This window comes from Acipenser ruthenus, chromosome 7, assembly GCF_902713425.1.
Source record: "Acipenser ruthenus chromosome 7, fAciRut3.2 maternal haplotype, whole genome shotgun sequence".
In the NCBI taxonomy this organism is placed as follows: Eukaryota; Metazoa; Chordata; class Actinopteri; order Acipenseriformes; family Acipenseridae; genus Acipenser; species Acipenser ruthenus.
The window spans coordinates 20,071,655-20,360,012 of record NC_081195.1 but is presented as its reverse complement, the minus strand read 5'-3'; the positions used below and the strand labels follow the sequence as shown (position 1 = coordinate 20,360,012).

Sequence of the window (288,358 nt, the reverse complement as noted above, 5' to 3'; positions counted from 1 at the left end):
CACTCTTATACTCAGGGAAGACGTTCAAGGAGGACAGAGATGCTTTAAAATCCTGTAGTGGTTTTGTTCGTGCACTGGGCTTGCAACGTATTCAGATGACTTTTTAATAATAAAGAAAATCACACACACTCATTTAATTTGAAGTTTTAACAAATCAGAGCAGTAGTAGTGCCCCTTCGGTTTATTAAATGCTTATGTTAAAAATTGGATTGGTTGGTTGCGCAGACCACCGTAAATCCCAAGTAATAATCAGTCCAGGCGATCTGGTGCCTTTACAGGTTTAACAGCATTAATACTTTAATACAGTAATACAAATATGGTTAATTATATGCTTAGCCCTTAGGCTGTGCATGCATAAAGCTAAAAACTCCCACCGCTAAATTCTAGAACATTCAATATATATCACTCTCTTAAGACTAAAACATAATTTCTATACAATGCATCAATATAAAAGAGATATTACATTCAAATATATGCTTATCTTCCAGTATATGGAAGTGTAGTGTAGGATATATTGAAAAATAAGAACTGTCTTCAAAAGGCAGAGACTTGTGAATACGACCAAACAGCAATCAGTTTTTCAGAGATCCTCAGAGCATGGATCACATCAGCTTGTAGTTAGCAAGTTGAGTGATACTTGACTGGGGTTTTACCTTGGTTTTTATAGGATTTTCCCTCCATTGAATACATCAGGTCCCAAGTAAATCTAATCATCACACGGCCTTAACATTTCTTATCTTTAAGTTAATTATACATTCTAGAAGGATTGTTCAACTCCTTTTTCAAAACTGATTGAATATAACTTGCCAAAAAACATTGTAACATGATTTCATCGCTCTCTTTTTTCAACTCCTCCTTTTTCTAAAAAGTCAGGTGGACCAAAGTTCACAGAATCCTTGCTATAATATAATACAAGTATATGTGTATATATGAGAGATGTTTTTAATATGTAACACCAGCTCTATTTGATTATGTTAAGCTGAGTCAAAAATATATGTCCCTCTTAGCCGCATATTATGTTACCTTCTCAGTGTGTTGTCAATGGGCCAGTTTAACTTCATATACAAATGTGTTAACAAAGTATTTGACAAAGACTGCCTTTGAATAAGCATACAGTGGTCAGTTCAATTAGTTTCAATTAAATTTAAGCTATAATAAACATGTTAAGTATAATAGCCTTATTTAACTGTTCCATTCTCGGACTATGCCTGACCTCTCTCTCTGTTTCTAAAAGTTGCCTGCTCAAGCAGGATTCAGACACCCTGTTTTCTTGCCAAGACTATTGTTTTGATTAATATGAAACACCATTGTAAGCACTTCTCCAAATTCACCGCATGAAATCAATTTTCTCCCAAAGAGAGTTGCTACTTATTTGATAAGAACTGTGACTGGACACAACTCCCCTAATTCGTGGAATGCTCCATTCTACTACAAGGTTTTCTTATCATAGAAAGACCTTGGATTCAAAACTGCGGACTACAAGTAAATCTCACTTTGACTGCCAAAAAGAACCTTCCATATCTAGCACCGCTCTGCTTGCAAGCAGATAAGGGCAAGGCTATTTTTCAGTAGGTTTTTTGTGTACTAAAATTATTGAATACAGTTTACACTTTATTTGTCTAATATTCCAACCGTTCCTGTTTTTTATTGCAGTGAAACCTTTATATAAACTTAACATTTATATTCTTTAATGGATATTGTAATGTCTAAAAGATTTTTTGTTTAGTTGGAGAAAGAAAATGAACTAATTCTTAAATTGATTAAATTAAATGCTCGCTCCTGCTTTTACAGTCTATTTGTATTACAGTAGAGCCTTAAACAAGCAAAAACACTTGTTAGTTTAAATATTATGTTTCTTATTAGATCAAAATACTTAAAACATATTATTTCTCTTCAGGGAGTTTTGTCACTCTATTATTCGATCAGAATACTTTTTTAAAACCTCTATGCTTAGTAACAACACAATCAAATAAAATCATGGCTTTAACGGTTCTATTCATCCTCTCTGTGAGGTTGGCCTGAGGATGATAACTCGTTGTCAATTTTTATACCACCCCCCATGTTTTGCACACATCTTTCATTACTTGGCTGGTAAATTGAGGATGCCTATCAGATACAAGAAACTTGGGGGTACCCGAACAAGTAAAATTTTCTTCAGTTAACATTTTTGCTATTTTGGGAGTCTTACTGTTGCAAAGAGGAAACATTTCTACCCATTTGGTGAAATAATTTATCACTACCATTAGATATACATTAGATTTTTTGCTCCTAGGAAATGACCCCATTAAAATCGACCCCCAGCATTTCTCCAGGTTCAGTCACCTCAATGGATTGGTGGATTTTTGATTACTGGGTTTATATTGCTGACAAGTGGTACAGTTCTTTACATGAGACCAGACATCTTTCCGAACAGAAAACCACCAAGCACTGTTCAAAATCCGCAGCAATGTCTTTATGCGTCCCAAATGTCCCCCTAAAGGGTTGTCATGGTAATAAAGAAAAAAAGCGTCAATCAAGCTAGCTGGCACCACTACTTGGTAATTGACACCCTGTCTTTTGATGGGAACTCTCCTGTATATCACCCTGTGACGGAAATATAATGAGATCTGGTTGTAAATCTCCCTCTCGACCTGTGAGGGCGCTAAGCAGCGAGGACAGAGTTCTTTTGACGGGCTGGACTGACAGTTCTTTCCTGGGTCGGGGAGTTGGCCAGTCTGGAAGAAGGCGAGTCTCTGTTGCAAGAACGTATTGACCCGGAAGGTAAACAATGCAGCAGCCACTGATTGTAAGGCAGCTGCATTCGTTTACCAAGGGGTCATGTGTGACAGCATAAAAAGGGGACGGAGACTCGTAATCGGTTCCTTCGCTTGGGTTTTATTTAGAGACTGGAAGAACCATGTGAGACGCAGAGAAAGCGAATGAGAAAATATTCGTGAGTGTTTTGTTTGTTTGTTCGTGTCTGTTTAGTAACTGTCTGTGTTTTTGTTTTATAGCACTAGACGGCTAAACACGAATCCGGAGCTGTCGCCAAACGGCCAGCACAAAACCAGATCAACACTGCACTAGTCACGATTAACATTGTTATCAGCACTTGTTGACAAGTATAGCACGTATTATATTGTACTTCACCACAAGCACTGAGAGCACTCTGGACTTGTGATCGTGTGTGTGTCTAATTGTGTGTGTTAGTACTGTGCTTATTATTTACGGGGACTGCAACCCTTTTGATTACTGTGCAATACACATTGTTGTGTATTGCCAGTTTCATTATTATTTGCTGGCTGGTCATCAGACCATTGGATTAATAATCATTAAATTACCCATTTCACCCGTATTTTGTTGTCTGTTTGTTCTTGGGATTACTGCATCCACACCACACCTGCTACTAATTACCACTTTGCAACACACCCCTTGTTGGTTTTCATAGCCAATGCAATCCATGTTGATCGGGGAAGAAAACAGAAGATCTTTTTTAATTCCCTCTATCACTGGATCCTTGGCCTGGGCATCCATGATCTCCATCAATGATGCTGGCAACTCAGCACTAGTAGTTTTGTTTGATATGACCAAGCATTGACTTGGAGCTTGATCTGATGAGAGAGGTGCCCTAGAGAGAGCATCTGGTACTACATGTAGACTGCCCTTTCTATATAGCACTTTGAACTGAAATTGCTGAAGACGTAAAGTCCATTGAGTGAGCCGGGAGGAGGTTTTCGGCGAATTGAAAACCCAGGATAAGGCAGCATGGTCAGTGACTACTTCAAACTCAGTGCCTTCCAAATAGTGTTTCCATTTTTCCACAGCCCATACTACTGAGAGGCATTCTTTCTCAGAAGTAGATTAATTGTGTTCAGCCCCTTACAGTATTCGAGAAGCAAAAGCAATCACCTTTTCACCATCTTCAGTTTTTTGCGCCAGAACAGCCCCGAGCCTGACCTCACTGGCATCAGTGTACACAAGGAAAGGTAAGTTTACATCCGGTTGGGAGAGTACAGGAGGTGCAATCAAGGCTGCTTTCAGCTTGTCCAGGCTCTCCTGACATTCTGTCGTCCAGTTCCACTGGACGCCCTTCTTCTTCAGATGGTTCAAGGGAACAGCGATTTCTGACAGTCTTGGAACAAACTTATGGTACCAGCCAATGAGCCCTAAAAACCGTTGAACCTCCTTGATGTTCCAAGGAATAGGATACTCCTTAATGGCTTCCATCTTGTCGTGATCGACTTCCACTCCTTTGCCATAGATGACATGCCCCAGAAACTTTAACTTGGACTTAGAAAAATGGCATTTTGAAAATTGTATGTGTCATGTTTTTATTGTCAATAAAAAAAATTTGATCAAAAAAAAAAGAAAAATGGCATTTCTTTACGTTAAGAGATAAGTTAGCCTCATGGAATTTTTGGAAGATGGCTTGGAGATCTTGAAGGTGAATTTTCTTGTCTAGAGAGTACACAATGATGTCATCTATGTATACAAAACAGCTCTTTCCTCGTAGTTTCCTCAAAACCTTCTCCATCAACCTCTGGAATGTGGTGGCTGCATTTTTCAGACCGAAAGGCATGACATTAAACTGGAATAATCCAAGCGGGGTTATAAAAGCAGTTTTCTCCATGCTGCTTTCTTCCATGGCCACCTGCCAATAGCCAGACTTCAATTCCAATGTGCTGAACACTGTTGCCCCATGGAGGGATTCTAAAATGCCATGTACGTTAGACATTGGATATGTGTCCAGTTGAGTCTTTAAGTTCCTCGGTAATCAATACAAAAGCGATAGGTGCCATCGGTTTTCTTGGTGAGTACCACCGGAGCCGACCAGGATGAATAGGACGGTTCAATGACTCCATCCTCGATCATTTGTTTCACATGTTGTTCAATCAAGGATTTTCGAAGTGGAGACACTCTGTAAGCCTTGCACCGAACTGGAATAATATCAGTAGTGTGGATACAATGCTTAGTTACCTTAGTTTTCCCCAAAAGGGAACCTGAGACTGTGGGCCAAGAATTCAGAAGACTGATCAGTTCTGGATTTTCTTTAACACCCTCCATATTGGTCATCTCTGTATTTGCTTGATTAACCTTGGTCCAGTACTCCTTCTGCACAGCCCAATCTCTTTCAACCATGGTGCCAAGTCTTACAATTTCCTCAACAGCCTTTACAGATCCTCTCACACAGCTAGCCAGTTTAGGATTACAATTATTCTCAATGAGGATAAATCGGGAAGCTAGTGCTGAGGAAGATCCTCCGGTTTCCAGAGATCTTGAATCCTTAAAAGACTTAATTTCTCAGATAAATACTCGCATAGATGAGATGGAAAGTGAAGGTCAAATGGTTCAGGAAAGTGGTATAAACAGAGAGGAGTTATTTAGATGCTATATTGATCAGCGTTTGGAAAGGATGCAAAATAAAAAGCAGCAAAGTTAACACACCAACAAAGGTATTATTTTCACAGAGTTTCATTATGATTTATTTTTATTATTATTAGAACAGAATCGAATATAATAAGAACGTATGAATATAGCCTTAAAAAAAGTGACCAAGATTTGAACACTGGTGCAAAACATGAAGCTTAACTAGAAGAACATGTCAAGATGACTGCTCTTTAATTGGGGGTGTTTGCAAATCTCAAGGTTCTAAGGGTCTTGCATTGCCACCAGTTCTAACTGTCCAGGGTCAGAAACCACTTGCCAACAAAAAGGTCTTAAGTTTCACTTTCTATAAACAGTGAGAAATTGCACAGGATACAGTACTGATGTCCAGTGTGATAAATTGGCCATATAAAACATAATTCCTCACTACTGTTCATTCTGGTAGGCTGTACTTTTTCATACTGTGTCGTAAATCTAGGTGACCACTTGTGTTTCAAGGCATCCTTTCACAATGTTAAGCACAGTGCTGTAAACCAATGGACAATTTGTCCCCTTAAATTTTCCTTGTGTCTTTCATTCGCTAACCTTAAATCGTGTACCGTTGAACATTTTAAACAATACCTCAAAAGCACTTTTAAAAATAATAAACTTCTATGACTTTCACCTTACATTTATATTAACATCTTTGGAAATGTGGATTATCCTCTCAAAACCCCAGCCCCTCACAGACAATTTCCGCCTGGGGGGCTGTGCCCTTAAATAAATCACAATATCTTCCAAAGTATAGACAGCACAGGCATGGTTCAGGGCTTGAATTCAAGGTAACCCTTTGGGCATCAAGAAGACTAAAACCTCAGGTGTGATAAAAGTCTTACTCAGTACCACACTGGAAGGAGATATCCAGAAAAAATACATAAAAAAACAACAAACGCTTTTCATTTTTTTATGTTCTATAGTCATTTTTTCAACTTGTAGCATATGAAAAGAGCCAGATTTTTTTCCAGTGCTTCACCAACATGTCTAATATACTGGGTAAAAATTTGGAACTGTTTGAACAAAGGGATCAAATTCTACAGGAGTTTTTACAAAGCTAAGCCCAAGGGTCCCCAAACCTCTCCAAAAATAAACATTGTGTACATCTTTATGTCAATTGATATACTAAGTTCTAAAAGGGATGTTATCTTCTGGCAACTCACACATGCATTTGCCTTTGAAAAGCTGTTTTTTTTTTTTTTCTTATCTCATTCAAGAGGTGGGCGTGTTTGTTTGCACATCAATTACTCTGTGATGTATTCGGTTACAAACACAGTAAAGGCATGAATGGAAAGCTTGTGACCTCCCCTACAACGTGATCAGGGAGATTTTACCGTCATCAAGGTTGTAAGACCAGAGCAGCAAAACGCAAGCTGGTCGATTGCTTTTGTTTTGAATGCATGGGGGTACTAGACACATTGCGAATGGGATATCTCAGCGGTGAAATGACGGATTCGAAAAATTCCTTTTGATATCGAGTCAGCTTTTTTTCTCTTTTGCTTTTGTAATAATATTAAAAATGAGTTATGAAATATAATATTTACGTGCAGTTCCGTGTTCCGCCCGCGGGACAAGAGGGGCGTAAGAGGATAAATTATAATACTCCACTTTATATACCCTCTCTTGGCACTTTATTAGGACCTAGATCTAATATGGGGTTGGGCCACCGTTTGTCCTGATCACAGCGTGGTACAGACTCCACAAGGTGCTGGAAGATGTCTCGAGGGATGTTAATCTATTCAGTCATGATGACTCAGTGATATGATTGGTGCAAGGAGGATGGCATGTGGTGAAGAACATGGATGGGGTTAAACTTCCCCATCCATGCTAACCCTGTGCAGAATGTAACCATCTCCAGATTGACTGATTAATTTATTACTTGGCTGATCGAGTGTTCAGGAGTGGAGAATAGTATTGGAGAAGGTACAAGAATAAATACAAAGAAACAATTGCTACGCATGCTGGTTCAGCATCAACACAATACTTGTTTTAGTTATTACTTGTCTGTCTATTTGTTTTTGGCCAACGTGCTATTTGTTTTTGTATAAGTGTTTTTGTTTTCAACCTTTTTATTTTGTTCATTTATTAAAATGCACCGCAGCGCTTTTCATACCCCAGTCTGCTGTTGTGGTTTTGCATTCATTTCCTGGCCTGACTTCACCACCCAAGCTATCCGTGCCACTCCCCCCTAGCTCTAGTCTGGGACTGATAAGAAGTAAACCAGATACAGCTCTCACTTGTGATCATGATGTAGAATAGGGGCAGGGAGGCAGAGCTATTCACCTCTATACAGTCGGTCAAATTAGTAAAGCTCAATGGCAGCGAGTGCTGACATCTATACAAGGGAACAACAAATACCCCAGAGTCATTACATGCCATTGTTGGGCACTGCTGCTGGTATAAAAGGCTATCAAAGATGATTATAATAATAATAATAATAATAATAATATATTTACTTTTATATAGTGCCTTTCATAGTGGACCACCATCACAACCCGCTTTACAGAGGTAGGCTGTGAAATGTGCATTACATGCAGAGTCACTTACAATAGGACATTGATTTAACATCTCATCTGCAGGATGGAGCACAAGGAGGTTAAATGACTTGCTCAGGGTCACACAGTGAGTTGGTCAGTGGCAGAGGTGGGTGACCTTCTGGTTTCAAGCCCTGGACTTTAACCACTGGACCACACATGTGGCATTCAATATATTAATACTTAAGCTTTAGCTATATTTGGCCTTCCAATAAAAGAATGAATATACTGTACAAGAGAGTCGTCACTATGGATCATATTTATCAGTCTTTACTCCCCCCGGGAGATTTATTCGAAGACCCTAAAGTATTGGTGGTTGTTTTTCTTGTAATGTACTTTCCAGCGTAGCTCAATCCATCACATGAATAATATCCAAATCAAACAGTTTGTGCAAAGATCAAATATTCTGTTTATTAAACTGTTATACTGGAAAGAGGTATACATTCCAAAACAGGCTATAAAACACACATTTGTTTAGGAAAGTGGAAGTTACCAATACCGAAAGACATCTAATCTAGAAAGTTATCGAGATAGATGTATACAGTCCAAGGTTTCACCATCACAGTAACATTAACAACTGCACAAATTGCATTTTGGTGTAAAGCTTGATAAATCTGGCGTGTGGTGAAAACTTCTGTTTCTACTGTATTAACGTTTTTGTTTTCACTGAATTTTAAGTGTGTATTTTCTTTAAAAAAAAACATGAAGTTACTGTACATATTTCAAAATACATTTATAGATTTATTAAAAGAACAATATGTTGCAGTACTATACAATGAAGGGATTATTACATTGAAAACCTTACTATTTTCAGCATATATGTACACTTCATTATTAATGTCTTAAAATATGTTTCTACAAATAGAAATTGCATTTGTTTCTAATATAGCTTTGTATCTTAAATGCAGATTTGAAATTCTAATGGGACTTCATAATAAAGTGGTAAAGCCTAACCTGGTTGCTGGCCAAACTGTGGATTTTTAATTCACAAAGTATTTGCATCTAAAGCCATGTATCTTAGACCAAACAAGATGCTGCTTCAGATGCCACATGATGACACAAACAAGGTATGTTTTGATATCGCATTCATTAAAGTAATTAGAGTCTGTCAAAGTAATTCACTAATTTTCTAAATATGTTTCAGATCAGAAATGCATATGCCAGTGACCTTCAAAATGAATCACAGAAGCCTTTAAATGACGAGTCACATTGTGAAGTGCACCAGTAAGTTTCCTTACAAAATATGAAATGTATTTTTAATAAAGGCTTGTTAAAACATATTTTGAAAATATACATTTATGTAGAATGTAATATTTACATTCTAGTGATTTCCTTTTTTTCCTTTTTTATTAATTACTTTTTGCTTTACATTTCGACTCAGAATCAATGTAAAAATCACATTAAACTTATATTAAGCTACATTTTGTTTTTTCTTGTGAGCAGAACGTGTGAAGAGAGACCAGCCTTTCAGCTGACAAACACTGATGTTATATGCAGCATACCGTTCTCTAAAATGGCATCTAGTACTGTGAACACAACTGCAACACTACAGCTCCACCAATTGCTTTCTGGTGCTGCACTTCAATTTATTAAGCAGTGTGGTCCAGTGGTTAAAGAAAAGGGCTTGTAACCAAGAGGTCCCTGGTTCAAATCCCACCTCAGCCACTGACTCATTGTGTGACCCTGAGCAAGTCACTTCACCTCCTTGTGCTCCATCTTTCGGGTTAGACGTAGTTGTAAGTGACTCTGCAGCTGATGCATAGTTCACACACCCTAGTCTCTGTAAGTTGCCTTGGATAAAGGCGTCTGCTAAATAAACAAATAATAAATAATAGTATGTGCCCCTCTAGGAGAGTACATGAAAAGCACCGAGGGTGGTTACTCCAATGGGTCCAGCTCTCTTTAAACCAGCCAAATGTTCAACATCTATTAGCAGCGTACTAAAAAATGGTTTCAATACTGGAAACAATAGCGAAAAAAAAGAAGAAAGGCTTTTTACCAACTGTACATATCCGCAGCATTCTGAAAAAGGAAACATGCTAAAGATTGTCCTTACCAAGCAAATGGTTTTTAGGTATATGTAAATATTTAAGTGTGACATACGTACAGCAAAAATAAATCTAAAAGAAAATGCACACAGCAGGAGACGCATGGTAAAACATGAATAAAAAACACTGGAGCTTGGTTCTATATACGACAAAAATAAATTGCATTTCCAGAGTCATATTTATTGGGTAATTTTAAAGACAGTTGGGTCTAAATGATTCTAAATGGTTGAAGATATAACTATCTAAATACAGTACTGTTTAAACAATTACAATCCCAAGGTTATAAAAACATCCAACAGGTCATAATAGTCTCTATTTTTTTATACCTGTAAAAAATATGAAAAAAATTAAATGTTCATATTGCTTTTAATGATGATGGTACTTAGGTCCGCTGTTCAGATCAATTGAATAGACCTTAGTATGTTGTTTTGCAATGTTACCGTTGAGAAAAAAAAAAGATTATTTTGAATCTGGTTAAGAGCAGTTGTGTGCATCTCTGTACAAATGCTGCTTTCTAGCATTTGTACAGGTTATTCCAATACCTTCTTTAAGACAAATGGTTACCATATTAAATCAGTAAGTCAAGTCACTGCCTCAACTGATTTCTTAGATATGAGAAAAAGGGCTTCACAGAATACATTTGTTTACAGAGTATAAGCCAACAACTTAAAGTTAAGTCTTTATCATCTGGAAACCAAACAAACAAACAAAAAACACACACACACACACACACAACTCCATATTGCCAGACAGTTTACAGGTCAAAGAAAAAGGTGCCATTCGATTTTGCCCGAGGAGTTTCCATAATACTGAAAATATGAAGTATGCATGGCTGTTACAGTAAATAGTAATCAGATTACTTTCTTAAGCAAATTATAGTAAGTAATGCCTTTAAAAAAATGATATTGACATGTAATCGGATTACTTTTCAGTAATAGGAGAGTAACTTGAGTTGGAAATGTTTCTGCAGTAGGCAGACTAACTGATTTATTTTCTACCTTCTAGGATTAAAACTACTTTGATACTGGCTAGTAAAACTGAAGTTACAAAAAGTTTCATGCTGCTCGTATTATCTATTGTGTGTGGTTTAGTAATATTACTATTATTGGAAAAGTAATACAACAGTAATTATTAATTATTACTGTTGTAAGTAATATATTACTCAGCAATTTGTAACAGATTCTTTATGGAACCAGTAAATCAGTAGTAGTGTACATTACTTTCAGAGTAATATGAACATCCCTGGAAGTCTGCAGCTGAAATAGCTTGAGATATTTTCAGATGGTGTAGCGTTTTTTTTTTTTACAAAAACCATGAGCTCTCACTGGAATGTTTAATTAGTTTCAGTTCTAGAAACATCAGACATGCTCCTGATATATTGGAGGTTCTACTGTACCGATAAGAATTATGTGAAAACCCCAGTACTTTACCATCAAGCTAGTATTCTTTCACAGTGATTTAAGTTTTCTCGTTTCTCCCAAACTTTGTTAGAAAAGTGTAATTCACAGATTTTGTCCCTCCGACTGCAAGCAAGCCCAAATACAGCAATGCAGAAAAATACTATATAGATGCCCTAGACTAGGCTAGCTAGACTAATAACTTGTTAGATAGATAACCAAATGATGTGCTTCCAAAATATACCTAGTTATTTTTCCATCAGCACATTCAATGCTGAAGTTAGTATAAACCTAGTTGATTAGGGGTCATTAATAACAATTAAATGCTACGCAACAGTATTTATAAAAATCCTTTACATCTTGAAGGTCACAAGAAATCAGCCTGGTCTTTCATCTTAGAAATAAATCCACATCTGAGGGGATCCAGCTGGGAGGTAATTGAACCACACTTCCTAAGCTTAGCGGACTTATTTAAAAGGACATTGTGTCAAACAGCAACACTGTTAGCACAGCTTTTACACTGAAGCTTTAATACACTACAGCTAGATGTGTTTGAGAGGGTATACGTAGGGCAGCAGTGTGGAGTAGTGGTTAGGGCTCTGGACTTTTAACCGGAAGGTCGTGGGTTCAATCCCTGGTAGGGGACACTGCTGCTGTACCCTTGAGCAAGGTACTTTACCTAGATTGCTCCAGTAAAAACCCAACTGTATAAATGGGTAATTATATGTAAAAAATAATGTGCTATCTTGCAACAACTGCAAGTCGCCCTGGATAAGGGCGTCTGCTAAGAAATAAATAAGGTATATTCAGGTAATATTAATAAAAGAATTAACAACAAAAAAAAGTACTGCTAAGGTTTTTACTTAGTTTATAGATCCAGTAATGGTTTATTTTGTTTTTTAATCATTTATACCAGCTCCATCAAATAAAACAACAGACAGACACAGAAAAGAAAACAAATATTAATTACTCATACTCGTGAAACTAATAACATGATTCTGAACAAGGGAAGGGGAATGTGCACGAGCGCTATAGCAACCCCAACCTCAGGCTCTTGTTCGTATGGGTGGAGTCAGTATGTTGGCCAGTTTTTTCGCTAGAAATGGATTTTAATGGAAACCCAGATTATGCTCACCACCTTTGCCGAACTTCAACATTTGAATGAAAACATAGTCACAGAATGACTGGGAATGGGACATTTATTTCCCCTTTTTATCTCACTCAGATCCCTTCCTTACTAAATATCCTGGTATCCCTTTGTCACAAAGACGGCCGGAGTGGGTGGCGTCAGACCAGAAGCAGGAAGTAAATAAACAGAGAGATGTGGTTTGTTTAAGCTGAGCGCGTGATCGCGCTCAGCATTTAATAATTAACAGCACAAAAACAGGACACGGCACTTGCGCCAAAATAAACAGACATACAAAACAACTAAACACTAAACAGACGGTGCAGGACAGACGAACAAACACGGTGAGTACAAACAAAACACTTATAATATTTCACTTTTACGATTTTACTCCTTCTCTCTCACCCGTTCTCCACTCTCTGAACACCTAACCACAAGTGACTAAAACGTGCATCTATATATACTGTTGTGCTGGGAGTCAATTACTAATTAATTACTCACTTGAATCCCAGCACGTGAATTCATTACGTGCAACCCCGTGCCACACATTATACACATTTTATCTGCACGTGAAGTGATGTGCCATCCTCGTGCCTAAATATAAATATACACTTTTTAAATACACGTGAAACACAGACCCGTTTATATCCCGTGTACCAATCTATACACCAACATTTACACACGCAACATACAACACATAACACACAATTGCACACAGGGGCGGGGCACATTGCCACACCCTTACTAGCTGGGTCATTCTTCCAATAGGGTGCCTTTTGTGTCCCTGTGCCATATTTTGGTTAAAATAACTGATTATATTCAAAATAATTAATACATCATAAAGTATTAAGTAATTCCTATACAAAACCACTTATAAAAACACACTACATAGCATTTAAAGTAAAAAAGGCAACAATATTTAAAGGAAAAATCAGCATTCTCCAATGTCCCTATTCATCTTTTTACAAACTTTTTAAAGAATATAATTAATTAAATCCTAATGTATTTTTAAAATCTCACCAGTATTACAAAACACAACTTAGTACATTGTTTTTCGACTATAAATCTGTACAATCAATGTATATTTATTAATATAAATTGAACTATTTAGTGCTGTCCCTGAATCCACTGTCAACCCTGTTACCGGAGATAAACCCCCCTGCAGAACAATGAATTATTCCACAAGTCACATGATCTTCAGCATATGACATCATAATAAAGGAGGAAGACATAGGAAGCAACTTCAGGTATGTGTCTAAGCAGTTTTTCATATATTTTTTTTAAAGCTACTTTGTCTGGGTTCATAAGGTACTTTATAAATGTCAACTATGTTATGCGAAGTTAAGTAGAAAAAAAATATATATTCAAAAATGTATAATTAGTTTAATAAACTCCAATAAAGCCTTCACCAGAAGCACACCATGTGCAGCCATGTGCTTTACCACATTGGAAATAAAGGGCAAACTTTGTTATGTAAGTCAACCCTGTTACTGGTCAACTCTGTTACATGTTTAGAGTAACAGAGTTGACTTAAGGTAACAGTGTTGATTTAAGAAATTACTTATGACGTGGTTGTTGCTCATAATTTAATTATATTTAATTACATTTAAAGGTTAAAATTGATTAAAAACATAAATATGTTTATTTACAGGTAGATTTAGTTAAATGGCACTTACTGCTGCAGAAAAACAACGGCGCTATCGTGCACGCCGTGATGCAGATCCATCAAAAAGACATGAGTATTTGAAAAAAGAACGGCAGACATGGAAAGCAAGGAAAGAAGCAGGGAAGGTGAAGTCAGTGTCAGAACTTGGCGAAAGAGAGAAGCGTAGTAAAAGGAAATACTGGAGAAAAGCTCAGCAGAAGTGTAGGGAAAAGAAAGCAGCAATAGACTCCTTGGCAACACCTCCAGAAAGCCCAGATGAGGTCCATCAGCCAGGACCTTCAAGGTTAGAGTTAGGCTACAGATTGAGAAACTGCATGCTTCCTACATGTATTCGATTTTAAAATACTATTTTTGAATTTAATTGAAATTATTATTCATACTGGCTTTACATATGTATTTAATATATTGTTGGCATAATGTATGCTTAAAAATACATTAATCTATGAACAAAATATGTATTTATTTTTATCATACTTTTTTTTTATAGGTAACGCAATCGAAGAAGAACAACATCTCAAAAGAGAAAAAAGATACTTCAAGAATTGGAAGATCTAAAGGTTTCTTTTAAACAGCAAAAGAAAGTTTTGGAAAAATATAAAAAGCGGTACCAACGCTTGCTGTAGAAAAGTGAATCGCCTAGAGCTAAAACAAACAGGTTGCTGAAGAGCTTTCCTGCAGAAGATGCAGTTCGGAAAACCCTTCTTTTCCATCATTCTTTGATTGAAGACATAAAATTAAAATATCACACTTCCAGGAAAGAGAGAGAGAAGCAGATTCTATCAAAAATTGTTACTGGCAAAATAGTGAAAAAATATCGACTGCAGAAATTTGCTCAGGATTCATTTGAGTTTTCAAAGAAGCGATGGTAGAGTAACAAACAGACAAGTGAAAATGAATCCTTCACATTTGTAAGAAGAAAAGTAAGCAGAGTCACAGATGAGATTAAAATGTGGCCTCCTTTTATGTCAGAGATGACGTGAGCCGAATTACTACGGGAAAGAAGCAAACTATTACTCAGAACAAAAGAAAAATGCAGAAGAGATTTCTGACTGACACCATGAAGAATCTTCATCGAAAGTATCTATTGGAGAATCCAAATACATCGATGTCCTATGTCCTATCAAAATGTTATGTTTTCAAATTGAATTCTTACAGCGCTGTTGTGTACTGTTATTATAAAGTTTGTATTTTTACATCAACAATGATAATATGTACATTTAAAAACATTATAGTTCCATAGTAAAAACAACCTCCCCAAAAAACTTACCTTGTTGTGTTGCAGTTGCATAGTTTCCAAAAATCAGCGGTTACTAATGTAAGACAACAGTCTGTTTATTGCAAATTATAAATGCAAATATTTTTAGGACTGTATTACAATGACATTTGTGACTTCTATATCTGTGAAAGCCTGTTGAAAATAAACAAAATAACCACTGCACATACTGTCCTGTCAATTCTGTTACTTTTGTCAATACTGTTACTATGTTGTCAACTATGTTACTTGCAAATATATTACTCCAAAATATTTAATTTTGTCCTTTGTAGTAAACTAACTTGATTTATCCAATAGCAAAAGGCAAGAAAAAGATCCATCCTAAATATTTTGTGAAAATTAAGCTGGTATCCGACACTTTTATGTAAAAATGTCAGTGCTTAAAAGTTCTATTTGTAGATTCCGTAATATTATTGAGACTAAAAATGGAATTCTTTGATAATTATTTTTTTATGCTTCAAGAATTGCATTTAGGGACATAGTATTTGTCTAAAAATGTTTGAATTGAAATGTATACAGCTTAAACACTTTTTCAGAGAGTTACTTATGTGTCCGTAACAGAGTTGACGCAAAATATAGTTTAAACAGGAATTTATGGCTTTTAATTTACAGATTTTCTGTTGTTAAGCGTGGCAAAAGTTTTTTTTGGTTCATTTTAAATGTTCTGTTTATGATAAAAAATGTTTATTTCCCCAAATACACAATGATTTTCATTTTTTTCACAAGGTCCAAAAGGCACCCTATTGGAAGAATGACCCAGCTAATCTTTCAAAATATGCAAAGCATTAAAATGATCAAGCCATCTCACAACTACAGTGGTATCCCAAATTGTTATCTGTTTTTAGGAATGTGGAATGACTAGGGATGGGGCTTTCATTGCCCAGCTTTTACTAGTCAGGCCCTTTGTTTGCTAAATATTTTGGTATCCCTGAATAGAGAATCACCTCCTTATTAAATATATGCAAAAGACTTTAATTGCAGAATAACCGTAAGGAACCTTTATTTTTTCATTTTACCCCAAAACATGTTTCTGCAATGGTGACTGCCAGTGAGATACTGTAGTGATATTTGCAAAGTGTGACATACATACATAAATACATACTGTATATAAAGCACATACAGGGTGTATTGCATTTGTCTATGCAGTGGAGGACTGCTGTTTAGATATTATAGGGTCCCGATTTGTGTGACAGTTAATAAAATAGTAAAGAATGACCAGTGGTAGCTTAACAGCCTTTGTTTTTGTTTTTTTGTTTTTTTTAAACTTGCTTTTGATGATATTTGCAATTATTCTGAGTAGTTCTGGTTGATGTTACTGAAAGATTGATGCTCAATTTATGTGTTTCATATGACCTTGGGAAGTGCTTTGAAAAGCCCAGCAATGTGCTGAAACCTGACAAATCCAAAGAAAATCCAAGGGAGATTGTTGTTAAGAGCTTTCATCATAATCTCTTACTGTTGCCATGGTACTTCTTAGAAGTCAGCAGATATCATCTCGGAAGGGCAACTGTTTGTTGAGGAGAGGTGTGATCGGCATCGCCATTTTGAAAAAACCTGTTCACAGGAAGTGGCCACTAAGAGCCCGGCAAGCAGATGTAAAGCACGTTGACCTTTACGTTTGCGTGTTTGAAGCAGGTGTTTTCTACATGAGGTAGGTCACAAATGATTTTGGCCCTTTACCATTTGGCTAAAAATAAAGCTGCTGCTACAGTGAAAGGTCAAATTAAAGGCAGACTACTGGTAGCCATAGATATTTACTAGCTGGAAAGAAGAAGTGCAAGCGTAATTAGAACTTCATTAAAGAGCTTTCAAAACGTTCAAAGCACGGTCCACAGTCATACAAAAGAAATGCCATAAAAAGGTAAGGGAAAGTAAAAAATATATATAATTTAATAATTTTGTGCTCCTTAGCAGTACAATGCCAGAGATGCCAGAGATGCCAGAGATGGTCCCATTTTAATGATTTAGATTTGTTGCTTTTTAGTTCAATTAAAACATCAAAATGTTTATTTATACAGTAGTTGTGTTCAATATTTATACGCATACTAGGTTGTCCAACACAGTAGCACTAGCACAACAAAGTAAACCATTTGAGAATAAATACATCAGCAGCAAAATCTAAAATCTTTTTTTTTTTTTTTTTACAACAAAACATATTCTAACGTTATTTTAAGATGACCGTGATCAAGACAATAATCAATCAAATAACAGTAAATCCAAACATTAATAAATCAATTATGTAACAAGATTAATCAATTTGACTAATAACTCGATTTAGTTAATACTGAAACATATTAATAGCTTGAAATTAGTCAAAAACATATTTATCAATTTGATTTTTAAATTAATGTTATCAAGTATAAAAGTTAGTATGAAAACGTTTCCATATATAAATAAATAAATAAATAAATAAACACACACACATGCATCTCAAAACCTAGCCCACAGTACAAATGCATTCAATACAAGCGAAATCATTCTATGAACACACTTAAACAGTGGTGTGGTTGAGGGTAATTTGGCCAATATAGCATTTACCCACTTCTCATATAAGGAATACAGAGTTTACTCATTTTTACTTTCCTCTGATATGCAAATCCTGGGTTAAGACAAGATATTGTAGCGATTTGTGTTATGTTTTATATGGTTTTGTGTTGCTGTTCCGTGTTCTGTCAATGTTCTGAGTGCCTATCCATGTGAACCAGTGCACCTGTGGGGTGGGGGGAGGGGTGTGATAGAGTCGTGGTCCAAGTGTGCTTGTGAATGTTGTCCAATAACATGCCTTGCTATGTCTAAATGTTACATGTTTTCGTGGGCTGTGTTGTGGTGTGCTGACCTTCTCAATAAAACCCGAGTGAGATCTTGCTGTGGTCGTCTGCCTCCCTTTTGTTTACCCCGGAACGCTACAATATTTTAACGGTGACAGCTGACAGCTCAGTCAAAACTGCGGCGTGAGAAGGGGGCGTGGCCACTGAACTGCATGTTCTGTGTGCGAGTGTTCTGTGATTGGTTGTTTATGTTCTGTTAAATGTTCTGTTTTTGGGCCGTCAATTAAATCGCAGTTAACTTCTGCGATTAATGCGTTAATTTTTTTTAATTTTTTTTAGATTAATTTTTTTAACGCACGTTAATCGCCCTCTATCTTGACACACTGTAATTAATTCCCTGTGGCACCATTTTAATATACTCGTACATGCAACACAATAAGTGCAGTGTTTGAATAGAGTGCCAGAAATGCATGGTGATGGCTTTCATTTTTGCCCCTGATGTCCTCCAAACCCTATTAAAAAAACCAGAAACAACAGTCAAGTTAAGTTGCCACTGCCTGGCCTCAAGCACCCAACGGGAGTTTACCCATTTTTTTATTTATGGACATCCCAAAAGCATGTATTTTTAAATACTGAATATTGACCATCTGAATACAGTGAATTAGCAGTACAGCTATCGTCAAAAGTTTTGCATCTCCCTATTGTCACTGACGGTTCTGGCACGTTCCTTTTGTGCTATTAGTCATTAGATCCTTTTGCATTGAAGGCCTCGGTTGCAAGGGTGTGCGGTTCTTTGATGGACCCAGATTCAGTTAAAATGTGTTTGCCCACTGATGATGAGAATGAAAGTGCAGAGATGGGAGCCCAGCTAACAAGATTTAAGTTTTTGCAGGTATTAGGCTTTTAAAGACTGTCACCCACACCTGTGAGGCAGGGGAGCTAGGAGAAGGAGGAGGCTCTGGAGGTAAAGCCAGTCTTCTAGTGCAGGATGAGCGGAGAGGTCGAGTGGGGGTGTAGGGAGAGATGAGGGTCTGGAGGTAGCTGGGTGCAGTCTGGTCAAGGCATCTGCAGACTAGTACAAGAGTCTTGAACTGGATGCGAGCGGTGACAGTGGAGTGAGCGGAGCAGTGGAGTTGCGTGGGAGAAGCGAGGCAGAGAGAACACCAGGCGAGCAGCGGAGTTCTGGATGAGCTGGAGTGGACGGGTGGTGGACACAGGAAGGCCAGCCAGGAGGGAGTTGCAGTAGTCTAGGCGGGAGAGTACCAGGACCTGGACCAGGAGCTGGGAGGCGTAGTTGGTGAGGAAGGGTTGAATTCTTCATATGTTGCTCAGGAAGAATCGGCAAGTGTGTGTCAGAGTGGAGATGTGCTGGGAATAAGAGAGGCAGGGGTCCAGGGTGACTCCGAGGTTCTTAGCTGAGGAGGGAGAGAGTGTGGTAGATTCCAGAGGAACAGAGATAGAGAGATCAGAGGAGGGAAAGAAAAGGTGGTCAGGCTTGGTCCAACCATGGTACAAGTTAATATAAGGCTATTATACTTAACATGTTCATTATAGCTTGAATGTAAATGAAAATAACTGACTTGCCACTGTGTGCTTAGTGGTCTTATTCAAAGGCTTATGATAAACCCCTACACTCTTTGTCAAATATATGTGTTAACATACATTTGTATATGAAGTTAAATATAATCAAATATAGCTGGTTTTACATATTAAAAACATCTCTCATATATACACATATACTTGTATTATAGCAAGGATTCTGTAAACTTTGGTCCATCTGACTTTTTAAGAAAAAGGAGGAGTTGGAAAAAGAGAGCAATGAAATCATGTTCCAATATTTTTTGGCAAGAAGTTATATCCAGTCAGTTTTGAAAAAGGAGTTGACCAGATCCTTCTCGAATGTATAATTAACTTAAAGATAAGAAATGTCAAGGCCGAGTGATGATTAGATTTACTTGGGATTTCTGATGTATTCAATGGAGGGAAAATCCTATAAAAACCAAGGTAAAACCCCAGTCAAGTATCGCTCAACTTGCTAACTACAACCACATTTTTCATTGAACATTTTTCCCTCCACTGCTTTACATGGGGGAAAAAATGACATCCTCATATGAGGCTTTCATGCATTTGTGTCTTCCATATGTCCCCAAATGAGAAAATTGTTTATCCGTCCCTATAGAAAGTCACCTGAAAAGTTTAAAGTGGCTGTAGCTAACAAAATACCTTCAGAAATAGTACCTGTCATGCAATTCTGCCACAGCCCCAAATGTGCAGCTTTGGAAGAAACGTGATAATGGCAATGGTATTTCAATTTTAAAATGTTAATCTGGTAGTAATACAATTGGCAAAAATAAATAAATAAATAACATTAAGTTTACATTTTGCTCGATTTCCCTTCCAGGAAATCTGTTACACTTGCATATCCTTCAGGGTCATGCATCTTACTATGTCAATCTTTAGGGGAAGCAGCTGGTTGGTAACTAACTAAACAGGCGGCCCAGAGGGGTGGACACAGTTTCCCTCTCCATGTGAAATGATCATGAAAGTGCAAGTTTATCTGAAAGCAAGGCCTGCTAACAGGTATTTCTTTAATCCACTGTAATCCTGATGGAGTATTGATGGAGTATGCTGATGGAGTATTTCAAACACTTGGTTTACTCAAGACTACTGACCAGATGTTTTAATAGCTGTAGAAAACAAGTAAAACAATCAGAAATCTAATCAGAGTGGTTAAAGTTAGCCAAAAATGTCTCGGCGTGTTAAATGTAAATCAATAGCAACTCATGTCCATGCGGTCAGAAATCGAAAGGAGCTGAGAAAATAAACAGTCTGCAAGAGGAAATACATAGCTTGTGTAAGCGAAGCTCTTGATAACATGTTTAGCTGTGAATTCTATTATTTATTGCCACTAAAATATTTATTATGCAATAAAAGGACACAAGAACATATTGCACAGCAGCACTCTAATCTTGTTCAAAGATAGCCGCTGGGCTTTAATGGGCCCTGAATACCTGCATCTGCTTCACAGTCAAAACTGCTTTAAAAGAAAGCTTTTAATAAGCACTGTACGGTTGTAGCTTTATATTCCCAGGTGAAAAGTATGATCTCTATAGGTGTTTACTGTAATATGTTATCAACTTCAATGTATATAGTGTCTTTCATGCCATGACACTTCAAAGCACTTAAAGATAAATCACCCCACAATAGCAGTGGCTCCTAAAATATTTTCCCTTAACCAATGCACGTTAATCGCACTCCTGTTTTGTCCCTCTTAGCATACCACAATTCATTTCCTGCGGCACCATTTTAGTGCATGACAGGATTGAATGAGTGTAGTCATCGTTTGAATATAAAACTAGTCACAGAACCGCATTATGTAGCAAAGCACTCAAACTGAAGGAATTGTGAATGGGAAGTTTACTTAAAAAAAACTTTGACGGTTCATTGGATGGAAAGAGGGTTACTTGTATCTACTGTCAAAGTGAGTTCCAGTATCAAAGTCAAAGTCCTGCATAAAAGATTAATTCTCAAACTGAACGCAGTAGTGATTCAAGGAAATGCATGCACGTGGATTAGGGAGTGGTTAACATGTAAAAACAGAAAGTACTGATTAGAGAAGAAACCCAAAATGGAGCGAGGTAACCAGCGGTGTACAACAGGGATCAGTATTAGGTCCTCTGCTATTCCTAATCTACATTAATGATTTAGATTCTGGTATAGTAAGCAAACTTTGCAGACGACACAAAAATAGGAGGAGTGGCATACACTGTTGCAGCAGCATTCAAAATGATCTAGACAGCATTCAGAACTGGGCAGACACATGGCAAATGACATTTAATAGAGAAAAGTGTAAAGTATTGCATGCAGGCAATAAAAATGTGCATTATAAATATCATATGGGAGATATTGACATTGAAGAAGGGAACTATGAAAAAGACCTAGGAGTTTATGTTGACTCAGAAATGTCTTCATCTAGACAATGTGGGGAAGATATAAAAAAGGCCAACAAGATGCTCGGATACATTGTGAGAAGTGTTGAATTTAAATCAAGGGAAGTAATGTTAAAACTTTACAATGCATTAGTAAGACCTCACCTAGAATATTGTGTTCAGTTCTGGTCACCTCATTACAAAAAGGATATTACTGCTCTAGAAAGAGTGCAAAGAAGAGCAACCAGAATTATCCCAGGTTTAAAAGGCATGCCATATGCAGACAGGCTAAAAGAATTGAATCTATTCAGTCTTGAACAAAGAAGACTACGCAGCGATCTGATTCAAACATTCAAAATCCTAAAAGGTATAGACAATATCAACTCAGGGGATTTTTTTGACCTGAAAAAAGAAACAAGGACCAGGGGTCACAAATGGAGATTAGATAAAGGGGCATTCAGAACAGAAAATAGGAGGCACTTTTTTACACAGAGAATTGTGAGGGTCTGGAACCAACTCCCCAGTAATGTTGTTGAAGCTGACACCCTGGGATCCTTCAAGAAGCTGCTTGATGAGATTCTGGGATCAATAAGCTACTAACAACCAAATGCGCAAGATGGACTGAATGGCCTCCTCTCGTTTGTAAACTTTCTTATGTTCTTATCCCTTGTACCACCCTGTCACAAATACAAAAATTTGTTTTACAAAAGTCAGGTTCCTCTAGTTACTTCAAAGCTGGTATTTTTATACATCAGTGGAACTAACTTCCCCACATATTCTATACCGGTTCCAAGTGGGTATACCTTGATATACTGTCTGAATACAGAACCTGTTTATCCTGCAATCACTTTTTAAACCTAAGCACAGCTCAGCCAGGCTCCACTGAACGAAACTGACACAGACCTGCACTTTCAAACAACTGTCCAACAAAAACGACTCGTAGGCCTACTATCCCTTGCCACATCTGGATTCTGTTCCTGTACTTTGATTTGACATTCATGTTTGCATGTTTGAAAAAATAACCATCAAAAATGTGTGTGTATATATATATATATATATATATATATATATATATATATATATATATATATATATATATATATATATATATATATATATATTGGTTTTATTTTAATGTCACTGGTCTCCCATTTTCTAAAACTCAAAAGCTAATTCCATCTCAGTCATAAATTCCACTTTAACAGATTCTTAACCTGTACCAAAGCATATTAAATTCTCAGTCAAAAAAACTGACTTAAATTGTCACGTATTTTCTGTAACTGTAGAGCTGGTTTTGTGCAACTCGAAAAAAATTATAGTATTTGAGCAATTATCTTTATTTAAATCAACCAGTTACCTCTTGAATGTAACCATGGCCAACAATAGTATGTTCTTTGTTCAAGGCTAAATGGATTGAAATCTGCCTACTTTATATTCATAACTCATTCCCTGAAGTCCTGAGAGTGTGGTAAAACTTTCATTACGCTCACAATGATCTAAACTCAGACATCAGCCGCTGCTGTACATTTATCAAGTTACGAACATTACACCTCTTTCCTAAAATGTACTGTATCTTTAAAATAGACTTTTACTGTACTAGCAGAGTTTAAAATAACACAATCATAGGCGCCGGGTTTGTATAATTTTTGGTGGTTCCCAGCAGGGGTCAGAGTCCCGCCCCTATACTTGCAGTCCGATAAAAAAAAAAAATTGGATGGACTGGAAACAGTAAAACGTTTAACAGTTTCTCTATATTGCATAAAACCAATGCTGTAAGAAAAAATTACTGTGGTTGTATTTAACTGTCTATTTTATTATATATTTTTGCTTTCGTATGACATATTGAGTTGGAGTACATTGTCCTATAAAATGGTATATAAGAGGATAAATGACAAAGCTCTGCTGAATACAGTAACAACCAAGTGCTGATGTATCCTAACCCACAAAAGCAAATACTTCCTACTTTTGTGATGTTTTAATTGTTTCCAGGTAAACTGACAACGTTTTCTGTGTTGCTCTGGCCGCCCAAACACTGCGTTTAACTTGAAATGATTAAACCAGCATTTCATTTCAAAAGAGCAAGCAGTGAAAACAATACTTCACAGTCGTTTAAAGCAACAACACAGACAGAAACAAAATCAATGATGGTACACAATAGGGCTGTCAGTTAAGCCTCAAAATAGCAATTGATTAATTGGGCACACAAGTAAATATCGATGATTGTACCGAGTTTATAAAAAAAGTTTTTTTTTATTCAGTGGCAGCTGCAGCATCACACTTTGCATCTTGTTAATACTGTACCACCTTCACTATCTGTGAAACACACAATGCGGAAATCCCTGCCTAAAAATTCATCATCATAATAATAACACTAATAATAATAATTACAAATAAATTGATTTACTTACCACAACGTGCACACCCGATAATAGGTCAAGCTGATCGTTACTCCAAAATTGACATCACTGATAGTTTATTTATTTGTTTATTTTTTAACGTTATTGAATGTTGTTAAATATTCATTATATACCAGTTAATTATGAAACTCCAAAGAAGCATAAACTGTATACAGTCAGTTTTTTTTTTCAATGTGTACAATTTATTTACAGGCTGTTTGCAATGAATACAAGCCTGTCACCCTGCTCTGGGTTCAAGGCGGTGTTCTGACAATCTGAGCTACCTGTTCAGAATGAGCTACCCGGTAGCTCAGATTGTCAGATAGTCTAAAAAACTGCGCTACCCCTCAGAATGAGCTACCCTGATTGAAAAATATTAGGTAGCTCATTCTGTCAGACAGAAATGACCTATAATAATGAGCTACCCTCTGGTTTCTAGGAATCTAACAATGTGTATTTTCTCTAAAAGTGTATAGGGTCCCTTTCAATAAACTTAAAAAAAGAGATCCCAGGACTACTTAACCAATGATTTGTGTGCCCAGAAATGCCTTCTGCTTAGTCTAAATGGGTACTTATCTATTGTTCAGCAGCCAAGATATCTGCTTCCTACAAGACCAGCAACAGTGGCAATTTAAGGATTAGCACAAGGAAGCACTAAACCGTAAAAAAAATAACTGCCTGGAAGAAATGTGTTGGAGTTTGGCAGGGATAGGGTTAATTTCTGTCCCTGCCAGAGAAATGTGTGTGTGGCTGTGTTTGCACAGCCACAGGTGTAATTATTGATTTAATTAGTGTCACCTGCCTGGGATTAGCAGGTAGGTATATAACCACAAATAAATGTTTGTTCAGGGCATTCTCCAGTCTGTGTGAATAGATAGCCTATTGTTGTGAAGAGACCTGATGGCTGTCATTGTGAAGCAAGATCTTTCACAGTATGAACAAGAACATTACTGACCAGTACTTATGTGACTGTGGCTTACACGTGGGTGTAAATGCCTGCTACAGTAGTCACTGAGTGTGGAGATGCAGTTTTATCATAATTAACTCTTTCAACACTGTAGACCTCTAAAGAGTGGTTTAGACAACAACATCTGCACTATCTTGTTCAATTCTATTCTGTTGGGTTACCTGCAACTATTCTCCAATAGTGTTAGTCAATGGCCTTTTAAAAATGTTATTGAAAAGTATATGATCATTATATGCTAGGGTTTGGACACTTGTTATTTACTCTTTTCAAACGCCTTGCATACTAAATATATTGATTTATAGAACAAGGGTACAGAGATTTTGCATCAAATAACCTTTTCATATTGAATGCTGTTTAGTGAGTATTTTCTTTCTTACAGTATCTCATTTTGTAATCTATCTTGCATTCATTCAAATAAAACAGCTGGCTGGTATTGCAAAGTTAAACCCAGTATTGGGCATGGCCATTTAAATGCATATAAATGAGGGGCGGAAGCCTGTTAAAACATACTTAAAAGTTCACTTCACTCTATTCCCCCCTTTAAAATGTATTTCTAGTCTTTACCTGTGTGTTCAAGTGCCCAGTTACCACAAGAGCATTTCCTGGTAGGTGAGGGGAGTACATGTGAAAATGTGACAGCAATCAGATGATTGATGTGGTGGGGGCACAGTAGGAAGCACTTGTCTCTCTGGGCTAGTTCTGATTGAAGTGCTAAAGAAAGCACCGACAAAACACAAAGAAAGACAAACTCCAAGCTTTGGAAGTTATTAATATTCCACACAATTGGTGCAGTGAAGTAGGCACAGGATGGTGATGACAGATGTTTTATTGAAATTCATCCCAAATATGCTCAACTGGATCAAGATCTGGTGATTGTGGTGACTCTGGAATGGAAGATGCCTAAAGTCTCTGTCATGCTCCTCATATCATTTGCAGACAACTCTGGCATGGTGGGTAGTTGCATTGTCTTGAAAGTAGTCATCAGCATCAGAATACAAGTGCAGCATTGTTGGGTGGACTTGATCCAAAACAATGCGCTTAAACTATAACATTAATTTAGCCAATTCAAGGAAACCACAACCAGGCAGGTCAAAATAAAGTAGCCAGTTTATTTGGCCCATGAATTAATCAAAAAGACAATTTACCCTTATAAATGCACATCAAAGTGTAATAAAGCTTTGTAAAAGCATGGTAAAGCATGGGTAAGCATTGGAAATAATAACAAGGTATGGTAAAGCATATTAATAAACATGGCAAACTTGGGTAAATACATAGTATAACCATGGGAGAAGCATGGTAAAACTGCAGAAATACCATGGTAAACTTTTATAACGGCTTGTGACAGAGCAAATTAATCCGAGTCAACAATCTCCCTCTCAACCTGTGAGGGCACGGTATAACAGGAACAGTGTGCTCCGGACTGAATGGTTTCATTCCAGGGTCAGTTGGAAGTCAGCCATCCAAAAAGGGGGCAAAGCAACAATACTAGAAGTCAGCGTCTTAGTGCGGTAGGCGATGTGTCAGTCATGGATTGGAGGAGACACAATTGCACTCGCTACCAAAGGGAAAGTGACTGAAGGTATATCAGGGTGTGTGGCCGAGTGATCAGTTCCTCTGTTATGGTTATGTAATGACCGTGAGGAGTGAAACGAAACCGTGAGTGTTAAGTGTTGTATTGTCTGTCTCATTAACTGTTATTTGTCATTGTAGATGGCTAAATATCCGGGAGCTGTCGCTATTCAGCCAGCATCAAACCCGGACTGCACTGCACCACAGTTAGCACTATTTCACGTATTCACAACACCACTTGCACCCGGAGCACTCGCTGTTGGACTGGTGATCATGCAGGTGTTTTAAAGTGTGTGTTTGTTATTATTATTATTTCGGGACTGAACCCTGTGGTTTTGCTGACTATACACATTGTTTATTTTTAATAAACGAACAATAAATTAAATTAAATTTGGGATTATATTACACTGCGATATAAACACAATAAAAGTTTTTTGTTTTGTCTTAATTTAAAATGTTTTTTGTTTGTTTATTTTTCATTACCCAAATGACAGTTAGCCGTGTTATAAGCGGTATATACCACTCCAGGCCGTGCGGTTATAATGATATATACCACTTTTGGGGTGGTTAAAGACCCTTGGCTTACGCCTCGGGCCTTATCACCACCCCAGGCGTAGTATGTATCATGGGAACCTCATGGCCTGTCGTGGTTTATACCTTAAATATATATATATATATAGGCAGGATTTGAGCTCTAACTAGTCATACTTTCACTCCAACTACATAACCGCTACGGTACATACATTCACATCTTAACCCTTTCAACAGACTAGGCTACTATTTACATTTACCCTATTCAAACGGCAAGACATTTCCTCAATATAGGTTGAACAATTTTGCTATTCCCGTAATATGTGTGTGTGTGTGTGTATGTCTTATAAAGTGGAAAAAGAAGTGATATCTGAAACACAAAGTTATCAAAAGTGCCCAGCCATTTAAAGTAGAGATATCAAAAACACAAGCCAAGTTAGAAGAAACAATTGGAGCAACCTTGTCCAGCACAAAGCAAATAGGCACAACTGTAAAAGCGGTGGGGGGTTGCCCCAATTGTTTCTACTAACTTGACTTGTGTTTTTCATGCATTTTATCCGCTTTTATTGTGCCTGAAAAACACAAGCCAAGTTAGTAGAAACAATTGGGGGAAATGTACAGGTTCCATGCTGATAGATACTGTCAGATACTTCTAGTTAGTGATACATGTGGGATTACTTTTACAAGCATGCTACCACCTAACAAATCAAAAATAAATTAAAATTGGCTGTGCTCGAAAATTAACTACTTCAAATAGTTCCACACACTCAAATTACAGATAGTTGAGCCGGGAAATCTAGCAAAAAATAGAAAACAATAGGTCAGTTAATGAGTGAGAATTCTGCACTGGAAAATGCCTGAAGTGGAGTTTTGAAAAAAACATTGGCAACCCTAGTTTTGATATAAATGTTAAAGGGAGTATAAAAACAAGTCTATGAATTAGTTCCTTTTAATTTTGCCTCAAAATGTATTACTGGGTGTTTGAAGTAACAAAGAACTCTTTAATAAATAGATATTGATGTAGGTAAGGTCACTGGAGCCAGGGGGTATTCTAGGATTCTATTAGCATGGTGTTAAGGAACATTCTGGGATGGAAAAGGGAAAAATAAGCCATCTGCAATGATGAAGTACCATTCATTTTCAAAATGTCATACCTTTCAGAACTAGCCATTAGCAAAAATGTGGCAGCTGGATATAACACTATTATACAATCATAGTTAACCTATCAAGCAGTCATCGTAATGGATTTGTCAAAATGTCCAGTACATCTACCTTTGTGTATATGTTACGGTAAAAGTCATAATCTGGGCAATCTTAAGTTTTACCAGGAAATGACAATATTTACCAAATAAGGTGGTAAATGTCGGAACTTCTGAAGAAATAGATTGCTTTTCAGACATTTAGCGGTTAACCCTTTAGGGTCCAAGCTATTTTCATCTGTTTTTACTGTTAGATTTGTGGCTATAACTCTTTAACTGTAAAGGTTACAGGTACATGTCATACATGAAATGAATGTGCACACGCTAGGCTTCCATCAGAAAGTAGTAGTAAATAGTCTGAGACTCACTCTGTTAAATACAGATAACAAAAACCACAGAAAAAGATGCTTTTTAGAAAGAAAACAAAACATTTATTGTTTGTAAAAACTATTTTAGTATGGCTCAAATCTGACAGTGTACAATTAAACTTCAACATTTAGGGAACATGGAAAAAATTGAACAAATTGGATAATAAATAAAGGAATTATGGCCATATATACAAAAAGAAACAAAGAAATGCATTCAAATTATTCGTCCCAGGGACCCTAATTATGTGGCACAAGATGGGGCTGTTCACTGTGGCTTGAAAGGTCAGCACGGTGGTGACCATGGCAACATAACAGCTCTTCATGCATCTGAGCCACAAACACAAAAAACAAATACATATTTATCAGAAAATAGATCATTGTGCCTTCGTTATTTTGTAAAGATTTTGTGTGAAAATGTGTGTTTACTGCACTGAGGTAGGTCTGTCTTACAGCGCAGCAGTAACATTGCTGTCTCTCACAGTGCCTGAGTAAAAAGAGTTAAAGGGCCTGGTCGCCGGCGGGATATTTAACATTAGGCAGAATCTTATGATTTACTGAAGCTTATTGGTAAATGCAGGTATATTAAAAATCGACTAATGTATTTATTCCTTCATATAAATTGCCAATTAACAAATCATTAATGTCAAATAATATATTTATTTCTGCATACACATTTTCCATGAACAAAAAACATTGATGTCGAATAGATATTCCTGCATATAATCAACAAAAAACAATATGTCGACATTTACTAGTAGATCATAAGATCTGCCAATGACTTTTACCATACCGTGCATAGAACATAGTTCTAATGTTCTTAAAACAGCAACACTGTCTAACAGTACTTCCATATTTTTTTTGGTGTGATTTAAAATCATTTTAAAAGTCGTGGTCAGGAGTCTCCTATTAAAATCCTTTTGTGGTCCTCAAGTTCAAACTGCACGAGCTGTCAGCTCTTTAAATAAAAAGTAAACACCCTACACACGATGTATAAACAGAGAGTTGTGTGAAAAACTTTTCCGTCAAAATTGCAGTTCTCTCTCCCCCTCAGGAAGCAACAACTATGATTTTTTCAATTAAAAGTAGAAGCTCAGAGCTGCTGTGTCTCACAACCCGGTTTAATTTTACATTGGGACACCATTCCTTTGTGTCTTTTCACTACACTCCAGAAAGCAGTCCACAGTAAGTCCAGTTCACCCAAAGGTAGTTTTAGTTGTAGGGGAGTTTGCTCCTCCATTGAAACCTGCTTGACACCAGTAAGCCAATTTGGTATGCCTCCTGCTACAAGCAGCAGCAGATTATAAAGGACAACCTGAAAATTCAGGCAGCAAAACAGATCTAATCTGTATGACACACACGATCGAGCTTAACCTTAGGAATCGCGTACCGAGTACGAAACCATTATCTCAAGAGCTAGGTCATCAGGAAACCAAAGCCACATGACCCTGATACGGCGACTTTCTTAGGTTGCAGGTCAAAGTGAAGGGTTATGTTAGATTGACACCTCAGATTCTAAAGCAACCACAATTTCCAAATTCAGAACTGGGAAACGCCTGTAGGGGTGTTTTATTACCTATGCCAGTGGTTCTTAATCTGTGGTCCATGGATTACTGGTGGTCTGCCGGCTCCTTTCAGGTGGTCCGTAGAAAGGTTACATAATTACGGAAAGGATGCGGCAGCATAGTTTATAGATCCCATTGCAAACCCAAAATTTGAGACCTTAAAAACTCAGCTACATATGCAGGAAGACAATGCATACATGGAAAATATCTCCAAATAAAGAAAATGTCTAAACTCTCCATTATATATAGTTTTGGAGCGTCTGAAATGTAATCGTTATTAGGGAGTTTTCGTGTATTGCGCTCATGTGCACACGACAGGGTGTGCGTTGTGTTGCATTAACATACGGCTGTATGTTAATACAACAAAAACGCACAAGCCCTGGAGTGTTATCCCACTTATAAAACAGATACAAAATAAAAAAACGATTATGTATCCTTCTGTTTTGCAGAAAAAATACTTTTCTCAAACAAGGTTCTATTATTTGCTGTAAACATTAAACTGGAGGTTTTCAATGTTTCGATTGGGTCACTGGAGTTGACGGAAGCGACTAGCCAGTGGATAGCCAGGAAACATGGAAGCGCATCTGGGGGAGAAGGGAAGTGAGGACCGTGCCAAGCCCTCCTGTGCAGACTTACGGGAAGTATACTTGTTTAAATGATTTGAGATGTGAATACTGCAACTATTGCAGCTCAAAGTGATGGAAGCTTATTAACTGTTGAGAAGAGAATCGAAATTGAGTTGAGCAGTGTGATGAAGTAGTATAGTTGTCTGGGGAACTGTACTATCCTTAGGTTGAAGGAAAGTGGTTTGTGTGTTGTGGGATGTGCGTGATCCCCAACCATTATTGCCGTGCTTGTATGGCTTCTGTTCTACCTTCCAGCTCCTCCTTGATGTCGCTGCCCAGAGGTTAGATGGGAGACGCGGGTCTAAGCGACAAATGGAGCCAGGAAGGAGGACTACTAGCGCTGCACCTCCTAAGTACTCATAGCCAAGGACTTTGGCTACTTGTACAAATGGTCTCTGACTCATGCAAGGGGTGTATAAAGCAGTAGTCTTAATTGTCATGCCATTGCGGGTAGCTGAGCAGTAAGGCCTGTGTCTCCCTTTGTTTGTTCAACAGCACCAGCGGTGCAGTCAAGGGGGAGCCCAGACAGTGAAGGACCAGCCTGGCTGCTAAGCGGTGGATTTACAGCAAGATTCCGAGACTTTGCTGTAGTTAAAGTGGATGATCGTAGTTTGCAGCCACACACCCTGCCCCCCCCCCCGCTGGCTCTGCTACTGCCCCACACTATTGGGTTACTGAGCACGACAGTTGTATGGGACTGGGCCAGTGCATAGGCTTCCCGCCCCGGGGATTGCTGTATAATAAATTAAACATTGTAAAGTTCTAATTGCAGCAGGCAGTTGTTATTATAAAGTCAAGTAATTAGTAGCAAACATTTTTTGAGGAATTTGAGAAATAAAGTGTTCTCAAATCACTATTGATTTTACTGTTTCCTGGTACATCGCGGGTCGGAACTGGGTTGCATCGAGATCCTTTGAACAGTGGCTCCCGTTAGTAGGATGCCCAGAACCACTGGTCTCAGAAGGTAGTGAACCCCCCTTTCACATTTCTAAATGCTTGGTCACTAACAGGCACTCATTGCGGTTTAGTACTCTTGACCAACCGAATTACGCACTGAAGCATCCCTTATGGAACAAACATATATTTGTAATATATGGTAGAAAAGTATGATCCTTATATTTTTTATATATAGAAATTGGCCCCTTTTTATATATTTTAAAATATATGAACAAAAGTCATTGTATTTATCTTGCTCTTATTGTATTACTTGTATTGTAACACTTGAAATGTATTTGCTTACGATTGTAAGTCGCCCTGGGTAAGGGCGTCTGCTGAGAAATAAATAATATGGGTGTCACAGAATATGGAAGTGAGGGGTGCGCTACCGAATAAAACCACTTGAGGCAGTATTGAGTTTCTAGAAAGTTCTATTATTATCTTTCACAAAATCATCATAATTCCACAGGATTTTTGTTAACACATTTCTCTATAAATTCCTTTTTATTTTAATAACTCAAAGTTCCTTTAAAGATCATACTTTTACATAAAATCACCAAAATTTTATGAAAAATCCTCCCCTCCTACCAACACTGGTATTCAGTGTGGTTAAATTAAAGAGTCTTAAACTTAAAAGAACCGCTAACCAAGGATCTAAAAATAAACAAAATGAGACTGTTTACAGTTTTTAAAGCTTCCTGATGCAATAGAATGTTCCTACCAACAAAAAAAAACAAATCTAATGCCATTGAATGTTTCTACAGCTACAATGCTGACAACTTCACTAAGTGATTGCTTCAGCATAGCAAAACTGGCATTTCTGTACAGTACGCCAAAATAGGCAGATTAATGTTCTGTATTAGCCGTGGGTAAATCGTGAAGCCTTTTTCTTCAATTACCGCTTAGCTGTTTGCCATCAAATTAAAGCTTGATGAAAATTGTTCCAGATACATTAACTTCTTCACTCTACTTAAGACTAATGAAGCAGCCCATTACACAAAAATAAATAATGGCTTTATCCTAACAGAAGACCATTGTACACAATCAAAGTAATGATGAGAAGTTCCCAGATATAACATGATTGTGGCTAATGAGGCATGTGATCATGAACTACATTTCAAGCAGATGACGTCAATCATACCTCTAGCAAGAATAAAGTATGGTAGATTGCTTGTGACACATCATCCCATACATTATACAAAACCCTTGTGATACATCATCCCATACATCATACAAAACCCTTGTGATACATCATCCCATACATCATACAAAACCCTTGTGATACATCATCCCATACATCATACAAAACCCTTGTGATACATCATCCCATACAGCATACAAAACCCTTGTGATACATCATCCCATACAGCATACAAAACCCTTGTGATACATCATCCCATACAGCATACAAAACCCTTGTGATACATCATCCCATACAGCATACAAAACCCTTGTGATACATCATCCCATACAGCATACAAAACCCTCACTCTGATTGACTGAAAGTGTTAGTGTAGTACATCAATGGCTTTCTTATGGGGCTTAAGTCTCGTGGCTTTCAATCCTGACCTGAAAACCCTCCAGTCACTCCTGTGCCTCTCTCAAGGAAAGACCTTGATTGTGAATTGTCGGGGTTAGAAACACATTTCAGTGAAAACATAATTAAAATATGGATTCCAGAGATGTTGCCATCAGGGTTAGGGTCAATTCCTGTTTTTCAATTCCAATTCTCTTGTAATCAATTCCAACACATCATTGATCAAAACTGCAATTAGCAGTACACTTTTCTGTTAAAATTATTTAAATTGAAGTCAATTAACTGAATTGTTTGCAAGATGAATCCCCTCACATTGTTAGATTTATTCATTATGCTGGGTACAGTCAACAATAGTAAAAAAAAAGATACTGTAAATCACTTTATACATTTGAGAGATTTTCAAGGAACATTTGAATTATGACACTGCAAATAAAGCTAATCTGCTTATCAGTCATAATTTTGTTATTTTTTAACAGCTATGAAGCTTACAGTACGATGAACAGTTTTAAGCCCTTGCGTTTGGGAAATAATCTTTTGTGAACAAAAATAAATTCCCAGGTGCATAAACATGCAAGTATGAAGTAAAATGGATTTAAGTTTAAGTAAACAAATATATAAAATACAATAAAAGAAGTGTGATATACAGATGGGTAAGTCTGATATTCTCAATAAATTAATACCAATTTGCATAACATTTGATAAGTGGTTATCCATATATAGTATATGAAAAAAATGGGAAGTGTGGCATATGTGCTGTATGGACTGCCTCCACTATATTGCCGGGGCGAGCCAAAGAAAGGATATTAAAGCCTGAAGAAGCAATCATTTAAGAAACATCCTGTGTTTGGGTTCACCCCGTCCCTATGTTGATTTGTATTATTATTATTATTATTATTATTATTATTATTATTATTATTTAAATGTATTTTGTATTATGAGTGTAGGTGTGTGGCAGCACGACAGGGTGAAAGCTCTGTCAGAGAATTTGTGGTTATTGTGTGGGGAGTATTGAGTGGCAGGGAAGGAGTAAAAATCTTCCATGCAAACACACGTGAGAATGTGGCTGGAACCATCAATTGAATATTTGCCACAGGTGTATAAAATAGGTGTTCACAGGTGGTAATGGATAAATAGTGTTGGTGAGAATTCATTTTTTTGAAGGCGAGTGTTTTGTGTGTGGTTCATATATATATTTGCATGCAGCAAAAATTCACAGCACAAACACAGGCAAAGCATTTAATATCGTATTCGAGAACCGGACTCGAGACCACGTCAGGAGGTAGTCTCGAGTCCGGTTCTAATTAGATCGCATCAGGTAGTGCGGTTTATCAGAAGTGCGGACGCTGTAATACCAAAATATCTCCAATATTCCAAAATGCTTTGTGGTATGTTTGGCGAAATACTCAGAGCAGGCGCCTGAAGGACTTGCTATCAGTGTAACTCCGCACTAGGTATTCATTTTTTTGCTTCAAAAATCTGTCAGGACATCTCTGTTAAACTAGTGGGGAAAATAACAAAAACACAACATTAAATTAGGCGACTGCAAAAATGAAATGCGAGTAAAAAGTAGGATCGGGATGAACAATTCATGTAATTTGTCAGCTCTGTTTGAAATAAAATTAAGAGGACCAGAATTTGGCGCAGGCAAGATAAGGTAAAAACAAAGATTTGTTTTGTAATTAACAGCTTTTTCTGAGTTTAATTATAAAACAGAATCAGCTCAATTTGTTTAAAGGGACTTCACCTGATTAAAAATAAAACCTGAAAACTTCAAGCCCTACTTGTGTGTGTGTGTGTGTGTGTGTGTGTGTGTGTGTGTGTGTGTGTGTGTGTGTGTGTGTGTGTGTGTGTGTTCGGATTTACTTTTTCCACAATACTTGTTATATTTCTTTTTAGCAATGTGCACCTCTGTTAATATGGGGCATAACACATTATTTTAAAATAAAATACAGTGCATGGTGGGATACTATCGTATTCATTTCCACGGTTTGTTGCGCTGATGGGAATTGTAACTGAACTATTTTAATGGTGTGTGGATGCATTAAGCCTGACTAAACACGAAACGGCACTTCAGTGTGGACGCTTTGAGCTGGATTAATTACAGCGGTTTCGAGTACGGTTCTCGAGATCGGTTATGTAGTGTGGACTAGAGTGGCCTAAGAAGACTAAAGATCCGGGGGGCTCGTCTCAGACTGCCGCCTCAGCCGCCATTGAAGCAGCACCCGTAGCTATTCCGGCCCCCAACGTGGTAGAACTACTTCCAGAAATTTTAGCTGAGCTGAAATCTCTTAGCTCCAGGTTTGACACTAAATTTGATGTGTTTGATGGCCGCCTAAATGCTATCGTGTCCTCAGTTACTACTCAAGAAAACTCGCTAACTGAGATCGTTCAGAGAATTAATGTGCTGGGAACACCCATTGAAACTGCGGAGGAAAGGATTGCTGGTTTAGAATCTGCAATACAAGCAAACGATCTGCTATTAAATTCTCTCAAGGACAGGGTGGCACATTTAGAGGAGAAAGTGGACAATATTGAAAACCGGGGCAGAAGCAAAAATATTCGAATCGTGAACCTGGCTGAAGGGGAGGAAGGTTCGCGCCCCTTGTTTAAATACAGTATCTGCAAAAAATGCTCACTGCCTGGCTTGATCTGCCCTCGGATCAGCTGTTTGAAATAGAAAGAGCGCACAGATCCGTAGGGCAAAAACCCGGAGCTAACCAGAGGCCGAAGAGCATCGTAGTACGCTTTCTACAAGTATCTCGATAAGGAGGCCAGTCTGAGTGCTCTCAGAATTAAACGAGAGGTTTTACACAAGAGCTCAAGGCTGATGGTTTTTCAAGATCTGTCCATGGAGGTGCTACGCAAGAGGAGAGATTTAGCTGCGGAGAGAAAAAAGTTCACTGATCTTGGAATATTTAGGGGCTTTGTCTATCCACCTAAACGTTGGATTCTACACAAGGGGAATACTAAAGTTTTTGAGACATCAACCATGGCCACCAAATTCCTGAAGAGGGAGCTCGAAAGCCACTCTGTGAATCCTCCAGAGTGAAACTGGTCTTCGCAAAATAAGACTAGCTTTTCTTTTATAAACGGTGGATGTAAGGTAATGAGTACAGAACTATATGTTTTTTGCTTTACTTAACATATTTTGTTAAATCCACCTGACATTTTCAACTGCAGCAAGCATAAGAACCCTTTTTGTTTTTGTTGTGATATATATTTTCTTTGTGTGTTGCGCTGCTCTGTTGTTTATGTATGCACACACTACTGTTATAGTTTAGGTAAAGAATTAATTTAATGTACTATTGATTACTTCGGTCTATTTTTCACTCCATCCATCCAACCCTGAACATTCCCCTTGTGGCATTTTTATTCCCCAACTTAATCAGTCACAGCTGATTACTCATTAGTCTAAATTGACCAATTAATTAAACAATATAGAAGACCATTACCAAGATGGCCTCCTGGTAACTTCAGCTTTACAAAGATGGCGTATCTTATAATCCCCAGGGTCCTAAAGCCTCCAAATTAACATTTGGTATATATACATCATCACAGTATATATATATATATATATATATATATATATATATATATATATATTGTAAGGCAGCGGGTTGAGTGAGACAGCAGGGAGGGGGTTAAAACCTCCCTGAAGAGTAAAATGGGGAAAAAAATACACCTTTTGTTTAATTATCCCCTGCACCTGGGCGGCAACTGGAAATTAGAACCAGTTAAGAGGAGCAGTCAGACTGTTCAGGGCTGCTGAGTAGAAGGAATCAGAAGAGAGGTGCTCTGCTTCCGAGCAGTCATATAAAAGTAAGTGTTGGAGACCTGCGTGGTTTGTTTTGTTTGTGGTGTCAGGTAAACGGCTTAGCCGTCCTGAAAGTTAGTCAGGGAATAACCTGTGTAGTAAGTGCTCCAAAACGGAGTTAGGTTTTGTTTTGTGTTTTGTTTATTTGTGTGTTGATTAAAAAAATAGTGCAACCGCGATTAAAACGCCATTTCTCTGTCCTGGGTCATAATTTTAAAGTGGTGCAATCGTTTCACTATATATATATATATATATATATATATATATATATATATATATATATATATATATATATATATATATATATAAGCACATAAGAACATAAGAAAGTTTACAAACGAGAGGAGGCCATTCACCCCATCTTGCTCATTTGGTTGTTAGTAGCTTATTGATCCCAGAATCTCATCAAGCAGCTTCTTGAAGGATCCCAGGGTGTCAGCTTCAACAACATTACTGGGGAGTTGGTTCCAGACCCTCACAATTCTCTGTGTAAAAAAGTGCCTCCTATTTTCTGTTCTGAATGCCCCTTTATCTAATCTACATTTGTGACCCCTGGTCCTTGTTTCTTTTTTCAGGTCAAAAAAGTCCCCTGGGTTGACATTGTCTATACCTTTTAGGATTTTGAATGTTTGAATCAGATCGTCGCGTAGTCTTCTTTGTTCAAGACTGAATAGATTCAATTCTTTTAGCCTGTCTGCATACGACATGCCTTTTAAACCTGAGATAATTCTGGTTGCTCTTCTTTGCACTCTTTCTAGAGCAGCAATATCCTTTTTGTAACGAGGTGACCAGAACTGAACACAATATTCTAGGTGAGGTCTTACTAATGCATTGTAAAGTTTTAACATTACTTCCCTTGATTTAAATTCAACACTTTTCACAATATATCCAAGCATCTTGTTGGCCTTTTTTTATATCTTCCTCACATTGTCTAGATGAAGATATTTCTGAGTCAACATAAACTCCTAGGTCTTTTTCATAGTTCTGTTCTTCAATGTCAGTATCTCCCATATGGTATTTATAATGCACATTTTTATTGCCTGCATGCAATACTTTACACTTTTCTCTATTAAATGTCATTTGCCATGTCTGCCCAGTTCTGAATGCTGTCTAGATCATTTTGAATGACCTTTGCTGCTGCAACAGTGTTTGCCACTCCTCCTATTTTTGTGTCGTCTGCAAATTTAACAAGTTTGCTTACTATACCAGAATCTAAATCATTAATGTAGATTAGGAATAGCAGAGGACCTAATACTGATCCCTGTGGTACACCACTGGTTACCTCGCTCCATTTTGAGGTTTCTCCTCTAATCAGTACTTTCTGTTTTCTACATGTTAACCACTCCCTCATCCATGTGCATGCATTTCCTTGAATCCCTACTGCGTTCAGTTTGAGAATTAATCTTTTATGCGGGACTTTGTCAAAAGCTTTCTGGAAATCTAAATAAACCATGTCGTATGCTTTGCAATTATCCATTTTCAATGTTGGATGCTCAAAAAAGTCAAGCAGGTTAGTTAGACACGATCTCCCTTTCCTAAAACCATGCTGACTCTCTCCCAGGATATTGTTACCATCTAGGTAATTTTCTATTTTGGATCTTATTATAGTTTCCATAAGTTTACATATAACAGAAGTCAGGCTTATTGGTCTGTAGTTACCTGGTTCGGTTTTGTCTCCCTTTTTGTGGATCGGTATTACATTTGCTATTTTCCAGTCTGTCGGTACAACCCCTGCCCAGGAGATTTGTTTATTTTAAGAGCCCCTAATCCCTTTAACACTTCTGCCTCTGTTATCTGGAATCATTTCTTCAAGATACATGTAAAAATGTAAGTGTAACATTGTGGCAATGTGCCCCGCCCCTGTGTGCATATTATGTGTTGTATGTTGCGTGCGTGTGTTAATGTTGGTGTATAGATTGGTACACGGGATATAAACGGGTCTGTGTTTCACGTGTATTTAAAAAGTGTAGATTTGTATTTAGGCACGAGGAGGGCACAAATCACTTCACGTGCTGGTTAAATGTAATATGTGAGCACGGGGTTGCACAGAATTAATTCACGTGCTGGGATTCAAGTGAATAATTAATTAGTAATTGAATCCCAGCACAACAGTATATATAGATGCACGTTTCTTTCACTCAGGGTTGGGTGTTCGGTGAGTGGAGAACGGGATTGGAGACGGAGGTAATTGTGAATCGTAAAAGTAAATAGTTAGAGTATCTGCTCACTGTGTGTGTTTGTCTGTCTAGTCCGTTTTGTTCGTCTATTTATTTTGGCCTCAAGTGCCGTGCCCTGTGTTTTGTCTGTTCCAACCTTTTATTTTTCTGTGCTGTTCATTAAATGCTGAGCGAAAGCATTCGCTCAGCTTCACCAAACCACACCTCTCTGTCTGTTTATTTCCTGCTTCTGGTCTGACGCCACCCACTCCGGCCGTCTTTGTGACAAACATGCAGACAGACAGATGTACAGACAGACCACTGCCCCCCCGCACACACGTAACCCCATAATCTAATACAGTGAATACCAAGTGTAATGTTAATACCAAGTTTCAGTGCAACTGGTTAAGTAGTTTTCCATGCGTGCAACATATATACAGTATGTACGACCGCATCAACTATACCCCTCGCTGCCTGCCCCTGCATGGGATAAAAACATTAAAAGTGCTGGTAAAGGGTGCTAATCCACTGTCTGAACAAAAGCAAAATAATGACAATAATAATAATAATAATAATAATAATAATAATAATAATAATAATAATAATAATATATTTCTCAGCAGAAAAGTCCTTTAAAAATGTAATTACTGTAAATATACAGTAGCATAGTGGTTGCAGTAAAGCCAATCTTCTGTTTCTTACAAATGAATTAGATTAGGAGAAAATGCAGCGATTCAGTTTCACAGCACTACTGTACAGCAGAGTATCATTTATCCACATGGCTGGGGTAAATTAAAACTGGGTGCATTCTATCAGGGAGTCGTTGCTGTTTTTTAACCTGTGGACAATGGGATGGGTTTTTTTTGTTGAATAGATATTTTATTTTTTTCAGCAACTTGATGCTTCTACTGTAGTACAGTGGTTGGCAATTAAATTTGATGGTGGGCCAAATTACCACCCCCCCCCCCCCCCCTCCCAAAAAAAAAATGTGTTGCAGCATGGCACAAGGCATACCTGCTCATCAATAAAAAATCTGTTCAAGCCGGTTGAAAACAGAAGTAACAATTGTGATAGTATGTCTTTGTAACCTCCAAATAAATATTAGTAAAATAATATAGCATCTGTGTTGTAGCTTAACTCAAAATGACTCCTAACGATGACAGACTTTATTGTACAGCTGAAAGACAATTTCAGGGCTCACTTTGACAACTTCAGCATTCCCAGGTAAGTAATCATTTTTGTCCGTGATCTGTTTTCAATCAACCTTAATGGTGATTTCTCGTCCCATGCAAAGCAAGTGCTTCCCGCAGTCAACGAAGCAGCAAGTAGAACTAGTAGTATATTTGCAGGCATTGTCGCTGAAAACTGAATTCATTAACAAAGCAAATCTGGAATCATTCTGGTCCGCCTATATATGTCCAGACAATTACCGCTGGCTCTGTAATTCTAAAATGAAGTGCCGTTCTCGTTCAGCCCTTGATACAGCCCTGCCAGGAGGCATCTGCCATACGACACTTGTCCGCGGGCTAGATTTGGCCTGCAGGCCGCCATTTGCCGACCAGTGTAGTGGATCGTATTGTACAGTGTTTCAAATGGTTTAGTTATTATTATTTTTCAGTTTTTGATTTCACTGCATCTACTGTAAAAACCACACATTGGTTTCATATGGGTATTTGGTCAGCTTGAAATTCAGTAAACGGTTCTCTGCTACACATTAGAAACCTCAAAACTTGTATGCACCAATTAGAAAGTTGCACTTGAGGGTACTACCACAGAACATTTAACCTAGCTTTAAACAATTTAAATATATTAACGGAAACGCTACAAAAATAAGGAGCATACGAGAACTAACTTTTATAAAGATCCATTCAAATTTGTAAAGAAGTTATTCACCAGTGAGAAAAATGGCACAATAAAATCATCTAAGTTTGAGCTGGAGAGCTATTTGGAGGAAACACATACAGATTCAAAAAGGCAGGAGCCTATGTCAATTCTTTCAGACATCCCACCTATCAATCCACCAGAATACCAAATGGAGGACTGTGTACCTAAATGGAAAGAAGTAGAGCAAGTTGTGATGCAAGGGCATCATCATCTCCAGGGCCTAATGGAGTCCCATATAGAATATACAAGAGTGCTTCTGGAGTTCCACGAATCCTGTGGAAATTGATGAAAGAGTCATGGGAAAAACAGGTTGTACCTAGAGTATGGACCCAAGCAGATGGAGTCTTTATACCAAAAGAAAGATTCTACCAGCATCAGTCAGTTTTGCCATATTTCCCTATAAAACGTAGAAGGCAAGATTTTCTTCATCATTATTGCTCAGAGATTGTCAACTTACCTATTAAAGAACTGCTTCATTAATACTTCAGTACAAAAAGCGGGCATTCCAAGTTTCCCAGGATGCTTAGAACACATCAGCGTGGCCTAGCAACACGCTCAATCTGCTAAAAAGGAGAGGAAGGAGCTCCATGTGACATTCCTGGATTTGGCTAATGCATATGGTTCAGTGCCACATTAACTTCTTTGGGCAGCATTTGATTTTTTCAGTGTACCGATGACAGTAACAAATTTAGTGAAAGCCTACTTTGGAGATTTGAAATTTTGTTTTTCAACTTCAGAATTCAGCACTACATGGCAATGCCTAGAAGTTGGAATAATGGCAGGATGCACCATTTCTCCACTGGCTTTTACCATGGCAATGGAAGCATTATTAGGTAGTGGGAGGAGAGCACTTGGCTTCTAGAATGCGACTACCACCAATTCAAGCATACATGGATGACATGATAACCATGACTACAACAGTAGCCTGCACTAATCGGTTATTGGGCAAATTAACCAATAACATCGAAAAGGCACGAATGCAATTCAAGCCCACTAAATCAAGGAGCATCTCTATAATTAAAGGTAAAGTTGTAGATAAAAGGTTCTACATTAAGGGGGAGGCAATACCAACAGTGTCTGAGAAGCCAGTGAAGAGTCTTGGGAGATGGTACAACGGAGAGCTAAAGGACACAGTTTGTGTGGGAGAAGTTAGAAAACAAGCAGTGTAAGGATTGAAGAGCATAGACAGCTGCGCTTTACCGTGCAAACTGAAACTCTGGTGCTTTCAGTTTGGTCTACAGCCAAGGCTGCTGTGGCCACTGACTGTGTACAAGGTTTCTTTGACAACAGTTGATAAGCTGGAATCTTTAATCAGTTCATACGTCAGGAAATGGTTAGGAGTTCCACGCTGCCTCAGCAGAGTGGGATTTTATGGTAAAGGAATACTGCAGCTACCAGTCTTTGCTCTAAACGAGGAGTTTAATCCCCAAGGTCCGAATGGAAATGACATTAGTAGATTCACGCGACAAATGTGTTGAAAACTGGAAGAAAGTGGATGGCAAAGAAAGCCATGGAAGATGCAAAGGCTGACCTTCAAATCAGTGATATTATGGGGCAAGTTCAGCATGGAAGAGCTCCTCCTACATGGCACAAGGCAGCCCCAGCTCAGCGGAGGAAGCTAGTAGTCAACGAGGTGCAAAAGCAGGAGGAGAGGATGAGGTGTGTAAAGGCCGTTTCCCAGGCCAAGCAGGGAGAATGGATAAGATGGGAGAGTGTGGAAAAACGCAAGATCTGCTGACAAGACCTATGAAAAATGGAACAGAGCAGGATCAGTTTCCTCATCACCACAGAACCTAAACCTCTGGGTTGGTGAAGATTCTTCGTGTCCTTTAGGTTCATCACCTGCAACATTGAGGCACATTTTGACAGGATGTAAGGTGGGTCTTAGCCAAGGATGGTTTACTTGGCACCATAACCAGGTGCTGTGATGTTTGGTCTTAGCATTGAAAGACAAGCGTAAAAAGACGCTACCAGTTCCATCAAAGCATTACATACAAAAGACAATATTCCTCCGTCCAGGAGGGCAGATGTTGGTCAATGGCTTATTTTTCCACCTGAAATTGCCACCACTAACCTTCGACCAGACATTGTCTTGTGGTCTGGTTCAGCACGCCTTGTTCACCTGGTAGAGTTAACAGTGCCATGGGAGGATGCTGTAGATGAGGCTTATGAGAGGAAAAAACTGTGGTATGCTCAGCTAGTCGCTGAAGCGGAACAGCAAGGATGGAGAGTCCAAGTTTACCCAGTGGAGGGGTTGTCGAGGATTTGTGGCACACTCTACAACCCGGTTTATCAGAGATGTCGGATTCAGTGGCCAAGAGTTGCGTCGCACAGTGAAGAACTTATCTGAAGTTTTAACATCTACTCTCATGTAATGGAAATCATAAAAAGCCACTGTTTACTAGTATCCAATCACAAAAACAACATGATTATATGGCATTCCCTTGGTAATTGACCGTGTCTACTGTATGTCCTTTATGACAGTCAACTACTCAGAGTTCCATAGCTTAAGTAGATGACCGTGGAACATTCCGTTAGAATGTCTAGCTTTAAAAAAATGAAACATAAGAAAAGTAATACGTTGAAAAGGTAAATAAATCTGTAAACTAAAGAAATAAAAAAAACAATAAAAGGCACTATTTACTACATTCTAATGGCAATAAAACACTAATTACCAGGGATTATCTTAACTGTTGATGGCAATGCCCTCAATGGGGGTTCCATGTCTTAATGAACTGCAGCATTGCTGTCATCCACCTGTGACTCTGAGTTTGGAAGAAGTAAATGTATATTAAATAATGTATAGGACTTCATTTACTAGACTCCTCCGGTAAAGGAGTGGTATTAAAACAAATCCATGTGTTGTCAATTTTATTAAATAATTCATGGGTTTTAATATAAGCATAATAAAATATCAACCCGTAGATGCTATAGTGCAGGTTTAAACAATAGACAGGAACTGCAATGGTTTATCGTTTAAAAATGAGAGAAACTAAATGCTAAGGTTGATGAAAATGTTGTGATAAAAATAACTGGAGTCTTTCAGCTATAAATGGTTCCAACTCTGAGGGAAAAAATGAATGTAATCTTAATAGGAAGGTTAAGACTAAACAGCTTACTGTGTTATTCATTTGTGAAAGATTATGCTGACATTTGCCAGCCAAGTCTCAAGTCATTCATATAAACACCACTGCAAATGTCTACTCAGGGAATGCTAGTACCCAGTGATGAGTCAAGCCGTCACACACACAACAGAAAGCAAAGTCTATTGATTAGCACATCAAATCTATTACAGCTGGATTTACTTGTTGCACAACACAATACACCTCCATAATCTACAATCCCTTTATTTTGTGCACACAGTCACTAAATCTAAATGTATTTAGCATATGAATACACACAGTACTGGTCATGAGTGCAACAAGAAAAAAAGACAAATGTTACTATTAAATCTTGCAACAATGTGGTTCAAGTTTTAGAACAATATAGCGTTTTGTAAAAACAGTATGGCAGGAAAAACAATTGTATCCTACTGAAAACATGTATCAATGGTTACAAGCGCACATCATTTAACCCAATAGTTTCTGTACAATGACTTTCTGATGATATTTATGAAGCAGTCTTGGATTCAAGGCCGGGACTCACAAGGCCAAGACCAAGGTCGAGGCCGGGAGCCACAAGGCCAAGCCGAGGCCAAGGCCGGGAGCCTTTTAGGGCAAGGCCAGTCGAGGCCAGGAGCCTTTTAGGGCAAGGCCAGACGAGGCCGGGAGCCTTTTAAGGCAAGCCAAGTCGAGACCGGGAGCCTTTTAGGGCAAGGCCAGTCGAGGCCGGGAGCCTTTTAGGGCAAGCCCAGTCAAGGTCAATGACAAGCATTTTAAAATACAAGGCCACAGTCAAACATGAAGTTTTATTAATGGGATGAGCTGGGTTAGATGTAGACAGTTTTCATCAAATTTGTACAATTGTAAACTGTAAAAGAGCTCTTTTCCAAAACGTACAGTACAGTAAATGTAAACACTTTACTCCATCAGAGTAGAAAACACAGCAAATTAAATGGAAACATTTTCAGAAATAACTAACTCAGTTACAACTTTTCACTTTTTTATGCTGTACAGGTAATTTTGTAAAGCATATTTTCATTGAAGACAAAGACATTGACAAAAACAAAGAGAAGCAATTTCAGTATGATTTTCAAAAGGGGCAAAATAAGAATGAGGTTGCAGAGTGAATACATGGCTTTCAAGTGGTTTATATAAAATGCGTTGTGTACCCACTCCTCGAACTTTTGAAAACCATCAATAATGTAATTTAGTTGCATAAATCAGACTTTAAAAAACTAATTTTGCGACCTAGTTCTTCCCCTTTTGAAAATCATGCTGTTTGTGTCAAATTATGATAGCATTTTTTCACAAATACCCTGTGCTCATATTTCACTATTAAATGTCTGTTGACCAGATAGACATTCATTCAGAACCACACTGCTCACAAGAAAAACTTGCATTTTACTTATTTGATGAGTTGCGCTTTAAAAACACCAACTGTGAGAGAAACTTGCCTCCCATTCTTGCTCTGTGTGGTCGCATTAGCAGTCCACTCTGACTGAATACCCTCTCAACAGGTGCTGATGTGGCTGGAATGCAGAATATCTTTTCCAACAAAGGCAACATCCTTTTGTAAACATTTGCTTCCTGTACTGAACCCCAGCAGTCAGTCCCTGAAGATGTGCCTTGAGTTTGGGAACTGATGTCATCCAAGTAACGTTGCACAATGTTTCTTGTTAATAAAGGTGAAGCAGTCGCCACGGTCTGGCGTCTTTGCTCGTACGTGGAAAACAGTGTTCCCTTGGGTACTTTACTTGCTGACGCCTGTTGTTCTGATTTAGTGTTTATTTAGCTGACTCCTTTATCCAAGGGGACTTACAGAGACTAGGGTGTGTGAACTATGCATCAGCTGCAGAGTCATTTACATTTACATCTCACCCAAAAGACGGAGCACAAGGAGGTGAAGTGACTTGCTCACGGTCACACAATGAGTCAGTGGCTGAGGTGGGATTTGAACCGGGGACTTCCTGGTTGCAAGCCCTTTTTTAAACCATTGGACCACGCAGCCTCATCTTTTGGGATTGAAAGCCTGCTGTGTACCCCCCAATACCATCTTTGGTAAAGGGGTGGACTACTTTTGTTGTTATTATTTGTTAAATACACGTGTTTTTGGGAGAAAACGCTGTTTGGACAGGGTCACACATTGAGTCAGTGGCTGAGGTGGGATTTGAACCAGGGACCTCCTGGTTACAAGCCCATTTCTTTAATCACTGGACCACACAGCCTCCTTGTATTTTACAATACATTTAATAAACTTATCAATACTGAAACACTTACCAATGATTTCTCGTATCTTGCTTTTCGTTTGGTCATTGCCGTGATGGTCTGCTTCCAACCACAGAAACCCAAATGTGGGATCAAGAACACTGGCCATTGAGTAGAGCATCTCCTTAAAAGGTTTTGGATCCTGTCTGTCACTGTGGTCTTGGGTAATTTGTAGCAAATTAAAAAGTCCACTGAACCTTATGTGAAGGGATTGTAGAAGTGCATCTACAAGAGATCCCTGATAGCGAATTTGACCATGCAAGTCCTTTAAGTGCCTATGTAGTGCTATGACAGAAGGCACCACAGATCCAATTGTGGTGTACTGGTCACCCTGTACCAGGTCTATTGCTTCAGCAAAAGCCTGCAGAATATTAACAAATTCTGTCAAGGCTGCATGATCTCTGGGTGTTGGTAGAAGATGCTCCAGCTGCTGTTCTCTCACTAACTGACCTAATTTGTACTGATCCAAGGACACAATGATTTTGATTTGTCTATGCAAACTATTCCAGCGGGTTGCATTTGTACTTGGAATTGATCTTACTGCTCCAAATGTATTTTCAAATGCTTCACGGAATATGGTGCTTTCATGAGAAAGATTTGCTAATTTGCAGCATTTTCCCATTGCTGATCTGGTGTACACTGAACGCTTCTTTATTCCATCTCTTACAACAAGTTGCAGCGTGTGTGCAAAGCATGACAAGCGAGTGCATGGTGTCCTATCTAACATACACGGAACATGCTCTGCATCTGCTATATCCAGGTCTTGCCATATTGTGTCATCGTCAAAACTTAATAGTTCAAGGGACTCTGTATTTTCAGTGGAAGACAGTTCATTAATGACTTGGAATGCCTTCTTCATGTTATTGGCATTGTCAGTAACAATGTGTGCCACTTTTTCTTTTATGTTAAATTCCCCCAGAATGTGCTCAATTTCTTCTGCAATTCTTACACCTTTATGACTTCCCTTAAATGCTGCAAATGTAAGAAGGTGTGTTTGAAGTGTATTTTTGACAGTATGTCCGGTGACTGGGATAAAATGAATGGCAACGTCCAGAGTCAGTGCAACAAAATTTGCTATACTTAGTTCTGTTTTAATTTCTTCTTAGCTTCACACATTTTTGGGATCATGGACTGGGAAATGTGGTGCCTGGAAGGCATCATAAACTGTGGGTCCATAGTTGTCATGAACTTTCTAAAATTAGGATTCTCAACAATTGATACTGGTAGCCCACAGGAAACAATAAGACCCTCTACCAAAGCAGTAACCTTTTTTTGTTGTTGAGGATGATTGCTTCCATATTGTGAGTCTGAAGACCTGAAGAAATCTGTCACAGAGGGCTGCAAGGGTCTGTTTTATTTTCCCTCTTTGTAGGAATCAAGAATATCTGGGTGCTTTCTCTTTAGATGTCTGAAACAAATAGTAATAAAAAAAATCAACATTTAAGCAATAGTTAGAATGTTTGCATATGTTGTAGGAAAATAAAAAAAAATGAAAATAGCTAATCATTGCAAAATATTGCCTAATTTCCTAACAATACTTTAGATTACTGTACAACATAATTCCAGTTATAATAATCAATAAGAGTAATATTTGTCTCCTTATAAAAATAAATCATTGAATTTAATAATTATTTACATAATACATGACTATATCCAAATTCAACAATATTGAATGTGATCAATTTTATATTTGTCCAATATGTTAATATTTATAACACACCTATTTAAAAAATAATATTACATTGGCTTATTATTATTATTATTATTATTATTATTATTATTATTATTATTATTATTATTAGATTAACAATATTTTTGTATAAAGGAAACATAAAAAGCTCTATTGCAGCTATCTGATTAGAAATATAAATTATAATCAGGAAGACAAAATAATCAGACTTACATAATTCTGAACAGAAGACTTCAAATACACTATAGACTGCTCATTTTTTGTTTGTTTCAATTTGCTTCAACTATATGTATCTATAAACATTTTAGTATATATTCTATTTACTAAAACAAGAAAAAATTAAAAACAGCTAGAAATTCAAAACGACTTTTCCAAAGCATTTATTTTTAAAATATCTGATATTTAAATTATGTGATCGGGTTTTAATGTGCATACAAATCTTTAAATAGGCTGTAAAACGGTGTGTTAGCAGTCATGTAAAGGCTAAGGCCTGTGAAGAGACCTGAGAGGGTGAAACTGTGTGAACTGTGTATAACTTGTAGACTGTGTGTAATTAGCTAAGGAATTGTAAAAGTTTAGTTTGCACTCCTTGGTGGAGTTAGGCTTTTGTTTGGTTTATATTGTTTGTTTTGTTCTCTGTGAATAAAAGTGTGCAGAAAAGTGCTAAGACTGCAGTTCTTGTGTCTGGGTCAAATAGTTTAAAAACGCAGATCATCCTTGGCTGGGACACTATATACAGGGTGATTAGAAAGTAAGTTTACCATATATATATATATATATATATATATATATATATATATATATATATATATATATATATATATATATATATATATATATATATATATATATATATAATTGTATATTTGAAATAGCAAAACAAAATAGACAACATGGTTACTATCCATGTATAGGGTCTATTCACATGAATAAGTATTGTAGCGTTTATGAAGCAGGACTCACGCAGACAGTGTGGAATTCTCGTTTTCGAATTTTTATTTGAATAAACAGGAAATTCCTGTCAGGGGCCGGAATTCACGCCACTAAAACAACAAACCCTTATTTATCCTCTATTGCTATCTCTCTCGCTTTCTCTCAAGTCGCTGTCACTCTCTCTCCCTCTCAGTCTCCCCCCCTCTGTCACTCATATAACCTCTCCTCATCTCCCGCCGCTGTCCGGCTCAACCAATCGACCCATGGTCTGCAGTCCACCTTTTCCCGCTGCTAACTAACGGCGTGACCCATTCCCCTTACAATACACATAACATAAAAGATAGACAAGACAAACAGGACAGACAACAAGTCCTGCAACAATACAATTGTCCGGGTCGTTACAGTATATTTAATTTTACAGAAAACATTGCCCCCCAAATATTGTGCATACTGTATATGTTTGTAAAGGTTTATTGAGGTAAAACATTGTAAAAGCACAGTGAGGCTCTTATATATCAATTTAAAGTTATTCAAATGACTTGTTTACTTATGTTTCAACTAATGGGGATCCTTATGCTCTGAATGTGTCTGTCCCACTCTACATGGTGAACACGGTAACAGCATTTATTATGCACCAAAGCTTTTATCATACACTCCTAGGCTCCTACACACGTTCTGGATTGCATGTGGCTAGAACTCCAGATTTTATACAAATTTGATTATAATGACCCACTGGTTTTAAATTTTAGACTGGGCCTGGGGATTTTAACACGATTCTGAATATAGAAAGTCCTACTTAGACCATAAATATGCTTGTTTTTTTGTCTATGCCTATTTTTGGGCAGTCAAATACACACACACACACACACACACACACACACACACACACACACACACACACAGACACATATTTAAATCAGTGGGAACTAATTCAAGTAAATTATGGTAAAAAATAAATAAATAAAAAAACACACACACAATTAGCTAAACCTCTCATAGCCTTAAACTTATGTAAACTTACTGTAGAAACCTATAATAACCTATAATAAATTATTAGGAAACTATGGTGTTTTTGAATAGTATTGTTTTTTTTTGTTTGTTTGTTTTTTTTTTTTTAATAGACAATGAATAAACCAAACGGTCAGTAATTAAAGATAAATCTTTTGATTTTAAACACATATTTATTTTCTTGTTCTTTTTTTTTTACTGTTGTGTTTGTTTTGGTAATTTGTGTCTACTATATATTACAGAACAGGATGACGCTATTAGCATTTCTGACAGAAGGGCTGTGGCAGCTTGTTTGACAGCAATTTTATTGTTTTGTCTGCTTCATTACACCTCTGCTCCTCCCCGGCAGGACAGGATCCATCAGATAGGAAAACCAAGGGAATCTGGAAACGAGCTGCTCCTCCCCGGCAGGACTGGCTTAAAATCCATCAGATAGGAAGACCAAGGAATCTGGAAACGAGCTGCCCAGTAAAGCGGTGCCGCTGCAGTGAGCGGCTGTGCTCTGTGTAGCCAACTCCGTGCTCTGCGTCCTTCAATTCAAAGCTTTGCGAGAACTACTTGCATGGTGCTTGAAAGTTGGCTCATTTGCTATGAGAACTAAAAACCGCAGTACTTCTCACTGGTAATGAATGTCTCTCTCTTTGAATTTGTGGGCTTTATGTTGTCTTTGATGTTTGGCAAATTGGATATTATTAAAAATGTACTTTTAAACTCAGGTAGCCCTGGTTTGGTAGATTAAATTGTGCAAAAGACTCACAGCGATTTGGATTTGATGATTTTTCTTCAAACGGAAATGGATCCAACGTTATCCACCTTACTGCAGTCAGAACAGAATTCCTCTCTTTTAGAAGAGGAGGCGAGAATCGAGACGACTACTAATCAGTTTGTTCAGCCGACATGGCAGGTGACACTTTGGGCCATCGCTTATGCCCTAATTGTGATAATCTCAGTGATCGGCAATGTTACGGTCATTTGGATCATCCTTGCTCATAAGAGGATGCGGACGATCACCAATTATTTCATTGTCAACCTGGCGTTCTCTGATGCTTCGATGGCAGTCTTCAACACTGTTTTCAATTTCGTCTATGCTATCCACAACGACTGGTACTTCGGGCTTGGGTTTTGCAGATTCATTAATTTCTTTCCCATCACAGCAATCTTTTCAAGCATATACTCCATGACGGCTATCGCTATTGACAGGTAAGCGGCAACTTCAATGCGTGTCTCCCGGTCAGACACTACTGCGCCAATCTCTTTAACATCGCGTTACAAGCAATGTGAAAATATTTAAGAAAAGTTGACATCTTTTCTGCGAATTTTTTATTTATTTTGTATCTTACTGCCAAGTAAGTTAGGTACTCTTCTTAAATATTGTTAACAGTGAAGTGAATCCAAAAGTCTTTGCATTAAGAATTTTAGCTTCAATGGATTTCATACTGCAAAAAGGCAAATGTTTACTTCTATAATGTGTATGCGGGGCTTTTTTACAGTGTCCCGTCAGAACTGAATTCTGTTTGATTTACTGTAGTTATTGTAATTGCATCTCTTTCACACCTGAAGTCTGCAGTCACTCTGAGACAAACCGCAACTTATCAGCTACACACAGAAGTGATACATTTGACAGGGGTTAATTGGGTAACTTAAGTATCTTAAGTAAAAAAAAAAAACATAAAACACCTGGTTGATCAAAAACAGCAGCCTGATGAATTGGGGAGATGCGCAGTCTGCAACTGTATAGACATCAAGGTGAAGGATAAGGAAAATACACAAGTTTTGCCTTAAAGTACACACGTGTAATATTCTGTAAAATAGCCAGACACGAATTTTTATAGCTCAGTATTTCTGCAGCTGCAAAATTACAAAATTAATTTACCACTAGTGCTATTAGCGCTATGCTGGTTAGCGTAGTTATTCAACAAAAGGTGGAGAGTACAAAAACGAAAAAAAAAGAAAAGCTACACTTTCTACTGCCCGCGTTTATGTTGCAATGGTTCTTTTATATGGGACCACATTTTGTTCATATGATGTAGGGTTCTATACAATGTCACAGACCTGTCAACTCTCCCATTTTTTGGACCCTTCTCCCGGACAACTCCCGGTATAGATTGTTGCTCAAAATTGTACTGTTAACCCCCTTTATGTCAGCTTTATGTCTATTTAATTTCTGCAAATGTCATGTACGGTCTGTGCAGGTTAAGGGGTTAGGACCCTGTGGCAGGCATGCATTCAGTGCGCGAGGCAAGCTCACTATCTATATCTATATCTATATCTATCTCTCTATCTCTCTCTCTCTCTCTCGCTCTCTCTCTCTCTCTCTCTCTCTCTCTCTCTCTCTCTCTCTCTCTCTCTCTCTCTCTCTCTCTCTCTCTCTCTATATATATATATATATATATGGCTTCAGTGAGTTACAGGAAAATCTATTAGGCCGATCTATTATATTTTATAATACATGGATACCCTTGTGATGCTAATATTAAAGAAGACGAGGTTCAGCAGTGTAGTTCGACTTTTTTAAACGTAGTGTTTCAGTGCTGTACACAGACGTTCTATGTCATTATCCGTTTCTTCAGTTTCTCTGAGATACGAATGTACCAGCTTTACAATTTTTTTTAACGTATTCTCATTTGTTGAGTATTAATGAACATTTGTGTACGGTGGGTATTGTCGAGTGATTGAAAACGAGACATTTTGTATTTGAATTGAAAGTGATGGTCTCGAGGAGTCGAAAAGAAAAGCTAGCCAAAGAGAAATAGATGATTTTAAAACGACCAGAATACTGTTGCTGTTATGAAATAATAATAATAATAATAATAATAATAATAATAATAATAATAATAATAATAATAATAATAATAATAATATTCTGGTCAGATAACAGTATTAATTGCTTCAAAATAAACAGCATGCGAAAAATACTCTTAATTTGACTTTTTTGTTGTTTTTTTTGACAAATTAAAAAACAACGTGTTGAAGGGGCTATAGTATTATTAAGGAGTTAATGATAAATTAGAAATAATAAACCTCAACCACTGAGTCGTTTCCTTGTCTTGAGGGGTGAAGAGGTAACTGATTTGCGCTAATAACTAAATTAAGTTGTTTTTTTGGGGTTTTTTTTAATCACGAGATTGACTCTAGTTTTTTTCAGGTACTTTGGACTTTTCTGTATATACAACTCCAAAATTATTCCACACAATAGAACTCTAACAAAACAGCTAGTTGGTTTTTCAAATTTCTACTCTCACACAGCACACAAGCAGGCAGCGCCGCAGAAGAGAAAGACCAACAGCACAACGCCAACTGAAACACCCACACAACCACATGCTTTCTCGTTATCCAATGGCCAAATAAAGATACAAAAACGTAACATACAAGTGTTAAAACTGGGCTTCTGGGTGGTGTAGTTTTGAAAGCAATCCATTATTTTTAATAGGAGAATAACAGCTGTAAAGACAGTGTGCGCAGTTGGGCCGATGCCCCACATCATCCCCCCCGCACCCCCCTCTCCTTATATAGGTATTCACTTCAATTCAAGCCACTAAGATTTTAGTGACAGCTATGCAATGTGTATAACCCAAACAATCGGTTTCTAAATAGAGCCATTACGGTGCCACCAATATCGGATACTCCTGCTTGGGACTAACTAACTTGCCTTGTGTCGACTTTGTTATGTTAGCTGCAATTACGACTTCTATGAGCTATTGGCGGCTACTACTACGATTAATTTAAATGAATAATTGGTGTAACCATGGCCTGAACTCCTGACATCCTATTAATAATCAACAGCTATCCTACTCATGGGAATCAGATTGTCCCTACGGATTATTAATGAATCTTAATTAATTCATTAATTATTATTTTGTACCCTAAAATGCTGTGTTTTTCAAGCATTCTCTGCAGTGGGTTTATTGCAGTGAATCACTTTTATAGTAAACAAGACCTGTCGTTCATCGTCTAAATTTATGAACTGTAAAATGCAGGGTCACTATAGCTATTTTGTGGTATTTCCAATATCCATTGAATGTCAAATTCGCGTCAAACGCTGGCCCCTGTTGGTAGTAAAAGGCATGGCATCTGCAGTGTTTAATTAAAACTTCCATTGACTCGCCCCCGTTTAATATATATATATATATATATATATATATATATATATATATATATATATATATATATATATATATATATATACAGTATATATATACAGTATATATATACAGTATATATATATATATATATATATATATATATATATATATATATATAGTAATGGCAGCGTGTAGTGGGTTCTCAGCGGAGAAATGAAGACACTACAAGGTAGTTCCTTTGGCGCTGAAAAGTGCTGTTTATTATTCAAGCTCTTATGAATGGATTTCTTTCTCTTTTATTTTCAATGGATCTCTCACTCTCTCTGCAGCGAGTCGGCTGCACTTGTATAGACCCCCCCCCTCTCACTGTCATTGGGCGCATTCCTGGTACCTTATTTGCATACCTATTCCACCATTCACACAGTGTCGTCAGCATGTAGGGGGGAATGACACACAGACACGTGACAATAGACAGAGACACATACAGCGAAAATTACAGTGTACAACAATAATCATATTCCCCCCGTAAGTCTAACATTGAGCACACAATGTCCCACTCCTGGGTCGCATTTGACCCAGCGCTACACCTGTTCTCCCGGCTCAAAGGCTCTCCCCCACTCGTGCACATCATAGTTACGCTTCTGGCGCATTCCAGCTACCTGCAGTTGTTCTCGGGCTGCCTTCCCAGCATCAGGAGGGCAAGCATGCAGCCAGTGGAATCCTGCACTGCGCTGCGGTATGCCAATGCCATCAGAATGAGCTGCAGCTGTAGATCACAGTCTTTCTGTTGCGTGCTGATGACCATGGCGAGCTGTGCTTCCAGTGTACGGTTGAAACGTTCCACCAGCCTGTCGCTTTGAGGTCGAAGGGGGGTGGTTCTGGTCTTCCGTATCCCCAGGCGCTGGCAGACATCCACAAACACCCAGCTCTCAAAGTTTCGTCCTTGGTCCGAATGCAACTCTTGGGGTATACCGAAGCGGGTGAAGAATCCGTCAAGCAGGGCATTGGCTACAGTGGTGGTCCCCCACTCCGTCCCCCACTCAACTCAGCCCAGCTTACTTACCTGTACATCAGCGTTTCTTTCTTTCTATTGTGCTTGAGGTCCCCAGCCAGAATCTTTCCGCCTCAACCACAGCCAGTTGCTGCTCCTCTCTGCTGCTTCAGATAAGTTCTTCACTGTGCGACGCAACTCTTGGCCACTGAATCCGACATCTCTGATAAACCGGCTTGTAGAGTGTGCCACAAATCCTCGACAACCCACCTCCACTGGGTAAACCCGGACTCTCCATCCTTGCTGTTCCACTTCAGTGGCTAGTTGAGCATACCGCAGTTTCTTCCTCTCATACGCCTCATCTACAGCATCCTCCCATGGCACTGTTAACTCTATCAGGTGAACAAGGCGTGCTGATCAAGACCACAAGACAATATCTGGTCGAAGGTTAGACATATTTTATATTTTGTCAAGGTCTTTTTCAGTTGATGATGATTTCACAAATGCACTTGATTCAATGTACACTACCTATACAACATTTCGAGGCCTGGAAAGAAGAGTTACATTAGATCAATTAATCAAATTAGACCAAGGAAGTAACTGAGAGCTCGAAAGCCAGAAGACACTGCAGCCCTCCAAGACACCCCTGCTGTAGACTCTTGAAATAGCTGGAGGGCCTTAGAGGAAGTTCCATCTTATCTCTAGAATTGATTTACTTTTTCTTCTTCAAACTATCTGCTTAGATCTGATGCGTTTATAAAGTTGTCAGTTCCAAGGGTTGGATCTACTTTCGGTTGGCACTCGTCTGAATTCGCAGAAGCAGATAGTTGGAATGTTTTACTGAGGGATTTGAAATGGACTAATTTGGATTCTGTTAACTTTTCTGGTCATAATCTGCATCTGCTACTGACTGTTACTTGTGATTGTTAAATCTGCATTGAACAGGCTGGATTGTATTGTTTTATTTTTGGTGATGTGCTGTAATGTATTGTATATATTACATTATGCTGTTACATCAATATTATTTTTTATGAGAGATACTAATATTGTCTTTGCTGTAGTTTGGTCATTTTTGGCCAGGTCATCATTGTAAATGAGAACTTGTTCTCAGCTGGTTTCTAACCTGGTTAAATAAAGGAATTGATTGATTGATTGATTGATGATTGATTGATTGATTGAGGGGTTGTGATGCCTTAGTCCAGGGGTAGGCAACCTCGGCTCTTCCAATCCATCCCACTGCAGGACTTTGTTCCAACCAGACCCTTAATTAATTTTTAACCTCCAACAGGGTCAATTATATAATTAAGGGTCTGGTTGAAACAAAGCCCTGCAGTGGAATGGATTGGAAGAGCCAAGGTTACCTACCCCTGCCTTAGTCTAAACCCTAGTCCTGGAGAGCTCCAATCCTGCAAGTTTTATAGGTATCTGTCATCAATGGCTAAAGATCTGGAACACCTGTTAATCTTGACTAATTAAGCCAATAATTGGTGCAATTAAGTAACTGAGAGCTTAGTTGAAACGAAAATCAGGATACCCTGTAGCTCTCCAGAACCAGGGTTGGAGACCACTGGCCTAAAGCCTTAGAGTTGGTTGGTATGATACATTTTATCCACATTGGTGAGAGAGGTCTCCACGTCGACCACCCTTTTTACCAATGACTCAATGGTGGTTGCATCCTCCAGCAGCTTTCCTATCGCGTCCAAGATCATCAACAGCTCAGACCCATGAGGAGAGGCCGCGCCCACGGGCCCAGCAGAAAGAACAGGGACGTCATTCCCGGAACACGATGCAGCAGCTGGGTTACGGCTTCGGTTTCGACATTGTCTCGATGTTAAGCACAGATTAATAAAAATGTGTGGCAAAAGATATACTATATTTGTGATAAATTCAGAGGAGCCGTGTCTCAGTTCATCTTCACTGCATGGCCACCAACCGGAAGTCTCTCAGTGCTTTAACATACTAAGAATTGGTTCTCATGCACCATTAGTTATAAGAAAGTCTTACAGGCAAGTATTACTAATGCTCCCAAAACCACCCAGGGGCCCACACCCACCCACCCAGTCTCATAAAGGACACACGTCTGTGGAATATAAATCCCCTCCATTAATAACCAATGGGAACGACCTCAAGCTATTAAACAAGGTTGTGTTTTTGTCTTACGCCTTCTTCTATAACCACTTTTACCTGTCAATACTGCACATGAAAATACTGTACAGGAATGCATTTAATACAGCTATGTGCCTCAAGAGGTCTGACACCATTGTATTCATTATGCTACTGTGGGATTATGGGTTTATTTCAATTTCAAGAGAACGGATAAGGCTTTTAGTCACTCTCTTGAAAAAGGTTTACTACTGCATAACAAAAATACAACTGAGTGTCATAAAGCTTATCTTTACCAAAAACAATGCACTCAATGGCAGCATAATGGCATCTAAAACAGTATCACTGTGGTTACATTTTCATATTTGGACATGACACTTGTGGTGTTTTTTAAATTTGATAAACCAGTACACACTAATCCATTGCAGGTTCATGTAATGCTGGTCTGATAAGGATTATGTTAGGTTTTCTTGAGGGTAGTACACTTCTGATGTATTCGAACAGGGGTTTCCAACCAAGCATCATGTCAGCACGTTAAAAGATGAAATAAATTGTGCATGTTTTTTTTTTTTTTTTAAATATACTATATACAGTATATATAGGTAAATATACTATATATATATATATATATATATATATATATATATATATATATATATATATATATATATAGATAGATAGATATGCATTGAACAGAAACTCAACATTACCCAAACAATTATCCGGCTCATATGAGGGTATCGTGCATTTGTGACTTCCATATGTCCCCATATAAAGATTAGAAGAGAGTTTCTTTGTCCATCCCAATATGAGGTTGCCATGCATGAAAGGGTTAAATAACTTCCAGGATCTCTAAAAGGTTCACTCCCTTCCTGGGCTTCATCTAAACTCCAGCAGCCTTATAATGCTCTCTTTTGTCTATTAAATTATTGATCACAAAAAAATATTGCCTAAATGTAGGGGCAGTCTGCGATGTCTTGTCAGATTTTAAGTTGTTTTTGGTTAATCTGTTTCAGGTACATGGCTATTATCCACCCTCTAAAGCCCAGGCTGTCGTCCACCATCACAAAGGTGGTGATTGCAGTGATTTGGCTCTTAGCGTTCTTGCTCACCTTCCCACAGTGCTTCTACTCCATAACGATTTTCTACGACCCACGGACGATCTGCCTGGTGGACTGGCCTGATGACTATGGTGGTAAACATCAGCTAATGTGAGTACTTCCACCTGTGCCTTCAGACTCACTGGAAGCCGTGACAAAGGGTAATGACTCATTAGCAGCTTCTTCTGAGCTTTTTGTTTGTGTTTTCTCTTGTTGTAGAAGAGATGACATATTGTGCAGTTTGGGTATTTAATCATTTGTTTCAGATATACTGTACCATAATTTATTGAAGGTGATGTAATGATCCTTTACTACCTGGTTACTGTACCTTTTACATAACGTATGTAGTTATTTTGTGCCACCTATTGGGTAGTTGAGAGGAGGGCAGAGAGCTGTGTAGATGTGCCTCGGATGTATGTGGAGTAACGCGGGTTAACTAGTGGGCTAAATAAGAGAAGAACTTAAGTCTGACCTGGATGTTACAGAATGAAACTTGTGGAACTAGGCTACGTATGATCTGAAGCATTGGACTATGAAAATAAATGTGCTCTGTAGTTCTATCTACAAGCCATGTCTGGAATTTCTGTACTGCCTTCTGGCCTGGATTAACATAGAACCAGCCTGCCCATTATTACAGCGAGAATATCCACTTCAGCCACAGTTTGCATAATTGTACCATGTTAGGTTTCCTATCTATTTTATAATATTCTACTATTTCTACTGCCAGAGTTAAGGTGGGGTCATTCACCTGCTCCCATCTAAATTCTGAGCTAGATGTAAACTCTGGATCCACCAAAGAGGGAGTACTAGGCAGCTCACCCATCGGGTCCTCACCCCATTCTTCACTGCTAGTGCTTATATCACATTGTACACATATCCCTTTCTGAGTTTGTTTTTCTCCTATTGAAACACATTTAGCTGGAGGACCCAGTTCCTTGTCTCGACGTCTTTCTTGATGTGATATATTTCTAATGTATCCAAATTTCGTTTTTTAAATGGGAACAATTCACACAGGTCAATATCAGACTCGCCCCCTTCTGGTAGACTGGAGCTGTCTCTCAGAGGAAGCAGGGTGGAGTCTTCCAGTGGCAGTGAGTCATTGGGTAGCGGAAGGGTGTTACCTTGAGGAATCAATGGTTGTTCTTAGGGGCTAGCAGGCAGGTTTCCAGGGTCAGTTGGTTAGACTGGCCCAGGTTCTCCACAAGATTACCTCTAGCTTCTCCGGGCAGGTACAGGGAACTGTCATGACCCCAAAAGGAACTCCCAAGACACCTACCTGACTCATCAAGACACTGGCAACCCCCACCCAAGTCTTCCCTGGTTTCAGCTCCTTGCGGCCCAGGCGGAATGGGCGAAGTCTGCAATAACCTTGGGTAGCCTGGGATAGTTGGATAATATTTAACATTCCCATGTATGCAGGTGACCCCGGTTTCAAAGTTATGGTCCCATAGCTTCTCTGGATCTAGTTTCATATCAACAAGTGTTAAGGCACTTACGTATAGTAACCCCAGACACACTTATGACACCACAGTGGTAATTTCCCATATAGTAACCCCAGACACACTTATGACACCACAGTGGTAATTTCCCATATTACATTACATTTGCTCATCAGCTTGTGTACAATCCCGGGCCATATGACCGATTTTGTGGCATCGGTAACAAATACTTATGTATTTGGGGTTTGTATGGTAAACAAATGGTTCTCCTCTGGATTTTTGAGTTTCTTCAATTCTTGAGGGGGTGGAATCACCACATGGTTTCCGTGTGGCTCTCTGCCACCAAGTTTTCTGAGTTTGCAGCTGTGGTTCCTTAGCCAGCTCTTCAGTGGCCAATTGTCTCTCTACCAGTCTTATGACCTGTTCTAAGCACCGTGGGTCTCCTTGTCCCACCTATTTCCTGAGTTGGGCCGGTAGAGCACGTAGGAACTTATCCATTACCAGGATTTCCAACATCTTGGCGGTGTTGTTGACCTCTGGTTTGAGCCACCTTTTAGCCAAATGCAGCAAATCAAACTTTTCTTTTCGGTAAGACCAGGCATGACATTTTTGAGCTTGTACAGCTGCTGCGACTCCAGCTCTGGCAAGGATCTTTGGTCTTTAGCTGTTGGAAATTATTTGCAACTGTAATATCCAGATCAAAATATGCTTTATGCGCATCTCCATGTAAAAATGGAGCAAGTAAGCATGCCCACTGCTTTTGAGGCCAGGCTTCACGAAGGGCAATCCTCTCAAAGGACACAAGGAAGGCCTCTACGTCATCCTCAGGGGTCTGCTTATGTAGCAGATGCGTGGGTCTATTGACCTGGGATGGTGGAGTTCGTCATTCTTCTCTCTGCGCTTTTAACTCCAACAATATTTGTGTGTTAATCTCTTGCTGCCACCAATTATCCTGTTATTGTTGCAGGCTTTCCTCTCTTATGGTCTCTTGCTGGACTGCCATGGTGTGCATGAGGGCTTTAATAACGTCCTCCATAGCAGAAGTGGCTTCATTTTACAGTTTGTAAATTTTTGGGGGGAATTGACTAATCTTCAATTTCACAATCCCACTCTGACACCATCTGTGACAAGGTCACTGCTGTACCTTGTAATAACCAGACTGCACAGTTTTATTTTATAAGCCACCTGGCGTGTTTATTATTTACAGAGTGCAAAAACCCCGCTTCCCCAATATGTACAACAGCAGCTGTCAGGATATTGAGCTGCTATCTCTTTAACCCTTTGCGGTCCTATGTCGGACCAGGTCCAACATTACAATTTCCCCTTTCCGGTCCGATGTCATCAAAAAGACATAAAACACAGGTCTCTAGTCGTTTTTTCTCCGGAAAAAGCAGAGAAAAACAATCAATGGCCGAGTGAGATATAAGAGTGATATTCTTCCGCATCCAGCACAGAACTTTTTGAGATGTTATAGTAATAAAATAATGACTTGGATCGCATTATTGAGGAGTTTAGTGATAAAACGAGTGATCAGGAGATGATTTATCAGTATGCACGACTATAAAGAGGTATATGAAAAATACAGCGAACAAGAGGTGATGCGGGGCTGGAGATGCAGTACTGAGTGTCCTGTTGATATGCAGTTCCTTTTAAACCTGTTTTACTGTGAAAAAATACTTTAAAACAGTGTGTCTAAAACCAGTATTAACGTGAGGTTCAGAGTGGTACTCACACTGTTTGCATTGATAATCCAAGTGGTTCTGTGTCTCTTCTGTGTCGCAGCAGCTTCTGGTGTCGTCAGTGCAGATTCTTTGCTTATCCAGCCTCCTGGCTGAACACGACCCACTCGCTTTCTTTTTGGGCTTGTTTGAAACCGCACCCGCGGTTGGAATTCTCCTTTTTATTTATTGGCACTTCTATTATTTATTATTATTATTATTATTATTATTATTATTATTATTATTATTATTATTATTCTTTATTTCTTAGCAGACGCCCTTACCCAGGGTGACTTACAGTTATATACAAAAAATACATATCAAGAATTACAGTAGAATTAAGAGCAAGATACAAAATACAATGACTTCAGTCTTAATAAAAGCAAATACAAAACACAGTACGGTTTGATATCGGGGCAGTTCAAGAGCAGATAACATTGTTGATAGTTACGTCAGGGTTAGATACGAGTGCAAGTGAAATACAAAATACTACAGATTGGGTTAAGTGCAGGATTAAATACAGTAAAATAGAGAGCAGATAAGTGCAAGTTAAAGTGCATTAAAGGCAGAGTGCTATATTGTCCAGAAGGGAAAAGTTGAGTTTTACAGGTGTTGTCTGAAGAGTTGTGTCTTGAGGAGGTGTTGGAAGGTGGTCAGGGACTGGGCAGTCCTGACATCCATAGAAAGGTCGTTCCACCACTGCAGGGCAAGGGTGGAGAAGGAGCGGGCTATGGAGGCAGGGGAGCGTAGAGGAGGTACAGCCAGTCTTCTAGTGCAGGCGGAGCGGAGAGGTCGGGTGGGGGTGCAAGGAGAGATGAGGATCTGGAGGTAGCTGGGTGTAGTCTGGTCAAGGCATCGGTAGGCGAGCACAAGAGTCTTGAACTGGATGCGAGCGGTGATCGGGAGCCAGTGGAGTGAGCGGAACAGTGGAGTTGCATGGGAGAAGCGAGGCAGAGAGAACACCAGGCGAGCAGCGGAGTTCTGGATGAGCTGGAACGGACGGGTGGTGGACCGGGGAGGCCGGCCAGGAGGGAATTGCAGTAGTCTAGGCGGGAGAGTGCCAGGGCCTGGACCAGGAGTTGCGTGAGGTAGTTAGTGAGGAAGGGTTGGATTCTTCGTATGTTGCTCAGGAAGAAACAGCAGGGGCGTGCTAGAGTGGAGAGGTGCTGGGAGTAGGAGAGGCAGGGGTCCAGGGTTACTCAGAGGTTCTTGGCTGAGGAGGAGAGAGACAGCATGGAAGATTCCAGAGGAATAGAGATAGAGAGGGGGAAGAAAAGGAGGTCAGATTTAGAGAGGTTGAGTTTGAGGTGATGCGAGTGCATCCAGGAGGAGATAGCAGACAGACAGATACAAGAGGGGATGGTGGGGTCAAAGGGGGGGTGAGGAGAGGAAGATCTTGGTATCATCAGCATAGAAATGGTATGAGAGGTGTTAAAGAGTTTGCGGATATCAGAGATTTTAGAGGAGAAGAAAGAGGCAAAGTCATCAGAAGAGACAGAGGAGGGGGGATGAGGGAGGAGGGTTAAGGAGGGAAGAGAAGGTAGAGAATAGTTTCCGGGGGTCGTTAGTGGTGAATTGGATAATAGATTGGAAATAGGAGCGTTTAGCAGAAGTGAGAGTAGAGGAGAAGGAGGAGAGGAGGGAGCGGTAGAGGTCTAAGGCAGCAGGGAGTTTGGTTCTCTTCCATTTCTTTTCAGCAGAGCGCAGTTTGGTTCTTGCTGAGCGGAACAAAGAGGAGAGCCAGGGTTGGGGAGGGGAGGGACGGGCAAGTCGGGAGGTGAGGGGACAGAGGGAGTCGACGGAGGAGGTGAGGGAGGAGAAGAGGGTGGAGGTAGCAAAGTCTACAGAGAGTTGGAAAAAGGAGTCGATAGAAGGGATGTGAGAGAGTGATGGAGGCAAGGACAGAGGGGGAGAGACAGCAGAGGTTACGGCGGGAGGTGGGGGTAGGTGGAGTAGGGAGAGACAGAGAAAAATAGATGAAATAGTGATCAGAGAGGTCCATAGGGGTGACAGAGAGGGTGGAGGAGCAGCAGGCCCTGGAGAAGATGAGGTCCAGTAGATGGCCAGCTTTGTTGGTAGGAGGGCATAGAGAGAGAAAAGTTGAAGGAGTGAAGGAAGGAATCCGGCAGAGTGTGTGGGGTTGGAGAGATGGATATTGAAATCACCCAACATTACAGATGGGGGAGACACAGAGGGGAGGGAGGAGAGGAGATAGTCGAGTTCATCGAGAAAGTGAGTGAGAGGTCCAGGGGGACAGTACAGTACAATTAGCAGGAGTTGACAGGGAGAGATTAGTTGGACAGCGTGAAATTGTTCAGAGCTGTGGTTGATTGAAGTGAATTTAGATAGCATGGAAACTGGACCAGCTCTAGACCTGCAGGACAGTATAAATTGGCAAACAGTGCCAGCCATTCTAAGCGCCAGCTGAAGGACCACACTTCCAAGGGCAGTCTGAGCTGTAGCAGTCTAAGGACCACATGTCCAAGGGCAGTCTGAGATGTGGCAGTCTAAGGGCCACATATCCAAGAGCAGACTGAGTTGTGGCAGTCAGGGAGAGAAAAGGTAGAGCGAGGACCTTAGTACAATTGAATGCTTGTTGCTGATGTAACTACATTAGCTGGTTGAAGGAATTCATTTTATTATTATTATTATTACATTTCTTCAACCAGCTAATGTAGTTACATCAGCAACAAGCATTCAATTGTACAAAGTGTCAGCAGTTACAAGAACGTGTTGTTTCTCAATCGGCTAAAGTACCAAACCTTTCTATTCAATTCTTTAATCTGCACACATGCAATCTCTCCAGCACTTCCTGGTTCACCCCCCATGTGGCTTTTCAAGCTTCCTTATATTCCAATAGCAGGCTGGACTTCTTGTCCCCTAATCCAATCTCTGTCTGGCTGTCACAAGAGCTCAATCACTCACGACTGCCTTTTCCCACACAGTGACAAGTAGTGGTGAGAACAAATATTGCCAGACATATGTAGTGTCCTCCGACGATTTTGCCACAATATATGTTTATTTTTTTGGCAGGGCAACTTCTCGGACTCATAGAGTTCACACATACTGTTTTAAAATTTCAATTAAAAATTGTGACCGAAGGGGGTGTCTAACAGTGTTGTGAACATCATGCCTCTGTTGGTTTCACTGTATTTGTTTTGTTCTGTTCCAGGTATCAGATTGCTGTGATAATCCTGATCTATCTGCTGCCCCTGCTGGTGATGTTGGTCACATACAGCATCGTGGGAGTGACGCTCTGGGGAGGTGAAATCCCGGGTGCCTCGTCCGAGCACTATCAGAATCAGATCCAAGCAAAGCGCAAGGTTGGGGCTTTGGAAACCAAATATCCAAATCTGAAAGTTCAGCTGTTAACTACAGCTGTGAAAAGCAGTTTTGAATTCCTTTGAGACAAAAAAAAATATAGAATTGAAGTAACTTTGAAAACGCAATACATGCAAAGGACAAGAGTCTATCCCATATGTATAAGGTTTATACATTTAAAATACATAGCTTTATAATACATGCATTTTACATATATGAAATGAATATTTTCATATAAATTTAATATATTTAAAATTTGTGTTCTATCCATATAGGATAAGATTGGAATTTTGTCTACAAGTAGGGTTGTCTCCAGGCCAAGTGCAAATTAATTGATTGATGCAGTGATGCAATAGACTGTGCACATCTGCAAATATAACCTGTGGTAGTTCCATTAAAGGTGAAACAACTTCATTGATAAATATTTCATTTTTGTCCGTCACTTGTAGGCAAAATTCCGAACCATAAAGGCACTTGTCCTTTATGTTGTCAAATAACACGTTGGGATCCACTAAACCGATGTAAACTGTGTGAGTGTTGTGTCCAACTATACAGCAACAATAATGGGAAAGCAGAATGAGCTGTGTGTCTTCTAAGACCTCTCTTTTTCTTCTGCCATTTCACAGGTTGTCAAAATGATGATTGTTGTCGTGGTGACGTTTGCCTTGTGCTGGCTGCCTTTCCATGCCTACTTTATCCTGGGAAGCTTCAACAAAGACATCTACAAGCAGAAATACATCCAGCAGGTGTACCTGGCCATCTTCTGGCTCGCCATGAGCTCCACAATGTACAACCCCATCATCTACTACTGCCTCAATCAAAGGTATGCCAATCAGGTGGTATTGTGTGAATCATGGCATGAATATTATTATGATTGCATCATTGGTTTCCAAGAATATTACATGTAAAGAATGGTACAGAATTTCAGGTTACTATATTGTTTAAAACTTTCCTGTGTGGTGTTCAGAAACATATTACTTACCATAGCCGTGTCCAGTTCTGTATTATTGAAAATGCTTAAAATAAGTAATATGACACAACTGGGTGTGTGTCATTGTGGGATATCACCACACCTTAGATGCGCTAAATCACAACCACACACACCCCGGAGAGCCATATTGTGACTATGACAATGGCTATGAGGTTGTTTATAAAAACTAGCAAAAATAGGTTTCAAGAGAACCCTGGCAGTGTCGTGGTTCATCGCCATGGCTACTATGTCCCATAGCCCATTGGAACAAATCAGAGGATGATCGTTACCATTGTATAATATTTGTTATAACATGGTGTCAGGATGTGAGGGGTGTGGGGTGGATGGTGACTTCAGAACCAGGAAGCAGTACACAAACACACTGAAATACGGCGCCAAAACTGCAGTGGCAATGCAGCATCTTTATTAATTATAAACAAAACAAAATAAAACAAAACACTTTCAAAATACAAAAAGGGCACACAGGCCAAAACAACACAAAGCGAAAATAAACTATAACAAATGAGTACCTACAAGTTGGTAGCAACTGTAGATTTAGATTCTTCTCTTACTTTCTCTCCCGAGCTCTTCCAAACTCTTCCTACGCTCTCTCCCCATGCTCTGAGAGCGAGACCTTATATAGCAGGTGGTCAGGTGCTAATGAGACAATTGGCAATCACTTATCTCCTGACCACCTACATTCCACATGTGTAAGCAGGGAGAGGAAGTTAACCCTCTCCCTGCCGAAACAAACAATAACATGTTTACCCATCTGCACCCACAAATACAAATCATTAGTAACAATAGTACATATTTAAATAATAATAATTGCAAACCAAACAATAATAAATCATAATAATAATAATTAAAAATTGCAATAATAAAGTCAAAACAAACAGCCATAATTATAATGAAAATAATACTAATAATAATACAGATAATATAGTGCACGTTTATACAAAGGGGTGGGGCTCCCCGTCACACATGGCAAGCAACATTACATTACATGGAGCGTGTATGATTTTCAATTGCTGTGTGTATGTTTTTGTGATTATAAGCTAAAACATACACTCGGCAAACAAGAAGCTGTTTATAATTTCAAAACACTATTGAACGTTACTTCTGGTGAGCTGTGAGCTCAGAAGCGTGGCTAAGCCCCCCGAAACTCGCCCTGTCTCAGACCCAGAGGCAATCCCCAAAGCCCCAGTGTTACTCTGTGCTTTTCTTATCATTGATTTATTTGACTTAATAAATAATCAATTCAAAATATAAAAGAAACATGACTTTTTTTTTTTTTTTGTTAATGTCTGGTTAGTAATTTTAGTAAATTGTAAATGGATTAGTGAAATATGTATACAAGTTGAATCCAAGACTATGCTATGCGTATAACTTTATCATGTTATGTGAATATAGTTCTTAGAATGGCCTCTTTTGCACGCTTTCCATCTCTGTAGCTCCCTGTGAATAGGATGGCTGCAGGGCTGACGTCAGACCAGGGAAATTAACCCAAAACAAGTAATGGCGGGGCGAAACTGAGACGCTATGGTGCTCAGTGTTTATTAAATAATAGAAAATAAATAGGTTTACAAAACAAAAGACACTTTCAAACAAAAAAGCACGTTGGCCAAACAAACAAACAATAAACAGTAACAAGTAGTATGCTGGTTGCAAAACCAGCATAGGTAGCAATTGTTAACTTTTTAAATTATCTTTTGCCTCCTGTCTCCACTCTCATTCTCCACTTACAAACACTCTCTCTACCCGTGCAGTCAAATTGCACCTCTTTTTATATTATGGACAAGGGGTTAACTAGCGAGTAATTATCTTATTACCATAGTCTGCACGAGTTTAATAAGGATGCGTGACTAAGAGAAGAAAGTATGCTTGTTGATAATAAAATAAATGCCTCTTCCTTTCGATTTGTGTTCTTCCCCGACAGATTCCGGTCGGGATTCAGACAGGCATTCCGTTGGTGCCCGTTTGTGACAGTGACAGAGGAAGACAAGCAGGAACTCCAGCACACAAAGACTTTCAGGATGAAGCGCAGTTACCACTCCAAAACGACCACTGTGGTCAATCAGAACTCAGCTGACCAAAACTCAGATGACATCAAAGCTCATCAAAGCTTAAAACCAACACTGGATGTCATTTCCGGGATTAGGGATACCTTATTTATGTAAAGGATTTTGATCTCTCTGTCTTAAGTACCTGTACTGGGAAAGAAAATAGTGAAGAGGTAGGCACGGCTTGTGCTGTAAGGTCGACATATACTTGCATGTGGAACATACATGTGTCTCTCTGTTATTAATTCAGCCTTTGTGTTTGCCTTCAAGATGTCTAGAGCATAAACAGGCAAAATTGATTTTTACTATGAGACCGGGAATATGCTTATAGAAGCTTAATATTCACTGTGCTATAAAAGGGTGTGTTTTATTGTACTAGTCCAAAACCCTAAATAGCACTAATTTTGGACTACCATGTTGTGATAGGATGATGTCACTGGCAATGGTGTTTAGACCAGAGAAGGGAGATTCAGACACAGAAGACACAGTAAAGTGCTAATGTGCATGTTTAATTATACACAAACAAAAATAACACTGGACAGAAACTCTAAACAAAACACATTTAACAAAATAACAGGCGCAATTGGGTCAAAATAAAAGGCTATAAAATGATTATTATTATTATTTATTTATTAGCAGATGCCCTTACCCAGGGCGACTTACAGTCGTAAACAAAAAATACATTTCAAGAATCACAGTACAAGTATTAATACAATTAAGAGCAAGATAAAATACCAAATCTACAAAAACTGTCAAGAAAAACTGAAGGAAACTGTTGAATGAAAAACAGACTGGCAGCTACTAACAAGGAACGCGCACATCTATTGTTTTGAGCCTTTTAGTTCATAGTATTTTTATTACCGAATGGAAATATATCCCTGAATAAGATTTCAGTTTGAAACTTACACAATTTACCGCTAGCCCTCCCTCCACCCACCCACCCACCATAGAAATGTCAAAATACAGAACCGTTTACCTTTACAAGAAAGGAGAGCTGCACCTTTGCCATAACCCACTATTTTCTTTAATGCCATCTCAACCTGTGTCACCTGATCTGACAGTAGGGTTGCCAACAGGCTCCAGAATCTCAGGACACTTCAAGGAAAGTTAGGTTTTGTAACTCACCTCTCTAAACTGCAGTGTATTCCGTAAAGTGACTGTGAATTGTGCGAACTGTCGCTAAATTAATTGAATTGTTTTACTTAGTTGTTACCAAAAGCACACACATGCCTGTGAGGATCGTTTCCATCAATCAGACCTATACAGCAGCTGATTGGCTTTCTGAGTCTCTGACTGGGCGGGACTGTGTGAAGCAAGAAATATTAAACAAATAGAAACTTTGCCTGCTGCCACAAGGTTAAATGAAAGAGTGCTGGTGAGTGCAAAGCTATCTATAATAATGGTGTTGCGTTATTTTGATAGATATTGTTTACTGTATAAAGAAAATCAAGCAATACAGTTAATCGTTGTTACAAGGCTGTCCAGATAGAATCGCCACCACAATTAAACAATTAAATACATTTACTGAAACTGCTCAAGCAATTCACACTCATTGTTGACAACCCTATCTGAGAGCTATGAGGAAATAATGACCGTGATGAGTGACTTGAATCTCCCTGCGAAATAAAACCCACGTTGATTTAAAATCACCGTGTGTGTAACACATATGAAATAGGCTACGAAATAGTTTAAAATATATTTTAATAAAACACAGCAGTTGCCAAATGGTTCAACTTGAATTGCTACATTATAATAACGTAATTTATTTTACTAAAGCATATTGTTAAACAACGTCTTGCACATCTGACAGTTGTAGTTAAAATATATATATATATTTCTGTGCACCGTTTTTTTTTTATTATTTATTTATTTACCTCTAGAACACGTTTGACATACAAAGCAACAAAGCACAAAAGTCTACAGCAGTTTGTCGTTACTATGTATTGCAGGTTTACTGCATTACTCCATGAAAGGTGTGATGTGAATGTGCTTTTCCATACGGGGGTATGCTTGCATTCAGCAGCTGCGTGACATGTTTAATGCGTGCGCCACTAGTAATTTAGGGAGTCGAGAGCTGCGACAGTATATCAAACGTGTTCTTGTGATTAAATACAACAATTACGTTCAATACCGGATTCGTGTCATTTATTTAAAGAAGAAACGCACACATTGGAGGGATATATTAAAATGGATGTACGTCTGGGCGGATGTAGGATTCGGATTCGCTTCACCGAATCCTAACTATTTGGTCGAATCCGAACCCTGCTCAAAAAGTAGGTATATTCGGTCCGAATCCGAATCCGAATCCGAATCCTGGATTTGGTGCATCCCTACTTGCTACATGTCCGCCCACTGACATTTCAGTTTTTTCGCCTTATAATAACACTGAATACTTTTGATTGTGTTTTTATTCATTCCTTCTTTTCCTGTCTCTTCTTGTTATTCCCAGCATGCATCTTGTGCAGTGGCAGATGCTGCATGATCTGAGCACTGTTTTTAATTGGAGGAGCGGCCCACATCCTACCGCTCCTTCTAAAGCGCTGCTGTAATCAGTTGTATCATGTGCAGTTAATTTATGTGTTAGTGAGGATGAAATTGCTTTGTTTTGTTTTGTATTGCATCAGTGGTAAGAAACACACTGTATGTTGTTATTGTTTTATTTTGGTGTTGTCTTGTGAATGGGTCAAATGTGAAATGTAGGATAACGAGAAAAATGTCTCGTGTAAAATGCTTTTTTTGGGTATCCATTCGCTCAGTTTATTTTACTGGAGTAAACCGGGCTTTTCACCTGACGTCCTGCAAATGAATGGTAAAGGTGGGGGTTGATATGTAAATTAGCTATGCGTGAAGTTCTTGTGCTGTTTTTGAAGATTATTGGTGAAATTTTGTGAAAATGTGGTTTCCATGCACAGAAAACTGGTACACGAGTGAATCTAAGCTGCTGTAATAAATCAAAATACCTGGTGCCAGGTTGTTTAATAAAGTGTTTTACTGCTCTTGCCCGCATTGTTTTTTAAATGTCATTGGCAGGGTGGCATGTTGCTAGTATTGAATCCGGTTTCAACTAATTTATCTTACGACCCATTCCTTAAAAATTAAACGAAACTGACCAAGGTGTTGCAGATCACCATTATTATTTGTTTATTTAGCAGACGCCTTTATCCAAGGCGACTTACAGAGACTAGGGTGTGTGAACTATGCATCAGCTGCAGAGTCACTTACAACTACGTCCCACCCGAAAAACAGAGCACAAGGAGGTTAAGTGACTTGCTCAGCGTCACACAATGAGTCAGTGGTTGAGGTGGGATTTGAACCAGGGACCTCCTGGTTACAAGCCCTTTTCTTTAACCACTGGACCACCATGGCTGAAAACCAGCAGAAACGTAGGATTCTAAAGCTCTGTGCTACACATCTTCCACGTATGCTCCCAAGCAGGGACACGGGAAGTGGGGGTGCTGGGGGTGCGGCTGCACCCCCACATGCCGAGGGAGGGGTGCGGTGGTGGTACGGCTGCACCGGCAACTTTTCTTATTAAATTTAGTTTATGAATGAGCATTTGCACTGCCTGCAAGAAAGTCACGAATCAACGTTTCAACCAATTAGCATTGCCGTGTGCGTGCTGTCATTTAGTGTTTCAACCAATTAGCACTAAGCATTGCTATGCGAGGGCAATGTTCATGCAAGAGCGTTTACTTATAAATGTGTCCTGACCTAGCAGCTGGTTTTGCTATGATAACTGTGTGTTTAACAATGTGGGATGGCAAAACATTAAAAATGAATCTCTGTAACTTCCAGAACCATATTTAACAGTCGAGAATAAGGGATATTTAACTGTTAACATGTGTCAATATAGATCTCAATAAACAAATCATAACCTTCCTGCATTTCTTTTGCATTTCGCTTTGTATGCCACTTATTTTTATTTATTTAAACCAAAGAAATCGTACTCTAAACTGTATTTTTAGTTGTGCTGTCTTCTCTGTCATGCTCCTTTTTTAAAATTCACTTTGCCCTTTTATAACTGTTACTGCTACAGCCCAGGCCAATGAGGCACGATAATTTCCATCAGTAGGCTCAGACTAGTACTGTATTTGGAATTTGAGATTTTTTTAGTATGGATTCAAGTAGAAAATGACATTTTATGTTTTCGGTAAGAACTCAGAAGAGACGTTCAATCATAAAGGAAGGTAGATTAACAAGGTAAGCTTACGTCTGTTTTAATGGATGTATAACTGTGTTTCTTGCCACGGCATGACAAACTGCCATTTTCATTTTTAGCTTCCAGTAGAAAACAGTTTTTCCATTAACCATTGTTGATTGCTACATTTTGAGTTGAATATTTTGTAATTGACTGCAATGTAATGGGGGAGTTCCCAAATGTAAAAAATAAATGCAAGACATATATAAAAGGAAGACAGGGAGGGATGCAAGATGTTTATAACGACGGGAGTGGGTGAAACTACTAAGAGATAAAACAATTCAAATAAAAACAAAATCTAAACAAATCAATTTACAACGATATTGACTTCTTTCTTTTTTCACTCTAAAGAATTACTCACAGATAAACGCAACTCAACTAACTCGATTTCTAACAGGTTTATGCTCTGTATCCCCGGATTGCAATTTAAATACAAACACATAAGATAATTAATACTTCAAGTCGTTTCTTTGTTAATTCTACATTTTGCTGTTTGTTAAGTTTAACAAGCCATGTGTATCCAGACAGGATGTCTGTATTTTACGAGATCAGCGGTGTGTAGTGTAGTGACTACATCCTCCTCACAGTGAGAGGAAAAGCCACCAGTTTTCATTAAGAAATGTAGAGCTACAAAATATTTGAACTCGATTTAATCCAGCCCATGGTTAAACGATGCTAATTACAGCTTTAAAGACAGGTAGGGAGAACATAAATAAATGTAAAAATTTACCAACCCTATATTAATAAGTAACAGTTGCTACCAAATGCCAAGCAAGTGTACCCGCTGCTCTGCCGCAGTAAACCACGTTGGACCGGGCTAAATACAGGTGTAGCTTGCAGAGGGGTTGCCCCTCGCTGGGTACCTGCAGAGAAATCAGCGGCCCGACATGATTTAACCTGTTAAATGCAAGGCTACTTATTCAACGTAGATACATAAAGAGCGAATAAGAAGCTGAGCAATTGGCATATGTGGCATGTTCGCCCTCTGTTCTGCCCCAGTAAACCACGTTGGGCCGGGCTAAATACAAGTGGGACTTGCAGGAGGGTTGCCCCTTTTCAGGTACCTTTAGAGAAATCAATGGCCCAACATGATTTAACCAATTAAATTCAAGGCTACTTCTTCAACGTAGACAAATACATTTATGCACTTAAAATCTTGCAAAGAAGCTGGGCGAATAAGAAGCTGGCGAATAAGACGCCAACTTCAGCACCTTTTTTACAGTGTAAATGTATGAAAAGAAGACAGAGATGCCATAATACAGTCAAATTTAATGTCACTTCTGTTAATGTCACACTCTGCTTATTCTCATCAAATAAAAATGTCCCGGCCCGAATATAATGCATGCTGTGACTTTGATGTTTTGTTTTTAAAATGTATTAATGTTCAATGCATTGAGTTTGTTGCGCTCACATATCAGGTGGTGTCTGGAATGATCCAAATGGAGGCGTGAAATAAATATATTCATAACTTCTCTTATGCAATTATTTCAATAGCAATTAATACCCTTTGCGGTCCATTAATTCAGCGCATCATGTCCAATTTATTTTCACACGCAGTTTATTTTAGACACGCTGTTTAAAAGTATATTTTTTTCACAGTAAAACAGGTTTAAAGGGAACTGCATATCACCAAACCATGAGTGCTGAAACTGCAACAAGATGCACGATTATTATTTATTTATTTTACTACAGTCCCCCACCTGGGATTGAACCCACGACCCTCCGGTCAAGAATCCAGAGCCCTAACCACTACTCCACACTGCTGCCCATGCTAGCCATTAACAAATAAGTAGTTTTCTGCTCACGGGCCAGATAATTGTGTGTGTGTGCACAACACAGAGATGGATAAAAAGTCGGAAACTTCTTATTTTTCCTGTTCTTCAGATTATTTTGTATAGGTTGATTCACTCAAGTAGCACGATGTGATGTGGTTTAAAACGTCTGTAACAGGGCGAGGTGCCCTGTACATTGATTTGTTTATTTTATTTTAGAACGGGGTGCCGCTCCGCCCCTGTATTATTTTGTATTTGTTTTGTATTATTATTATTATTATTATTATTATCGTTATGATTTATTTATTATGTATAGAAGACGGCGAAGCGCCGTGGGTTTTGTTATTGTTTATTATTGTATTTATAGATGACGGCGTAGACGTACGGTTTTGTTTATTTTAAAACGTGTTCAGGCAGAGGCGAGATTGGTGCTCGTCCTCTGCCAGGAATAATTAATAAACTCATGCAGAAGGTGGCCATCTCCCGAATTAATTAAGTGATTAATTTTGTTGCTATTCGGGAGATGGTCACCTGACGTCACCGCCCAGCCATCCTGTCACAACGTCATATAATTTAGTGTGTGTTCAGAAAAACACAACATTTCGGTTTTGTCACTTGCACTTAACCCAGTTTTTAACATTATGTTTTTCAAAGTCCGCATAACACTATACAACGCAGTCCGTTTAATTACTATATGAACATAGCCAAAGTTTTAAATGTTTACAAAACTCGACAATGTTGCCGAATTTGTCATTCAAACTTGTTGAGTTTTAATCAGTTTTGTCTGCTTGTTACTTTTTTCAGCCAACACATTTAAATGACCCTTGTTTTTTACATTTTAAAAGATTGTTTTAAACGTTATAATGTAAATGTTGACTCAGTAGCTACCATTAACATAAGAACATAAGAAAGTTTACAAACGAGAGGAGGCCATTCAGCCCATCTTGCTCGTTTGGTTGTTAGTAGCTTATTGATCCCAGAATCTCATCAAGCAGCTTCTTGAAGGATCCCAGGGTGTCAGCTTCAACAACATTACTGGGGAGTTGGTTCCAGACCCTCACAATTCTCTGTGTAAAAAGTGCCTCCTATTTTCTGTTCTGAATGCCCCTTTATCTAATCTCCATTTGTGACCCCTGGTCCTTGTTTCTTTTTTCAGGTCAAAAAAGTCCCCTGGGTCGACATTGTCTATACCTTTTAGGATTTTGAATGTTTGAATCAGATCGCCGCTTAGTCTTCTTTGTTCAAGACTGAAAAGATTCAATTCTTTTAGCCTGTCTGCATACGACATGCCTTTTAAACCCAGGATAATTCTGGTTGCTCTTCTTTGCACTCTTTCTAGAGCAGCAATATCCTTTTTGTAACAAGGTGACCAGAAATGAACACAATATTCTAGGTGAGGTCTTAATAATGCATTGTAGAGTTTTAACATTACACTTCTCACAATATATCAGAGCATTTTGTTAGCCTTTTTTATAGCTTCCCCACATTGTCTAGATGAAGACATTTCTGAGTCAACATAAACTCCTAGGTCTTTTTCATAGTTCCCTTCTTCAATTTCACTATCTCCCATATGATATTTATAATGCACATTTTTATTACCCGCATGCAATACTTTACACTTTTCTCTATTAAATTTCATTTTTCATGTGTCTGCCCAATTCTGAATGCTGTCTAGATCATGGTGGTCAAGCATGGTTGTGGTAGTGTCATGGCTTGGGGATGCTTTGCTGCATCAGGACTTGGACGCCTTGCCATCATTGAAGGAACCATGAATTCTGCTCTGTATCAGAGAATTCTACAGGAGAATGCCAGGTCATTCGTCCGTGAGCTGAAGCTGAAGCGCAGCTGGGTCTGCAGCAGGACAATGACCCGAAACACACAAGCAAGTCTACATCAGTATGGTTGAAGAACAAGAAATTTAAAGTTTTGAAATGGCCTAATGAAAGTCCAGACCTAAACCCCATTGAGATGTTGTGGCAGGACCTGAAACGAGCAGTTCATGCTCGAAAACCCACAAATGTCACTGAGTTGAAGCAGTTCTGCATGGAGGAGTGGGCCAAAATTCCTCCACGGCGCTGTAAGAGACTAATCAATAACTACAGGAAGCGTTTGGTTACATTTATTGCTGCTAAAGGTGGCGTAACCAGTTATTGAGTCTAAGGGCGCAATTACTTTTTCACATGGGGGCATTGGGTGTTGCATAACTTTCTTTAATAAATAAATGAAATATGTATCAATTTTTTGTATTATTTGTTCACTCAGGGTCCCTTTTATCTAATATTATGTTTTGGTTGAAGATCTGATAACATTCACTGTCAAAAATATGCAAAAATGCAGAAAATCAGACTGGGCAAACCATACTTTTTCACGGCACTATATATATATATATATATATATATATATATATATATATATATATATATACATATACACACTACCGGTCAAAAGTTTTAGAACACCTCCATTTTTCCAGTTTTTATTTAAATTTACGCAGTTTAATGTCTCAATGTACTCTGAAATTAAAGCATAGAACAAATAAACAATTGGAGATAAAAAAGAAATCATGGAATCGTTTTGTTTAACAAAATTTAATCTAAATTTTTGACTCAAAGTAGCCACCTTTTACAGATATAACAGCCGAACACACTCGTGGCATTCTTTCTACAATGGAAATCAAATATTGTTCGGAAAGTTCTTCCCAACAATGTTGCAGAAGTTCCCACAAATGTGTTGCACTTGTAGGTTGCTTTGCTTTCACCCTTCTGTCCAGTTCATCCCAAACCAGCTCGATGGGGTTTAAGTCTGGAGACTGTGCTGGCCATTCCATGATTTGAAGCCTACCGTCTTGTTCTTTTCTTCTAAGGTAGTTCTGACATAGCCTGGAGGTATGTTTTGGGTCATTATCTTGCTGTAGGATGAACCCCTGACCAACTAGGCGTATACCAGAGGGTATTGCATGGCGCTGCAAAATGCTGTGGTAGCAGTTTTGGTTCAGGGTGCCACTCACTCTGTGCAAGTCGCCGACTCTGGATCCAGCAAAAGAGCCCCAGACCATCACGCTTCCTCCTCCATGTTTGACAATTGGTGTCACACACCGAGGAACCATCCTTTCGCCTACTCGACGGCGTACAAAAACTCTGCGTGATGAACTGAAGATTTCAAATTTTGATTCATCGGTCCATAAGACCTTCCAGTCTTCAGTAGTCCACTGGCTGTGCTTCATAGCCCAGGCAAGCCTCTTTTTCTTATTTTGCCATCTTAACAATGGCTTTCTTACTGCCACTCGACCTGTCAAACCTGCAGCTCGAAGTCTTCTCTTCACAGTTGGAACTGAGACTTGCTTACTTCGACCAGTGTTAAGCTGTGCTTGAAGCTGTTGTCCTGTGAGCCGCCTATCACGCAAGCTGTTGACTCTCAGAAACTTGTCTTCTGATTCTGTTGTGGCTTTGGGTCTGCCAGACCTCTTCCTGTCAGAGTTTCCTCCAGTTTCCAAGTGCCTTTTGATGGTGTAGGAAACTGTACTCACTGACACCTTGGCTTTCTTTGCAATTTCTCTAAAGGAAAGACCTACACTTTTAAGGTTTATAATGGTCTGTCTGTCTTCCTTTGTTAATTGCCTTTTTCTCGCCATTATGAGAGCAATATACTACTTCCTGCAGTACAATACTGCCCAAATAATGCTTTAGAGGGTGTAGTAACACAGTCTGTTCCAACACTGCTTTTATACAGACAGAGGGTTTGTAAGTAATCATCAAAAGTTGGGACACCTGTAGGAATTGTTAGCATCAACTTTCAAGGCTTAATTTACTTAATTTACTTAGTGCTGTTATTATTAGTTGGTAAAACATGTATGTCTTCAAACCACCAGAAATAAAAGGTGACATTCTGTACTTTTGCCTCATATTAATCTTTTAGTCATATTTTCATATTGCTTGAGTGTATAGCAAAAATAGCAATTTTAATTTCACTGTCCCAATACTTATGGAGGGCACTGTGTGTGTGTGTGTGTGTGTGTGTGTGTGTATATATATATATATATATATATATATATATATATATATATATATATATATATATATATAATATTATACAAATCCACATATAAAGATGCCATTTTAAAAATCACGTCAAAATCCACTAAAAGAAGGTGTGTTGCACATCCAAATAAAATTTAATGTATTCACAGATATCACTTTTATAACACTAGTGCATCTATATCAATGTACAAAATAAAGTTTATATCTTTGTGTCACAAAATAAGGCATGCATTCATCTTATAGGTTCTGACATGTAAAGCTACAGGTAGCCACACAAAACTACTCGCAACATACAACCCCAGTACACTGTCGCATACTGAACTCGATCAACCACCTGGCCTTTTCTGATAAGCCTGTCTGCCATTTATACAAAACATACAGCAGCATTTAACACAACACCTAATTCACAAAAACAACAAGATATGCTGGGTTATTTCAGGTATCTGGGGACTGTACGTTTTTGATAACAATAATTGGAGTGACTATAAAGGCATAAGTCTTATGCTATGGTAGATACCGTAATATTTTAATTATCACCTCCTTTTCCTTTTTTTAGGGTAGTTGATTGTAAATATGATGTTAAACAATATACACAGAGACGTACAGAAGTGGCTCCGCTATTTGAAACTGTGTGCAACACATAGGAGAGACAAAAATAAACACCCTCTGCTGAAGAAATTTAGGTACTGCATGCACTGATATCAAAATTCCTGCAAGTGGCTCTAGATCAGGGGTGGGCAATTCCGGTCCTGGAGGGCCGGTGTCCCTCCTGGCTTTTGTTCCAAATGTGCCCTAAATTACTTAATTAGACCAATAATTGGTAATAATTAGTCCAATTAAGTAATTTAGGGCAAAGTTGGAACAAAAGCCAGGAGGGACACCGGCCCTTCAGGACCGGAATTGCCCACCCCTGCTCTAGATTGCCGTTTTGTGTTTAAAAGGGTATATTTTGGTACAGTTTAAATCACAAGTTGTCTTTCTAATCTGCTAACTTGGGAATGTCTGCGCATGCACAAGAATATTTGAGAAAACTTACTCGATACAATAAAATAAATGCTGTTTAATCTAAATGCAGGCTTGTTCATGACTTTTAAAGCACAGAGGGCAGGTGCTGCACACAGTCAGATAACCAAGTCACTTCTGTGGAAGAAGAAAGTGCTCAGGAAATACAGGATCATTCTTAAGAGCCCCGGGGGGAGCCTGTGCAGGGTTACGCTACAGTAGCTTCTTCCTATTTGTTTTGCTGTTCTTGTTCCCTCAGTCGGCATCCGACAGCAGTGATCAGAGCTGCTCCTTTTCCACTGCCGTCTTCAGACAGGAGGAAGTTGACGTTGCACTTGGGAGCCAGCTCCTTCACTGTCTGGTGCATGATCCGTGAGAAGCTACAAGAAGAAAGAGAGAGACACCAGGTTAGAGATTTACTTGTTGGGTCATTTCACCGCAGCAGTGTCTTCAGGGTGAAAGCATCTTACTGGCTGTCATTAGGTGAACAGCTGGTTGGTTACTGACAGGAAAGAAGGCCCTGAAATAATTTCACCAGGAAAGTGTAAAATTATGTGAAAGCAAGGCCTGCAAACACGTTTCTTTACCCTAATGTAGAACCAGATATCATGTTTTAAAATGAAAATGCATGTTAACAAAGTCTAATTAGTTCTTAAAGGATCACAGAGACTTAGCTGAAAAAAATGCTTAGTTACCCATTCCATGTAAAAACACGTGCTATAGCCCTTCCACTTTTTAGATTATAAATGTATTCAAGGAGAAACACAACAGGCTGAGTCTAAAAGATTATTACAGGCATAAGTAGTTATTTTGCTACTTATACTGAGCTTGTATATAGCCCAGAGGAAACATTTCCAATGAAAGGCTGTTCAAACTGGAAAAAAGGCAACCGCAACGTAATACTCCACTAAATTTCCAGTTGCTTCCTCTAGTCCTTCTTTATCCTATGGTTAACTACGTCAACCCCTTGTAATATAACTACCAGTGTCTTGGCATTTGTGAAGTGTAGTGCCAGTGCACCAGTTGTTCCAGGCTGTCTGCTCTGACTCACTGTGGGTGCAGCTTGTAGAGCGTCCCGTCCACCCCGACGGTGATGTCCAGCTGCTCCAGTCCTCGGTTCTCCCGGATTTTGTCGGTAACGGCAGCCATGCCGGCCCCGCAGATCTGAGCGGCTCTCCGTGAGACCACGCCGCACACCTCCTTCACGATGATACTGTCGTCACACGTGCTGTCCAGACCCAGCTGCTGCAGGATGCCTCGCACCTGGAGCAGGGCTAGACGGTCACTAGAGGGTGCAAACAGTAACACAGGGAGAAATGTATTTAAAACCATTTACTAATGATGCTCTCAGTACATGTTTGTCTTTTGAGGTGTACACAAAGGGCTAGAGCTTTTTACTGTTATTGGTTGGTATCTTTCTGGAAAACACCAACTGCAACTGGTGAATTACCGAAAAGCCCCAAAATTAAATATTTATTTTTGTTTTTGGTCATTGGCCTAAAATCTTAATTTGATCTTTATTTATATATTGAGAATTAGCAGTAAATGTGGGCATCTAAGGAGATTACAGTCTTACTATTTATAGCTGTCACGCAACCCCTGTAAGTTAAGAAGACTGCGTGTACCACTTGTAAATATTAAACAAATGTCTTCACCAGCCTCAGAACTGCTCACTAACCTGCCGGCAGTATCAGCAGATCAAAATGACGTCCAAATTATTTTGATTTATGTAAAAACAATCTCTGTATTTTGGGGACTGCAAGCTATAGCTCTCATGATGTATGCGTCCCCTACAAACCCTCAAAGGAATTCCAGCTGGGTGTACAATATTGTACCATGCTAGATGATGTAAAAATCTTATGGTAACATTTTTATGCAATTTCTCAATTGTGATACCATATCCGATGTCAATGGTCTCAATACTATAAAATATTTTCTATTTGAACATTGAGATCTTATTGTTGTAGAGGGTGTCACAAAGACGGCCAGAGTGGGTGGCGTCAGACCAGAGAGGAATACACAGACAGAGACGGTGGTGATGAGCTGAGTGCAATGGCTGCACTCAGCGTTTATTAACAAATAAAAAGGTTTTAAACGGTACACAAAACAGGACACGGCACTACACGCCAAAATAAAAAGACAAACAAAACGGACAGACACTAACAAACAGGTACGAACAAACACGGTGAGTGAAAACACTTATCTTTACGCTCTTTTCGCTTATTTTACTTTCTCCTTCTCTCTCTCCCGTTCTCCACTCACCGAACACCAACCCTGACTGAATGAAACGTGCATCTATATATACTGTTGTGCTGGGATTCAATTACTAATTAATTATTCACTTGAATCCCAGCACGTGAATTAATTCTGTGCAACCCCGTGCTCGCATAATATATTTTAAATGCACGTGCGTGATGTGCAATCCCGTGCCTAAATACAAATATACAATTTAAACACACGTGAAACACAGACCTGTTTATATCCCGTGTACCAATCTATACACCAACATTTAACATACGCACGCATACATACACAAAACACACAAATGCACACAGGGGCGGGGCACTTTGCCACAAGGGCTATGAAAGTACCTCTTAATGTCCTCTGAAGAGGGAGTGTACCAATCTGAATGAAATGAACGCTTATTTTTAATTTTATTACTACATGCCCCAGCTACAGAAACTCTCCCCTCCACTTCTGAAACCATTACAGCACTGACCTGAGTTCTACATGTTACTTTATCAGGACACCATTTAAGGTGATAATGTGGCCGCACTGATAATCCTCTGCTCTTATCCTGTCCACAGGCTGCTTACCTTTCCATCTGGGACAGAAATTTGGTTTTGAAGATCCCCCTGGTCTTCAGAGCCTCAGAAATCTGACCCCTGAACAGGAACCCCCGCTTAGTCAAATCAATCAGAATATTCCGAACGATTTCTCCCAGGTACATCCCACTGCACATTTTCTCATATCTGCAAAACAGAATTACGTGGATTGTGTGAATTCCAGTGAAAGAACTGTAACAGCACTGGTCTACAGTACATATGATGAATATATGAGTGACAATAGTGGCATGTACAGCTATGGCCAAAAGTTTTGCATCACCCTATAGAATGAATTAATTTTGCTTCGAATGAAACCTGCTGAATAATGTTACGTTAACATATTGAATTACATACCACTTTGTAGCTTTCCATAAACTGACAGAACTAAAAAAAATATTGACATTTCGAAATCTAATATGACATACTCTACTATTATTATGGCTTCCGGGAGACTTTTGCAATGTCATTTTGTAGTTTCTTTGATTACATGATGTTAAATAAAAGATGAACATTATTTTCATATAGTTTTTTTAATTATGTCTCAATCTTAAAATATTTTGGTAATTGCTGTACAGTGGGGCTAGGAGTCAATGACAGCAGATCTTTACAAATAACATAGTTTAAAATATAATTGTGACTTAGGTTTCATAGTGATAAAACAAGACTGTGTGAAAGTCTAAAATGCTGTATGTGAGGTATTTGTCATTAAACTTTTCATGTATGAAATATTGAAAATACCTGAACATTTTTTTAAAAGTAGTTTTGGACACATAATAAAAACAAATCCATTGCTTTATATAGGGGGGAAATGGCATCCTCATATGAGGTCATCAAGCATTTGCATCTTCCATATGTCCCCATATAAAGACTATAAGAGAGTTTTGAGAGTTTCTTTTATGAGGTCGCCATGCATGAAAGAGTTAAAGTAAGTAGAAGTGCAAGTTTGAAACATTCGTAATATTGAATCAATGATAGTGTTTGGATGCCACACTGTTTCGATCAATTGTGCACTATATATGAAAAATGGTCAGTTATTTACCCCCCATAGTACTGTTGGTTACCTTTGTTTCCCAGCGTTTAGTGACAGGTCATCGACAGCCCTGTCGTACTGTGTCCTGATGTCATCCAGGCAGCCATTGTCCCCGAAGGCTCCCCACTCCATGTTGACACACATCCTACCCAAGTCTCCTTCAACTGTCTCAATATTCCTCATCTCTTCCATGTAACATGCATTGCTGCCAGTTCCTGAAACAACACCACAAACACTTTCAAAGGAAACATTTACCTGATGGCAGTTACAACAAAAGCTTCTCTCAGAAAAGACTGTATGAGGGACATTTTGTAGAGTTTTTTTTTAGAGGTTTGCCTTTCAGTACCATAGCTAAGAGCTCCTGGGTCTACAAGCAAAGGCCAAACATGAAATATTTACTATGGAAGTTGTTTCACCTTTGATGGTACTACCATAGGGTATAGCTGCAGAAATTAACTTCTCTATTGCCATTCTTGTTATTCCACATGTATCAAATTTTATAAATCCTATATAGGTTTACTTGTACAATTTTGCTCATTTTAAAGTCTTTTGTTGCCTCCATTTGTAAATGCCATTTTTAACCAATGTCACTGTTCAGTGTTTAGTATGATGAGATGTGATAAATATTCAAAGGTGTTTAAAGGTGGCGCTCACGTTAAAAAAAAGAGTTAAAGGAAGCAAACCTGTGTGCAAGTTATATTCTGAGGTAAACCTCTTTTTGTCCGAACAGATGTGAGGTTTTCGCGAGTGTGGGTGATTACTGTAATGTATTAGCTGTGGTTATTTTTCTGTGGTTCATCGTGAAATAGACAGGTGTTCAGGTTTGGGATTCCTTCAAAGACTAGCTGTATCCAACTGGACTTCTAAAACAAAACCGAGCTCTGCATATGTATGGCAGTGTAGTGTGATGCACTGCCATTATGGATTCTGTCCTGTCGGTGAGATGAGATGAGGTTAAAAGCTCTAGAACCACGGATGCACAGGAGCCTGGCTCTTTTACATTGAGGTTAAGATGCTTGCTTGCTGTGTGTGATGTTGCCAGTTCATGTCCAGCTTTCGTCCTGTTACACCTACCTGCAATCAGACCGATTTCACAGGTGGGCTCCTCATACGCACAAGTCATCATTGTCCCCACTGTGTCATTCACCACCGCCACAACATCCAGGTCAAACTCCTTTAGACACGAAAACAGAGAAAAACAGTTAATAACAGGCCATGTCAGGCCAAGAGTGAGCAGCTTCAAATGTCATTTTAATAGCTTTTTTACATTACTGTTTTATGGTGTTTGCAGTCATGGTGGGTTCTGAGTTTTGTTGATTCCATATTGAGTTACATAAAGCATTTGTTGTCAAATCCTGGTGCCACCTGTCTTTAAAACTGCAACTACCAAATGTGTCCACTAGGTGTCAGACAAACACAACTAAACGAGCACAAGCGCAAAGATGTTCAAAGCCTGGTAAAGGTAGAGAAAAAAATGTAATAACTCAGTATTGGCAGGACAGGCACTTACCTCTCGCCGTTTAATGCCTTCCCTAAGCAGACCAACCACGTCTTCCCCCTCACAATCAGTGGTTTTGAAACCTTTGGTCCAGTTGATCAGGATCCCCTAAAAGAAACACAGAGGAAATGCGATGAATCTGACCTGTATGGAATACCAGTAAATACACTCTATGAAGGATATAAATAAGATTAGCTGCCGAGTCAGTGACAGGATGTGGGGAAATTTTGACCTTCTTTTAAAGCTGCAATTACCAAATGTGTCCACCATGTGTCAGACAAGAACAACAGGAGGGAAAAGCCTTCCGCAAATGTTCTTTTGGATTAAACCAGTTCCCTTGTTATTTTACCATTAATCTTTGTTTTTATTTTCACTTAGTCCCAAGATGTGCTTTATAGATAACATGTATGTATTTCACTACCTGAGCCTTATTCTGCCCATAGAAAGAAAATATATCGTGTCAGGTGGTGTCCTATTAAGTGTAACACAGGAAGTGAATGGAGAAAAACCAAGCACAGTAAGTAAAAATAATGTCTAGAAAACCAAAGTGGACTTCCGAGAAGGATATTCCACCTAAGAGAGGTAAGGTAGGGTGATATATCTTTATAGGTGGCTATGGATACCTCTTATGGTTTTGAGTGCAGACTCTTGCCATCTTTTGATGTAAGGCCTTAAACGCGAAACAGAAAATGTCTGGAACTATTTTGTAGTTTAAAGAAAACACTGCCTTACCGCATCCAAACTGGTCTGTTTGCAAGGGAAGGAGAAGGTGAATCCGAGGGGCAGGCGGGTGTTCTTCATCCCCATGTAATCCAGGAAGTCAGAGATACAGTGAACGATGTGATCAAAAAGCTGGAGAGAAAAAAGAAGTGCTTTTAAAACCAACCTTTTTTTCTGTATCAGCACTGAAAACATCACCTCTGGTCCCTTTTCATTGTGATAAAGATGTTTTTGTTCTTCACTTTTTTTAAGCGCCACACTGTCTGGAAAGTTTAATCCGCTGCTTCCTGGTACCTTATAACTTCCTGTCTGGGTCTGGCCTGACTCCAATGGGAGCACGACTGACACAGGAAGTGATACATTTTGTGAATCTACAGGAGATGCTTCAGCAATCTGTATATATCTAATTAAAGAAATAAAAGAAGCAAAGACACATTTCTTCAGCACAAGGGGACTAGTGATAATGCTGATGAATTTTAATGATTGAGTTTTCCCTTGTAATTCGCTGCAGATGGGCTGCAGCTAACTACAAGTTTATAATTCCATCACAGGGTTCAGGAGCCATCATAAACTACAGTAGCAAAGCACAAATGGTTCATGAATAATTCGACAGAACCCATAGATGCAATTATTTAAGAATTTATGATAAAGAAAATAATTCCATCTCAAGATTGTGTGACATTTCATAAGCGACTTTGAACCCTTGATGGAATTGTATTCTTACGTAACACTTTTTTCTAAACAAAAATATGTTGTAATTGCGAAATCTGATGACGGCATTCTGAATCAAGAGCCATGTGTATGAATCTTAACTGATGAACGATATAAGATGCAAGTAATATGTATGTATGTGGCACCATATTCATCTACATGTGGCATATCCAAGTCATTCTTTGACATAGGAGCTGAGTTTAAGGCATGCTATTAACAGTTACCTCGTCCCCTGTCCCCTGCATGACCTCTTCAGGAATAGCGTAGATCTTGTTGTGCATCTCCACTGTACGTCTCTTACCACTGCGGATCTTCACAAGCAGCACCCTGAAGTTGGTGCCACCCAGATCAAGAGCTAAAAAGTCTCCATTCTCTGAAACCAAACAAAATAAAGTAATAAACCTTCCTTTTCATTTCACCCCAGCAGTGTCTTCTGGGTCAAAGCATGTCACTGGATGAAAGCATATCAGCCAATAGGGGAAGCAGCTGATTGGTTATTGACAGGAAAGAAGCCAGTGAAGGGGTAGGGCAGGTGAAATGACCCAGGAAGTGCAAGACAGTCTTAAAGCACGGCTTGCAAATAAAGATTTCCTTGACATAAAGATTTTCCTTGAGCAGTACTAGATACGTGTACTAAAACATGGTATTCTTTCAAAGCTGCACATTTGAGACCTATATAATGAATGGATGTGCAAGACAGAGAAGGTTTACATAACTATTTTGTTCGCTACAATATGATATTTTCATATTCCAAGTCTTCATCTACCTGATCCATCTGGCGTGCTGCGGACGAACGTGGGCAGCATCTTAACTGTGGCCGACTCGTGGGTTTTTTTCCCCAGGCCGTTCTCGATCTCAGTCCGCATCCTCTTCTTGACCTCCAGCAGCTGGGCGTGGCTCAGTTTGAACTCGGCCAGGGTCTCATTGATTTGCCGGGTCTGGTCAGCCAGACGGTACGCCACCGCCGTTACCATGGCAGCACCCTTCGCACTGCCGCTCTCCGAGAGCAGGAAGCGCACGTCACAATCCGAAACCAGCCTCCTCACCATCTTCTGCAAGCGCCGGGCATACCTGCGGCACACAGGATTTTGTTGTTATTGGTATTTATAAATAGAACACAGTGCAATTCCCTGAAGAGTTGGTTAGACATGAAGGGAACTTGCTGGCTGTAAAACTGAACAATTAGAGGGGTTAGGGCGTGGCATTACTGGTTTTGTAGTAACCACTGAAAATGTTATTGTAAAAACATAATAAAAAATTATAAAAATAAAATATGAACGAATGAGGTAAACAAGCAGCAAGATACTGTAAAACACTGTGGGATAGTGTTAAACATGCAGTTGAGTTTATAACAAAGCTCATATGTGCTCGCTATTGGGGGGTCAACGGGTATATGAATATGCATGACAATTCCTATAGACCTGCTTTCTCAATAACATCAACTACAAACAGATTGTACAGATAAAAAATCAATGTGTATATCTATATATAGTCAAACCTGCTCATGTGACCACCTTTATTTTGCAACCACCTGGTCTAAGCAACCACTTTAAATTCCTCCCAATGATATTTGTGCTTTTATTTAACTGTATTAAGCGACCGCCTGTCTAACGTGACCAGCGACCACAATTCTCTTACCCACCAACGGACTCAAACCTGTATTAAGTACCTTTACACAGAGCTATTGTTATAAGAAAAATATGGTTTTAAATAGTACGTCCTAAATTCAAAGGAATACGGTAACCATTATAGCGGTCTTTTATCCGTAATCAATAAAATGACAGCGCTCTCTTGTAAAGGAAGAGAGAAAACATGGAGAAACAAAAGATCCTCCCTAGATGACAGAATTAAAGTTATTAAACTTGTAAAGACAGTGAGTGCCAGAAAAACTGTTGAAAAATTCGGCACTAGAAAGACACAGATACAGCATTTTGAAACGGAAAGAACTAGGGCTTGAAGTTTAGGTTTTTATTTTTGTTCACGTGACTGTGTTTTGAGCCGATTCAATATCTTAATTACGCTGTTAATTACTAAACAAAAAGTCGCTTCTTTTTACCTTGATGTCCAGATTGACTTGCTGATTCTGTTTCACCTTCTTCATTATTCAAACACAAGAGCAAACAATGACATTAATCACTTCCCCCAGATGCTACTTTAACTTGCATTTCATTCTCACACTTGCCTGGGAACTAGATAGCTTCCAATGTGTCCGTTTCGTGTTGTGTTGTTCTTTCCCACTAATTTAACAGAATGTTCTCGTAATTAGCATGTAGCGGCTTAAGACTTAAAGGTAAACCGTTAAAAGGAAAATAAACACAAAAACATTCAAGCCATACTTATGAGTATGAAAACAATGTGCGCGGTAATCAAAAAAGATCTTATGGTTATGCTGGCATTGGTTTCAAGATGCAATATATTAACACGTACCTGAAAGGCAGACACAAGCATTGAAATTTGGATTTAAAATATTTTGTGTGACCTGAAACAGGCAAGCATGCATTACTTTCACAAAATAATGTGTTTTGTAAATGCATTATTATTATTATTATTATTATTATTATTATTATTATTATTATTATTATTATTATTATTATTATTATTTATTTCTTAGCAGACGCCCTTATCCAGGGCGACTTACAATCGCAAGCAAATACAAATACATTCAAGTGTTACAATATAAATCATACAATAATTTTTTTTCAAGTGTGACAAACCACAATTCAATAATACAGCAGATAATAGTGAAAGTTACATCAGGATATGATTAAATAGTGATAGTTACATCAGGATATGATTAAGTACAAAATACTACAGGTTAAACACTTGGCAGATTACAATATTCTGAAGTACAGGATTAAATGTAGTAAAATAGGGGGCAGATAAGAGCAAAATAAAGCATATTTAAATGAAGGGTGATAGTGTCCCAGGATACAACAGAGGAGTTCTACAGGTGCTGTTTGAAGAGGTGAGTCTTAAGGAGGCGCCGGAATGTGGTCAGGGACTGGGCAGTCCTGACATCTGTAGGAAGGTCGTTCCACCACTGCGGAGCAAGGGTGGAGAAGGAGCGGGCTCGGGAGGCAGGGGAGCGTAGCGGAGGTAGAGCCAGTCTTCTAGTGCAGGCGGAGCGGAGAGGTCGAGTGGGGGTGTAGGGAGAGATGAGGGTCTGGAGGTAGCTGGGTGCAGTCTGGTCAAGGCATCTGTAGGCTAGTACAAGAGTCTTGAACTGGATGCGAGCGGTGATCGGGAGCCAGTGGAGCGAGCGGAGTAGTGGAGTAGCGTGGGCGAAGCGAGGCAGAGAGAACACCAGGCGGGCAGCAGAGTTCTGGATGAGCTGGAGCGGACGGGTGGCGGACGCAGGGAGGCCAGCCAGGAGGGAGTTGCAGTAGTCTAGGCGGGAGAGTACCAGGGCCTGGACCAGGAGCTGGGTAGCATAGTTGGTGAGGAAGGGTCGGATTCTTCGGATGTTGCTCAGGAAGAATCGGCAAGTGCGTGCCAGAGTGGAGATTATCCAAATGAATGTTATTAAATTATATACTTCATTTTGTTCATGTTACATTTTCTGGCTTTTACAGTGTATGTAAGACATACATAATTATACGAAGGCATGTCAGAGACCACCTGTGTTAAGAGACCACTATTAGTCCCTTGAGTGGTCTCTTAATACAGGTTTGACTGTGTGTATATATATATATATATATATATATATATATATATATATATATATATATATAATTATAAAGTATTATTGTGTGGGTTACTAGCAAATATTATTAATCTGGGTCAAACTGTTAATTACTTTGATTTAGAATACCATAGGCAAGAACTGCCACACAGGTAAATTGTGATTGTGCATTTTCATAAACCTGTTCAAGATTAATCCTGTTTCTGATTAAAGTTTGCATGACCCATCAGACAGAGTCAGTGACATTTAGACGGACAGGGTCGTTCATGCACCCCATATCTTATCGAAATATGGTCCACACTGATCTACTGCCAAGGTTTTATATTATAGAAAATAAAAGCGTCAGAACAATCAAAGATTTTAGTGATACGTACAACACAGCAGGTATTAATGTGTTATCAACTCCGCAGCATGGTCAATAACACTTTAAGAATTATTTTGAATCATTTCTGAATACAGTCATTAGTACAAAAGCATTATTTGTTGAGGAAAAAAACAGGGTCGCATTTTTGATTTTTCAAAAGAATTCACAGATTACCGTAACCAGATATCCAGGTCCAGTATTTAGTCTTTACTAACTGTGTTCTCAAAAGGAGCAGCTCGCCATTTATATGACAGACAGCCTTTCACCAAACACAAGTTTCAGGTTGCAGGGGTAACCTTTTATTAAGATTATGTTGGCTTATGTTGGCTGTTTAAGCTGGGGGCTATGTGGTACAGCCAGCTGATCCACTAGCCCTTCCCCTCTGGAGCCTGGGTTCCAGAATTACTGAAGCTGCATTTTTAATGGTCTCAAATAAGCATTATTCCATAATACATTGGAACATTACAATTCAGCATGATTGTTAGCTTGATAGCCCAGGACTGAGGATTAAGGTGTGCTTGCATCCAATTAATAATAACTATGTACTGTACAGTGCGTAGCCCCTTGATGTCCTGAAATCCACACCCCTCAAGCATGTATATTCAAACTTATGGATCCTATTTTGAAGAAAGTTCTAAAGTGGAAATTCACTAACCGGAATGAGAAAGTGTAGTTAAGACGTTCTGGGAACTTTGTTAAGAAGCTGGGCTTTTCAAAAGAGTTCAAAGCACTTTCCCAGGTCAGTAACTCAATATTCAAATTGGGCCTGAAAAACCCCAAAAAAGAATGCCTACTGTGGGTGCATCTTGTAGAGAGACCCGTCGATCCCGACGGTGGTACGCAGCCTGGGCACCCCCTTGTTGTCACGGAGACGACCGAGGATGCCCCCCAGTGTGGCAGCGATGAGGTTGGCGGAGCGGAAGGACACGATTGTGCACACGTGCTGCACAGCGATGCAGTCCTCGTGCGAAGGCTCCACACCCAGCCGGGCCAGGATATCTTTAGCTTTGGTCAGACCCTCTTTGTTTCTGAGAAGAAAAAAGAAAGGGAATGAATGCATTTGGAATGCGCTGGATTATACACATTTTAGAGTTGTAGCAACTAATAACAGTAAAGCTGGCTTGGAACTTTGTTTCTGGAAACTAGGGTTTCAAGCCACTGCATGGCACACCTGGGGAGACATGGAGTTTGATACAGCAAAGTTGCCTCAAAGTAGTTCTCCAGGTCTCCTGGTACCAGGTTTCAAGCCAATGTTCCTGAAAAAGCAGCTTTGTGTTCCCTCAGCTTAACAGCCAGCTGAAAGGTTGAGGGGGGGGGGGCGACATAAACTGGAATAAAATACAGTTAAAGTACATACAGCTTAAAAAATCTTTCCTAATATGTACAAACATCACTTTTAAAAAACGTGTATTTTTTCAATAGTACTTTTGTTCATCGCTATTAGTGAATCATTTTTTGTTGCCCTCTGAGGGTATATGAAACGCTTGAACACACAGAAGAAAGATTTCAGCTTACTTCTCTATAGCTGATATGTGTTTCGTTTCAAATGTCCCTTTGGTGAGAAGCTCGGGTGTGATCCTGCCCTCAAACAGCAGACCCTCTTTGGCCATCTTTACCAGGATGAGTCTCACGAGTTCCCCCATGTACATTCCACTGACCATCTTCTCGAACCTGGGCAAGACAAAGAAGAGCTAGTTAATGCTGTGCATTTATTTCAGCCATTACCAAAAGGTACTGCCAAGTGACTGCTCTGTGATGACAGCTGTATGAGCATTGCTGCCATTCATTCGTACATTCACACCATTGAGTTCCTTCTGTTCCAATCCTTCTGTTTTGTTACCTATACAGTAATGCTGTTCTGTTTCTAATTTTTCTTCTCTTTGTTGTAGAACCCTTTTATGGGTATGTTTGTAAACTCAATCTTACTCTCTTCAGAGTGCTCCAGAGTCTGGATTTCTGTTGGAGCACAGTTGCAGTTTCTAGATTAAACATGGCGGCATCAAACGAGGGCTGCAATATGGGTGCTAATAATTATAATATAATGACAGTAGGGGGAAAGAACGTTTTGCTGAATTAATCTTTTATTTATTTATTAATTTATTTTAAAAATATTATTAGTATTCATTTACAAATACCAACTGTGTTTTAAAATACCTAGTCATGTTGTTGATGCTGAATCACTAGGATTCTTTAAGAACCAACTTGACAAAGTTTTGAGATCAAACAGCTTCTAGAACCGGCCGAGCATAGATTGGCCCAATGTCCTTCCCTCATATGCAAATTTGTTCATAATAATAATTTCTTAATCACTGTTTGCTACATTCTACCATAGAGACAGAGCACAGGGTTAATTGTATTCTCTTTTATAACAAAAAATACATTCTAAATATAATATTTTAACCTGTTAAGCCACTAGGATGAGTCGAATCTAAACATTCGGGTGCCCGAACTAACCCCCACCCCCCCACACAGCACCCATCCCTACCCAGAATGACAGCTGCCATATTGTAACGCCATACTGGAAATCTACCAGTGCTCTAGGTGGTTACGAATGGCTAGAGTGCACTCTGACCCTCTGAGAGCGAGGTTATGAATGGCTAGAGTGCACTCTGACCCTCTGAGAGCGAGGTTACGAATTGCTAGTGTGCACTCTGACCCTCTGAGAGCGAGGTTACGAATGGCTAGTGTGCACTCTGACCCTCTGAGAGCGACGTTACGAATGCACCCTGTATGCACTTCTCCTGAAGAAACTCATGTACGCCTGGGAAGCCTCTTTCTTTTCTTCTACTTTGACGCTGTTGGTGTTACAATAACAAACCGTGATGTGTTTACCCTGGTGTGGCAGAGAGCGAAGGTATCTGAACTGTAAATCTCCCTCCCTCCCAGAAAAGGCACTGTGTACTGCTGGTTGTATGTGTTCCCCTCGACTGACGGACCTGATGGTCGGTGGAAACCAGAAGTCAGCCGTCTTGGGTAAAATGTGTAGCTGCAAGTACTCTCTAAACAAGTCCATTACAATCAGATATGGGTCAGGCAGCGATTGGATAAACCATGGCAACGGGCTGATTGCAGGGAGGAGTTTGGTGGTAAAAAGGGGATGCAGTTTCGTGAGTACAGCCTCTTACGGTGATGATACTGATGCGCTGGAGCGCTGTGTTTTTTGTTGTTTTGTTTGTATTCCAGAGGAGGAGTGAGCGACCCAGGTGCTGCAACCACAGAGCCAGCACAAAACCCTGAGCACCTTCCTTCACGGCACACGCACAGCACGGACACGAGCACCACTTTCCGCAGGACCTACAGAGCACAGTTTCGTGCACGGATTGTAGTTTTGGAGTGTCTTTTTGTTTTTGGGACTGCAACCCGCCGTATTGGCTTCCCCTATACCATCATTGGTATAGGGGTGACTGATTTATAATTTGTACTATTTAATAAATACGGATGTTCTTTCAACAACAGTTTTGGTCTCGACATTAACTTTGTACACCGCACCACTCACATCCTGTCACACCTGGTTACCATCATAAATGTAATGAGTCATATGAGTGGTACCCAGTACAGCAGTATCAGAAGACTATGCACTTCTCACAGACACTAAAACAGGCCTTACAATGATTTATTAAACCACTTTTCTATATTTTGCACAAAAACTTGCTGGAAGAACTTGGTAAATAAAAACCTGGCATTCAATATTCATTTTTTTCATACTTTACAAACTTCCTAATATTTGTATACATGTTTCCAAACAGCTTTTCATCAAAAAGAGCTAGCTGCCCAAAGTTGGATATGCCTAAATACCTTTCTCAAAGGAGCACGTGTATACAAAAGGTACTTTTGATAACATGCTAATTATTTAGATTTCAATCTTTGTTTATCATGATGTTAATTAGAGTATAGTTTCAGAGCACTGATACTTTCAAGTACAGTTATTTTCAATCTCATAATAAAACTGGCAGCAGTACAATGGTATGCAGGTTGCCCATACTGTATTGACCCTAAAGGTTACCAGTTACTCACAGCTGTTTCCCTGGGTTAAGGGATCCGCGGTCGATCTCTCTGTCGAACTCGGTGCGGATGTCTTCCAGTGAGCCGTCATCCCCAAATGATCCCCACTCAGTGTTGATGCACATCCTCCCCTCATCCCCTTCCACCAGGTCAATGTGCCTCATCTCCTCCATGTAACACGCATTGGTACCCGTACCTGAAGGGATTGATAAGCACTGGGTTAAGACAAATCCTCTTTCATACAGTAACCACAACTTGGGTATGAAATGCCTTATAACTGAAACCCCCACAATGACTGTCTGACTCTCTGTTGATCAGTAGGCTTGCTTGTAGCACCAACACTATCCTTCACTGTATTACAAACCTGTTCTGTAGCTCACTGCAGCTCTTCACTTTCCTCCCCCTGGTCGCTATCCTACTCCAGATTCCTCTACTCTCCTCCTGCATGCTGCTAAACTGCTCTACACTATTCCCCCTTTTCCGTTTCAATCTAACCACTGCCCATTCCCTGTCTGGTTCACCCATCCCTCTATGTATCTAGTGGGGTCACATGCAACTCCACCTGGGAGTCTACAAACTGCTCAAACTCCTTGATTGCCCACTGCTGGTCTAGCTGCTCTGTCAGACTAGCTATCAGAGCTTTGTATTTGTATTCTGCTCTGCAGCTATTGCATAACCTACCAAGCTGTTCCCTCTGTACAAAGACCTGCTAACTGCACCAAATTAGCTCCTAATTCTTTAGCAGGATCACTACCTTTATTATGCTCAATGTTGGTCCGGAAGTCCAAAGAGAGTAAACTTGTACTGCAAATTACAATAGGCTTATACAGGACGAGCCACGGTGTCATTAAACCAATAACAGTATCACTAAATGACCAGACTAAATAATTAATAAAATAAACGTAGTGGCTACCATATGTCAGATTTATGAATAAAAACATGAAAATAATTGATACTGTGTTGGAAGGTTTATTGCCGCAATATGTTAAACAAATATTCTCTGTTGTGATTCTGACCCTTGTGGATGAGGTTATATGTATTATATATATCCAAGTGGAATTTGCTGAAAATCTCATTGGAATAATGTTTGAAATACAAGCTCTTTATTCCCAGAATAACAGTAATAGCAAATATAAACACACACACAGTACACACAGTTATGGAACACTAACAGATATTCACCTATAATGACGCCTACTTCACAGCGCTGGTCATCGAATCCACAAGTCATCATTGTTCCAACTGTATCATTCACGACAGCCATTATATCAGCTTCATAATCCTTTAAAATAAAATGAGATGACAATTAACCCTCCTCTTCTCTTTCTCTATGGTATAATGTAGCAAACGGTGATTAAGGAATTATAATTAGGAACATAAGAACATTTACGAATGAAAGAAGGCCATTCGGCCAATCTGTGCCCGCCTGGTCCCAGCAGCTGATTGATCTCAAAACTTTGTCAAGTTGGGTCTTAAAGAATCCCACTGACTCAACATCAACAACATGACTAGGTAAGCTCTTCCATACCCTCACCACTGTGTGTGTGAAGAAGTGTCTCCTACCTTCTGTTCTTAGTCTATCTCCACTTAATTTCCAAATGTGTCCTCTGATCCTAGTTTCTGTGTTTTGCCTAAAATATTGGTTAGGGTTAACTTTTAAGATTTTAAAGTTTCAAATCAAGTCCCCCCTAATTATTTGTTGTCCCAGGCTAAATAGAGTCAGCTCTCAGCCTGTCTTCATAGCTCATTCTTAAACCCTGGGATTAGTCAGATTGCTCTTCATTGGCCTCCCTTCTGTGCCAAAATGTCCTTTTTGTACTGTGGTGACCAGAATTGGACTAGTGTATTATACAACATCATTATACCCTCCTTTGATTTGATTGCTTCCTAATTAAGCAATAATAAAAGGAATTACAGATAAGACAACAGACCAGTGAGCAGGCCTAAAAACAAAAGAAAGAGAACATACCCCTCGCTTCTTAATGGCCTTGTTCAGCAGCTTCACCACATCCATTCCCTCAACACCACTTGCTTTAAACCGTTTTGTCCACGTTAACAAAACACCCTGCAACACACAAACAAGGAGAACATAGGTAGAACACCTTTTTTATACAAGAAAATGCATAAATAAACTCGTACTTTACAGCTACATCCTTGTGTGTTCTAGCAAATATACAGTATGCGGTTTCAATTAAACTGTGTTTGATAGAAATACACTGCCTGGCCACTTTATTAGGATCTGTACTTAATATCGTGTTGGGCCACGGCTTGCCCCGATCACAGCCTTGACATGATGTGGCACAGACTCCACAAGGGGCTGGAAGGTGTTAAGCCATTCCGCAATTGGTGCAGAGAGCCGAGGATCACGATGATGAATGCCTCATTCAAGTTCATCCCAAGCATACTCAATTGAATTGAGATCTGGGAATTGAGGTGGCCATGGTGTCATGCTCCTCAAAGCGTTTGTGCACAATCCTGGCACGGTGGATGGTTGCATTATAGTCCTGAAAGCAGCCATTGCCATCAGGGTACAACATTATTGGGTGGACTTGATCCGCTACAATGCTTAAGTAAACTACAGCATTGCGTTCGACTTCCAGAGTAATCAGGGGAACCAGGATATATCAGAACATGCCCGGGTAGACAGGTCCTAATAATGTGGCCAAGCAGTGTATGTAGCAATATCTAAGTGATTTTGCTAAGAGTTTCTTCAGTGTACACTGTTTGAAACACTTTACTTTTTTAAACGATACACTGGGAAAAACATTCTATATTACCTCATCCAATTTGGTTTGACTGCAGGGGAAAGAGAAGGTAAACCCAACCGGCAGCTTCTTGTCTTTGATTTTCTGTTTCTCCATAAAATCTCCTAGGCATTCGGCCACATGGTCAAACAGCTGCAGAGAAATCACACCAGATCACAAGCATTCGTATTTTCATATATATTCAGGAACGTGTGCATTAAAAGGTCATGCAGCAGATTTGCTGTTAGAGTGTATTTGCTTGAAGAATATTTACCTACTACCTGTGAAATAAATCGCATGATATGGTGTGTAAATCTAAAGAAAATAAAAATCAGAAATCTATTTTCCGCAATAACTGTTTTTAATGTTCATTTTTTTTCTCTGTATTTACATGCATAATATTTGAAGGAACCTCTACTGCTAAAAGTACAAAATCTTCACTGGAATGTAGACAAACTGGACTGTCAGCAAGGTCCGGTTAAGCAGAGTGTGCAGAAATAAAGGCTGTGTAACTAACTGCGTGGCTCAGAGCAATAATTTTTCCGCTCACTCAGACCACTGATGAAATCTGCTCTGTAGCGCTCTGAGCTGCTCAGGAGGAGTAGAACTGAGAATGCCGTTAAGTGGGCTCTTTCACTGAGCTGGTCTGAGCTCGGTTACTTAACACACCCACACAATCACTGAGGAATTTTCTTGTGAACTCTAATGATTGTGGGGCTCTGTAGCTTGTAATGTTGTGACAGAGATAAATTGTTCTGTATTGAGAATTCCTCAGCATTAGCATATTTCAGTAAACTATGAGCTTTTAATATCCAGAGAACATCAATAATGCACCGCTCCCTTTCTCTTTAATTAGTCCAGATATGCAGTATTACAAAACTCATTGACAGCAGAGATTTATCTTTCCCTACACATGGCTGACCATTCCTCATTCCCTGGCGGTTGCTTCTTAAAAGTGAATAAATACAATCAGAAAACAACTCGGAAATGCAGCAGTTCTGTATATTAACTATAAGCCACTAGTATTATGTTACACTGACATGATCATCATTTTTTGTTAATGGTTAGTTTAAAGAATACCATCATATGCTGATAAAAAAGGTATAACAAAATAAAACATAAAACTGAATAAAACTGAAAGAGTACTCAATCAAGTGAGACTGAACTTTATCCATTGTCCTATATAAAGAATTCCTATATAAAGAAAACACTGTTTCTGAGAGCTTAGTACAATGAGCTATCGGTCCATGTAGGAAAAAGACCAGACATGCAGGTATCCGCTTGAGCTTACCAGGTGCCTGGCCTGAAGGGGGCATTGTAGCAAGGTATGGTAACTCAGTCCGTGACAATTGTGCTCTCCTAACTCATAGGAGCACCAGAGCCAATGCAAAGCCCTCTGGAATCCCGAGCGAAGACTACACAATGTCCTGAAGCAAACTTGCGCTGCCTGTATGGCTCTCCCTGCACACAACGTGTGCCTTTACCAGGTGAAGCTCTCATACAGCACACAACACATTGGTTCAGGAGAGTTGTACCTTCCCTTCTGATTATCAATTAATCAACTGAACAAGGCTCCGGAACACCAAAAGTATCTAAATCTAAAAATAACATCAAAAAGGGGTCGGACTCATACCTTAAAGGTTTTGGTATTGCTGTAAGCCTCCGAATGGCTCAGCGGCCCAGACTGTAGATCAGGGCTCATGTCTTGTTTTTTTTTTTTTTTAACAGTGGTTAGGAATCTTAGTGTCTTTTATTTTAATCCCTTTTCGCACATAAAGTAAAATAAGATTTTTTGTTAGTTTGGCTTGGGAGTCATTGTATATTTTTATTTAATTGGCCTTAAGTTTAGAGAAATGGAAATGAGGAGTTATATTAACAAGTCATAATATTAGGTTTAATATTTAAACAGAAGTTATTGTACATTTGTTACAGTAAAGATAAAATACAGAGTGATTGGTTTTTGCATAGAAGCGTTGCAGATGTGTTCAGTTTGTCTGCTACTCATGAATGTCCCCCGAGTCTTTTTTAGTGGACGATTAGATTATTTGCACTTTAACAGGCCAGTGTTTTTGTTCTGGATATTCCTGTCTGCCTTGTAACCAACTGGTGATTAACCTCAGTACTGATTATATAAATGTGCATCATCTCTTTACGTCATTACCCTGTACACCCATGCATACGATATGGGAATTGGAAAGGAGGTGTACCCGTGTTCCACTGCCATGCATGATGTCCTCTGGAGTGTCGTAGATTTGGCTTTCCATTTGAACCGTCTGCTTCTTCTCGTGAGAAACCTTCACCCGTAAAATTCGAAAGTTGGATCCTCCCAGATCCAATGCAATAAAATCTCCCTTTTCTGGAAAAAAACAAAGAATAAACTCATAAATAAAATATACATACCGGTATTATATTAACCCGCCTGCCAAATAAAAAGCCAAGGAAGGCTATCAGTAAGTCACCTTTGATCAGATCATCTCAAAATCTAATCAGCACACGCTTCTATGAAGGGTCATCAACAAATCAAATTTGAAAGAAATCCATTCCTCCGTTTTGGACCACTTGTGGTACTGCACTACAGGGATTGTGCAAACATTGGGAGACTGACAAGTTGCCATTAACACAAGCAATCAGATCTCTGACACTGCTACCATATGAACTAGTGTAGATATTCACCTGATTGTAAGCATGTTCATGCGTGATTGGTTCTCAATAATTGTGGCATTGTTTTATGTTGTGTAATTAACATGTTTTTAAACAAGCATGTTTTAGTTAATACTAATAAACAACTAATAGTCACTTTATAAAGGTCAACACAACACAACGACATAACAGCGAGTCCAAAACCGCGCCGACATTGCAGCAATGTTGTGTTGCAGCGCCAGGATATACTGGTATTTTTTTAATAACAATACAAAATATTGTTAATATAAAGTGACTGTTATTTATTTTGAATTAATGCTTGATGTGTCAAGAAACATTTTGCCTGGGCAAGCGCGAATACGTTAAAAGCATTGCGAGTGCGCTGTTAAAGTGCTCGACGGGCTCCAGAAATGGCTCCACTGTTTACTAACTCCGCCCACTTGTGACATAAGTTTCTTATCCTTCTTTATAGTCCTAGGGGACCGAAACAAGGACATGACGTGTTTGGATTTTTTTTTTTATGTATATTTTGTACAGATTTGTTTTTTTAAATAAAGAGTTTAACTTTATATTGTATATTGTCCTTGCTTCCCTGCCCTGTCGTTTATACATATTGTGGCGGAGGCGGACAAAAGAAACACACCAAAGGCAGTTTTGGGGCCAAAATAGCGGAAACAAGAACCACTGTTTATTTCTTCCTTGAGAAATGGATGCTCTGAGAAATGGGATGGGGGGCTGCTAGTAAACAAAGAGAAAACATACGCACATCCAAAGTCTTTCAAGATGCAGGGTAGAAAGATTTTAAAGTTAAACAAACATAGTACCCACACACTTATATATTATGCTCCAAAGTGTTTATATGTTTTATTATACCCAAGATCAACGTTTCGATCTGCAAGAGATCTTCCTCAAACCTGGTATGCAACTGCCTTACAATACAGAGTCTCACTGACACTGCTAAGTCATATTAAAACCTGCATACTGAGGGGGGCGGGGGGAGTTCCTGGTAAGTGACGTTTGTGAACTTTGCAGAGACTTCTGGGAATTGAATTGTAGTTCGGTGCGGTGATGTCGTAGCGCTGTTATGTGCAGTCGCTGTAATGATAGGCGCTGTGATGTCTGCGCGGTCTTGGATTGCGGTGATGTTGTGATATAGCATATTTCTGATAACCTCTAACCATTTAGACAAACGTATTAACACCCTGTGAACAGGATGGCTAGTGGTGACGTCAGACCAGGAAGGATAATGGACACAGACAGGACTGAAGTAAATGAAAGCGCTGATGCCTATATTTATTGTAAAATAAAAGGTTTAAACAAACAAAACAAAAGGCATGTTGGCCAAAAGAAACAAACAAACCCTGACAAACACTATAACAAGTAGCGGTCTGGTGCTTTCTTCTTTTTAACCCCTCTCTTTACTCCCATTCTCCACTCTAAACACCCAACCCAGAGTGATTCGTGCATCTATATATACAGCTGTGCCGGGATTCAATTGCTAATTAATCATTCACTTGAATCCCAGCAAATGAACTAATTTGTGCCATTCCTGTGCTCACATTCTACTACATATTTTAATCTGCACGTGAAGTGATTGTGCAATCTCTGTGCCTAAATACAAATATACAGTTTACATCACTCGTGCTACCTATCCCACATTATATCCCGTGCACCACTATATATATATATATATATATATATATATATATATATATACCAACAATAACACACCACATACAACATAAAACACAAAATCAGCACAGGGGCGGAGCACCCCTGCCACACACCCGTAGCAAGAATCTATTTTTTAAAATGTGAGTGCAGCATTTGAAAGTCTTGCTCATTCAAACCTTTTAAAATAGCTCTCTATTACATTTTAGGCAACGTCACACAGCTTAAGCAGTTAGTACATCGCTATAAAAAGATACTTCATTTCATTGTTTTATTGACAAGGAAGACCTCTTCACTGCCAACATATGGTTCTGATTACAACAATAAGAAGCCGAGTTCTCTTTATAGTGATCTGGCCTTCTTGTTGGCAGCAGCATGTATCCTTTAATACCAGCCATTTATAACAACTTGACATTCAAACCGTGATGTCCATGCAGCAAGCGTTGTTACTACTACATAGCAACCCGCTATCAAGATCTAGCCACAGCAACCCATTTGTTTCCCTTCAGTGCCTCTCAGGAATAACTATGAGTAAACATTAAACCAGATGACTTCCACTCAAAAAATATGCGTTTCAATTACCCCTGATCAAGCACTTAAAAACTCTTCATTACTGGGCAATCATTAACTTTTACCTTCATAAGCACAGTAATGACTTTATGTGACAAGTAGCACATTTAAAAAATCACAGAGAACAAGCAACTATTCTTTCATTCAGATATTGGCTGTTTAAAAAAAAAAAAAAAATAATTTACTCGTTTTTTCTACCCTGAAATGCCCAATTTTAATGTCGCCTAACCCGTGCAACACACGTACCAATCTGGAGGACTGAATGTCAATGGGTGAGCCAATTCTCTTCACACAATCAACATAAGCAATGGATGTCACCAGGGTACAGATCCCTAAAGGCAAGGTCACAGCCTGGGAAAGTGGTTGGAGCTCGATGAGGTCCCATTTGATTCCCTACCATAACCTCACTGCAGTGCAAAGGCCAGTGCAGCGCGGTGAGTCCCCAGCAGTGCAGTGGGATGAGAACCATGCAGTGCGGTGGGTCCCCAGCAGTGCAGTGGGATGAGAACCATGCAGTGCGGTGGGTCCCCAGCAGTGCAGTGGGATGAGAACCATGCAGTGCGGTGGGTCCCCAGCAGTTCAGTGGGATGAGAACCATGCACTGCGGTGGGTCCCCAGATGTGAACCATGCCTGGATGACTCTCCCTGAACCCAAAATGGCAGTGCTTTTACTAGATGAGCCACTGGGGACAATTGGGACCCCAATGAAAATGATGGAAAAAAAGTATGGCATGTCAACAGATGTGTGTACATGCTTCAGTTTAGTTTACTACTATCATTCACTAAACCTTTACAGAGGGTATCAGTTTGGCACAGTCAATTAGTATAAATGGCACATTTTAGTTTACTGTACTTTGCATCGACATTTAAGTGGAAGCCTTAGTAAAAGTGTAGGATTACATATATTCTATAGTAGACATAGAGTACAGTACGTGAACATTTAGACCAGTGGTGCACAACTTTTTTGCTGGCCGGGCCAGATTCAAAACTTAACTCACTTCTGAGGGCCACTAATACAGTAATTAGGTTTGTTATTTATTTTTCTGAATACGACTGTACTCAGAATCAGTCAAAGATAGTTTTGTTGTATAACACAGGAGACCAAAATATAAATGTTTATTAACAGGTTAATTTATTTTAAGCGTTTACCTGTCATTTTTGCAAAGATGTACACCCTGAAGAACCAATGCACGCACTATGAATGTAAAAATCAAACTTCAGGCATGAACCAATCACGATGGGGAGTTCTACGTTTAGCTTCTGCCTCCGTTGCTAAGGAAGTGGCAGGTGTGTATATTTGAACACAGAAAGTAGACTTATTTATTGGTGTTATTATACGAGTAAAGCCGCTGTTCTGTAAAACTGGTAAATAAAATTATTTTGTGGAAAATTATATTTTAAAAAGATCAAGTATTGTGGGCCACAGAATGCCTCTCTGTGGGCCATATGTGGCCCGCGGGCCGTATGTTGTGCACCACTGATTTAGACAAAGAACATACATGTGAAATCTAAGCATTTTTGAGATTCATTTATTTTCAAATTTAAAAACTCGAAACAGATATACACTAGATAGCATATCAATTCAATTGTATTCTAATCTAAGAAACATGTTACCAATACAGAATTGCTGTTGGCACAATAAATGAAACACTATTTTCCTGGAAGCAATAATATTTGTCTAAATGCTCTTGTGCTGACAGAAGGATATACAGATAGATATGCAATGGGATGCCATCATCGTGCCAACTGACAACATCAATCAAGCTTTGTCATGATGAAATAGCTAGCAGTTTAAGTCTGTGAGATCACAACTACAGGACCCCCTTCCAACATGTGATGATGGAATGTGAAGCAGGTGAAATCGATTGCAGAGTGATTGCAATGCATACCACAAACATCTTCATGTCGTGCCTGCTTTACAGTGATTGTATGCATTAACATGAAAAGGCTGCAGATGGCCACACTTGACGGATACTGCCTGACATACTCTCCTTAGAATTCCCCTAGGCCCTATTCATACACATGTTAAAGATGGTGTATGAACACACTTTTAACACTCTCTTGAAGTGTTGCGCAAAGGTTTAATGAACACGAAACATGATTTAATTAATCAAAATTATCTCTTTTTTTTTTTTATAAATTTAGTCGTTGCCAATTATTTTTATTATTTTCTCCCAATTTAGAATAGCCAATTATTTTTTAAGCTCAGCTCACCGCTACCACCCCTATGCTGACTCAGGAGGGTGAAGACGAACACACACTGTCCTCCGAAGCGTGTGCCGTCAGCCGACCGCTTTTCTTCACACTGTGGACTCACCATGCAGCCACCCAAGAGCTACAGCGTCGGAGGACAACGCAGCTCTCGGGCAGCTTACAGGCAAGCCTGCAGGTGCCCGGCCAGACTACAGGGGTCGCTGGTGCGCGCTGAGCCGAGGACACCCTGGCCGACCTAACCCTCCCTCCCCTCGGGCGGCACTCGGCCAATTGTGCGCCGCCCCCTAGGGGCTCCCATCCACGGTCGGCTGTGGAATAGTCTGGACTCGAACTCGCGACAGACTATAGAGTGCATCCTGCACTCCACGTGGAGCGCCTTTACTGGATGCGCCACTCGGGAGCCCTCTCAAAATTATCTTTAAAAAACAGTGCAGAACAAAACATTCTTCAAATTAAATTACATGAATAGTGTTCCTTTGACCGTGTCTCACGTAACATGCATGTGATGTTCATGAAAACTGAGTTTTACCTAACACTGCAGTGTCTCATGGGGTAGAGACACACCTATAAACTGTGAGATATGATTGGGCAAATCTGATTCAGATCCAGGCTTCAGCTCCTCTAATCCAGTAACGTGCATAACCCTGGCTCTTGCTCTCTCTGTGCTGGCAAATACAACTTTGCAAACATCCTCCTACTTTTTTTGCCAGTTTTTTTATATTCTCTTTTTTCAGATTGCATGTACAATTTGTTTGAAATTCCCCTAAAAAAGTGCATATGGCGGACATGAGTTTGTTTAATTTTATATCAATGGTATTCTATTTAGGGATAAACTGGCATTTCTAATTTTGACCCTTATAACCTATATGATTATTTTGGTGATGTTATTGTTTTATAGCGATATATAGAGGATACACAGTCAGGAGCAGTGATTATGAAAAAGTTATTCCACGCTAGATATCTCAACACTTGTTGTATAACATTATATATATATATATATATATATATATATATATATATATATATATATATATATATATATATATATATATATATATATATATATACACAGACGTGCTCAAATTTGTTGGTACCCTTACAGCTCATTGAAATAATGCTTCATTCCTCCTGAAAAATGATGAAATTAAAAGCTATTTTATCATGTATACTTGCATGCCTTTGGTATGTCATAGAATAAAGCAAAGAAGCTGTGAAAAGAGATGTATTATTGCTTATTCTACAAAAGATATTCTAAAATGGCCTGGACACATTTGTTGGTACCCCTTAGAAAAGATAATAAATAATTGGATTATAGTGATATTTCAAACTAATTAGTTTCTTTAATTAGTATCACACATGTCTCCAATCTTGTAATCAGTCATTCAGCCTATTTAAATGGAGAAAAGTAGTCACTGTGCTGTTTGGTATCATTGTGTGCACCACACTGAACATGGACCAGAGAAAGCAAAGGAGAGAGTTGTCTGAGGAGATCAGAAAGAAAATAATAGACAAGCATGGTAAAGGTAAAGGCTACAAGACCATCTCCAAGCAGCTTGATGTTCCTGTGACAACAGTTGCAAATATTATTAAGAAGTTTAAGGTCCATGGAACTGTAGCCAACCTCCCTGGGCGCGGCCGCAAGAGGAAAATCGACCCCAGAGTGAACAGAAGGATAGTGCGAATGGTAGAAAAAGACCCAAGGATAACTGCCAAAGAGATACAAGCTGAACTCCAAGGTGAAGGTACGTCAGTTTCTGATCGCACCATCCGTTGCTTTTTGAGCGAAAGTGGGCTCCATGGAAGAAGACCCAGGAGGACTCCACTTTTGAAAGAAAAACATAAAAAAGCCAGACTGGAATTTGCTAAAATGCATATTGACAAGCCACAATCCTTCTGGGAGAATGTCCTTTGGACAGATGAGTCAAAACTGGACTTTTTCGGCAAGTCACATCAGCTCTATGTTCACAGACAAAAAAATGAAGCTTTCAAAGAAAAGAACACCATACCTACAGTGAAACATGGAGGAGGCTTGGTTATGTTTTGGGGCTGCTTTGCTGCGCCTGGCACAGGGTGCCTTGAATCTGTGCAGGGCACAATGAAATCTCAAGACTATCAAGGCATTCTGGAGCGAAACGTACTGCCCAGTGTCAGAAAGCTCTGTCTCAGTTGCAGGTCATGGGTCCTCCAACAGGATAATGACTCAAAACACACAGCTAAAAGCACCCAAGAATGGATAAGAACAAAACATTGGGCTATTCTGAAGTGGCCTTCTATGAGTCCTGATCTGAATCCTATCGAACATCTATGGAAAGAGCTGAAACTTGCAGTCTGGAGAAGGCACCCATCAAACCTGAGACAGCTGGAGCAGTTTGCTCAGGAAGAGTGGGCCAAACTACCTGTTAACAGGTGCAGAAGTCTCATTGAGAGCTACAGAAAACGTTTGATTGCAGTGATTGCCTCTAAAGGTTGTGCAACAAAATATTAGGTTAGCGGTCCCATCATTTTTGTCCATGCCATTTTCATTTGTTTTCTTATTTACAATATTATGTTGAATAAAAAATCAAAAGCAAAGTCTGATTTCTATTAAATATGGAATAAACAATGGTGGATGCCAATTACTTTTGTCAGTTTCAAGTTATTTCAGAGAAAATTGTGCATTCTTCGTTTTTTGTGGAGGGGTACCAAAAAATTTGAGCACGTCTGTATATATATATATATATATATATATATATATATATATATAGTATATTAGGGCTGCTCCGATTAATAGATTAAACCGATTAATCAACTAATTAACAGATCAAAATGTTAATCGATTTTACAATAATATTGCTGAAATAAATAATTGTAGACATCTATTTCTTGTAATTTTTTTTCCTTATCCACAAAAGCAAAACTTTTGCTACAAAAGATTTTTCCTATAATTATTTGTTTTTGGGAAATTTCTAGAAATTATACATTTCCATTGGGCTATGTAAACTGACTACAACTGTATGTATATATATATATATATATATAGATAGATAGATAATTATTTATTTATTTATTCATTTAATAATGTTTTATTTGTCACATCATTTTGGATCCAAAACAATTAATTAATTCTGTTAAAAAAAAAGCGATACTGCTGCAAAGATGTTTACATTCACAACTCAAAATAACAAGTGACTAAAATCTCGTCTTTTCATTAATGATTAATTCATGTCGCCATGATCGATTACATATTAATTGTAAAACCATATTCTTTCTTACAGCCGGCATATTGTCTATATCCTGTAGGCCAAGTCACTTGATACTCACTTTAATTCTGCTGTGTCTCCTGCATCAATATGGTTTTGTGACCCTGTTGTTCTTTCTTGTCATATAATCCAAGAGTGGTTCATTGATTGCAGTGTGAACACAGCTTTACCATATGGCAGAGCAACTGTCTCCTAACCTGTCTCTTCCAGTGTCTCCTGAATGTTCTTGACCACTGATGCAATTGAAAAACATTTCCTTGACAACAAAAAAATGGCACCCATTTGTAACTATTTTTGCTGGTTGCAAGAAGCTGCTAACGACAATTTTACTTCACAAATATAAGAGTACCTCATTGTAAACCTATAGGATGGTTTGACAGGGAGGACCCTGTCACTGGTTCTTGCGCGGATGTGTGCAGCTGTGACGCGTAACAGGAGATGTATTGCTAGGCAACCAATTGAGTCGGTAGGCTCGCCCGATGCTGAGCTGATCAGGAGGTCAGGATTGGCCCGGGGAGGCTGCGCGCAGCTCAAAAAACATCTGTGCCACAGCTCATGGCAGCAGCACCATCATGCTACACAGACGGGCGCTTTGTTTACAGCACTTGTGTTCATTAAATCTGCGTGCCTGTGCGGCATGTTAACACTCAATGCTCTGTGTCTGACTGAATTATTATTCAGTGACGACCCACGCACATAACACTTCTCCGTTACAGGTGGTTTTATTCAATCAAGTTCAGATTAAGTTGCACATTACCCCACGATAGATGCCCTCTAAAGCTAACATCTGGAAACTAGATTTAAATTTCTACCAACCTAAAGCGTTCCAGTTCCAGTTTAATCCAAAATAATCTTAAATAGCATTATTTGTAGATAACCAATTATCTTGCAGTTATGAGCTAAGACATTAATGCTTTAATATATCCTTTAGAGCAGTCAGTCATTACGGTAAATGACCACAGCACTTCAGAATCCTGAAACATTAACCCACATATCATAGAGTACAATAAAACAATACAAATATATAAAAAATGCATAGTAACCCAATGTCCAGCTCATACGTGCATTAACTACATCCACAGCAGGCATTCCTGCATCGTATAGTAATTGACTTTGTTTTAACTGGTTAATTATCAAGCAGGAAGGCCCTCTGCCTTGGATACTAATGCTAAGTAATTTACTAGATAACTTCCTGAGAAAATGCTGGCACCGTGCCAAACTGTAGCAAGCGACTTTGCCAACTTTTATGAGCGCTAAATAATCAAGCATCTAAAGAAAACGATTCTACTGTTTTTAGTGTAGAGAAAGCTCCCACATAGTTTTAATTGCTGCACCAAACACAGTAACTCTGAATCATTCAAATAAACCAAACTGGAATTAGGTAATGGAGACCAGCGCAGATTCTGAGAGGCCTGAATACCAAAGGCTAATTGCCATAAAGAAAAACACAATTTAAAAGAACTCAGCACATCTTTGGGATACTAGACGTGGGTGCTCAACTGAGCGTGATACAGAACATACAGGATGACACATTACTGTAAAGTAAAAACAAGCTTTGGATTCAAAACAGTAAAGAGACTAGACTAAGACTCTAAACAGGAGTGGCTAATTACTGACATGGTTGCCAACATTGTGAAATGCAGAGTAGGCCTCAAAGGAAGAGATTTGGTGCAGTGTTTCTGTATGTTTGAGAATTCAGGAACAGTTCTGCCTATAGTATAGGTTTAATCGCTGTTCTCTGAACCAAAGCAAAGCACTCTTGCTAGGGACGATGGAGACTATGAGTACATCAGTAATTGACTTGTGTTAAAACCCTGCCAGAGATATGAATAGGGCTTCTGATTTTCGGTTTTAACCGATAAAACCTGATAAAACACCCCCGATACAAAAATAAATAAATCGGTGGATAGCCAATAAACATCGGAAAACACAGTAAAAACTGTGGAAATGGTTAATCTATTCATGTTGACTTTACCCTTTTCACATTAAAAAAAATAAAACTTACTTCAAAAATAATAATAAATACATTTCCCAGTGCTGCTGGGCAATGTCACGCCTTCCTGATTTGCATCTATCATTGATTAGTTTTGAATACTTTAAACCCGCCCCAACTACTGAGTGACAGCACATTCCTACATTTCTATTGGAGACTCTGCTTGCGAGATTTAAAACGAGATTACAATCAGGATGGAGGCTTGTTAGCGGGATTTAAAACGGGATTTAAAACTGTATTACAGTTAAGATACGTTAAAACAGAATTGTGGCGAAATGTACAAAAATGCCTACACACAAAACCCCCAGTGCCCGTGACCATAGGGATTTCGTTGTGGAAGACAGCAAAGGAAAGAAGGTACAACTTAAGTGTGCAAGTACTGTCGAGTTACTACTATACATATTTTGACACAAAAAAAACGCTCAAGCATTTTGGAAAGTAACTGAAAACACTAATTTCATACAGTATATCAAAAACGAAAGCCCCCCCAAAAAAAAGATTTACATAAAACTGGAAAATAGCTAAAAATGAGCACCGAAAAATACAATTACTAAAACCCGAAAAACAGAAGCCCTAGATATGAAGCTACAGTGAACGCTTCATAACGCTTCATGTTACAATGTGATGTTTCGTGATGTGATACTTTGTACTGTGATATTTTTTAACATTTGTAAGTCACCCTGGATAAGGTTGTTTGCTAATAAATAAATAAATAAATAATAGGCAGATTCTGCAGGACGAACCAGGTGCAATAAGAAATGTGATTCTACAGATTCAAAATGTCAGTTGGAGGTGAAGAGCCCTGGTTATCGGTATTACCTGTGCAAACAAGGAAGTTCAATATTAGGGGGGCTGCAGAAACTTGTTACTCGTACTCGGAACTGTCTTTAAAAAGTATTTATTGGCAGGTATTCAATAAATCCATTCATTAACGTGTTGAAGCTGTAAACTGACAACGGAAAGTCAGTTTATGACCTCGATACACCAGTACAGCAGCAAATTGTCACCGTCCCAGATGAGAGGAAAATATTCTCCCAATCTGCTTTTAAACCACTCAATGCAGATATTAATTTCCATTGATTGGTACTCAATTGTAAACGAATTGATTTATTGAATGTCCGTCCACCCTGACCACCTTGTGCTTCACATTCAGGTTTTATATGAGCCCCTTTCTTAATATCCTTCTGTAACAGGGCGAGGAGCCCTGTACATGTGTTTGTTTGTTTTATTTTTAGAACGGGGTCTCCCCCTCTGCCCCTGTGTTATTTTGTATTTGTTTTGTATTATTATTATTATTATCGTTATGATTTATTTATAAAGGACGGCGAATTGCCAAGTGTGTTGTGGGTTTGAATGCGTGTTGTGTGATTTAAAAATACAATGTTTTCTTTGTTATTGTTTGGATGTGTTCTGGCAGATGCGATGGTAGCAGCTTGTATCTGCCAGACATCTCGTGAGAATGTGGCTGGTGCCGTTTATTGAATTATTGTTTAAGTGTTTTATAATTATTTTTTTTAAGTCACCTGCATATAAACCTGCAGCGCTCTCAGTTCGAGGTGGGTGTGTTAGGAGCGAGAGCGGAGAAAGCAAGAGAGAAACGAAACTTTAAAAAACATATAGGATCAGTGAAGGCTACTGCCCAATCTGACCTGTATTATTTATTATTTTGTGTTCGTGATTTTGCTTTGTTTAAACCTTTTATTTTGCTCTGTGAGCACAGTCTTTTTGTTTAAATATTTAATTTTTTTTTGTATTTGAATAAACGGCGCCCAGTGTCTTCTTTTTGAACTGCAGTACTTCCCTGGTGTCAGTGTTTCCTTTCCTGCTTCTGACCTGACATCACCGCACAGCCACCCTGTCACACCTTCATAATTAACCTTGTGTTAAATGTTGTCCTTCTTGATACATTTTCCTCTAATCTTCACTGTCATGACTATTTTAAATAAGTGCAGTTGTCAGCCATTGCAAAATGCTTTGAGGAAAATACTATACTGTACTGTTTGTTAATTTTAATATACTGTATTGCTTCAAATTTAATATGCAGCCCAAATGTCACTCAATTGTGCATATAAGAAATGACATATGGAGGCAGTTTGCGGCCGTATGCTGTCACACAGAGCATTACAGTTATGCACTGCTTCTCATTTCCAGTCGTGATTACTCACACCTGTTTATCTTCCTTTTTGTACACTGTGGTATTGCTTGGCATGTCAAAAAATACGGGGGTCTGATCAGCATTTCCAATCTGTCCAAGCTAGTACTGTTGTTAGAACTGAGCCTAATAATGAAACGCTGAAATTGGAATATTCCTCAGGAAGTTATGTGAAAATGGCTGCTTGTATGTCATGGATGATTCGAGAGCAGGCAGTGATATTTTTGTTTGTCTTTTCTTGGCAGCCAGTCACGTTGTTGTTTGTGTACTCAGGTATTCACATCTTTTGTTGTCAATTTTAATACATGCATCACAATACTCGAATTTAAGATGCAGGCCATTTTTGAGAAGAAGATTTTTTTTTAAAAAGTGCATCTTAAATTCGAGGGAATATGGTAACCTCTGACCAAGGTTGGCTTCTGCCTGCAGCAATTTCATAAACATGAATATTACAGCACTAGGGATGAGTTTAAAGCTGGTCACTGTAATACTGAAAAGTACAGGTGTGCAAGAAGCTGAAGCAGGAATCCTGAAACAGAGTGGAACTGGGTGTACACAGGAACCCAGAGACCTCAAGGACTGATTCAATATGCAAGGGGAAATGCAGATTTTTCTTTTTTTTTTTTTAGCTCTCATCTGGGTATAATGTTTCTCATAACCCTTCTATGAACATCTGCACCCCATATACAGCTGAAAGATGAGGGGCACTGGCTACAGTCAGACACTTTGTCATCAACAAACAACAATATTTCAGTCTCTCACAAGCAGAGACTGACAACTAATTGTTTTCATTTTTTTTCAGTTTGAGGCTACTGATATTTAATTGTTTATACAGTTAAACTGTTTAATGGCGGCAAGGAATCCTTTATAACCAAAGCACCACACGTAGCATGTTTCTGTATTGTACCTGATCCATCAGGTATGGACCTCACAAACGTGGGCAGCATCTTGACTGTAGCTGTAGGATTGGTGTCCCTGGCCAGGCCACTGTCGAGATCCTTCCTGAACCGACACAGGATGTCCAGGAGCATTTCATCTGAGAAACGCATAGCATACAGGTATTTGTCGATCTAAAAGCAAAGAAATAAAAATGCTCAATAAAGGTAAGCCTTGTTTTTAAGGCCACCTCAGTAAAAATCCCACCTCACAATTAATGACAATTTTGTACAGACTTGATTTGTTCCTCTTGGCAGCCATACAAAGCCTAAAATATAAAATACACTACCAGAACGACTGGAGTAAATTTCATATAAATTTGAAAATATACCCCTAAAAATATCTATTGTCCCTGAATAGATTTACAGTAATTGTAACATGTTCAAATACACATACGTGGATATAAGTGTTACCCCATGTATTAGTAATTTACTTCCAAAGCAGAATGAATGGGTGAGAAATGTTCCTCATTTTAGTCATCAGAATGGGTTTCCCAAGACTGGTACAACACCCAATTGGCAATGGGGAATGTTACAACCTTGACATGAGTGAACATGATATACTCAGTGAACTTGCATGGACTGGGCATAAGGTCTGTAGTCCAACTGTAGATGCTGTAACCTGTATGCCAGTTAAAACTTATAGAAAACTAAATCAAGTAGAATAACGTTTCAGCTGGTGTCTTCTGATTAAAACTGGGTTTGTTGACTACCAGGACTGGAACAATATTCAGTGGACTTAGGGTTACCTTGTGACTCCATGAACACTAGGACAGTTTGAGACAGTTCAGGCTTTTCAACTCGTATTGCAATGCATTCTGGTAAGTGTAGTCCTGCTGTGAAAGGCACCTGAGACAGGTAAGACTTATCAGAATGCATAGCGATGTGAGTTGAAAAGTCTGAACTGTCCCAAACTGTCCTAGTGTACATGGAGTGATATAGTAACCCTAAATGTTGTCCAATTGATTTACTTCCTGATTTATATGATTTAAGTGCACAGGCGAGAATTAGTGTTGGTATAATTTGTATGTGGAAATGGGTTTATTGTGTGTCTTTTTGGAGTTGATTTGTGTGATTAAATTATTGTTTACAGACGGGCGCTCGATTGAGACTTGCTGCCTGCTAGGCTTGGTTGAGGGGAAGGGCAGCAAGTGATTGGCTGTGCTGGTCCTCAATCAGCAGGTGGACGGGTCTTGAACGAGTCTCCATCAGTTTAGAAACATCCGGTGGAGATCGCTCAGGATGACTGCAATGCCGTGCTACAGAGGGGAGCTGCGTATATTCGAGAGTAGAGAGTCCGCTCTGCAGGAATGACAGCTACACAACCCTGAAACTGCAAGCAGTGCTTGTGAAGGCAATGCCCAGCCTAGGCTGTATGAAGCAGCAGGAGTCGTCGTATGAATACCAGCTCATAAGTGGGTTAGTTTGATCCCAGGAAGTAATGTACAGCGAGGGTTACATAGTATAGCCGGTTCCTGGAGCGGGACACCCCGTTTATAAGTAGGGGTCTACCTAAATCGCGATTTCGTGGAAATCGTGAAATTGAGGGGTCACCGCGAAATTCACCTCTTTGGGGCCAATGCATACAAACAAGTACAGAGAGGAAAAACCTTGTTTAAATGAACTACTGCACAACGCAAGCGATGCAAACTATGTGTCTTCCTTCTGTAGATAGCCCTTTTTTTATTCCTAATTTGAATTTTTAATGAATCAGAGCAGTAATAGTGCTCCTTCTGTTTATTAAATGCTTAAAAATGGATTGGGTGGTTGTAGGCCACAGCAAATCCCAAGCAATAGGCAGTCTGGGTGATTGCAGTGCTTTTACAGGTTTAACAGCATTAATTCTTCAACACAGTAATACAGGTATGGTTTCACATACTCAGCCCTTAGGCTAGACATGCAAACCGCTAAAGCGCCCACCACTAAATCCTAAAACATCCAATATTTCACTCTCCAAAGCTAAAATATAATTCATATACCTTATAGCAATGCATCAATATAAAGGAGATATAAATTCAAAATTGTTTTTACCTTCCACTATATGGAAGTGTAGTCGTAGAATGCAATGTAAAAACAAGAACTGTCTTCAAATGCAGACTTCTAAATACGACCAAACAGCAACCAGCTTTTTCAGAGATCTTCAGAGCATGGACCACACAACTTGTAGTTAGCAAGTCGAGTGATACTTGACTGGGATTTTACCTCGGCTTTTATGGAGTTTTTTCTCCATTTAATATGCCAGAAGACCCAATTAAATCTAATTATTTGCTCTGTTTTGACAGTGCTTATCTTTGTGTGAATAATATATTTCAGAAGGTACCGGTGACTCCCTTTTCAAAATTAATTGAATGTGAGCTCATGGTTCACTATCTTCTACCCATCCTTCCTCTAAAAATTAGGTGAACTGGAGTTCACAGGGTCCTTGCACCAGGTGCAATACAAGTATATGTGTGGAGATGTTTGTTTAATACATAACACCAGCTTATACAAGTATATATAGTAAACAAGCCTTGCGGCTCGGGTTCATTTCGCCCTTTAACTGACAGACCCAGACACAAGATAGAAGATTTAAAGCGCGGGATGCACTATTTTTAATAACAAAAATAAAACGAAAACAAACACCTAGCTCTTACGAGCACTAGATAAACACAAGCTGGAACCTTCTCTAATAAGCCGAACAGCTAAGCTGACCAGCAAGTCTCGCTTCAACTGTCAAAACCTATTTTTTCAGGCCCAGCACCGCTCTGCTACAAGCAGTTAAAGAAGAGGTCACAAAATTAGTTATTTTCCTTTAGTAGGTGCACGGTGTACTAAAGTCATTAAATCCAGTTTACACTTAATCCAGGGCGACTTAGAAGATATCAAATTTTTACATACAATTACCCATTTCTACAGTTGGTTTTTACTGGAGCAATCTAGGTAAAGTACCTTGCTCAAGGGTACATCAGCAGTATCCCCCATCTGGGATTGAACCCACGACCCTCCAGTCAAGAGTCCAGAACCCTGACCACTACTCCACACTGCTGCCCTGGATACCAATCAGATTTAGATTGGGACTTTGACTAGGCCATTCCAGAACCTTGATGTTATTCTTCAATAACCATTCTGAAGTAGATTTTGATGAGTGCTTTGGATCGTTGTTGTGTTGGAACGTCCAGTTGCGCTTTAAACCAAGTTTTGTAACAGAGGATTTCAGATGATTGGACAATATATTTTGGTATGATATGGACAAACAGCCCCATAGAAGGATATTACCACCTCCATGCTTGACAGTAGGCATGGTGTTTTTTCTTTGTACGCCTCACCTGACATTCTCCAAACGTAAAGACTGTCAGGGTGACCAAATAGCTCGATATTTGTTTCAACACTCCACAAAACCTTTGACCAGAACTCATATCCATCATTCAAATGTCGTTTTGCAAACTTTAAGCGATTGTCCTTGTGACCTTTTTTATAAGAGTGGCTTTTTCCTTGGCCTGTGACCATTGAGACCTTCACTATGCAATACTCGACCTATGGTTGAAATGGAAACCCCAGTCCCACTTGAATATCTTTGGCAGTCCTTCTCGGATTATTATTAAACTTGCTCACATTTCTTCTACTTGTTCTTGGTGAAAGCACCTTCTTTCTTCCAGACTAAGGGAGCGTTGAGACTTGTACTTCTTGATAATAGAAACAATAGTTGAAATATGAATATTCAAATGCTTGGAAATCTTCTTGTATCCTTCTCCAGCTTTGACAATAAATAATTTTCTTCCTAAGGTCTTTAAATAGCTCTTTACTTTTTCCCATATTGACTTATTGGTAATGACAGCAATCATCCTATGCCTTACCCTTTCATACTCTCTAAGAATGTTCACCTACAATCCAGCATTTTCTAGACTTTTCTAGAATTAGGTTCTGCATTATCATATTGAAATTTCTAGTACCTTGTAGATAATACTATCATGGCATCAAAGGGTATGAATACTTTTGAATTAGCATTTTTGGAGTTTTGCAAAAAACAAAAAAATGCTGAAATAATTAATTGTAGACATCTATTTCTTGTAACTTTTTTTCACACATCCAAAAAAGCAAAACTTTTGCTACAAAAGATTTTTCCTAAAATTCTTTGTTTTTGAGAAATTTCTAGAAATTATAAATTTCCATTGGGGTATGTAAACTTTTGACTACAACTGTATCTTAAATAGGTGATTTAAAATGGTACAGCAATCTCCCTTTAATCTCACAAGCCCCCTTTCTAATAGCATTCTCTCACTGGTTAAATTCCTGAACAAAATACTTAAAATTGGCTTTAAAGATCTATTATTATACTGTTCACACCTAATTTTGGGATAACCCTACTACAGTGTTTGATTCCCTGCAATAGTTCATTCAGAACAAGATATTCTTTCATGCTCCACAGTTAAAAACAATCAAAAGTCAGATTGCTATGACAATCATCCGTTTAAAATCTGTCTGCATTATTAGAATGCAGTGATGCCACTGCTATAGCAACAGAATTTAGGGATATCACTGATGGACTTGTGGAATTCACAAGGTATTTAAATTATGCTTATTTTTAGTCAGTTTTAATGATGAAAACTGTTAAAACAGACATGATCAGTTTACCTGGAAATGAGGCCTCTGTAGTTTTGAGATAATTGCAATACATCCTGTAAATGACAAGTGAAAGAAGACAGTCTATAGCTGTCTCAAACTACAGTAGCTTTGGGCCTAATGGGGACCTTGTTTTTTGTCCCTGTGTCGACAGAAACTATGTTGCTATGTGGTTACAGTGTCACATGACTCCTCTTAAAGAATCATAGACACCTGTTTCAAAGCCAGCTAGCTAGAGATAACGGCTATATACAGAACAATCCCAATACTGGAGTAACAAAACTCAGAACCACTCAGAATGAAAAAATAACACTATAAAGTTCAGCATCGATGTTTTGACATACGGACTTATCAGTGTGTGCCAGCCAGACATGACAGCATGTTGCAACAGGAAATATCTTATCAGTCTTACTCAGTCCTTATCTATCTGCTTGAGCTATTTACTCATTATATGTAAATATGCAAATATAGTACTCATAAAAGGTGATGAGAAATTATGCTGAGTTGTGTGCACTTGACTAGTTTCTTGAAGTTTACGTCAGATGCCTTGGGTACTTTCCCTCACGGCACTGCAAGCACCCATACATCCTGATCTAAACACCAACCTGCCTGCCATTCAGTTCTGGGTCCCTGAATCACGCTGAATCGTGCAAATAAGTGATGGTTTTGTAAAGTGGGCTTCCACTGGGGGCTAGGTTGAGATATCCAAATCACTTGCAGTTGGATTTGAATTTATTTTTTATTTATTTTTTTTATACCACATTTACCAACGGTATGCCAAGAATAACCAGTTTATTTCAGTTTCCCACTAAACGCTATAATTTAGGAGAACAAATGCTCCTTTTAAATTTATATTTACTTCCTGCTCTATAATGAAAGCTTGCTGTGGCACAGCCAAAACTTAATGTAAATAAACTAGACTTTCAACAATGTCTGCATAAGTCAAGAGAAGGCTAAGATTTAGAATAAGGCAATAAATGGACAACAATTAATTATGGTTTAGTTTAAAACTGAACATGACCTACTTAAAAGATGCTGGAACTACAGTATGCACCAATTCTTCTGATTGTCTGTTATATTTTTACAGTAGCCCCATCCTTTTTATACTGTTTTTTTTTTTTTTTGGTGATGCATAGCCAAACCTGTGCTGCACTTTTTCTGCACATTAAATACTAAGAGGATGCTTCTGGATCAGTGTGTGTGTGTGTGTGTGTGTGTGTGTGTGTGTGAAGGTCAAGTGTGATGTAGTCAGTGACTGTGCAGAACTCCATCCCTGTGTCTCTCTCTGCAGCACCCTCCACTGCACATTGTGCTGGCCGACATACATTCTGAGTCAGTGGTTAAACGCTTTTCTTATTTAATAATACAGAAATAAGCACTCTCCCAGGCTCTGAAGACATGTTAACATGTTAAGTCCCCCTGACTGAGCTTTTACATGGTTACAGGACAGAGGACATCTGTGTAAAATCAATGAGATGTTAAATCAATGTCCTATTGTAAGTGACTCTGCATATAATGCACAGTTCACAGCCTACCTCTGTAAAGCGCTTTGTATATAATATATAATAAAGGGATGTAATTTTAGAAATGCAAGATACATTTATCCCAAAAATGAGAAAAGGTAAACTTAAGAAAAAAGAAACCACGATGGGTAAATTGATTTATTAAGCTGGGTATTCAAAATTTAATAAAATTATATCTTTCTATTAAATCAAAGGGAGCAGCCTCACAAATAGAATACAGAGAGGCCTGTAGAGACCTTAAAAAGCAGACTAGGAGAGTGAAAAGGGAATTAGAGAGACAAGTGGTGTCAGATAGTAAACTTAATCCAAAAGGGTTTCAATATGTTAATGCTAAAAGGAAACTGAAAGAGGAAGTCAGTAGTTTACATGACAGCAGTGGTAATTTAGTGACTAAAGACTACCAAATCGCAGATGTACCTAATCAACACTTTGTACAAGTATTTACAAAGGAGGATTTGTACAATATACCAAGGTTAACATAACATACACAAACATCATTACCAGTGTTTGTTATAGAAGAGAATTAAGTACTAAGGGAGCTAGCAGCACTTAGAATAAACAAATCCTCAGGGCCCAACGGAATCTGTCCAGGAGTCCTTACGGAAACTAGAGAACAGATTTTTAGAGAACCAATATGTTATATATTCAATAAATAATGGAGCCATCCCACTGGACTGGAAATTGGCAATGTTGTTCCTATATTTAAAAAGAGAGATACATTTGAGACTGGGGACTACAGACCTATGTTTAACATCAATCATATGTAAAATCATGGAAACTATAATAAGGAGGAATATTTATATAGTAACAACATATTATAAGTGGCAACCAACATGGCTTTAGGAAGGATAGATCTTGTTAAATTTACTAGATTTTTTTCAGGAGGTGACTACTCGAGTGTTCAATGATAGTGGGTATGACATCATCTACTTAGATTTTCAAAAAGCATTTGACAAAGTGCCGCACGAAAGGCTATATCTAAAGATCAAATCAGTAGGAATAAATGGTAAAGTAGCAGCATGGATTCATAACTGGTTACAATATAGGAAGCAGAGAGTTATAATTAGAGGCCAGGCATCAAACTGGAGTAACGAAACAAGTGGGGTACCACAGGGATCAGTACTGGGACCATTGCTATTCTTCAACTATATAAATGACATAATCAGTAAACTATGCAAATTAGCAAACGACACAAACTGGCAGGGGTAGCCAACTCCCAATTAGCAACTTTAATAATACAAAGAGATTTAGACAAGATTCAAGCTTGGGCTGACACATGGCAGATGAAATTTAATGTGAATAAATGCAGTCTTGCACATAGGGTGCAAAAACATTACAGGCAAGTACAGCATGAATAGTAACAAAATAGAGGAATCTCTGTTTGAAAAGGACTTGGGGGTAGTAGTGGATGAATCTCTTAAGCCAACTAGACAGTGCAGAGAAGCTATAAAAAAGGCAAATAGAATGTTAGGTTATATGTTCAAGGCAGCTGAATTCAAATCTAGAGAAGTTATATTAAAAGTTTACAATGCACTGGTACGACCACACCTAGAATACTGTGTCCAGTTATCACAAGAAAGACATTAAGGCAATGGAGAGAGTAGAAGAGAGCAATACAAGTAATTTCATGATTGAAGGGCATGTCATATGAAGATAGACTGAAAGCATAATCTGCATAGCCTAGAAAGAAGAGCCAGAGGCAACTCAATAGAGGTATTTAAAATTGGTGGCACAGTGATATGAATGGTACTGAAATGTAGGTGACATCGAGTACATCTCACATGCCAAGGAAATAGGATAAAAAACAACCAGTTAGCTATTCACTGCAGTGTAGCTTTAGGTGCCACATGTCATGAAGTAGGCAATGTAAATACCTCGGGTGGAACTACGTTGATGGTGATGTGGTCTGTAGCAAACCCAAAAAGCCCTCCCTTAGATCAAGGATAATATATTATATATGTGTTTATATTATTATCCTAGATGTGTCTCTACTTTTTTTGTGTATGAGGCGCTGGAGATAGTGAGTAGTTTACTGGTGCCCGCAAATCCTGTGCATTCAGTCAATAGGAAAGCTTGTGATTCCTGCAAGCAGACAGGGAGCCTTCCCATTGGCTGTCTGGTGTGGAAACAGCGGTACGTGCTGCCAGGGGGGCTGCACGGCCTGTAGCCTCAGTGACAGGCAAGTTACCAGATGAGATAGACTGGAGTTAGTAAGAGGTGAGACGCTCATCATTTCCACAATGTATATTTATTTTTGTGTAAGCAAAATCAAGTGTTCCTAATATTTGCACCATAGACTTATTTTTTTACCATGCGCTTTATAAATATCAGCTCATTGCATTACCCCCACACCCCACACACATTTTTATTTTTTAATTTCTACCGTTTTCAGAAATTGGAAAACTGAAAATATTGTTTGTTCTTTTCACTTTTCAGTTTTTATCTATAGTTTGAAAATTGAAGAAAAAAAAGCAACCCTCAGACCGCGGTAAAACTCCACATTTGTGTTTTTTATTTGCAAAAAAGCAGAAGAAAAATATTATAGTAAGCTGTAAAAATAAAGAGCAAGGTGTAGAAACAAATAGCAAGCTGTTAAAATCAACAGCAAGCTGTAGAAACGAATAGCAAGCTGGAATAGTGAACTGCAGGCTGGAATGGCGAGCTGGATTAACGTGATTCACTAACGTATGATACAACAGTGCTTTCCAAAGCTACAGTTACTCAAAACATTCCACTCTGAAGCTGGTACATTACACAACTGATCTACACGGAAACCCCTCCCCTTCCAGGCATTTCACAGCCATTTCCTTCAAAATACACATGCCTCCGGAAGTAAACAGTACAGGCCACATATCAAGTCATTCTGTATAAGTAAAAGAGAGCATGGCCAACTGTTTAATTGTAAAGCCAACTCTCAAAGCAGAATGATCTTGTGGAAAACTACAACATGCCTGTGTTCTGTGAAACAGCTTACTGTATACATCTGGATGACACTTTTATAGTTGTCATTTATCATTCATAGTATGTAAGGCAGTAAACATTCAAATTTAAATGGAAATAAAAATCATTACGGGTATAATATTTTACTAAGCATTTAACCGCACATGTTTATGAGGTTCTTGCATTAATTACTTAATATTTTTTCAAAAAGTTATCAAATTATCTAGGTACCTTGTAAACTACTGTAATTATATAGTGTGTTAAAATCAATGCCAACATTAACATAAATACAACATTTAAATATAAAGAAGTCTTTAAATACAAAATCAAGTCCATTTTTTAACTGAAAACCAGCATTTACACAGAAGGCTTAAACATTCAATTAACCATAAATTGTAATGTTGGGATGAATTTTGAACCATATTTGATAGATAGATAGATAGATAGATAGATAGATAGATAGATAGATAGATAGATAGATAGATAGATATTAATAAACGATATATATATATATATATTTTACTTTTAATTGTCTAGAAAACAATATTTGAATTTGTATTGTATTACAGTAACAAAATCTCTCAGTACAATAAACCCAGCACCACATCAAATTAAAAAAGAGAAAAACTATACTGTACAGCAGAATGTGTGTTTTTTATTTCAAACCTTATTAATGCATTGGTATCCTCTGCATCTTTTTGATACAGTTATTTATAAATTACGATATATGAACAAATATAAACATGGTCATTTTTTTGGCAGTGAATACATTTAAAGTAGTGTTTGTTTGAATGTTCGAATATTTGTCCCAGTACCAGTATATTTACAGCCTTAGTGATCTTACACACTGTTTTTTGGTAACAAGCTCAGGTCTACAGCACAGACTATGTTTGACCATAGCTGTAGTAAACTTCTAAAGGAAACACTCAGACCAGCCCCATTGAACAAATATATACTGTATATACAGAGCACAATCTGAACAGGTTCCAAGCAGGTCTACCTAGCTGCTGGCAGGCTGCACACTTTCTCTAGTCACTGTGTGAGTCACAATCAGTCAGAGTGAAGGGCATTGCAAGGGTAATTTTTCCTATCCAATTTGTTGAATGCTGATCAGGTCGCAAATGCTAAACTGAAAAGCCTTCAGGCTTCAGAGTCTAGTGTTTGGAGCTGCTGGAACATGAATGGCACATGTAATTACTATTGTAGTGTAACCAAAATAATCAAATTCAGTTCGAGCCCCTACAGTGTCTGGCATTATAATTGTAGAGCAGCAGTCTGAATCTGGAGAGATACATTCATATGTTTTTGTATATACACACTTCCTTCAAATAAATCCTACAAAAATCCTGTTGGTTGTGCTTCATGCATTTAAACACAGGTACTCCTACTTCCTAATGATGCTTTTCTATAGAGGATAAAAAAAAAAAACATACTCCCCAAGGTCACTGTCTTTTTGCTGCTAGCACAGCAGAGCAAAGAGCACTGCAGCTACTAACAAACTGCAGGGGTCTGCCTACAATACCTTCCAGGCCACAGAGTTCTTCTACCTAAGGATGTAATCTACACTCAAGGGTTAGGAAGCACTAACTAAAGAATGTATATTTAATATAGTATTAGGGGGTATGACTCCTATAGTAGAAGTATGAATCTTATCGTTAAGGCTGGGTCATGCTTGAGTCTTGCGAGCAACTAGCTTCAGAAAAATTCAATCCTGTCTTCCGTGGATCGCCAGACAGTCACACGACTGTCTAGAGTAGAAATCGCCCTTCGTGCCAGTCACATGATTGAAGTATGATACAGGAAATTAAACGGGTTTCTGTCAAACTCGTCACATATATTACATATAATTAAAGCAACACAATAAAACTAGAATTAAAAAATGTAGAGAAAAACAATAAAACAACTACACTCGGTGGACAAGTAAACCTGCTTGTCTCCACTGACTGTGAGCTTTTCAGATACAAGTTATTCCAAGCAGTGGATGGGGATTATATTTTCATATACCAGTAATGATCCTTGAGAAAGAAGGGGTGAGCCACTCTTTCTAAATTGATTTTACAGATTACCTGGCATATCTCAGTATAATTTTGGAAATACAGATATAGGCATGTATACAGTATGTTCTCTGGTTACTATGATGTCGTACAGTAAATTCCCAACCAAATCCTTAGGATATAAAGAATACATAAAGAACGCTTTGGGATGTTTTCACAGACCTCAATTAGCACTAATCATGGACTACCTAACCTAAGGCAACATTAGATAGTCCAATTAGTGCCAATGGGGGCCTGTGAAAGCATGTTAAAATAACCTTGTCTTTCTGTTTTAAAAAAAAATATAATAAAATTATATTTAGTACCGTGTTTCATCACTTAGTGATATGTTCTCTCAAACATACAATGTCCATTTTCAATAATTACATCCGATATGTGTACATTTACAATGTGCCACAGGTAGCAATAACATGGTTGTCCTTATCATATTTGTATTATTTGATACCTTAATTTAATCAAGTCTTCTTATTGATGATATGTAGCTGGACGCCCGTAACCTTGGCCAGGGGTCATCATACACATGACCCAATCTCCTGAAAGACTGACCATATATGATCATGGAACCCGCTTTGCTCAAGTGTTTAGTTAAGATAGCCTCTACCCTTCCCTTGTTAACCTAAAGACACACAGCCGTGAATTCTATCACAATGAGATCATTGGAGCCCCCATTCCCAGGTCCTCTGTCCTCTTGGCTGGTTCTGTATTGGAAGCAAATCAGGATACATCAGCTTCCTACCATAGCCAAGAGCCCTGTCATTATCATACCGGCAGTCTGGAATAAAACTGAACATCACTTCCTATACTATCATGTAAGGGTGACACTGTCATCAGTCTGCCAATGGCTGGTATATTTTAGATAAATCAATCATACAACATAACACAGAAATAAACACAATGCCAAATTACCCTTACAGAGTACCCGTCAATTTTGTCCAGTTTGTTTGCCAGCATTGGTTATAAGATCAAATATAAAATTAAAATAACTATTTCAATATGACATCACTAGCAACATTATTATTAGTGTTATTATTGATATTATTAGCATTTAGTTTTTTTAATTCCATGCAATAATTAAATTAAAAGGAATCTGATTACCTACGATGGCAATTCCAGGGGCGATGCTCAGACTAGCATAAACTATAGATCTGTATTTAAAATATTAAGTGTATCTTAATACGCATTGCTATTTAATATATAGGGACATGTTGAGCACATGATTAGTTCATAATGTGTAAAAAATAATGTAATTGTGTGTAAAAATAATGTGATATCTTGTAACAATTGTAAGTCGCCCTGGATAAGGGCGTCTGCTAAGAAATAAATAAATAATAATAAGACTTTACAGCAGAAATAGGATGCACTAATTGACACAGGCCTTAAAGGGAAAATGAATTCAAATTAAATGTGGCTTCAGCAATTTACTCAGCTAAGAACACATATCTGCTTTAGTTACAGCTGGCTCCTTTATTCTAATGTTGAGCTCAAGCATTATAAATTACACATTCACAATGTCTTGAAATTACTTCTACCTCCTTGTTTCAAGGACACCGCAGAACCATGAAACACGGCTTCGTCTTTTAATATCTTGTATATTTCAAGGCTAGGGGCTGCCAGCATCCATGATATTACAGATGGCTGCTTTTCAACAGCGTTGTATACGAAACACATTATGTTTATGTAAAATATACGCACAATTACATGTAACATGTCAGCGCTGTTGCATTTCTGTAATGATGCTGAGTGATGACAACAGCTTCTGCAGAACACATCTGTACCTGGTTTATGGGATTACCTTCACCATAACACTCACCTTTTTGACCTGGTCGTCCTTTAATTCTGTAAAATAATAGGCCAGAAGCTGAGCAGCTATCATCCTGCCTGGAGGGTATGATGGGAGATGAGAGAGAAAAAGACAAAAACAGCTAAAAGCAGTGCAGTAGCGATCCAAGCAGTCACTGCAAAAGTCACCAACAGTCCCTTAAAAATGGATTAGCCCTCTTCCCTTTGAGCTGTGAAAAAAATCCACATACAGTTCGTTCATTAGGCTGTGGCTGTGTCCTCTGCTAACAACCAGTGTAAAGATGCAGTAATGCTATTGCTGGGTGGTAACCAGCCAAAGCCAGCCCACTCCCTGTACTCCTGCCATTGGCTAAGGGCTTTGCTGCACAAGGAGTGTGGGAGGGAGCAAACGGTCTGTCCCTCAAGCTTCTTCTGTGGCAGGGGGAGGGAGAAGCTACTGTACTGTCAGAATCCCAGGCCCTATCTACATCACTAAAGCACGTTCAGCACGTCTCTTTCTATAAGCATCCACATGTACATGCATTTGAATTAGTAGTATGCATAACCAGTCAGTGCTGCCCACACAACCCATTTCATAGTACTGGAATTTCTGAAGAAAGAAACATAATGCATAACCCTGTTGTTCATATTGCTGTGTAATGTATCTGAAAAAGAAATGCCACAAATATTTTGTAGCTACCTATATACCAGTACCCACACATAATACATATTTTATATACAGTACATGTAGAACACTAGGAATTCACCCTTGACATGACTGATTTAGTTTAATGCAAATCTCTGATCTGTATTCTGTAATACATACAGTATTAGAAATCACGAAGCAACTCAAAAGGCCAGATTTCAGAATATTCCAGTACATCTTATTTTACCATAAGTGTTGTGCATGGTAGACTGCCAACTGACAAACAATGGCATGGATAATAGCATTACCATTGTATTGCATTCTTTTAATTTAATTATTTTTTAAAAACATGATTTATAGGGACAACTGTACATATTAACTTATACAAGCTGCATTTTCCTAATGCAGCAACACGACAAACCTTTTTAAATTGTAAGAGCTCAGTTGTTAGGTGCTTCCATGTCTAAAATATCTCCATGGATAACCAAGATGATTTTTTATGACACTTCTTATTCATGTAGGACATCTGTAATGCTGAAGGTTCTGCTGTTTTCCCATAGAACCAATGTTAAAGCCAGGCTCAAATATAATGCCACAGTAAAAGCTTTAGACAACTATCCAGCGATTTCTATGAAGGACATGTATTCACTAATCAACTGACATCTGTATACAATTAGTTGTCTATAAATGGTGTTTTTGAAATGATATATTGACAGCAGTGAAGGCAGTTAAGGGACGAATAGCTAGGCTCCCTGTTATCTATAGTAAGAGTATGACCTTGACAAAGACACTTGTGTGCTTTAGTCTTGGTGAGCTGCAAGCAGAAAACGGTTCCCTGATAAAATAAGGAATTCCCTTCAAAGTAACCTGCGTTTACTGTACAGCAACCCGAATTAACCACTTATTTGGTCTAACCAGTCAGGTAAATCAACACATTGTAGTCTTTTGCAATACACTGACTGTGAATTCATATTGCTTAAAATTATCCTTCATAATGTATTGAAATATATCTGTGTTCATGAAAACACAGCATTAGAATTATTTTCTATGGGTTTCTATGCTATATTTTATCATCAAACAGTTTCACATTATGACGTGGGCAGTTATAGGGTTAAAATCCCTCCCTATTGCAGTGTATGGTCATTTCCGCACATAACGTAAACAGAGCTGTGTTCTGTCTCATATGACCAATGACATACCTCTTGATGTTTCGCTCCAGCTACACATCCTCTCCCCAAGCTCTCCCTCCTCCACAATATTGAAGGCTTTCATTTAATGACATACCTATTAAGACAGCATCTCTGGACAAGCAGGATTTCTAAATAAAAGAATGAATGATAGAGATTAGTTAGAAATGGAGATTAGTTTTTTTTTTCATTGTCCTTGCCATCTCTCCCAGTTTGGACCCCCCCCCCCCCCCCCAACAACCAACTAACCCACTTTTGACTGTTTGGTCTGAAAAGGAAGGAAGTAGATGTGGGTGGGGTATGTGTCTACTGAAAATCACGCCTTCCTTAGAAAGTCCAGCCTTAAAACAAAGCAGTAAGTTCCTCTCAGTTTATAGGATCATAGTGAAGAATCTTACACTTTTTCCAAGTGATTTGGAGCAGCCCACATATGGAAGTTTACTAGTTTTATCTGTATTTGAATTATCTATGCTTATGAATCTCAGCTTTGAAATCAGGAAGTACTCAAAAGGAACCAGCAACTAGGATTCCACAGGCTCAGATAATTCCAGATGGATTTTGTTATATAAAAAACTAATAAAACTCCACTCCAGATCAACAGAACTAAGAATGACTGTAAACATCATAATAAGATATAAAAAAAAGGTTAAAAAATAAATAAATAAATAAAAGCACATTCAAAGCTATTAAAACAGGGACAGACTAAATATCCTTGTAAAATTGGTAATAAGAAGTGAAAAATTACCTCCTGAACTTCCCAATCGGCATGAAAATGTGTAAGGGCTTGACAAGATTAACCGTTCTGGCCTCATTGGAGTTAATCTGACCTACAGCACAGGAAATGATTCTGCACCAGGACAATTATGCTGTATTTTTAAAACAAAATCTGATCTGATCTGTAGTGCAAAATAAACTACCAGAACCTAGAGCTCTTCAGCAAAGGGAAAGGGGACCGGCATTAATGTTGCAAGTGCAAATAAAAAGCAACTAAATTAATTTAAAAAGCCTTGGTTACAATGTGTGTTTTGAATACAGTACCTTTATCAATTGTATTTCACATCTTTAGGGCAGCTATCGGAACCTTTATCTACAGTATAAACCTTTAAGATATACATTTCATTGTTATTAGTTCATTAAACAGCCTACAGCTGTACAATATAACAAAACTGAAGGAGAGGCTACCATTAGCAGACTCACATCACATTCTCTGCTGTTTTACTCATATTATTATGCTCTAGTAGCCTTCTTTACCCTTCATCTAAACTGTCTGACCACTGGAGCCAAAAACAATGTGAGAGGCTTGTGTCTTGTAGCTGGCAAAATTCCCATAACGCTTTTGTCTGTCTCTCCTGTCTTTCCCAATAACTGGCCAGTGGGGAAATGAATTGAACTCAAAAACCAAGATTGAAAGTGTACAGAAAGCATAGTGTCAAGATATTTTTCATATTTACATTTTTTCATATTCAACGTTGCTGTGTAATTTTTTTTATTTGTTTTACCGAATTTCATTTTGGAATCTTGCATTCATTTAAATCCAGCGACAGAATGATCAGGGCAATCATACTGTTCGAAATGACACCACATTGCTAAGTGTAACAGCAGTGTTGTGTTGATGCAGTGCTGTTACGCATTCTGACCCCTGTCGGTGAGATGAGATGAGGTTAAAAGCTCTATAACCAGGGGTTCACATAACTTTTATCATTAGGTTCTCACATGAGTACCAGCAGAAATGGTACTCACAAAAATGAGCAGTCATCATCGAGGTCGCTGTCTAGCTCCATCTCCTCCTGTTCTAACAATTGGGATGTCAAGGATCAGGGGTGCAAATTTGGATCTAGACTCTAGTGCCAGGGTACCTCATATAGCGTGAGCAACATTAAATTCTGGCGCCAGTGGACATGTTTCATTTATTGTTACTATTTATTTATTTATTTATTTTATTCATTAGCAACCTTAGATGGTGATAGCTTGTCATTCTGTCTGGACTACTCAAATGACCCACCCACTCATCCACATACACAGGACAGAAGTTGTAAGAGGTTATTAATTAGGGCGTGTAACAGGGCGAGGAGCCCTGTACAGTTATTGTTTATTTATTTTTAGAACAGGGTTTCCCCTTCTGCCCCCGTGCAGTGTATTTTGTATTTGTTTTGTTTTATGATTTATTGTATTTATATTTATATGATGGCGAAGCGCCGGGTGTTTTGTTATATTATTTATTTAGAAACGTATTTAAATGACGGCGTAGCCGCATTGTTTGTATTATTAAGCAGCGTGGATGGGAAGCCCATTCAAATTTAAAATACCTTGTGGGAATGCGTGACTGTCAGCTGGTGATTATTGAATTAGCTGGCAGTCACGCATAGTAATGCTACCTGTGCAGACTGTGGCCGAGGGGTAATGAGAGAATTGATAGCCAGTTAACCCCTCGGCCAAGATATAAAAAAACCTGCTGTTTTAGCTGCAGTGGTGGGTGTATGAGGAGCGAGAGTGGAGAGAGCGAGAGCGAGAGAGAGAGAGAGAGAGAGAGAGAGAGAGAGAGAGAGAGAGAGAGAAAGCGAAACTTAAAATAAATATACAGGAACAGTGACAGCGACAAGCCAGCCTGACCTGTATTTATCATTTTATGTTCGTGATTTGTTTTATTTAAAATATTTATTTTGCTCTGCGAGCAGTTTTTTCTGTTTGCACTTTTTATTTATTTTTGTATTATTTAAATAAAACGGCGCCGCCGCGTCTTTTGTTTAAAACTGCAGACTTGGTGTCAGTGTGTTTACCTTCCTGCTTCTGCCTTGACGTCACTGCCCAGCGCCTCCTGGAAACAGACAGAAGAGGATACTGCAGTTTTCTGGGGTTTTTTTGCATTTTTTTCGTTTTTTTTCTAATGTGTGGAGTGAGAAGGAGAGTGAGGAAGGAGGATGGGAGGAAGAAGGAGGAAGAGCTGCAGACAGCAGCAGCTGCAACAACAGCAACAGCAGGCACAGGAGGAGATCAACTGGGAAGCCCTCCTCCACAGCATAAGCCAGGTGTACTGTTGCTGCATCTGTGGGGAGCAGCCATTTCCCAGTTAATTGCCCCGTCCCCGAAGACTGGGATTACAGCTGCAGGAGAGGAGACAAGTGGGAGGAGCCCGAATGTCCTGTGCCTGAGAGGGAGGAGCCCGAACGTCCTGCGCCTGTGGGAGGAGCCCAAACGTCCTGCGCCTGAGTGGGAGGAGTCGGTGTGTCCACAGCCCAAGAGGGGGGAGTCGGTGCGTCCACAGCTCAAGAGGGGGGAGTCGGTGCGTCCACAGCCCAAGAGGGGGGAGGCCGACTGTCTACAGCCCACATCTCCGCCAGCAGAGGGAGAGTACCTGCTGGTCCCACCACCACCCGAGAGAGAGGAGCAGGAGCTGCCTCTCTCTTCAGGACAGGACGGACTGGGACAAGATCCAGAGGGTCCGTTGCAGCCCTGTCGTGCATCGCCTGGGGATGCCAGTTCGCCATCACCTGGGGATGCCAGTTCGCCATCGCCTGGGGCTGCCTGCTGCTCCGCATCGCCTGGGGCTGCCTGTTGCTCCGCATCGCAAGGGGCTGCCTGTTGCTCCGCAACGCCTGTGGCTGCCTGTTTTGTTTAAAACTGCAGACTTGGTGCCAGTGTGTTTACCTTCCTGCTTCTGCCTTGACGTCACCACCCAGCCCCCCTGTCACAGGGCGGTATTTAATGCATGTCGTATGCAGACAGGCTAAAAGAATTGAATCTATTCAGTCTTGAACAAAGAAGACTACGCAGCGATCTGATTCAAACATTCAAAATCCTAAAAGGTATAGACAATGTCAACCCAGGGGACTTTTTTGACCTGAAAAAAGAAACAAGGACCAGGGGTCACAAATGGAGATTAGATAAAGGGGCATTCAGAACAGAAAATAGGAGGCACTTTTTTACACAGAGAATTGTGAGGGTCTGGAACCAACTCCCCAGTAATGTTGTTGAAGCTGACACCCTGGGATCCTTCAAGAAGCTGCTTGATGAGATTCTGGGATCAATAAGCTACTAACAACCAAACGAGCAAGATGGGCTGAATGGCCTCCTCTCGTTTATAAACTTTCTTATGTTCTTATTAATTCAAATCCATTCAATACCAAAACAACATTTGCTCCAGTGCAAAGTTTGCACCACTTGAAATAAAACAAAGAATTAGCATACTAATGCAAAATAGCGTACAAGCAAACAAGCCATATTTTCCCCAAAAGAATCCCATTCCAGCCGACAGCCGCAAAATCTGCACATCATTATTTTGTCACGGTCAGCTGCATACATCCCCTCATGCTCAAATTCTTTGCAGCGTTGTTTAATTGTTTTGCGCGGTTTAGGCATTTTACAAACAAACGTCTCTTCTCTTCCATCACAATTTTAATTCCCAAACAACTTGCTTCAAATTATACATGTGCGCAAGTGCTAGTCAGAGTTTCCGTTTCCCTTCAGACCGTGTCTATGGTAACGGCTGAGCCTTGACAACTACGATTGCAAGTATTTATTTAAAGTATTTTCTGTATAAACCTTACAATTTAAAAATATCACTGTTTGTTTTATAATGATTTTTCGTATTATTTCTTTTTATATTAGCATTTTATTTTATGTTATTTTGTGTTATTTCGTATTTGCATAAAACATGGGGTTCTATGCATTATTATTCTGAAATTTCTAGCACCTTGTAGACAATAACTATGGAATACTGTACCCCCACCCATGTAGAATATTGGGGGACCCCAGTGTTTAATACAATTGAGCACGTACCTCACAGGACAGTCTGTACAAAAAACATATGACATGATGATCCATTAAACTGGTGTTTTGATTACATTGTGAAGGGATACAGAATTCTATGGCTTCTCAATAGCTATGGAATACTGTACCCCCATCCATGTAGAATATTGGAGGACCCAAATGTTTAATACAACTGAACACGTACCTCACAGGACAGTCTGTACAAAAAAAACATGACTCCCGACTGCAACGCAGGCTGTTTAGGAGTAATGTGAACGCAGCCAAAGATTTTTTTGCAGTCTGCACTGAGGGATAAAGAGAGCTTTAACCAAACAGAAGAGTAAAACAAATAAAAAAAAGACACGCTGCTCAGTATTTGTGTTATGTTTTACTTGGTCTGACTTCTATTCATTGCTTATTAACTATTATCGAAGTCTTTCTGTGCAGCGATACCTCATTGATTAGTTTACATTTCCGATACAAAATTTCACGTCAAAAAGAATACATAGAATTGCTAAAAATAAATATAATGTGACGCTTTCGTGCCTCAAACTAAGTAAAACAATAAGCCTGAGTATATCACGGTAACTAAGTCAAACAACAAGCCTATCTACATCACGGTTTTATTGGGAGAAAATAATGTGGCGCGTAAACACAGATATATTTGACTTTCCAATTCAGCCGTCTTTCGAAAAAAGAAAAAAAAACACATCTGGGCAGGCGTGAAATTACAACATACTGAATTCCATGTGGTACCAAAATCGGCGTCTTTTAATTTTATTATTATGTATTCTGCTTAAAGATACATGTACAAAAACGGGTTATTCTATGACCTAAGGGACCTTACAATACCTGAAAGTTTTGCTGAAAGATATTGATGTTTGGGCATATTTCACCTGATGTTTGTTTCACCTGAGTGACTGCAATGGCACAAGAAACGTTTATTCTCAGGGTCTTTATAAACAATAATGGACTCTCGATTACTTTCTCAAAATATATATTTATAAATAAAATAATAGTTATTCTCTCCATTATTATCAGTAAGGAGAAAAAAACGTACCTGACCAATTGAGTTCCTGAAACATGTTTACACGATCAGGTCCAGGGTTAGTTCAGTATCGACAAGAACAAAAGTTTATAAATGTTTAAGTAGGCGTCCGGATTACTGGTTATTACATTTTTTTTCTCTATACCACTAAATTCCAACCTTGGGGATTCAAAAGCAAAAAAACTAAAACACTTCCTCACTTTATTTGTGTTGTTGAACACGTCAGCTTGACGGCACAACGGTATTTTTTAAAGAGGGACATAACTGTGGGGGAAAATACATTAATTTAAGTAAAATGCTTAAGTAAATGTATATATGTATTTTTAAACTCACGTTTAAATGTAACGGCTCTCAAACATCGACACCTCCAATCGCCCGCGCTCAGTTTGGGAAGCAAAGCGTCAGTGAGCTTTCACAACGCCACTCCCCGAAACTACATCCCTTTTCTTAGAATCTATAGCTAAATCGAGATCCCTGCTATCATTGGTTGTTTCAAGTGTCCATTAAAACGTGGAAGCAGCCAATGATAGCACTAGCAGGGGTTGAATTTTAAGGGAATTGGAACCCTCCGGTATGAAATGAAATATGAGGACTGGTATTTAATTATTATAACTAAGGTCAGTTACCCGGAGATCGTTGACAGATCCCAGAGACTCAATAGAAAATCGGGAGGTTAGGCAGGTATAGGTCACAGCCAGATACACCCTCGCTACCTATAATGCGTTCCTGTAAAACATATACTGACTGTATGCATTTGCGTCTTAAAAACAACATGGAAGTCCGCATTTTTTTATTATTATTATTGGTGCGCATGCCTACGCGTACCAGTTATGTGAACCTGTCTGTAACCATGAATGCATAGTGGATAAGACGCTCGCCGATTCGCACCCAGCCCACGCCCTGTTACATAAGCATAAATTAAACTTGATCTAAGGAAACCAATTCTATGGTTTAATTTAGGTTTAAACATGCTTTCCTTTTCATACAATGTACTTGTTATATAAACAATATACTACATGAGCACAGAGTGCTGTGTTTATTTCATTTGAAGCAGAACACCTGATTAACGCATAGGCCAACTAGGCACCTGCCTACGGCCCAAACTCATGGCGGCCCAAATATATAAACAGATATGGAATTGCGCGCAAACTGGAAGAACTTCGCTCACTGACATTTCAACCGAGGAAGTGTATCTCGCATGTGTTCACACAAAATCAAAGTCCCTGGCCCGGAATTTATTGTCTCGCTCACTTACGCGAGTTGACACGAGTACATTCCAGCCAGGTCAGTCAGTTTGATTTTGGTTGTCTCTTTCAGGGGCAGTAAAGCATAAACACAAGAAACGGGAGGAAGGAGAATACAAGCGGCAAAGAGGGGCATTATAAATATTTTTACAAATTGATGCTGACAGCCCCGTAGCCGAAAACATTATCCCCGACCCTGGAAAGAGAATTTTCTTTAACGAAGGGTCAAAAAACACCTCCGATCAACAGTAAAGCAAGGAAATCTTACTGCCTTTGCTGTATAGAAAGACGTAAGCCACGTTAAACTGCATTTGACTGAAGGTTGCCAACTGGCCATTAAGGCAAGTCAGTAAAAAAAAAGTCACATTTTAACACTAAAACGTAAATAAATAAAACATGTCTGTTTGAATCGAAATAAATCTGATATATTTTGTATTGCTTGCAGATTTCCCAATCAGCTTGAATGACATATATACCTACATCTTATGTGATGGCAGTGAAAATTATCAAAAGAAGAATACCAATTAACACTACTGTGCTGAAATTAGTATACGCGTTCTTCAACCAAGTAGCCAAAGCACAGCGAGCTCGGGAGACATCGTCCAGCTTGCAATGCTTTTTTGTTATTGGAAATATGCTGGATAGCCTAGATGGAATTTATGGAGTCAAATTAAGTGACTGCCTTGAAGGATCTTTGACGGGATCTTGAAGCTGATGAAAACTGGCACAAAATTGCGCTCTTGTCTACTAGCAGACAGCCACGTTTTCCTACAGTTGCCAAGTTTGCGCTTAATATGTTGGCTTTGCCACATAGCACTGCAGAATTAGAACAAGATATTTTTTTCTCAGATGAAACTTGTAAAACAGACATCAGAAATCAATTGTCTACAGACATCTGAATGGAATTCTGAATATCAAGACTGCTGTTAAAAACAGCACCAGCTTCAGACCAACGAAGCAAATTATCCAGTCCGTAAAATGTCGATGTATGACCATAAGAAGTAAATAAGACCTAAAGAAATGTAAGTACGCAAAACTAGTCTATTTTATAATGTATTTTATTTATTGTTTCTATTTTTTAATGTTGTCAGTAAAAAACAAAATCAGTGTTAGTAAAAAAATAAAAAAATAAACTGGGGGGGGGGGGGGGGGGGGTTACATTTTTGTGGACTATGGAGAACATACCTCTTATATAGAAGTATAGAAGCACAGCTTGATAAATCGGGAAAGGTTATTATCAAGCTGTGCTATGGGATTTGACGAAGGCTTTGGGTTTTTTACGAATTTATTTTGAAATGTATTTAGCACACCGCCTTCAATTGAACTGTTTCTGGCAGATTCGGTCGGTCGTTCTGCAGTCGTTCAGTTCAGAGCAGTGCGTGAAACTTTCATCATAATTAATAACCAGAATTCGGCATAATTTAAAACCATATATATAATAAATTAAAAACGAAAATGATACATTTTGCAAATTGATGGAGCGTGAGTTAAGCTAATATATATATATATATATATATATATATATATATATATAAAAAATCGTATATTTGTTGTTATTCATATAAGAAGATAGGGGCCTAGAGCCCCGTGATGGGTTAATCCGGCCCTGTTTAGAAGTATAACTGGCCAGCTCCAAAAGTTATCTGTGGAGTAACTACAGCACTCTTCTGTGTAGTAAATAGTCCATTCCATTACCATTCCATATTCTGATAACAGCTTTGTCACAAGATACATTTTCATTCCATACATGTAATATATCACTCATTTTGTTTGATTAACTTTGATTAAAGAATTTACTGGGTTTTTTCAATCTTTATTTTTCCATTCAAGCAGAGAATGAGTAAAATCGACCTTTATGCTTTAAAAAAACAGACTTTTTATTACATTGAGAAATGTCTAATTTAGCAAAACCCCTTTATCACATTCAACATGCAACAAAACCATGGTTACCAACATTCTAATTGAAATAACATTTGGTCATAGCGGAGCTATCCGTATAGATAAAGATCCTACACACATTTAAAAATTGTCTCAAATAAACCGCAGAAACTACAGCATATAAAAGTGTATTACACAGACTTTTATAGCATAAATTTACAGGTAGAAATAATATGCACAGAACAAAACTAGAGATAGTTGAACAGAACTAACTGGCAGCTGGCAAAAGTTCGAAAACCAGATTCTCCTGGACCATCTGGGGGCCACCAGGAGAACTGTCGCTTTCTCTCTCCTGACCTTTTCCAGAAAGGCAGGGAGCAGCGGTATCGGTGGGAAAGCGTATAAAAGCATTTGGGCCATTTGTTGGCTAGGGTGTCGACGCCTATTGGACATCTGCAACTGTGGAGGGGGAATCACAGGGGGTAATGAGTCGTCTCTGCCAAGACAAAGAGATTGACCTGGGCTTCCCCGAAGCGATCCCAAATGCGCTGCACCTCCTGAGGGTGGAGTCTCCCTTCTGACGGGTGAGGACCGTCCCTCGAGTGGAGGTCCACCGCCCAGTTTACCACCCCGGGAAGATAAACAGCCCGGAGGGACAATAAATGCTTCGGTGCCCAGATCAGCAGCCGAAAAGGCTACGCGGTGTAACCCCGGGGACCGAAGCCCACCCTGGTGGTTCACATACGCCACTACTGTTGTCAGTGCGCATGAGGTCTTGTTTGTTCTGGAGCACAGGAAGGAAATGCTGGAGCGCAAGGTGCACCGCTCGGAGCCCCAGCGTATTTATGTGTAGGGATGTCCAGCGGACCGTCCAGGACCTGCTGACTCCTCTACCTGCCTGCGTCTGTCGTCACCACTTGACGGCTGTGTATCACCCCCATCACTACACCTTCACGTCGGCGCGCTGGAAGAGAGTAACGCAGCCAATTGCCAAGATGCCTCACGTTCTTGATGAGAACACTGTAGGATCTCCTCTACTGCTGGCCCAAAAGTATGCCCCGGGGATATCAGCAAGAGTGAATGCTACCCGGAAGCGAAGGTACTCGTAAAAGAAAATCATTTGTTAGTGTTTATTTTTGTTTTGGTCCATGTGCCCATTTCTTTGGTGTGTCTTATTAAACCTCTTTATTTTGTTATTAATAAATATACTGCTATGTCAGTTTAGCCCCGTACCTTTTGTTTTGCACTTCTTCCTGGTCCGTGATGTCACCACCCACACACACCCACCTGATCACAGTGCATGACCAGTTTGCATCAATTTTGCAAAAAAAACATGTCAGTGTCCTTTTGTGTTGACTGCAGGTTCACAGTGCAGATGGAAATGTAGCATTGTATTCCCTAGCTGAACCAGGGCCTAGAGGAGCTGATTCTTAGGATGTAAGAACGTCATTCACCGCTATTTAAGCAAAAACTGCAGAAATGCCATCAGCATCTCAGTGGTTTCAGTGGAAAACAAAACTATTGGCTAGCAATAATGACATTGTTGCTTTAGCTTGTGCATTTACCCAGACCCTCAGCCCTTCAAAGAGACAAGCCTTCACACGCACTCACATGTTGTAATTTTCCATTCCAAACTAGCAGAGCCACACCAGCAGTAAAACACACCCTCATGAACATTCACAGACAAGTATGTAGTTTAACAAAGATGACACCAGTCTTGACTGATCTGTGACAATGTACTGTAACACATTACCAACAATTTTCTTATCTCTTATTAGCAGTATAGGAATATGGAATATACATGTTTTCACAAACGTTGTTCTGTATTTTAAAAAATCTGACTGTTTCTTCCCTTTATCTTATCACTTTCTGTGTGGTATCTCACACTGCCCTAAAGTAAGATTACAAAGAGTATTGCATAAGATTTATTACATTATGCTTTAGTATTTCATTTTGACTCCATAACTTTAAAACACTCGCTCAGGATTCTAAAAACTAAAAGAAAAATAAGCCAAGTAAATACATGTTTCAGCTAGTTATTTTCTTTTACTAGACAAATGACTAAAAAAGTGAGTTTACATATCAATGCTTTGCAGAGATATTGCATTTCAAGTATGGGCTAATTTGTGATTATAACAGGTATGTCGGTAACATGCATCCTCCGCCACGGCTATACATTTTAATTCAGTATGAGTAGCTATCAGTATGAAGCTGATGACCATGATGGAAATCAAGCATGTGTAAGAAATGGAAATTAAAATTGGATAAGTGGTATTTAAAACCTAGACTAGTTATTAGGTAAACAAATGTATGGTGTAAGGTTTTATATAAATTGTAATAATTGTATGTGACCCTTTAAATCATTGAAACTCTGTCTCTGAACATTGTGTGATTTTCCTGTGGGTTTTTTAATCTACTGCTTAGCGCTGCCCTGTCCTTGTAGCTGTGAAAATTTCCTGAACCGAGGTGCCTCTATGTATAAGAGTCGTGATAAGAAACTGGTTTTTCATGATTCCCAGAGAGCAGTTACCTCGGACAGATGAGCCTTGTTTATGCATGAGTTGTTTCTACTTAGAAAAGCTGATTTTGATCAATAGGTGTGGACCACAGTCAGCATAGCTAAAGCTGGTTCTAATACACAAACTTCTGCTAAGTGTGGCACATTGTGCCTTTGGTGCAGCATCTCAGAGCACCTGCTGGCACGCCTCCAGTGAAGGGGGGCCAACTCTGTTCATTGGTGAAAGCAGTAGCTCCACATCCAGTAGGCAGTAATTTGCTGAGTATATTAATTCTTGTAAAAGGTACTTTCATTGCTCAAGATTCTATCTATCCATACCTGTAGGTTTTACCTGCAGCTTTGTTTGCTCAAAATTTCACCTGCTGAGACCTGTAACTGTGCTTACAGTATTGCTGTGATTGCATCCTGTACTGTCTTTGGATTTGCTTTGTTCCTGAAGAAGACTGACTTATTATTTTGAAGAAGAAAACAAACCTATTATTACGGAGGTGTTAGTATAATGGTAAGTTACAGTGCTCCCTCGCTATAACGCAGGTCTCGGGGGACACACAATATGACCGTTGTAACCGAAGAGTGTTATAAACGAGGGAGGGGGTGGGGGGTGCCGCAGGACACATAACACACATCTGACTAAAATACAAAATAACTCCCTCTCTATAATGTACATATAGTGAAGCAACAATGTAACTTTCTATGAATTAACCATGCATAAAGCACCATGTAATCAACTGTATATTTAACACAAACAAAGGTAACATTCCCACTCGTGGATCATTTTAATTAGCAATTTTTAAACTATAAATAACCTGGCTAAATGGCTGTCGAGAGTTTAGTTCGAAGCAAAAGACAAGCAAATCAAGTGCGAGAAGGAGAACGGGTCCGGAGAGGGGAAGAGGGAATGGGCTCGCCCCACGTTCGGCTGCCGGAGCAGGGCTGAAGCGAAGCTGAAGCGCCTCGTCTCCCGGAGAAAGCCGCAGCTCCTCTCGCAGCAAATAAGTAAATACATTAGGAACGGTAACCACGTAATAGGCCAATATTTATTTAGCTATAAAACAAATGCTGAATAAGATGTCTGTAATATAAAGTGCCAGTGCAGCTTTTCTTCAGTTCCAATACTGTATCAAAAGGGAGGGCCAGAAACGGAAGTTAAACTGAGAAGTTGTTTTATTATTATTATTATTATTATTATTATTATTATTATTATTATTATTATTATTATTATTTATTTCTTAGCAGACGCCCTTATCCAGGGCGACTTACAATTGTTACAAGATATCACATTATACATTATTTCACATGTTTATAGTTTGAACAACACAAGGACTGTATTTGCTGTAGAAATATTGCATGAATCACTAGTATAGGGAATTGTAGGAGCGTTATATCCAAGGCGCGTTATAACCGAGAGCCTTATACAGTGAGGGAGCACTGTATATCAAAACGACTAATTTACACAAAATTACAAATCTTACAGATCCTACGTATAAGTCCACCATACAGGGATGATTAATTAAGGTTACTATGGGGGCTTTTTCTTTGATTACCTTACAGGAACTGACAGAGCTATTAAAAGATGTTCTTGGTGTTATTAATACCCACATTTAAAAAATTATAAATGGTTCACGTTCCTCTGGTATAGTTCCCTCAGCACTTAAGGTAGCTGTGGTAAAGCCTATGCTTAAGAAACACAATTATGACCTTAATGTCCTCAATAACTATAGGCCAATCTCCAACCTACCATTCTTAGATAAGGTTCTAGAGAGAGTTGTTGCAATTCAATTACAAAAATTTCTAACTCTTAATGGTATATTCAAGAAGTTTTAGTCTAGTTTTTGTGCTGCACATAGCACCGAGACGGCCCTTGTCAGAGTTGTGAATGATCTGCTGATGAGCTCTGACTCTGGCTTTCTATCAGTATTAATTCTTCTTGATCTAAGTGCTGCCTTTGATACTGTAGACGATTCCATCCTATTGAATTGTCTTGTCCTATCCTGGTAAAATCAGCATTATTGGAAGTTGTCTGTGGTGTTCCACAGGGCTCCATTCTAGGTCCCTTGCTGTTTTCGTTACATATGCTACCGTTAGGTGAAATTATCCACAGACACGGAGTGAACGTCCATTGCTATGCTGATGATACTGAGTTGTATTTGTCCCTAAAACCAGGAATTTCTTCTGCATGGGTGTTATTAGCTACTTGCCTTACAGACATCAAGCATTGGATGTCACAGAATTTTCTAATGTTGAATTCAGATAAAACAGAGGTTATGTTTGTGGGCTCACAAACCCAAATAAAGGGAAATGTGGGATTACATGAGCTCAACCCTTGCAGTCTCTCATCAAAACTTAAAACTAGAAATTAAGAGTTTGGGGGTAATCTTTGATCCTGATCTATCATTTGAGACTCAGATTAGGGAAGTTACTAAAGTATCTTTTTACCATTTGAGAAATATGGCCAAACTTAGGCCAATTATTTCTGTACCTGATGCCGAGAGACTAATGCATTCCTTTGTTTCATCTAGAATTTATTATTGTAATGCACTTTTTTCCGGTGTCCTAAAACATGTGGTATCACGCTTGCAGCTTGTTCAGAATACCGCCGCTAGAATTCTGACTAAAACCAGGAAAAGTGAACGTATTACCCATTTTGTCCTCTTTACACTGGCTCCCTGTGCAGTATAGAATAACATGTTAAGATTTTGCTGTTAACTTACAAGGCCCTGAATGGATTAGCACCTAGTTATTTGCAGGAGTTATTAACCCCGTATCTTCCAAACCGCACTCTGAGATCACAGGATGCGGGGCTGCTGGATGTTCCTAGGGTCAACAAAAGCAACACGGGAGGTAGGGCTTTTTCTTGTAGAGCTCCTAAATAATGGAATGTTCTGCCTTCATTTGTCAGGGAAGCTGGGACCATTACAGTTTTCAAGTCAAGACTAAAAATGCACTTTTATAAAATGGCTTTCTTATCTTAGTGGGTTTTAATGTAACTTTAAAATTGCTGCTTTTGTATTATGTGTATGCGGTTATTTAAATGGTCTGACTGTGGCAATTGTGTGACATGCTATACAAATGTATTGTGGTTTGTTCTTTTTTTCTGCTGTACTGTAGTGCTTTGGAATACTTTTGTATAAAAAGCGCTATATAAATGCAATAAATAAAATAGGTAATTCTACTAGGCTAATGTTGTGTAATTTATGTTTTTTTAGTCAGTGTTTAAACTACTTGCTCATGGAACATCGACAGCAGAATTGACTTGGTCATTGGATCAGAGGACACCTACTGACCTTCAGTTCTCCAGAGCTGTTGTGGGGATTGCTGTGGTGAGAGAATGTCCCATTATAGATTTAAAATTTAGAAAATGGTGTTAAAATAACTGGACATATTAGAACCATTGTATCAGTAGCTCTTAGCACCGTTGTTGCCCTATACCTGAGCAACTATTACCCTTAGTAGAAACCATAGCATTGCCTTTGAAGATCTTTGGTAGGCATAGTCTAAAGCCGATCACTGCTTATCCTTAGAAGAAATGCAGAAGCATGAATTATGTATGAGAGCAGCAGATGTAAATCTAAGAACCTTAACAAACCCTTCCCTGGAGAGTGCCCCTGGGCTAGTTTTCAGTCCATTTCTTCGATTACCAATTCTGCAGCAGATGTGTCGAGGGTCACTGGCCACTGTAGGGGCTTTGGAAGGGGGAATTGGAAGGAAAGTTGGATTATCAACTATTAAGCAGGCTGGGCTGGAAATTGCTTTTTTTACACTGCAAAGGCAGTTCAAACAAATCCAAATCTTTGTTAGAACTCTTCAAAGCACAGGAACTGGACAAATAAAACAGAATCACACAACACTGCCCGTTACAGATGAGTAAGTACCCATTATGGGTTAATCAACTACAGCAAGGAAAATTAACCTGTACTAAACAAGGTACTGCACAAGAATTAAAACCGTATAACTGAGTTTGGTCCCTCCTCCCCCAAATTCGCTTAATGTTTCAGCCATGTCTAGAGGGTGGCTGTTCAATTCGAATGCAAAGGCAGGGGTACAGTACAGTGGCAAAGTGTATCATGTTGTAAAGCTCCTAACCACTGGTGAATCAACAATCAACATCATTTTGATGGTTGCCCTGACTCCTGATTGAGCTACTGTGGTAGAGCAGATAGATCCCTCAGTACCCAACAATTGGCTCAGCTTTCCATGTGCGTGCTGATGGGATGATTATATCCAGGACATTCAGTGAGCAAGGGGTACGGGTGAGGTCAAAACTGTTAATTAACAAGTTGTTTGGGGGGCAGTATATTTATATGGAACATTTGTTTGTGTCGGTGAATGAGGACTTTATTTTTCCTAAACAGAGGGAGTGGCTAACTTTCCTTGATTATTAGCAGACCCGAATGGGCACAGACTCCAACCTCAAGCCCACAGTAAACGCTAGTTCTCCCTTCTCAGCTCAATCCTATTTACTGAACACTGCCTACATCCCTACAGATGTACTGTATGTGATCCCAGCCCATGTAACACTTCCTGTTTGCAAACAGGATGTGAAAAATAGCAGTGGTTAAAACAATGTGGCAGTGAAACGGTTCATTTTTACTTAGCAAACACTGAACCAAATGAAGAAAATCTAAAAAAGACACATTTATCATGATGTCAGTACCTGAAATGGTCTTTGAGATAAAAGGCTTTGGCAGTGCGGCCAGAAGTTTCCATAACACTGAAAATAGGAAGTCAGAATCTTATATGGTTTATTTGATATGAACAGTTATATTAATTTCAGTGGCAGTGGCTACCCTCACAGAGTAGTTCAAGACTACCTGAAAGTAAAACATGCAAACATGTCTGTAACCTAGAATTCAACCAGATGCAATGTACTTAAAATTGGCACATGGAAGACCTACATTGTGAATGGCAGTGCAACAGGTAAGATGCAGAATCCTTTACTCTAGAAGCTTACATCTTAATATAATAATTCGATTTGTACAAGCAGTATATAAATACATCTTGGTAAAATTGTCTGGGGAAATAAAGATTCGTCAGTTTCAGAACACTCAATGCTAGAGTATTTAGTAAAGGTCTTTGACAAACGTTTCAACAATTAATCTTTCCTGAAGTCTTTATTGTGAAATGTTTGTCAAAGAGGTGTTCCATTACAGGTATGTTTAAGATATAACCATAACTGCTATATTGCCTCATTACTTTGCTTATGGCTGAATCCTGTAACTGAAAATTAGCCCAATTTACTGTTTTAAAATCCTTAAAGTTCTGTGAAAGGGGCCAAATATCTCTTACACTGTCACTACAGTCAATGGCAGTTGAATATTTTTCTAATAAAAAGGAAAGTTACAGTAAATTACAATATGAATAAACTGATGCTGCATGAACCAACCTTGTCTATGCATTTAAAAATATATACTGTACCATCTACATTTCAGGACAATCTTTTTTCTTACATGTTTAATATTCTATATGTATGTTATGTAAAAGAAAATCAGTTTCTGAGGGGACAGGACCCCTATTGAAGTTTACCATAGTAAATGTGTGATCATTTTACAGTTTTCCCATGCTTATCCCATTATTACACTATGCATTTACCTTCATTAACCATGGTTTGCAATATTCTCAACCATACCTCTATGGGCTTCACAATGCTTCCCTATGCTGTATTACCCTTTGCTATGATTTTACTATGTAACACTTTTATAAAGACAGTTTCAGCTGCACACCCATAGAGGTTATTATTTTCAAAACCACCTTACAAATTCAACATTTAAAAGAAGACCCAGGTACCATGTAATCATGGTAAACGGTGAAAAACAACAGAAAATGACAGAAAACTGGGATATTAAATAGGTAAGCAATGAAATACTTTGAAAATCTAGATCATATAACGTATCATCACTATTATCTCATTCTGACAGTGATTGTTAGTCTCATGAGCACTGTATTAAATTGGTTGAAAGTGACCTCTGACACTATGTGTGGCTGTGTAAGCTCTGAGCCATAGCCGTAATGAGGGCAGCCCCTTTCCCACTCCCGTCTTCAGAAAGCATGAAGGTGACGTCACACTGGGGGGCCAAGTCTTTCACGGTCTCCTTCAGTACCTTTGAGAAACTAGGAAAAGAAGACAGGAGTCATAAGCCAGCTGTCTACGGTCACTTCTACTTAGCAATATTACACATTGCCCAATCAACTAATATTTCAGGTTTTTATCAAAAGGTTACCTAAAGCTACACGACTGCCATTGCCTTGCTGACTAAAGTGACGATACACCAAATAAATGTCCAATTTTAAATCAAAATAATTTATTTGCCTCTTTCCACTAAATTCATCTTTACCTGCTGATGTTAAATGCAGAATAAATAGGGTGTGTAAAAGTGTTATTATGCATAGTTGCAATGTGCTTAATGTGTAAATTTGTTGCATGATGTAACCCTAACTCTAAACCTAACCCTAACCCTTTTCTGATACAGTAGTGTACTTACAGATATCGTGCAAAAAGGTTTACACGTTAAGTTATTATTATTATTATTATTATTATTATTATTATTATTATTATTATTATTTATTTCTTAGCAGACGCCCTTATCCAGGGCGACTTACAATTGTTACAAGATATCACATTATTTTTACATACAATTACCCATTTATACAGTTGGGTTTTTACTGGAGCAATCTAGGTGAAGTACCTTGCTCAAGGGTACAGCAGCAGTGTCCACCACCTGGGATAAGTACATTGTAACTGTGCATAAAACACTGTAATTATGTGTACGTACACATGTATTTACTATGTAACTACAATACACAGTAATTGGAGTCACTTCATCTAAAATGTTACCGAAAATGTATTTCTCGGTAGACATTAACCACTTGAAGAGCTTCAGGAGGTTGTACATGAAAAGGAAGGGCTGACTTACTGTGGGTGCAGTTTGTAGAGTGTCCCGTCCACCCCGACGGTGATGTCCAGCTGCTCCAGTCCTCGGTTCTCCCGGATCTTGTCGGTAACGGCAGCCATGCCAGCCCCGCAGATCTGAGCGGCTCTCCGTGAGACCACGCCGCACACCTCCTTCACGATGATACTGTCGTCACACGTGCTGTCCAGACCCAGCTGCTGCAGGATGCCTCGCACCTGGAGCAGGGCCAGATGGTCACTTGGTTGAAAATGGGAAACAATTAGAGTATACTCAATAAATGTTTAAATACTAAGCATGACATCAGGTAGAAGAATTCAGAGTCGGTTCTAGACCTTCTAGGAACCGGGTTACCTGATTCCTGGAAAGGGTTAATTACACTGTTTTTGCCTCTGAAGCACTACGAATTAATACGCACGTGTTTGTGGCTGTAGGTCGAAATAATCAAGTTATAAGGTGGTTGGTTGTACGTCATGGCTGGAGCATTAAGGGAATGCAAACCAGCTGACCGCACGCATTTCTGTGTGTTCTGCTTTCACATTTTTTAAATGGTCAGTTTGAGAAATAAACTTTGTTCAACAGTTGGCCCTGCTTTAGTACAAAGCTCATGCTACATACCGTTTTACATAATCATAACGTTGCTCTTAAATTACTGTGGCTGATTCTTTGGCCGAAGAGGTATTATCAGCTCATCATCTAACCATGGAATCTTGTGCAATTAACGCAAGAGACGAAAAAAAATCCATTCGTGTAGACTCAAAACTTTATTTAGGCACTCTACTATTTGACTGGCAAAAGATAACATTGGTTTATTGGAGTTCACAAAGACAACTATTTTCAGCTTGGTACGGTAACCTTTTCATGTCCTTGTTTGTTTAATTCTTGCTCTTTTTCTGCATTACAGCCCTTCATTAATTATGTTAAGTTTTCAGGGTATTTTGTTAATGGCATGTGTGCAAGACACAAACCTTAAGTGTATTTTTATTTGTTGCTGTTCTTGTTATACATTTCCTAAACAACTGTTAATTTTAAGCTACTTTTTTACACAACAGGTACTCACACGTTTGGTCACCATCACAACTGTTACAAGAAACTGGGGTTCATGTATTCTGCTGGTGTTAATATACCTGATGAAGACATGTTAGTGTCGAAACGCGTTGTTTGTTTTACAACTATGTCCTTTTTTTAAATCAATAAAGAGATTTTGATGAAGATTATTAACGCGCGGGAGTCAAGTATTTAAACCTCTTTGAAGCAAAATGATGAATTTCGTTTGGTAAGCCATTTCAATATAGTTTGGCTGAAAGAACTTTGAACACTTGCATTGCCGTAGAGACTCTACTTTCATTGTGTGTGTGTGCATATGTATATATATATATATATATATATATATATATATATATATATATATATATATATATATATATATACATATATATCAGACCGACATCATCTCGCATTCGTAAATATTGACACTTGCTTTTAAAGGGAGATGCAGAATTTTTTTTTAATCACAGTCTGGAGCTCCGCATTATACCTTCTAATTTCTCTGCACTTCAGTGGTACCACCAGATTGATACACGACTGACAGAGCACTGTGTTTTGAGGAATCATATCGTCATAAAGAACTGTCAGTGCGTACCAGTGGCAAGCCTGTCGCGTACCAGTAAAGGTACGCGTACCACAGGTTGAAAACTAGCGGTGTAGCCGGTCAAGTCGAGTGGCTCCACTACAACAGGTCGTGTGGAAAACTGAGATGTTCAATTTTAGCAAAAAGGGATTCGAAGAGGAATCGAATCCTGAAAATGGATTCGGGTAATATCGAGAACTGGGTAACCCGGATATCCGAGTACCCGAGTACCCTGTGCCATCCCTATTAAATACTGCAGTTATTCCATCAATGAGGACAACCAAATAACAAAAGAGGAGATTATGGCAATTCTTGAAATAAACACAGGTCCATGACCGTTCACAGAGTATTCTGTTTATATAACAAGTGCAACGTAAGGAAAAGAAAGTATATTAAAACTAAACTAAACATCTAAATTAAGATAATTTCTCCTTTAGATTAAACACTGTGTCTGCTTAGCAATGCGGTGTAATTTGGAACAGTATGATTCGCGCACACATTCTGTGGTCGGATTTGAATGAATGCAAGATAGATTCCATTCTGGGAAAAAAAAAACTAAAATCTCTCATGAGTGAATAGAAAAGAAAATGTTAACGCTCAAACTCTCTACCCTTGTTTAAATATAGAGGGCATTCCATATCCTCTACATTACTGGTAAAATTGGTTGTCTCTATTTCTTTCAGATGTGAAAAGCTTTAAGCAAAGAGAAACAAACTCAGATCACTTTGATTTGTGGTGCAGATAGTCAACTGGGTGTGGCTGCCTGATTTAATAGAAACCATCCTAATCAGCATTATATATGAGATTTCTTATGATGTCTCATTTATGGGACACCCCGTACTGTATATATAAAATGAGAAACATCTTACAGTAATTTGCCTGTGGTGTGATCTACATGGGTAGTAGGTTACATCCCTTCTTGTAACTCATTTCCATGCAGACTTTGATCAAGTCCAGTAATCCAAACAATATAAGCTAGATTGTGAGAAGCTAGCCTGGAATGCCACATGCCACAAATTTACCTCTCAATCTGGGACAGGAACTTGGTTTTGAATATTCCCGTGGTCCGGAGTCTCTCTGAGATCTGCCCTCTGAACAGCAGCCCACGCTTGGTCAGGTCAATGAGGATTTGACGGACTATCTCCCCCAAGTACATGCCACTGGTCATCTTCTCGTACCTGTTACACAGAAGAGAGGGGATCTAATAGCTGAATATCAAGATCGAGGTGCGCTCACTTGAAGAGTCTTGAATCGAATCCTGAAAATGGATTCGGGTAATATCGAGAACTGGGTAACCCGGATATCTGAGAAATTGGGAAAAGTGTGATTCGCGCACACATGACTGCACCGTGCCTAACTGTAATTATTGCTTTCATAAGCAAAAAATTACAAATGTTGAATCCACGAGGCATCTTATTACATTGACAGTTCACGACTGAGTGGCACAATCAAATTGCATGTACTATTCCGTTTATATACAGGGGATGATGAAAAATAGAAAGTCCTGCAATATGCAGCACATACTGTTTGCATAAATAGGCTGTCCCTCATGTGACTGTCAATCCTCGAATCTGTAACGGGAGTGTATCACACAACACTGCCTGTTATACTCTTCCCCCTTTAACCTCAGCGATCGGCTGCAGTGGCCTCCGTCTTCTTCCACTTTGACTTGACACAATGAGGCCCCAAACCATCAAGAGAGGCTAACAGCACAAGGGGTCTGTCAAAATCAGAGTGGGCCAAGACGACAATGTCCAGCTTCGCCAGTCTTTTGGGTCCTCCTCTTGGGTCCAAAAAGTAATGGATATAGTGGTTTAGCCTCGAGAGCAAATCCATCAATAAAATGGCTTTAAGAACTAAATAGCCCTAACACAGCCCGGATTCTTTTTTCAGTCTTGCTGTCTTCAGACAGTCCCGATGTTGCAGACAGTGTGTCCTTCTACCCCACTGATGTTCTGACCTGCCTCTTTTTGGGCACTTTGTGATCTATTATGTGCTGTAGACAGCCTGTTTCAAAACTACAACAAAGATGCTAAACCCAATAGTTGCTCCAATATTCACTGCTGTTGAAACTTCCAGCAGCTCCAGGCCACTTGCAAGAGATGCAATTTTAAATTTTATATATATATATATATTTTTTTTTTGAACCTGCATAACCAACTCCTTAACTAAAATTACTGAATTGTCCTGCCCTTGGGATATTGCGCCCTCTAGTGACACCTCTTTTGTTAGCACCTGGTGTTACGCAAGGACTCCCATTCAAATAACAATCCCTGCTTATAGTCAATTCTAAAACTGGATGATATTATAAAATATCTTATTCCCTAGTTCAGATAATTTCCCACAAGTATGCCGAGTTTCATGAAGATCTGCCCTGTATTATTATTATTATTATTATTATTATTATTATTATTATTATTATTATTAATTTCTTAGCAGATGCCCTTATTCATGGCGACTTACAATTGTTACAAGATATCACATTATTTTACATACAATTACCCATTTATACAGTTGGGTTTTTACTGGAGCAATCTAGATAAAGTACCTTGCTCAAGGGTACAGCAGCAGTGTCCCCCCACCTGGGATTGAACCCACGACCCTCCGGTCAAGAGTCCAGAGCCCTAACCACCACTGCACACACTATCTTTTGCCTATGTAACAAGGAGAACTAGTATAAAATTGTAACCACTTTTTTTATCCACAGATACTATTTTGTTTAATATAACTTGGCTGAAGTGACTACTGTGACTCACAATCATTATAAATTATGCTAGCTAGGCATTAATACATATCATTAAAGTGAATGATAGCAAACCAAGTTCTTCTTTACCTTTGTTTACCTTGGTTTAGGGACCCTTCATCGACTTCTCTGTCAAACTTGGTTCTAATAAATTCAATGCAGTCATTGTCCCCGAATCCTCCCCACTCGGTGTTCACGCACATTCTTCCGTCCTCTCCCTCCACTGTCTCTATGTTCCGCATCTCCTCCATGTAGCACACGTTACTCCCTGTCCCTGCGGCAGGGAAACACACGGATCACCCATGTTAAAACTTCACACAACCCCGGGGAACACTTCATTTTGAGAGGCATCAATGAGCAAAAGCAGAGTTACTGAAATGCACTAGTTAATAAACAGTCAAGAGACATGCAGTAGGTAATTGTAACCTGATACTGGTATTATTTCAAAACTTAATAACCTGTTTTACATGTTTTTTGATGTTTTAAATATTTTTTGCAGTAGGAAACTTCCAATATATGTCTTAATAAACATATTAAACATACATGGAATACGAGCATTGTAATAGCAGTTTAATTGGTATATTCTTTAAAAAAAATGATTCTGTTATTGGCCAAACTGTGTGTGTGGGGAGGGCAATGGAACCAATCTTTAAAACCGCTGAAGCTATAATGCAATCTGCAACATGACACAAGTCACCTGTATTTATCAAGTTTTTGTATAATTGCTGTTTGTAAATTAATTCACCAACTTCCCATACTTCCCTAGTGACTTTATTTTCTGCAGATTTAAAATTATGCTCCTCGCACTGGGCACTCGTTAGGTAACTTCCATCATCAGCACAAATTGGAGAGATCGATTTCTACCGGCCCACAATCCTAACTGGGGCTGACAGAGTCCCCATTGAAATCGTGGAAATGATTCTGATTTGAAATTGCTATCAAGGCTGTCCCAGTGGCAAATGGAAGCGTGGCATAAGACCAACAAACCCATTTCCCTTAGGCCCTCCAGGGGTGAAAGGCAGGAAAGGCTAGCCATTAACGTTTTACTTATTAATTCCACTGATGTCGCAATTCTGTTGCCCCCTTTCATTGCTAAATACTGTACACTTTTACTGCATTTAATCCTGTACTTCAGAATACTGTAATCTGCCAAGTGCTTAACCTGTAGTACTTTGTATTTAATCATATCCTGATGTAACTATCACTATTTAATCATACCCTGATGTAACTATCACTATTATCTGCTGTATTATTGAATTGTGGTTGTCACACTTATACTTTGCTTGAACAAAAGTTATTGTATTTCTTGCTCTTATTGTATTACTTGTATTGTAACACTTGAAATGTATTTGCTTACGATTGTAAGTCGCCCTGGATAAGGGCGTCTGCTAAGAAATAAATAATAATAATAATAAAATAATAAAAAATACAGTGGTGGTATATTGTGGCTTTAAGGGTAATAAAGTATTTTGTGTGTGGTCTTTTTTTTATCTTTGTAGAATAATTAGCAAACATAATTAGAACATTTAACCTGGTGCAGCCTAGAACTTCATGTTAAGCTAAGACTAAAAAAAAAAAAAAAAGTATAGGGCCCTAATAATAAAAGTAATTGCCAACTGCCGTAATAGGCAAACTAGGCACCTGCCTAGGGCCCAAAGTCATGAGGGGGGCCCAAAATGAAAGGTTTTTTAAACAAATATGCGGAATTGCGCACAAACTTGAAGAACTTCACTCACTGACATTTCAACCGAGGCAGTGTATCTCACTTGTGTTCACACGAAATCAAACTGGCTGACCCAGAACTTACTGTCTTGCTCACATTCGCACAGCGACAAGTAAATTCCAGGTCAGTCAGTTTGATTTTGCAACATCGGCAGCAATTACAAACACAAGAAACGGGAAGAAGAAGAATACCAGCGGCAAAGGGGGGCATTATAAATATTTTTACAAATCAGTGCTGAACCACCAAAAACCTTATCCCCGACCCTGGAGAAAGAACATTTTCTTTAATGAAGCGTGTCAAAAAACACGTCCGATCAACAGTAAAGCAAGGAAAGCTCACTGCCTTTGCTGTATTGGCGATTGAGAAAGAAGAAAGCCATGTTACACTGCATTTGGCTTAAGGTTGCCAACTGCATTAAGGTCAGTCAGTAAAAAAAAGTCACATTTTAACACTAAAATGTAAATAAATACAAAATGTCTGTGATTTTGAATCGAAACTAGATGGTAACTTTACAAGTAAAGTTGTGGGGCTTGCTTTAGCTCTTTAAAAGTATTTTTGTGGTAGTGGAAGAAGTTTAAAAAGTTTTACTTTTTAAAGTAAAGGAGTTACATACAGTCAAAGTTAAATTTAGTAAAATAATTGGTCTGATTACTTTGATAGACTACTAAATCAACTGTAATACTTTGGACTGTGGGGCAGTTAGATCACACATTTCATCAGACATAACTACACTTAGTGTTACAGAATCCCCCTGCTGAGGGCACTATAGGAGGGTCTCCCTCTCACTTAGACTACTACACTTTTATACACTTTATCCTACTATACTACCACAGTATGGAATTGATTGTACACTGTGTAGTCCTAGAAAACACATCATATCTATAATCAGCCTGGCTGTGTGATACACGCGTGTGTATGACATCTACCTGGCCAATGATGCAGGGACCTAGTATGTCTGTCTGGCAACCTGGTGTGTCCACATCAGTTAGGTCCAACCTCTGCCATCGCTGTTTTGTAGCTTGAGACTTTACCCTTTCTAGGCATTGTTAGACTTCACCACAAAAAAAGTGCCTTGTAGTACAATTATTGTATTAACAAGAATATGTAGTAGACAGGGTTGTTAAAGGCATGTAATAGTTATTGTTTACTAATTGTCTCATGCTTAGAATGTGCTATAATTTGAAATTTCTATGACAGTTAATTCAACAGTGGGAAGTAGCCTACTGAAAGAAGTTGATGTGGTTACTAAACAGCTGTACCTCTTAATTGGTAGACGCCATTCCTGTTTGAATAGCTGAGAAGTAGAGGAAGATTTCATTTCCTCTAACTTTTTGTCTAGCTTGTTGGGAAAGTGGTCAAAGTAGTTGATTTGTGTCAAAAGTTACATGGTTTACAGTAAACAGAATGTTGGAAGTCTGGGAGTTTTTAAACAATGGGGAGCTTTAGAATGTTGAAAAAAGTCCCATTAAAGTGAATGAAGATGGACAAAAAAAGGACAAAAAGCTTAATAGTTTAAAAAGTATAAACGATATCAAAAAGTTGTATACAAGCACACTATTCCAGCGCGGTCTACACGTTTTAAAGTTTGTACAGCGTTTCTAGCTGAAACGGTGTAAGAAGAGTAGCGTGCCAAAGAATAAGAAGAAGGAGAAGTAGTATGCCGAAGTTTTAAAGTGGGGACTCTTGCTTCGCAAGCCCCACTAATAAATATGGTATATTTGTATTGCTTGAGCTTTCCCAATCAGCTCGAATGACATATACGTACATCTTATGTGATGGCAGTGAAAAGTATCAAAAGAAGAATACCAATTAACACTACTGTGCTGAAATTAGTATACGCGTTCTTCAACCAAGTAAGTAAACAAAGCACAGCGAGCTCGGGAGACATCGTCCAGCTTGCAATGCTTTTTTGTTATTGGAAATATGCTGGATAGCCTAGATGGAATTTATGCAATAACAAGTGATTGACTACTGACTTCACATAAGAACATAAGAAAGTTTACAAACGAGAGGAGGCCATGCTCGTTTGGTTGTTAAGAACATAAGAAAGTTTATAAACGAGAGGAGGCCATTCAGCTCATCTTGCTTGTTTGGTTGTTAGTAGCTTATTGATCCCATAGTCTCATCAAGCAGCTTCTTGAAGGATCGCAGGGTGTCAGCTTCAACAACATTACTGGGGAGTTGGTTCCAGACCCTCACAATTCTCTGTGTAAAAAAGTGCCTCCTATTTTCTGTTCTGAATGCCCCTTTATCTAATCTCCATTTGTGACCCCTGGTGACCCCTGAATACTTGAATCAGATCGCCGCATAGTCTTCTTTGTTCAAGACTGAATAGATTCAATTCTTTTAGCCTGTCTGCATACGACATGCATTTTAAACCCGGAATAATTCTGGCTGCTCTTCTTTGCACTCTTTCTAGAGCAGCAATATCCTTTTTGTAACGAGGTGACCAGAACTGAACACAATATTCTAGGTGAGGTCTTACTAATGCATTGTAAAGTTTTAACATTACTTCCCTTGATTTAAATTCAACACTTTTCACAATATATCCGAGCATCTTGTTAGCCTTTTTTATAGCTTCCCCACATTGTCTAGATGAAGACATTTCTGAGTCAACATAAACTCCTAGGTCTTTTTCATAGATTCCTTCTTCAATCTCCCATATGATATTTATAATGCACATTTTTATTGCCTGCGTACAGTACTTTACACTTTTCTCTATTAAATGTCATGTGCCATTTTGGCCATTTTGTTTTAGATTTAGATTTGTCTACTTTTGGGATATAATTGTTTTGCACCTCTAGTACTACATTTTTAAAAAACAACCATCCTTTTTCTGTGGATGTTTTCTCTATTTTACTCCAATCTACTTCTGTTAGTCTCTGTTTCATACCTTCATAGTTTGCTTTTCTAAAATTGTAAACCTTAGCTTTAGTCATTACTTTTTGGGTTTTAAAAATCACTTCAAATGAAACCATGTTGTGGTCTGAATTTGCCAATGGTTCTCTGACCTCTGTTTTAGTTATTCTGTCTTCGTTATTTGAAAAGACTAAATCAAGGCATGCCTCCCCTCTAGTCGGTGCCTTGACAAATTGCGTTAGGAAGCAGTCATTTGTCATTTCCACCATTTCAATTTCGTCCGTCGTGCTACCCACGGGGTTTTCCCATTTTATATCTGGGAAGTTGAAATCCCCCATTAGTATGGCTTCTCCTTTTCTACACACATTTTTAATGGCAGATTATTTTGCTCGGCGTCTGAATTTGGCGGTCTATAGCATGCTCCTATTTTTATGCCCTTTGAATTTTTGTCCATTATTCTGACCTATATTGATTCGGCGTTGTTTTTGTCCAGGATCTTAGATGGGCTCTGGCAGCTGATGAAAACAAAATTGCACTCTTGTGAGTCTTGTCTACACCTAGATGAGAGCCACATTTCCTACATTTGCCAAGTTTGCCATTAAAATGTTGGCTTTGCCACACAGTACTGCAGAATTAGAACAAGTCTTTTTCTCAGATAAACCTTGTAAAAACAGACGTAAGAAATCAATTGTCTACAGACATTGTGAATGGAATTCTGACTATCAAGACTGCTGTTAAAAACAGCACCAGCTTCAGACCAACGAAGCAAATTATCCAGTCCGTAAAATGTCGATGTATGACCATAAGAAGTAAATAAGACCTAAAGAAATGTAAGTACACAACACTAGACTATTTTATAATGTATTTTTATATACTGTTTCTATTTATTTTTTTAAATTATGTCAGGTTGAACAAGAAGAGAATTAATGTTCTTGAGTGGCCCAGTCAGTCTTGACTTGAATCCAACCGTAAAACAGCAATTTTCCCGTGAAGAATGGGCAAAAATTTCAACATCCTACTGTGCAAAGCTAGTAGAGACCTATCCAAAAAGACTCATAGCAGTAGCTGCTGCAAATGTGTGTCTACCAAGTAGTGACTTAAGGGGCTGAATACTTATGCAACCAGTAAATTTAATTTTGTACATGTGTAAAGTTTTGCTGATATTTAACCTCCTCCTCATACAACAGTGTTCAGTTTAACCACTACAGCTTTGAATAAAAAAAGTTTGCTTGAAAAACTGTGCATAGATTATTTGTAATTCAACAAAATGTGACATTATTGGTAGGGGGTGAATACTTCTGCAAACCACTGTATATATAATGTATATAATGTATTATGTTTGTTGTTATTCATATAAGAAAATAGGGGCCCTGTGACGAAGAGCGAATGAATCCGAATCAACAATCTCCCTCTCGACCGGTGAGGGCACTGTACAACAGGAACTACGGGCTTCGTACAGAACGGTTGGGCAGTTCATTCCGGGGGCAGTCGGAAGCCGGCCATTCAGGAAGAGGGCGGCGTTATGGTACCTGGAGTCATTGCCCTAGTACGGTGAGCGAAGTTTCACTCATGAATTGGAGGAGACGTGATTGAACTAGCTATCAGAGGGGGCGGGTCTTAGGGTACTTTAGGGGGACGTGACGCCGTAATCGGTTCCTTTGTTGTGGTTAATGGGAGGAAACAAGGACGGGAAATGTGAATGAAACAGTGTTCCATTGATAAAAACGGTTGTGTTTGTCTTTGGCGCTGGCAATACCCATTGCTGGGTAGAGCCAGCTTTATTATTTAAAAACCCTCGTCAGTGACATTAAAGAACCTGACCTGTGAACTTTGTGTTTGTCCTTTGTCTGGAGCACCTTGAATCACCTGTACACCGGAGCACTACAAACCACTTTGCCACAGGCCCAGAAGTGTATGTTTGCCTAGGGCCCCTTCATCGGTTAAATCCAGCCCTGCATATTGCTATTCATAAAATGATCTGATCAAACGGACGACTGCCACAAAGCATTTTATGAATGGGTATACAGTCGTTCAAGAACGAAAATCGAAAATATTAATGTTCCCTGGGTGGCGTTGGTAGCTGTTGCAAAAAGAAAAACGGAATCCACCGACAGTACTACCGAAACCAGAATATGCAGCTGCCAGTCACGGGCAGTTTGCAAAACGTGATTCCGATGCCCCTATCACGTCTGCCAAAAATTCAGAACATGTCATAATTTAGAAAAAAAAGTATTTTTTAAATAAATACTTTGTATTTTTGTTGTTTGGCAACGTTGGTAAACACATAAAAAAAAAAAAATTAAACAAAAAGCACTGTAGGAGGACGTTTGAATAATACTGTAATTCTAGTAATACATAATAATAATAATAATAATAATAATAATAATAATAATAATAATAATAATAATAATAATAATTATTGAATAACTGATGAGATCAAACAAAGTAGGTCCAGGAAAAAATGGATTCAGAATCTTGTGTAAAGTTAAATTGTCCAGAACTGTCAGCGGATACATTTTTTAAAACTAAATTGAAAAACTATTGTAATTGTACAGTTCTGAAATTGGTGATGAATAAAAAATAACAGCGTTTGTGTGATTCATAATTTTATTGGATTCAGAGCTCCAGAAAAAAGGCAGTGGGAGGACGGGATATACAATACGGGACGTTGTGGTGATTGAAGTTCTGTGCTGGTGATGACCTCATAATCGAAAGGAATAGAAAAAGAACATGCACGATAAAAATAACTAAACCATCAAAGACAGTATTTACCCGCAGGATGCTTTCAAAACAATACACATTTGGCTGGAAATCTACCAATCTGGCAGCACTGACTGGGGGAGTAGCCTATAGAAGTCGCATGCGAGACACATGCATTACCTATTAAATGTTACCTCAAGCTCAATGAACAAATAAAACGTGAATTTGTATCATTTTTGTTTAAGAAAATCTTTATTTTATTGGTGTTCTGGTACTTTCACATGTAGGACTACTGGTGAGTATATATTTATATTAAACATGTTCCTTCATATAAAGCTACAGATTTTTTTTTTTTTTTCAAAATAGGCAGTGTTAATCACGGGTATGTCAAACTGTACAACAGAGCAAGTGTAGTAATAAAATAGTCTTTAAAAAAATAGTCTGCCGAGGCTGTCGTTAGTTTAGACTTGACTGTAGAAAGCGTTCAGTAACTCCTAGTTATTGACAGCATTTTGCTGTCGTTCACTCTTATGAATATCAGATTGACGCTCATGACCAATGAAAACTTTATGCTAATGAGGTAATCGTTAACCTTTCTCTCAATTCATTAAAAAAATGCCTTCATAGACTGAAATTGTTGGGGCTTAACAACGCTTCTGAATTATCTCTTAGGAATAGCAACTGCCGTTAAATAGGCGGCTATGGACAAAGTCTGATCATGTCCTCCTGTTTTCTCATTTCGACAGACGTTAACCCTTTAAGAATAGACCCCAGAGTGTCTTACCCACAATCAGTCCGATTTCACAGTTGGGGTCCTCATAAGCGCAGGTCATCATCGTTCCGACTGTGTCGTTCACCACGGCAACAATATCCAGGTCAAAATCCTGAGGGGAGACACGGCTCGGTTACACAAGCACAATGACGAGAAACAAGATTGTAATGCCAAATGAATGAGGACTCACATTTCTCCTTTTCATGGCTTCCCTTAGCATGTCAACTACATCCTGCCCCTCGCAGTCTGTGGCTTTGAAACCTTTGGTCCAGCTAACGAGAGAGCCCTGAAGCAAGATAACGAAACACAACAGTTTGTATTTGTGTTAATGTTAACGAGTACTCTTATTGCAATTACTCAAATGCTCTTCAGTTCTAGTTGCCTCCAAGGATGCATGTCATTTATACAGTGCCCACCAGAGAATGTGAGCACTGCTTGCGATTCCCGCTCCGCTCCCCCACTCCAGACAAAACAGGCACACTCCGCTCTGCTCACATGGTATCAACTATGTTGCAGATTGCAGATGAAAAGATGTAATGTACATTCACAAAGGAATACTATTTAATCTTCCTTATTATAATTGCATAGCTTGACCCAAGTAAAAAAATCCCCAGCTATGATCTGCAAAGAAAAAAATCCTACATAAAGTGCTCAGAGAAATTATCTAATTCAATTCAAAGACGCTTTCTCATTATTATTGAAAATGAAAATACTTAAGAAATATCATCTTGCAATTAACAGGTTTTTAACAGGTTCCCACGATGTAGTGTACCATGTCACCTAGGCCTATTTAAAATTTTGCATATGATTCTGTGACACGATGGCTCGTGTGGTGACATCAGGCCAGGAAATGCAGGACACAGACAGGACTGGTGAATGAATGTGCTGTTTAATAATAAAAAATAAAAAGGTTGTACAAAACACAAAACACTGAACAAACAAAATGGCACGTTGGCCAAAATTTCTGTTATTCTCTCTCTCTCTCTCTCTCTCTCTCTCTCTCTCTCTCTCTCTCTCTCTCTCTCTCTCTCTCCTGTGAACACCCAACCACCCACATTTTATCTGCACGTGAAGTGATTGTGCAATCCCTGTGCCTAAATACACGTATATATTTAAATCACTCGTGATACACATCCCACATTATACCCTGTGCACCAATAATAACACACCACATAAAACATAAAACACAAAATACACACCGGGGCGGGAACAAATTTGTATCAAAAAGAGCGGGCCGGAAATATCTGCTCCGCTCCTGCAACCACCCAGCTCCGCTCCCCCACTCCATATAAAACTGGTGCACTCCGCTTTGCTCACACTCTCTGGTGCTCACACATTTTAGCAAACGACAAATGATTTACTGAAAGAATGGGGGTCCCCACTCAGACCCCTAACTTACTAAATACCTGGGTATACCTGAATAGATAATCGTCTCTTTAAAAATATGCAAGAGATTTTAATGAACAGTTTTTCCCTCAAGTGCAGTAGTAGTCCAAATATGATCTACTTACTACCATGCAGACATTTTCTCTTCATTTTACCCTCAGAAGTAGGTTTCTGGCTAAGGGCTGCCAAGGACAACACTACATTGAATGTTGAACCAAAACATTTTGCACAGTTTTATAGAGGAGAGGATTATCTATTCAGAGATACCAAGGTAAATGATTGAGGGCTCTGAGAAGAAAAATAGGTAATAAATCCTCACCCCTAGTCTTGCTGTAAATCATTTGTTGTTTCCACAATAAAGAGAAAGCCCTCCCATGACTTTAGTAGCATCTGAAATATTAATGATTTACTAACAATACATTACAGTCACTACTACAGAAACACACTGTTGATGGGTAAAATGAGACACACATACCTTATCAATCCCAGCCTGCCTGCACGGGAAGGAGAAGGTGAATCCGAGGGGCAGGCGGACGTTCTTCATCCCTATGTAATCCAGGAAGTCAGAGATGCACTGAACGATGTGATCGAAAAGCTGGAGAAGACACAGGCATTGGTATGAACTGATTCTTACAAGTGGGTCTAGTTTAGAACTGTACATCCTTCACTTTAGTTTACTTATACTAAAAGCTAGCCATTCACTAAACTTTTAAATTAAACTTATCCATAACTATTAAACACTTTATAGTGCTGAATTTAAAAATGCTCAAATAAATAAATACATTTATTCTTTATGAATGTATTAAGTTTATTTTAAAAACATGGAAAACCATGTTGAACTGGTAAATGCATAGTATACAACTGCAAATTTACTGTGGTAAACATTTTATAATGGAAAGCTTATACTAAAGCCTGGAATAAGTATTTAATCAACAATGGTCTTATTTCAATCCTGTATCCGTTCCAAATTGCTGGACACACATAAATTAGCAACAAGCCACTACCATCTTCATCTTGTCTCTGCTAGATTGTGCTGAAGAACATCGATTACAATTATCTCAATTGGATGAGTGAATTTTAAGATGTTGCTAAACATGTAATTGTAATATACAGGAAGTGGAACGCTGTGAACACAGTCGGAGACAGGACTCACCTCTTCACCAGTTCCCTGCATGATTTCCAAAGGGATGGTGTAAATCTTGTCGTACATTCGGATAGATTTGCGCAGACCACTATAGATTTTGACCAGACGTACTCGGAAATTGGTACCTCCCAGGTCCAAAGCAAGAAACTTTCCTCTTTCTGCAACAAATCATGCAGGTTTTGTTAGCGATACAGATATATAACCCAAAATACTCAAATGAACAATTGTTATAAACTCTCACAAACTCATTAAGTGTTTTTACTTTTATTAGATTTTAAAATGGATTTCCATCTGTCGGAATGTATATTGTTTCTCTATATATGTCTGGTGTCCCAGACAACTGTACACAAAAAGACCACCTCACAAAAGGCCACTTTGTACAGTTTCTTATTGATGGCAAAATAAAACTACCTTCAATATTAAGATCACTATCAGCAGTCCTAAAACATATCAAGCCAATGTAAAACTACCAAATCCTATGAAAACGTGGATGTACGATGATGTAACAAATTTATACATGTGATTTAGATTATAAAAACCATACCTATTATAAACTAACAGTAAATGAATAGTTTGAATGAAAGAAAACTAACATTAACATCTTACTGAAATTCTTTGACATATATTTTGACTATGTATCTATAGTAGTAAGGCCAGCCCCTTTTTAAGTCCACATTTTGTTGTTCCCTTGTCTGACTTGTGTAAAAGTATACAGTTCTAGAAGCTACTATTGCTGGTACCCTAGCAATGGCTCATTGTATTGCAATTGAGAAATGGATGATTTTGTAAATAATTATAAATAAATCTTAGGGTCCGAAGCAGCGTTTCAACTGCGACCCCTCTGTCTCTGTGTACTACAAGCAAATCCTAAAGTATTCTTTTACAGTGCTGTACAATACAGTAACTACTAGGAGCTCTACCTGTCCCATCTGGTGTCCCGCAGACATACGACGGTAACATCTTGACGCTTGCACTGTGATGCGTGTCTTTCTTCAGCCCGCGCTCCAGCTCCACTCTCATCTTGTCCTTCACATCTTGCAGGTGCTGGCGGGACAGTTTGAATGGAGCAAGGGTCTCATCGATCTGCTTGCGCTGAGACACAAGCCGGTACGCCACCGCCGTTACCATGGCAGCACCCTTCCCACTGCCGCTCTCCGAGAGCAGGAAGCGCACGTGGCAGTCCGGTACCAGGCGCCTCACCACCTTGTGTAAACGCTTAGCGTACCTAAACACAAGCAGCAAAAACGGGTATGGTTCAGTATAGTGGACTATCGCTAATCTGAACCACGGTAATACAAGCAGATCCAAACTATGTCATTATAATGCATATGTAACATAACGGTGGCTCAGCGTCAGCCTGCATCAGATGATTAAAGACACATATACCAAAATATAATCTATCAAGTCTAATTCATGGTTCGACTGACTATTTTATTTTTGGCTTAACTAATACTTAACCTACTGTGGATGAGTTCTGTAGACTGTTCCATCCATACCGACAGTAGTCCTGAGGCACTTGAGTTTTTTATTCTCTCGCAGACGATTAAGAATTGCGGATAAAGCTGCAGCACAGAGATTGGCTGAGCGGAATGAGACGATGGTGCAGACGTGCTGGACAGCAATGCAGTCATCCTCTGAAGGGCTGAGTCCCAGATCAGCCAGGATTGCCTTAGCGTTACTCAGACCCTCCTTATATCTGAAACAGCAGAGAATTGGATACCAGTTAAACAGCTTCCAAACTTGGATCTCATTGCTGGGATCATGACAGAGTCAGTTTTGGAACATAAAATCTACGAACAAGAGGCGGCCATTTGATCTATCAATGCTCGTCCGGTTCCTAGAAGCAGATTGATCTCAAAACTCAAGTTGGGTCTTAAAGGATTCCAATGATTCAGCATCAACAGCATGGTTATATAACCCATTCCATACCATCACCACTCTCTGTGTAAAGAAGTGTCTACTGTCCTCTGTCCTAAGTCCACTTTTCATTATAATGTGTGTGTGTGTGAAGCGGATTCTGCGCGTGGCACTTCTTACCGCAGCTGCAGACCAGCAGTCACTGGCTTCTTGTGTTCCCACATTTTCCACATACATTTATAAACTACTTTAATTAAATACAACTTTTATATGTTACGCTTCTCTATTTTTTAAGTAGTAAAACTTGTACTTAGTAGAAGTTTTATTTTATATACTTTTATGTGTGTGTGTGTTTGTTGGAAAGGTAACGAGACACAAACAAGTAATGCGTGATAATTCGAAATGTGCGCGACAACATTCATTCTTTTCTCTTGTTATTTTTTTTAAAATCTTCATGGCAACGCATGAAGCTCTCCTCACAATATTCAGAGTCGTTCTTTTCCTAATTACTAGGCAGACACAGACATTTAAATATCCCCTCACCTAAATTACTATAAATTGAGTAATCTGCATGGGTACGGCCGACTTTTTTTCCTAAATCAGAACAGCATAGCAACTAATTTCCTGAAAACTACGGCAAAAAAAAACTGTCATAACTGCTATACTTTCTTTCCCGGCACTTTTTGCAAGAAACAAGTAAGTGCTATATTTACAAATTGCAGCACACTTCCACGATTCCAGCAACTAGCAGGATAAAAACAGTATCAGAGATTTTAAAAAATGGCATTTCCTTTTATAGAAATTGATTTAATAGTGCATTATCAAATATCCTTTTTTCATCAAGCATTTTTATTGACAAGCATAGTGAACAGCACTTCATAAAGTTACTAAATTAATTTATTAGCATTTTGGGACAGTTCTTAAGGCCTGTATGCCAATGTTAGGGAGTTGCACACCCCTAGTGGTCATTTTTCAAATCACCACGTTTCTTTTCAGAAAAAAAAACGTACTTGATAAATTTAGTTTCTGAAATATGTTTTACGATCAAGGTCCAGGGTTAATGAGAGACAACAAAACGACTTTATGAATGTTTAAGTAGGAGTCCGGATTGCTGGTTATTACAGCTTTTTTTTTACAAATCATCTCACATTCTCTGTTTATTTCAATAGCCAACCACCAAATTCCAGCCTTGGTGATTCCAAAGCAAAACACCTCTTCACTTTATTAGTGTTTTTGAACAAGTCATCTTGACGGCACAACGGTATTTAAAGAAGGATATAACTGTGGAAAATATATTATTTTAGGTAAAATGCTTAAGTAAAGTATTTTTTTTTTAAACTCACGTTTAAATGTAACGGCTCTCAAATATCGACACCTCCTCTCGTCCGCGCTCAGTTTGGGAAGCGAAGCGAAGCGTCAGTGAGCTTTCAGAACGCCACTCCCCAAAACTACATCTCTCTTCTCTGAATGGATAGCTAAATCGAGATCCTGCTACTATTGGTTGTATCAAGTGTCCATTTAAAGAAAATGATTAATGTTATGAATTGGACTGATTCCACCTATCGCAGTCCTTTAAAAAAAAAAAAAAAAAAACAACAACCTGGAAGCAGCCAATGATAGCTCTAGCAGGGATGAACTTTTTACCTTCCAGCCTTCAGTGAAATATGGGTGGTGTAAATTATAACTAAGCTCAGTTACCCAGAGATCGTTGACAGATGGAAGCGGCCATGAGACTCAATAGAAAATCGGGAGGTTAGGCAAGTATGGGTCAGAGCCAGATGCACCCTCGCTACATTTGCGTCTCTAAAACAATATCAAAGTACGCATTTTTTTTATTGGTGCGCATGCATGCCTACCTACATACCAGTTATGTGAACCCCTGTAAATAATTATCTCAGGATAAACAACAGAGATGACAGAGAACACACGTTTTAGGACATTACACAGGAATAATATAAAAAATGTACATAAAGGGCCTTTTCCCAGTTTTTACAGATTTTTACTGAAAAAGTCCTGGGTTTTATAAAAGCCAATATTATTTTGTAACATCTTACATTAGGTAGAAACGTTTAAGTTTGGAAATTGGCCAGTGTGTGTGTGTTATGTGTTATGTTGCGTGTGGTGTGTTAATGTTGGTGTATAGGTATTGGTTCACAGGATATAAATGGGTCTGTGTAGCACGAGTGATTTAAAATATATAGTTGTATTTAGGCACAGGGATTGCACAAATTAGTTCACATGCCGAGATTAATTAGTAATTAATTAGTAATCTTGGCACAGCTGTATATACATAGGCACCAAGCACTTACTTGGGTATGTGTGTTCAGTAATTGGAGAACAGGCGTGGAGAGGAGATCATTTAAAATACTAAAAGAAAGAAAACAATTGCTATGCTTGCTAGTTTAAACTAGCACGGTACTTGTTAGTGTTTTGTTTGTCTGTTCGTTTGGCCACCGTGCCGTTTTGTTTTGTCAGAATGTTTGTGTTTTGCTTAAACCTTTTATTTTGTTAATTTAATAAATGTGCAAGCAGCACATTGATCATTTCACTCGCAGTACTGTGTGTTGTTCCAGGTCTGACGTCACCACTTCAAACCATCCATGACAGCCAGTTAATAATAAAACAAAATGCTTGAAGTAGGAATGTTCTTACTTTTCTATTTCAGCCACGTGTTTGGTCTGGAACTTGCCCTTGGTGCACAGTGCGTCTGACATCCTGCCCTGAAACAGCAGACCTTTCTTGGCCATCTTCACCAGAATGATTCTTACCAGCTCCCCCATGTACATTCCACTAATCAGCTTCTCAAACCTGTTCAAAGTCAAGAACAATTACTATGTAAAAGTGTATCTACAATGTATGCCTCTTGTGTTTCTGGATAGCTTAAAAATGTGCTTAAAATGATATCTAACAAAAGAAAACAATGTTATAAAACTCTGACTACCTCATCATTAAAATTGTTTAAACATTATGGGCCATATTTTCAAAGTGTTTACTCCTGTCTTCAATTAACTCTCGTGATAAAACCTAGACAGACGTTAATTTTACAAAACTAGAACCAAAGAACCAAGTTATATATTACAATTTATAGATTTCAAATTATATATTCCAAGTTATATATTTCAAGTTATATATTTCAAGTTTCTTTTTTAGCACTCTCAAGGTGTTTTGTTTATCATTTTGTAACATTAACATTTATTTAAAAAAAAGGAGATAATTAAAGAATAGGTTGCTAGTTAACAGTAAAGTATAACTGCTTTCTACAAAATGAAGTAAATACATTCATTAACACACATAACATACTTAAATAGGATAGCTGATTCCAGGCTATTAAGTCTCATTTCCTCTGACAGGCGTGATAGGCTTCGGCTTCCCACGGCTAGCCGCTGAAATAATTTCAGTGCTTTTTCCAAACCTGGTAAACCTCATAAAATCTTGTCATGTGTCAAAGGTTACTGAGGTATTGTGGGATTGTATTGTGCTTAGTTTAAAAACAAATGGTGGTAACCTTAGGTTCATTACAAATAAAAAGGAATCTGCTTAAGACGGAGAGTACACCCAAACAAACAGTTTTGTTGTGTTTATCATGATTAAAAAAATATATATATTATTATTATTATTTATTTATTTCTTAGCAGACGCCCTTATCCAGGGCGACTTACAATTGTTACAAGATATCGCATTATACATTATTTCACATTATACAGATATCACATTATTTTACATACAATTACCCATTTATACAGTTGGGTTTTTACTGGAGCAATCTAGATAAAGTACCTTGCTCAAGGGTACAACAGCAGTGTCCCCCACTGAAGACTGAACCCACAACCCTCCGGTCAAGAGTCCAGAGCCCCAACCACCACTCCACACCGCTGTACATATATATTTGCTTTTGGTGAAACAATAAAGAAAATGTCATATGTGTGCTTTACCTATATGAAAGGAAATCAGCCACAATGGTGGCGATTTACCTGACCAGATAGCCACGGTCAGCTGAGCAGTGAAAACACCCTGTTTGGTTGCCGTTGGCATCCATAGCAGGGAGCACCAGGCAGTGAAAACGGAGCATTAGATGTGATATTTATCTAATTCCTATTTGTGTACTTACAGTTGTTTCCCAGGGTTGATGGATCCCAAGTCAATATCTCTGTCGAACTCGGTGCGGATGTCTTCCAGTGAGCCGTCGTCCCCAAATGATCCCCACTCAGTGTTGATGCACATCCTCCCCTCGTCCCCTTCCACCAGGTCAATGTGCCTCATCTCCTCCATGTAACACGCATTGGTACCCGTACCTGAAGGGATTGTAGTCATAATCTGAGAGAATTTACCATCAAAAGTACTGGGTAACGTTGTATTTTGCATGGAATAAATAGGTTTTTCATGTTACATGTTAATTACAACCAATATCAATGACTTGGTTTGGTTTCTTGTAGTTCTACCTTGTATCAGAAAATGGTTAGGGTTAGAGTTAGGCTTAGGGATAGGGTTAGGATTAGGGTTATACCACACAAAAAATGTACACATTAAGTACATTGTACCTATGCATAATAACATTGTAATTATGTGTAAGTACACATGTATTTACAATGTAACTACTATGTAAATACACAGTAATTAGAGACACTTAATGTAAAGTATAACCTGTTTTTGTTTGTAAAAGATGCTTGATGTTATTGTAAATATGTTATATGAAAAATATATGGTTTAGTTTAGAGCACAGTGGGAGTGTTTTATATGACATTAGAATGTCTTCTGTTATATTTTTTATACTAGTGTAACAGGTAGTGTTCTGTGATGCTCAGACTGATTCTGACCTGTCGGTAAGATGAGTTTAAAAGCTCTAAAACCTAGAATGCAGACAAGCCTGGCACTTTTACACAGTGCTTAAGATGCTTGCAGCCTCTGCTCTGTTACACTAGCAGAGTGATACCAGAATTCACATATTTAATAGGCATGAATTATCTGCAGTAAAAAGTTGCTAACAGATATATGTGTGTGTGACATTTAAAGAAAAAAGGTTTTAAATAACATACTGCTAGGCTAATAAATAACAATTGAATGAACCATCAATAGATACCTTTGCCCTGTAAAGATAAGTAGATACTATTCATAGATTATTGTTAATGTTTTACGAAGTGCTCTACAAACCAACACATCTGCTTAAGTGAACCCCTGAACTGCATAAACATAAAAAATTCCAGTGTATTTCTTTATATCCTCCTCGCTGATGTTGGGAGTTCTGCTACTAGTACAGAAAGATTACAAATGTAGCCTGTATTTACCTATAATGGCACCAACTTCACAGTACTGGTCGTCACATCCACAGGCCATCATCGTCCCCACAGTGTCGTTTACCAAGGCCAAAACATCCACATCCATGCCCTAGTGAAGCATAACAGCCATCATAGTCAAGCACACCAAACACACAGGAGAACAAAAGGGTTATTAAACAGGAATGATTACATCTACAATACTACAATATAATGACTGTGACATATATTAATTTTAAACGAATGCAACAATATAACAATACTATTGTCTAGAAAGATGTTATGTCATGGAGCACTGATATATATTTTTTGTCATATTTAATTCAGGCTTTTGTCTAAATGTGAATATAAACAAGAAAGAATGACGGCAAAATTCAATGTAACATTACCCCAGTTTTGTCGATAGCTTTCCGCAGGGAGTCCACCACATCTGTGCCTTGCACTCCTCTGGCTTTGAAATGTTTAGACCATGATAACAGCACGCCCTGGAACAAATAAAAGAGGTGGCAGAACCAGTCACTACACATTGCTTAGTATAATCTAATGAACATATGCATGGTTGTATCACACTTTATTTTAAGGGCCCCTTTTTCAGTTTATCAACTGTTAACACCTGGCTTACTAACAATGCATTGTTCATTTAAGGGATAATGGCATTGCTGTGGCGTATTATAAGGTAATACATGGATGAGTCAATACGAGGGAGTTCCATTCTTACCGAGGAGCACGCTACAGCAATGTCAATATCTCTATTATAATACAACTTCTTAAAGTGATTTATTAATTTACCTCTGTGTTTCTGAGACAAACATTTCAAATAGTGCTTTCACTAGGTCACTGATGGAGTCAAGGCACAGACCTTGTTTGACTTTCTGATAAGTTTTATCTAGTTTATTATTATTAAATCGATAATGGTTTGTTGAACCAGAAACAACTGATAATTCCAATCACCAGTGCAACTCTAGTTAAAACCACCAGACTAATTTCATTCAAGTTGAATTCAAACATAGGCCTCCAGAGGTAAAAAGCCATGAAAAGTTGTGCTGCCAAGCCCACACTGAAGTTCTAGTTAAGCAACTGTTAACACATTTTGCCTAAAATGTGTCAGGAATGTACATGGATCACTGTGGGTCTTGGGTATTGATTCCTGCTCTTTCTCTTACCTTGTCTAGTTTGGTTTGACTGCAGGGAAATGAGAAGGTGAATCCTAGGGGGTGTCTCTTTGTGTTCATATGTTTCTTCTCCATAAAATGCTTCAGACATTCAGCTACGTGATCAAAAAACTGCAAGAAAATGAGCGGCATGTGATAATATGAACACAGTTCTGTATAACAGGACAAAAACAATAAAGATGCTTACATCTGTCCCTTTGCCGCTCGTGATCTCCTCTGGGGTTGGGTAAAGCTCGCTTTCCATTTCGACTCTCTGCTTCCCATCATCCGATATCTTCACCCGAAGCACTTTGAACTTAGAGCCGCCAAGATCCAGAGCCAGAAACTCGCCCTTCTCTGTAATTAATGAAATAATGAACAGTTGGTTTGTAACAAACACTGCAGTAGAGTTTGAAATTGCATACAGATCCCAACTGGTTAAATGCTCATCGGCTGGCAGTAGTTGAAAATACCTGACTGAAGTCTAAATCTTTGTGATTGAGAGCAGGGGCGCCTAACTTTGTTTAATTGTGGGGAGGGCAAAGGTACAGAAGAACTTCCGAGTGCAGTGAGGCCATTTTTTTTCTTCTTTTTTGTTAAGAAGCTCTGGTAACCTCATTTTTACTGTTCAATCTTTTTCAAGTTACTGTTTTTGTAATAGTAAACCCACAAAATTGGACAGGTGTTTCAGCATAAAATATAGAATATTTACTAACTGAGCATTTATTAAGAAAACACAAGTGGCACCAAATGGCAAAACCAGTTCCAGTGGCATATCTGCACAATGCTGTACAATACGTATAAATCCAACATACAGCTTATTAATGGGAAGTGCGAAACAAACACAAACAATAACATGTACAAAATGTAATAATATGGCTTGTTTATTGATAGATATATTGACATATGTATGTCAACAGTTAAAATATTCCTTGCTCGGCTTTGTTTTAAATGTAGTGCTGGATGCTAGAGAAGTTTTTCACATTTTGTCATCAGACGTTGCTTAGCTCAGTTATCACAGCGAAACACAAGACGTTATCGTTATCAAGCAAAATCATCCCATAGGAATGGGCCAGTAGGTACCTATTAGCCTCCTAACCCCTAAATCTACCCTCTACCCCTAAACCTTATGTCTACCACTAACCTCATTTCTACCACTAAACCTAATCTCTACCCCTAAACCTAACTGTGTTGCTGTTAAACTAACTGTTACTATTAATGCAACACCACTTGTTTGGCGCCCCCTAGCGGCTACTCCATCCGACGTCCATTAAAGTGCTTGATCTGGACCTACTCTTCCTGTTGGGAGGCTACTAGGTACCTACTGGCCCATTACTATGGGATGATTTTCCTTGATAACGTCCCATTCAATCAACTGATTCTAATCAGATCTGGTGTTCAGATAGTAAATGCTTGCTATAGCAGAGAATGTTTGTTGCTGATAGGTTGAAACAATAAGTACCCGCCCACACATTGCAATGCTTAGTGATAATTGGTTGAAACACTAAATGCCAGACCTCACACAGCCGATTCATGGCAATATTACAGGCAGTGCAGATCAACCATACACGGCTCATACATTAACAAGAGAAGAGTTGTGTTTGGCACCACCAACAGCACTCCAACTTCCCGCATCCATAGACACCAAAATAAATAAATAAATAAATAAAAATTGATGTCCAAGTATGTGAGATTTACCTGCCACAGACCAATGGATTCGATGATATACTGAAATCTAAGTATATCATGAGCTGCATTGGTAAATATTGAGTCACCCTTTTTATCAATCACTATTTATTTCAAATGTTCTGTCATCTCTCCTGACCCCCTGCCAAGTTCACATTCACTTAAAGACGTTTTTTCTTACTGTTAGCTAATGTTAGCCATTGTGCAGACCTTGGGTCAAACCAATATGTTTGTGTAGGGAGCATTTATTATGGTTGTTTATAAATGTGGCCCATCCTCTGAATACTTTTCCATTTTTATATTTTATTTTAAAGACTTTAAAGCAAATCAATGCCAAACACAATAAAGTATAATACATAAATAATGAACGAAAAAAGTGGAGGGGCAAAATATATAGTTTGACCCCCCCCCCCCCCCCCCATATTCAAAGTAGGGGGACACGTGCCCCTTCTGCCCCATGGGTTAGGCACCTATGGGTAAGAGTCCCTCTTGGGTCAGAGCCCCCTTTGAGGGTCCACAGCACATAATAGGTGGTCTACGGAGCAAACGTTACCCTTCTCAAAGATTATGTCTTAAGACGCATGTAAAATACACATTGATGTACTGTAGGAAGCATTTCCAAAACTTTTGTAATGCTTTCTGAGTAGATTTACTGACTTGTATACAGTATAATCCTGCTTTCTTTTTGTATTTCAGATTTCCATGTAAAACTGCTGTATAATTATCAGCTATTCTGGTGTTCCAATGAAGAACCCCAGTCAAATATGTACTGTAAAAAGTATGCTATTTATTACAGTATTTTGTGAGTCCCTGAAAAACAAATGCTGAAATACAGCAAGCCTACTCATATTTTCTTCACAAACCAGGAATAGCCCTTTGACTAAAATACAGAGACAGCTGGTTTTATACATTAACCACAAGTTTATGATACTAAAGTTTGTCTGTTAAACTGGAACAATGCACTTCATTATCATAGCATGGTTTATAGGTCAAGTCACAGTATCAGGGCCAGCTGGCGTTCACTGTAGTACACTGCATCTTACCTGATCCATCCGGGGTAGACCTGACATGCGTGGGCAGCATCTTAACTGTGGCTGTGGGGTTGGTGTCCCTTGACAGGCCATTTTCCATCTCTGCCCGGAAACGCATCATGATGTCCCGCAGCTGCTCGTCCGAAAGGCGCATGTGATACAGGAACCTGTCCACCTGTTAGACAGAATAAAAGGTACTGTACTTTTCAAACAGTGTTGTGTGATGCACTGCAGTTATGGATTCTGTCCTGTCGGTGAGATGAGATGAGGTTAAAAGCTCTAGAACCACGAATGCAGAGTAGCTCGGCACTTAAGGTGCTCGCTTGTGGTATGCAGGGTCACACCCTGTCTCCACCCTGTTACATATATTAGGCTAATATGTTTATATACTGTATATATATAATTGAGTGTTTAAATACATGCAGGGGTAATGGCAACATTTAAGTTGAATTGAAAACAATGCAAAACAACAAGTTTGCACGAATTAGGAGTCAGTCACCCTATTGACACTGTTATGCTGGGTGTTTTTGTGTGGAGCTGTCGTCTTTTGTAGGCTTACTCGTGGTACTGCCAGCCTACACTGCATTCTTAATGGCTACATTTTAGATTTTGTATTTAAAGGAGTGCAGAGCAGAGTTTCAGCATATTCTTTTCAATGAACAGCTGGCTTCGCAAATCCCAATCAGCATTAATCTCGGAGTACCTTATCTAAAGTAACATTGGACAGTGCCAGATCAGTCTGTGAAACCAGCTGGAAGGGTTTCAATCCAATAAGCCATGCTTGCAGTGAAGCTTGATATGATATTAAGCTCCTGCCTCAGTGGAATAGACTGCTTCATCATTTTCTCATACAGATTTAAGGAATGTGTAATTCTGTTTTGAGCTGCTTGTTTATCTCTCCAGAGCTACACAGACTTTAAAGAAATAAGCTACAGTGCCTTGCGAAAGTATTCGGCCCCCTTGAACTTTGCGACCTTTTGCCACATTTCAGGCTTCAAACATAAAGATATGAAACTGTAATTTTTTGTGAAGAATCAACAACAAGTGGGACACAATCATGAAGTGGAACGAAATTTATTGGATATTTCAAACTTTTTTAACAAATAAAAAACTGAAAAATTGGGCGTGCAAAATTATTCAGCCCCTTTACTTTCAGTGCAGCAAACTCTCTCCAGAAGTTCAGTGAGGATCTCTGAATGATCCAATGTTGACCTAAATGACTAATGATGATAAATAGAATCCACCTGTGTGTAATCAAGTCTCCGTATAAATGCACCTGCACTGTGATAGTCTCAGAGGTCCGTTTAAAGCGCAGAGAGCATCATGAAGAACAAGGAACACACCAGGCAGGTCCGAGATACTGTTGTGGAGAAGTTAAAAGCCGGATTTGGATACAAAAAGATTTCCCAAGCTTTAAACATCCCAAGGAGCACTGTGCAAGCGATAATATTGAAATGGAAGGAGTATCAGACCACTGCAAATCTACCAAGACCTGGCCGTCCTTCTAAACTTTCAGCTCATACAAGGAGAAGACTGATCAGAGATGCAGCCAAGAGGCCCATGATCACTCTGGATGAACTGCAGAGATCTACAGCTGAGGTGGGAGACTCTGTCCATAGGACAACAATCAGTCGTATACTGCACAAATCTGGCCTTTATGGAAGAGTGGCAAGAAGAAAGCCATTTCTTAAAGATATCCATAAAAAGTGTCGTTTACAGTTTGCCACAAGCCACCTGGGAGACACACCAAACATGTGGAAGAAGGTGCTCTGGTCAGATAAAACCAAAATCGAACTTTTTGGCAACAATGCAAAACGTTATGTTTGGCGTAAAAGCAACACAGCTCATCACCCTGAACACACCATCCCCACTGTCAAACATGGTGGTGGCAGCATCATGGTTTGGGCCTGCTTTTCTTCAGCAGGGACAGGGAAGATGGTTAAAATTGATGGGAAGATGGATGGAGCCAAATACAGGACCATTCTGGAAGAAAACCTGATGGAGTCTGCAAAAGACCTGAGACTGGGATGGAGATTTGTCTTCCAACAAGACAATGATCCAAAACATAAAGCAAAATCTACAATGGAATGGTTCACAAATAAACATATCCAGGTGTTAGAATGGCCAAGTCAAAGTCCAGACCTGAATCCAAGCGAGAATCTGTGGAAAGAACTGAAAACTGCTGTTCACAAATGCTCTCCATCCAACCTCACTGAGCTCGAGCTGTTTTGCAAGGAGGAATGGGCAAAAATTTCAGTCTCTCGATGTGCAAAACTGATAGAGACATACCCCAAGCGACTTACAGCTGTAATCGCAGCAAAAGGTGGCGCTACAAAGTATTAACTTAAGGGGGCTGAATAATTTTGCACGCCCAATTTTTCAGTTTTTTATTTGTTAAAAAAGTTTGAAATATCCAATAAATTTCGTTCCACTTCATGATTGTGTCCGACTTGTTGTTGATTCTTCACAAAAAATTACAGTTTCATATCTTTATGTTTGAAGCCTGAAATGTGGCAAAAGGTCGCAAAGTTCAAGGGGGCCGAATACTTTCGCAAGGCACTGTATGTTATATGATTTGCAGCTATAGATGAAAATTGGATTTAGAAGCTGTACATTGAAACTGTGATTTATTTAATTTCTGTGGCGAGTAATAATGGAACTCCCAAGTCGATATTAGAGGGAGTTTCATTATTACAGAGGAACAAGCCACGGAAATGTTTAGTTTTCCATCAAAATAAAGAAAACTTTGACCTAATGATTATTATCCATTGTTATTACACATTTAACTAATCAGAAACCACTATTTCCCACCAGCAGAGGGATCCGTCCTCCTCTCTAGTAAATCCCAGAGTCAGGAAATCTGTCCAGTGAAATGCATGGAGATATTCAAACATTGTCAATTACCGAGAAATGTTAAGCTTTTGCAAACTAGAGAAAAGGTTAACATAACTATTCATAACTATAAAACACACAATTGTCAGATATGAAAAATGTATAACAAAGTCAATTAGACAAACAAATTATTTGGAGGAATGTATTCAATATTCAATTGTATTCCAAGTTTACATTCCTAAATACTTCAAACTTTGTATTCAAACTGGATTAAAAATGGATGATTTTCCATTATAATACAAGCTCAAAATACAAGCAAGGAAGTAAAACATGGAGGTAAATGAATTTGTATAAATGCATTTATATTACAAAAATGATTCCACAACTTAGTGCACTGAAATAAGAAGGCAAAAAGAATCATTACATTAAAACACTTTCTCAGTGTTCTGTTTCTAAACCATAAAGAATATAAAAAGAATGCATTATCAATGCAAAAACATGATCCATACTTTTTAGGTCTGTGTCCCCATAATCTGGAAGTGAATTTGTTGCTCTCTTTTTCACTGCTCAAGGCCTAAACAAATCTGTGCAGTTAAATCATTTCTCAGATTTCTAGGTAAGTATCAAGGGTAATATTGGACTTTTACGACACTAAAACTCTATAATTTACTATTATTATTTAAGTCATGGTACATTTTCATGGTTTACATCAGTACTTTGACATGCATGAGTGGGACACATTTAGAATGAAATCTTTAAAAAATTAATTCTGGTAAAACTTTTTTTAAATCTGGACATTTACAATAAAAATGTCAACAAAAATCTAAATAAAGGGCCTTGCCTTTGTTCAAGCAGGGTTTTACTGTTCTATGTATAGGCCTACCATATGCTTATAACCTACAGTGTAACTAGAAAAACCATAAAATAGACAAGTGTTTAGAAAAAAAGTATTTGTTTTTCATGGTATTTTATGACATTTGTTAGTCAAATGGTATTGTTTCCAGTGCTACTTTAAATCTATGATTGAGTCTGTTTGAATCTGAATGAAACCTCTTTCAGTACTATCAATGGGAAAGTGGTATTGCTAAATCCAAATAAATACAAATAGTTATTATAAGGTAACCAGAATAAAGCATTGACAAGTACACCCATACACTATTGTGACTACAAATCTGATCTAAACAAACACTCACAACTAGATACATGTGCACAGCTTACCTTTTGAATCTGGTCTTCTTTCAGTTTTGAAAAGTAAAAGGATAGCAAATGCACAGCAAACATCTTGAACCCAAAATAATCCCCCAAAGAAGGTTTCTTGGATAAAAACCTACTGAATGAATCTCATCCAGTTCTTAAAGTTTCTGTAAATCTCAAGTTTTCATCAGTAGAAACCTGGCTGCTTTAGTTCCTGAGTAAAGGTTTGCATTCTTTGAGAAGTGTCCTGTTTTAGTGCAGGAGAAAAAGAAGCCCACCCCTCAACCGGTTCAGTAATGAATGCCCAGTCTCTCACCCTCTGAATCCTCAACACATTGTTTACTCCACACTATCTTGCTGGCTACTCTCCAAACCAAAGGGAGAGAGAGAGTGTTTGTCTGATAGGCTCTTTAGCACTTTGCATTTATTTCACAATCCATTCTAACTGCACTTTCATCTCTTTAACCTGTAATACGACAGATAAGATGAAATGTATGTGGCAACCCACTAAAGACAAGCTATAAAACAGGTAATTGCTGGAAAAAGCACACTTATTAATACCCCTTTGGTTACATTTTTACATTTGTAAAACTGCACAAGAATTTGCAAAGATTTTTAAAAAAACATCTATGCCTTATAAAGTATAGCATAGAAAGGAAACTTAACATGGTACAATTACAGTAGAGGTGTAGTTACTGAAAGGGATATACATGTTTACTGTGGTACGCCATGGTAAAAGCACAGTAGAAAAGTGTGGTAAACGGCATAGTTACTGTGGTAAAACTTTAAGAAGGGTGCTTTTATGGGTGCTATGTTCTGAAACACTTCTCAAATGATATTCATTCAATGATTCTGCATTAAGAGGGCAATGGTAGAACAAGGGGACAAGGCTGCCCACTGCAGGGCTGCATCATGGTACTATATCAGTGACATTTTCCAACTGTTTCACAAAAAACGATTATATCAATTTTGTTGTCATTGCTGGTAATAGTTGACTATTATTTCTGTCTGGCTTTTAGCAGGGATTTTTTAACTTCAGGTCACAAGCAGAACTTAACATAGGCTAATCCCTTCTGACAGTAAATGATGGCAATGCTTAAATGGCAATGTGGAAAGAGAAAAGTATCAGCCATAATACTGAGAATTGCAATGTTTAATGTCTGATTTTAACATGCTTTGCTAAACTGTAAAGGCATGTGTGTGTTCTGGGAGCGGAGAGCGTTTGGTATTCACCAGCATCACATACCTTGAGACCAACACACAACAATAACCCCTATCACCTTATCAAGTGAAATGAGCCCCATTGTTTATAAAAGTTCTAAGGAATAACCTCAGCACTACACACAGCACCATAGTCAGTTAATGTTTAACTACTCTGGTCTTCTGTGAGAACAGTGTAGTAAATGAATGAGCCCTGTCTTATCAGTTTTAAGATGACTGGCTCACAGGCCATGATTAGCTCAGTAGGTAGCAGTACTGTAGTCCGTGAAACCGGCTGTATCCTTATAGTACTGTACCTGCGGGATAAATCATTTTCTTCAACATGTGTGGTGATCCATTTTATGTGATAACCCATGCTCACTTACAGTGGAGATAGATACTGCATGAGAGAGATATTGTTACGCAATTAAACATAAAACCATGGGCTTTGAAACATAAGTCTGTCTTATGGCTGGTTTCACAGACCATGATTAGCACTAATCCTGGTAGCCCAAGGTAGCCCAAGACTAGTGTTGATTGGGTGTATGGAAAACCAGCTGTTAAAGTGGTGTTATTCATCTTAGTTGTCATTAACTTGTACTATATCTTACTATATGGGTTTCAAATGTGCAGATTTGAAAGAAACAAATGTTATAGAAAACCTGTATTCTCAGGTTATGTTATTTTTAGCTTTGTTTGCCTTGCTTGCTGCAAAGCATGTCAGTCATAAATGGATGTGCAAGGCAGGGATAATTTATGGAACTATTTTGATAGGTATAATAAATGTAATACAGTGTGGAGCTAACATTTTAAACATGAACTTGTAAGGTATAAAAACGGCTGCATACCTGCTGGTTTGAGGTGCTACCTGGCTTCAGGCATTGGTTTAGCCCCACCTGTAATGATTGCTTATGAAATACCTCGGTATTCCTTCAAAGACAAGTGTCCACTATTCAAACACCTGTAGATAATTTAAATGAGCAAGCCACCCCACATGTTTGCTGTTATGGAAAATATTGGATGCAAAATGACTGGGTGGCAGTCTTGGATAACACATAATGGGCCTCATTCACTAAAGACTCTTAAAAATAAGGTGTTGGGTTGATTAGCTCTGCCGAATATACCTAATGCATTGTAATATATTAAAATTATGAGGAAAGATCAATGGTAGGCCAGAGTATTTACAAAAATGAATGGGGCACTACTCCTTTAAACCGCTAACTCTGTCTTGTGGACTGTCTGTCTAGATTTACAGTCAGCTGTTGGATTCCTGAATCCTAGTATTATAGGAGGATTCCGGAATTACTTTCATGTAGGGGCAGGGAACAGTTGAATTAGTTTGAGGTCTCCAGCAGTTAATGAAACGTTTCCATGACAACCTTCAGCTAATCTGAGAACAAACACACTACACAGCATGTCTTGCTCCACCTTGTGCCTGTAGTACAACTCAGTCTGGGATTTTCAGTAGTTCAGTAGTTTACCCTTTGCAGAGTATTTTTTTTATTATTCAATGATTTTATGAACAGATATGAGCATGGTTACATTTCAAGAAGATATATTTGCCCCAGCACTACCCTCTCAGCCACGTTTCCACGGTGTAGAACAGGGTTCATGCCTGGGATGGTAATATGCTATTTTTTATTTTAATTCCTGTTCAAGCACAAAGGGGTTTCAGATATGAATATATTTGTTAGTATGGATAGGGTTTCATTGATTAACATCAGGACAGAAGAAAATGAAATTATCGGGTCCTGGTAGTTATATTAACAGGAAATCTCTGGAAATATTTAAAGCATAATATATTCCAGAAACATCGTTTAGTTATTTACCTTAAATGGAAACTGTCCTGAAGTGTGTATCCTGAGGAAAGAGGGATCCGTTGATGCATATAGGTGCTGTAGATGTGTTCAATTTGTCTGTAGATACTCCTGCAGGTATGGATTTAACCAGACCCATTTTCAGTGAACGAATCGACTTCTAGAACACACCTCTCACACCAGTACAATACATTAGACCTTTAATAAGGGATTACATCTGATTTCACCTCCGCACATTGACTTCATCAGTCCATTACTGCAGCGATTAAAGGTGTATCCGCAGCCCTTAAAAGACTCACAACAGGTTTCACAGACAACGATTAGCACTAATCTTGGACTCAACCATAAGTGAGATAGTTCAAGATTAGTGGTAATCAGGGCCTAAGAAAACCAGTCATCTATGTTGTAGGGCAAGTGGTCATTAAAGTTGGAATTAAAACAACAGCATACATGAGAAAAAGAAGGTCCCAAAGCCAGTGTAGGATGAAGTTGTGAAAAATTAAAATAAATAAAACATGCAAAGAACCAACAGCTTTTCATCACAATTAAAATTGGAGGCAGTGGTAATGTTGCTAAAGCTAACAAGAAAGTAGATGTTAAAGTCTCTAATGAATTAAACTGAACATGTAAATTCATTGTTTGTAAGTTCATATTTTCATGCTTGCTTTCTTTTTATGACGCTGAAAACGATTTAATAAATTATCCAAGCTTTTATCTTTCTGTAAAAAAGCTGATGTGCTTGTAGTTAACATAATAATTGTATGAATCTTACCTGTCATGCACTTTTATTAGCAGGTTCAAATATAGTTATAAATGAAACAAAAACGTGTATTTTCATTAAACATGTGACGTACTACACTAGAAACTTCTCAGTTTAAATTTGTTATCTTCCAGGAAGTCTGTTATTGCTTTACTTCCTTCCTAGGTCATTTCACCCCAATAGTGTTTTGGGGGTCATGTTTGCTAAAACATGTGTTTCTGTTAAAACTGCATGACTGAGGCCTACATGAATGTATGTGCACAGTGGGGAAATATTCTGGAACATTTAGTTAACTACAATCACTTTAAGGTTAGTCTTCAAGGTTTTAAACTGTATTTTCCTATCCTTTACAAGTTTCAAAAATGTATTTTTATTAAACATTTTAATACATCTTCTAATGCACTACATAACAGTATTATTAAGTCTCCTACTGCTTTGCCCTTGCAATGAGAACTCCGCTTAGAATTCATACTTACTGTACCAATTCAGCACCCTATCCTGCAATTTCAATCTCTGACCAAAGAAAGTGTGCCTTGGATATGCGTTCTATCTGAAGTTTCCTAGTTGAAACCAGTCAGTCAACCTTTTATGCCCAAAGAAAATATATTTATTTTGTGGTGTTGTTGCTGGTTGACAGCTTTCCTCGTTAATGGCAGTTTCTTGTTACCTGTCTGTTGATGTGGAATCATTTTTAGCTGCACTGCCAGCAAAGATAACTTGGGTTGCTATGATACCTGCATTTGTTTTGAGAATTAACCAGAACCTAATTGCTGGGGTGGGAGTTGTGTAAATATTTAATATGTAATGGGATAGTACAGGCACTGCAAACTGCATGAAGTTAATAAACTGTGATACTCTGCTTAACTACTGAGCTATTGTAAGATGGAAAGTGAAGTTTCACAAGCGTATTATTATCATTTAAGTGCAGTACAGTATTTTAATAGCCACTTTTATGTATGTTTATTTTTTTTTTTTTTTTAAACTGCTCTATAAGAACTCGCTGGGTATTGGTATGGCTGGTTTATCCAAAAAGGTTGAACAGTGCCAAAACAAATTCTAACACACTATTTGGAAAAATGGATCACTTGCAGATCACATTTTCTACCACTTGTTGCTGCAGAGCGATGAAAGACTTTGAAGGTGGAAGCTTGATGCCTGCAGTTGAAACTGCCTGTAAAGACTGTGAATAACCTGGTCTCTACTACAGTAGTGTTCATAGAAGGCCATTTCACAATACTGTAAATATACAAATTATTTGTTTTGTAATTTCAACATTGACCATTTATTGAAATGTAACGGTCTGCGACATTATTTATTTGACAACATGCTTGTTTGTGCAGCCAGCTGTAACAGTTTTGCTATGGAGAGCTGGCTGTCTGTCTTTGCAGAGCTGCTGCCATGGCAACCTGAGCCAGTTCAGTCTGGATACCTTCTGACCATTAACAACGATGAAAGACCCAGAGTAACTGTTAAAACTGTAAATCATGGGCATGTGACCAAATGAGCTCTGTTATAATCAAACAGAGTATCTGTTTTTGGGAACCACTCATTTCAATTTGAAATGTATTTCAAAACTCATTTGTGTGCTATCGTTAGCTTTGGCTTGTTGCCATTAAGTAAGATAAAAGACATTATGTACCGGTAAAGTGAGGATTATTGCTTGCATTACATTTTAATTATGACAGCCTGTGGCAAAGTGGTAATTAGTAGCAGGTGTATAGCAGGTGTGGTGCGGTTGCAGTAATCCCAAGAACAAACAGACAACAAAGTACGGGTGAAATGGTTGGTTTAAAATTGATTATTAATCCAATGGTCTGATGACCAACCAGCAAATAATGAGCTGGAAATACACAACAATGTGTATTGCAGTGGTCAAAAAGGTTGCAGTCCCGTAAACAATAAGCACAGTACTAACACACACATTTAGACACACACACGATCACAAGTCCAAAGTGAGTGCTCTCAGTGCTTGTGGTGAAGTACAATATAATACGTGCTACAGTTGTGAACAAGTGGTTAATCGTGACTGTAGTGCAATGTTGATCCGGTTTTGTGCGGCCCTTGGCGACAGCTCCGGATTCCTGTTTAGCCGTCTAGTGCTATATAACAAAAACACAGTTACTAAACAGACAAAACAAACAAAACACTCACAAACTCTTTATTTTTATTTTGGGAAAATCTCCCGGTCCTTCCAGTTCCTCGTCTCTTAAACCAGGCGAAAGAAAAGATTTACGATTCTCTGTCCCCTTTATGCTATCACGCATGACCCCTTGGTAAACGATTTCAGCTGTCTCTATTGCCTGCAGCTGCTACCTCCTTTACCTTCCGGGTCAATACGTTCCTGCAACGGAGTGTCACCTTCTTCCAGGCTGACCGACTTCCCAACCCAGGAAATGAACTGTCAGGCCAGCCCGTCCAAAGACTTCCCATTTCACTACGTAGCGCCCTCACAGGTCAGAAGGGAGATTTACAACCAGAACTCATTATATTTCTGTCACACAGCCTTTATAAGCTTCCAAACATGATAGCCATGTGCAATTATTTAATGTACCACAAAGTGTCCAAATCAGTTTCTTTATTAACTGGCTGTAAGGAACAAGAACTGGGTTGGTGATGAGGAAAGTCAGAATACACAGTATAAAAAAGTTGGACAACCAACCCAAATTGCAACATGTAGTCCAAACTGTTTTTTCAATCGGCTGTCCCTAACGTGACTAATTGTTAAGCAAATGACATTCCAGGTTTTGGAAATTTATAATTTCTAGAAATTTCTCGAAAACAAATAAACAATGGATGAAGTTACAAGAAATAGATGTCTACAGTTATTTATTTCAGCAATTTTTTCGCAAAAATTTAAAATTGCTAATTCAAAAGTATTCATACCCTGAGAAGGAAAATTAGTATCTAGTTGAGGCACCTTTAGCAATAATAATCTCTTGTAAATGATTAGGATATTTGTCAATGAACTTTTGGCATGATTCGTTAGTGATTTTTTGACCATTCTTCAATTCTGAGGACTTCTCTTTGCACAGCCTTCAACTCCTACCACAGATTCTCAATTGCATTTAGATCGGGACTAGGCCATTCCGTAACCGTGATTTTATTCTGCAAACATTCTGAAGTAGATTGTGTGCTTTGGATCATTGCGTTGGAACGTCCAGTTGCGCTTTAAACCAAGTTTTGTAGTGGAGGGTTTCAGATGATATCTTTTGGTATGCTATGGAACAACATTTCCTGTCATTAGAGGAAAAACAGCCCCACAGAAGGATATTACCATCTCCATGCTTGACAGTAGGTATGGTGTTCTTTTCTGTGTACACCTCACCAGACTTTCTCCAAACATAACAACTATCAGCTCAATTTTTGTTTCATCACTCCACAAAACCTTTGACCAGAACTGCCATCAAATGCTGTTTTGCAAAATTTAAGCGATTGTCTTTGTGATGTTTTCCTAAGAGTGGCTTTTTCCTTGGCCTGAGACCATTGAGACCTTCACCATGCAATACTTGACCTATGGTTGAAATGGAACCCTCTGTCCCACTTGCAGTCAATTCACTTTGAATACCTTCCTCACAATTCTTCTACTTGTACTTGGAGACGCTTTCTACTCAAATGTTTGGAAAATCTTCTTGCATCCTTTTCCAGCTTTATGACAATAAATCATTTCCGGAAGGTCTTCAGATAGCTCTTTACTTTTTCCCCATATTGACTTATTGGTAATGACAGCAGTCATCCTATGCCTAACCCTTTTATACTCTCTAAGAATGTTCACCTACAATCCAGCATTTTCTAGACTTTTCAAGAATTTGGTTCTGCATTATTAGAGCCTTGTGAAATAATGTTTTATTTTTTATAATTTTTCGTTTTATTTTTCACAAATGTTGCTTTCTTACAGATACACTTTAATAAAACAACTCAAAAGTAGATGTATATCAATAATATTATACATCAATTTTTATCTACATACATATTTTTTTTTATTAAACTAAAAAATTAAATACTGCCCATGCCCTCTATAAAAATACAATATATACAGACGTGCTCAAATTTGTTGGTACCCTTACAGCTCATTGACATAATGCTTCATTCCTCCTGAAAAGTGATGACATTAAAAGCCATTTTATCATGTATACTTGCATGCCTTTGGTATGTCATAGAATAAAGCAAAGAAGCTGTGAAAAGAGATGAATTATTGCTTATTCTACAAAAGATATTCTAAAATGGCCTGGACACATTTGTTGGTACCCCTTAGAAAAGATAATAAATAATTGGATTATAGTGATATTTCAAACTAATTAGTTTCTTTAATTAGTATCACACATGTCTCCAATCTTGTAATCAGTCATTCAGCCTATTTAAATGGAGAAAAGTAGTCACTGTGCTGTTTGGTATCAGTGTGTGCACCACACTGAACATGGACCAGAGAAAGCAAAGGAGAGAGAGTTGTCTGAGGAGATCAGAAAGAAAATAATAGACAAGCATGGTAAAGGTAAAGGCTACAAGACCATCTCCAAGCAGCTTGATGTTCCTGTGACAACAGTTGCAAATATTATTAAGAAGTTTAAGGTCCATGGAACTGTAGCCACCTCCCTGGGCGCGGCCGCAAGAGGAAAATCGACCCCAGATTGAACAGAAGGATAGTGCGAATGGTAGAAAAAGAACCAAGGATAACTGCCAAAGAGATACAAGCTGAACTCCAAGGTGAAGGTACGTCAGTTTCTGATCGCACCATCCGTCGCTTTTTGAGCGAAAGTGGGCTCCATGGAAGAAGACCCAGGAGGACTCCACTATTGAAAGAAAAACATAAAAAAGCCAGACTGGAATTTGCTAAAATGCATATTGACAAGCCACAATCCTTCTGGGAGAATGTCCTTTGGACAGATGAGTCAAAACTGGAGCTTTTTGGCAAGTCACATCAGCTCTATGTTCACAGACGAAAAAATGAAGCTTTCAAATAAAAGAACACCATACCTACAGTGAAACATGGAGGAGGCTCGGTTATGTTTTGGGGCTGCTTTGCTGCGCCTGGCACAGGGTGCCTTGAATCTGTGCAGGGCACAATGAAATCTCAAGACTATCAAGGCATTCTGGAGCGAAACGTATTGCCCAGTGTCAGAAAGCTCTGTCTCAGTCGCAGGTCATGGGTCCTCCAACAGGATAATGACTCAAAACACACAGCTAAAAGCACCCAAGAATGGATAAGAACAAAACATTGGACTATTCTGAAGTGGCCTTCTATGAGTCCTGATCTGAATCCTATCGAACATCTATGGAAAGAGCTGAAACTTGCAGTCTGGAGAAGGCACCCATCAAACCTGAGACAGCTGGAGCAGTTTGCTCAGGAAGAGTGGGCCAAACTACCTGTTAACAGGTGCAGAAGTCTCATTGAGAGCTACAGAAAACGTTTGATTGCAGTGATTGCCTCTAAAGGTTGTGCAACAAAATATTAGGTTAGCGGTCCCATCATTTTTGTCCATGACATTTTCATTTGTTTTATTATTTACAATATTATGTTGAATAAAAAATCAAAAGCAAAGTCTGATTTCTATTAAATATGGAATAAACAATGGTGGATGCCAATTACTTTTGTCAGTTTCAAGTCATTTCAGAGAAAATTGTGCATTCTTCGTTTTTTGTGGAGGGGTACCAACAAATTTGAGCACGTCTGTATATATACAGTGTCTTGCAAAAGTATTCAGACCCCTGACCAATTCTCTCATATTACTGAATTACAAATGGTACATTGAAATTTCATTCTGTTTGATATTTTATTTTAAAACACTGAAACTCAAAATCAATTATTGTAAGGTGACATTGGTTTTATGTTGGGAAATATTTTTAAGAAAAATAAAAAACTAAAATCTCTTGCTTCAAATTACACATCTGTGCAAGTGCTAGTCAGAGTTTCTGTTTCCCTTCAGACCGTGTCTATGGTAACAGCTGAGTCTTGACAACTACGATTGCAAGTATTTATTTAAAAAGTATTTTCTGTATAAACCTCACAATTTAAAAATATCACCGTTTGTTTTATAATGATTTTTCGTATTATTTCTTTTTATATTAGCATTTCGTTTTATATGTTATTTTGTGTTATTTCGTATTTGCGAAAAACATGGGGTTCTATGCATTATTATATTGAAATTTCTAGCACCTTGTACACAATACTATCATAGCATCAAAGGGTATGAATACTTTTGAATTAGCATTTATGGAGTTTTGCAAAAAAAATTGTTGAGATAAATAATTGTAGACATCTTTTTCCTTATCCACAAAAGCAAAACTTTTGCTACAAAAGATTTTTGCTATAATTATTTGTTTTCGATAAATTTCTAAAAATTATAAATTTCCTTTGGGGTATGTAAACTGCCAACAATATACATGTGAAAAACTAAAAATGTAATCTTGTCACTGTGTTTTAAGTTTAATTGAAATAGAGTTGTTTTTTAATGTTTTTTTGATGTTGGATACATACACTTTTTATGGAGCTTCTGGAGAAATGGTACGTTGTAAAATCGACTATGAATGTTTTTTTATGCTATTAAAATAGATTACATTTTAGTGCTAACTTACAGTCCTCCTTTATGCTTTTATGTTTACCATTGTTTGTCTTTAAGTGGATCTATATGGTACGCGCTTTGAATAAGTAAAATAGAAAAGTAAAATATAAAAATATGAAATGAGTGAAACATTACATTTATGGGCGTTTAAACAGTTAAACGACCGGATTAACAATGGATTTAAACGTGCTGTCAATTAAACGTAGATTTACAGCCCTAGCAATAACCAATGACAAGTGGTCAGGTATACCTTTAGAACCATTGAAATACCTTCCAGACTCATTAAGTTGAATCAATGCCACATAGTGGACCTATAACTACAGTTTAGCTGGTATTTTTTCCAGCCCCTATTAAATATATCAGGATGCAAACAAATCTGCACCCTTTGGGATCATAGCAGGCTTGAAATAAAAAGTATGAAAGGATAGTGGCTATGCTTGCTTTGTATCGTCTTGTGAAACATTAACCAGTGGATTCCTGTAGCAACTAGAAAAACAGATCAATAATCCACTTGAGGGGTGTTTAGTAAAGTTGCAGGCTGTATTTAAATGAAACGGACAATAAATAAAGATCAAATAAACTAGACAATACACTTAAATGTGAAAATATAAAAAAAACTAAAACAGCAGAATAAATGTGGCCTTGGCAAACTGATATAGCATAACCATCGGTCTTGAAATGTCTACAAAGAAACAACTCTACGTGCAGCTGTGACTTGTAGAAAGATAGCAGCAAATACTTTTCAGCTTTTTGCAGCTTTAATTTCTTCAGCGATCCATTCACTTCAAACCTCTTATAATCTAAATACAGAAGCCTAATTGTATCTTATAACACAGCATTGTAATTGTCTACATGTTATTAGAATTGTTTATCTTTTTGCAAAACTTTGAGTGAAAGGAAAGACTAATTCTAGCACTGAAAATCTGCAGGTGGAATTTTAAAAGAAGAAATTGTGATGAAGACGATGTTACAAAATACCAAAAAGAAGGCCAAGTCTAAGTGTAACTGCCATACGTTATAAATTGCTAATTGTTTTCTAGAAGCTGTCCCAGGGATCAAGAGGCTAAAACCATCTGCGCCCGATTCAGTCACAGTTTAAAGGTCACTGAAGCTCGAGTTATATGCGTGTCAAAGCACTTCTGCAGAAATTTTAGTTGCCGCATATTTATTGTAGATGATGAGAAACCCTTTATAACTTTGCAGTAGACTGTACAGTAGACACAAAATTATATCTACTTTTCCTAATATTAATGCATGTTTTACAGACTGGGCGGCTCAGTGGATTATTATACTACAGCGTTATGTACTTTCATATTAAAATCAACAACCACAAAACACAGATCATTGGCATTTATTAACCCTTTCACAGATCCTATTATTGTGGTAGCAGTATTGCCGGATTATAAAAAAAAGCTATCGACGTACATTTTATTTTATAATAAAACAGTTAACAAAATCCATCACAATTAAATAGTTATGCTAGTTTATACCATCTACATTTCTGAATATTTCACTTCTTACCTGTTTATTCTCCTATTATGAGTGTTCTCAATCATTATCTATAGTATTTTTTTTCTACTTACATCACTGTTTACCAGGTTTACTAATTTACAGAACCTAGAATTTTAAGTTCTGTAACTACTGAGTTAATAAATGTAAACTATACAAAAATCACAGCCTCAGAGGGGCCAGAAAATACAGCTGAACGCCTCCTGGTGGTCATTCTTTAAACAAACTAAAATTGAGTTTGGTTGGCAAGGCATTTGTTTGCTTGAATATACTTAGTAAATACTGTAATGGTCTAAGCAGAAACAACAATACAGCATGAACACACACGCGGATATAAAACAGGCAAGGAATAAAATATTATACAAACATATAATATAAAACATATGACATAAAGTATCTCTATAATATTAAGAATAATCAGTTTTACTTATTTTTCTTCTTTCCTTTCCAGTTGCCTTTTCTGCCGCTCCCCGCAGTTTCTTTCCAGGGGTCTCCCCCATTGGCCTGGCTAGCAGCCCACTCCCTCTGCAACTGCTCCAGCAAATCTGTACTCAACAGTCCCTCCTGCACGAGCCTGGAGCTCAGGGATCCGTCTTGCTCAGACTGGCTGTCAGATGTCCTGTAGCCCAGCATTTTGGAGCCATGGATTCTCCTTTGTCCCTGTTTTTGCTGCCTGGCCTCAGACAAGTCCTCTGTATTCAGCCCCCTGTCCTTGGGGAAGGTCCTGTGCAGAGAGATGTCGTCGTCCGGGATGGCGTCTGTGAGGGAGGAGGAGTTTGTTTCAGAGGCTCTGATTAGCCGGGTGATGTTGCGCACTCCTAACTGAATGATGTTGTCCAGCTCTTTCTGGATGTCACGGATAAGGTTAGCGTCCGGGAACATGTCCATAAACCGATAGCTACAAAGAGAGATCAAATGTAACATGTTAAAGAAATAGAATTGCATAATCCAAACTCTTGTGAAAGGATGTTGGTAATTAACTTTGTCAATTGTCTGTTTATATGGGTCAGGAAACAGGAGTCACTGAAGCAGGGCATTTTAGCAGGCAGGCAGAGATAAAAACCAAACAGATGCTTTTGTAAAACAAAAAAAATAAAATCTGTGAAGAGACAAAAAAACAAAAGAACACTGTTGTAAAAAATAAACAAAAAACAGTGGCTTAACTGCCTTCTTTTCACCCCCACAGGTGCTCCAGCTCTTCTGGCAAAGTTCTCAATTGTGCTGACTGACACACTAAGCAGATCTGCCACAATTACCTGCGACGCTGGTAGCTCCCTGCTACTCATTTAACCATTACATTTACATGTGGATGACAGGGCAGCTCCTCACCAAACTCTGCAGAACCTGCCAGTAATTTATTGTCATATATAAAAATAAATTCCCCTGCCAGCCTTACTAGGGCGAGATCGAGGAATACTCCTAGTGTAGCCAGTGCTGTGTTTGAAAAGGGGCAATAGCCTACAAGAGCTCAATAAGGTGTCCATACTGTAAAAACAATCATATTATTAGCAAAAGGGGCCCAAGGTCTAACATAGGCACCCACAAACTCCCTTGTTAACCTTGAGTTGCCATACAAAAAACTGAAAAGCTATGACAACATTCCTAAAGACATAACACAGGGCGTCCTAGAAGTCAAGCATCATAGGCATAATTGTTATAGGCTGTCTGGCGCCTAGGTGTGAAATGTCATTAAGTAAAGAGAAATTAATTCAGGTCACTTTGATGTGTGGTGCAGACAGTCAATGCGGTGAATATCCTAACCGGCATAAGATACTGCCAACGATGCCTTTCTTATGGGACACCTTGTAAAATGAACTGGCAAATCAAACACAACTGAGCGAGTTTCATGAGTGTGAATACCTTAACCAGAGGTAGAGGTCCAGTGTGAGGTGAACAGCCTCCAGGTGCACCAGGTCCTTGATGTTCCGGGGGGCAACCAGTGGCCAGCGGACATGGCGGCACACCCAGTCAAAGGTCAAGGGCTCATCTCGACTGAACTGCCTGGCAAACTAAAAAACAAGCATTGCAGGTCAGTCTTCTTGGATTGCAGAACTAAAAAGAAAGGAACATAATACGATGGCCAGAAATAATACAGGGAATGTGATCAAATGAATGCTGATTTACAGACTCAACAGGGTTATTCATAAGTCCTGCACAACTATATTTACATAATTTACTTTAAGTTTAGGTGGTTCTTTTTATTTACATGGATGTGATTTTTTAAAAATGTATTCATTTATTTTCCAGTCGTGATCCAAATTCCTGAATTAAATAAATATGATGTCTGTTGGAATGATGTTAAACTTCTGTACATGCCTTTGTAATGGTGGGGGAACAAAACACAAAGAAATGCAGATCTCTCCCAATACACCAATTACTATGAATGCAATCATTTGTAAGCCTGCTTTGGGATGTTTTTTAGCGTTGGGCAAACACTGTTCTAGTTGCTTTTTGTTACACATTCCCAGTACAAAATAACAATAACTGTCCTTTGTGCCTTACAACAGTGTCTTTGAATTTTCTCAGACAAAACTTACCAAAAACAAATTGTAATTGGTATGCAAAAAGGACTTGCAGTCTTAGAATAATCTGTTTGAAGGTTCAGAAGTATGAGAAGGATGGTTAATAAGGGCCGGTCTGAACAATTTGGCTTTCTGATGCTTTAGCAATCACTACAAATATGTGTAATTATGACATTATAAAGTTGCTACTTTGGACTAACAAAAACTCATACCACCAAGAAGTTGGTTTTGTTTAGTTGGATACAGTTGATTTTGAAAAATCTAGACTATTCTTAACCCCTTTTTGATTTCATACCAATAATTAATTTAACCTCTTTAGCTTAGTATTTATTTATTAATCTTATAGAGAAACATAATGTGAATCAGCACACACCTTGCCTTCATGCACCCTGAAGTGTTCATGGATGCTAGCAGATCACATCCATTGCTGGCACTGACCATAGGGACTGGTTATAACAAATGGTCTATTTATTCTACTGATGTGTCTCGGATGTCGCCTGCGACTTGTGGACTTAACAGCTCACTGAGCCACCTGACCAGTTTAATCTTTTCCCTCCTCACATAAGTGAAACTAGTTCTTTGCAGCTCACTAAACTCTCTGAAAATGGTTCAAGAGTTGGTAGCAGTAGAAGCTTTGGTAGTGGCTTTACAAATTCATACAATCTCTCCTCACAGGAGTACTGAATGTCTAGTGCAGGGGTTCTCAAACTGGGGGTAACGGAGATGTCTGAAGGGGGTCACAAAGGATTTGGTGCTTATTTTTTTTCACCTTATGCACATCGACTTACAAAAAACATAACGTCCTCCCTATATTACTATTAATTAATACTTTCGACTTTCTCCTTCTTCTTTCATATCGGTGGGTCCCGCCTATAACTAAACATAATCAGAAGTTACTTTGTCACAATTTGGAGGTTACACACTAAGCTGTGAAGGGTGAATGGGGAGTCTCTTTAGAATTGGGTATGACAATTATGTGGTCCTTTCCTTGACATTTCACAATGATTATTCTGGTAAACATAAAAGAGGAGTCAATCAGTGAAGCAAAGAAGAGTTCATCTCATATGAAAATGCAAAAACTGAGTGACCATTTTACAAAGATTTAGACTAATGATTTAGACTCTGATATAGTAAGCAAACTCATTAAATTTGCAGACGACACAAAAATAGGAGGAGTGGCAAACACTGTTGAAGCAGCAAAGGTCATTCAAAATGATCTAGACAGCATTCAAAATTGGGCAGACACATGGCACATGACATTTAATAGAGAAAAGTGTAAAGTATTGCATGCGGGCAATAAAAATGTGCATTATAAATATCATATGGGAGATAGTGAAATTGAAGAAGGGAACTATGAAAAAGACCTAGGAGTTTATGTTGACTCAGAAATGTCTCCATCTAGACAATGTGGGGAAGCTATAAAAAAGGCTAACAAGATGCTTGGATATATTGTGAGAAGTGTTGAATTTAAATCAAGGGAAGTAATGTTAAAACTCTACAATGCATTAGTAAGACCTCACCTAGAATATTGTGTTCAGTTCTGGTCACCTCGTTACAAAAAGGATATTGCTGCTCTAGAAAGAGTGCAAAGAAGAGCGACCAGAATTATCCCGGGTTTAAAAGGCATGTCGTATGCAGACAGGCTAAAAGAATTGAATCTATTCAGTCTTGAACAAAGAAGACTACGCGGCGATCTGATTCAAACATTCAAAATCTTAAAAGGTATAGACAATGTCAACCCGGGGGACTTCTTTGACTTGAAAAAAGAAAAAAGGACCAGGGGTCATAAATGGAGATTAGATAAAGGGGCATTCAGAACAGAAAATAGGAGGCACTTTTTTACACAGAGAATTGTGAGGGTCTGGAACCAACTCCCCAGTAATGTTGTTGAAGCTGACACCCTGGGATCCTTCAAGAAGCTGCTTGATGAGATTCTGGGATCAATAAGCTACTAACAACCAAACGAGCAAGATGGGCTGAATGGCCTCCTCTCGTTTGTAAACTTTCTTATGTTCTTATGTTCTTAAAGACAAGCTTTTTTGTGTACGAGTTTCAGTATTAGCGAACTACATTGTGTAATAATATGGATCGTTTTTTGAAAAAGCCTGCTTCTAAGACGGCCAGTGAGGAATGTGAGCATTGAAGTCACGTTTCAAAAATATATTGAGCTGCGGTACATAAGCTGGATCCGTGATTAACCCGCACCCGCAGTGTGTTCTTTGTGGTGAAATACGTGCTTCATAAAAGTATGAAGAAGTCTTCAAAAATTCATACAATCTCTCCTCACAGGAGTACTGAATGTCTAGTGCAGGGGTTCTCAAACTGGGGGTAACGGAGATGTCTGAAGGGGGTCACAAAGGATTTGGTGCTTATTTTTTTTCACCTTATGCACATCGACTTACAAAAAACATAACGTCCTCCCTATATTACTATTAATTAATACTTTCGACTTTCTCCTTCTTCTTTCATATCGGTGGGTCCCGCCTATAACTAAACATAATCAGAAGTTACTTTGTCACAATTTGGAGGTTACACACTAAGCTGTGAAGGGTGAATGGGGAGTCTCTTTAGAATTGGGTATGACAATTATGTGGTCCTTTCCTTGACATTTCACAATGATTATTCTGGTAAACATAAAAGAGGAGTCAATCAGTGAAGCAAAGAAGAGTTCATCTCATATGAAAATGCAAAAACTGCTTGATGAGATTCTGGGATCAATAAGCTACTAACAACCAAACGAGCAAGATGGGCTGAATGGCCTCCTCTCGTTTGTAAACTTTCTTATGTTCTTATGTTCTTAAAGACAAGCTTTTTTGTGTACGAGTTTCAGTATTAGCGAACTACATTGTGTAATAATATGGATCGTTTTTTGAAAAAGCCTGCTTCTAAGACGGCCAGTGAGGAATGTGAGCATTGAAGTCACGTTTCAAAAGTATATTGAGCTGCGGTACATAAGCTGGATCCGTGATTAACCCGCACCCGCAGTGTGTTCTTTGTGGTGAAATACGTGCTTCATAAAACTATGAAGAAGTCTTCAAAAATACGCCGTCATTTCAAAACCAAGCATCCTTCCCTGAAGGACAAACCAATTGTTTTTTAAAGGGGAGGTTAGTGAAATCTGAAAAAACAACAGAATGTCATTTTCAAGCAAGCAGTGTGAATACTAAAGCTCTTCGTGTGTCCTACATGGTGGCTTTAAGGATAGCAAAAAGCGGTAAATCCCACACCACTGCTGAATCACTATAGCGCCATGTGCTGCTGCCATGGCAATCATTATGCTGGGACCTGATTCCTCAAGTAAATTCAAAGTTATACCCCTTTACATGAAAGTTAAAAACTTTTTTGCTATCCAGCTCAATGAATCGACTGATGTGCCAGGGGGCTGCACAGCTCTTAGCTTTTGTAAGATACATTTGCAACGGATCCGTGCAGGAGGATGTATTGTTTTATCGTTCACTTTCAGGTCGAGCTACTGGGGAAAGCATTCATGACATGTTTTCTGAGGCAGTTATAAAGATGCTGGGCTGAATTGGGAGCAGTGTATTAGTGTATGTGCTGATGGTGCCAGAGCTATGACGGGAAAGAACAGAACAGTGGTCTGGTGACTCGAATTCAGCATGTTGCACGCAATGCTACTTGGACTCGTTCAATACATCGTAAGCTTTAGCTGCAAGAATATGCCTGCTAATCTTCACAAGGTGCTTGATATGGCTGTAAAAGTGGTGAACTTCACCAAAGGCACTAATGCACGTTTGCGAAGAAATGGGTTCTGAACAAATGCTGTTTCATACTGAAGTACGACGGCTTTCCTGTGGAGGGTTTTTTTAAACGTTTGTTTGAGCGGAGACAAGAAGCAATGTTTTTTCTCGAGAAACAATGATTTCCTTATGCTGGACTTTTCCAAGATTCACAGTGGCTTGCAATCCATGCTTATCTCGCAAATGTGTTCGATCGGCTCAATGAACTCAACAAGTCTACAAGCATGTGACACGAACCTTCTTTTCATGAATAACAAGATCGAAGCATTCATTCAAAAGCATAATATCTGGTGTTCACGCATGCAGGATGGCAGTTTTGAAACTTTCTCTCTAATGGCAGATTTCATGAGAGAAAATTAATTCTGTGAGTTGAAGATAAAGGACATCATCCTGTCGCACTTGCAAGTCCTACAAAACCAGCTGCGGCATTATTTTCCTCAAGTTACAGCAACAGGAAGCTCTTGGATAAGAAAGCCATTTGAAGAAGATGCTGTTAAAAATGCAGTACAGGACAAACTTGTGGATTTATTATGCGATAATATCCTGAAGCTCATTTTTCCAAAACAATTACTTTGTGATTTTTAGTTATCTCTGCGCATGGAATACTCAGAATGAGAAGCCATGAAAGTGCTTGTGCCTTTTGCATCGACATGCTTTTGTGAGTCAGCATTTTTTTTTTATCTGGTTGCAATCAAAAGCAAATACTGTACCCGTCTTAATGTTGAAGATGATCTGCGAATGTGTATTACCAGCATAGAGGCTCGTCTGAAAAGCAGGTGCACCCATCACACTGAAAAGTTAGGATACATTGTGCATTTTGCTTTTTTTAAGTTGAAAATTAGTCTTTGACTGCCAATGCACCTTTAAAGTGTGTGATTTAAATGTTTTGAAATCATAAATTTGTACAGCTGTGTATGTTTAAATTTTACTTACACGGAAATTGGGGGCCGCGGGTTGTTCAAAAAAGGGGTCACGAACTGAAAAAGTTTAATAACCCCTGGTCTAGGGATATACTGTATTACATTTAAAAGGTGTAGTGATAGAATGCTGAGATTTCCAGGTTGCTGATGAACCTCATTAACAATACTGTTTTTTAAGTTCTATACATCCGGAATTTTGACAATCGAGCTTATTTGTGTTTCACTGTAAACACACCTTTAAAAATGAAGTGCAGACGAAGGGCTGTTTCCTGTTGATCGGTGCGGTGCAGAACACATATCTGGATCTCAAGTTCAAAGGGATGTGCTGGATCATGTCTGCTAGGAACTTAAAGTCGTCAATGTTGCAGACGAAGTACAGACCATCCACTTGTGACAAACTCACAAAAATATCCTGCAGGGGAAGGAAAAAAACACTTTTATAAAAACATGACTATCCTGAGTTATTTATTGATAAAGTTGAAAACTGAGATAGTTGCATAATTTACTGGAGTCCATTTTTAGCTAGTTTATTTGATTAAAGATCATATTGAGGTAATCTATATACATAGAATAAAACACGAGTCATTTACAAATATTTTACATGATAAACACTAATCATGAGAGAGAGAGAGAAAGAAAGAGAGAAGAGAGAGAAGAGAGAGATTACTTGTCGGGGGTGTGTGTGGGATGTGTTCTATGTCGTTCCCTCTGCTCATGACATTTTTGGTATATACATGGTATTGGATAGCTATCTACCATGATAAAACTTTTCTTACAACTTCTTTTTCACAAGGTATTGTAAACAGGACACACTGGAAACACAATGAAGTTGCAAGTGACAGTTTTATAACCTAATCTATTCTATTTTAGGAAACCTAAGGGGTGCTCTATTTGACAAAGACTGTGTAAGATTCTTATCACAAGTTTAAAGTATAGCATTGCAGGAATGTTCTATAGGATTGTTAAGAAATCCAATGTTTTGTGTTTAAGTGGCACAATATGCTTGCTGCCATCTCAGAACTTACAATCAGATTTGATATAGTCGCATCTGGCAGATGGTAGGCAAACATTTCAATTTGGTCAGCAGTGGGGTGCAGGCCAGCTGTCTACATGAAAGAAACAGAAAACATGTTTAGTAAAGAAAGCCAACATGAAAATAACATTATTCTACAAGTTGAAGGAAATTCAAAATAATCCAATTTGTTTACTGAGCCTAATTGTACTGGATTAGGAATACCAGAAAAGACAAAAATGTGATATAGCGTTAGATTTTGAACAACATAATAAATGTTGATGGGATCGTGTGGCAGATGCAGGAAGGTAAAGCACTGACACCAGGCACTGCAGTTTAAAGTAAATAATAAAGACGCGGTGCGCCGTTTTAGTTACAAATAACAAAAATAAATTAATTATTTTAACAAAAAGAAACTGTGCTCACAGAGCAAAATAAAAATTAAACCAAAAATAATCACGGACACCAAACAAACAGGCTGGGCAATCGCTTTCACTGAACCTACGGTAAGTTTAGTTTCGTTTTAGCTCTTTGATTCTTCGCTGCTCGTTCCTCCTCTGAACTCCCTATGCTCCTCTCGTACACCAACCACGAGTGCCGAGAGCTGCAGGCTTTTATATTCAGGTGACCATCTCCCGATTAGCAACAAAATTAATCACTTAATTCGGGAGATGGCCACCTTCTGCACGAGTTTATTAATTATTCCTGGCAGAGGACGAGCACCAATCTCGCCTCTGCCAGAACACGTTTTAAAAATAATCAAAGCCGCACGGCGTTTCGCCGTCATATTTACAATAAATAAATCATAATACAACACGTCACACGGCGCCTCGCCGTCAAATATAATAAATAAACAATAATAATAATAATAATAATAATAATAATAATAATAATAATAATAATACAAAACAAATACAAAGTAATACAGGGGCGGAGGGGGACCCCACCCCGTTCTAAAATCAATGTACAGGGCACCTCGCCCTGTTACAGATGGAAATACAGCAAGGCTTCCACTGTTTGAGCTGTTCAGGGTTTTCTCACTCCAGGCACAGATTATTCTACTGGGTTGCAGGAGCTGCCTACCTTGTCCTGTTCTTCAGCTTCTATTCATACCCTCTAGTCCTAATCGGAGTACCGAACCTGAAATACCAACTTCAATCTGATGTTCTTATCTGTGCCTTGTTTTATACTTACTGTTTGTTGCATCTATAGCACTATATAAAAGTGTTACTTGGATCCTATGACATTGGTGACAGCATTCTTGGACAACAACAACAAAAAAATAGGATCACATTTTTATTTATTTATTTATTTTTAATTTAGAGTGACCAATTATTATTTTGTATTTACCCCTAATTATATATATATATTTTCACCCCTAATTATATATCTATATATATATATCTATATATATATATATATATATATATATATATATATATATATATATATATATATATATATATATATAGACACACACACACACACATACACATACAGTGCCTTGCATAAGTATTCAACCCCCTGAGTCAATACTTGGTAGAAGCACCTTTGGCAGCAATTACAGCTGTAAGTCTTCTTGGGTAAGTCTCTGCCAGCTTTGCACATCTGGATCCTGCAATTTTTGCCCATTCTACTTGGCAAAATTGCTCAAGTTCTGTCAAGTTGGATGGGGACCGTTGGTGAACAGCAATTTTCAAGTCTTGCCACAGATTCTCAATTGGATTCAGGTCTGGGCTTTGACTGGACCATTCTAAGACATTCAGGTTCTTGTTTTTAAACCACTCCAGTGTAGCTTTGGCTGTGTGTTTAGGGTCATTGTGCTGCTGGAAGGTGAACCTCAGCCCCAGTCCCAGGTCTCTTGCAAACTGAAACAGGTTTTCCTCTAGAATTTCCCTGTATTTGGCTCCATCCATTTTGCCCTCAATCCTGACCAGTTTCCCAGTCCCTGCCGATGAAAAGCATCCCCATAACATGATGCTGCCACCACCATGCTTCACTGTGGGGATGGTGTTCTCAGGGTGATGAGCAGTGTTGGCTTTGCGCCACACATAGCGTTTTGCGCTAAGGCCAAAAAGCTCAATTTTGGTCTCATCCGACCAGAGAACCTTTTTCCACATGTTTGCTGTGTCTCCCACATGCCTTTTGGCAAAATCCAAATGGGATTTGATATGGGTTTTTTCCAGCAATGGCTTTCTTCTCACCACTCTTCCATAAAGCCCAGCTTTGTGGAGCGTCCGGGTTATAGTTGTCCCATGGACAGTTTCTACCATCTCAGCTGTGGATCTCTCCAGCTCCTTCAGAGTTACCACTGGCCTCTTGGTTGCTTCTCTGACTAATGCCCTCCTTACCTGGTTACTGAGTTTTGGTGGACGGCCTTCTCTAGGCAGAGTCGCGGTTGTGCCATATTCTTTCCATTTTTTAATAATGGATTTAACTGTGCTCCGGGGGATGTTCAAAGTTTGGGATATTTTTTTATAACCCAACCCTGATTGGTGCTTCTCCAGAACTTTATCCCAGACTTGTTTTGATAGCTCCTTGGTCTTCATGATGCTGTTTAATTAGATATGCTCTTTAACAAACTCTGGGGCCTTCCAGAAACAGGTGATTTCCATTACACGAGAGTAGATGTTAAAACTTCATGCTGATTTGAACTCGGCTCTCGCCAAGATAAGCACCAACTAAGACGTAGCTTTACAGTAAACTAATGTGATCCATATGTGTCTCCATCCATTTACGTTTCCTTCCATATGATGATGTAGATATCCTTCTGTCTGGTGTTAATGGCTGAAATGTAATGCTGGCTCCAGGGATCAGCTTATTTTGCCTCCCTGGCGCATCAGCACACACAACGGCTGCGATGCTGGCTCCGGGGATCAACCAAAGTGCGGCCTCCCCAGCGCATCAGCATGACAACCGTCTGGATTGAGCTAAGTAGGGTACATCTCTGGGGTTTTCAAGTGGGCACCTTCCATCCTCAGTGTTTCGTCGACTAGCCCACGACACCTCAAGAGGGCTCGACGGTGATTCTGGCGTCCCAGCATCACCCCCCTCCGTCCCCCACTCAACTCAGCCCAGCTTACTTACCTGTCCCCAGCCAGAATCTTTCCGTCTCAACCACAGCCAGTTGCTGCTCCTCTCTGCTGCTTCAGATAAGTTCTTCACTGTGCGACGCAACTCTTGGCCACTGAATCCGACGTCTCTGAGAAACCGGGTTGTAGAGTGTGCCACAAATCCTCAACAACCCACTTCCACTGGGTAAACCCGAACTCTCCATCCTCGCTGTTCCGCTTCAGTGGCTAGTTGAGCATACCGCAGTTTCTTCCTCTCATACGCCTCATCTACAGCATCCTCCCATGGCACTGTTAACTCTACCAGGTGAACAAGGCATGCTGATCCAGACCACAAGACAATATCTGGTCGAAGGTTAGTGGTGGCAATCTCAGGTGGAAAAATAAGCCGTTGACCAACATCTGCCAGCATTTTCCAGTCTCTAGCAGCTTCCAGTTGTCCTGGGCGAGAATTGGTTTTAACACCTTTTCTTGGTGGTTGCTCTCCTGGGCGGAGGAATGTTGTCTTTTGTGTGTAATGTTTTGATGGAACAGGTGACAACTTATTGGTCATGTTACGCTTGTCTTCCAATGCTAAGGCCAAACATCGCAGCACCTGGTCATGGCGCCAAGTAAACCGTCCTTGGCTAAGAGCCACCTTACATCCTGTCAAAATGTGCCTTAATGTTGCAGGTGATGAACACAAAGGACATGAGGGATCCTCTCCTACCCAGAGGTTTAGGTTCTGTGGTGATGGGAGAACATCATATGTTGACCTGATGAGGAAACTGATCCTGCTCTGTTCCATTGACCATAGGTCTTTCCAGCCAATCTTGCGTTGTTCCACACTCTCCCATCTCATCCATTCTCCCTGCTTGGCCTGGGAAATGGCCTTTATACACCTCATCCTCTCCTCCTGCTTTTGCACCTCGTTGACTACCAGCTTCCTCCTTTGAGCTGGGGCCGCCTTGTGCCATGTAGGAGGAGTTGAACTGAAACCAAGACCCCCTCTTCCATGCTGAACTTGCCCCATGATATCACCAATTCGAAGGGCAGCCTTTGCATCTTCCACAGCTTTCTTTGCCGCCCACTTTCTTCCAGTTTTCAACACAGGTGCTGCCTCCCTTACGCATTTATCGCGTGACTCTACTAATGTCATTTCCAGTCTGACCTTGGCGCACTTAAACTCCTCGGTTAGAGCAGAGACTGGTAGCTGCAGTATTCCTTTACCATAAAGTCCCACTCTGCTGAGGCAGCGTGGAACTCCCAACCATTTCCTGATGTATGAACTGATTAAAGCTTCCAGCTTCTCTACTGTTGTCAAAGAAACCTCGTACACAGTCAGTGGCCACAGCAACCTCGGCAGTAGACCAAACTGAAAGCACCAGAGTTTTAGTTTACCTGGTAGAGCGCAGCTGTCTATGCTCTTCAACCCTTCCACTGCTTGTTGTCTAACTTCTCCCACACGAACTGTGTCCTTTAGATCCCCGTCGTACCATCTCCCAAGACTCTTCACTGGCTTCTCAGACACTGTTGGTATTGCCTCACCATTAATGAAGAATGTTTTATCTACTACTTTGCCTTTAATTATAGAGATGCTCCTTGATTTAGTGGGCTTGAATTGCATTCGTGCCCATTCAATGTTATTGGTTAATTTGCCCAATAATCGATTAGTGCAGGCTACTGTTGTAGTCATGGTTGTCATGTCATCCATGTATGCTCGAATTGGTGGTAGTCGCATTCCAGAAGCCAAGCGCTCTCCTCCTACTACCCATTTTGATGCCCTAATGATTACTTCCATTGCCATGGTAAAAGCCAGTGGAGAAATGGTGCATCCTGCCATTATTCCAACCTCTAGGCATTGCCATGTAGTGCTGAATTCTGAAGTTGAAAAACTGAATTGCAAATCTCCAAAATAGGCTTTCACTAAATTTGTTATTGTCATCGGTACACTGAAAAAATCAAATGCTGCCCAAAGTAGTGTATTTAATCTGAGATCATGTGACACTTTAATTGCACACAGGTGGACTCCATTCAACTAATTATGTGACTTCTGAAGGCAATTGGTTGCATCAGAGCTTATTTAGGGGTGTCACAGCAAATGGGGTGAATACTTATGCAATCAAGACTTTTCCGTTTTTTATTTGTAAATAATTTTGAAAAATATGTAGATTTTTTCCCCACTTCGACATTATGGACTATTTTGTGTAGATCAGTGACAAAAAATCCTAATTAAATCAATTTTAATTCCAGGTTGTAACACGGTCCGGTTTATTTTTGCTTATTAATAAACCTATTTTTATGCAACTTGAATAATCGGAAAGAAAATGTCTCAGTGCTGCTAAATGCACCATCTGCAAGCCACGACTGGTACTACACAAAATGATTAACTTGTTTTCAGACTTGTTTTGAGGTGTGTGTTTGACGTGTGTCAAGGGTGATAACCTTGCTTCTGATTGGTCAGTTTCATTCCAGTTGCGCGACGAAAAAAAAAACAGAAACAGGTTCTATTTTAGCGACGCAAAATTTTCTCAAAGCGACGTCGCTCGCTGCTGGTGTGGATACTCAATTTGACTGCAGTGACTTCTAAATTATTCACTCGCTTCCAGTGTGGATGCGGCTTTAAACTTTTCAGATTTTGGTTACCCATTGTCAAAAATTACATGACTTTTTCTCTATTGCTGGTTTCCTATTTTTTGTGAGCTGTTTCAAACTAAGTATATATAGACAGGGAGTACATCAGTGAGAAAGTGCACAAACTACTGGCTATTTCGATTGCACTACTATGCAGATTAATGCATTTAATCTCAACTGGTAAGTAATGGATGGCTCTGTTGTTGACTACTGAATTTCCACACGGGAGATGCTGTGAATAGGCTAAATGCAGAACCCACTGGGTTTACCCAACTCAGACCCTATTGCTTCAAAATATATTGGTATGCCTTAGCAGGTGGAGTAGTGGTTAGGGCTTGGGACTCTTGACCGGAGGGTCGTGGGTTCAATCCCAGGTGGGAGACACTGCTGCTGTACCCTTGAGCGAGGTACTTTACCTAGATTGCTCCAGTAAAAGCCCAACTGTATAAATGGGTAATAATTATTATTACAAGACTTGAAACCAAATTTACAAAAAGTAATAGAAGTTTGAGAAAACTGTCATAACCCTTCATATCTTGTCAGAACACCCTGAAACTAGTTCACAAGACGTGACCAGTAAACTGCTTCAGCCCCAGCTTTGTGGATTAGGGGATAAAGTGTCTGTCTTCAGATGAGAGGTTTAGGGTTATATTATATGATCTGCAACTCAAGTGGTAGGTGTAGGTCATGGTGACCTGTTTTTATTATTATTATTTTTATTTTAAAACAGGTAATCATTTTGCAGCTACAAGTTTACTTCATTTTCTTACCATCTAAACCATTCTCTGCAGCCAGTCTCTGCATTTCCTTCCTTTTGTAGAATCTGTTTAAAACCTTAAGCACTTCACCTGAATAAAAAAGGGACACACCAGACATACTACTGCATCAATAACACTGCACCCAAAAGACATGCAATTTGTACATTAACTGTATATTATGAAAAAAATGTACAAAAACTACAGTGACCCACAATCCAATCATGTTTAGGCTAAATGCTAAAATGTGATTATTTGAAGACTGATCACTATTGTAAAGGAAACAACACCTTCAGTCGTAGACAACTACAGGCCATTCCCATAATAATAATAATAATAATAATAATAATAATACTATAGTGCTGTGTACTCAAATCTCAACGCCTTACTTTTATCTAGCTTCTGGGTGAGCTCTGCTCCGATCGATCCTTCTCTGTTGTGGGTATCTTTTACGTGCAGTGGTACAAAGAGAGAAGTATTTGGAGGTTTGGAGGCGCTGGTTGAAAATGAATTTCGGCAGGAGATGTAGCAAGAAGCGCCGGTCTCGCCAGTATAGTGTCGCTGTACAGCCAGAGCCCCTACGCTGCCCTTACCGAGCACGGTGCTGCGGAGACAGCTTGCCCGGTATGGAACCCGACACAGCAGAAACAGGTATCGTTTTAAAGACATAGCTTATGAAATAAATGATCGACAGCTCAGGTGTATCTATCCTGTCGGATATTTTATCGATGTATGGGTTTGTTTCGATAATATACATGATACATTTTGTTCAATAAACTTTTAGCCACATTCTAACTGCAAAGGACGGTCAACACAAGTTTCACTGACAACGTGGAAAAGGACCCCATATGCTCCAAGGCGCTCTGAACAATTGCCTTAACAAAATTGTTAGAATGTATTTTTAAAAAGTATAACAAGACAAATTACTGTGTTATGTTTACATTGCATTTTAAGTCTCATGTGGTATTATTCATGGAAAATCCTGTGCTTTTTTTTTTTTTTTTTGGATAATAGTACGAATCGACTCAATCATTCTGGAAAAAAAGGACCCAAGGAGTAGATGTTTTTACTTTTCAATTTCTTTCTGGTGTTGAGATACCAAGTACATCACCGAAAGCCATTGAATAAAACTGTAACCCCTGAATTATTATTATTATTATTATTATTATTATTATTATTATTATTATTATTATTATTATTATTATTATTATTATTATTTGTTTATTTAGCAGACACCTTTAAATCCATGGCGATTTATAGAGACTAGTGTGGGTGAACTATGCCTCAGCTGTAGACATGGCCGTAACTAGCTATGAGAACACCGAGGTGGTATCCTCGGTTGTTTTTTTTGTTTTTTGAGGGGTTTTTTACATCATAAATGCTGATGCTTATGTAAAAATTCTGGTAAACTACAAAATACACCTTAATTTTCTCTGTTGGTTTGCCGTGTAACATAGATTTGGAGATTGAATATTAAATACCAAGCAGTCATTTATACTGCCAGCTAACTTCAAAAAGTTTGACCTCGGTAGAATTTAATATCTGGTTTTTAATCTCTGGTTTATATATATATATATATATATATATATATATATATATATATATATATATATACACTACCGGTCAAAAGTTTTAGAACACCCCCATTTTTCCATTTTTTTTATTGAAATTTAAGCAGTCCAGTGAATAACCTGAAATGGTACAAAGGTAAGCGGTAAACTGCCAGAGGTTAAAAAAAAACGGTAATGCTGGCCGCAGCATACCATTGGGTGCGGAATGAGCTGTCCTGCTGGGGTGACGTCTGCAAGGGGCCACAGAAATGTGGTACCCACTGAGTTACTGGCCGGGTGCTACAGATGGCGCATGAGGGCTACTTGGGAGTTGTAAAGATGAAGCAGCGATGCAGAGATCTGGTATGGTGGCCTGGCATTGACAAAGCAATCAAGCTCCTCGTCAAGGACTGCACAGCATGCCTTATCAGTGGGAAGTCCAGACAGCCACCTACAGCCCTGTTACAGCCAGTGCCCTGGCCGCAGTCACCTTGGGAACACTTGCAGATAGATGTTTGTGGGAACTTCACAGCATGCCCTCTCATCAGCGGTTCCTGATGGCCAGAAGTATATCCAGTTGCCTCAGTTACCACACAAGTGATACTGCAAATCCTGGACATTTGCTCTCTGGGGTTTGCTCCTTGTTATCACTACTGACAAAGGGCCCCAATTTATTTCAGCAGACTTTAACTCCTATCTGAAGAATAAGGACATCAAACACATCCAGACTGCAGTTTACAATCCCCAAACGAACGGAGGAGTTGAGAGATTTAACCAGTCCTTGAAAAATGGCATCCGCGCTCACCTAGCACAAGGCTATAAGTTCGACACAGCTATGCTGAAGACACTCCTACACTACAGAGCCACTAAACATACCGCCACAGGGACATCTCCTGCATTTCTTATGTTGGGCCATGAGCTACAGTTGTCACTAGATCGGCTTTGCCCTCCCAGTTCACTTCCTGCACCTCCTCTGACCAGAGCTACAGTGACAAAATGTCAACTGACAATGAAACAAATGTTTGAAAAAGTGCATAGAGTGAAACCTCCACTCCTACAGGAACTGGACTGGGTTAGAATAAGGAAGCCTCGCCGCACCAACAAACTGCAACCACGGTGGTCTTCACCAATGTGCATCACCACACGTTCGAGTCCAGCCACTTTTCAACTCCATGATGGGTCTAGTTGGCATGCTAACAGGCTGAGGAAGGTCAGCCCTCCTTCTGCTTCTGAGGAGGGACCAGCCCTAACTTTCAATAGTTTTCCTACCAGTGACCATAACGGAAAAGAACCACATGAGCGGTGTTTCCCTCTCCATCCAGCCCCCACATACAGTGTACGAGTAGGCTGCGCCACAGACCTACCCGTTATCAGGACTTTGACACTTCCTTTCACACTTGAACTGGGGAAGGGGAGGAAATGTTATGTGTGTTGATGTTTAGTACTGACTGCATTGTAGTCAGCCACTGTTTAATCTGTTTTGGTTTCACAGCAGTTGCTGTTGAATTACTGCTTTACGGCTATCGTACTGCATTTTGTACTGCATGTTTTAACACTGAGTCTAACTGCCGGAAATTGAGTGAATGTTCAAGAGTCAGAGCGAGTGTAATAAATATGTTGTTGAAAGAAGCATCGCCTGTGCGTGTTTATGTACATAACACAGTGGTATTTAAGAGAACTGATCGTTTAACATTTCATTTTAGGATGGAAAGCCTCCAATGGAGCCCAATTAATATTTTATGGCAGAAGAGGAAAAAATAAACACAACAAGAATGAACTAAACTGTATGAATGTATGCTATAAAAAGCAATAATATCTATACTGTATATTATGGAGTGTTTTATGGTACCTGGCATGTATAATGTGATTGCAATTAAGCCACACAGCTGTAACTAGCATAAAACCATTATTGTCGTCTCCTTTTCACCACTCTGTTCCCTTCAACTTTTACAGTTTGAAACCTCATCCTGATTTCTTTGGAATCGGGAAGTACTTGAAAGCAGTAGTCAACTAGGATTCTACCTGACATTATATGTGCTAGTAGATTGGGACAGGGAGAACAATGATTCAAATTCAATTGGGGCAACATAACTCAGAAACATTTACAAATTATTGCAAACGTCTTAAAATGACAATGTGAAAATATAATAATTTGAAGCAACCCTTTAAAACTGTTTAGTGCAAAGATGTTGTAAATGGTGTGTTCATAGAGCAGATTCATTTTGATAGCTTGGTGCACATCTGAACAAGCTAGTGCTAGAATGGTCTCATTCTCACTTTTATAAATCTAACATGACTGTAAATTCGGGATGTTTGTCACATACTTCACTTACACGTAATACCGTCATGACACAATAAAACACATGCCAAGCTAATGTCCTTTTCCATGGACGTTACAAGTCTGCATATCCTACAAGGTGACACAGTAACTGAGTACACTACAATGTGACACCAGGGGTTCACAACACACTTTTCTGTTTAAATCGGACTGTTCTACTATGTTGAAACCAAAGTTAATGCTATCAGTATTTGTTTTGTTTTACCCACTAGATTTTATTTATTTCAGGTTGTTATTTTTTATTTTTTTGCATAAGGTTTAAGTTACAAGCACATTCACAGATCTGTAAATATTTTTAAACTGCTGCTGTTCTCTCTTTTCTTAGTACATATGAGAAGGCTTACACTTATACTTTGTACTATCTGGCACAAGTCTACAAGAACTAAGAGAATTATAAGGCTGGTCTCTATTGCCATACCACTCTTCAGAGGCAGTTGGAGTTCAGTAACTTTGCCCCACTGGAGTGGGCTGTCAATGTGGCCACACTTTCACAATACTACATAACGAAGGTAACTCTTGGGTATTGCCTATTGTATTCTCAATAATGTAATTAGTAAATCTCTGTTTGCAGACATGCTTTTGAACACATTCCACATTCTACATAATTTTAAGTTTATTTAGCTGGAAATAAAGCAAATTCGGTACTGCCTTACAAAATGATTACTCCAATAGATTGTCTGCTAACATGCAAATATAACATAACCATTTACCATAGGAATAGCTACAGCACATTCATATTTGTCTTTTGCTATCTGTTATGATGAAACTACCCTTACATTGTTCGTTCTTGTGTATTTTCCCAATCAAGTCTTGCTACATGGAATGGTGACACTGCTTGGGCACTGTGAATGTTGTTGCTGATCTAGCTGGGGAGGTCTCTTTTGAGGCAGCTGTGAAACAGAGTAAGTTAGTGTCGCAGGGAGGAGGGACCCTGCACAGAGGACACGTCCCACAGGCTAATGGCCCAGTACAGGTGGAAATACACAAGCAAATACACAGCTTTTCTTTAGTTCAGATACTGTATTAAAAGGGAGAGACAGAAACGGAAGTTATACTGAGAAGTTGTTTATAGTTTGAACAACACCGGTACTGTATTTACTGTAGAAATATTGCATGAATCACTAGTATAGGGAATTGGGGGAGCGTTATATCCGAGGCGCCTTATAGCAAGGGAGCACCGTATTACCTTCTGATCTCAAGGAAGCTGCAGTTTGAGTTGGCGAATATCTATTATGAGATGATTGGTCTGAAGATAGCAGTGGCTGACAAGCAGGAACTGGAGGCTCATGCCATCAGAAAGATGAACCACCTTACCATGTCCTCTGTCAAGTACTACCAACTGTTTCTTGATTCTCTCAAGAGCCCCAACAAATTCCCTGACAAGTTAGAGGGGGATGTCTTTCAGCCTGCTGTCTTCGCCAAATTCTGTATTGCTCACATTTACACACTACTAAAGAACGCCAGTCAAGCCCTGGAGTATTGTCACTTTGTGGTGGATTACTGCACTCAAAATCCAGATGTCAAAAAGGCTGTGGAAACAGAACTGGAGCGGAGCAAATCTCTAGCTAGCTTTCTTCCACTAAACCTGAAGTTAATTAGAGGAAAACTGACCTCTGTCAACTAATCGGCCACCTTGACCTGCAAATGAACCGTTCAGAATTGCACTGGCAATTCTCTCCTGTCTTATTCGTCAGATGTGCTAATTATTTCTTGGAAGCAAGCAGTTTATTTGCATACAAATTTGTGTTTATTCTCTTGCTATTTATTATCGTAACTTCCTGGCCCATAGTTAAAAGTATGTATTAAGTAAAAAAGCTATGTTGGAAAGCATTAATAACATCTATAAATGTAGCTGGATGTGTACTCTGATTGTTCTACTATTTCTATATGACCTAGCGTCAAAGTTGAAGCATGTTGAAGCACATGTACAGGTTGGATTATAAATTGGGTCTACTGAGAACACCAGTGGAGATTGCAATCAAACTAAAATAAAAGTAAAAGCCACAAATTAGGAAAGTAAGTAGTAATGTGCTGCACAGCATACACACGGAGTCCTTCTGCATTATATTGGGTCATAAAACGGGGGGAGGTGTTGGTGGACAACTTGTTTGCCCATCTGTGGATGTGATGCCCCTCCTCAATTTCTAAAGTGTCATGGTATGCTGCATATTCTACAATAGGAGGGTTGTCATCCTATTCATTTCAATGGGCTATGTGATGTCCAAGCAGTGGCTATCTCAGGACACAGCCACGCCTCCCCTGCATTCAACACACCCTGTCGTGTTATAATGCTTGACTGTGCAGTATACTTTTCAAGATGCTGGATTCTACGTCAATCGCTCTCTCGCACTTTTTAGCTAGTGTATCTGAAGGTATACTGTTAAAATGTTTTTAATCCACTTTGTTGAATTAAAGCCATTTGTTAGAGTGCTCTTAACATCGATATTCATTATTATTTTTATTTTTGTGCTCGTGGAAGGTGAAACTTTTACACTTTCATTTTAGTTTATAATCATTTAGCCATTCACTACACGGTTCAACAAATCAAGACGAGATTAGTCACTAATGGAATTCAGTTCATTATTCTGCTTTTTGCTTTATTTTAGTCCATTCTGTATCACTTACAAAATGAGTACTGCTAAGTAATGTAAGTGTTGAATTCAAGGTTCTTAACATTAAGCCCCTGTTGTGCTTTGTGAATGTGGCTTGCTCAAACGGTATAGTTTAGTTTATTGCAGTTAGGAAGCTCTAGTTGCAGCGGATGACTGCGTTGGAATCAAAGAGGTGGAAGGCTGTGTTTCAGTGGCAATCTTTAACCGTTAATGAGCAACTTTATATTTGTAAAGCTTCCCAAGCTGAATGCAAGTTCTAATTGAACGAAAAGAGCTCAATTATATGAAATCTACTTGTACTTTGTTATTGAGCTAAGTGCATGGATGTCACTAAATACATAGAGAATAACGATTCCCTTTCAATTCGATGATGACCAACAACCAATACTTTTGGGATATGCCTGCCACAGGTCAGGTATTTACTGAGCATTTTATGTCAGAGTTACCGATAGGCCCCTCCGGGGAGTGATGTCATCGAACCTGTCTACCGAGGGATTAAGCAGTCACTCCGCGGAGCTCACTTTCTCTTTTGCTTCTCACTCAGGTAGGTAAAGGTACAGTAGGTATAACTAACCTGTCCAGTTGCTGTGATTGAGTTTGTGTGAAAGAGCTTTTACAATAAGTTTTTGTAATTTGTATTACTGGAAGTCAGCTTGCCACTTCCCTGGAATCAGAAACTCAGCTTCTGTGAACTGATCTATAAACGCAGCTCAACTGTGCTGCGTTTAATCTGTTTCTTTTCAGCAGCCTACATCAGGGTGTTGAACTACGTGGATGACTGGTTGATCTGTCGCAGGAAGGAGCAGTGACCCACACGGCAATCGGGACAGAGCATCTGTCGAGGCTAGGTCTCACCCTCAACGATGCCAAAAGCCAATTAATACCGGTGCAAAGTACAGTTTACCTGGCTCTCCGGCTGGACTCCCTCACAATGCATGCCTACCTGTCAGATGACAGAGTGACTGCCATGCACAACTGTTTAGCCCTGTTTCAACAGGGATCGATAGTACAACTGGTGTTGTGTCAGAAGTTACTGGGTCTGATGGCCGCAGCTTTATCAGCCCTCCAGTTGGGATTACTCCATATGCGCACGTTCCAAACGTGACAGACACCATCGACTGACTTTGTCTCGCGTATGCTGGGAAGCCCTGCGCTGGTGGAGGCAAGCCTCTCACCTGTGCGAAGGTGTAAGGATGGGAGTGATCCACAACCGTTAGGTGGTGACGACAGACGCATCCAACTCGTGTTGCGGTGCGGTCTGGCAGGCAGAGGAGACCGTGGGTCCCGGTCATGTTGCTGGACATCCCTGTACATAAATGTGCTGGAACTGCGAGCGGTTCACTTCGCTCTCCAGTATTTCCTTCCAGTGCTCCAGAGGAGACATGTCCTTGTCCGCACGGACAACATGTCTGTAGTAGAGAGGACTTCAGTCTCCAAGGTTGCACCACATAGGCTTTCGCCTATTGACCTGGGCAAAAAGGAACCTGTTATCCCTCTGGGCTGTTCATCTCCCTGGAGTCGTGAATTGAGCGGCGGACCTCCTCTCGAGGGAGGATCCTGACCTGTCAGAATGGCGACTCCACGTTATTTTACAAAAGAGTATTTTTTACTTCATGCATTTTCTGTGATTTACGATCTTTTTGTTGATATGAATATCTGATGAATTTATGATGTCAAAGTCGACCATGCAATAATCAGAGACACACCTATGCTCAAATCCTATAAAAATTCAAATACAGGACATGAAAGATATCTCTCTTGCTATAACTCTCCCTGGATCTCATCAAAACATCACAAAACATCAAAACATTACGACTTCCTGATTATATATTTATTTATTATTATTTGTATTTTTGCCGCGTCTTTTGTTATTGTTTTTGTATATTTTAAAAACCTTGTGAGGATGCGTGGCTGATCAGCTACTGATTATTTAACTAGCTGACAGTCACGCATCCTTACTAAACGCGTGCAGACTGTGGCCGAGGGGTAATAAGATAATTAACAGCTAGTTAACCCCTCGGCCAGAGTATAAGAACCTGCAGCTGTCCGTGCTGCTGGGTTGAGTGTACAGAGGAGAGTACGGGTTGCGGAGAGAGCGAGGCAAATAAGAGAAACAACTGCTAAGTATCTGCTTATTTGTTTATTTTTATTTGTTTGGCCAACGTGCCCTTTTGTTATGTTGTGTTTTGTTTGTTTAAATATTTTGGTTTATTTATTTAATAAAATCAGCTGAACGCCGTTTCGTTCAGTTTCACCCGCCCATCCACTGTTTTGGTTCAGTTACTTCCTGGTCCGTGATGTCACCACACCACACCACTGCAAGCCATACTGCCACAATGTATTAATATTACAATTAAATAATAATGTGTTAGACCAAACACAACAAGGTCGTTCTACACCTATAAGTGGATGTATTTTCAAAACTGGTGTATGACCAGAGGGCATGACCCCATCTATTGCCCTACAGCAATTATTTTGCAATTTCTGCAAGAACTGCTGGAGGTAGGTAGATCCCCCTCTACGCTGAAAGTGTACCTAGCAGCCATGTCTGCATGCCATGTCCCCGTTGACTCAGTGTCCGCGGGCGCTCATATCCTGGTGACACATTTTCTAAAGGGTGCTCGGCGGTTACGTCCTCCTAAGAAGGACGTCCTCCCTGAGTGGAGTCTAGACATGGTATTGGAGGCTGTCACTAAGGCCACGTTTGAGCCTTTACATTCCACAGAGTTGAAATATCGCTCTATGAAGACAGGCTTTTTATTAGCCATCACCTCCGCCAAGCGGGTTACTACAGGCTCTGTCAGTGCAGTTTCTGTATGTGTATTTGTGATGATGGAAACAGAGTATCATTGCGCACAAACCCAGCTTTCCTCCCTAAGGTGGTTACAGCTTTCCACTTAAACCAGTCAGTGGAACTAGAGGCTTTCCATCCCACTCCTTTTTTCTTCAGAGGAGGATCGGAGATTAAATTCCCTCTGCGTAATTCGGTCATTGAGAGGTTATGTGGATACAGTTTTGACTGCATATACTAACTCGGGCCTACCCCCACCTGGGAGGAGTGGCTACATCATGGGCCCTCTTAGAGGAGCTTCATTGACTGACATTTGTACTGCGGCTAGCTGGGCTATTCTGCATACATTCATCAGATTCTACCGACTTTATGTGGTAGACCCCTCTATGCTTTCATTAGGCACAAGGGTCCTTGAGGTTGCATGCTCGCACCACAAACTAGTTTTGCGGGAGTGAGACATCCCTCGTCTGCTGTCTCTGCTCACACTCTCTTGCGATGGCTTTGGTATACTTTTCCCAAAAGTATTGGTTGTTGGTCGTCTTCGAATTGAAAGGGAACGTTAGGTTACAGATGTAACCCTGGTTCCCTGAAAGAGAAGATGATCAACAAACCTTGCAAGGTCCCATCACTCGCATTCGTGGGTTCGATGCAAAAGAGAAAGTGATCTCCGCAGAGTGACAACTTAATCCCGCAGTAGGTGGGACTGCGGACGTCACTCCCTGTAGGGGCCTATCGGCAGCGCTGACATAAAATGCTCAGTAAATACCTGACTTGTGGCAGGCATATCCAAAAAGTATTGCTTGTTGGTCGTCTTCTCTTTCAGGGAACCAGTTATATCCATAACCTGACGTTCTCTCACCAATAAGGATGTGCATGTGTATATTTCAATACTTGACCAGTAGGTGGCACCAAATTATAGACTAAACAAAAAGATTTTTAAAGCAGAGGAATACAGTATAGGAAGAGCTTTACACATTGCTGCTGGTAATCAAGCATACAGTATACTCAAACAATTATTTCTCAAATTAAAAATCTTTAAAAATATGAAATCGGTTTTAAAAATCCAGTATCACTCCTTGCAGACTTAAGAGCCACATTCAGTAATGAAGAGCATCCAAGAATTTATTCAGAGTAGAATATGTACATGAAACACACAGCCAAAACATTTCAATGCAAGACTTATATCAGGTAACCTCAGTTTAAAGAACTCAATGTTAACAATGTGGTTTTGCCTTGCTTGTTATAATTTTAATGACTAATGGTTCTAGAAGTTCCTCTTTATCCTGGCATATTTCCTACTGGATTGCAGTAACAGTGCTATTCATGTTCAAACCAAACCACTAAACAGCAGTTCAGAAAGTAAAAATAAAATATTTGTTATTTCATTCATATATATATATATATATATATATATATATATATATATATATATATATAGGCCACCAAGAGGCCTATGGCAACTCTAAAGGAGTTACAGTCTTCCACGGCTGAGCTGGGAGACACTGTGCATACGGCAACAATAGCCCGGGTGCTTCACAAAACTGGCCTTTATGGGAGAGTGGCAAAAAGAAAGCCATTGTTGAAAAAAAACTCACATCAAATCTCGGCTAGAGTTTGCCAGAAGGCATGTGGCACTGAGACCAAGTGGAAGAATATTCTATGGTCTGATGAGACCAAATAGAGCTTTCTGGCCTCAACGCTAAGTGCTATGTTTGGCGCAAGCCTAACACCGCACATCATCCTGAGAACACCATCCCTACCGTGAAGCATGGTGGTGGCAGCATCATGCTATGGGGAAGATAGAGGGCAAAATGGATGCAGTAAAGTACAGAGAAATCCTCATATATATATATATATAAACCTGCTGAAGTCTGCAAGAGACCTGGGACTTGGGAGAAGATTCATCTTCCAGCAGGACAATGACCCCAAACATACAGCCAAAGCCACACTGGAGTGGCTTAAAAACAAAAAGGTCAATGTCCTGGAGTGGCCCAGTCAAAGCCTCCAATTGAGAATATGTGGAAAGAGTTGAAAATTGCTGTTCACCAAAGGTCCGCATCCAACTTGACGGAGCTTGAGCAATTTTGCAAAGAAGAATGTACAAAAATTGCAGTGTCCAGATGTGCAAAGCTGGTAGAGACTTTTCCAAATAGACTCATGGCTGTAATTGCTCTACCTCTACCAAATATGGACTCAAGGGGGTGAATACTTATGCAATCAATAATTTTCTGTTTTGTATTTGTAATTAATTTAGAACAATTTGTAGATTTTATTTTTCACTTTGACATTATGGACATTTTTTGTGTTGATCAGTGGCAAAAACTCCTAATTAAATCCATTTTGATTCCATGTTGTAACACAATAAAATGTGGAAAAGTCCAAGGGGGGTGAATACTTTTGAGAGCCACTGTATATGAGAGAGGATACTCATTGAACTTGCTCATGGAGTACTTTAGTTATTCTTGAATATAATTTAAACTGAAACTTGGTATAAACATTATTTAGTGTAGGTTCTTAAGAGTATCAGATTCTGGGGGAATTTTTCCACATATCTGGATAATTTCTTATAAAATTATAAGATTTAATACTGAGCATCAAAAGAAACATATATTTGGATAAAATTCACTAGATGTGATCGAAAAATGACAAACTCTGTTTTAGAGCAGGTGCAGTGACTTTTTATTGTGCTGATTAACAATTGACATCATGAAGATGCTGCAAAATGATCTGTCGATCTTGGGCAGGTGTTGTGACTCTTGTTCTCCCAGTTTGTGGCCTGTCATTGACAGAGTGTGTCTGGTTATACCATCTCGCCAGGTTTAAAATTGCTGGTTGTGAGCACCCAAGACTGCAAGCCACAGTACGCTGCCCTAGTCCAGCCTCCAACATGCCGCTTGCACGAAGGCGCTGCTTTCTTGACAGATGTGGCATATTGTTTTGTTTTTTTTTTCTGTGATTTTCTTTATTGCTTTTATTCAAGCTTGCAATTCAACAGCTGAAATCACTCCATATCCAGTGTCCAATCAACTGTCTCACTAATTAGGTGATTAAGTGCATATGCTTCAGTCATAGTCACTCAAGCGTGTCATGGTCAAGGATGAATGAAAATAAATGTGTTATAATAGTGATAAGTTTCTTTTGATGCCCAGTATATAATATACAGTACATACTGTTGATATGTCATAGTGATCAGCTTTTTCATCATAGCTTTTTTAATGTACAGCAGTGGTGGGGGGTGTATGTTACTGACCTATGTGTTTGATGTTGCCCCACTTTGTTTAATAAACTGTTGCTTGTATATCTTTTGTTAAATCATAATTTGGTTTGTCTGCATTTTTAAAAGTCTGACACCCAAGATGTATTTTGGCTTTAAGATTAGATTTTGGCTTTAAGATTAGCTCTTGGTGCTTGTGATATTGTAATTGAGAGTTCTCACACCACCTAGTTTACTTCTTAACTCATTTATTTAACCAGAAAAACAGAACCACAGCTTTTGCACGGAGAATAGAGTCAAACGATCAGGTGCTTACTGGTTTGAAACCTGGTTCTGCTAATTTGCTGATCTTGGCTTGGGGCCTATAGGGATGCATTGGCCTTTTGAATACCATGTAGAACATTAGTAGCCCCTACTGGTCAGACATACATTGTCCAGGCAGAGAGATCCCAGGCTGGACCCTTGCATCCAGCCAGGGTTCAGTACCTAGATCACAGCTGTTACATAGGTTCGGCAGTAAAGATTGGCTTGACAGTGTAAAGGGAGTTTGCCTGTAGATCTACAGATCGGTAAGTGGGTTAAAGTAGTGAAAAAAGTATTATCAACCATAGCAGTCCAATATAATTGGGATACTTGGAAGATAACAACCACCAATGGTCATTTGTTGAATGACCTTGACTTTGAGCCCTTTTTTACTAGATAAAAAGTCATTTTTCACTAGATAAAAAGATTTTTCAAAAATGGCTGAATGAACATTCATAAAAAAAAGAAAAGAACTGTGTAGATTATATTTTGGAGATGATCTAATTAACTGGGTTTTTATTTGACAGGTTCACCATTTTGTACCCTACATATTGTGGATGTAGGTAACTGGTCTACTTTTTAATTATATTGTTTGCTCTAATTTAGTATTTACAGCTGTGTTTTCTAGCTGTGTGGGTAATTTTGTCAGAACCTACATAAACAAAATGGCATTGTTTTAGTACTGGTCACAAGCCTCCTAGTTCAACGGTTAGCTGGTTGGGTAAGCTATTGGACAACGTTTAGTTTTGTAACAAAGTGTCATTGCCCCAGATATTTTTAAACCAACAGTTGATAACTGCCCAACTAGGTCTGGTGGAAACTGTGAGAGAGAGAGATTGCAAAAAGCTTATTCATCGTGCTTCCTCTTTCATGTGTTCAGACCCTCCCCCTGAGCCACAAAGAGGGCAATTCAAACTCACTATTGGGAGTCAGTAATGGGAAATAGCTATTAGTCTCTGAAATTCCCGTATTTACTTCAGGTTCCATTAACCACTTACAACCACTTTATTCAACAATCATTTTTTAATTTTTTTTTACCAGATCTCATTTTGGAATCTACCTTGCATTCCTTCAAATCCAACGACAGAATGAATGACCAGGCGAATTACACTGTTTTTCAGTAACCTGAAACAAATGCAAATCACATTAACCATCACATGGGCTTCAGAGGAAGCAACTCTGCCTATCAAATTATATTGTGCCGTGATTAATACTTTTTCATCAAATTAGGTGTTTAGTCCCCAAGTAACTCTAGAGCCCCTACTCAAGTGTTCTGGCTGCAGTGCTGGTCCTCTCTGAGTCTGACTTCATCTGCCACTCATCCAGCCACATGCTCATGTGCTATTTTGTCAATGGGAAGGTTATATCATACATGGACAGGAATACAAGTGAAAGTAATTGTTGGTGAGATATAATAATATAACAATGAAGCACGTCTGCTGAGACTTTTGTATAATTAATCAAGGTCCTGCAGGTACATTTTTGGAGGGTTACATTTTTCTTGTGGCAAATCGAAAGTGCTTTTTGATTGGCTGAGAGTGGATAGTTGATCTAGTCAATATCCCTCTGAATCTCTCTGAACTACTGAAACAAGATTCAAGATGTTGGTGTGTTTTTAATAACCAGTTCCAAATGATGTCTGAATTGAGATTAGCATTGGCCATCTTCTCTATGCTACAGTAGTGAAATGATGTGAAAATGTCTGATTAACAATAACTTGGTCTAGTACCTGTTTTTGCAGTACATAAATCCTGTTGTTACTGTGCTTGAACTTTACTGAAATCCATGGACAATAAATATACTAAATGCATACAGGGGTGCTGTGATCTGGTAAAGGTACTTCTCTTGGAGTGCAGGCGAGTCATGAAATTATGGTTTGAATTCTGTGTGCGCCACGTTGCTGATCTTGGCTGGGGCCCACAGGGAGTGCTGTATTGTCCTATACTCTCCTACGGGTTAGGGAGGAATATCGTCTAGGGCAGGGGCATCCAATCATGGTCCTGGAGGGTCATTCCACTCCAGTTTAACAGGTAAAATAATATCATTACCTACTTTAGGGTCTATATGGAAGTTTAATTGGTTCAATTAAACAATTTAGAACAGGGTTGGAACAGACAAGGAGTGGAATGGCCCTCCAGGACCATGATTGGCTACCCCTGGTCTATGGCTAGTTCACCTCATCTCGTTTAGTGACCCCTACTAGTCAGATGTTGACCAGACAGACTGGGCCTGGCCTCCAGGATTCAGTAACCTGTTACCTTCCCTTGCTTCGGTTCGGTGAGTGAAAAGAGACTTGACACTGAAGTGTCTTGTCACTGAAGTGGGAGTCGCCTTCTGATCTTCAGTCCTGAATTGGGCATTTCAAATGGGATAGAGAAACATGCTGCTAAATACAAAGTAGAATTTACATCACACTTTGAAATAGAGACTTAAACTGGTTCTATAGGTTTGAAAACAGGGTAGCAGTGTGGAGTAGTGGTTAGGGCTCTGGACTCTTGACCGGAGGGTTGTGGGTTTAATCCCAGGTGGGGGACACTGCTGCTGTACCCTTGAGCAAGGTACTTTACCTAGATTGCTCCAGTAAAAAAAACCCAACTGTATAAATGGGTAATTGTATGTAAAAAAAAATAATGTGATATGTTGTAAGTCGCCCTGGATAAGGGTGTCTGCTATGAAATAAATAATAAAAGAAAGTTTAGACAAGAAGTAAATGTGTTTTGTATAGCAGGAAAGAGGACAATACTTGACAAGGTACTTTAATATATTTAAACTAAAGGATATATCTGTGCTTAGACTGTTGAACTTTTTCTTCATCTCAATGATAAGATACATTACAAACCAGATGCAATTTTTCAGAAACGTGAGGATATAAAACAGAGCAGCAACAGGAACTGTCTTTAAACCACAAAACCCAGGCTTGAGTAAAATCATCAGAGATGATGAACAGATAGTCTGCTTGATTACTGTTGACTGCTCTTATCTCTGAGACTTGTTTGTATGCATGTGTGTGTGTGTGTGTGTGTGTGTGTGTGTGTGTGTGCATGGTTGTAGTGTATGCAATCATGCATTACATAGCCTTATGTTTTCTAGTAATTTTTACTTATTTGTGTTTGAATAAATGCACATATTTTTATCGCTATTATTGTTGAATCTATACAGAACACAAAGCACCAGGATCTTGTAAACCACCTTTTGTTAATTGTAGCTAATACTGCTACTTAATCAGTAACTTAAATGGCTGCTTATTTGTAATGTACTGTAAAATGCAATTCCAGCTACTTTCCCCCCGTAGAACCTGTGTTAAAGCCAGGTTGTGTAGTCAGGTACAATGAAAGAAAAGCTGTAGTCATACATCAAATGATTCTTTTCTATGAAGGTAATACTATCAATGGAAATAAATATTCAGAGTTTTCAAGATCTTTGAAACCGGCCAAATAAATGCTTTATTGAGTCCCCCCAAAAGCCAGAGATATCTGTATACAAGCAGAGACTGCAGGCCTACTTCCACTGTCTTGCTGACACTTTGGGATATATTTTATATATAGTGTTTACTTCTGTCTTTATCTAAGTTCAATTTTTGGGGAAAGACGAGAAATTCATTCTCAGACCCAGGGTGATATTAGAGTTTGTTTCAAGTTATGTAAAATGGATGGTTTTATTTCTTAAAAACCCGAATAAACATAATATGACACATGTTGTTTAGTGAGCTATTGAATCCTTTAATATGCATTGTTGTAAATAAACAAGCTAAGTTAAAATGAAATGCCCGGTACAAATCTACTTTATCTTAAAGAAACGATACATCACTTTCTTTCATCTTTCTTTTGTTAATATGTTTCTTATTTTCTTATTTATAATGACTTTCTCCTCTCCACTCCCATTCTCCACTCACCGAACACACAACCCAGAGTGAGTGAAACACTTGCATCTTTTATGCAGCTGTACCGTGACTCGATTGCTAATCAATCTTTATATAAAACAGCTCAAGAATGGCTATTGGCTTACTGTTCAGAACTACTTTTCTCTGTATCCCAATGATAAAACGCAATGCTCATATGATCATTCAATGCAGTCTGAGATAGTAAGAAAGTAGCACTAGTATATGACATCTGAAAATGGTTGGCAGTATACTGTCGATCATTTGAACATCTACAGGCTATTTAAAACTGTAAATTAATTTAAATAGCTACACAATCTTTAAAAAACAGATTTTATTTTCAAAATGAAACAAGAATATGGTATATAATTGTGAATATTTTGATTCAAACTCTCTGTTAGCAATCAATTATGTTTGAGATACTGTACTAATAAGATATATGATATATTAGATATATGATAGATTATATGTACCTATTCAAACCCACCAATGCTGGCCCGATTCCTGGTAGCTGCTGATCCCAAAATGTTGTCAAGTCAGGACTTATGGTTGGTTGCACAGAACCTAATTAGTACTAAAGTTGAATTACTTTACCTAACATTATGTAGTCCAATTAGTACTAATCTAGGTATGTGAAACCACCCATTAAAGTATACAAATGATTCAGCAGTCTCTTTATCTCTTCCAAACTTTTGAGAGCTAGTGTACATAGAATGCAAGTGTGACACTTGTAGGTCAATAACTTGTACTAAAGAATGTCTTTATCAAGTTTCATCACAAATGAATGAATAATCAGGACTCCAGATGTAAAATTAACAGTGTTAAATGTATGGTGCTTAAAGATGCCTCTTCTATGCTTGTCGCTGAGGATATGCCCTACTTTCAAAACAGATAACAAATGTGTTCACCTCTTTCTCTGTCCATGGAAAGGGAAATGTGTAATATGTACCAATTTGTGTCAACTGAAGGACTGCAGTTAGACGCAATTTAGAAACCTAGGTAATAATTAAAATAAGTACCAACTTTTAGCTCAAAATGCACAATTAACTTTTGTGAATCCTGGCTGGTCTATAGGATTACATTTTTGCTTACCTGGCAAGATGGCTTTAAGGAGGAAGCACAGTGCTGAAACTAGAATTAGGGAGTGTAATCAAACTGGAAAGCAAACAAAGTCTGTCTTTGAAAGATAGATACCATTTTGTAGGAAGCAGTCACCACAGGATCAGTAAGAAAATTTAAATCCAGGAATTACCACAGATGCGATTTGAAAGGTGTGAAAAACCTGCTTGTGGTTTAATCACATCCCCGTGATTTATTTCCATAGCTAATGCAGTTTCTGTCAGTGCATGGTACATCCAATGGCCAAAACAAGAAATATGATCTTATGTTATTAGGTCTTTTGTAGGTAAGTTAATCTTGTATTCTTTACCCTTTAATTAGTTTTACCATCATGCTATGGTAACTTATTTTATTTTGTATGTACATACTGTACAGAGGGTCCTAGTATTCACATAATAATCACACATTACCTGAAAGGTTACAAATATTTATACTGTAGCCAAATGCAATCGAAAACATCTCTAGTAGGAGTGTATGAACAAGGTTTGGTGAAGACTTGTACAAACTCAAGGCAGGTATCATGGTCACCATGTGGATTGTGATGGTCAGACAATCAACGCATAAAAGACCCCAAAGAGATTCATTTGTTTAAAACTCTCCACAGGGTATGATATCTGAGAGGTAAGAAAGGGGATTTTAAAGCCAGATGTGTAATTACACAGAGAAAAGATAAGTCCTTGAAATAACATGGCTGAATACAATGTGTTCGCACATAAACAATAATACTCATAACAGTATTGGCCAAATCTGTCTCACTTTACTTGTGTACTCTGAACTAAGGTTCCATTTCCTGTGGAGAGATGAGAACACTGATAGCTACCACATCCTGTGCCTAATTATGACACCCTTTCAATTGCAAACTACAGCAAATTCACAACCTTCAAAACAAACCTTCTCTAGGGTACAGTCTCTATTAGTTGCTTTGAACTTGTAGTTTAACTTAATGTTAGACTTTGAGTGTAGACTGCAGCCCCCTCCCCCCCACTCAATGAAAATGACTGTAGTTGTGGGGACTGGTGATGTAATTGTCACCAGGGAATAGTTTGTTCCTTTCAATGTGCTTTTTCATTCTGTTTAATAAAATTGACAGAAAATTAGGTCAATTTAATTCCCATGTAAAAAAAAAAAAATACTTCAAAATCACTGCAGTATCCAGTAATGAAGGGATAATGGCATTGCTGTGACGTGGATCCTTTAAGACCCATAGAGTTCTGAGATATATCAGCTACTAAGAACTGGACGAGTTTAGATGGGCAGAATGGCTTCCTCTCATTCGTAAACTTTCTTATGTTAAATAGATAATAATAGAAGTCCGAGTCAATAAATTAGTCATTGTTTGAATGAGGCAGTTTTATTATTATTTCATTATTATAGAGGAACACACCACAGCAATGTTATTATACTACACCTTTATAAAGTTATTTATTTACCTCTGTCTGAAATAATCATTGTAGTCCACTGAATGAGTTAACTTCTGGAGAGCAGGGCTAATTAGTGTCATCTTTTTTGTCATTGAGCAATAAAAGAACGGCTGATCTGCATAGAAAGCAATGGGAGAGCAGTGTCTGGTTGTTATATAATATACTATTACATGTACTGCAGTATAATGTGGGAAACAACAGTGTTTTTGGATGGCCTCTATCTCCCCTGATGACTTTGCCTCCTTCTTCTCTTCTAAAATCGCAGATATCCGCAAACTCTTTAACACCTCTCCCTCCCCCGCACCCCCTCCTACTCCAATCCCTACACCCACTGCATCCCCTACTAACTCAGCCTCCTTCTCCACCCTCTCAGACTCTAACCTCTCCTCCCTGCTCTAGGGTCACAAACCCACCACGTGTGCCCTGGACCCCCTCCCCACTCACCTCTTTCAAGCTGCTGCTCCTACTCTACTTCCCTTCATCTCCTCCCTTCTCAACATCTCTCTCCTTTCTGGTCTCTTTCCCTCTGCCTTCAAAAAAGCCTCTATCACTCCCCTCCTCAAAAAACCTACCCTCGACCCCACCTCCCACCAGAGCTACAGTCCGGTCTCCCTCCTACCCTTCCTCTCCAAAACCCTCGAGCGGACTGTACACCGCTAGCTCTCTGCTTTCCTGTCCAACCACTCTCTGCTTGACCCTCTCCAATCTGGCTTCCGCTCTGCTCACTCCACTGAAACCGCCCTCCTGTCTGTCACCAACTCACTAAAGTCTGCCCGAGCTGCCTCTCTCTTCTCTGTCCTAATTCTCCTCGACCTCTCTGCTGCCTTTGACACTGTTGATCACTCTATTCTACTATCATCTCTTGCTGACCTGGGGATCTCTGGCACTGCTCTGGCCTGGTTCTCCTCCTACCTCTCCAACCGCACTTACCAGGTAACCTGGCATGGAGCAACCGCCACACCTCGTCAGTCTTGGGTCCTCTCCTGTTCTCTCTCTACACCCGCTCCCTGGGCCCCTTCATCGCATCCTATGGTTTCTCATACCATTTCTATGCTGATGATGCTCAGATTTTCCTCTCCTTCCCCACCTCTGACTCCACCATCCCCTCCCGTATCTCTACCTGTCTGTCTGCTATTTCCTCCTGGATGCACTCGCATCACCTCAAACTCAACCTCTCTAAATCTGACCTCCTTTTCTTTCCCTCCTCCTCCTCCCCCTCCTCTGATCTCTCTATCTCTGTTCCTCTGGAATCTACCACACTCTCTCCCTCTTCCTCAGCTAAGAACCTTGGAGTCACCCTGGACCCCTGCCTCTCTTATTCCCAGCACATCTCCACTCTGGCACGCACTTGCCGATTCTTCCTGAGCAACATCCGAAGAATCCGACCCTTCCTCACCAACTACGCCACCCGTCTGCTCCAGCTCATCCAGAACTCCGCTGCCCGCCTGGTGTTCTCTCTGCCTCGCTTCTCCCATGCAACTCCACTACTCCGCTCACTCCACTGCATATGCCTTGACCAGACTGCACCCAGCTACCTCCAGACCCTCATCTCTCCCTACACCCCCACTCGACCTCTCCGCTCCGTCTGCACTAGAAGACTGGCTCTACCTCCTCTACGCTCCCCTGCCTCCAGAGCCCGCTCCTTCTCCACCCTCGCTCCGCAGTGGTGGAATGACCTTCCTACAGATGTCAGGACTGCCCAGTCCCTGACCACATTCCGGCGCCTCCTTAAGACTCACCTCTTCAGACAGCACCTGTAGAACTCTTCTGTTTTTCCCCTGGGACACTTATCACCCTTCCTTAAATGCGCTTTACTTGCTCTTATCTGCCCCCTATTTTACTGCATTTAATCCTGTACTTCAGAGTACTGTAATCCGCCAAGTGTTTAATCTGTAGTATTTTGTATTTAATCATATCCTGATGTAACTATCACTGACACTGTTATCTGCTGTATTATTGAATAGTATTTTGTCACACTTGTACTTGCTTGAACCTAAGTTATTGTATTTATCTTGCTCTTAATTGTATTATTACTTGTACTGTGATACTTGAAATGTATTTGCTTACGATTGTAAGTCGCCCTGGATAAGGGCGTCTGCTAAGAAATAAATAAATAATAATAATAATAATAATAATAATAATAATAATAATAATAATAATAATATAGATTACACCACTCGAAAATACCTTTAAATTGAGATTAATGATTTAGTTTACATTATGTAGACAATAGTGCAAGAGTAGTGCTATGTGTATAAGTTAGGTAAGGTATTCCAGGGTTAGTGTTGGATCCTGCAATCACCCTTATAAATATTTACCACCATAAATTTGCAGTTTTCCAATGGTATACTATGCATTCAGTATAGTTTACCACGGTTTGCCATGTTTTTTGCCTATGCTTTACCATGCTTTGTTAAACTTCGCTATGCTTTTACTATGGGAAACTTTTATAAGGGTAATGTAAGTCACTACGTTTACATGGTATGAAGTAATCGGATTTCTCTGTAGTTGGATTCCATGGAATCGGATTTTGCAATGGGAATACAGAGTTTACAATTGGGTAAGCCAATGTGATAGTTATCTCGGTATACATGGCATTGATGTAATCTGATTTCCCTACTTATAAATTGCCGAATTTAGGGATATGTCATCTTGTTGTTATATTTGTTTATATACATAAAATCATTTATTTAAAAAAAAAAAAAAAGTATTTTCTTGCTTCATTTTCTTACATGATAGGGGTTAATGCTACCGATGATGTTTTTAGAACCTGCAGGCGCAGAGCCACCAGTCAAGCCTCCACAGATAAGCCTCCGAGGCGACAGCTTTCTCTTTTCTTTTTACTTCAGAACTTCTTTCCAGTCAGGATGCAGATCAGTTACACATTTTTCCTAATGTGCATTTCGACATTGATGATGTCGATGCAATTAAACATTAATGTGAACCTTGGAATGCTCATGCTTTTCAGTTGTCAGCGTGTAGCTCTAGGGCAAGACAGAAAGGGCTATAACTGATGATTACATCCCAATTTTGTTACATGCAGCTGTTGCTTTCAGTGAGCCCAGTCGTACTGTATGGGTCAAAGAAAGAGGTAGGGATTGGTGGTACATAACTGTACTTACAAAATTTACAGATGCAGGTTGGAGAGAGAATTTCTGTATGTCATTTGAAAAGCTCTGTGAAATGGTAAAGCCATTTTCGAGTTCAAATAAGCATGAAGTTTTAACATCTACTCTCGTGTAATGGAAATCATGAGCCCAAACGATATACACCTGTGTGTCAGAGATCCCATCCCATTTAATTCGAGACATTTAATTTAAAAAAACAGTTGGTTTATCACTGCAGTAGTAAACTGCTTCCTTCTGACGAGACATCATGCTTATCAACCCAAACACACACAACCATTCATGCGCAGGACTGCTCTCTGATTTTTAGTACACATGCACACTCCTGAAATAATATTGTAATCCGATCACTGCGTTTACAAGGCAGCGAGATCGGATTTGAAAAGGATTAATAATATTGTAATCCGATCACCGTGTTTACAAGGCAGCAAGATCGGATTTGAAAAGGATTTGAATCGGGTAACCCACGTCCACAAACCCGATTACCTGGAATGGGATTACGGAGAGAAATCCGATTCCCAAATCTTATTGCAGAATTTACATGGCAGAATTTCCAAATCCGATTACTCTATAATCTGATTTGAACAGGATTTGAAGTACCATGTAAATGCACTGAGTGAAACCAGCCAATAGCAGCCTATTTATTCCACCCTAAACTTAGTAAATGCTTTTTCACTCACTCATATTTAAAAACTCTTTGAGGTACAGACTTATTCTTTTTCACTGCTCTTTTTGCAAAATGTAACTGTATTGTTCAGTTTGACCTGTGGCCTAATATGGCTCACATATTGTGGTCATGAGAATGTTAGATTCTGGGTTATAAAGGCCTAACACTTGCAAACACTGGCTTTCTATCCGGTTGTCAAATAGTCGAGTGGTTACTGAACAAGAGCAATAATCCCTTTTGAGGTTGTAGTTTTATAGATCTGCTTCCTCAGTACTGTCAAAACCTAATTTCTCACTTTAGGGCTTGACTTCACATTTACAGGATTACACATATATATATATATATATATAAACACTGCAGTAGCATTGACATTGGCACAATGAATGCTATTTGTGGTACTTTCTGCACACTTTAGAGATATTTCTTGATATTTCAGACATAGCTGTAATTGTTTTTATATTAACGCTACCTATTTACCAGTAATATATACCTTCTCCACCAATACACATTTTTTCCACATATCATTTTTACTTCATGTTAACAACCCTTACATCTAAAATCTAATATATATATATATATATATATATATATACCAGAAGCTATCATTTTGAATGTACAGCTATGATGGGGGGATGTGTTACTGACATACTATATTTGTTTGAATATGCCATGAACAGTTGTGTTTCAATAAATGTATACAGGGGTACCATATATGACTGTTTTCAATATAATCTGTCTTTGTATAAAAATAGGACCTTCAGATAAAGGGCATGATTTTTTTAGAATCTTGCCGTTCAACCTGACAGAAGCAGCCATCAGAGCTAAACCAAGGTGACCTAATGACCCCCTGAAAAGAGACATACAGCTGCAAAGAGGCCTGAGGAGGAGACGGCAGAGAGAGAAATGGAATGACAGGGAGATGTACGGCCAAACTTTTAATATAAAGAAGCAATGGCAGTGGGAAGCGTTTATAAAAACACATGAATGAATGAATGTTGTAAGATGAACATGTATCAGTGCTTGGTTGATCTTAAAACTTAGTTGGGTCTTAGAGGATCCCAGTGATTCAGCATCAACAACATGGAAGGTAACTCATTCCATACTCTAATGCTCTCTGTGTAAAGAAGTGTCTCCTACCCTCTGTCCTAGTGTCCACTTAGTTTCCATCTGTCCTCTGGTCCTAGTTTGTGGGCTGCACTTAAAGTATTACATTTTGGTGATACTTTGAGGCAAAGAGAGAGAGAGAGAGAGTGAGAGAGAGAGAGAGAGAGAGAGAGAGAGAGAGAGAGAGAGAGAGAGAGAAAAGAGAGAGCGAGGGAGGGAGGGATTCTGTTTAATATAGAGGGAGAGAGGGGGGGATTCTGTTTAATCCAGAGGGAGGGAGGGGTATTCTGTTTAATACAGAGGGAGGGAGGGGGGCACTGTTTAATATACATTGGCTCTCAAAAGTATTCACCCCCCTTGGACTTTTCCACATTTTATTGTGTTACAACATGGAATCAAAATGGATTTAATTAGGAGTTTTTGCCACTGATCAACACAAAAAAGTCCATAATGTCAAAGTGAAAAATAAAATCTACAAATTGTTCTAAATTAATTACAAATACAAAACAGAAAATAATTGATTGCATAAGTATTCACCCCCTTGAGTCCATATTTGGTTGAGGCACCTTTGGCAGCAATTACAGCCATGAGTCTATTTGGGTAAGTCTCTACCAGCTTTGCACATCTGGACACTGCAATTTTTGCCCATTCTTCTTTGCAAAATTGCTCAAGCTCTGTTAAGTTGGATGGGGACCTTTGGTGAACAGCAATTTTTGAGAGCCACTGTAGAGGGGGGAAGGGGGTACTGTTTAATATAGAGGGGAAGGGAGGGATTCTGTTTACTATAGATGGAGGGAGGGAGGTACTGTTTAATATAAAGGGAGGAGGGATACTGTTTAGTATTATATATTATATGAGTCGGTTATGCCATGTATGTGCTTTGGCAACACAATTATTTTTCTTGTCATGCCAATAAAGCCAATTTGAATTGAATTGAATTGAAAAGAATTGAGAGAGAGAGCGAGAGAGAGAGAGAGAGAGAGAGAGAGAGAGAGAGAGAGAGAGAGAGAGAGAGAGAGAGACTTTTGACTTTTAAAATCCCTTTATTCTATAAATTAGAATACAATATAAAAACTAAATAAAGCCAAACAAAACAAACAAAATACACTGGTGCAAAATAACATAACAGATCCAACATTTCTCATTCCAGTTTCAAAAATTCCAGTTCAATGGGATCTCAGCCTTTCAGAGAGTGTTTCTCACACGAGCAGAACAAGCTGCCCATCCTCACTCACGGCACACACCCCCTCCCCAATGCACCAACTCCTCTCAAAACTGTCCAGGTCGTGCACCATTTTAAAATAAGCAAACTCCATCTTGATCCTGGAGACCATCAGGATCCTAAACATACTAATAGGATTTATAAAACCAGTGGCTAAAATCTTATTTTTTCAGGATTTTAAAATACCTAATTTCGCCTGACCAAGGACAAACTTAACCAATGAGCTCCTATCCCTCCATGCAAAACTATACTTTACACTAAAAACAAAAAACTTTTTAAGTAAAAATAACCCCCAAGGAAGCCAGCACCGAAAAAGAAGGGTTGCAGCTGAGGGCAATCCACAAACAAATGGAAAACTGACTCCTCCACGGGACAGAAGGGGCACTGGACACTGACTCCAGGTTCCACTTGGCTCAGATATCGATTTGAGGCAAACATGCCATGCAGCACTCTCCACTGCAGGTCTCCGGAGCGCTTAGGCAAGGGAAGCTTATAGAGCACCCTCCAGACAGGAACTTCATCAACAGGGACACCAAGGTGAGCACTCCACTTATTGTCCACCAGGTCTTTCGACTTATTAAAATGTCTGGTTTTCACACAGATTTCATATTGTGTCTTCTTCTCAATTGTGTGGAAAGCCATCTCAGTGACCTTCCTAAGTGACAGCAGCTTTCCGGCCGGCTCCTCCTCCTTCTCCACTGTCACTGAAGGGGAGACCAGCACTGCGGGGAACAGGGGTTCCTCTGGAGCCATTCACCACCAGAAACCTGCTCAAAAACTGGGAGCGTGCCAGACAGAGGGATGCCTGGAGATCAATCAGCACCTTCTCCAGGAAACGCTCTGATCTAATATTCAGTGCAGGGGTTAAAACCCTGCTGGCTTTCCAACTAAAAAGGTTAAAATGAATTAAATGCCCCTGTTTAGTAAAACCGGCTTTAAAAAACAAAGTGGATAAAATAACAGAGCTAAAAGCCTCACATTTAAAAATTGGGTTAAAAAACAGGGGCTCTTCAAAAACCCACTGTGTGCTCTGTGATTCTCCAAGCATTTAACCAGAGTCTTATAAAAAACCCTCCAACCTTGCATCACAAAAAAAGAGATATTAAAAACAAATGTCTGTCAGAACCCAGCCTCCCTGCCTTCTGCAATAAACAAAATGCCAGGTCTCTCCAGCTCAGCTGTGGGGTGTACAACAGCCTCTGGGCAGCCTGCAGCCTAAACGTTGCCATCCTGCTAGGGATATGAGTGAGTCCCTGCCCTATATACAAAACAGCCGGGCACAGCCAGTGATGCCCACTCCAAAAAAACTGCACCAGGCATTTCTGTATCTCATTTAACAAAACCAGGAGAGGATCCAGGCACACCAGCTTATGCCAAAGCATGGAGGCAACAAGATTATTAATGAGAACCCTGCCCAAAAAGGAGAGCCGAGATAGGAGCCACTGCCAGCTCTGCAGCCTCCCCTTCACCCTATCCAGCAGCCCCTCCCAGTTCTGCTGCATGAACTGCTCATTCCCAAAATAAATACCTAAGTTTTGACCCCAGTTTTGTTCTAGCTTAAAACTGAAGACAGTAATGGAGGGGGGTATCCTCCCAACTGCCAACAAGAAAAGCCTCACTTTCTGCCCAGTTTACTCGTGCTGAGGTTGCCTTTTCGTACATTATAATGCAAGACTCCAGCACAGCGACGTCTCGGTCAGTTGTGACAAACACGCTGAGATCGTCAGCATATGCGGAGAGCTTGATAGGAGTTGCATTGGGCGCAACGCCATCAAAAGCTTTTTCCTGATCAAGCGAAATTATACCAAAATCAACATTATAGACTTTGGATACATTAAAAAGATCTCTTAATAAAAACAAATTATCAAAGATCGATCTCTCGGGCACACAATATGACTGGTCTGTGTGCACCACTGATCCAATGTTGGTCTTTAGGCGATTAGCGAGAGCCTTGGAAAGAAGTTTGTAATCGAAGCACAGCAAGGAGACAGGGTGCCAGTTCTTGATGTTACAGAGGTCTCCTTTCTTGGGTAGCAGTGTTATCACTGCCCTGCGGCAGCTCAGCGGCAGCTCCCCATCCCGAACACATTCCTGCAGGACCTGGTACAGGTCCTCACCAACACAGCTATAGAACTTTTTTATAGAATTCTTCAGGCAGTCTATCCAGTCCGGGAGCCTTCCCTTTGGAGAGCTGCGCCACGGCCGCAGTGAGCTCTGGGAATGCCAGCGGAGTGTCCAATCTGCTGCTCTCCTCCTTGTCCAGGCTGGGGTGATCCTGGAGAAGCCGCTCCATCTCTCCTGGGTCGCAGCCCTCAGCCTTGTAGAGATCAGTATAAAAGCTCACTACAACAAGCCTGAGTTCTGCAGGGCTGGAGACCTCTCCCCCCGGGCAGCCTCAGACAGAACATTGTCTTGCGCTCCACTGTCTTCCTTTCCAGGCCGAAGAAGGAGGCTGTGGGGGCATCCATATCTTTGAGTTCAGTAAAGTGGGCTCTGAGCAGAGAGCTCTTCACCTTCTTCTCCAGCAGGCTGCCCAGGAGCTGCCTCCTCTCCCTCAGGCTCCGATACGTCCCCTCATTGCTCTTGCTGGCCAGCTGGCTCTCAAACTCAACAATCTCTCTCTCCATCTCACTGACCACTGCATCCACTGACCTGGTGCCATTTTGTGTGTATTGTTGACAGAAAAGTTTGATTTGATTTTTCCCTATATCCCACCACTGTCTTAAACTACTATAATTAGTTTTTTTCATTTTGCCAATTTTTCCAAAACAATTCAAAATAATCAGTTTTTTCAAAAAAATAAGTTTTTGTCCTGTAGCAGATTGTTGTTAAAGTGCCAATATGATTTTGAATGTGATCTGATTGGTAGTGAAAGAGTGACGGACAAAAACGGAACAAAATGATGATCAGAAAAGCTACTGGGTGCTATACTACTTTTAGTGAATTTGTTAATATGCTGTTGTGGAGTACAGAACCTATCCAGGCACGCCCCTGACAGCTGATTTTCATTACATTTATTACATTTGATCCATGTATATTGTCTGCTTGTGGGATGAAAAATCTTCCAAATGTCAACCAGGTCAAAAGTATTTAATACAGTGGCCAGCTCCCTGACAGATGGGGTTGGGGTTCCCTGTGGATTTATCTTTATTAAAATCCATAGTACAATTAAAATCTCCCCCCACCACAAGGAAATTGTCCGTACTGCAACCCCTGAGGACCTGACTGAGCTTTTTAAAAAATAAAATCCTTTCCTCCCCAATATTTGGTGCATAAATATTAATAAAATCAATAAAATACCAGCGTGTTTTATCTGTGCTTTTAAAAGTCAACCTTGAATAATCTCCTCAATAGATAAAATCTCCACCCGAAATCCTGGAGAAAATAAAACAGCAACCCCAGCACTAAAATTAGAACCATGGCTTAAAATACAGTCGTCCCTCCACTCAGACTGCCAGTGAGACTGATTACTGCTGTCTGAGTGTGTCTCCTGCAATAAAATCACATTTGAACACTTGCTGTTTAAAAAATCAAATAATTGTGCTGTTTTATTAAAATCCCTGCACCCGTTCACGTTAAAAGAGCCTAAAATAATTTTCTCCATTGATACAAATAGATTATTCAAAAATAACAAACACGTTAAAATAAAAGTTTGTTCTTCATAAAATTAGCCATTAAAAATGTTTAGCTGAGCGGCTAACGTTTTCTGAACTAAGCAGACATATTTTTTAAATCTGAACCTCTTTTTCTGTTCAAAGTCATTTATAGACAATTTCCTTAATATTAAGTCTTCAGAACACAAAAAAAAGTTTCTGGTCTGGGAAGTAGGATTTAATGTCTACTTACCTCTTACCTTTTGTTCTTTCAAGAAAATCGCTGATCTCTTTCAGTGAATACAGTTTCCCTCTTTGGCTGGCCGTGATGTCAGAGAGCTGCGAGGTGTCGGAGAGCCCGTTCTCCCATCCATCCTTGTCCGATCCCGCCGATCTGTCCTCTTCCTCGTCCGCAGAATCTCCATCAGCTGCCGGCATCTCCGCTACCGACCCCGCAGGCTGAGGAGTCTCATCACTGAGGGGAACACCAACAGGGCCTACCTGAGCCCCGAGGCTATCCCCCCCAACACCGCTCCCTTCCAGCACCGGGTCCTCAGACATGAGATCTGCGGTTTGAGGCTCGCCTTTCTCTTGTCCTTCAGACCCGGCGCTCGGCTCCACCACAGTGGAGGGTTGAGACCCTACGCCGCTGTCGTGAGAGACCATAAGGGGCCCCCACACAGACTTCTCCTCACCCGCCGCCAGGTCGGCAGCAGCAGGAGATGTTCTTTTATTAAGTTTTCTTTTTTTTACGACTGCAGTGTACACCCCCTCCTTGTCTGCGTCGGCCGGCACTGCAGCCCCCGGTTCGGCTGCAGCCGCGCTGGTACCCGTCTCCTCCGCTCTCTTCCTCCGGGGCTGCGGCTCAGGTCTCAGCGACTCCTCCACCTCTGCTCTCCGAACAACCCCGACCGCCTCCCCATCACCACTACTACTACTTGTCCCTGCTTCAGTTTGTAGCTTGGGGCAGGTCTGTTTAAGGTGCCCTTGTTCTCCGCAAGAAAAACATTAAAAAACTTCTGTGCTGGCAAACACAACAAAATCCCTGCCTTCTATATTAAAACGCCAAGCTACATTTAAACTTTTTTTCTGGGTTATCAAGCAGTACAAATACTTGTCTCCTAAAAGACATGACATGTTTAATTTCTGGATTTTTACATTCAAGGGGAATCATTTTGATCGGTGACATTATCTTACCATATCTGGAAAACTCTCTTTCAATCAATGAATTATTAATAAAAGGGGGAATATTTGACAATATTTACTTTGGTAAGAGTCATAGATAATGGTGTTACAGTTACCAAAGAATCATTCAACATAAATCCCTCTTCCACAATTTTGTTAACCAGATTTTCTTGGTTAAGGAGAACGACCATAGCTTTGTTCATCCGTGAGGCGGATTTGATCTTTTCAAAACCAACCACACACCCCACGGCAAGCAGCAAATCTTCAACAGAATCATTATTTTCAGAAAACAGTCCATTTTGTCACGGCACGCCACTGTGATGTGACAAAAACATTGTAAATGCTATCACCAATATTAAACTTCATTACAGTATTTATGGTTGATTGGGGATCATTCACCTGCGAAGGACACTAAATGCTTGATCTCTGTTTTTTTTTAGAACCTAGTGTAAGCCACTTAATCGGGCACATGATCTTTCCATAGCGGATCAGCTCTCTCTCCAAGCGCTCATTTTTCATGAACAGGGGAGCATTAGGAATAGTGACTTTAGTAACAGGTGAAGAGAGCGGCAGGACAGAGATGAAAGCGTCTTTAACCACAATCCCCTCCCCTACCACTCTCGTCACTAAGAAAAACGGACTTTACATTATTACACCCTATTATCTTAACCACTGCCAGTACACAATCTTCCACAGACACAAATCTATAAACCGCCGCTATGTTTTTTAGAGAAGTTGCGCTATCTTTTAAATTCAGAAAGACTCTTGCTAACAGTGCAGCACACAGACCCCTACATTTTATTTTTGCTAAATAATAGTAGTGTTAGTATTACAGCTTAGGAAATTTGCACTACTTGTCAGAAATGTACCAGCAGTATTTAGAAAAACATCAGACATCATCTTGTTCAGACAGCCGCTAGAAAAAAAGTGTTTAGTTTCAGGCAACACCTATAATCTTGCTTTCCTTAAATCCATCCATCCATCCATTATCATTAACCGCTTACTCCTTTACAGGGTCACGGTGAGCCGGAGCCTAATCCGGCATACACAGGGCGCAAGGCGAGACTACACCCTGGACGGGATGCCAGTCCATCGCAAGGCACACTCACTCAGAGGGCAATTTAGAGTGACCAATCAACCTGAACAGCATGTCTTTGGTCTGTGGGAGGAAACCGGAGTACCTTGGGAAAACCCAAGCAAACACAGGGAGAACATGCAAAACTCCACACAGACAGTACCCTAGGGCAGATTCGAACCCAGGACCCTGGCGCTGTGAGGCAGCAGCACTAACCACTACGCCACCATGCCACCCGCTTTCCTTAAATGATGACCTTAAATGATTGCCTTACAAGCATTTTTCACATCATAACTTCATGTTTCTTGCATATAGACAGTACATTGGTACCCACGATACTTCACTTACGGTACTTATTCATTTAACTCAATTTTTACTAGTCCAAAGTCAAACGGACAATAATATGTTTAGTTAAAAAGCCTTTTAAATGAAAAAATGCTGCACTATAACGTTAGATAGATTTTCAAATCTGATATTTTCTGCCTATTTTTATCACTTAATGGTCATGTTGTTTATATTATATTAAATACTAAAAGAAACTTCATCAAGTTTCTTTTAGTATTTCTAAACTTAGTATTCTTTTATTAGATATGGATTCTATTGTTTCAACAGCAGACAGAAAACAGGAAAGACAAGCTTGTTCCTTGTTCCAATAATTATTTTATTTGGACGCAGATGTGCACCCACCAGAGACAACTGCTCTGTCCACTTCTCTGCATTCAAACCTGGAACAACAACACTTCTGGCGTCGCAAGAGCCTTCTTATACCTTCAGCTCTGCCCCTTATGCAGATCAGGGTAACAGAGCTGACACACATCCCATTGGCTCTCAGACGCACACCAGAACTAATGGGCACAGACGAACAACAACCAATCAGGACAGACAGATAACAACCAATGGTTACATGGTACTAGAATACACGCACAAAAGGTAAACAAGCAATGGCGGAATACAGCAGGGAGGGAATAACACACACATCATGCAAAAACAAACAGACAGCAAGGAATACAGTGCATGAACACAAATGCACAGATCGCTATAATGTTATATTAAAATATTTCTTGGTTATTTGTTGGTGCTCAGCATTTTTCAAAAATGGTTCCTGTATTTTTGATGCAGCCGAAATTACCGAAAAAATTGATAGTGTAAGAAAAACCTTGACATCATTGACTGGTTACAAATAATAAAACTACTCTATACTGATACTATGGTAGATGCCAAAAATCATGTTTTTAATGTGCTTGAATTCTAACCATTCCTTGTAGCAAACTTGTGACTGTATCTTATCCTAATCCTTTTCCTAGACATAGGGCCCTGAAAAAATAAGAACCCCTTAGATAAAAGATGGGGATGTTTTACGCTGTTCGTGTCTGTCGGTCCGTTTGCTACACTGTCACACTATACTGGGTGAACACGATATTACTGCATTGATTCTGCACCAGTCTTCACCAAACTGTTATCATACACTCCAAGCCTCTTACAGACTTTTTGGATTCTATGTGTCTATAATCTGAATATTTCTAACCTGTAAATGCACTCATTCACTTTCTTAACTTTAGCAGTCCAAAGGCATTACATCGTCACTTAACGACACTTTATCTACAGAATTACGAGGACCCTGTTTACATTCCTTCATTGTTTAACAATCTGTATTGTTAAGTAGGATAAACAGAAGCCATGACACAGACTGTAGGAGGAACACTGCTAGTTCGGGATGCTGTCTTATGGGTGTTAGTTGGTGGCAGATGTCCAGGATCTTAACTGAATTATTATCTGTTATCACAGTTGCTACCTGCAGGTCAACCACAGATAACTGGTATGAAGTGATTCCATCAGACAGAGAAGCACCAGGGGCTTTGGTTTTTCTTTTTTTGGTGGGAATGGGGCTGTCATCTTCAGAATCTAATCAATAAATAAGTTATTTTAAAAAAATCTGGTTTTTGTATGTATTATATAGCAATTCCATTCCTTATATGTGTTAGCAGATCACCCCTGGTGAATAATATTATAACACAAAATTGATATAAGGATCAGCTTAGCATGGGGGTATAGATCAAAAGCGGCTATTAGCTATGTTTCCAAGTCACTTAACCATGACCACAAACTCTCACTGTCAATAACAGAGCGTTTTCAATTTTCTGGTTCATACACTAACTCCTGGTCAGAACCACATCTGAATACTGCAATAAACAAAAAAGTATACTAATGCTGTGCTACGCAAGTACATGCACTGAGCTGCATAGCATTATTGAATAAATGCAGAATGGCTGTGTTTGGGCCATTTGTAGCCCATTTTACCCCACTCAGATGCCTCTCTTACAAAGTATCCCTGAATTGTTTATCCTCAAATGCATGCAAAAGACTTTATTGAGCTAGCTTTCTCAGTGTAGTAGTACTCCAAATCCTATTAATTTACTTCCAATACACTATTGGACTAAAATTTGTAAGGGAACACTTGAATTAGGCACTCTTCTGTTCTGGGCACCTCTTTTGCAGGGTGTATGTAAGTATGTATATTAATTTAGGATTATTTTTGGTATTAATATGAGCTGCTTGGAGCTACTGTACAGTAGTCTGGGCCTGTCATTACCATGATATTAGACAGTCTGCAGTAAAATTGTGTAGGGCAAGTGTCAAGAAACTAGGATTCTAAATTGTAGGTCAATTTTAAAGTACTTCTATTTTTTATTCTGTTTTTGTCTATACGTCAAGGGAGAGACATTCTATGAATATTGTTAGTCCCTGACTGGCTCACCTGGTAAAGGCACTACCACATGGCTTGCAGGGTGAGTCATACAGTCAAGGTAGCACTGGTTCACACCCACGCTGTGCGAAGCTGACAGTCTTCGCTGAGGATTCCACAAGGAGTGTTACATTGGCTCTGGTGCTTCTGCGGGTTAGGGAGGGAAAATCATCAGTGTCTGTTTCTCCTTACTGCGCTACAACTTACCCTAATGGCCAGGCGCCTGGTAAGTTCAAAGCAGACTCCTGCAAGGATGACCTTTATCCACCATGGGTGTAAACAGACAATTAGCTCAGTAGTAAGATCGGAGGATGCCCACTGACCTTTAGTTCTCCCATGCTGTTGTAGGGATTGAAAAAAGGGGGATAAATACTTGGGTACGCTAAATTAAAAACAAATTAATATTAATAGCCCCAGGGGAAACCAAAGTGCACAATAATATACAGGAGCTGTCTAAATTTCAGTCAATAGGTAGCACTTGGTTACTGCATGCATCCAGGTATAAATAGGACTTATTGACTTCCTGATTCCTGGTTCTCCTCATTTTCCGCAATTGATATTTAAAATCAGTTACCTTCAGGGATTAGAATTAAACATAAAACCATAAGAATAAAACGTCCAAGACAGATGGCAAATGTTTAAAACTGAAGTCTGTTATCACAATTATGTTATAATGAAAGGAAGAGAAAGAAAATTATGTAGAAAAAGAAAGAGAATTGTGAAAGAAAAAATAAGCAAACATTGGATTGATACTAAAATCTTATTTAACATATAAAACAAAACAAATAATACATTGTTGCTTTGATAGATACGGTAGATACAATTCTGTGAATTGTGTGTTTTGGACATTTATTTTGCAAAATTGTATATTGTATACAACAGGTCAGAGTTTCCCAATCCTGGTTCTGGAGGGCCCCCGTGTCTGCTGGTTTTCATTCCAACTGAGTTCTCAATTATTTAATTGAACTATTCATTAGCTTAATTAGACCTTTTTAATAGTTTTCAGCTTTTAAACAGTTGGAGATTTCAAGTTAACTATAGACTAATGTGCAGCTTTTTAGGAGCGGAGAACAATTGAAAAGGTCTAATTAAGCACATTATTAGTTCCATTAAGGGTTTGATTAAATCATTGAGAACTTGGTTGTAATGAAACCAGCAGACACAGGGGTCCCCCAGGACCACAACTGGGAAAGCCTGCAATAGGTTATCTCCCAGATCATTTTGTATAACTGTCGCATAACTAGTTCATAGCTTAAGTCCTTATTTTTTTAATTAATTAATTTTAAACCAATGGGGTGTTTCTCCATTATGCAACTGATGCAGAGAGTCAGAGAGTATCAATGTGAAATTCTTCTCAAGGACAGAAAACATGCTGGAGAGCCAATTACACAATGGTATGTAAACAGAATAATCTGCTGGAAAAAACTGCAAAGAAGTTGTTTTTATAAGACTTGGAATAAAAAAGAAAAACATCAGATGAAAGAAATATTGTAAAGCAGACCATGTATCATCCAATCCCAAAGGGAACATTTCTATATTGTGAAGGCTTATCACAAAGTAACTCGCCATTTGCAGAGATGTGGTAATAAAAAAGCAACTTGAGCACCCTAATAAACAGGACTGTACTGGCTAAATATAATGTATTCATTGATGTAGGGCTTTGGCTTATTGATTTCTTCAAAAGGTTTTTTGTTTTGTTTTGTTTTTCCCAAAGACTGAATGCTTGTAAAAGTTACCAGTGGTTTGGTACTTGGCCATTTTGTACAGCATATAACTCATATAAAGGGTGACACAGAGCAATGTAACTAACAGCATTTTGTGTTTATACCACACCATTGTCGATTTACTTATGATAGATTTAATAGTAATTTATTTGAATAATGATCGTTTCCCTGTTTTTCCCTCAATTAAGAACCCCAATGATGTTTCCCCATCACAGCAGTTCCCTACAACAGCTCAGGAGAATTGAACCCATGACCAGGCAGATTGTCTCTTTAAACTCAGAAGCTTGAGGGTGTAAGTGAGCTACCAGCCCCTCGATGTCAAGGGATAGCCCTGCAGGTATCAACTGGAGCTCACCAGTAGTGTCTGCTGCAGTGCATTGAGAAGAAACAGCCCTTGGGTCTTTTGCCTCCAGTGCCTGGGCCAATGCAACCCTCCCAGTGGAATCACCAGAGATGATCAGCAGCTTCGCACAGCCAGGACTCATCGCGAACACCAGTACAAAACTTAATGTGGCACTCATTCTTGGCAGTCACCATTGCAGATGGATGGATGCTAAGTGTGTAAAAACGTTTACAGCAGCCTCTATATTTCTTATCTGGCTGCCTTTGGCTCCCTTTTCTGGGGCTCGGGCCCCAGACTTTCCAGCAGTGCAAAGGCTGCCGCTGGATTTAACACCACCCCAGGTGATGACGTGCAGGCATCCTCGGGCAGTGACATGCAGGAATCCCCGGGCGACAACATGTAGGCATCCCCGGGCGACGCAGAGCAGCAGGCAACCCCGGGTGACGCAGAGCAGCAGGCAACCCTGGGTGATGCAGAACAGCAGGCAACCACGGGCGACGCAGAGCAGCAGGCAACCCTGGGTGACGCAGAGCAGCAGGCAACCCTGGGCGACGCAGAGTAGCAGACAACTCCGGGCGACGCAGAGCAGCAGGCAATCCCTGGGCGACGCAGAGCAGCAGGCAACCCCGGGCGATGCAGAGAGGCAGGCAACCCCGGGCGACGCAGAGCAGCAGGCAACCCCGGGCGACACAGAGCAGCAGGCAACCCTGGGCGACGCAGAGCAGCAGGCAACCACGGGCGACGCAGAGCAGCAGGCAACCCCGGGCGACGCAGAGCAGCAGGCAACCCTGGGCGACGCAGAGCAGCAGGCATCCTTGGGCGATGCAGAGCAGGCATCCTTGAGCGGTGCAAGGCAGGCATCTTTGGGCGGTGGAGGTGGGAGCAGCATGCAGTCTCCCTCTAGCGGTGGAGATGGGAGTGGCAGACAGTCCTCCCATGGTGGTCGAGGTGGGAGCTGCAAGTAATCTCCCTCTGGTGGCAATAAATCATAAAAATAGCACAAAAATATACTTAGGGGTGGGTCTCTCCATCACAGTTCAATACCAAAATTTGGTCTCAAGGCAATTGCTTATTTTTATTTCTTCTTGCTTTTGGAGTTTGTTTAAGCTTGAATCTACTGTACCTTTGAGAAATACAAACAGCTTTTACTGTCAGTCTACTTCATGATAAAGTGGTAAGAAGTCTGAGTAAATGCTGAAAGAATTTGACAGACACAAAGAAATAATGTTATATAACTGAATAACACTGACCATGTTGTTGTGTCGATCTTCAGCTTTTACTGTGTCTGCGTGGATGTAGTTTCCTCCTGACTTGTGATGGATGGTGTATCTTGCAGCAGTCTGATAACATTACCTGTGGTTAACTGTGGTTTCTGCTGACATTTGCATCACAGAGGAATATCCTTGTAATCTAGTAAGATCAGAGTGACTGGAGAAAAGAAGAACAATTGCCAGCAAGGAATTGGCCCAAGTCCATAACCCTGTTTGTGAACTTGTGTTTTCAGAGCTAATGTACTCCCTTGCTGCAGTTGGGGCTGGGCCATTATCACCACAAGCAGAATTAAATTCACAATTAAAACAATACAACATTTTTATAGAAATATAAAACTACACTGAGTTTCCATGACATAAAAAAACATAAACACAAATTTTAAAACAGGTATTGAACCTTTTTTAAGCAGTACATGTGTTAAACTATTACTATGTACAGTATTCAATCTGCTAGATTAAAGGGAATATGTGATTATTCATGTAGTTTCGGTCCCTGAGTGACTCGCTTGGTAAAGGCATGACCACCGTCTTCACATTTGTGCAGATTTTTATATACAGTACTGTATATAGAAAGACTAAGAATAAGAAAACATTCATGACATTCAGAGAAGGAAGTAAAGGGAAGGAAGGGAGTTTCAGCTGATAAAGGAATAGGAGTAAGGACTGCTTGAGTTGCTTGGTTGTATAGTTTGATCCACAGACTGAAAATATATCTGAGAATCTGAGGTATTGCAAACAACCCTGATAATGTGCAGGGCAGCCTGCTTTCAACCAAAACCAATCAGACATCTAGCCAGCATGTCTGCAAAGGACAGGGTGCTCAACTGTAGTCTAGAACAAGGGAAACCACTAGACACTGCTGTAAAGAGCTACTAATACCCCTTTTCCACTGGCACATCCGAGCCATGAGGGCCTGGGTGGTTTGGCACTGGCACATCCGAGCCGTGAGGGCCTGGGTGGTTTGGCACTGGCACATCCGAGCCGTGAGGGCCTGGGTGGTTTGGCACTGGCACATCCGAGCCGTGAGGGCCTGGGTGGTTTGGCACTGGCTATTTGTCTAGTTGAGTGAGAACCCTGGCCAGGGGCGGGGTTAATGATTTCCGTAATTACACTGCGTCTGTCAATACACTTGAGGAAGACCAACGATATGGTGTGCAGCGAGTCGGAGGAGAGGAAAGTACAGCCTTGGGACCCTGAGGATCCTCAGTTGTATTCAGTAATATATGAAGAATTAAATCAAAGAAAAAACACAACCATAACCACTGGATCCTCCATTCTCAACTCAAACACAACCATAACCACTGGATCCTCCATTCTCAACTCAAACACAACCATAACCACTGGATCCCCATTCTCAACTCAAATACAGCACCTCCTACTACCGTATCATCTACATGCGACTCATTGCACGTGATGAGTTGCATGCAAAATCAACCAGTGTGGCCCTGGCATGGCTCGGTTGTACATTGGAAAAGAGACTTAAGATATAAAGGGCTACTAAGCTAAATAGGGCTACTACTTGTGTAAGCCAGTTTTGTTCTACTCTTCACAGGAGCCAGACAGATTCTTAAATTGCACAAATCATCCAGGGCAAGCCTTCAATATTTTTGTATTTTCTAAACCAGGATCTGCAGCTTTTAGAATACAGAATGAAGAGAGATTGGCTTCTAAACTTGTGGCTTCTAAACTTGTGGTAACATTGGTGATCTCAGCTCCATCTCCCTCTAAATAAAAAATGTTTAAGACCACAATTGTGGAAAGCCCCTCCCCTCAAGCTTGGAATTACTGCTAATGCTGGAAACTGGTGAGTCATTTCCAGTGAATATGTTATGTAAGCCCCCCTTCTATTCAGCTGTTCAATGTTGCCTGTGGTTTTTTTTTTTTTTTTTTTACTCTTTGTAACCCAATTAAAAGAATTTGCACTGAAGGACAGCGTTTTAGTGTTCACACGAAAGCAAAACAAACTAAATTTGTGTACAGAAGCATTATATTCTTAAAAGATATTCTTAAAAGAAGTTGACAAAGAGAACCCAAGTGAATACTTAAAGTGCAAGACAGAAACCAGGACCCTGTTGAAAATGAAGTGCCTTCTTGGGACTCTTAAGCAGGACTGATTTGCTCATTTACTTATATATTAATTATTTGAAAAACAAACACCAACTCATGACCATTCTAAATCAAAACTAATTCAGAAAACAAAACTTATGCACTGTGAAACTTTTAAGGGAAGTGCTGGCAGTTGCAATGGTAGAAACATTTGCAGAGGCATTCAATGTTTGGATGTGTGACCCCTGCTACTGTTGTAAAGTTTAACTACAGTTATAACGGATCAAAACATTTTTTAAGTCGATCATTGTGTGTGTGGGGTGGGCTAACCCTCTCTGGCCCCTTTCCACATAGTCCTGTTTTGTTTTTTAAAACTGCTATAAAAATAGTGGAGTCAGACTTTAATTCAATTAGGTTTCTTTTTAGTCCTACTGTACTGAGAATAAAATCAATTTGTACAGGTCTGTGGCACCTAGAACACCACCCCCTGTCTAAGTTTCAGTAGGAGGACCTCGACACTGCATATGTTTCCACTATAATATGTCAACCCACTGGTAACTTTCACCGCAAATGGAAAATAACATCTAATAAAAGATACCCTGGACCAGTTAAAAACTACCTGTTGGAGTGTGTGTATAGTGTTAGCTGTTAAACAGACTTGTAGCAATGTCCATTATGTACGCTGTTCAAAATGACAGTGCCTGCATTAGGATAAATACAAAATTGTTCAGAATCTGTGCCAAGATTCTGATACTTACAATAATATAGGCTAAAAAAATGTCATGACAATTGAACAAGCACTTCTCTATGTACACATTCGATAATGCAAGCTTAGAGGGGATAATAATAATAATAATAATAATAATAATAATAATAATAATAATAATAATAATAATAATAATATCCTGGTATTTAATTTGTTGTGTGGTAATAGCAGCATATTTATAGCATTGGCTGGCAAATCTGGTCTTGGAGTGTCGTTTAACTGCAGTTTTACTACATATAAATAAATGATAACGTGCTTTAGAACCAGGTCAGAGGTTAACTGGTTAAAAATCGGACTTAATGCTGACGTATAGCATTGTCTATTACATTTCTGCATATTCCAAACTGATACATAAATACAACAAACCTGCAGATCTTCGGACAAGAAAAGCGGCACCTCTGCTAATGCCAAATAAGAGGTAAGGAAATAGATTTGTAAACCTTTAGAATTAGCTCGGCTGTTTAAGTGACATTTCTTCCTGTTCAATAAACCGTTTTTAATATAAATCACTAAAAAAGGGAAACGAGAAGATTGCTCAATAACGAAACAGCGTAGTTAAAGTGAAAATGCATTTTCTCTTGTACCATATTTACCAGCATGAAGGGTTTTTTTCTCTGATGGAAAAAGGTGGGCCGCTATAAAATTAGAACAAAGGAAACACCCAGCTATATTTTGATTACGCTACTATATTATTATGTGCGACTTTTAAAGAAAATAAAGTTTGCAGTGCAACACTTATTTCTAAACTTCACGACGGTTTTGCAGGAAACTGAGGATGTGACGCACGTCTTCTGACGGATTGGGGTTGAGTTATATTATAAAGCTGACCAGAGTTTATTTCACTAGTGATTTGAACAGTTTTCATACGGTTTGGCAGAGAGCACGGCAAAAAGCGAGACATGAGAAACTACACAGAGCACCTTTTGAAATCCAACGGGAGGATTTTGCTGGCTTTGGGTCTAATCCTCTTTCTGGGATACACAGTACAAGGTAAGCTTTGTATAATTTCTAAACTTTAACTGCTTGGAATTATTTTTACCGGTTATTAAAAAAAAGTTTTAGTTCGTCTATTGTTCTATAAGCTAGCTAAATACCTGGGTCACTATTAATTATATATACAGTGTGTGTGTGTATATATATATATATATATATATATATATATATATATATATATATATATATATATATTGTTGGAAGTCAAAGAAAAACATTGGCATTTTTTTCTTCTTAGTGTTTAGTTTTAGAAAGGTGATCAAATTAAAAAAAAGTTAGTTAAAAACAATATAAAACATATAAAAATACGATTGAATGCTGTTCTGTTCTAAGAGCTTATTCTGTTTTTTCTTGGTAGCTGATTAAAGAAGAAACTGGGGTGTTTCGTTTGTTATTTCAGAATTGATACGTGCATCGACTAGTAAATGGCGGTGTTTAATTTATAAATTAACAATATATTAACATATTTAAGAAGGTTGCCATTGTAACAGATATAATAGCAACTCTTTAGTGTTTCCTGTAAAATGACTATGTACACAGTAGAGTTTATACTTGCACTTGGCTGATTTCGCTCCTGCCAGTATAATTACAAAATATTTCCAAAATAGTCGTATCCCTTTCTCAAGGCATAACATTATTAAATATTTTCTTTAGTCACAATGTTAAACTACTGGCACCAATCTTGTTTTGAGAGGGGAGGGAAGGGGTCATGCTGGCAGTATAGAATGTATTCTGGTTATCAGCCATCCCAAGTAGATTTCTGAGAGTCACTTAACAAAAACATAATTTGGAAAAAGTTGTGTTTTGACTCAGACCTTCGGTTTCAGTATGTCATTTACAACCCTGTGTAGGCATGGGATTTTGAACCTTGCTTTTGGAGATTTAAAACCGGCCCTTTCAGTCTTCTTATAAAGTATTGTACACTGAAATAAGAGAATATTTAGGGAAAATGTACTAAAATCACACCATTGTCTATGGTCGGTATAAGATTATCAATATAATGATAAAAAGGCACCCAGATATTCTAACAAAACATTAACGTATGTGGTGTTATTTCCTCTGTTAGCTGCCCCAACCAAAGGGAGATACATGTGGGTACGATGCAAACCGGACGCCAAAAACCCTAACTGTGTGGAAGAAAGCGGTCCTTGGATTGATCTTCCGAAGTCCGGACCTGAAGTCCCTTCACCCAACGCTGATCATGACCTGTAAGAACACACTTGCTTTTTATATATAATAAATTGGGCAAAGCTATACCAGGATGCAAATAACATACAGCATGGTCTAAGAAATCCAATATCTCAGCAACAATAGGCATATACGAGTTATCTATTGGCTGAAGAAAATTTAACTTAAATTGGCAAAACGTGTTAAATGTGTCATGTCATTTATTGAGCATTGTTGGTGCATCATGTCTTAATTCATGGAAGAGAATTCCTATATAGTTAGCACAGTACCCATAACAAGACACATTCGCTCCCCAAGGCTGCTTTGGAATAGAAGTACTTGGAATGTTGCCCATATCCTTCATTAACACCGCTATGGGATATTTCATTCTGTTATTTTAAAATATGGGCGTTTTGACAGACTTTCATACAGGAGCACCAAGTTACGGTCATGTGTGCTGAGCGGATTATTGCAAAACATGCAGTAACGTGCAGTTTTGATTTCATTCTTTTACATAATAACAAAAAGGATATTAAGCCAGATATGCAAAGCATTTACTCCTAGCGCAAAGTTTACATAATGCTTGGAAATAACCAAGCTTTCCCTCACGGTTTTCGCCAAAAAGAGGAGTATCGCATTACTAAAGGCACAGCGCCACCTGCTGGGGAATTAGTGCAAAGTCAATTTTAAGAATATAATAATTAACATTTGTAAAATGTTCATTTTCTTCATCCATAATTGTGATGTTGAAAGTTTACAGTTTTTAAACATTTTAAATGTTTAACTGTTAATTTTAGAAATGTTCTTAATAAACGTTTATCCAGTGACAATAGAGGTCAGCTGTACAGTACAGTTTAAGGTTGTTTTCCATTTATACATTCATGTTGTACGTTTCATTGTCACATTGATGGCTTCTTGAACTTATTATTTTAATCAGTTACATATTCCCAATAAGTTTAATCATGTCTAAATGTTTAGAAACATAATCTAACATTCCTAATACAGAACACATCTTAGTTTTTGTACCAGTATTGTTTATTCTTTTTGTCTTTCGTTTTGTTGTTCATTGTAATATTGTTATGTCGTCTTAGTTAAGTTTAATTCTTAAAACACAACTTAGATACTTAAAAGCTTGAGTCACAGGGCCAGACCCAATTCCAAATGTAAAAGTAATCTCCAACCGCTGTAAATAATGGTAGAAAATCCCTGGAAAGAGATATTACATCTGAAAGGATCCATCCTTTAGAAATATCTTCTAGAAGTAACTGTGTAGAGCTCTAGATTTCCAGAACAAGCTCTAGACTTCTGGAGTTCGATGGCATACAACCCATAGAGACAGCCATACTGTTCATATCCCTCTGCTGTGCAGTTACCGTAGATCTGCTTCTGGCAGCTATTTTGGAGAAATTGAATTGATCTAATTACTGCTGATATTTAATATGGACCATGCCAGTAATTTTCATTTGAAGACAAAAATACACACTGGCACTTAATATTAGAGATGTTGGTTTCCATTCTTTTTAAAGAATAAAATAATATTGTATACCAATTCACGTAAATGATTGATTTACTGTATAAGTTAATACATTGTGTGTAGGGTCTCTTCTTGTATAAGAGATGTCATATTGTGCACCCCCACCTCCCGTTGTGAAATGGTTCAGTCCAGAAACAATTGCCACAGTCACTATACAATGCGTGTAGGCCTACAGATGCTGTGTCATGGGTGAGACTACTTATTAAAAACAAAAGTGCTTTTCTATTTAGAATTTCAGTAATATTTTCTTTGGTGAAACTAGTGTCAAGTTCATCAAAACTTAAAGAAAGTTTACAGGATGGTATAGGTGTGGTGTTCTATGCAGGGGATAACATCTGTACACAGGATAAGATGTACTGGAGTTTTGCCAAATACTTCACTGTGATTGGTTGGTTTCTGATATGTGATTTATAATAACTAACCAATCACATTTCCTTTTCTTTCAGCATGAACAAAAAGCCAGTCGAAGATGAGTCAGAAATGACTTTTGAAGAGTCCGGAGATGATTCTGGGAAATTCCAGGAGGACATGGCAATCGAACTGGGCTCAGGAAGTCAGTGGAATGAAGATCTCCTGAGAGCCAGCAGCACTGCCGAGTCTGAAGAAGGAAGTGCTGACTACACAGAGGACTTCCCAGCCACGCCAGAAGGGGGCAGTGTTGATTATTCCCAATTTGTCTTTGCTGACAAAGTTCCAATCCAGCAAAGCAAAACTCAGGATCTAAAGCTCCATGAAGAGGGCTTTATCCTATAAAAATATCTTCATGCTGCAATGAAAGGCTTCCGCCAGTTTTATGCTGTGTGGTTTTACAACATGCTTTTCTATTACCTGTCTCTCAGGATTAAAACACATTGGTTTTTTTTTTTTTTTTAGTGTCTGTCTCCGCTGACCCCCCTCCACCCCCCCACCCCAGCTATAATTGCAGAAACTGTGTGTTCAGAAATTAAGACCCTAAAAAGCACTTATTGTAGACTTGAATATATTTCTATAAAGTAGTAAAATATATATTTTGTCTTTTTATTTTTAAAGAAAATAATGTGAACAATTATAAATAATAGAGAACACAAGTGGCATACATGTTAACTAGCTTAGCAGCTATTTCGGATAGGGGAGCAAGGGGTATAAAGCCTATGCTTCTAAAAATACATGATTTAGTTTTTAGTTGGAAAATTGTATGTTTTTATACCAGGTACAACATATATATTTCTTTTTTTCCTTCAGAAAGTGTAATTTAGCAGAAAGTGTAAGATAGTAGATCATAGGAATGAGACATTTTGTCAATAATCTTATGCCATCATTTCGTGAATCTTACCTTGAAATGCTGAGATTATTGGTCAGAGATCAACACTTTCCAATTGCTGTGTCTCCAATGGGACCAGTGATGATGTCTTATAAAAAGCTGATGACAAAAACTTTGCTATCATAACCAAGCCAGGGACCTAGTGAATATCACTGCAGTCAAGATTCAATTCACAAAAGAAATGCTTTAGCTGTATGTCTGCAAATGTGCTGGCTGTTAAGTACACATTATATTTTCTTGATGCAGTAAAGCTATATACAATACCACTGAAACACTTTCCTTCTTATCTGCAGTGTTAAACATGAATGAGTCTGTTTAATTGAATAATATTAAACACAAAATCACAATTACACCAGGCTGTATATGTGAAAATGGGAAACAAAACTATTGTTGATCATGTTTTAAAAGTGCCTGAAAGACTATGCAAATAAAGCCTGAAAAGTGAATTGTGGTGTTATTTACAATTAAAGTGGGAGAGTTACTCAATGATTTGTTTTTCTAATTTCCACATATGCATGCTTTCCCAATATTCTACATGGTCATGACCCCACAAGATGTAGTTTGTATATACTTCAACACTTAAGTGTACTAATTTAGATGCATTGTATAAAGGCATTTTAGATATGCTGTGTAATAAACTGTCCACGTCACAAAACAGACAGACAGCTGGACACAATTCAAAGTCTGCTTGAGAGAAACCCAGGCCATAACGATAGTCTTCTAATGATGTTAGCCATTCAGGGCAGAAGAGAATAAGATTTTCAAAAGGTGTGTTTACACTTACAACTTAGACTTGAGCTAGCTTAGAGTCGAGCAGATTAAAAGAGTCTTCTCGTTTGAGCCTCTCCATTTACACGTGAGCACAGACCTAAACTGGCTTTGGCCCGCATGCATTGCCCCAACCCTAACTTCATATCGACCACCCCTTGCATGAAGACATTTCTCCTCCCTAAAGGTCCAAGGGTAGGGTGGGATTTAGAGTTTGTTCTCTGAGTGATCAATCACGTTGAACCCCAGAACCCCCACCCCTTCTCCCCCCAGCCACAGCCATAAATTCAAAATGAGAGCCATCAGTATGGTGAAAAAGTTGATGGCCATGGCACATATCAATAGTATTACACACTAGTATAGAATAAGAATTAGCAATGACATGTTTTATCATATTTGATAAGCAATTCTCCAGATATATTCAAAATGTGACATACAGACACACCCCAATATCCCCAGAATCCAATAGTCTCAATAATGTACATGAATAATGTTGCTACCAAGTTTCATGACAATTGGATAAGTGGTTCTCCAGATAAATGCAAGAATGTAAGTGTGACATACAGATGGCTATACAGACAACCCCCCACCCCCTATATCTTCAGAATCTGATATTCTCAATAAGTTATACTAAATAATGTTAATACCAAGTTTCATGGATAAGTGGAAAAATGTGTGAAGTGTGACACACAGATGTATGACCGCCTCCGGTATATCCCCATTCCCCTGGAATTTCATCTTAACAGTAATGAAGACCTGAACATAATCAAATCTGGTTAATACTGGTACTTTTATCTGACATTATCTACACTTGTTAAAAAAAATAATAACTTTGTCTTTCTTTAAAATAAAGAAAACGTCTTTATATTGTATTGAAATAAATGTTGTTTACTTCCCAACGATAAGTTCTTGGCATTTATCCTCTCAGGAGTCTGTTTATTTTGTCATACACTTAAGAAGCCACAAAGTTATTGCTTAAAAGGTTCAGGTAGTTGCTGCTGCTGCCAGTAAACTGACTAATGTCTGGTAATTCTCAGAAATGCTTATTCATCTTTTACTGCTGAAAAACCATAGAAAAACACCACACTCAATGAAAAAAAAAAAGTTTTTCAGCTGTGTAAAAGGCTCCTTGAGATGTGATTTGCAGGATTTTCCCTTTTATACTTTAACAAAAAAAGTAAGTTCCCTGAATAGATGTGCATGAGATAAACTGACAAGTACTGTGAACTATAAAAACATCTTAAACCACAAAATGTAGTTCTGACACGTCTCTGTGCTTGAGGTCAAATATGCTTGCATGCTACATTCTCTGAGCAAAAAACAAAAAATATAATCCAGTGCTACATATTTTTATATACAACACTTTGGCCTAGATTCTCAAAGTCATTGAGTCCAAATTTGCCAGTTGTTTCTGAAAGAAAATAAACAACAACTGAGTTGTTAAGAAAGTGGAATTCCACACGCTTGATGTTTTTATTTCTAGACTGCTGGAGTGTTGCTAAATTCATTCATAAGAATACAGTAATTACTGAATAAAGGCCAGTCAAGGGACCATCTAAATGTGTCCTTAACAGAGGGTGGTCTTTCAATTTCTTGAAAAGAAATACTATAGGATTTTTTTTCTATTTAAAACGATTAGCCAATGTATTTTCATTAATTAGCACTAAAAGTTATTCCACATACTGTAAATCAGTCATTTGCTTTACCACGATACCAACCCCTTATTTGCTTAAGTGCTTAAATACCATTTATCCAATTTAAATTAAACTATTCATTGCCATTTTCGCATTCTATAATAAACTATACATGCTACTGATATATGCCATGATCATCAATCTTTTTCATCATTCTAGCTTTCATTTTGAAAACACAGCTGTGGTGGGGGATGTATGTATAGTTACTGCCATTTTACGGATTTTATGGATTTGCTGGTTGCCAGAAAAACAGTTTGCTTGATTTTTTTTTTTTTTTGTGGGGGGGGCTAAAGATTTGCATTGTAGACATATTACAGGGGGATATCTAATGTTAAACGTTTCTGTGTCCAACTAAAGACCATTGCTGCAGTGCTGCCATTTCCCGAATATAAGCACTAACTAAATACAGCAGCTGTCTGTCTGTCTGTCTACTCTGTTCACCAACACGCAAAGGCACCGCCCGCGTGTGAGAGAGAGTTTGAGAGAGTCACGAGAGAGTGAGGGGACATGCGAGGCGAGAGAAGTAGCCGTTTTGAATTAAGTAATGTGTGTGATAGGAGTAAATACAAATTAAAAAATGGACGATCAGGGCGAAGGTGTATCATCGAGTGATTCTACTACCCCCCACCCACCCCCCAGAAAAAGAAATCCTGCATCAGAAACTGCACATTCAACAACAACTGGTTAAATGCAACAGAGTTCAAAGACTGGCTGGCAAAATGTGCTAATAAACAAATGCCTGGGGTTCAATTTGTCAGTGTGTCTTTACGGTAAAATATGATGCAACTGTCACGTTTTACACAATGCAGCCAAAAATTGCATGCAAGCCCTCAGCCTTGACGTGGACGGTTTGGTTTTGAATATTTTCAATGAGTTTTCATGCAGTGCAAAAAAAGTAGAACTTCTTTGTGACAGAAATATAATGAATTCTGGTTGTAAATCTCCCTCCCAACCTGTGAGGGCGCTAAGTAGCGAATGGGGAAGTCTTTGGACAGACTGGCCTGACAGATCATTTCCTGGGTCGGGAAGTCGGTCAGCCTGGAAGAAGGAGAGACTCAGTTGCAGGAACGTATTGACCAAGAAGGTAAACGAGGTAGCAGCTGCAGGCAATAGAGGTCAGCTGAAATCGTTTACCAAGGGGTCATGCGTGATAGCATAAAGGGGTCGGAGAATCGTAAATCTTTTCCTTCGCTTTGGTTACAAAATAACCCGTCCAGTGTTTATTGAAAATATCGTGAGTGTTTGTTTGTTTGTCTTGTCTATAATTGTTACTTGTGTGTTTATAGACGGCTAACACATTGCGGAGCTGTCGCAAAGAGCCAGCACTGAACCCGGAACAGCACTGCACTATTTTGTCACTCTTTAAACTGTATCACCCACCACGAGCACTACAGCATGCACCCAGGACTGGTGACCGTGGTTGTATATTGTGGGAGAGATACCGTGTTTATTGTTTAGGGCTGCAATCCCTGTTACTGTTCTCTGTGTTTTACGCATCGCTGTGTATAACCGGAGTTTATTATTTGGTCACCAGACCTGGATTATAAGAAAAAATAAAAGACACCTTTTCCATACCAGATTACAAATCTCTGTCTGTTTATTCCTGCACTGCATCACCTCCGCACCTGTTCATAACACTATGTAACACAATTTTTGTTCCTGGGTAGTAAGTGTTATTTCCTAATTGCTTATGCCTCAAAAGTATAGAAAATGGCTATTATTCCCCACAGACTTTGCTTTTGTGACCAGGACAGTGATATTTTCCAATGAGAAAACGGGTGAATTTCTGTCTTTTCGTTCACATAAAGTCAGAAAAAAACAACATATGAATCCAAATTAACATGTATTTATACTAAAGTTTATACAAAAATGACTACAAAAGATTTAGAAGTGAGTAGTTTTTCGAGATTTACGATTATACTGTAAATCACTTTCACGAATCAGCCCCCAAATGTAGTCTCCCATCATGTTCTCGTTATACTGTCCTTGGTAGCGGCGTTCAAAGTCCAGTATATTCTGGTGGAAGCGCTCGCCTTGCTCCTCCGAGTATGCTCCCATGTTCACCTTGAATTTATCAAGATGAGCATCAAGGATATGGACTTTGAGGGACATCCTACAGCCCATTGTGCCGTAGTTCTTCACCAGAGTCTCAACCAGACCAAGGTCTCTAATCAAGTCGTTGAAGTCTTTTTGGTTGGGGTAGTATGGGTTTCTCTCCTCAGCTCCACCTCGGAAATTGTCATCTGGATCTACAACGTCTTCCTCGCTCTCTGACTTGCTGCTCTCTTCTAAAGACGGCTGCTCTCTCTCCGGAGGAGTGGGTACGGGGAGCTCATGGCAGTGTGGCACCGGGGCGATGGATGAAGGAAGGTCCGGATACGTGATAGCAGGTGCATTCTTGCCAGTCCGACGTTTGGAAGGGTCCACCATGCAGAAGTAGCAGTTGCTTGAGTGGTCAGTGGGTTCCCGCCAAATTCTTGGGATAGCGAACTTCATGGCTCTCTTTTCCCCTTTGTACCATCCTACAAAAATACATTTATTTCACCCATGACTAATGTTGAAGAGATTCTCGCAACATTTTTCATATATGATATATTTTTTCAATAACATTGAAAATTGTAAAACATTTTAAAATTAAAAAATTTTAACAAATTTTATAACATAAAATTCCGAGCAACAATTGTCCATCTTACCTTCCAGAGTTTTTTTGCAGTGCTCGCAGGTGAAATGAGGTGCCCAGGGTTTGTCTTGATCCCCGACAGGCATGCCGAAATATGCCTTGTAGGCCTCACACATCTTAGCAGATGCTTCCACGGAGTACTTTTTCGCTCTTGTCTTGATAAATTGGCCGCAGACATAGCAAAATGCGTCTGCCGGATGCTTGCAGCCTCTTGATGCCATCTCAGAAAAATGCAGATATGTATCCACTTAGGCAGCTGGAACTAAACTGAACTGGTGGGCTTAAGGCCCCTGTATTTATACTACTATTTATATTACTGGAAAGTTCTAGAAAGTTCAAGAAGTTACTCCAAGTTTACTCAGATATTTCAAAATATCACTGTCCTGGTCACAAAAGCAAAGTTTGTGGGGAATAATAGCCATTTTCTATATTTTTGAGGCATAAGCAATTAGGAAATAACACTTACTACCCAGGAACCAAAAAACAATAAAAATTTGTTACACGGTGTAATCAGCAGCCACTTTGTCACAGTCTTTAAACCTGCTTTGAATTTGTGGAACAAAAGTGCATTTGCATGTGCCCACTTGCTGGCTAAGCCTCTTTGCTGCAGTTGAAAGGCTTTTGCTGAACTGGGAAGCTATCAAGGTGTATTTCTTGGAGTTTGGAGAATCTGACTGTGACAGGCTGATATGGAGATTCATCGGAGATCAGGAGCATGAGTTAAGTGACAAGTTGACACTTGCCGAGTGCTACATTTATTTTGTGCATTCTGTCATTGCCATCATTCAGATGTCAATCTCCATTCTTGAAAAGTATTCTACGAATGCCACAGAACTTTTCGATCTTGTGTCGGATGTCAGAAGCCAGCTGATTGACAGAGCAAACGATGAGTTTTTGGTTACCAGGTAAACAAAGCTATTTATTTTGTTTGTTTAATAAAACGCTGACCACGATAGCATCTCAGTTTCGCCCCACCATTACTTGTGTTGAGTCTGTGTTTCTGGTCTGACATCACCCCTGCAAAGTCACCCTTCACACGTGGTGTCATCATGGGATAACAGCGCCTCCAAGCATCAGACCAGGAATACTGTGTGTTTTGCTTTTCTCAAAAGTGTTAAAAAAAAAAAAAAAAAAAGTATATATATATATATATATATATATATATATATATATATATATATATATATATATATGGGAAAGAACAGCTGGAGGAAGCGACAGCAGAAGCAGCAACAACTGGGTGATCCAGCAAACCTGTTCCCCTGGTGTACATGGTGCAGGACGGAGGATCACCGCTGGAGGGGATGCTCTGAGGTTCCACCAGGCTGGTGTGGGCGATGAGATGAGTCCAGGCATGACTGGTCGGGGTGTCTCTATGCACGAGGACCTGCATCGGCTCGGTCACAGCAGGAACAACAACAGCAGCAGCGCGGGGCTGGTCGCAGGTCCCGCCGGGTCTCTACCATGCTGGTTGTCTCCCTCAGCTACCTCAATGGTAAGGAATGGTGCTTCGCCGTTGGCAAGGTCGGGCACGTAGCACCTGACCAACCCCCTCCATGACAGGAGAGGGAGGAGCCTGAACTTCTTACGCCCAGAAGGGGGGAGTTTGTGCGTCCACAGCCCAAGAGGGAGGAGTTAGTGCGTCCACAGCCCAAAAGCGGAGAGGAGCAGGAGCTGCCTCTGCGTCCTCCGAGGCGGACTGGTCCCCCGCTGTTTCCAGCGCCAGAGGGAGAGGAGATATCGCTGCCGTCTCCAGCGCCAGAGGGAGAGGTCCCACCACTGTTTCCAGCACCAGAGGTAGAGGAGCCATTGTTGCCGTCTCCAGCGCCAGAGGGAGAGGTCCCCCCGCTGTCTCCAGTGCCAGAGGGAGAGGAGCCATCTCTGCCGTATCCAGCACCAGAGGTAGAGGAGCCATCTCCAGCGCCAGAGGGAGAGGAGCCATCGCTGCCGTCTCCAGTGCCAGAGGGAGAGGTCCCCCCGCTGTCTGCAGCACCAGAGGGAGAGGAGCCATCGCTGCCGTATCCAGCACCAGAGGTAGAGGAGCCATCTCCAGCGCCAGAGGGAGAGGAGCCATCGCTGCCGTCGCCAGTGCCAGAGGGAGAGGTCCCACCACTGTCTCCAGCGCCAGAGGGAGAGGAGCTGTTTCCAGCACCAGAGGGAGATGAGCTGTTTCCAGCACCAGAGGGAGAGGAGCTGTCTCCAGCGCCAGAGGGAGAGGAGTCATTGTCGCCGTTTCCAGCGCCAGGAGGAGACTGCTTGCCGCTCCCACCTCTGCCGGCCATGGGAGGACTGCCTGCCATTCCCGTCTCCACCGCCAAGGATGCCCGCCGTGTACCGCCCGTGTACCGGTTACCGTAACCCTGGTTCCCTGAAAGAGAAGACGACCACCAATGACATTATGTATGGGATATATCTTTATATCAGAGCTGCCTGTAGGCCCCTTCCTGGGATGACGCACTCAGTCCCGCCCACCGAGGGATTAAAACCGTCATCCTGAGGAAGCCATTTCTCTTTTTCCATCGAACTCGTCCGGGCGACCAATGCGACCTCGCGGTTGGTGGTTCTACCACATTAAGGCAGTAGAACCTGGAGAAAGTATGCAGAGAAAGTATATCGGACAGTGAGGCCCCTCTGAAGAGGGTCCAAGATGTAGCTAACCCTCTAGTGGAGTGTGTGGCTACCCTTCCAGGTAGGGGCAAGCCAGCACCATCATACGCAGTCAAGACTGTGTCCACAATTCACTGACCCGCATTGCGGAGGTGATAGCCACGAGAAAGTCTGTCTTCATAGACAGATACTTCAACTCTATGGAGTATATGGGCTCAAATGTGGCCTTCGGGAGAGCCTCCAATACAATATCAAGGCTCCATTCAGGGAGAACTGAGCGCCTTTAAGAAATCGGATAGCCAAAAAATATGCACCCGGAGATACTGAATCTACGGAGGCATGGCATGTAGAAATAGCAGCTAAATACACCTTCAAAGTGGAAGGTGACCTACCAGCATCAAGCAGTTCTTGCAGAAACTGTAAGATAACTGGCATAGGGCAAGAGATTGGGTCATGGCTTCTAGCCAGACACCAAGCTTGAAAATATTTCCACTTGTAGGTGTATAATGACCTAGTGGAGTCTGCCCTAGCATTCTGCAAGGTACCCACAACCACATCTGATAGCCCTAGGGTTAACCAGCAGCCCCTTTCAGGGGCGAGACCCATAGCCTGAACCTGCCCAGTTCCGGATGCCAAAGAGTGCCTCTCGTCTGACTGAGGAGATCCATGTGCAGTGGGATCTCCCAGAGCTGGCCGTGTAACAGCTGGCACAGGGTCAAAAACCAGATTCTCCTGGGCCACTAGGAGAACTGACTCTTCCTCTAACTGGACCTTTTTGAGAAACGCCGAGAGCAGCGGTATAGGCGGTTTAGCGTACAAAGATTCTTTGGGCCATTTGTGCGTTGGGGCATTGACGCCGAGTGGACCTCCTAAGCGGCGGAGGGAGTACTACAGGGGGCAATGTGTCATCTCCCACGAGGCGAAGAGATCAACCTGTGCCCTCCCAAATCGTTCCCAAATGTGCTCCACTACTTGAAGGTGGAGTCGCCACACTGACGAAGGGGACCCTCCCTCGAGAGGAGGTCCGCTGCCCAGTTCACCACTCTGGGAATATGCGTCTCCTACAGGGTCAGCAAGTTCCTCTGAGCCGATATCAAAAGCCTGAAGGCAATGCGATGCAACCCCGGGGACCGTAGGCCACCCTGGTGGTTGACATACGCCACCACTGTTGGGTTTTACTAGTGCCCAGGCACTGAAAATATGACATTTTGGCTGGTAGGTCATTGTTGGCTTCAGAGTGACATCCCGAACCAGTTTCCTGCTTGCCCGGCTGCTCAGTTTGGGAGGGCGACCTGATCTGGATAGTGTCGGGGTGGTATGATGCATCTTCCACTTCTTAATGATGGACTTCACTGTGCTGAGAGGGATAATCTGTGCCTTTGAAATTTTCTTGTACCCTTCTCCTGCTCTGTGCCCCTCTACCACTTTATCCCTGACTTGTTTCGAAAGCTCCTTGGTCATCATGGTTGCTTTGTTGGATCACTATGTGAGTTGCAGCTTTAAAGTCTTTATATTCCTGAGGGAAATTATCTACAAGTTAAACCACTTTGTGATTCTACATGTAAAGTCTAATTTGAAAGCGTCGTGGAGTACGCTTAGGTGCCAACAAAAGATAAAAATTTTGCAGGGGGGTGAATTCTTCTGCAAACCACTGATTTGATTTCCATTACACGAGAGTAGATGTTAAAACTTCATGCTGATTTGAACTCGGCTCTCACCAAGATAAGCACCAATTAAGACGTAGCTTTACGTTGCCTTCCATATGATGATGTAGATATCCTTCTGTCTGGTGTTGATGGCTGAAGTGTAATGCTGGCTCCAGGGATCAGCTTATTTGCCTCCCTGGTGCATCAGCACACACAACAGCTGCGATGCTGGCTCCGGGAATCAACCACAGTGCGGTCTCCCCAGCGCATCAGCATGACAACCGTCTGGATTGTGCGAAGTAGGGTACATCTCTGGGGTCTTCAAGTGGGCACCTTCCATCCTCTGTGTTTCGTCGACTAGCCCACGACACCTCAAGCGGGCTCGACGGTGATTCTGGCGTCCCAGCATCACCCCTATATATATGATAGATGGGCTTCAGTGAATTACAGGAAAATAATTCCATCTAGGAATCCGAATCCGAATTGTTTTCCTGTAACTCACTGAAGAGGCCCATCTTCTATTATTTTTCAGAATACATGGATGGATACTGTTACATCTCCGTTTTATATGTAGATGTTGTTCTGGCTCAAACACTCACACGGACCACCGTATGCTGTATATTCAAACTTTCTGAACTTTATTAACAACTTCCTTCCCCACGTCCACTCTATACCATTACCACCTTAACCCACATGGTGGCACTATTAACCGGAATAGCTTTAACCATTATTCTAATACATTAGTAGTCGATACTACATCCCTCCTAATAATAATAATAATCTATTCTGTCTTTTTTTCTCCCATCTGTAGGCTGTGCCACCCCACTGCAAGCTATGCACTGCACCGGTTGTGTACTGCACGTGATACAGACGACATCGGAGACTCCACTCCACTGTAAGCTTTGCGCTGCACTGTTTGTGTGACTACACTGCAACTGTCTGTCGGCTGTGCTCCACACCATTGCAGGCTTTTCCCCTGCGCCTCCCCCGGAGCAGACTCATGCTCCGCCGGTGGTCGCTCCAGACATTTCAGAGCAGGACGTGGTGATGAGCGAGGAGGAACAGGACGCGCTTTCTATAGCGGCTTCCTGGGATGAGGAGTCCTTCCTACGGGGAGAGACTTAAGATCCAGATCTGACCCAAGAAACGGTCCCCAGCTCTGAACTTGCCTCAGAGCCTGAGGTTCCAGCGCCCTCGAGCTCGGTTCAGGCGCTTATGGAGTGAGCCGCCAACTTCCTCCAGGTTCCCTGGAAGGCAGTCCCTGAACAGCGCAGGTCTGTATTCAGACTTCGACCCCCCCAGCCTTTTCCGGTGTTCCCGGACTTTTTGAAGGAGGTCAAATCCTCGTGGCAGCACCCGGCCTCAGCGACCAGTGTATCCAAGAGCGCGGCCAAACTTGCCTCCATGGAATGTGCAGAGGTGGTAAGGCTCGCACAGTTCCCTCCAGTGGACTCCACCATAATGGGCCTAGTGCGAGCAAAGTTCCTGTCCAAAGATCCTGTATGCCCTAACGGCCAATGCAGGATCATGGAAACCCACCTAAAAAAGTCTTACGCGTCTGAAGCGCAGGTGACGTGCCTTGCCAACACAGGAGGCCTCTTGATGGCCTACCCGGATGGCATGCTGCGCTCTGTAACCCTTCCCGAGCCACTAGCTTCAGAGCTACGCGCGGTTTCAGGCACTTTATTACAGATTTCGTGTTTCCAAGCCTTCTAGCCTCAGACCCACTCAATGCACAACGCCAACTGCAATTCTGGCGCAATTGCACCTCAGACTTCTGGGTGCTCGCCACTGTACACACTGGATACGCATTGCAATTACACTCGGAACCTCCTCCCTTTCGGGAAACACTATTTCTAAAACAAGCCATCCATCTCGTAGAACACACCTAACAAAGAGAGGGTTTCTACTCGAGATACTTCTTGGTGCCAAAAAAGGATGGCGGCCTTCGCCCCATCCTTGACCTGAGACACCTCAATGGGTTCTTGAGGGAGAGGAGGTTCCAGATGGTCACACATTGCCACATCCTCCAATCTGTCCGGCCGGGCGACTGGTTTACAACAGTGGACCTGAAGGACGCGTATTTCCATGTTCTTATCCGTCCAGCGCACAGGAAATATCTGCGCTTCGCCTTTCAGGGGAGCGTTGTCAAATCTTCCATGCTGCCATTCAGCCTCTCCTTAGCCCCCCGCACATTTTCAAAGTGCATGGATGCCATCCTTGTTCCCTTGTTTCTGCAAGGGTTCAGGGTGATGAATTACCTGGACGACTAGTTGATTTGTTCCCTGTCCTAGGAAGGAGCAGTGGCTCACATAGCGATTGTGATGGAGCATCTGTCGAGGCTGGGTCTCACCCTCACGATGCAAAAAGCCAATTAATACCGGTGCAAAGTACGGTCTACTTGGGTCTCTGGCTGGATTCCATTATGATGCGAGCCTACCTGTCAGACCACAGAGTAGCTGCCATTCGCAACTGTCTGGCCCTGTTTCAACAAGGCTCCACAATACAATTGGTGTTGTGCCAAAAATTACTGGGTCTGATGGCCACAGCTTCGTCAGCCATCCAACTGGGGTTACTTCACATGCGCCCGCTTCAAGCGTGGCTCAATGCCTTTCGGCTACACCCCCAGCACAACAGACACCGTTAGCTGACAGTGTCTTGTCTATGCTGGACAGCACTATGCTGGTGGAGGCAAGCCCCTCACCTGAGCGAAGGCGTAAGGATGGGAGTGATTTACAACCGTCAAGTGGTGGCAACATACGCATCCAACTCCAGTTGGGGAGTGGTCTGGGCAGGCCAAGGAGTCAGCGGATCCTGGTCGGGCCACTGGACATCCCTGCACATAAGCGCACTAGAGCTGAAAGCAGTTCACCTCGCGCTGCAACATTTCCTCACTGTGCTCCACCACGAACATGTCCTTGTCCGCACGGACAACATGTCAGTAGTTGCGTACGTGAACCACCAGGGAGGGCTTCGGTCCCCGGGGTTACACCGCATAGCCTTTCGGCTACTGATCTGGGCACAGAGGCACTTCCTGTCCCTCTGGGCTGTACATCTCCCGGGAGTGGTGAACTGGGTGGCTAACCTCCTCGCCAGGGAGGGTCCTCAACCGTCAGAATGGCGACTACACCCTCAGGTGGTGAAGCACATTTGGGAACGCTTTGGCGAGGCCCTGGTTGATCTCTTTGCCATGGCAGAGACGATCCATTGCCCCTTGTGGTTCTCCCTCTGCAGCCGTGGAGGTCCATAAGGCGTTGATGCCCTAGCCCATGAATGGGCCAAAGATTTTGTACACTTTCCCGCCGATACCACTGCTCCCTGCCTTCCTTGAGAAGGTGAGGAGAGACGAGGTGAGAGTTCTCCTGGTGGCCCCCAGATAGCCCAGGAGAATCTGGCCTTAGGGCTCTCAGACGTAGTAGTAAGTACACTGCAGAATGCTTCTTCCACAAGAGCGTTGTACGCCTACAAGTGGAAATATTTTCAAAACTGGTGCATGGCCAGAGGCCATGATCCCATTTATTGCCCTATAGCAATTATTTTACAGTTTCTGCAAGATCTGCTAGAGGCAGGTAAATCCCCCTCTACATTGAAAGTGTACCTAGCAGCCATATCTGCATGCCATGTTCCCATTGACTCGGTATCCCTGGGCGCTCATATACTGGCGACCCACAGAGGGGCCTATCGGCAGCTTTGATATAAAATGCTCAGTAAGTACCTGACAAGCAGGCATAAACAACAATAAAAAAGTCTACTTTTATACTGTTTCTGCCTGAAAATTATTTTTCTGGAATAGATCATGGTAATTAATCTACACAGAAACACAACAGAGAAGCACACAGAACACGGCTGTGCATATGAGTACCTGTACTTTTTTGTTGAGAATTTCACTGCTATATTTACAGCTCTGGAAAAAATTAAGAGACCACTGCAAAATTCTCAGTTTCTCTGGTTTTTCTATTTATAGGTATGTGTTTGGGTAAAATGAACATTTTTGTTTTATTCTATAAACTACTGACAACATTTCTCCCAAATTCCAAATAAAAATATTGTCATTTAGAGCATTTATTTGCAGAAAATGACAACTGGTCAAAATAACAAAAAAGATGCAGTGTTGTCAGACCTCGAATAATGCAAAGAAAATAAGTTCATATTCATTTTTAAGCAACACAATACTAATGTTTTAACTTAGGAAGAGTTCAGAAATCAATATTTGGTGGAATAACCCTGATTTTCAAGCACAGCTTTCATGCGTCTTGGCATGCTCTCCACCAGCCTTTCACATTGATGTTGGGTGACTTTATGCCACTCCTGGCGCAAAAATTCAAGCAGCTCAGCTTTGTTTGATGGCTTGTGACCATCCATCTTCCTCTTGATCACATTCCAGAGGTTTTCAATGGGGTTCAGGTCTGGAGATTGGGCTGGCCATGACAGGGTCTTGATCTGGTGGTCCTCCATCCACACCTTGATTGACCTGGCTGTGTGGCATGGAGCATTGTCCTGCTGGAAAAACCAATCCTCAGAGTTGGGAAACATTGTCAGAGCAGAAGGAAGCAAGTTTTCTTCCAGGACAACCTTATACCCAAACACATACCTATAAATAGTAAAACCAGAGAAACTGATAATTTTGCAGTGGTCTCTTAGTTTTTTTCCAGAGCTGTATATATATATATATATATATATATATATATATATATATATATATATATATATATATATACAGCAGTGAATATACATATACATACGTATTTTTATTTACTATAACGATCATGTATTTAATCACACGCAGATCAATGTAATATACTCAGCACACACGCGCAAGCCTCTCGGCACTGGGATCTCCATGCTTTAGCATCGCCAGTATTCAGTGCCAGCACTCGTGGCACTCACGGCACTTCCTGTAGCAGAGTGCGACTTGCAGAGACTAGGAGGTGAACTATGCATCACAACTGCTGCTGCAGAGTCACTTACAATAGGACCTCGGTTTTTATGTCTCATCAGAAGGATGGAGCACAAGGATGTTAAGTGACTTGCTCAGAGTCACACACAGTGAGTCACTGGCTGAGCTGGGATTGAACCAGGAACCTCCCTTTTTTTTAACCACTGGAACACTAAGCCTCCAACATACTTGTTGAGAGAGGTCATTTTACACTTGTGTCTGCAGATGGTTACCCTAATATTAAATACATGGGTGACCTTAAGATTGTAGGTGACTATGGCTTCATACCTAAACTTTTCCTCTGCGTTGAGTCAACAGTAATGTCATAGAAAGGCCAACGTCTGCGGGTAGTCGGGAACTTTGTTGAATGAAGATGTACTATAAGATTTTAAATGCATTAAAAATAGCTATATTTTATGATTATAATTGTTTAAGTATTGTCAATGAAAATAGGCTATGAGTCAGCACTGCAAGTCAACAGCAGTCATCGTTGAGATTTTTAGTTTTATTGTAAGCAAAATGTTATTCAGTCAGTCACATGGTGTGTGTGGTGTTTGGAAACCATTGCTTATGCCATCATTAAAGGGATGTGGTATTGTTGCAGACATTGACATTTCAGAAGTTTCTGTACTTCTTTTTTTTCACTTCAGCAATTCTCCACAATAGTTCAGAATGGACAAAGTACAGCCCTGAGCTCACAGGTTTAGCATGGTAATTGTGCAATTGTCCTATGCTTTTCCTGTGTTTTTACTATCTTTACCATATGCTTTACCATACCTCATGGGCTTTACAATTCTTACCATGCTTTATGTAAGCTTTATTACACTTTGCTCTGCTTTTACTATGTTAAAGTTGTATTAGGGAAGGCGTCTGGTAGGTACGGTCCGTTGTAGTGCGGTAAGGAGAAATAGTCCTTTTTGATTTTGTCTTCCAAACCCATGGGAGTTGCTGAGTCAATGCAATGCTCCCTGTGGAGTCTCCAGCATTTACTGGTAACTTCACATAGCAAAGCTGCTCTCCCCTAACTGAATGACTCACCCTGCACACCATGCATTAACTGGGTGAGCCACTCGGGGGCCCAGGGAGAGTCAATTCTGGGTTTTCTGCTAAGAGTGGCTTCAGTTGGTGCTAAAGTAATCAGAAGAAGTATGTCAGTAACATACATCCTACTCAACGACTAGAAAATCGCTAACTTCTGCTAAATAATGTTAGTACCAAGTTTCTTCACAATTGTATAACCAGTTTGTGAGACTTTCGGAAAAATGTAAAGTGTGATATGTAAATACTTGCCTCCACTATATCCCTGTCACTGGTGATTTCATCCCTGGTGTGGTGCTCCACACACTTAATTTGTAAATACACACATTACAAAACTTTGAAGAAGCTCTACACATTTCTAAACACAATCCATTGCTAACACACGTTTCTTATTTGAGTGACTCCTCTTTATTTCCAATTGCTAACAACATGTGTTTCTTTGAACAAACATTCCACATTTATGCAATATTCACAGCAAACATTAGGACATTTTTACTCATACAGAGGTCTATATAAAGCCTAAAGGAAAAACCAGACCATGTTCATGGATATAGGCTCATTGCTGTCATGTATATTACTAAAACACATACATATATCATTTCCAAGGATAAATAGCTGAACTTTCTTCCTATGCATCAGGACACGTGACATTTGTTAGGAAATCGGGCCTGTCCCCGCCATACAGGGACTGTTGGTATGTATGCACTTGGACTCGGATAACAGACCCCAGTGCATCTAATATAAGAAACAATTAATTATGAAAATGTTATTTCGTTCCTAAGACAAAGGATAAGATATGGCCTGTTAGTATAAGCCTACTGTACTGTTCCATTTTAGGTTCAAATTAAAAATAAAAACGAAAGGTTTCTGGCCCATAACTTTCAATCTGTGTATGTGTAATGTAAATAATGAATGAATTTTAAATATCATTCATTATCTTTGTTGTTTATATATTTTTAACAAAAACAGAAAAGTACAATACACAAACCACTGCAGTTTCTATACCTTCTTCACTTTATCAGCATACACCACGTTGCTACTACTGTACTAGCACTTACAATCCACCAACGCTAGAGTCACATGACAGCTGGCACACAGTTCAGCGGCTTGGGGGAGGTGGTGGTGTATGTCACATGACCGAGGCAGCAGGAGTGAGGGAGGATTTTCACAGGGATCACAGTAACATACATACACACACTGTGGAAACGGGCTGAAATGGTGAGTTTAATGTAAACTTAAAACGTTGCGATGTGAATTACAGTTTTATCTTCACTGAATGCACAGTACCTGCCCTGTAAACGGAACACCAGGCTTCATAAATTGCATTTACTGCGAGCTGAGTTGTTGTTTTATCCTTACGGCAGGAAAGTGCCAGAGGCCTATGTTGGTCCTGGGTCTTGATTTGGGGGAGTGACTGAGTTGAGGCCCATCTTCCATGACTTCTGTCAGAACAATTCCTCTGTATTTGAAAGTTAAAAGCATATTTGAGCCGCCGTGATTTAACATGGTTGCATGCGGTAAACGACGTTACAGGGGTACAAGCTTAATTTCCGTGTGTTAGCCAATGTCTCCCGAGTGAACCTTAACTGTATAAGCGTGTCATAGTTAGGATGACCACCTTTTCAAAATGCAAAAACGGGACACCTGCCATTTCTTATGCTGGGGTATATTTACATATTTTTTAAAACTTTTTTTCTGCTGTTTCCCCCGAAGAGCGGGGGAGAGGGAGAGTAATGAGTAGTGATTAGTTGTCGTGATTGTGAGAGTAAAATGATTAGAAATTGAACCAGCATAAAAAAAACAACGTGTGAGCTAGTTTTTCCTTTAAGTATGTATTTCAAATGTATTTGTAGATTTTACTGTTGTGGACTATGTGACTATCTATCACTGTAGTTGCTGTTCTGTCTCGATGGCAGCTCGCTGTGTTTATTCATTTTGAAAAAGGGAAACTCAGAAAAGAACAGAAATGCAGCACTCTGACTGAAACACTTTACAGCATGTTGATGCAGAGTCGCAATCGGCATGTAATGAGATGTCGGTGTGGTTCACTTGTGCGTAACATGTGAAATATTTCTGGGGGCGCGCCTGGATATATACATACATTTTTTATTATTATTATTTTCAACTGGCGAGCGAGTGTCAGGCATTGTAAAATAATACGACAGGGACGGTGCTATGATACGCTATAAACAGATAAGCTACAGTTTGACTGGCGCTAAACTGTAAGATTGCACCGTGTCTACAAATTCCGGGACAAACGCCGTCCCGGAGACATTAAGGCCGGGCCGAGACTTGATCTTTACATTTCTGGACTGTCTCGCCCAATTAGTGGCGGGTGGTCACCCTAGTCTTACTTCCCATAAATTAATAACACTTATCTCAAGTCTTATGTAAAACGCGAAGTTCCATTGTTATAAAACATATCTGAACTGTGCTCGCTTGTTCTGGCATTTTGAGATTAGAGTAATAATTCGGTTGGCAAATTGTCTATTAACCTTACTATAATTATCATTTTTAATCTTGTTAACGTGACACGGGTCTGTGTCATTGGTAACAAGAAGACGTTTTCTTGAATGAACCCAACAAAACACCAGTCTGTTGTTACTTCTCAAGGAGATTGTAAGTGTTGCTGTAGATTTGAAATGCTCACTTGTACAGTAAAGCAGTGTACTATACATCTGAAACTATAAGCAAATAGTTGCAAGCACAGAACAAACAGCATTTGGATTATAATCTCCATTTTCTCCCAAACCTACCTAAACAACAACCAGTTTAAAGGTGGAATAAGAAAATAACAGTCCTCTCACATCCCAATTTATATCAAATCAAGAATCAATCTTAATGGGTAAGATAGAGGATTACATTGTCTATTGCTGGGGATACATATCATATATTTTAATATATCTAGGGCAGAGTTTTCCAATCTTTGTCCTGGGAACCCCCTGCCAGTTTTCATTCCAACTGAGCTCACAATTACTTTACTGGACCCTTAATTGAACTCATAATTTGATACATTAGAACTTTAATTGTTTTCAGCTCTTAAACAGTTGCAGAGTTCAAGTTACTTATAACATGTTATAGCTAACTTGAACTCTACAATTGTTTAAGAGCTGAAACCAATTAAAAAGGTCTAATTTATGTTCAATTATGGGTTTAATTAAGTAATTGAGAACTCTGTTGGAATGAAAACCAGAAGACACAGTGGGTCCCCAGGACCAGGATTGGGAAACCCTGATCTAGGGAACCGCTTGTCCAATTGTGGTGAAATGTACTTTTTTAGCACTAGTTATTGGCTGTTTGTCCATGTTTTAGTTCTCCACAGCAGAAACTACAATGCAAAGTAAGAGCCCTCCAACACTACGAAGCTTGCACAACACACAACGGAGCTGTATTACCTGCACGAGAGAAGGCGTTAGAACATTTTGAGTGCTGAGTGCCTGTGTCATAGGAAATAAGTTGATCGCGCAAGCTCAATAAGGCAAAAGTAAGGCGGGGCTACAGTTTGATTAAAGGGGAGGTTCACTGCATGGCTTTTTATTTTTATCTGGCCGTTTTATTTACTAGACTGTGTATGTTGGTGCGTGTTTGTGCCACTGTCTTTTCGTATGAACTTTAAAATGTGTGATCAAATGATTTTTACACGTCAAAATGTTGTCAATCTTTAATCTAAATTAAAATGTTTCAATAATATAATCTGATGACATGCTGCATCCATCATATTAATATGACAAGGTCGTATTTTTACATTTTAATATTAGTATAGCTGTAACTTTACTACAATTTAGACGTGGCAAAACGTAGGCTTACACTGAGAGTTAAAAAAATGAATAGTATATACAGTACCTTGATTTGTCTGCATGTCTTAAGCATTAACATTTATTGTTACACATACAATTATGTTTATTTAAAAAAAGGTTCTAGGTTTAGGGTTGTGGTTTTTAAATTGGGATAGGGTGAAGAAAATTAACCACAAATAGCCAGACGAAAGGTTTTTTTTTAGTAAGGAATTGTGTCGTGTACTCAGGTTGGGAATTAAAAAAAAAAAATCTCTCATGTTGTTTGCACACAATACATTAACATAAATGCAATATTCTTCGTAAACGTGACAATTGTATTCCTTGCAGTAATATATAGTATTACTAACGGATGCCTCCGGTATTCAGTGCTCGGCACTCTCTCAGCAATCTCATTGCCTCCGGTATTCAGTGCTCGGCACTCTCTCAGCACTCTCATACATAACATGAGAAAAACAACAATAACATTTTGCATTAGGCACTTTGAAAGTATCATACTGCTGATACTGGAAAGTCAACAGCTACCAGTCTTTTGTAAATTTCATCCAGTCGGCGCTGCCCAGTTTGGAACATCTGGAAGTGGAAGGCTCTGGCTCAGTAATTACTGCAACAATATCTGACTTGTAATAAAAAATTACATCAGAAACTCTAGGCCAGACTAATTAATTCTAATCATTTAACTGACTCATGCAGTATACTTCAACTTATTTTTCTACCTCCTTAACAACTTGCCCAGCGTATGGTAGTTCATTGTACATCACAATAACAAACGTGCCTGCTAGTATCTCATCATCAGGGACACGGACATTTGAGCTGCATGAAGGGGAAATATCATTTTCTTGTCTTTTGTTTCATTCAGATCAGTTTCTACAGGACTATAGCATTAGCATGTGCTTGGTATGTGTATGCAAAGTTTCACATTTGAAAAATTTGCAGTCTTGCCTATTTGTTGTGCTTATTAGCTGGACTATAATGTGTTGTCAGATTCTGTATCATATCAGATTCTGTATTATAAAGTGAAAAACATGAAAAAGCACCTTGATCGCCTTTTGGAAAGGTAGGTTGCTCTTAAGAACATAAAAAAGTTTACAAACGAGAGGAGGCCATTCAGCCCATCTTGCTCGTTTGGTTGTTAGTAGCTTATTGATCCCAAAATCTCATCAAGCAGCTTCTTGAAGGATCCCAGGGTGTCAGCTTCAACAACATTACTGGGGAGTTGGTTCCAGACCCTCACAATTCACTATGTAAAAAAGTGCCTCCTATTTTCTGTTCTGAATGGCCCTTTATCTAATCTCCATTTGTGACCCCTGGTCCTTGTTTCTTTTTTCAGGTCAAAAAAGTCCCCTGGGTCGACATTGTCTATATCTTTTAGGATTTTGAATGTTTGAATCAGATCACCGCATAGTCTTCTTTGTTCAAGACTGACTAAGGGTCTTCATTAACAAGGGTCTTCATTAACACAGGCTCTATATTGAGCTACCTTTTCCCTGCTTGACAAGGGCATCTGAAAATGAAGAAAAATTAGAAAAATGTATATGTGTGTCATTTTAAACTTGGCTATTCATAAAAAAAATAAATATTGGCTCTTCATAATAAGTAATCAATAAATCTGTTAAATTGAGAGATCATGCCTAAAATCATACGGTGTAACCACCAGGACATTTTGGTGTAACCTAATTCTGGTTATACCAAAAGGACATTTTGCGGTTACACCGAAGGACATTTTCCATCTAATGCTAATGTAACAGGCAATTATTAGGCCACCTATGCAAAGCAGTGACATTGAAGAAATTCTATAACAATCAAATATCTAGAGAGATGTTGATTTTGAAAATATTTCTTTGTTATCACCTTATTCTATGAGTTACACTGAAGGACATGCGATTATTTCCATGTCCTATAAGGAGCCATGAATATGCATTTTTTTTTAACATTTATGAGAGACATACTGACCTTGCTCCACATATGCTGGGTCCCTTTCTGACTTCCTTGTATACTGAGGTCATAGGTCATGTGGAATCTTCAGACAATATGGTCTAAAATGGCTGTTCAATGTTGGTTACACCGTAGGACATTTGAGGACATCAATTTCTCGTAAAAAGCTCATTGTGAATTTAAATAATCAGACAGCATTTCTCCTTATAACAAAAGACCCTCAAAGAATCATGCCGGTGTATTTCATTAATTGTTTTATTCTGAGTTTTATCATTTTTTATGAAAATGCATAAGCTTTCGGACAGTAACACCGAAGGACACTTTCACACTTTGAAAACTCAAAAACCATAACTATGATGATAATTCAAAATAAATACACTAGTTGCTTTATAAATAAAATATTGTACATTTATTTTATATATAGTAGATTTTTATATTAATTTATTTTATAGACATAATTATCATCGGACAGCAAAATTGACACGTCACGTCATCTGCCCATAAATGGGTAATTGTATGTAAAAATAATGTGATATCTTGTAACAATTGTAAGTCGCTCTAGATAAGGACGTCTGCTAAAAAATAAATAAACATTAAATAGTAAAACCAGAATGATTTTCTTGTGCTCTTAACTGCAGTTCTTGGTGGTAGTTTTTTAGCACTTTGTGATCGACAGCCAAAAACAACCCTGTTTCACATATTGATTTCTTGTGTTGTTGCGTTGCAGAGTTTCCTTGGAGGTTTGTTTGGTCCAGTGTGTGAAATCGATGTTGTTCTCAATGATGCCGAGACAAGGAAGACGGCAGAAATAAAGACAGAAGATGGCAAAGTAGAAAAACACTTCCTGTTCTACGATGGGGAGTCTGTTTCAGGGAAGGTATGTTCATTTTGGGTGGTCCTTTCTTACGGAACTAAAGCACATCCTTCTGCCTTCATTCATACTGAATTATGTTAGTATAAAATGAACACACTTTTTTTTTTATATTGGAGGAATGTATAAAATAGTTTTTAGGTTATATTTTGGACATGATGCCTAAGGCAAATTGAAAATGATGTGATTTTCTAAAGTCCTGTTACCTTTGAGGGTATCGACTGTAGGATAATGGCCACTCTACTTGGAAACTGATTAACTGAGACAGTCAGTGAGGATCATAATAGAGTAAAATGTTGTAGTCAACTTTCTGGCAAATAAATTGGTTTAATGAACATTTCTTTTATATGTATTTTCATACCAGTGTTTGTTAAGCATCTACAGTAGTTGTGGCTGTAAAAGCCGCTATATAAGTCAAAAGTGGTTGTTTTTTAAAAAGCTTGATGAATCCATTTCTGTATGTGGCCAAGGCAGTTTCCTTAATTGTTTTTGCACAAAGGGGATTTTTTTTTCCCTATTTCCTCCTTTTGCCAGTTTCTGAAATGTCTTCCGCCCCAAACACACAGGAAGTGGCATAACAGAGTTTACTTACCTATCTGTCCAGGCATTATTTTCTGTCCCAAGCTTCTTGTAATCAGCAAGGCTGTATTGTTTTGCATGGGAATCATCTTGTGATCTACTGTGGATTGTTTTTGAACAGGGTTTTGTAAAGTCGCTAGTAAAGGCTATTACCAAGGTTTGTGTGCAGACTTCTGTATAGCAGTCAAAAGACTAATATGAATGAATCAAGAAAACACACACCCATGCAGTGTTAGACCAAACGCTTTGAGTTATTGACTTAATTCCTGCTGCTGTACAAAACTGTATTTTATGATTCACTAGATCAAGATTGATTGTGGGTAACAATGAACCCTTCTATGGCTTTTAAAAAGCTGCCACAGCTGCACTATCAAAGCCTCACACAGTTGTGTTCAAATCCAATTACTTGGCTTTGGGACTGGCGTGTGCCCTACATATACACACACACACACACACTGTCAGTGATAAAAATTGTAGGTCAGTGTATGTTGGAAATAAGCTTGGTGTGCCTCTATTACTAAATACTGTATTAAGATGAATAAGAGAGTGTGAAATAAATTCATCAATCCCTATACAGACCTAAGACAAATAAAGGTCTGGTCAGTTGCTGCAGAGACAGTGTGATTTGTAACAGCAGCTGTACGCACTAAGGTTGAGTTTCATTACGACGGTCCGTGTCACCAAAACCACCTTCCTGTCTGTCTTACAACCTCAGTGTATAATACACAGAGGTCATTTTAATGCAGAATTTTGCGTCCTAGATTTTGTCTCGCGTTCACGAGATGCACAGAATGGGAAAGGGACGCGGACATATTTGAGATAATCTGTTACACTGCAGCAAAATGACTGTAAAGTATTTGATTGTTTAAAAAATAAACTGTTCTGCAATAGAACAGCATTGATTAAGGTACACTCCAGTCCTGTAGGTGGCAGCAATATGCCTCATATTTGGCTTAAGAAGCAATATTAAGGATATTTACTTTTAGACCCTGTCCACACCACATAACCAATCTCGAGAACCATACTCAAATGTTTTAATTAATCCAGCTCAAAGCGTCCACACTGAAGTACCGTTTCGTGTTTAGTCGGGCTTAATGCATACACACTCTATTACTATTAAAATAGTTTGATTACAGTTCCTAGCAGCGCAGTGGACAGTGGGAATTAATACTTTAGTATCCCACCATGCTAGGGTTGCCACCTGTCTGGGTTTGACTCGGACAGTCTGGGAATTGGCACCTGTGTCCAGGTGGCAGGAATTAACAAACCCAGATGCCCTAATGTCCGGTTTTAAATGAAACGCATAAAAAACACCAACCTTCCTTTAATATTTTCTTTGACCTAACGGGACATTCTGGAGTGGAATTTATTTTGGCTTTGTTGACGGTTTGGATTGGATCGCCAATAATACTTCCACCAATCAGAGTGTGGCATACAGTGTGCAATCCCACCCTCTGACAGACTGGTGGTATGCAGCACAGGTTAAGAAGCGCACGCTGGACAAGGGAAAGAATGTGTCGGGTGTCAAAGTGAATATGAGAATGGCAGCGAGTGATGAAGCCAATTTGCTTTAAAAAATTAAACAGACCGCACATTTGCATCAATGGATTTAGGGAATTTATGATGCGATCAGAAACTCCGAGGCAGTGTAAACTGTGCCTGCTACTGTGGTACCTTAAGCCTGTTCTTTTTTAGGTTAAGCAGTTTTGTGTTTTTTGTTTTTTACAAGGGGTTAATTAAGTAGCAGCCAGAATTGTTTATGCCAGACTTATTAGAAAATCTGTAACAATGGTGCAAATTTGCTTTGGATAGTTATTGTCGATTGGTGTAGGGACTGCTATCCAGCGTGCAGGTATCGCAAAGTCCCTAAACAATATGTTAAAATAAATTAGTTCTGCACTGTATAAAAAAGCTGATTTTGCCAGTGCTTGGTAGTCTATTAACCAGTTTTAAATTTAAAGCATTTTAGTTTCAGCTTTATTGTTAAAGTTTTCACACATGCAATATTGTCCTACAATTACTACATGATACTGTGGTCATTCCACTGTGTTAATGAACCATAGCTAAGTGTTACAACTGAGAGTTAGCAAATGCCTATCGTTAAAGTGTACTGCAGTTAGTAACTCTTTCCAATTACTGATATCTTAAAACTGAAGGGCCATATAAAAACGATAAATATTGTAACTCATTTTTAGAAGGCCTTCTTTGTTGTTCTCCAAGTTGCTGCAGCGACACTGTAGATATAACTAGTTACTGTAAATTAAAAAACTGTCAATCTACCAAGGTAGCAAATCCGCGAATGTAATACCAGCCAAATTTTCCCCTTATAGGGTACATTAGTTGCTTAAAGGATTTCCACTATCTTATTAGAAATGCACTGTTTAGCACTGATCTGTACATTCTACTGTGCCCCCAGCATTTGAATAATGCTTTACATTACATTGATATGCGTGTGATTAAATACATAACCTTTACAGTAAAATATGGGTTACTCACAATATATAATGGTAATTAAACCACATATATTCGTGTGTGTATGTATAAACATTGCATATTTAGTGGTAGCCATTAATAACATTGAAAAACACGAACCAAATTTCAGTACATTTTTGACTCATTTTGTCTCTTTTTACGAAATTTGCCATGACACAATGGCTGTAAAATAATAAGTCAAAAAAGGAGTTTTCGGGCTCAAAAATTATTTGTAAAAAAAAAACCAAACGTAGACAGGATCATCGCTTCAGAAATTAGCCCCTTACCTACCAAGATATAGATAGCTACTATTGGCTTGCAAGTTCGATTGCTAGAAATATCAAGAGCACAATACAGCAATGTGTATACAGCAGTTTTGATAGAGCTAGGCTGACTGAGAAATATGTCAGGATTTGGTCTGTGGAAAAGGTGGCAACCATGCACTGTATTTTATTTTAAAATTATGTGTTATGCCCATACTGCTAAATAAAACAAATATTTTGGAAAAAATAAATGCTATCACACACGCACGCACACACACACACACAAGTAGGGCTTGAGGTTTTCAGGTTAATTTTTAGTCAGGTAACGTCCCTTTAAATACATTTAACTGATTCTGTTTCATAATTAAACTCAGAAAAAACTGTTCATTACAAAACAATCTTTGCTTTTACCTTCATATCTAGCCGGAGCCTAATTCTGGTCCCGTTTAATTTGATTTCAAACAGAGCTGACAAATTACATGAATTGTTCATCCTGATCCTACTTTTAACTCATTTCAATTTTGCAGCCACCTAATTTAACGTTTTACTTTTGTTATTTTCCCCACTAGTTTAACAGGGATGTCCTAACATACATTTTTTAAGCATAAAAATGAACACCTAATGCAGAGTGTACACTGATAGGAACTCGGTTGTCAATCGGAAGTTTTTTTCCTATGCAGTCAGCATCTTGAGGGGATTCTCATGAAGATTACCCTATCTGCATATCAGTCATCTTCTTCTGACTGCACTACAGTGACAAAGCAGTAATGCAGAAGAATGCAAACGAAAAATACGTTCTTAATTTTGAATGGGAGATGAAGTATCCGTGGCTTGTTTATCGAGACGGCAAGATGTACTGTGTGTGAAAGAGCTGCTGGGTAAAAACAGCATATACGGGCAGATCAAGGTTCTCCCCAGGAATTCTGTACAGCCGGACGGCAGAACATTATATCCGAGAGTACTTTTAACTGAAAATAAACTTCCCTTACCTTAAATATATAATATGACAAAGAATTTGAATAATGTGTTGTCTTTCATTGACTATATCTGGTTGCACTTTATGTTCTACATTTTCTTTTTCATTACTGTTTTTTATTATGGTAAATTACTGTGCTTATTTAGGCACTCTACGATTTGACCGAGGAAAATAACGTAGGGTTATTGGAGTTCACCCAAAAAACTAACTTTTTCACTTCCTTTTAGCTTAATTGTTGCTTCATTTAAATTGTTTTATTTTGTTTTTCGCTGTTCTACATTTTTTGAATGCAACTGTTCATTTTAACCATTTTTTTTTAACACAACAGTACTCGCACACGTTTGCAGTGTTTGCGCTAGGCCGCACCAATGCCCCTGAAATAAAAAATGTCCCGCTCAATTTCTCTTAACGCGCCCATGTGTCCCCCTTCCCAGACCAGACGCAATACCAATGCACAGTAAATTAATGCATTTTATATTACCATGACATGTCTGACGACAGGCTAATCTTTTTTACTTGTTTGTTTACACTTGCGTTTTCATAATTAAACTCCCGTGCTTTTATTCTCCAGTCCAGTAGAATACGCTCACATCCTCCCTGGTTACAGTCAGTTTCACAGTAAAGCCTGGACGACAACATCAGGCTTGTTAACAACATGGCCCGGCGCAAATATAACCTTGTATCCCTGTTACACCCGACCATTACTTCTGGAAGAATAAGTAATCAGCTTCGACAGTGACTGTTGAAATGTAGGCTATTATATTTGTGCTTAAAATACTGTGAAATTCATCTGCTGTAAACTTATCTATTTGCCAGATAAAATATCTGTCTGATGTTTGGAGATATGGAGTGACCTAGCAAGCGAATGGGAGAAATGTGTACTTACGCGTACTACAGTACAGTTTATAGACAAAGTGCAGTAGATTTGTGAAACAAAAACTTCATCATTCAAAACAAACAAAAAAAGTAGCCAACGGTACCGTAATAAAATATGTAAAATTTGTCTTTTCTATAACAAAAAATGCTAAAATTCAGGGTCAAAATAATTCAGTATGTGTTAAGCACCAACTGTCCCTTGGCCATTTGGCCAGTAGGCCTATAATGGAATAATGGAATGATAATATATATATATATATAGTACATCATGTAAGAATAAATCATGGATTTGAATGTAAACAATAACAAGTAGTTGTCATGCCGTCAAAAACCTATAAATACCTCCAATGTTTTGATTCAAACACAGGCTCCCTTGAGAAAGATATGTACAACATATCGAAACGTTGGGCAGCTGGCTCTTTGAGCTAAAATATATATATATATATATATATATATATATATATATATATATATATATATATATATATATATATATATATATATATATATACACACACACACACACACTGAGTGTACAAAACATTAGGAACACCTGCTCTTTTCATGAAATAGACTGACGAGGTGAATCCAGGTGAAAGCTATGATCCCTTATTGATGTAACCTTTTAAATCCACTTCAAGTCAGTGTAGATGAAGGGGAGACAGGTTAATGAAGGATTTTTAAGCCTTGACACAATTGAGACATAGATTGTGTATGTGTGCCATTCAGAGGGTAAATGGGCAAGACAAAAGATTTAAGTGCCTTTGAACGGGGTATGGTAGTAGGTGTCAGGCGTGCCAGTTTGAGTGTGTCAAGAACTGCAACACTGCTGGATTTTTCACGCTCAACAGTTTCCCGTGTGTATCAAGGATGGTCCACCACCCAAAGGACATCCAGCCAATGGCAGGCCAGTGGTCAAAAACGGCTCATTGATGAAAGAGGCCAAAGGAGGCTGACACGAATTGTGCAGAGCAACAGACGGACTACAGACAACTGACAGTCCAGTACAACATTGGTGCTGAAAGACCCATAAAAGAATGCACAACTCATCATACCTTGACACGAATGGGGTATGGCAGCCGACGACCTAAAAGAGTTCCACTTCTTTCAGCAAAACACAAGAAACTGCGGTTGTAGTGGGCTAAGGAACGAAAACGCTGGACACTGAAGGATTGGAAAAAGATTACCTGGTCTGATGAATCCCGGTTCCTGTTGTTTCATGCTGATGGGAGGACTAGGGTATGGAGAAAACCACATGAGTACATGCATCCATCATGCTGCGTGTCAACATTGCAGACTGGTGGTGATGGTGTGGGGTGTGTTTTTATGGCACACATTGGGCCCCTTGATAAAAGTGGAGCAATGTTTGAATGCCAAAGGATATCTGAACATCATTGCCAATCAGGTGCATCCCTTCATGGCAGCAGTGTATCCATCTGCTAATGGATTTTTTCAGCCGGATAATGCCCCATGCCACAAGGCTAGGATTGTCCAGGAATGGTTCCGCGAACATGACAGTGAATTCAGCTTACTGCAGTGGCCTGCCCAGTCACCAGATCTCAATCCAATTGAGCATCTGTGGGATGAGATGGAACGAGCTACTTGGAGTAGAGATCCACTACCAGCCAACTTGACACAACTGTGGGAAGCATTGGAGTCAACATGGGCCAGCACCCCTGTGGAACGCTTTTGACACTTTGTAGAGTCCATGCCTCGACGAATTGAGGCTGTTCTGAGGGCAAAAGGGGGTGCAACTCAATATTAGGAAGGTGTTCCTAATGTTTTGTACACTCCGTGTATATACAGTGTATGTGATTTTATACAGCACTGTATATATGCCTAAAATACATCCTCCACTGAGAACACCACTGGAATCGGAATAAAGGAAATTATTATGTAATACAGTTCACGTGCAGTCACTGTTTTGGTAAGTAGCAAGGGCAATCAAGACGAAATACTGTCGGAGATTAAAAACGCCAAAAATGTCTTGCGACTGAAGCTCTCTCCAATTTCCCTGCTATCATTAGTGATTTGTGTGGTAACAAGGAGGGACATCCATCACAATGATACTAGGTAAGGGTTTTCTTATTATTTTTAGCATCAGTACTGTACGTTTTAGACACCAAGAATTTTAAAATGCCAATATGTTTTTGTAATGAGGTCAGCTGTAGAGATGCTGGATAGTGAACTTTTCTTTAATCCTTCTTTTCTGTAATTGTATTATCAATAAAAATACATGATTGCCGTTTGCTATCACGGAATAGTCCCAAGTTATTGAGGCTAGCACGGAGGCTTTGTTGATTTTAATTAATTAGTAGTTACAGTAAAATGATGTTGATGTTTCCAACAACTAGCAACCTGTCTGAGGGACTATTTTTATCCAAAAGTAAATATAATATATTTGTTTCCGTTGTAATACTGTAACTTTTTTATAATTGTATACGTCGCACACTCCAAGGCTTGTGTGTTTTGTTGTATCGTGTTATTGTACAGACCTTTTTATTCTGTTTTCATTCTATTATGACCATCTCAGATGGAGGTATGCGGTGGACTACATTATTTGGAAAGGGGTATGCAGCTTAAAAAGATTGAAAACCCCTGTTCTAATGTGATTTTGGTACAATGAATATCCTCTACTCAGTGGTACACCAGCATCACTGTGACACATTTCCCAATATTTTCCCCAAAAGTGACCGTGAGTATTGTAGAGACACCTTGGTTGAATCTACAGCTTTACATTATTATTTTTTGTTCTTCAGAAACAAAAGGTCAATAAACTATGTTGGCACATTTAAAACAAACAAAAATAAGAAATGGCGGTTGGTTCTGAATCATCAGACGTATTGACCCCCTCACTGAAAATGTCCCCCTGAAATTGAGAGGGGGCCATATTGACCCTCTGTCTGTAGGTCGTGGAGCAAACGCTGCATTTGGTCACCATCATAACTCTTGCATGAACCGGAGTGTAATAGTCCAGCACCTCTGCAATTAAGCATTTGTATGTCAGCTGACAAGTGTTCAGCTGATATCCCATCACAGCTTTCTTCTTAAAGGTGTACAGCCTCTATATATGAACCCCCAATATCACAAGCACCTGGGTACATATTGTTACAATATCACAACAAAAGGAACACTTTTTTTGCTGCATATGTATAGCTATTATGTACTATATATCACCTTACATTACAATAATATGACAAAAAATGGACTGAATGATAATACCTGAAAATAATCTTCATATTTTTTTAATAAAGTAGCCGGTGCAAATATAGTATTTGTCGGTGGATTGCGCCAGTCGGCGCCTTATTTTGCCCCCCTGCATTCATTGTCACTATTTTTGCTTTGAAAATAACTGGTTATTTTTTTAGCAGTCATTTTTAACATTCTGGCCTCTCGCAGAAAACCCACCCCTTCAACACTCTGATTGGTTAAATGTTGTGTCAAGACATAACACAGCTGTTCCAAGGTCTTTTTTTTTTTCACCCAGCAACGTGCAACTGATCTAATCTGCTAGAAGCGCAATCAATCCTTATTGTTAAAGGCACAGTAGCATCTGCAAGACGGGTGGATCGGGTTCTTTTAGCCTGGCCAGCAGATGTACAGATTTTCAAGAGTCTTGTCTTAAAAGACATGGCGATGTTGTTGCTGTTATTGGAATGCAGAAAAATATGAAAACAGACGTTGATGAAGGCTATATATATCTATACACACAGAGATTGTTTAAATTATTATATGGCATAGAGTTTAAATGTTCATGAAAATGTACCAAAATGCACATCTGTAGGAAAGTGGTGCGTGAATACAGGTGCATGTAGTGCAGAGTGGATACAAAACACAGACAATGATTTCCAGGTGCAAGGGTGTTTATTGGTTTACTGAACAATGTCCAGAGCCTTATGGCGAACACCTGTAAATAATAATGATGGAGTGATACAGCGACGTGTAATTATTATTATTATTATTATTATTTGTTTATTTAGCAGACGCCTTTATCCAAGGCGACTTACAGAGACTAGGGTGTGTGAACTATGCATCAGCTGCAGAGTCACTTACAACTACATCTCACCCGAAAGACGGAGCACAAGGAGGTTAAGTGACATGCTTAGGGTCACACAATGAATCAGTGGCCGAGGTGGTATTTGAACCGGGGACCTCCTGGTTACAAGCCCTTTTCTTTAACCACTGGACCACACAGCCGGTATTTGTAAATCCCCGGGTTTTAGTCCAGTTTTACACACCAACACTAAACACAAACACAGTTCTTAGTGACAGCGAATAAGTACTAGTGGTGTATTACAGTTCTCCGTGAAATGCAGGGGTGAAAGTGATGTCCGGGTTTATGCTGGCTTTCGCTACAGCTCCGGACCGTGCTATTGGTATTTAGTTAGTATTGTGTTGCCTCATTTCAGAAAAATCTGCTTTTTCAGTGGTTAAAAAAGGAAATTAGTTAGTAAGTTAGTTGATATATATATATATATATATATATATATATATATATATATATATATATTTTTTTTTTAATTGTGTTTCTGTTTTAAATCAAAACTGTTTGATAGTGATAAAACTTAGCCTAACAATTATGGGGGATGAAAGTAAACGGGTCATTGAAATAGGCCTCCCCAGCCGTATATTAGGTGGTTATTTTATTCTTAAAAAAAAAAAAAAAAAGATAAAGCACATAACCAAAAATATTAATATAATATTATTGATTCAGCATCCAAAGTCTCCTCATCTTTACCCTTCTGCATGCTGTGCCGACAGTAGAATATCTGTGCTGGCTGTGCTCTTAGTCTGTATTTCGGTGTGTGCGCCACAATACCGGACTGTGCTCATAAAATAGCAATTTTCATAAAAATCATGTGCTTTCATAATTTGTCAATGTTGCCATTTTGTTCAAGAGACTTTGGGCAAAAGTGAAATTTACTTAGTTTGATGCATTTTTTAATCTGACACTGCTCCATTGACTGAATAGAAGAAATTCTCCCAAGCTGTATCCCATAATCCCCAGCGTGCAGCGTGACAAAAGTAAAGGGGGAGTTGAGTATCTTTGTATATAGAATATCTGTTCTCTGTGTCTCTTAGCAATGACCAGCAACATACTGTAGACTGCCCATCTAATACCACTGTGCGTGCCCATCTAAAAAAATATGGCCCCATTTAATTATACAGTACACAGCATAGCCTGAATGTACTATTGATGCTGTAGGATGTTACAAGTAATGAAATACCCAGACTTGTGTGCCAAAAGATTCTTGGTGTAAATGAGCTGATAGTGAAGCAAAACCCATTGTGTACATACTGTATGATCATTTTTCTTTTTTCTTCATTGGTTTTTCAGGTAAATCTCACTGTTAAACAGACGGGAAAGAGACTAGAGCACCAAGGGATTCGGATTGAATTTGTGGGGCAGATTGGTGAGTTATCTGTGCATTTGTTATACATTCTGCTCCTTTTCACTAATCCGTGAAGACAGTGGGGTCCTATTGGACAGTTCTGTAATGTTTGTCCTGTAATGTAATTAAATGTTTGTTCTACATTTAATTATTTTTGAATTGTTCTTGCACCATATAATACAGGGACTGGGAATACATCTGAATTACTGTGCCGGTAATCTTAAAGATTTCCAAAAAACAAATCAAAGTGTGAGTTTTGAGTTGTAAAGTCATCCAGTCAGGAAAGTGCTGGTCAGGCTATCTGTAGGATGTTACAAGTAATGAAATACCCAGACTTCCTTTGCCGACCGAGGACGAGAGCTTCTAGGGGGCGGCGCTCAATTGGCCAAGCCCTGCCCGGGGGGAGGGAGGGTTAGGTCGGCCAGGGCGTCCTCGACTCACCGCGCACCAACGACCCCTGTAGTCTGGCCGGGCGCCTGCGGGCTTGCCTGTAAGCTGCCCGAGAGCTGCATTGTCCTCCGACGCTGTAGCTCTTGGGTGGCTGCATGAGTCCGCAGTGTGAAAAAAAGCGGTCGGCTGACGGCACACGCTTCGGAGGACAGGGTGTGTTCGTCTTTGCTCTCCCGAGTCAGCGCAGGGGGGGTAGCGGTGAGCTGAGCATAATAAAACAATTGGCCATTCCAAATTGGGAGAAAATAATAAAAAATAATTGGCAACGACTAAATTAAAAAAAAAAATAGCGGCATCAAAATGAAAATGCACTGATTCTGTCTGTTTGTCGCACTCTACATAGTGAACATAACTGCTTCGTCAGATTCCTAGCTGTTTATACTAGGTATGCAAGTCGATTATGACTAACTAGTCTGTAAAGTGTAGTCATTTTTTTTATTTTTCCAGTAGATGCTGACAACCAGTTAAGAGAATTGATTTATTTACATAGTCGCACTTGGTAAAAGGATTTAAAAAGCATGTGTTTGTCATGTGAAATCTGGGTTGGTTTGATTCTTCACCGACGACGGGATCTCAATCATAGCTGAATTATTGTAAACAGTCAGAACCTTTTTTTGTGTTTTCTGTGTAGCAGCTGCTCATGTGACCTGGTGAGCATCACAATCACATATTTGATAGCGCAGCCACCGGGTGTTTTGAATACTCACTTTGATGCAGAGCTTTCAATTTAAAGTAATGGCAAAGTCCAGATCTCCAGAGGTAAAAGCCATGAAAGGCTTGTAAATCAGCCTGCAGTGTAACCTAACCCGTAATTGTAATTATTATTATTACTATTCGCTTATTTAGCAGACGCCTTTATCCAAGGCGACTTACAGAGACTAGGGTGTGTGAACTATGCATCAGCTGCAGAGTCACTTACAATTACGTCTCACCCGAAAGACGGAACACAAGGAGGTTAAGTAACTTGCTCAGGGTCACACAATGAGTCAGTGGCTGAGGTGAGATTTGAACCGGTGACCTTCTGGTTACAAGCCCTTTTCTTTAACCACTGGACCCCACAGCCTCCTATTGAGCAGGAAATATATTTATGCATTGGAGCACTGTGAAAAAAACTGCTAGCTATGCAAAGAACAAACATTGACTGCTCAGATTGAGTGCAACCAGAATACGATCTGCTTTGAGGACAGATATTTTGTTCAGAGGCTCCTTTTAGTTATTCTATTAAAGGGAGCTTCTGCATTTTCTTGAACGTTATTTACCAGCATTACTAACTAATTTCTTTTTTTAACCACTGAAAAAGCAGATTTTTCTGAAATGATTAGAGATGGCTACTTGAGGGTTTTCAACTGCAACTGCAGCAACTGTGAGTTATTAAATGGGAAATACAAAATCACAGCTGTTGAGGGTCGGAAATTACAGCTGCACACTCCGTGTGGTAGTTTTTTAAACCAACTCATTTAAGAAATTGTGTGATTGAAATAGGACATCAGGAAGCCTGCTAAATAGAAAACACTGACAAAAATGTAACTGGTAAGAAATGAAATGTTTAGAAAATGTTGATGGTTTAAGTATCCCGTTTTAATGCCTTTTTTCCCTTTCAGAGCTGTTCAGTGACAAGAGCAACACCCATGAGTTTGTGAACCTGGTGAAGGAGCTGGCCCTGCCAGGAGAGCTGACCCAGAACAGGAGCTATGACTTCGAGTTCATGCAGGTGGAGAAGCCATACGAATCCTACATCGGTGCCAATGTCCGGCTCAGGTATTCTCCTACTTTCCTTTATGTTGAGGGCACAGGTGTGCTTTAATCCTTTGCAGTCCATTTATTAAGTGCGTGTCAGGTCCAATTTATTTTCACAAGCGCAGTTTCTTTTTCTGTTTCTTTTTCTGTTTCCCAAAAGGTATTTCCTTAAAGTGACGATAGTGAGAAGGCTGTCGGACTTGATCAAGGAGTATGACCTCATAGTACATCAGCTGGCCTGCTACCCAGATGTGAACAACTCCATCAAAATGGAAGTGGGGATAGAAGACTGTCTACACATAGAGTTTGAATACAACAAGTCCAAGTAAGTCTTGCACCTGAAGAGATTTTTGAGGTCTTGAAAGCTACGGATTTTGTATCCTAGTTAATATAATAAATAGTATCAAATCTATTACCAGTTTTTGTAACTAACTTTATATAACGGTGGGCAGTCCTGATTGAGCTCAGTTGTGTTTCAGATGCAAGTGGGCTGAATGGTGTATTTTATTTCCTGCTGTTGTTGTTTAACCTCTGTCTTTCACCAGTAGTTTCTGTACGCGCTGGTTTAACTCAAGAGAAAAAATTGGTGAATTCTCAAGAGACAAAATTAAAAATAGTACCAGTAAGAATTGTATGAACAACTGAAGGGCTTTGCATGTAGTGGCAAGAAGGAAACAGTATTTTTTTTTCTTGTTTCTTAAAATGTATTGTGCACAAAAGACTAAAGTATGTACCAAAAGCACAGCATAGTTTTAATGTTAACCACCAAGTGGTTCTTGAATAATAATAAGTGTTTTTAAAGTTTTAAAGTTGGTATTGATACATTCTCCCTATCATTAATTTTTGTCTTAACAAAGTGGTCCATCATTAAATGGCCATTTGATCTTATTATGCATGCATCATACAAGTATAGTAGCCAATCAGGACAATTGCATGTATCGTATTACAGTCTGCATATTGTCATACAATGCATATCGTATCATGAGATTAGTGTATTGCTACACCCCTAGTTCTAATTGTTCTGATATCAATATGCTACCAATGGAAACAAACGGGGTCGATATCAAATTGCTTTCATCCCAGTTGCAGATGGAAACAAGTAATAAAAAATAGTCTGTTTTAACAGGCCATGATTTAGCATTGATATTGGGCTACTTGAGGTTTGGTGCTAATCAGGGTTTGTTAAAGCATTCAGATTATGCACTATAGTTTATTTTACACCTTGTAAATTTAACATGGTATTTTCTCCCTTCAAATAATAGAAGTTAATGTCTAGACAGACATCTCCCATTATAGTACAGTAGTAAACAGAGCATTGGGCATCACACTGCTGTTTTAATGATCTAATTATGTTGTTCGATTGCTGTAAACATAATCATTTTCTTTTTTCTTTTTGTAAAGGTACCACTTAAAAGATGTTATCGTGGGCAAAATCTACTTTTTGTTAGTAAGAATTAAAATCCAGCACATGGAGCTTCAACTAATCAAAAAGGAGATTACTGGCATCGGTAAGCCTGACATTATTTATGGGTGTTGTCTAGTACCATGTTCTGTTCAGTACTGCACTCCACTACAGCTGTATTGAAATGGACTGACCCAACTATATGAACATAATTTGGGTATTTTATTTAACATGATGTAATCAAAGAAACTACAAAATGATTAGCAAAAGTCTACCGCAAGCCGTAATAGTAGTACGGTATTTCATGTTAGATTTGAAATGTCGCATATTTTAATTTGTCAGTTTTTAGTTAAGTTTATGGAAAACTACAAAGCGGTATGTAATTCAATATGTTAACGTAATATTCAGCAGGTTTCATTCGATTTTATCAAGCAAAATGAGTTCATTCTATAGGGTGATGCAAAACTTTTGTCCGTATCTGTAGTAGAAGTGTACCTACAGTTAAAACATTGTTTGTGCACATGTTATTTTCCAATAACATTTTCATGAAAAAATATTAACATAAGCTATCTATTGTAATAAGATAAACAGTGGTGCATTTTAATACTGCTCTTTTATAACTTAATACAAATTCTGGTGTTTTCCCACAGGGCTGGTTTGCCAACTAACAATGCTACATAGAATACAAATACAATAAAAATTAGCTCAAAATACTTTTTTATATACCACTAAAAGAACTATAGTATTAGAACATTGTAAGAAATTATTAAGTTTAACTTATTTACAATAGTCTTCTCACAATGAGACAGCAAGTGAAACGTAGCAATCAAAATGTAGCAATCAAAACGTAGCGATCAAAACGATTTAATAAAAAAAAAAAATGTAATGAATTTACTGAGGCAAGCATCTGCAAAGCAGAGAAACGCTGCCTTTTTGAATAAATATAAATAATTGTGATTGTGGGGTGGAAAAAACAGCACTGCGAGCTACACTATGCTAAAGAAATACCACAGGCAGTCACAGAGCCACCATAACTGTATTAAAACAAACAACAAAAATATAAATGTTTTTTAAAATCGAATAAACACTCGATAAACACCCTCAGTGAGACAGCGTTTTTCCTTTCACACAGCCTGCAGTACAGCTCCTAACTGGAGTCTAGTACTGTAACTGTGCACGATACACTGAGACAATCGTCTTGTTAAGCTGTTTAGAAAAGTATTTAATTATCTTTTCACAATGTTTAAAAAAAACTTCAAAATTCCTACTCCCTCCAAATTTTTTTTTAAATAAGTCCTTTTTCTTGACACAGTGAAACAAATTTAAGCACAATTCCACTTTACTTTTCCCTATACAGCCCTCTCGAATCGAATGAACTGAAGCACTGTACCCTTCTTCCCCACACCAATTGACTGCCAGTATCACAGACCGCAGAGGGAGGCTTGGTTGAAATGAGACCAATTCTCATTGATTTCAAACACTTAGTTTGCAACGAATACTGCCTAATATTCGTAAAAATGAAAGACACAGGGTCTCCTGAGTGGCGCATCCAAAAGCACTCGCGTGGAGTGCAGGATGTGCCCTATAGTCTGGACGTCGCTGGTTTGATTCCAGGCTATTCCTTTGCCGACCGAGGACGGGAGCTCCCAGGGGACGGCGCACAATTGGCCTAGCGACGCCCGAGGGAGGGAGGGAGGGAGGGTTAGCCCACCACGCACCAGCGACCCCTGTGGTGTGGCCCGGGCGCCTGCGGGCTTGCCTGTAAGCTGACCAGAGCTGCGTTGTCCTCCAACGCTGTAGCTCTAGGTGGCTGCATGGTGAGTCTGCAGTGTGTAATAAAGCAGGCGGCTAACAGCACACGCTTCGGAGGACAGTGTGTGTTCGCCTTCACCCCTCCTGAGTCAGTAGCGGTGAGCTGAGCTAAAAACAAATAATTGGACACTACTAAATTGGGGAGAAAATAACAAAAACAAAAAAAAATAATTGGCGACTACTAAATTAAAAAAAAAGAAAAAATGCTCAAGTAAATGAATAATATTTCTAACTGATTTATATGTATATATAATTTCCCAGGACCTAGTACGACTACCGAGACTGAAACCATTGCAAAGTATGAGATCATGGATGGAGCTCCAGTGAAAGGTAGGAACAAAAACTGAAATGTTAGCTTTTGGTTGAAGAAAGATGTATATGTGATGTGCCCTGGGTGGCTTGTGGGTGACGTCAGACCAGGAAGACAGTGGCAACGCTGACAGCGAGGCAAGGTCCTCCTCCAACGGCACCGCTGGCAGCGGAAAGGCTGACAGCGAGGTGGCACACAGGCTGGCTCCTCTAGCCGGGCGAAACCTGGCAGTGGCAATGCTGACAGCGGCAATGCTGTTGACGGAAATACTGACAGTGCACCAGTGGGCTCCTCCAGCCAGGGTAATCCTGGCAGCGGAAATGCCAGTAGGTAGTGCAAAAAAGAAATGCCACAGAAAAGACTTGTATCATTCTAGATTTTCTATCAAGGGCATATTGTCAACTTTGAATAGAAATGTCATTTTTCCAGCTTTAACATTCGTGTAAGATAGCGAGTTTGTCATTCGTTTCCACTTTGATATACATTTAATTGTGGTCCAACATTTTTTTTATTGATCTTGATTTGATTTAATCATGGATTTTTTTTTTAAGAACATTTGAGAGCGCTGTGGAATCTGACTGGATTGCATCAGCCGCCTATTTGTGGTTAACCCAAGATCACCCCTAAAAATAAGTGGTGGATTCCCTGCGACAGTATAATGCTCTTAAAAAAACAACAAAAAAACACCTTATCTCTGAGTACAAATCAGCCTCTAAGTCACCTGAACCTATAACTGTTTTTGAAGTTAGTCTCCTAATTTTTACATTTTTGTTTGTTCAAGGTGAATCTATTCCTATCAGACTGTTTCTAGCAGGATATGACCTCACTCCCACAATGAGAGATGTGAACAAGAAGTTTTCTGTGCGCTACTTCCTCAACCTCGTTCTAGTGGATGAAGAGGACAGGCGGTACTTCAAACAGCAGGTACACTCCAGTTTGGGGTAGAGTCGAATAGAAAAGTCACCGTTAACCTGAGAAACTGATAGTCCACTAATCTCACGTCACATGATTGTGAAGTAATTGTAACGCATGTGGCTTTAGATGGCCAACTGCAGTTAGGGGTGTTCTACTTTATTTACATGGAATATCATTATACAAGACCAGAAACACAACCTAGCTCATTGCAGATTACCAAGTGGTTCTTGAATGAAGAAAAATTGTGTTTTACATTTGGTATAAATTAGCCCATCTGGACCATCGCATGTATCGTGATACCTAGTATATCCTGACTGCATATCGCTATACAGTAGTCCCTCGCTAAACCGGACATGTTGCTTATCCGAATGTACAGTGTGTGTTTGTCTTGTGTTTTTATTTGTCTTCAAATATAAGAATGAACCTAAAAAAGGGATCATACTAATTGTATTTCTGTTTTTATTTCCTGTTCTAGGAAATTGTTCTGTGGAGAAAAGCACCCGAGAAGATCAGAAAACGCACCAATTTCCACCAACGCTACGAGTCCCCCGAGTCCCGGCCAACCCTCTCTGCTGAACAGCCTGAAATGTGAAGAGCACACACAAGCAAACCGGCGGTGTGGAACAGAGAGCAGCCAAATCACACATTCTCACCATCTTCGTCCATCCACACGGCTGCGGTTACTCCACATCCTTCAAGTCTGCAGACTTTCTCTCGCCAAAACACTGGATCGTTCGGAAGCTACCATTTTATACTGCACATTTTACCCTTTCGTTTAATAACTTAATGCACTTGGATATGCAATGAGCTTCAAAGAAAAGAAAAAAGTCTGTTTATAAATATTTCAAGAATGTTCCCCGTGCATGTAGGCTGGTTAATGTACATGGATGAGAAGATACATGTGTTATATGTTGGTTACAGGTTTTCTGACATACATTGGGACGTGGCACAGCTGACCCCCAGGTGCTATAAGAATTTGCTGTAAGATGTACATGGTTTAAGTTGGAGTTTTTTTTTTTTTTTTCTCAAAACTTATCTAGTGTTTCTTCTGTGGTTTACACCATCATTTGTTCCATTTTACTAATATTTCACTTAATGTATGGAGCTTTTAATGTATTAAAAGCTCCATTGAGTTATATTTACTTTTACTACTTTCTTTCTTAGACTAGAAATGTAGATGTTTATGTTCAAAGTAGTGCTGTTACACGAGGCTAAGAAATATCCAGCGTTTTATGGGCAGACCTTTGTGAATTAATTTAAATATCCTTTTTCAGCCCTTTAAATATTTGATAACCTTTTTTTAGTAGATCATCTTGTATCATTGGTTCAACACATGCACTGGTTGATTTTTATTTAATAAAAAGACAAGGCCATTTTATCAAAACTGCATAATTTAGTGCCCCTATTCTCTGTGAAAGTGTAACTAACAGTGTGGAAAGCTAACGGCACCATTGTTAACAGTGACTGAAACACAACCCAGGCAGATCTGCATTTGTTTTAAGTCCTTTTTTTCCCCCCATGTAAGGAATGGATGAAGGTTATGCCAAATATGCTGGCGACTTGCTTGTACCCTCTTTTTACATTTGCCTGATTTAAACAGCAAAAAGAAAGTATGTGAACATTAAAGTTGTGTATATGCAGGCCTCAGACTATTTATCCATCTACAATAAACATTTAAAAATGTCTACTGGTATTCCAGCAATGTTGTGTTGTCCTGCAGTCAGAGTTGCACACCAAAACACTGTACAAATAAATGAAGTTATAAGAAGTACCTTGGTATTGTTTAGAAAAATACTGAAATACATATGAATAAAAATGTATTTATTAATCAAAGAAATATTTTTAGATATATTTTTTTATATCCACTTGCAAGGTCAGAGAAGACCTTATTTTTTGAAGCAAATGAAAGACATTTTCTGAAAAGAATAAAACTCCATATAAAGCTGTCAAGAAATGCAATGGCTTCAGCCTTCAAGTTTCTGCTATATTGGTATTGTTATACATTTCATAAAAGGACGGTTTATTTATGTCAACTGATAGCTGAAATTATGCCCTTGATAGAGAATAATTATTGCTTGTCTACAGCTTTTTCTAACATTGTGCTTTAAACGTGGCT

At 39.3% G+C, this 288,358-nt stretch overlaps 5 protein-coding genes and 1 pseudogene across 7 annotated transcripts; 3 read left to right on the top strand and 3 right to left on the bottom strand.

The window, feature by feature from the left end:
• The first annotated feature begins 51,162 nt into the window (after positions 1-51,162).
• LOC117416250 (neuromedin-K receptor-like) lies at positions 51,163-72,281 on the top strand (annotated as a pseudogene).
• A 6,299-nt stretch (positions 72,282-78,580) lies between these two features.
• LOC117416148 (hexokinase-1-like) lies at positions 78,581-125,673 on the bottom strand. Its single transcript, XM_034027216.3, has 18 exons — positions 125,393-125,673; positions 112,439-112,601; positions 99,260-99,408; positions 97,086-97,205; positions 96,278-96,373; positions 95,491-95,590; positions 94,321-94,504; positions 91,822-91,977; positions 91,101-91,334; positions 87,027-87,331; positions 86,485-86,633; positions 85,562-85,681; positions 84,842-84,937; positions 84,406-84,505; positions 83,363-83,546; positions 82,293-82,448; positions 80,528-80,761; positions 78,581-79,856 (listed from the first exon to the last, which is right to left on the bottom strand). The coding sequence occupies exons 1-18, from the start codon at positions 125,453-125,455 to the stop codon at positions 79,706-79,708; spliced, it is 2,760 nt and encodes a 919-aa protein (XP_033883107.1). The 5' UTR covers positions 125,456-125,673; the 3' UTR covers positions 78,581-79,705.
• Positions 125,674-143,194: 17,521 nt separating this feature from the next.
• LOC117416149 (hexokinase HKDC1-like) lies at positions 143,195-175,848 on the bottom strand. 2 transcript variants are annotated; one of them, XM_034027217.3, is made up of 18 exons: positions 175,536-175,841; positions 171,498-171,660; positions 168,977-169,125; positions 168,781-168,900; positions 168,007-168,102; positions 167,630-167,729; positions 166,456-166,639; positions 165,000-165,155; positions 161,953-162,186; positions 161,411-161,715; positions 160,500-160,648; positions 159,822-159,941; positions 158,151-158,246; positions 157,973-158,072; positions 149,997-150,180; positions 148,186-148,341; positions 145,540-145,773; positions 143,195-144,736 (listed from the first exon to the last, which is right to left on the bottom strand). In XM_034027217.3, exons 1-18 carry the CDS (start codon positions 175,596-175,598, stop codon positions 144,598-144,600), a joined length of 2,748 nt encoding a protein of 915 aa, XP_033883108.3. In that variant the 5' UTR covers positions 175,599-175,841; the 3' UTR covers positions 143,195-144,597. The 2 variants fall into 2 exon arrangements, with proteins under 2 accessions (XP_033883108.3, XP_033883109.3); XM_034027218.3 differs by lacking the exons at positions 143,195-144,736; positions 145,540-145,773 and having other exon boundaries at positions 148,200-148,341; positions 150,007-150,180; positions 175,536-175,848.
• Positions 175,849-181,149: 5,301 nt separating this feature from the next.
• LOC117415078 (ATP-dependent RNA helicase SUPV3L1, mitochondrial-like) lies at positions 181,150-202,857 on the bottom strand. Its single transcript, XM_059026575.1, has 7 exons — positions 202,395-202,857; positions 202,021-202,098; positions 195,580-195,660; positions 194,790-194,966; positions 189,215-189,363; positions 187,782-188,252; positions 181,150-181,387 (listed from the first exon to the last, which is right to left on the bottom strand). Exons 2-7 carry the CDS (start codon positions 202,021-202,023, stop codon positions 181,285-181,287), a joined length of 984 nt encoding a protein of 327 aa, XP_058882558.1. The 5' UTR covers positions 202,024-202,098; positions 202,395-202,857; the 3' UTR covers positions 181,150-181,284.
• Positions 202,858-242,405: 39,548 nt separating this feature from the next.
• LOC117414944 (serglycin-like) lies at positions 242,406-247,534 on the top strand. Of its 2 annotated transcripts, none has more exons than XM_059026574.1 (4): positions 242,406-242,512; positions 242,860-243,084; positions 244,154-244,295; positions 246,235-247,534. In XM_059026574.1, exons 2-4 carry the CDS (start codon positions 242,994-242,996, stop codon positions 246,539-246,541), a joined length of 540 nt encoding a protein of 179 aa, XP_058882557.1. In that variant the 5' UTR covers positions 242,406-242,512; positions 242,860-242,993; the 3' UTR covers positions 246,542-247,534. The 2 variants fall into 2 exon arrangements, with proteins under 2 accessions (XP_058882557.1, XP_033880693.2); XM_034024802.3 differs by having other exon boundaries at positions 242,407-242,512; positions 242,972-243,084.
• A 15,976-nt stretch (positions 247,535-263,510) lies between these two features.
• LOC117414653 (vacuolar protein sorting-associated protein 26A) lies at positions 263,511-287,927 on the top strand. Its single transcript, XM_034024419.3, has 9 exons — positions 263,511-263,675; positions 268,914-269,063; positions 279,562-279,637; positions 281,668-281,824; positions 281,964-282,128; positions 283,205-283,311; positions 285,279-285,347; positions 286,109-286,251; positions 286,718-287,927. Exons 1-9 carry the CDS (start codon positions 263,673-263,675, stop codon positions 286,832-286,834), a joined length of 987 nt encoding a protein of 328 aa, XP_033880310.1. The 5' UTR covers positions 263,511-263,672; the 3' UTR covers positions 286,835-287,927.
• Positions 287,928-288,358: the final 431 nt, after the last annotated feature.

Coding starts and splice junctions, on each gene's coding strand:
- LOC117416148 (XM_034027216.3), bottom strand. CDS start 125,455: ATGATAGCTGCTCAGCTTCTGGCCTATTATTTTACAGAATTAAAGGAC. Junction 99,409..112,438: donor GTCCATACCTGATGGATCAG/GTACAATACAGA, acceptor GTTTTTTTCCAG/AAAAGGGAGATTTTATTGCA. Junction 96,374..97,085: donor GTCAAACCAAATTGGATGAG/GTAATATAGAAT, acceptor TGTGTGTTGCAG/GGTGTTTTGTTAACGTGGAC.
- LOC117416149 (XM_034027217.3), bottom strand. CDS start 175,598: ATGTTTGCTGTGCATTTGCTATCCTTTTACTTTTCAAAACTGAAAGAA. Junction 167,730..168,006: donor AAGCTATCGACAAAACTGGG/GTAATGTTACAT, acceptor ATGCTTCACTAG/GGCATGGATGTGGATGTTTT. Junction 145,774..148,185: donor TTCCTGTCCCAGATTGAGAG/GTAAATTTGTGG, acceptor TTTTCAACCAAG/TGACCATCTGGCCCTGCTCC.
- LOC117415078 (XM_059026575.1), bottom strand. Junction 188,253..189,214: donor GACCTCTACCTCTGGTTAAG/GTATTCACACTC, acceptor CTCTCTTTGTAG/CTATCGGTTTATGGACATGT. Junction 181,388..187,781: donor AAAGGAAAGAAGAAAAATAA/GTAAAACTGATT, acceptor TTTGTTATATAG/CACTAGACGGCTAAACAGGA.
- LOC117414944 (XM_034024802.3), top strand. Junction 243,085..244,153: donor TCTGGGATACACAGTACAAG/GTAAGCTTTGTA, acceptor TTCCTCTGTTAG/CTGCCCCAACCAAAGGGAGA. Junction 244,296..246,234: donor CCCAACGCTGATCATGACCT/GTAAGAACACAC, acceptor CTTTTCTTTCAG/CATGAACAAAAAGCCAGTCG.
- LOC117414653 (XM_034024419.3), top strand. Junction 269,064..279,561: donor GGGAGTCTGTTTCAGGGAAG/GTATGTTCATTT, acceptor TTGGTTTTTCAG/GTAAATCTCACTGTTAAACA. Junction 279,638..281,667: donor TGAATTTGTGGGGCAGATTG/GTGAGTTATCTG, acceptor TTTCCCTTTCAG/AGCTGTTCAGTGACAAGAGC.